A 288,358-nucleotide genomic window follows, 5' to 3' on the forward strand; every position below is an offset into this window, starting at 1 on the left:
TGAACAAGCAATTATTCCAGATTCCTAGCAGCTACTCTCTGCTACTGAATCCAGGAGAGAAAAAAGAACATCTGCCTTTATGCCAGCATAACCCAGAGGAGAAATTAAAGAATAAACAAAAATACTATCAAAATGGGGAAGTCCCGAGGTCAGAATACATTCTATTATTGTGTGCTCATCAAGACAACAACTCAAGTGACAATAAACTGATTTTAGTACAAGTTCTAGAAATTCCAAATAGCTTTCAGTTACCCAAACTCCCATACCATTTACTTACCCCTTAACCTCTACTTAAAGAGTATATGTATATGTATAACTGATTCACTTCGTTATAAAGCAGAAAACTAACACACCATTGTAAAGCAATTACACTCCAATAAAGATGTTAAATAAATAAATAAATAAAATAAATATAAATAAAGAATATCCTCTACCCGTTCCCTCACTTTCACTCCCAGCTAAATCCTACCTGTCCTTTCATCCTTAGATCAGGCATTACCTCCTCTAGAAAGCCTGTCTGACTCTCAAACTGAACAAAAGGCAGAACTAGAGAGGAAGGAATGGGTGGAGGAAGAAAAGTACAGAAAGAAGAAAAGATAATATCCCAAACCAGATATTACAGTAGTAAAAATATCATCCTAAGCAATGTCAGGATTGAAGACGTCATTCCATTAAAAAATAACATCAAAATAAAAAATTTTTTAACCTTAAAAGTAAAATCAACCAGCAGAGGGATCCTATAGTAACCATTTCCATAGTGTTTAACTTGAGAATGCTCAGTACTAACAAAGCAAAGGCAGAATTAAATACAAGGGACCATAAAGGTACTGTTCAGTCTAGCAGCATTTTAAGTATCAACCTCACTTCTTTCTTCATGCTCTACAACCCAAAAGTTTCAAGCACCTGCAACAGACGTCAATGAGGTTAACAAAATTCCCAGATTTAGTCCCTGAAATACTAGTATATAAATCAAGAAGAAGGGTGAAGAAAGAAGGGTAAAGAAAGAAGAGTGAAGCGATACCAATCAGCTGTGAACATGTTAAGAGCTAACCCTGGCAATGCTACAACTGGGAGTGGATTCAGCTGAATAAACACACACCGGAGGCAGCAGCTTGACTGTGAGGTGGTTGGGGGGGGGGGGGAGGTCCCTGCTGGCATAAAGCTAACGGGCTAATGTCTGTGTCCCACAGAGCTATGTCAACACTGAAGTCACTGTGTGCCCAAAGCTTTCCAGAAGCTACAGAATTCCTTTTTCCTTTTTTTCCCCCCCTTTTCCTCCAGAGAAAGAGAAGAGGCAGGGAAGACTGATATTGAGGGAGAGTACAAAGAGATCATGACCTTACAATCTTACAGAAAAGCACTCCTGTACACTGCCATTGTTTAAGATGCTTTCACACACACTATCACTAAACTGTGTTAAACTGAAATGAAGCCCATCAAAATTATTTACATAAATAATTCTGTCTTGGGGAGAAAATAGCATAGAACATATACAAAGAACATCAGCTAACCAGAATAAACCAACCAAATTACTCACATTGTTTTTCAAGACTTACCTCTTTAATAATGGGCTTTCTTGTAAAAATCAAATCTACACTAGGCAACTGATAGACTACAACAGTCCACTGTTGTATTTTGTTCTAGAGATACTAAGACCAAGTGCAGTTAAGACAAGAGAAGGAAACCAAAGGTATAAGAATTAGAAAGCAAGAAAGTCATTATACAGAGACTGTAGGATGAAAACTCAGAAGAAATTACAGACAAAATATCTGTATAATTAAGAGTCCAGCAAGGGACTTCCCTGGTGGTCCAGTGGTTAAGAATCCACCTTCTAATGCAGAGGACGTGGGTTCTGCATCCCACATGCCACGGGGCAACTCAGCTCACGTGCCACAACTACAGAGCCCACCAGAGCCCACACGCTCTGGAGCCTGCGCACCGCAACGAAAGATCCTGCGTGCCGCAAGGAATATCCCGCGTGCAGCAACTAAGACCTGACGCAGCCAAAAATAAAACAAATAAATAATTAAATATTTAAAAAAAAAAGAGTTTAGCAAGCCTGCCGCATATAAGATCAACATATAAAATTTAACTGCATTTCTCTACAAGGAACAAATCTTTAAAAAGTGTCATTAAAAAGAGAGAGAAAGAGAATCTTGATAAATAAAACCAAAGAAGCATCTGGGGATAAAATAACAATAAAAAGTCAAACTATTATGGAGAAAATCATAATTGTTTCAAAAGCAAAACACCAAGGTATAAATATTATTTTTTTTTGTATACAATCCCTTAATTTTTCCATGGCAACCATCAAATAAGGCATATCAAAGGCTCTTTTACACATGCTTCTGTAAAAATGTTAAGTAGATAAAAGAAATCTTTAAAAATTAATAAAATTTTTTTGAAAATCAATTTAGGTAGTAAACAGACAATACAAAAGATTGCTTCATGTTTTAACAGCATGTTGAGAAGAAATAAAACCATATGGGATCTTCACGGGGTATTTAAAAGGAAAATACATTTGTTTTCTCGACTCTCACCAATTTTATCACATAAACTCCAATAAATACATGTGTTACCATTATTTTCATTCATCTCCTACATCCATATTTACTCATCGCGTTGTATTTTCAATTTGAATACTTAGGTCTATGACCACAAAATCTTTCACTTCACTTCAGCTGACTGCATACTTTTGGGGAAAGTTAAACATGCACTTACCCTATGACCCAGCGATTCCACTCCTAGATATTTCCGCAAGAGAAATAAAAACATGGCCACAAACACATCTGTATAAAAATGTTTACAACCGCTTTATTCATAAGAGCCAAAACTGGAAACAACCCCATCAACAGGAGAATGGATAAATTGATTCTGCAGTATCCATGCAATGAAAACTACTCAATATTAGGATGACTATGGATACATGCAACAACACGAATAAACTTTTAAAAAAATATATAGTACACTGAGCAAAAGAAGCCAAACACAACAGAGTACAGACTATATGGTTCCATGTATAGGAGGTTCTAGAGCAGGCAAAACTAATCTAAAGTGAAAGGAATTAGAACACTATCTATGTGTTCGGGGCAGGGAAAATACGGATTGGGAAGGAGCTCAAGGGAACCTTATGGGATGATGGAAATGTTCTATATCTTCGTAAGACTGCATTATACGACTACCGGCATTTGTCAAAACTCATGGAACTATGATACGGAAGATCCATGTATTTTGCTGTGTGTAAACTATACTCCAACAAAAAATAAATATATTAAAAGAGAAAAAAGTAACAGACATAGGTCAGAAAAGGGAAAAGTAAATAAATATTCAAGAAAATTTCTTAACAAGTAGGAATGACTTCACTTAAAAGAAAAAAGGATAATTTAGTTGATTTTAAGAACACTTCCAGTCCCAACATGTATTATGCTCTATCACCTAATTCAATTGTAACCCTGCATTCTTAAAAAGGTTAGAGAAGAAAGCAGAAGCTCGGGGCTACAGAGACTCATTCAAATATACAACAACGTATGGAAATCACCATCAACAATTTGCCTTATTTGTTTCAGATATCTCTCTCTCTCTCCCCCACCCCTCACTGTTGCTTATTTAAAATTCACAGAAGTGATGTCATCTGTTCTTGATTCTCTTTGCAAATTGCTCATGTTACTCAACATAATGTGTCTGAGAATGTAAACTGGTATAGCCACTATAGGAAACAGTAATGGAGGTTCCTCAAAAAATTAAAAATAGAACTGCCATTAGATCCAGCAATTCCACTTCTGAGTTTTTATCCAAAGAAAACAAAAATAACTAACTCGAAAAGATATCCGCACCCCCATGTTCACTGCAGCATTATTTATAATACCCAAGATATAGAAACAACCTAAGTGTCCATGAATGGATGAATGGATAAAGAAAATGTGGTGTGTATATCTATACACATATGTGTATAGATATACACAATGGGATATTATTCAGCCATAAAAAAAAATAAAATCTTACCATTTCGGAGGGGGGGGTGGAACCACAAGCTCACAGGTAGAGAACAGATTGGTGGTTGCCAGGGGTGGGGGACAGGGAGTGGGTGAAATGGGTAAAGGGAGTCAAAAGGTACAAACTTCCAGTTATAAAAATAAATAAGTCCTGGGAATATAATGTACAGCATGGTGACTATAGTTCATAACACTGTATTACATATTTGAAAGTTGCTAAGAGAGTAGATCTTAAAAGTTCTCATCCCAAGAAAAAAAAGTTCTTTGTAACTATGTGTGGTGATGGATGTTAACCAGACCCACTGTGTTGATCATTTTGTAATGTATCCCAATAGCAAAATATTGAAACTAATATAATATGTCAACAATACTTCAATTTTTTAAAAACGTGTTTGAGATTTATCCACACTGATACACATAACTCTAGCTCATTCACTTTTATGAACTGTATAATACAGGTTTCACAATTCCTTATCCAAAATTCTAAAATCCAAAGAGCTTTAAAAAGACTTAAATTTTTCTCCAAGCTTAATGGAAAAACCTGACTCAACTGCTATGAGGCTATTTACCATTTATTTATCCAATTTAATATGAATATTCCTAATTTTTGCTACAGATTTAATATGTTTGATGACTGGGTATTGTCCAGATCCCAATGGGAGTATTACACAATATACAGTTTATATACTGGATTACCTTTCAAAATCTGAAAAACATCTAAATTCCAACATACATGTGCCCTAAGTATTTTGGAGGAAGGGACTGTGTACTCATATTCCATTTTGTGAATAAATACCAACTTATCCACTCACCTACTTGAGGAACAGTTAGATGTTTTTCCACTTTTTTCACTGTTACGACAAGCACATGTACATCTACCTGTCTCCTTGTGCACATGTGCAAAAGTTTCTCTCAAGGAGACACACAGAAATGAAACTGCCAGGTAGTAGAGCGTGTCTTCAACCTTACTGGTCATTTAAATGTACCTTTTTCAATTTACTATAAACAAGATGCATGACACAGATGATAAAAGGGAGCAGATATCCAGCCTATAACTTTCATATCTACAGAACCATTAATCATATAACACTTTCCATTAATCATAAAACCACTTTCCTAGAAGGAAATTTTTGGTGGAAATGGATTGGGTTGTTACTTTAAAAAAAAAAAAAAAAAAGAAAAGCTAAATGATTGTGCATTCAATTCCATCCATAAGGAATAAAGACAGTGTTTTCAAAGAAAGTTATTACTTATGAAGCTACTTTAATTAGCAGAGCCCAAGTATCGCTTAAGGTTTGAGAATTTTTTTTAAAAAGCAAAAATTCTATCCATAGGATCTTTTCTCTCTGAAAGAAGGAATGAGAGAAGAAACAGAAAAGATTGGAAAGAATCCTAATTTCTCTCCGCTCACCCTACTTCCTAAAATGGCATCTTTCCCTGAGAATCCCCACAAAATACAACTACTTTAATCTCAGTACCAAAATTTTGATGTCAAAGATTCCTATAAAAATGATCTTAGAGATAAGGACACTGAAAATCTGAAAGCAACAATAATCAACAGTTTCAAGAATTTCCTTTCTATCCCTTCCATATTTATTGGAAAATAAATAAATAAGCAGGCTTCTTTTTTCTCTCAGGTATTTGAGAAACAAAAAAGTAACACAGGGATACCTGATTCATTACTAATGTTTAAAATATTTTTAAACTAAACTTATGAATTGGGATAGATGCTTATATAATTCGATTTTTCTGACAGCTTTTAAGAACACATTCTTTGATCCCCATATTATAAGGAAAATTGGTTTTTTAAATAAAGCTACTTGCTTAACCCAAGGTATCTAAACAAAAACAAGAAAACTTAAATGAGAGGTTCACAAAGGAACATTTGATGACGTTAGTGGACCTAAAATATGTCGTATTTCTTATACAGACTTAAGCAAAAGAAAATATGAATCCCAACGTATAGACAAGTGCCACAAAAACACAAAACCTACAGGAACACAAGAACAGCACTTTATCCTAGGTGGAAAAACGAACCCCTAGCCTATTTCAATACCAGAAGAATGACAGATTCTGAGAGGGCTCCGGCGGCTACCTTGGGAGTTCTCTCCATCAAGAACAAGAACTAGTAATTAACATGAAAGAGTCCATTTCAGACAATTCTGCCCACAAAGGAGGCAGCGCTGTTGAAAAATAAACTTAACCAAACATTGGAGAACAGAAAAAAAATACTGAAGTATAATCCCTCACTGATGGAAGAAAGATCTTTAGTTAGTAGCAGGCATTAAGCTCCCTGACAGAGATACCATGGCAGGTGGGTATAATAAACATGGTCTGTCTCCATATAAAGGTAGATAAGACAGATAACGGTGGATAAGAGAGTCATTAATCCCAACAGCAACAAAAATACACAATTATAACTGCAAACAGGGATAAAAGCTATAAATCCAAGGTAGTAAAAGATAAGAGAAGATTTGGGGGCTGGGTGAGATCTGAAGAATAAGTTAACTTCCATTAACTATTTAAAGACACAACACTTCTACTGTGAGGAGAAGACTACTTAGGTGAAGACCCTCAAGAAGGAGGGGGCACAGCACATTTGAGGGATTAAGGAGACTGAGCACCAAGGAAGTGTGACAAGAGTTTTGGACTTTAAGGGCAACAGGAAGCCCTGAAAAAGTTTTGAGCAGAGTACGATCATCTCTACCATCATCACTAACAGTGATGCCGGGCACCTACTACCACATTTAATTCTTAGAACAAGTACATGAGGTAAGAATTATATAACCATTTTACAGATGAGGAAACTAAGGTTTGGAAAGACTTAGCAGCCTGCCAAGCTCACATAACTAGTGAGTGGTGGAGCCAGGATTCAAACATCACATGGGCACTTTCAAAAGCTCAGACTGGCTGCAATGAGGCTGCATACCAGGGGGAAACAGAAAGACGGGAAAATTGGGAGACCACTACAATAATGTCAGCCAACAGCGACATGACCAAACTATGACAGTGGCTGTGGGGTGGGAAAATGGATGGCTTACAGAAATACTTCAGAGAAAAAAGATCACCAGGATTTGACTGGCAGGGTGGGAAATGAGGGAGTGAAGCAATCAAGGAAAATTCTGAAGTTTCTGACTTAAACACCATGGACAAGTTGGTGGCACCATAAACAAAAATGGGAAAAAATAAGGAAGGACCAGAATTGAGGGGAAATCTTGAGCTGAATGTAATGTGCTTTTGAGATGCTGAGAAAAGGTTTGAGGGAGCAACTGGGCATGTGGGTCTGGAGCTTAGAGGAATGATATGAGCTAAATAAAGATGTTAAGTGTGGAAGCTCTGATACACAGATGTTAACTGAGGCCAAGGTAGTGAATGAGCCTCCCTAGGAAAAGAAAACACAGCAAGAGGAGACAGTCATAGGACTGATTCAACATTAGATGGCAGGCAGAGGGTAAGAGGCGGGCAAAGGAGACAAGAGGAGCAGTCAGAGAAGTGGGTAGAAATCAGGAAAACAGTGTCACAGAAACTGAAAGAAGCTGATAAGGACCCTTTCTCTAAGGGGAGAACACAGACCAAGAAAGATCTGGCTCTGGGTTCAATTCCTGGTTCCATCAGGATGACTTCAGTGAAGTTAACTAAATACTCTGAGCCTTAATTTATTAATCTATACTATGAACATTATGAAACTGAATCTACAGGGTTATTATAATAATTAGCAGTAAGACAGAACACCTATCACACTGTAAATTATCAATAAATGGCAGTTACTGTTGTTGCTCCTGTTTGTAAAACCAAAAGGTTTGGTTAGTGGCTTACTGAACCCAGCCCTGGGAAGCCCTAGGGGTTCTAAAGAACATCTTCAGGGAATGCCTGGCAGGGCCACACTGGGGCATCTGGGCTCCCCAGTCCTGTCTCAATCAGAACAGCTTTGCCTTCTTTTTCATTTTACTTCTTAAAATAAGTTTTAGGCACTTGCCTGGTGGCACCGTGGTTGGGAATCCACCTGCCAATGCAGGGGACACGGGTTCGAGCCCTGGTCCGGGAAGATCCCACATGCCGCACAGCAACTAAGCCCGTGCACCACAACTACTGAGCCTGTGCTCTAGATCCCGGCTCCACAACAAGAGAGGCCACCGCAATGAGAAGCCTGCGCCCCACGCCGCTCGCCGCAACTAGGGAAAGCCTGTGCGCAGCAACGAAGACCCAACAGAGCCAAAAAATAAATTAGTTAATTAATAAATAATAAGTTTTATTTTCATATCTGAATAATATTCATTTGAAAAAGGGGTCTGCAGCTTAAAGTGTTTTTCAAAAAGCAATGACTGGATCATCTCAATAGTCCCTTCAATTCATTTGGATTACAGCTTGTAATTCTTTTTTTTTTTCTTTTTTTCAATTTTTGAAGTTTCTTTTATTTATTTTTTTATACAGCAGGTTCTTATTAGTTATCTATTTTATACATATTAGTGTATACATGTCAATCCCAATCTCCCAGTTCATCCCACCACCACCCACCCTCCCCGCCACTTTCCCCCCTTGGTGCCCATACGTTTGTTCTCTACATCTGTGTCTATTTCTGCCCTGAAAACCGGTTCATCTGTACCATTTACAGCTTGTAATTCTTCACCAAAGTAAAACATGTGAGAAATAAGGACAAAACAACACACTTGATAACATAATCCCTAACATGAAGCTTATTATTTATGATTATTTCATTAGAATAATGGTTATAAATCAATTAGCTCTGTTTATCTACTGAAAATTGTACTAGGGTCAGTGCCATTACTGCCATTGAAGCACCACAGCCTTATAATAGCAATTTTTTGTTTGTTTGCTTAAGATTATAACCACATGAACAGTGAAGAAAAGAGTTAAGCAGCATTAAAATCACAAAGGGCTTTCTTTTTTCATGAAAAATAAAGTTGGTTAGTGTGCTCAAATTACTTGTTTTCTTTTTGAAAGCCCTGCATGAAGAAAACCAATTAATAAAGAATCAAAATATCTCACCAGCCTTTTCTCATTGAAATCAGTACCTCTAAAAACTTTCTTTTAATATCCTTTTCTTATGCTATTGATTGTTTGTAACTAATCACTTTCCATGTCATCATTGTATGTGGTCCTCTTGTGATAATTATCCCACACTCTCCAGTTTAGTCTGTTGAGCAATCACCACTCTGGTGCAGCTGAAAATTCTCAGGGACACTAGCTTGAATCTCTATGGCACAGATGTCCTAATACTTCATTTTAAAATGGGACAAAGGTTTTACAGAGCCTTGCTGATCTTTTGTCCCAGACACTGGCTGTCTTTTTCATCTAGGACATAATCAAAAATGTACTGTATTAAAAAAAAATGTACTGTATAAGTTTTTTAACTACAACTTTAGAACTTATACTCTTCAATAGTAAGTCACTTCTCTTAAATGACAGAATTTGCTCCTATTTAATTGCTGGAAGTTTTAAGCAATTCAATAGGAGCTGACGGTGGATCAATAGTTGTCTTCATTTTAACAGCTCACCCAATAATGAGGAACATGAGAACTGCATCTGGAAGATTTGGTGTGAAAGGAAATGACTTCTGAAAGGCTGACTGATTTATTTGTGCTGATACTGGCACAGACTGCCCTACTTTAGGCAGGATGGTTAGGGAAGGTCTCTTTGAAGACGTACCATTTAAGCTGACACCTGAGGCAGCCAGCATGTAAGAGTGGGGTAAGAATGTCTGGCAGCACATAAGAATAAAGAGTTAAGAACAGCATATATATATATATGTATATGTGTGTGTGTGTGTGTACATATATATTTGAAGGACATTTTTTTCAACACCCAATCGGCCATTAATACAAATTGAAAGCCTGTTATAATCAAATCAATGTAGTCCTGGAAAAAGAATATCAACAAAGAGATCAATGGAACAAATCTCACAATAATTAAGCACTTAAGAAAGAAAAAGGAAATGCCACAAACCAAAAGAAAAGAGACTGATCACAGTATTTAGAAAGCTTTTCAATTATTAGGAAAACATCAAAATAAATACGTTCTCCCCACGCAAAATTAAAAATAAGTTCCAGGAAGATTAAAGAACTAGGTATAAAATGCAAATTAATTAGAAAATAAAAAGAATAAATATAACATATTTAATGATATTCAGATAGGGAAGGACTTTCTAAACAAAAAACGAAATGTAAGAAATTACAAAAAAATTACAAATTACAAATGTAAGAAAAGTATAGTACATTTTACGGCTTAGAAATCTAGAATTATAAACATCAAAAGTCAAAAACTAATGAGCAAATGACAAAAACTACAAATTATTCACAACTGTGAAAGTACTTTATCCTCACTATTGAAAAAGCCCATAAACGTCAATGAAATACTAAGACCTTACTGTCCCCAAGAGAAATTAACAAATAGGAATATACCAATCACAGACAATATGCAAATTGACAATAAACACATGAAAATGTAAACAAAGAATTGCAAATGAAAGCAAGGTAAGACAAAACTTTTTAATCTATGAAAGAGGTAAAAGTTTTTTTTCAGGCAAAAGATTTTTAAACATTATATGAACAGGTAAGGTGATACATGCATTCTTACATGCCTGATCACCTAAAGTGGTCCAATCCTTCTAGAAGACAGTGTGTCAATAAGTATATTCATCTCTTTTATTTTATAAGCACAAATGTATCATCCTTAGGAAGCAGAAACTATCTTCTAGCAATGTTGCTTTTCTCTCCAAATATAAGGTGGATAATATAGTAATTTGTAGGGTCATTTTTGTAACATTTTCTCATTACAAAGTAAGAAATATAAGTGTTAAAACATTTTAAGAATACATAAATGTATATGGGAAAACCTCTCCTATAATTCCTTTGATCCCCTCTGATGAATAGATTCAATTTTTTAACAACCTATCATAGGAAAATAATCAGAAATGTGAAAATGTATTAATAAAGATGGCCATAACAGTAATACATATGACAAAAAAACCTGAAAAGTGGGGAGACCTTCAAGATGCCGAAAGAGTAACACATGGAGATCACCTTCCTCCCCACAAATACATCATAAATACATCTACGTGTGGAACAACTCCTACAGAACACCTACTGAACACTAGCAGAGGACCTCAGACCTCCCAAAAGGCAAGAAACTCCCCACGTACCTGGGTAGGGCAAAAGAAAAAAGAAAAAACAGAGACAAAAGAATAGGGACGGGACCCGCACCAGTGGGAGGGAGCTGTGAAGGAAGAAAGGTTTCCATGCACTAGGAAGCCCCTTCACTGTCGGAGACAGGGCGTGGCAGGGCAAAGCTTAAGAGCCACGGAGGAGAGCGCAGCAACAGGGGTGCAGAGGGCAAAGCGGAGAGATTCCCTCACAGAGGATCGGTGCCGACCAGCACTCACCAGCCCAAGAGGCTTGTCTGCTCACCCGCCAGGGCGGGCGGGGGCTGGGAGCTGAGGCTTGGGCTTCGGAGGTCAGACCCCAGGGAGAGTACTGGGGTTGGCTGCATGAACACAGCCTGAAGGGGGCTAGCGTGCCACAGCTAGCCGGGAGGGTGTCCGGGAAAAGTCTGGAGCTGCCCAAGAGGCAAGAGACCATTGTTTCCGGCGCGTGAGGAGAGGGGATTCAGAGGACCTCCTAAATGAGCTCCAGAGACGGGCGCGAGCCGAGGCTATCAGCACGGACACCAGAGACTGGCATGAGACGCTAAGGCTGCAGGTGCAGCCACCAAGAAGCCTGTGTGCAAGCACAGGTCACTATCCACACCTCCCCTCCCGGAAGCATGTGCAGTCCCCGACTGCCAGGGTCCCGTGATGCAGGGACAACTTCCCCGGGAGGACACACGGCGCGCCTCAGGCTGGTGCAATGTCACGCCAGCCTCCGCCACCACAGGCTCACCACCGCATTCTGTACTCCTCCCTCCCCCCAGGCCTAGGTGAGCCAGAGCCCCGGAATCAGCTGCTACTTTAACCCTGTCCTGTCTGGGCAGGAACAAACGCCCTCAGGCAACCTACATGGAGAGGAGAGGCCAAATCCAAAGCTGAACCCCGGGAGCTGTGTGAACAAAGAAGGAAAGGGAAATATCTACCAGAAGCCTTAGGAGCAGCGGATTAAATCTCCACAATCAACTTGAGGTACCCTGCATCTGTGGAATACCTAAATAGACAATGAATCATCCCCAAATTGAGGCAGTGGACTTCGTGTGATTTTGCCTGTATAGCTTTGCTTTTACCAATTGTCCTAGGGTTCTGTCTGTCCGTTTTTTGTTTTTTTTTTCTTAGTATAGTTTTTAGCGTTTGTTATCATTGGTGGATTTGTTTTTTGGTTTGGTTGCTCTCTTCTTTTTTTTTTTCTTTTTTTTTTATTACTTTTTAATTTTTTTATTTTCAATAATTATTTTTTATTTTTTATTTTAATAACTTTATTTTATTTCTTTTTTTTCTCCCTTTTCTTCTGAGCCATGCGGCTGACAGGGTCTTGGTGCTCTGGCCGGGTGCCAGGCCTGTGTCTCTGAGGTGGGAGAGCCGAGTTCAGGACATGGGTCCACCAGAGACCTCCCAGCTCCACGTAATATCAAATGGCAAAAGCTCTCCCAGAGATCTCCATCTCAACACTAAGACCCAGCTCCACTCAACGACCAGTAAGCTACAGTGCTGGACACACTATGCCAAACAACTAGCAAGACAGGAACACAACTCCACCCATTAGCAGAGAGGCTGCCGAAAATCATAATAAGGTCACAGACACCCCAAAACACACCACCAGACGTGGACCTGCCCACCAGAAAGACAAGATCCAGCCTCATCCACCAGAACACAGGTACCAGTCCCCTGCACCAGGAAGCCTACACAACCCACTGAACCAACCTTAGCCACTGGGAGCAGACACCAAAAACAACGGGAACTACGAACCTGCAGCCTGCAAAACGGAGACCCCAAACACAGTAAGTTAAGCAAAATGAGAAGACAGAGAAACACACAACAGATGAAGGAGCAAAGTAAGAACCCACCAGACCAAACAAATGAAGAGGAAATAGGCAGTCTACATGAAAAAGAATTCAGAGTAATGACAGCAAAGATGATCCAAAATCTTGCAAGTAGAATGGAGAAAATACAAGAAAGGTTTAACAAGGACCTAGAAGAACTAAAGAATAAACAACAAGGATGAATAACACAATAAATGAAATGAAAAATTCTCCAGAAGGAATCAATAGCAGAATAACTAAGGAAGGAGAATGGATAAGTGACCTGGAAGATAAAATAGTGGAAATAACTACTGCAGAGAAGAAAAAAGAAAAAAGAATGAAAAGAATTAAGGACAGTCTCAGAGACCTCTGGGACAACATTAAACGCACCAACATTCGAATTATAGGGGTCCCAGAAGAAGAAGAGAAAAAGAAAGGGACTGAGAAAATATTTGAAGAGATTATAGTTGAAAACTTCCCTAATGTGGGAAAGGAAATAGTCAATCAAGTCCAGGAAGCACAGAGAGTCCCAGGCAGGAGAAATCCAAGGAGAAACACACGAAGACACATATTAATCAAACTATCAAAAACTAAATACAAAGAAAAAATATTAAAAGCAGTAACGGAAAAGCAACAAATAACATACAAGGGAATCCCCATAAGGTTAACAGCTGATCTTTCAGAAGAAACTCTGCAAGCCAGAAGGGAGTGGCAGGACATATTTAAAGTGATGAAAGGAAAAAACCTACAACCAAGATTACTCTACCCAGCAAGGATCTCATTCAGATTTCATGGAGAAATTAAAACCTTTACAGATAAGCAAAAGCTAAGACAATTCAGCACCGCCAAAGCAGCTTTACAACAAATGCTCAAGGAACTTCTCTAGGCAGGAAACACAAGAGAAGGAAAAGACCTACGATAACAAACCCAAAACAATTAAGAAAATGCTAATAGGAACATACATATCGATCATTACCTTAAATGTAAATGGATTAAATGCTCCAACCAAAAGACATAGACTGCTGAATTGATACAAAAACAAGACCTGTATATATGCTGTCTACAAGAGACCCACTTCAGACCTAGGGACACATAAAGACTGAAAGTGAAGGGATGGAAAAAGATATTTTATGCAAATGGAAATCAAAAGAAAGCTGGAGTAGCAATTCTCTTATCAGACAAAACAGACTTTACAATAAAGAATGTTACAAGAGACAAGGAAGGACACTACATAATGATCAAGGGATCAATCCAACAAGAATATAACAATTGTAAATATTTATGCACCCAACATAGGAGCACCTCAATACATAAGGCAAAGGCTAACAGCCGAAAAAGGGGAAATCGACAGTAACACAATCATAGTAGGGGACTTTTAACATCCCACTTTCACCAATGGACAGATCATCCAAAATGAAAATAAATAAGGAAACACAAGCTTTAAATGATACATTAAACAAGATGGACTTAATTGATATTTATAGGACATTCCATCCAAAAACAACAGAATATACTTTCTTCTCAGGTGCTCATGGAACATTCTCCAGGATAGATCATATCTTGGGTCACAAAGCAAGCCTTGACAAATTTAAGAAAATTGAAATTGTATCAAGTATCTTTCCTGACCACAATGCTATGAGACTAGATATCAATTACAGGAAAAATTTTGTAAAAAATACAAACACATGGAGGCTAAACAATACGTCACTAAATAACCAAGAGATCGCTGAAGAAATCAAAGAGGAAATCAAAAAATACCTAGAGACAAATGACAATGAAAACACGACGACCCAAAACCTATGGGATGCAGCAAAAGCAGTTCTAAGAGGGAAGTTTATAGCAATACAATCCTACCTCAAGAAACAAGAAACATCTCAAATAAACAACCTAACCTTCTACCTAAAGCAATTAGAGAAAGAAGAACAAAAAAACCCCAAAGTTAGCAGAAGGAAAGAAATCATAAAGATCAGATCAGAAATAAATGAAAAAGAAATGAAGGAAACCATACCAAAGATCAATAAAACTAAAGGCTGGTTCGTTGAGAAGATAAACAAAATTGATAAACCATTAGCCAGACTCATCAAGAATAAAGTCTGAGAAAACTCAGATCAATAGAATTAGCAATGAAAAAGAAGTAACCACTGACACTGCAGAAATACAAAGTATCATGAGAGATTACTACAAGCAACCATACGCCAATAAAATGGACAACCTGGAAGAAATGGACAAATCCACAATCAACATTGTGAAAATGACTATACTACCCAAAGCAATCTACAGATTCAGTGCAATCCCTATCAAACTACCAATGGCATTTTTCACAGAACTAAAACAAAAAATTTCACAACTTGCATGGAAACACAAAAGACCCCGAATAGCCAAAGCAATCTTGAGAAAGAAAAGTGGAGTTGGAGGAATCAGGCTCCCTGACTTCAGACAATACTACAAAACTACAGTAATCCAGACAGTATGGTACTGGCACAAAAACAGAAATATAGATCAGTGGAACAGGACAGAAAGCCCAGAGAGAAACCCACGCACATATGGTCACCTTATCTTTGATAAAGGAGGCAAGAATATACATTGGAGAAAAGACAGCCTCTTCAGTAAGTGGTGCTGGGAAAACTGGACAGGTACATGTAAAAGAATGAAATTAGAACACTCCCTAATACCATACACAAAAATAAACTCAAAATGGACTAAAGACCTAAATGTAAGGCAAGACACTATAAAACTCTTAGAGGAAAACAGAGGCAGAACACTCTATGACATAAATCACAACAAGATCCTTTTTGACCCAGCTCCTAGAGAAATGGAAATAAAAAGAAAAATAAACAAATGGGACCTAATGAAACTTCAAAGCTTTTGCACAGCAAAGGAAACCATAAACAAGATGAAAAGACAACCCTCAGAATGGGAGAAAATATTTGCAAATGAAGCAACTGACAAAGGATTAATCTCCAAAATGTACAAGCAGCTCATACAGCTCAATATCAAAAAAACAAACCACCCAATCAAAAAATGGGCAGAAGATCTAAATAGACATTTCTCCAAAGAAGACGTATAGATGGCCAAAAGGCACATGAAAAGATGCTCAACATTGCTAATTATTAGAGAAATGCAAAGCAAAACAACAATGAGATATCACCTCACATCAGTAAGAATGGCCATCATCAAACAAATCTACAAACAATAAATGCTGGAGAGGGCATGGAGAAAAGGGAACCTTCTTACACTGATGGTGGAAATGTAAATTGGTGCACCCACTATGGAGAACAGTATGGAGGTTCCTGAAGAAACTAAAAATAGAGTTACCATATGATCCAGCAATCCCACTCCTGGGCATATATCCAGAGAAAAACATAATTCAAAAAGATACATGCAACCCAGTGTTCACTGCAGCTCTATTACAATAGCCAAGACATGGAAGTAACCTAAATGTCCATCAATAGGTGAATGGATAAAGAAGATGTGTTTTATATATTTATACATATATATGTATACACACACATACACACACACACACAGACACACACAATGGAATATTATTCAGCCATAAAAAGGAATGAAATAATGCCATTTGCAGCAACATGCATGGACCTAGAGATTATCATACTAAGTGAAGTAATCCAGACAGAGAAAGACAAACATCATGATATCGCTTATATGTGGAATGTAAAAAAAAAAAAAAAAAAAGATACAAATGAACTTATATACAAAACAGAAATAGACCCACAGACATAGAAAACAAACTTATGGTTACCAAAGGAGCAAAGAGTGTGGAGAAGGGATACATTAGGAGTTTGGGATCAGCCACCACTCTCAACAGCATGTTCGGATAGACGATTAGGCCTGAAGTGCTTAATTTGTTAAAAGAAAGGTATTAAACAACCATTTTATTAAGATATGAAAATGAGAGACAACAACAAGGAGAAATTTAAGTGCAAATTAAAGCAAAGACTACTTTAAAAACTTTAAGTCAGTAAATCTGCATGACAAAAAACTTGTAGAAAATCTAAGAACAGCATGATGCTGTAGTAGTATCTCCTGAGCAAATGAGGAAGGTGATTTAAGAGACAGGTCACCTGTCAGAGCCAGGTTTTAACACCTTATTTCTAGAACTTTTATTTAATGTTTATTCATCAAATTTCTATACCACTTATAAATTCTCTGAATACTTTAATGACTCATCCCATGCCTTAGTGTGTGAGTGTTTGACCTTACCAAAAACAGTCTTGCAAATCACAGTATTTTTCTGAAATGTAATCTCTAACCTGGGTTGGCAAGGGAAGTCCATAAGAAAGTTTAGTACTGTGGTTCCAAAAATAATAACAATAAAAAAAAAAAAAAAAACACACGCAATTCCCTTTTAATGGTTTAAAGTCAAGCATTCTTTAAAAAATTCTTTCATATCTTTTCAAAGTCCTAATAATAAAGGAAAATTCCTTTACAAATCCACCACTGTTTTGCTATAGACACTTGAACTGAGTGGGAAAGATGTGACAAGTCAAGTCAAGATATTGGTCCACAGAGAAAACGAAACAATACTCCTACACCGTTGCTTTAGCAGGGCCTGTTTGTGCTTAGGAGTATCACATCGATACCTTGTATTCCCGAATATTATACCCATCCTTCCTCTATGTTCTTATCATCAGGGATAAAACCTTGTCTTCAACTGCCTCTACTAACCTGCTCATAAGAAGCAAACTTTCTCATCACGATACTCAGAACCCTAAATTCTCCCCGTTCTCCCTGCGTATCAACCTATTTCTGGCTCCAGTATCTGTCACTTCCGAGAGCACATCACCTGTAATTCTTTTCTGAAAGATCAGGCTCTCTTAACCTCCCACTGTGTCCTAATAATCCATAAGCACAGGGGACACCCCGATATTTGTTTCCTCAACTCCTGGGCTGCCGTCATGATATCAAAACAATCATGCCCCATGAAAATTCATGCTGAGGTGTCATGGCAAGATCCTCTGCTACTTTGTAATTCTCATATTCAACATTTATTGGTAGTTCAAAGTAGCAGAAAAGAAGAGGGGATGTTAGCTTCAAGCACTGGCTGGGCTCAGAAAGACTGTTTACTTTAGGTCAGAGAGAGTGCGTATTTATTGCAGAGAAGAAGGAACTAACAGAAAGTGAGCAAAGATTATGTGAAAGAAAATTAATGGAGACAGATTGCAGAGGAGGGAACCAGAGCTTAAATCTGTGATAGAAATAAGAAGCGAGCTTGGTGAAGGAGAGACAGTATCTCCTCTGAGTCAGAAGAGACGACGACAAGAACACAGGTAACTGCTGAGGTGATGAAGGTAACTGAGGGGTCCCAGCATAGACTTGGTTTCAGTAAAATGAGAGCAGGACAATTACACAGGGGTGGGGATTGGAGTGATGGAGAAAGTACTAAGGGACTTAAAAAAGAGACATACTTGTTCTGAAGAGAAGGAAACCAGAACTTTTCAAAGTCACAGAGGAGAAAAAGCAGCAGCTGTATTCTGCACAGCAGATATATACAGCCTTCACAACAGACTATCTCAAGGAAGCTGCAAGATGCCTGGAAAGTACAAAAATGATGTCAAGAATGGTTCTGCTAAAAGTGACAACTTTGTCAAAACTGACTGGAGAGTGCGGCAAATGTTAATGGTTAAATATGGGGGATGGGTATAAGGAGGTTCACTATACTATTCTCTACTTTTGTGTACCTTTGGAAATGTTTATAATAAAAAATGTTTTTAAAATTGCCTAGCCATCGTATGACCTCAGGAGCAATGGTTATCTTCCTCAGAAAGCTCAACATCTTGCCAGAACTTTCCAGAAGGTTTTAGGAACTTCAGAGACACAATTGCATACGGATACATACACTCTAGAGGACTGCAAAATTCAATGACAGGGAGGCAAAAGTTTCCAGTTGACGAGGATTTGTCCCAAATTTGTTCTAAGGAGTGAGAAACACAAGTGAGCATTAAAATTAGGCTAAGCGTGTCAGGCGTGACAAACAGGGCCAGAAGATGAAAGCGATGAGGACAAGTATTTCAACTAAGCATATGCCTGAAGAACAATATTATAAAACTTACTTCATCTCCAGAACTTCCTCTAAGTGTTTTCTTCTCTCGGCCCGAAGGTTGGTCACATGAGTTTCCTTCTCTGCCAGTGACTGCTGAGTGCAGGACAGCTTCGCCTTCATGGACTCCAGCTCCTGTTTTACCTTCTCCATGGCCATCAGTAACTCCTCCACCTACGATCAATACAGAAAAGACAGAAACTGAGCATCTGGGTCAGGTATAGTCAGAGGAGCTGGGCAGTGGGCAACGCCTGGGTCCACAAAATTGAAGACACACCCATCAAAAATTCTGTACTCTCGCAGGATCAGACATAAATGGCAGTGAAAGAAATACATCTCTCATCTTCCCTCCACTATAATTCTTCTCAGTTTAGGTCCAAAAAACCCTCATTTTCTTTTTGACAAATGTAAGGGCATCAGAAGTAACAGTGTGCCAGGAACAATCCCTTCGAAGGAATTTATTTAGAAACAGTCCAGAACCTTCCATGGAAATAACAATATAATGCAGATAAAAATATAAGGAACAAAATCATAATAAATATTTCTAGAACGATTTTAGGAAATAAAAGCCATAAACCTGACTAATACCAGATGCAGAATAAACATAAATGAGTCATTTTTATTCGTTCAAACTAAGAGTCTTCTGTTTATACCATCACAAAAAATTTCTTGTTAAAGAAACAGCTAGAATTCAATCGGATAATTTCCTGCTCTAAAGCTGGGTAGGTAGAGATTTTCTGACGAAGGCAGAAAGAAAAGAAAAAATATATATAACCAGATAGAGAAGAGACAGAACGCTTTTAAAAGGCCTGTAAAGGACTTCCCTGGTGGCGCCGCCCGCGAGGACCGGGACGGCCGTCCGCGCCGCCCTCCCTCCCTCCCTCCCTCCCCGGCCGCTGAGGTGAACCGCGGACAGGCCGCTAGCGGGGTCTCCCGGGCCGTGCGGGCAGCCCGAGGGCCTCCGGGCGGGAAGCCCACCTGTCCGCGGGCGCCAGGCTCCTCGGGGCGGCACGCCCCGGGCTCTGCGTGACTGGCCCCCTGAGGCAGCGGCGGAGGCGGCGACCCACTGTTTGCGCCGCACCGCCTCCTAGGGCAAGAGGGAGGAGACAGACGCCGCCCGCCCGGCGCCTGCCGTGTGCGCCCGCCGTGTGCGCCCGCGCCGGCCCGCAGCCCAGAGCCCCCGCCCGCCAGCCCCCAGCCCCCCAGCCCGCCAGCCTCACCTACGGCTCCGCCCTCCCCGGGGGCGCGCTGCCGGGACCCAGCCAGGGCCGTGAGGAGGAGCGGGCGGAGGAGAGCCGAGGGGCCTAGCGCCAGCGACGGGCGGGAAGCTCCAGGCGCCGCCCGACCCCGAGCTGCCGCCACCGCGGCCGTCTCACCCTGCTCAGGGCTGCCGCTGCCGCTGCCGGCCGGGCGCCGCCGCCGCCGCCGCCGCCGCCGCCGCCGCCGCCGCCGCCGCCGCCGCCGCCGCCACCGCCACAGCCGCCGCCGCCGCCACCGCCACAGCCACAGCTCCGCCCGGGCGCCCGACGTCACCGCGCGCCGCCCCCTGCGCGATTCCCCAGCCCCGCCCCGGGCCGACGTCAGCGCCAGCCCCGCCCCCGCGCGACCGCGCCCGGTCGGCGTCCCGAAGCCTCCGGGGAGTGCGACTGGGGCGCGCGCGGGCCCCGGGCACTTTCCGGGTGTTGTCTTTACTGTGATATCTTAGTTAAGTCTAGTGGGGTGTCCCCCCCTTTTTTAAAATTACTAAAGTATGTCATTGTGTTAATTCAACATTAATACTAGAAACAAAAGTGAAAATTCCCATAGCAACAGCTGCTCTTTTTCTATGCTACGTTTATGCTTTTAGTAGTAGTATGAGAGCTGTTAAATGTGCGTTTTGCACATACTGTGTAAAACACATTGATGGAGAAAGAGCAGGGAATGAAGTATTTTGGCTAATCAAATAATAAACAGTGTATTGATTATCAATGTTCAGAGAAATATAATGTAATAAAGTAGATTAAGCATAAAGGTTATGTGGAATATAGTTTACTTCTATGGCTTTTCAAAATGTGAGCCTGGAGGTGCTGATTCACTCATGTATTCATTCAACAGTTATTTATTGAGTATGGTTCTGGGTACTTTTTTTAGCCTTTGGGAATACAGTAGTGAACAAAGCTGACAAAAATTCCCACCTTCATGGAACTTACCTTCTGGACACCTTCTTGGGAAATGAAGAGGAATTCAGCAAAGGCGATTAATAAGAGGTTATTGAGGGAGGAGGAAGACCAGGAGAGTGCGATGTACTAGAAATGAAGGAAAGGAAGTTTTCAAGGAGGAGGGAATGGTCAACTGTGTCATTGTTTAAAGATGTGTCAGACTGTTGGGTAAGAAAGAATTCTGCCTGATTATAATGCCTAATAACAGAGAAATGACTAAATGCTTTTTAGTGTGAGATGAGACAAATGTAAGAATCTTTCAGTTTTTTACTTCCTTTGACTGATTTTTAAAAACATATATATTTCATTCTTTATTCTTTTCAGAACAAAATATGCAACCTGGGAGTTTATACTTGTACTAAGGAGAGGTATGACACTGTTGTTACTAATTATATGTACACTTATTTTTTTAATACATGTATCAAATCAGAAGTTATAAAAGTATACAGGGAAAAAAATAAGTCTCTTCTGTCCCATCCAGTTACTCCTGAAGGCAGACACTGTTTCCAATTTGTTGTTTTTCCTAACCAGTGAAATTTTGTGCAGTAACACGGCATTTAGCTATTTTAAAATTGCATAAATATAACAAGTGTTTTTATCCCCTATGTATTTTTTTTTGCAGGCTTAATATTTGTTTTTATAATTTAAGTCTAGCTACCTGCAGACCATTTTTTTTTTTTAAATAACAGCTTTATTGAGAGACAATCCACATACCATACGATTCACCCATTAAAGTGTACAATTAAATTCTTTTGGTACATTCATCACCACGATCAATTTTAGAACATTTTCATCCTCCCAAAAAGAAGCCCCAAACTCATTAGCAGTCATTCCCCTGACCTTTGGTTTTAAAGCTCTCTTTTTTTTAAAGAAATAATTACTTAATTTATTTTTGGCTGCGTTGGGTCTTCGTTTCTGTGCGAGGGCTTTCTCTAGTTGCGGCGAGCGGGGGCCACTCTTCGTTGCGGTGCGCGGGCCTCTCACTATCGCGGCCTCTCTTGTTGCGGAGCACAGGCTCCAGACGCGCAGGCTCAGTAGTTGTGGCTCACGGGCCCAGTTGCTCCGCGGCATGTGGGATCTTCCCAGACCAGGGCTCGAACCTGTGTCCCCTGCATTGGCAGGCAGATACTTAACCACTGCGCCATCAGGGAAGTCCTATATGGGAAATTTTTTAAAATATTTCCTAGAAACCACCAGACTCGCTGGCCAGTGTCACACTGAAACTTAGAGTTGTGAAGGAGGATGGGTTTGGGTTTGGGTTTGGGTTTGGGAATGGGTTTATTACAACTGGCCCAGACCTCCACGCTTCATCCCTTAGGGTTAAAAGAGGGGCCCCCCTGCTCCCTAAGATCAAGGGTTCTCCACCCTAGCTGAACAAAATAGCAGTCTCTTAACGGGAAACAAGTGGGGATAGCGGGCAATGAACAATGGGCCACGGCTGCGGGTGATTGTGTCCGTTAGCTTTAAGGCCGCCACACAGGTCCCAGCAGTTTCTAACAGTACATGGGATGCCTATCACCCAGCAACCTTGACTGACTAGCAGTGGCACCCTGGAAATGCTGTGTTGGGAAGTACCTACCAATGAAGTACTTGTAGGACCCCAGGAAAGAAGAGCTGTGCTTTACAGCACCGGCTATGACCCAAATAGCCAAGGAGGTAGCAAGCAGCATGATATCTGTACCGCAGATCTTTTCTTGTAGCTGGAAAGCCCCAGCCTGTGATGGCAATTCCTATTTTCTTCCCTCTGGAAGATCAGTCCCAACCGCACTACCCCTGCTTCTGCTTCCTCTGAGTCTGAATGTCATCTGCCCACATTGAGGAGGAAAGGAGGAAGCCCAGGAGAGGCGTAGGCAGGAGGAATCCCACATTCCTCCTGACATCTGATTGAAGCACAGGTAAAGTGAGTCTTATGCTGTCCTTACCGAGTTCTAAGTATGAGGGACTGTACTGCACACGCAACCCCAGAATAAGCACTGGAGATAAACTGACTTGCAAACTCTGTATCTGAAAAATCGCCTCAAATCTGAAATCACCAGTATTTCTACACCATTTTTAGTGTCTATTTTTACGAACCAATTTTCGAAAGCACCATCAGCAACAGGTCTAGAGCGTTCCTTTCCAAACCTGAATATTTTTAAGCAAACTTTTCATCTTCCTTAGCTAGATGAGTTCAGGAAAAACATTTCATTGATTAAAAGGGCTGCATTACAAAGGTTTGCCCCAAGACAACACAAGCTCCTCGAGAGCAGGGATTTGGGGCTGGTTTGCTCAGTGTCCCCAGCATCTACCCCAGGTGTCCTTACATCAAAGCATTCCATAAATATTTGTTGAATTAATGCCGTAGCATGACCGGCCTTCTTGTGCTGTATGATGTGAACTGCATGACTTTCCCCCTGAGGATTAAGATATTGATGGAGCATCCTTCAAGATCAATGGCATGCCCTAGATGAAAGATAGGGATGTGTAGGAGGAAACCTTGCCAGTCAAAGCTATCTATCTATTCAGTCTTAAGTGGAAACTCAAAAGACATGCACCACGGGAGCTGGTTGTAGGCCCAAAGTCACAGCTCTCCTTACAAGGAACTGTGTCATGCTAGGAAGTCACTTAACAATCATAGCAGACACGTACATAAGTGTCAGGCCCTATTCCCAGTGCTTTATGTAGATTACCTCACTTAATCTTCACAACAAGGCTATAAGGCAGATTCTGTTACCATCACGTCCCTTTAACCGATGAGCAAACTGGGGCACTGCGTTACATCACTTGCCCAGTGTCACATACAGAGCATCAGAGCCAAAATGTGAACCTGGCAATGCGGCTTAAGTATCCGTGTGAATAACATCTGCATTGTGTGGCCACCTGGGCCTCCCAGGACCTCTGGGATTTCAGTTTCCTCACTGTCTGGGGGGCGGGTGCGGACAGTGAGGAATGATGGATACATCAGGAGGCTATCAAACCTTCTCAGCTGCTTGATTGCTTTTTGAAAAGAAATCTTGGCTAGTCAAATTCATAGAAACAATGTAGGATGGTGGTTACCAAGGGCTGGAGGGAGATGAAAAGGGGGAATTGTTATTGAAAGAGACTAGAGTTGCAGTTTGCAAGAGGAAAAAGTCTGGAGATCTATTTAACACTGAGTATACTTAACACTACTGAGCTGTACACTTAAAAACAGTTAACAAAAGTTTCCAACTTACGTGTTTAACCACAGGAAGGGAGGAAAGGAGGAAAGGACAGAGGAAAGGATGGATGAAGGGACTCTTACCTGGCAGCTCAAGAAGTAAAACAGAGGCGGAACTGCTGAATCAGTGGGAAAAGGAGCCCAAGGTTCCAGCCTCTCGGCTTCTTTCCCCAGATCCTCCCACCAGAACAGCCCCTCGGGGAGATCATCAAAGCAAAGTTTTAAAACCACTAAACAGGACAACTTCTCAATTCTCTTTAAGACAATTTCAAAAGCCGCGGGTCCAATCACACTCTCAAAAGTCTCCAGCTGAAAAGCCCTCCTGGCCCCTCAAGGCCGAATCGGTTCACACTCACCACCATGGTCCTTGAGATTGTCCACATGGTAGCCCCAGTGTAAGTGTCCAAGCTCACAGAGCACCGCCGTGGCCCCCTGTACTCAGAGTTACTCATCACAGCGGTCTCTTGAGCCTCTGTGCGCTGCCTATTTCATCCTTGTTTGTGGAGTGAGAGCTGTGTGCTCACCCGCCGCCCCAGCTCAGAAGGCTGTTTCTAGTCCCACCTTAGTTATGGGCGAGGCGCTATATCTATGCCACTGTCACCTGCACAAGGTGCCCAATTCCCCCACCTCGTCTGTTCTGGGGGCTTAACAAGTATCCAGGACTCTCAGATGGAAGGGTGGAGAGGGAGTAATTCAGAAGAGACTTAGGCACAGGGGAGCATGATGATACCCCATCCTTCCCTTTCCCTCAACCAGGGTGCTGAGCCATGGTTCCTGATCAGGGAGAGAATGAATGCTGGGAAAGCAGCCAACGCCATAACCAACTTGTAGCAATGAGGGCCAGAGAACTGAGACGAAAGTACGTGGGGGCCATTGGCACATATCGTGCAGTTAAAAAAAAGAAAAGAAACCAGGAATGCTAACTAAAGGACAGAACGATTATCATCTTTGACTGTAAACCTCTCTCTGCATCATCCTTGGGTCCTAAAGCGACCTATTTCCATCACACGCACATTCCACCAGCAGCCGAAACTCACCTCAGCACCCATGTTATATTCTGACCCAGTTTACATGGAGCTGACTGAAAGGCAAAGAATAAGAAAATGAGGCGTTTGAAAGGGAAATCCATGCTTCCTAGTTTAGAGCTGCACAAACTCCTTTGCCCACCACAGGAAGGGATTAGGCTACTCAATCCGAGTAACCCATTTCTCTTTGTTTGGGAACATGGTGATTCTATTCAGAGGGCATAAATAAGATAAAGGACCCACGCATACTAGATTTTTCATTTGGCAAGCAGAATAAAAATCTGAACCTACTATACCTGTGGGAAAATAATCAATTTTTCATAGACTTATTATAGGCTTCACAAAATCTACTGCACACATATTTTTAAAAGTAAGAAAGCGGCTTTTTAATGATACTTAAAATACATGGCATGGCAAGAATTATTTAAAATGTGTTTCTGAGGCCTGAAGTTTGGTACTGCCTGCTAAAATATAGATGATTTGGATAAGGCTGTCTTCTCGGGATAAACGTGAGACCTAAGCGCATCTTATCATAAAACTAATAGGAAGGTTGGTATTCAGGCAGTTAAGTAATTGGTATAAATCCTCCCAAGATATTAGATCCCCTGAACTCGCAACAGTTAGTGGTTGTTCATTGGCCTGTGTGCATTAAATAACTCCCCTTAACCCAGAGGCCAGCAATCCACTGTTCACATAAAGTCAACACAAAGCAGAGCAAGAGGAAGCAGAGCTGAATCCAATAGACACATGACCACGACTCACGCAACAAGTGTTTTCCGAGGAGCACGCCAGGCCTGGGAAAGTGGACACGTGATCCACGGGGTCTGGATGCCCAGTCTCGATCCAAGCAGATTGGCTCCGTTTTTATGAGCCATCGGCTTGATTGTCCACATTGGTGGGCATGCTTTTCGCAGGAACACATCTCTGTTCTAAGCGGAAGGCTATGCGCCTACACCTGTGACCAGCCCTGTATGAGGAGTGTACGTGCGTGTGTGCGTGTGTGTGCGTGACTGAATGAATGATTTTTAAAATGTCTACATAAAGCAGATCTAATATACGAACATCTCCATTTACAAAAAGGCTTTCATTTTTTTTTATCATGCAGCAAGTCACTGAAATATTACACTATTTTGTGTCCAGCAACTCCCTTCAAGGAGCTATGAAAACATGAAGCATCACTGATGTCAGAAGTCACAGTCTAGCCGAGAAGACAAGTGACAGACCCGAAACAGAGACCACAGCAAATGTCTGACACCAAGTGTAAAAGCTTCAGGAGTTCACAAAATCCAAAGTCACTAAAAGCCCAAGTTGCTGAGAGGACTTGGAGCAGTGGGCGTTAAGAAGGGCAGCAAAGATGGTAGGCTTTAGATTACCAAAGGGACGGAGGTGGCGTTTCACGGAGGTACAAGAAGCAGAAGCAATGACTTAGAAGCAAAAAGAAGCCTTCTGTTTGCCGATAGCAGTGACAGCACCTGCCCTGATCAGAGCCACAGGAGACAGGGCTCATTATAGGGTGGGGACTCGTTATGAAGGGGTAACAAGCTGCCCAGAGAAGTTGATTTGTTACATTAGGGAGTCATTTTAGGATCCTGAATGGGAACAACCGGGTGTTCCTTCCGTATGGTGAGAACTCACCCCAGGATTCCTTTCAAGAGCACGCTCCCCTTGACATTGAGTTAATGATTTCATTTGCACTCAGCTTTCCAATATCCCACCTCAGTGGTTCCCAACTTATGGACCACAGAGTTATGGCAGAGGTCCTGAAGGCAGATAAGCACTGCCCAGAAACGACTTGCTCCTGGCATATTGCCGCTGTCTCGTTCTAGTATCTGTAGATACCATGTGAGCCATAAAACGCAAATTCACTCCAAAGCCACAGTCACCTGAGTTGCCCCAGGCGCCAGCCTATGGCTGCACATGGAGTCACTGTAACAGTAGCCCAGATGTCACTAGCTCCCACCTCCCTGCTGTTCATGCAGGACTTCAGCCTCCAGTAAAGTGCCCCTCAAGCATTCCTAGGAGTTCCCAGGGATTTGGTGCCTGAGCCTGCGAACAAGGCCGTCGTCCTCTCAGCGGCCACTGGGCGGCGATGGGTCCACACAGCTCCCTCTCCTGGGCCTTCAAGCACCCTGAGGCCTCCGCAGGCCAAACTGCAGGATGGTCCATATGGAGTAGGGGAAACATCTCATTCCTCCTGGGAGCTACCATTCCCAAAGCAGTCACACCGGTGCCATACACGATAGCTTACCGAGGGTATTTTAGAAAAACAACTCTGACAGTTGTTACTTACAGCCCTCAAGCTGTGAATGAAAACTGTATGTGAAGGTGAATCTAGCAGAGGTTGGGCAGGAAGAAAAATACCAGGGACAGAGCCCATGCCGTGCTCACAATCAACCTTCCCATAATGTGCTATCAAAATGCACATCATCCTGTTTGACCCAGCAAATTAAACTTCTAAGCACACAAGGAAGTGAAAAGTGTAGGAGGATTTTCAACGCAGATTATTTGCAAGAGTAAAAAAGGAGAAACACACATCTCCTAGTACAGAAGGGGTTAAATTATGACACACTGACAGGGTAGAATACAGGCAGCTGTTAAAAACGATGACATCAGCTTGGAAGTACCACTGGAGAGCTCTGCGATGCATCGTTAAGTGACACAATGCCAGTTAGAACAGCGCTCCACAGCCTGTTAGGAGGCGGGGTGAGCGGCGGGCAGGCCAGCGAAGCTTCACCTGCCGCTCCCCATCGCTTGCACGACTGCCTGAGCCCCCCGCCCCCTCCCCCGTGGAACCATTGTCTTCCAGGAAACCGGTCCCTGCTGCCGAACAGGTGGGGGACCGCTGAGTTAGAAGACATTAGGGACAGCGTGATCGCATTTCAAAAGTGTGGAGGAGGGGCCGGGAAGAGGTACATATGGATATTATATGTCAGGAACAAAACCTATGGAGCTACTGACAACCTTTCTCCCTCATACCCATGCCTGAAGGGGAGTCTTTTTTTACCACCCAGATCCTTTACGGAACTGATCTGGGAGACAGTAAGAGAGATAAAGAGTCCTCAAATGGCCAGATTAGTCTTCATGAGAGGAGATGAAAGAGGAAGTAGTGGATGAGAGAGGCAGCCAGCCAGCCAGCCAGCCAACCAGGAGATGGAAGAAAAGAAGTACCTGGAGCTTTTAAAGACGGGGGAGGTGGAGGTCCTGGAGCAGCTACTGAAGACTTGGTGTACGGGAGAGAAAGCTGGGTGACGTAGGTTCAACATGTTTGGCCGTGTCATGTGCTGTGTGACCCCTCCACAGAGTCTACAAATACACCCATGACAAAGATCTAGAACACGCATGAGGTTTTGAGATCAGATTGGTGTTTCTTCCCCATGTTTCTGTGCTGCCCATGAGGTGAGAACAAAAGCTAGTTTAAGGTTGTACATGTATGAAAAACGCCAGGAAAGACACCCCAGAAATTGTCCCAGCGGTAACATCTGTCAAGGTTGATTAGGTACTGGTGGACTTTGTTACAACAAAAGTGTATCTCACATGTATAATTTTCATGGGCATGTATTTTACTTTCACTCAGGACAGGGGTTTGGGTGAGGCAAGCAGGGTGACTACAGTGCAAAACTGAAGGAGACACTGACTCTCAGCGTCTTGCTGGTTCAGAGCCGCATGTAAACACCCCCGTGAGGGAGTGCCTCCTTCACTTAGCGCCCTACCCACCCTGCTTGCCTCACCCCATCCTGGCTCTGCTTGCCTTGTTAATCACAGTTCTGAATCTCATTGAAATTCAAACTGGGATGCTATCTGCCACACACACTGCATACAGAGTACATTGCCATTCTGAAAGCACTTTCGTATATGTAGTTCACTTTCTCTTCAGGACAATCTCAAAGGCAAATGAGACTAGTATTATAATTCCCATTCTACAGATGGAGACCAGAAAGGTTAAAAGACCTGTCCAAGATCACACTGCTCAGTGACAGCAAACTCAGTTCAGCTAAGTTTGATTACCATCCCCAAGTATTTCCATGACCCCACCCACATACAAAACAAACAAAACTTATCACTCATACCTATCAGGAAAACGATGAATCTCTGAAGTGAACCTAGCCCAGATATTCATGTCTCCCGTCAAATAAGGCCCGGCAGCCCCCATTTGCCCCCTTGGAAACCACGGAGGCAAAGCCCACAGAAGATGTAGGCCGCCTCTAGCCAAGACGGCGCCCCATGAGGAGCAGCCCCTCTGGATTCTCGAGTAGCAGCAGGTTTTCAGGACGAGCAGCAGGCCTTCACGAGGGCCTACAGGCAGGTCCGCGGCTGCTGGCTGGCACCAGGTGTGAGCCATGGGAACTCTGGGAGCTGGGCGGGGGGGGGGGGGGGTGTGTGGGGAGCATCTGCACAGGAGGCATGAGCCTAAGAGAATCTCTCAGCATTGGACATTCCACAAGGCGTACATGCAGCTACTGGTGGTCGGCACTTCCGGGTTTTCGCCTTGAGGTGAGCGGAAAGGAATAACACGGCACCACTAGCCACCAGCCTGGAGCTCAACCAGCCGGCCTGGCAGCCTAGAAATTTGCTTAAGGAGTTAATCCAGGCAGACCCTGAACTACCCTGTTCATCCAGCTGTGTTTCAGGGCACAGCACGATTCCAACACTGCATGTAATAAAAATGAAGAATACCCCCCGCCCCCTGCCCTCTGCAGATTCGTTTTTCTCGGGTCCCACTGGTACTTTCGTTTAAAACTAAGTTTAAAAATAAAGAAATCAGCAAACCACACTCATTTGCCAAGTGTGCTTTTTTTTCCTTCCTTCACAAACCTAAATCATACCTGGCAGAATTCATGCTGTTCTTGTTTACCTGTTCCTCTAAGAATATGAATCCATTTCCCTCTAGCCTGGGTTTTAGGTACATTGTTTAGCCAAGCCTTTACCTCCCTCTTCTGTTAAAAAGAGGAAAACATACAGCAAACTCAAGTTCTATATCTGTGAAAATGTTAAGAGGAAACTACCCTAGGATGTTTACACAAGCTGTGTAAAGTGGCTTTAAAGAGGCTCTCGTATTCCAGTATTACCCATACTACATTCGAATTAATACTTCCCAGAAAAAGTAAACTTTAAATAAGATCCAATCAGGATCAACTGCACACCCACCTGAGTAGCTGAACAAAATCAATGGAGCAATTCTTTGGTCATCGGACTAAAAGATTCAAGATTGACTTTTTCCCCCTTTTAGTAAAATATGAAACTCCCTGGTAACCTGAAGTATTATTGGGTCCTGTATCTTGCAAGGATTTATGCGCAATTTATCTAAAAACTGTCTTTCAACAGCTACACGAATGGCTGAAATTGCTTGATCTCGCCAGGCAAAGAGTTTTTAAAAACATTAACCTCAGAAACAGAATATATGTCTGTCTCGTGCGAAGTACCAGAGTTTTCAATCATGAAATTAAATATTCCTTTGCAAACTCAGCTATATCCTAAAACAGCCAACGATAACCTCTTGCAACACTCAGCATTCTGTGGAGAATTGAGTTTCTAAAGGGCCGTATACTGTCCTGAACGTAATGGGAGATTCCTTTAAGGGAGTTTTTCCTTCTGAGGAAAACAGCTGTACACCGTGGACTACTGAAAAGCCCCGCTGGGCCTGTCTTATTTATGAGATGTTTCCACAGCGGGGTCTTCTGTGTTTACATGGCGCTGCTCCTCTTAGTGAGGGTGACCACTACCGAGCCTTGGATTAGGCTCTCAGCGTATATACACACACTGCCAACCGGGCACCATGACCCTCACTTCTCAGCGGAGGAAACAGTGTTAAAAGGAACTTACCCGAGGTGGCGAAGCTCGGGGAGAAGCGGAGCTGGGATGCAGTCCCAGCAGTGAAACCGCGAGGCCCGTGCTCTCCAAGGCAAACTCCGCCCAACCCCCCACCCCCACTGCCTCTTTGAAAACCTCCTCCTTACCTGGTAGGCAGGCACACCTGAGACCAGTAGTTCCTTGGGGATAAGAATCACCCGGGAAGCTTGTTCACTCTACCTTCCCAAAGCCCCTTCCCTGGAGATTCTGACTCAGGGGTTCCAAGCTGGACCCAGAAATTGTCTTTTGAACAAATGATCCAGGTGATTCTTATCATCAGAGGACTGTGGGAACGGTCTTAGATCAGGGGTGGCCGGGGCCAGGGAATATCTTTGGCTTTGTGGGCCATTAGGTCTCTGTCACAACTACTCGACGCAAAAGGAGCCAGAGAAAATTCATGAATGAACTGGTCTGGCTGTGGTCCAATCATTTATTTACAAAAACAGGCGGCTGGCTACAGTTTGCTGACCCTTCTCTTAGACCATTCATCATACCATTAAAAAAGAGACATTAATGCCTGCTATTTGTCACCTCACTAAGGCTATGTCTCAATCAGGCAATTGACCCAATGAAAATCCTCCCAACACCATGAAACATCACTCTCATCAAGAGGATAAAGTCAAGGTTGTGTCTGCCCTCCCTCAAGCAAGAACAGATGGAATTTACATGAGAGGATGCAGTCTAAGCCAGAGAGTAGAAGCACACTGTATTTTAATGTACAAGACACACTGTATTTTAGAGGACAAGCACACTGTATTTTAAAGGACAAGAATGAGGTGGTAACTATAAGATGCTGGCGGAGATTGTGGCGGGTTTTCTTTATGCAGTGGATTTTCTAGGGCCCCCAAAACTCTTCCTGCATCCTGGGAATTACTAGCTCAGACCACCATATCATTTTTCCCGGTACCTATTGTTATATTCTTTTTTTTACTCCCTCATGAGGATGATTGATGCTCAGCTGAATTCAGAGGAGCGTTTGATTTGCCTGCCATCCTCTGGGAATACCCCTGCTAAATGCAGGAAAAGTCACTCAACATCAAAGATCATTCAGCCACGGATGTGAGAGCGACTGTCACCTTATAAAGCTTACAATAGCCAGCGTCCTCTTACAATTTTCCCCAGCGCAAGCTACAGAGGTGGGGAGGGTTGGAGGGAGCACGGGTTAATACAGTGGAATTTCCTTTGGCACCAGCTCCAAGCAGTCTTTTAACAGAGATGTTTAACTGATCTTTATTGAGCAGAACCTTCCCTTCTGCTTAGAAAACAAATGATCACTTTTCCCTCGGGTTCTATCTGGAGAAGTTAATAGCCCCAGTTTTCTCTTACAGCAGAGATACTTAGTGACTGGGAGACTATCATAAGTAGAGTTTATTGTCCAAAATACAAACCCAGTTCTAATCAACCTGCACAGTGAGATTGCCTTGCTTGTATCTGTTGACACCTGGAGGAGCTTCTCCCAACTGACGAGCGCATTGTTCTTTCCACTCAGGCTCTGCTGTCCAGTTAACAAATTGGATAGCGAGGTAATCTATAGGCCTTTGCCAAAGACCGCTGAGGATGCCCTAATGTGTATCAATTTGATCCTCACATGCAGTAGCTCCCAGATGAGGCCCGAGAGCGGAGCCATAATCATTTGCGTACACGGTGCAGGAATATTTTGCAGGTGTGAAGACGATCATTGCAATACTTCCAGGATACAGAGACACTTCCGGGATTCAGTACAAAGACAGCCGTTACTGCTTGGCAGCTATGAAGAGTGATGGAAAAACAAACAAACAAAAGTAATACTTACAGAGTTCCTTTAGCTCTTTTATAAAGGGCTTTATTGATATTAGCGTTACTTTTTGAAATAACTTCCAAACACAACAAGCAGGTATTAATATTTCCGTTTTAGAGCTAGGAAATTTTGTATTAAATGTTCTGACTGCTGTGCTCCTTGAGGACTAGATTTAGCAGTAAACTAGAGGCTAGGACTTGCTGCTACAGTAAACTCTTACTATTTGGGAATTTGTTCTAGAGATACGAATTTCCTGGGTCTTTTTCTTTGTCCTCTCCTCCTTCTGGCTGCCGGCTTTCCCCACCTGCCACCTGCCACGCCCTCCCCAGCCCTCCAAGTTGCCATCCTGGCATGGCAGGCACCGTGACCATGATTTCTGAACCACATTTTGGAACCTGTAGTATGAAAAATACCAGTGTTCTTAGGTGGACAAGAGGACAGAATTTTTGAAACCATGATTGTCCACAAAAATCGGAGATATGTGATCACTCTTCTAGTGTCGCTCTAGCATATTCTCCAATGACGAGCAAAGGAAGGTGTGGAAGGGAAGCACCTACCATTTACTGACACAGTTAATAGGAATATACTCAAGGCAGGTGTAAGGCCCGGGCCTGAGGTCTTCCCGAGAATGTGAGAGGGAAGGAGGAGGGAGGCTTTATACCTGAGATATTGGATTCCTTTTTTTCCCCCCATTTTACTGAGATATAATTGTCATATAATTTTATATTAATTTCAGGTGTACAACATAGTAATTTGATATGTGTATAAATTGCAAAATAATTTCCACAATAAGTTTAGTTAACATTTACCGCCTCACATAGTTACAATTTTTTTCTTGTGATGAGAACTTTTAAGATCTATACTCTTAGCAACTTTCAAATTAAAAAACAGTATTGTTCGGTGCTTTGTGTCCACCTAGAGGGGTGGGATAGGGAGGGTGGGAGGGAGATGCAAGAGGGAGGAGATATGGGGATATAGGTATATGTATAGCTGATTCACTTTGTTATACAGCAGAAACTAACACACCATTGTAAAGCAATTATACTCCAATAAAGATGTTTAAAAAAAAAAGAAAACAGTATTTTTAACTATAGTCATCACGATGTACATTACATCCCCAGGAGTTGTTTCTCTTATAACTGCAAGTTTGTACCTTTTGACCACCTTTCCCATCCCCCCTACTCCCACCTCTGGCAACCACTAAACTGTTCTCTGTTTCTATAAGCTCAGTTTTCTTCGATTCGTATACGTGAGATCATACAGTATTTGTCTTTCTCTAATTTCACTTAGAGTAATGGCCTCAAGGTCTGTCCTGGCTTTTTTTTTTGCATCTGGTATCACAGTTAAACATGGTTAGAACCATGTTGGTGTTGTTACCAGGTCCTTGTCAGGTGTCATGGGCTGAGTTGTGTCCACCACGGAATTCACAGGATGAAGCCCTAAACCCCAGTACCTCAGCATGTGACTGTATTGGGAGATCAGGCCTTTAAAGAGTAATTAAGTTAAAATGAGGCCATTAGGGTGGATCCCAGTCCAATCTGACTGGTGTCCTTATAAGGAATGCAGATTAGACACACAGAGAGACACCAGGCCTGCCCAGAGGGTGAAAGCCCCGTGAGGACACAGGGAGAAGGCGGCGCTCTGCAAGCCAAGGAGAGAGGCTGGAGCAGGCTCTTCCCTCAGGAGCCTCAGAGGAAACCAACCCTGCTGACAACTTGACCTTGGACTTCCAGCCTCCAGAACGGTGAGAAATAAATTTCTGTTGTTTAAGCTACCCAGACTGTGGTGTTTTGTTATGACAGCCCTAGCAAACTCATACAGATACCAAAAATTAACGTGGAATGAGGCCTGGAACACCTACCGCTTACATGTTGTTTGCTACATGCCAAATACATGCCAAATACTAACTCGATCCTCACCATAGCCCTATGAAGTGGGCACTGTTGTTCTCACCCCCATCTTACAGACAAGAAAACTGAGGCACAGAGATGTTCAGTGAATTGCCTAAGGCCATACATCTGACATGTGGAAAAGCTGGAATTTGAACCCAGTCACCAGTCTCGGAGTTCACCGTTTTGTCTCAATTTTCTACCTGTTATCCCCCAACTGATCATCCACAAACCTTCCAAAACTGGTTCAGGAGGCAGCGTGGAAAGCAAACCTGAGGATACTGTGCCCCACTCTTGAGAGGCAAGGACTCACAACCTGGGAAGCTTAGGAGGGACAAGGAAAGCTGGTTCATCTCAGAGGCCCATGGATGGAAGGAAGAGACACCTGGGCCTGGTGAACCGAGGGCCTGGAGGCAGGAAGGCTTTTCCCATGTTGGCTGTCACCCTGATCCACAGCTCTGCCATCAGGTAGCCTTGGGTTCCTCCAGGCACACTGGCCCTATGAGTACATGATGTACTACAGGCTGCTGGAGCATATTGGATGCAGAGTCAGAAATGGTTCACTCCCTCTCCAGCTGTCATTTCTCCAGAACAAGCAGGGAAAAGATACCAGAGACAGGGAGGTTCACCTTCATCCTCTAGACCCGGGTTTCTCAGCCCCGGCTCTAGTGACATTTTGAGCTAGGCAATGTGTGACTTTGTTTCTTTGTTGTGTGTGACTGCCATGTGCGCTGTAGGATGTTTAGCAGCATCCCTGTCCTTACCTACTAGATGCCAGTAACACATCAGCTACTTGTGACAACCAAAAGTGTCTCCAGATATTGCCAAATATCCCCCAGGGGACAAAATCACTCCCATTGAGAAGCACTTCTCTAAGAGAAACAGAAAAAGGTACTTCCTCAAGACACCATTTCCATCTGTCAGAAGGCTGTCATAATAATATATGCAAACGTTCTACATTTATGGTGCTGTACAGTGCACAACCTGCCCAACTGCCCATGGTCATCCACCTCCTCCCTCCCTCTCCTCAAGCTTCACAGGAAAATGAGGCTAATCTGCCCTACACTTTATTGTTCCTTTCTACTTTCCCATATTTCTGAGATACTATAAGGAACCCGAGGGCTTCCTGGTCTAAACTTGGGATTCAGTTCGGGATTGACCTTTCTCCACCCTGAGGTAAGGATTAAGAAAATAAAACCTGTGCTGATCCTTCTGATTTTCTAGTTCAGCCATTAATGTGACAGGCATGAGGTGCTGATAAAGTGGCCAATTTATTCAATCCCTTTAATGGAGAGAAAAAGTTTAAACTTTTATTGGTTTAGCTTGCCCCAAAAGCAACTATCAAATGTTGGCAGGATACAATGAAGGCTTACCTTGTTAACATAGTTAAGTCTCTCTCTCTCAGAACTAGCCCATTTAGCTCCAGGTTCCTTAGCGCACCCGACGCACTCACACAGCATTTAAGAGCTTTACACAACTGGAAGGTCACATCTTTATTTCTTATCGCAGGAACACGACTTCTGTAAACTTTATTTCTGTCACAACCTAAAGCAAAATTATTGTAAAATGAGTGATTTAAACCATACATTTTATCATCATTAAAAAGCACCTTAAAAAAAAAAAATAAAAAGCATCTGCTCTGTGCTAAGGATAAGAAACGACTCCTGCCCTTAAAGCCTGCATTAAGGAGGGACATGAAAATTTGAATCACATGAGATAAAGAAGCATAACCTTTATGCACAGAGGTTCCTTGGAGGCAAAATGTTATATCTAAGTGACAGCTTCATGATAACCCTGAAGCAGAATCTAAAAAGCTGAGGCTATGCAGAGGTGGAGTAGGAGGTGCATTAACTGCAGAGGGAGCACCTGTGCAAAGACACTCAAGCCTGACACCTGCTGGGCACTGTAAATACTGCAGGTGGGGATGACTAAAGGCCAGGGGTCCAAGTGTGAGAACAGACAGAAAGGAAAATAGAGATGTTGGCGGAAGCAAGCCTGGGAGACAGCATGGCTTGTATCCCACAGGTGATGAGGCCTGGGGTTACCACTGGCTGAGTAAGGGTGCCTCCGCTGATTAGAAAAAGGTGCCCCGCTGCTGAAGGACCGATTAGATAAAGGGAGTGATCCCAAAAAGCTCCCCTTCCTCAGGGCCAAAGAGCCCCAGGAGGCTTGGCCGAGCACAGTTCAGACTACACGCCTCTGTGCAGAGCACACGCTGGGCGGCTAGTATGCACTAACTCTGTGTGGGCAAGCCATTAGCAGCATTATTTTAAGCGTATCTTTTTATGTTAGAAGATCACTCAACCCGAGTAGGCAGATGAACTTAGAGGAACTGAGCCCAGGGGCCGCGAAACCACCCAGGAGCTTCTGCCATAGTCCAGGCAAAATGTAATATGGATGAAGAAGCAAATTGAGGAGGAGGCCAAAATCTACGAGCTAGACCCACTGGATTGAAGACATAAAGTTCACTGAAGGAACTCTGAAGAGAACGGGCTCTGCAATAAACTTTTCTTACATTCAATGTAAAATATTAGGCAAAATTAAGTACAGTGGCCTTTAAGGTCCTTTCAGCTCTAATTTCTTTTGATTTCTAACTTATTACTCTGGTTAAGTAAAGTCCCTTCAGAGGTACAGAACAGTTCCTACACCTGCATTGGATGCAAAGAATAATCTGACTTCTCTTCACCAGGGGATGAGTTGAACTGTCCTTGCAGAAGAGATAACAGATGGTGTGAACCCCAGATCCTAGAAAAAGGCCAGGCACACGATAAGTATTCAGCTTTTTGAAAACAAATGAACAATCATTTCCTCTCCTAGATCTTCACACCCTTCCTCTGCTGGCTACTTTCTTTCAGCTTATAAACATCCTCAAGTATACCCACTTAAAAAACTCTCAGACCTATGATTCTTTGGATCTTCTTGTGGGTAACTTAAGTCTCTCCCATGCCTTCAAACTCTTAGAGGAAAACATAGGCAGAACACTCTATGACATAAATCACAGCAAGATCCTTTTTGACCCAGCTCCTAGAGAAATGGAAATAAAAACACAAATAAACAAATGGGACCTAATGAAACTTCAAAGCTTTTGCACAGCAAAGGAAACCATAAACAAGACCAAAAGACAACCCTCAGAATGGGAGAAAATATTTGCAAATCAAGCAACTGACAAAGGATTAATCTCCAAGATTTACAAGCAGCTCATGCAGCTTAATAACAAAAAAACAAACAACCCAATCCAAAGATGGGCAGAAGACCTAAATAGACATTTCTCCAAAGAAGATATACAGATTGCCAACAGACACATGAAAGAATGCTCAACATCATTAATCATTAGAGAAATGCAAATCAAAACTACAATGAGATATCATCTCACACCAGTCAGAATGGCCATCATGAAAATATCTAGAAACAATAAATGCTGGAGACGATGTGGAGAAAAGGGAACGCTCTTGCACTGTTGGTGGGAATGTAAATTAATACAGCCACTATGGAGAACAGTATGGAGGTTCCTTAAAAAACTAAAAATAGGACTACCATACGACCCAGCAATCCCACTACTGGGCATATACCCTGAGAAAACCATAGGTCAAAAAGAGTCATGTACCAAAATGTTCATTGCAGCTCTATTTACAGTAGGCAGGACATGGAAGCAACCTAAGTGTCCATCATCGGATGAATGGATAAAGAAGATGTGGCATATATATACAATGGAATATTACTCAGCCATAAAAAGAAATGAAATGGAGGTATTTGTAGTGAGGTGGATGGAGTTAGAGTCTGTCATACTGAGTGAAGTAAGTCAGAAAGAGAAAAACAAATACAGTATGCTAACACATATATATGGAATCTAAGGGAAAAAAAAAAAAAGGTCATGAAGAACCTAGTGGCAAGACGGGAATAAAGACACAGACCTACTAGAGAATGGACTTGAGGATATGGGGAGAGGGAAGGGTAAGATGTGACAGGGTGAGAGAGTGGCATGGACATATATACACTACCAAATGTAAAATAGATAGCTAGTGGGAAGCAGCCGCATAGCACAGGGAGATCAGCTCGGTGCTTTGTGAACACCTGGAGGCGGGGGATAGGGAGGGTGGGAGGGAGGGAGATACAAGAGGGAAGAGATATGGGAACATATGTATATGTATAACTGATTCACTTTGTTATAAAGCAGAAACTAACACACCATTGTAAAGCAATTATACTTCAATAAAGATGTTTAAAAAAAAAAAATGTTGACCCTGATTTATCTAAGTAGTGGCAGTTCATTTAAATTTTATGTTTTTCTTTGTAGTTTTTCCCCTTTTCCCCCAACATCTTGGAATAAGAAGTTTCACAGTAAAAAAAAAGTTGTTGCTAAAAATCAGGTTAACTCAAATGCCTATTGTGCTACTGTGAGTCATTTAAATTCATCAGTACTCTTAGAAAACTTTTAATAACAAGAGATATGTGTTCCAGGAGGACAGTTACCATTAGAATATTTATCTCATTTGGAGAAGATCATCCAATAGAAATCCCCTCAACCTTACTGAAATAAATGCACTAGAAAAGTTTAGTCACTAAAAGACATGCCTTGAAAACATTAAAGCATTTACAACTTAAACTGCTGCAGTTGAATATAATTCCAAAGATACTCAAATTTTAGAAATGTAAGGCTAGCATGATATCACCTGACCAGAGTAAAAACAATGGTTTCCTCCTTGGCTCTTGCATCAGATGTCAATTCCCACCCTTGCCCCACTTCCACCTGCTCTATTTTTTAATCACACTGGTGGATCTCAAAATATTTCCCTATGAAAATAAAAGGTATAGAAAATTATCGTTGGTTTTTGATACGATAATTTAATAGGGCTATCTGGATTAGGCTGAAGATGATCTTAAAATAAAGAAAAAATATTGCTAGGTAATACCATTAAAGGAGAAAACTAGGAGATATGATTAAATTACTGAGGGATTATTTTCAAGTCTTTAAGACACTGTAGGAAAACAGATGAAGTTTTCCAATTAATTATATCTATTCATTAGCACAGGTTCGGCATCACTTCAAATTTCTGTTGGGAAAGCAGCTCCAGTTGCTATATACAATACAAAAAAACATTTAAAAAGCATCTTAGTCACACTGACCTCTTCTTGATTAGTCCTAATATATCAGATTTTAATATGTGCAAAGTCTTCCCAATAAAATGGGTAAAGTTGTGATGTATTAAAAGGAATACAATGCATCTTTTTCTAAAACAAGAAAACGAATTATACATATGTGTATATATACACACCCACATATATATATTAAATTATACACACACATACACCATACACACAAGCAGAGAACCCCAAATTAGATAGAACTGGCCAATAAAGTAGATTATATCTCCCTGGAAGTCACAGAAATGCAAAATAAGACAATGCTATTAATTAAGTAGAAAACTGGAACACAAAATTACATAATTATATGTTAAGTTTTGTGTGCACTTGCGTGTGTCAAAAACCAAATGAAACATACTAACATATTAACTGGTTGGTGTTACGGATGTTTAGAGATTAATGTTTTTTCATTTGAAAATTTCCTCATAGAAAATGGTCGTGTATTATTGATTGTGTATTATTTTTATAAGAAGAATTTACTTCGAATTTCTAAAAAGGAATAACAGATATATGCTTGCATAAAATGTCAACAGAGTCTATTCTAATTCTGAAACAAGCTGAAAAAATATTTTCTCAAGACATTCGGCAAGTATCACCTAAAATTAAATAGACAAGTCATCTAACTTTGTGTTCAGCTTGGCTTTCTTCATCTTCTGTAATAACCACATTTGTGGAACAAATTCCTATCAAAGGTTCAGACCTAAACAAAAACTACTGAGTAAAAACACATCTGTTTTGGCTTTTTCTCCGAAGAGTTCCCAGTATTTGTTAAAATTGAGATCTTTATATTAAACTACACGCACAAATAAACCCTACCAGGACCAAATGTTACAAAATACAGCATGAGGCAAAGCAAATATATTTCACGACAATAAACTAGGTACCTTCAGGAACAACTTCATTTCTTTTAAGCCATCGCGATAAAACTGCCAATAAAATCATGTCCAGCTTTTTATTCTACAATGTTTTGAATTTCCCTAAAAACATCAAAATATTTCCTATTTCCTCAGTTAATAACCATTTCTATATTCTGACATGGCACTTTATGTGGGCCTAATGTCGGAGAGAGCTGGGTCTGAATCTTCAGTCCTGACTCCTAATTTTATGGTCATTAGAAATTCCTTAACTCCCCCTGAACATTACCTTTCTCACACATAAAATGACAGTAGTAATATTACACCATAGAATTGGAAGGTTAAGTCAGATCACGTATATATAACTCTTTTTTTTTTTTTTCTTTTTTAAATTTATTTATTTACTTACTTATTTATTTATGGCTGTGTTGGGTCTTCGTTTCTGTGCGAGGGCTTTCTCTAGTTGCGGCGAGCGGGGGCCACTCTTCATCGCGGTGCGCGGGTCTCTCACTGTCGCGGCCTCTCTCGTTGCGGAGCACAGGCTCCAGACACGCAGGCTCAGTAGTTGTGGCTCACGGGCCCAGTTGCTCCGCGGCATGTGGGATCTTCCCAGAGCAGGGCTCGAACCCGTGTCCCCTGCATTGGCAGGCAGATTCTCAACCACAGCGCCACCAGGGAAGCCCTATATATAACTCTTAAATTACTATATTAATTATATTAAGCAAGCAAAACTATGCTAACTAAAAGAAAACAGCCAATGGTATTGATTCCCAAGGAAATGGAGGGAAGTAATGAAGGAATCCTTCAGCCTTTGAATAATAATCAAGTTTTTCTGTTTGTTTAACCTATTTCCATCTGAATAAGTCAAAGGCGAAAAAGAAATCAATCATGAAGTCCAGTCTGGAGATAATTCAAGAAATCAAGAGATTATATTACAACTAAGTCATGCAACTCAGGTGGAATCAGTAAATAGATTTTAAAACAAACTGGGTCTGGGTAATAAGTAGGAAAACAATACTGTTGCATAGGTCTATTGGGTCTTTGCTGAGGTCCACAAATTCTCACAACTTCCGGTGACTAAACAAGTGCCTATCACTTCCCTAAGGAAAGAGAAATAAAAGCAATAGGAATAATTAAACTTGGTCCATGACCAAAGGTAGAGTAACAATCTCTAGAAAAGAAGCTTACTGGTCAATACTCTTCAACCTCAAATTTGATTTCTCACTGAGATACCAAGAAAAGTGTTTGAGTTTGGCAATCCCAAGAAACTGACATTTTCAAGTCAATTATGATACAGTTTGGACCTTACCAAGTTTCTAAATGTACATGTTGTAAAAAAAAAAAAAAAAAAAAAAAGGCATACCACAGAAATAGATGTGGGTAGTGGCAAATCGCTATGTTAGAACACTGAACCTGATTCAATTTCAGCCAGATACTTTATATTCTGCTCAAATTCAGTCTGTCTCAGATATTTACTGAGAATAACATTAAATTAACACCAGGTTGGGGGTGAAGGGTTTAGCCTTACTGACCCATACAATAACTGGTCTTGAGAACACTAGGAACACTGTTGATTCTGTACCCCTTATACTCATTGAAAGAAACCAACATTTCCAGGGAAGTCAAGACCAATTTGTCTTGCCAGATGCTTAGAACAAGGAATTACAAAAGGACAGTTTAGAATATACTCCACCTTCCTGGGTCATGTGTTGCTGTCATCAAAGGAAAAATTCTTTTTTTCCTCTTTTGGAGGAGAGGGGGTGAACAGGTGGTGGTTGTTTACCTGAATACAGAATAGACTAGTATGAATAAAATAGAATGAAAAGATGGTTGAGAAAATACATAAGTAGAAAAGTCTGAGCTGGAAGTTTCTGGTCCCTTTCTTTCCAGTCAGCCTGTACTTTGGTCCTAATGTATATGACAGTGTCCCAAAATGCTTAGTCTACATTCATCAGGATTATGTGCATGTTGCATCTAGAGCACTTAGAGCAAAATTTTTCTTCAAAGAATTTTACCTTCAGGTTGAAAAGAAATATGTTCCTTGTAACATGGTATAGAAAAATATTCCACAAATGGGACTTCCCTGGTGGTGCAGTGGTTAAGAATCCACCTGCCAATGCAGGGGACACAGGTTCGAGCCCTGGTCCAGGAAGATCCCACATGCTGCGGAGCAACTAAGGTCGTGCGCCACAACTACTGAGCCTGCGTTCTAGAGCCCACGAGCCACAACTACTGAGCCCAGGTGCCACAACTACTGAAGCCCATGCGCCTAGAGCCCGTGCTCCACAACAAGAGAAGCTACCGCAGTGAGAAGTCCGTGCATCACAAGGAAGAGTAGCCCCCGCTCGCCACAACTAGAGAAAGCCCGCGCACAGCAACAAAGACCCAACGCAGCCAAAAATAAATACATAAAATAAATTTATTTTTAAAAAAATTCCACAAAATAAATCTGATCATCAGCGGAATAAAATTTCTGTGCTGCCTATTTTATGCCAAGGGCTATTCTAAGTACTGTAAACAAACGTAAACAAACACAACCTTTGGACCAGAAACCAGGTTCTTCAAACGACACTTGAAAACCTGAGATCCTTTAGGCATCCCATAAAATTTGTTTCTTTAACCCAAATTTCACAAAAAGGCAAAAATAATCATATTCAATCTGAGTAATTTAACCAGGAGAAAAGTGCCCAACGCAGAGAAGGTTATACCTAAATATTTGTTTAGTGAATAAAAGACACAAGAGGTGAACTGCTACAGCTGGCCAAGACTAGAGCAAGAACAGTTATCAGAAATATACAGGTTAAAGAATTTCTCTAGTCAGAAAAAAAAAAAAAAAGCTAGATATTTTTAAATGTCTGAATGTTTGTTTCGCGGGGTTAGAAGGCAACATAAGGAGAAGTGGTTCAGTACCCTGGATAGCTCCAGGGAGGCACAGTTTCTCAGGTCCCAGATCTACTTAGTTGCTGGTGTCTTCCAGCTGCAATTTCCCTGTTAAAGGGCTCTGTCATTTTTAAGCCAGATTCATGCCCCATAAAAACAGAGTAGACTCCTCAACCCCATCCTCACCCCGAAACACATGGAACAAATACGCACACAGAGAAGTCTAGCCTGTTCGTTAAAAACAGTATCTTCTGTCCTGACCAGGGAATAAACCTGTCACTTTAGAAAACTGATCCAGGAAGTCTTATCTCTTGCTGTGTGACAGCTGATCCTGAGAGGGCTCACCGCCCAGATCTAGAGTAAGGGTTTACCCACGGGATCGATAAAGTAGCTATCTTCGAGTTGAAGTAAAACGTATTATCACACCATAATTCAGTGTTATAAACTCAAATCAATAAATCTCTTTCTGAAGAAGACTCTACCGGAAGCATAGTACCTCTCCATAACATTCACATAAGTGAAGCAACTTACCCATGAGCTATGACTACAAAGTCGTGGTAATGATTATAAAGTAACAAGAACTGTAAAGTAAAATGACACCATTTCATATCTCAAAACTATACAGAGCTAAAGTAAAATACTGACAAACAAAAGAGCCTCATCTTTACTATTCGACTTATTTTGCTTACCTACTGAGTTCCTAAATCTTTGCTTGTTACTAGACCGCAGCAGTCATCTTATGGTTGGACATTTATTTGCATAGTTTCTCCCATACTAGATTGCAAATTTCTTGATAGGAGGGATCGTGTATCATTCACCATGGCCAATGGTATCCTGGACACAGTAAATGTTCAATAACTGTTTATTGAATTAAACTGAGTTGAAGTAACTCATCTCTGGTTTATGAAACTTCTGTTTTCATAGCGATACGAGTGGGAGCCATCCCAGGACCCAATCATGTCACCGTACAGGAAAAGGAAGAGTTGTTGGTTCTTATAGTAAACGTAACAAAGAGATTTGGGGCATCTGGAAATATTTACCCCATAAAGAATCCTATGAGAGAAAGTAATACAAACCATACCTTCCCTTCTGCTGAGAAATCACAGAAGATTCTACTTATGTCGTATTTTTAAATCCCCAAAGACTGTATTATGAGGGAGAGAAATATAAAAACAATTGAACCCTTGAGGAAAACACAGGTCAAAAGAGATTCCTTTTAAAGAAAGAAAAAGGAGGCAGGGAAGAAAAGCAAAGGGGGAGAGGAGGAGGGAGGGAGGGAAGGAGAAAGGACGAAAAGAAAGATGATGCTGTTAAAAGTGATGCTGGAGAGTAATGAAAGTTATGTCTTGACAGATGGTGAGAAGGTTAGGAAAAGCAGCACCACCCAAAAACTGTACAAGTAGAAAATAAGCTTAGTCTTGTTGGTCCATGGATTATATTACACGGAATAGAGGAATGGTGGGTATGTATGTTTGTTCGTTTGTTTGAAGATTACTTGTTGGGCAAATGCTTCCAGGAAATGCTTTGGGAGAGTTCACTTAGCTATCTTGCAACAGACGCTCAACTTCAATAATCTCAAAAACTGCCCAAGTTTCCAAGGCAAATCCACATTGTATGCTCAGTCTCACCAAATTCATATGCGCTGTCCATTTTTATTCTTACGTAAAATTTATCTTACCTGAAATTATCAAGTGTTTTAAAATAGTTATTAAGAGTTTGGAGCACTCATGTTAGAAAATTAAGTGTTACCAAGTGAGGCTCCTTTTTTTTTTTTTTTTGAGGCCCCTTTTTAATTCAGGACGTTTTCCATTTTACTGGGAATCAATTCTGTCTGGTGTTTCTAATCCAGCATGTTAAAAAATCATCCTACAAGGCCTCTGATCTTGTTTAAACACTAAAATTTCACAGTACAGATCCAAATTTCCATAAAAGTGACTCTGCTAGTGAATCCATTTCATTGTCCCCTCCATCTGCAAAGAATAGATTTTTCTTTTCTACCTCAAGAACACCTAATCCTTCCATTTTAAGAAACAGTACTTGAGTGCTTTTACTGCCAAAAGTCTCATTGTAATATAGCTGGAATATTCCCCTGTGAGTACTAGTTAGTGCTATTGCTTGTTCACACATGCTTTTTTAATTTCAAGTATGATTAGTTATAGGCAAGTCACTGAATATTTAAATTTGGTACAGATAGGTTTTCAAACTACCTGTGAACAGAAGCCTGTAAATTAGAGGGAGTGTGGGAATATGAAATCTGAGCAGAGCTGTTTAAAATCTGGCTGTTGTACATTATGCTCCCTTCCTTACCTGTAACACCTGCTTTCTGCGGAACCAGAAGTCTGTGTCTCCTGTGGCTTAGGTTTTAGACCGGGGTGAGCGTTGTAACAGCCTCACCATAATGTCTGGCATGTTCCAGACTCCCCTGTGGTTGAGAATATGCGTAAGTTGAGATGGAGCAGGGAACAGCAGAATCTTCAAAGCCGAGAGAGAAGTCCAGAGACCACAGGGAGACCTCAATGCCCATTACAGGCTTAAAGAAAATAAAAATAAAACTCTAGAATAGTATTGACTTGCTAAAACCCAAAATGAACATAAGTATTAAATTTTTACTAAACTGTAAATCAAACCTTAACAAAAACCTAAGTCATCAGTTTAAAAGGAAACCAAACTGTTGTAATTCTAAACCCAGAGGCAGTAGTGCGGTGTGAGATAAAATGCGTGAGACCAAAAATTGGCAAGTTCTGGATTCTTTTTCCTATTCTGTTTCTTCTGAAATGTACCACCGAGCATATCACTTAACCCTCCTAGACCCTGGATTTCCATTTTTTCATCTGTAAAACAAAGAATCTGGACTAGAAAATAACTAAACTTGCTTCCAGAAATAAACCGGCATTTCATTCCATTTGAACTCAAATCTGACTTGCACTTGAACAGTTCTAAAAAGAGAGAACACTTTGTGTCTTTTATAAATGTGTTATAAGTTTCCGAAGTTAAACTCTAGTTCCTTATGAGGGTAATATGCGTTTTTCTTTCAAAACAATTCCAGATGACAGGAATGAGGACAAAGACCTGAAGAAGTGAAAATATATATATATATACGAATCTATGTGTGGGTATATGTATCTCCAGTTCCAGAGTATATTCTCATTTTCTTCCAAAATCCTGCAAAGTTATAGAAAGTAGAGCATAAGGGCCAACATAGCGGCTCCTGGCTTGAGGTATGTCTCCTTCACCACTCCTCTGAGTAAACCAAGGAGCCAGAACATGTCAGCAGCAAGAGAAAGCTTCCTGCAACATCATACGAGAAAAGGCCCATATCAGAGTCTAAAACTAGGCTGCCAAGAATTGCACTTAAGTTGTCGGAACCACAAAGGACAAGGTATCTGCCGCTCCTCTCCTACTGTATTCCATGGTCTTATAATGAGGGACAAAACTACAGCCAGCCTGTACTCAGAGCTGTGGTCCTGCCCTGGCAGCTTGAAATCCTAGTCAGACAGGCCACATGATGCTAATGGAGAAGTCTAAAACATTTAGCAGCGTCAGAAATGAAAAACAGCTCAAGAAAACCCAATGAGGATCCAAGCACTGAGAATGACGTATTTCCTAATGACCAAATCCAAGTTTGGTCCACTGAGACATAGGCCGTCTCTTAGAGTGAAATACCTTAGACAACATTAATTAATATTGTGAGTGATGGTTGTTAAAAAGCAAGGCAGAAGAAATATTCAAAGTTTAACCTCAAGGAACATGTGTAAACCATAGCTTTGAGAGGAGGTGGCAAACATATAGGTGACTTCCCTGTTCTGTTTATCTAGCAAACGGTCCTAATCAATAACATTAGTCTTTTCTATAGTACCTGGCTCTCAGTTCCACAGTCTTTCTCAAACAGCCAGGCCTTACTAATCAACCTGAATTGGCATGAGAAAGAAAACCTATTTACCCCTTTTCCTATAGGAGAAAAGAGCCCTGTGTGTGGAGAACTGGGAAGCCTTGTTAGTCCTTTGGGCTTCACCATTAACCAGTTAGACAAGTCACTTTGTAATTCAAGGCCTCTCCACCCTTAAGAATAAAATTTCGAGTAGGGGTGGACTATCTCTAAGTTTCCTTTGTGTGTTCAAGCCTCATATATTTATAATCTTAGGCGATGGGGAGTATCTATGACGACTGAAAAAAGCATGACTATCCCATAACTCAAAGAAATAAAGTTACTCATTGAAGTTATCAATTATAGTTATTTTTTTCCCTCCTGAAGAGCTGCAGATACTAATTATAAGATTCTTTGTCCAACAGTGGTTATTTAAGCCAGGAAATATCTTCTAAACCAACTCCTTCACAGATGAGGAATTCGATTTTCAGAAAGGTTAACTGATTTGCATAATGTCATGCCAGTAAATCTGAATACCCAGATTATGATTATCAACACCAAGGTTATTAGCACAATTATCAGTTTTTGTGGAGTTTACAGAGTGGTTTCCAAACTGCAAACCCAAATCTATTGACAAGCCAGTACCTCTCCTCCATCATGGTCTCCTTTGTGGTGATTTCTTTGTACCTGAATACATTTAAGGTGCCTACATTCTTTCGATTCCTTCTGATTCCTTTTGATTCCTTATTCATTGAGCACACTGTACTCATCCATTCATACCTGCAATTTGCCAGTTTCCCAATTTAGCATCTCTGAAATATTTACTAGTGGGGAGTATACTTCTTTACCGCATCATAACTATGCAAAGTAAGACCTTATCTAACACAAGCCCTGTGGAACCCAAAGGGCAACCATTTACTGCTACCTTTTTGTCTATTGTCTTTTACCTGCATGTAGTTGCTGTTTATGCTTCCTTGAGCGGAAATTAATTAACACCCTAAAAATCATCATGATACGGCATAAAATGATCTTAATACGTCACTGTGTCTGTTGTCTAAGCTTGAATCCAATTTTCAAGTGCTTTATGTTGATTTGATAAGCAAGAAGAGGCATTTCAGGTTGTACATGAAATAAATGAACATAAATTCACCAAGTGACCATATTCCTGTGGGAGCAAAAGGAGGCATGGTATTTAGCATAAATGAGTGTAAGTGGTGAGTTAGATAAGTAGTCAGGAGACCCGAATTCCATCCTCAACTTTCACACTAAAGGTACAAACTTGCACAACTTTCCTCACTTCCTTGAGCCCCAACTAAAAGTGAGGGAGTTCAACTCGCTTTTCTAAGATTAGATTCATATCTATCATTTTATGACTACCATGGGCAGCCCCTAATACCCCCTCCTCTGCATGTATGGCAGCTCTTCTGGGCAGTTATCTAATACTTCACGTGGCAGCGCACACCAGCCCCTGTGCTGTGCTTCGCCAGGATGGCCCACTGCCAGACCGGCAGGCACAGCCTCCGGCCCTATGACGAATCCCAAGCATCCCAGGGCAGCAGTCAGTAGCAGCCTGCTTCAACAAAACCTAAGAAAACAAAACTTCTCATCTTCACCTTCAGTCTTTACTACACGGGACAAATTTAAGACCTTAATGGCTACTTTTTCCTCCAGTGTAAAGTGCCAGGCCAGCTGGCTCTAAAATACTTCATAAAGCATGCAAAAAGCCCCAATTCCATAGGCATGTATCACTGCACTAAGAAGGGGCCTTGGAGAGTTTTAATATTAAAAACTGAGACCCACAGAATGGAGATGTTAGGACTAGAACCAAGCGTTCTTGATTCCAAACCGGTGTGCTCCCAAGGGGAATTTATCAAAGTACAGAGAGAATTCACAACTTCTTACTTCAGTGGATTTTAGTGGGTGTTTCTGTAACACATCATGCAATCTAGTGTTTTCTTAACATTCATGGTGAAAATTTTAGAAATCTCCACATCTTGATTGTTATAGTGAAGCAGTACAGTAATGAGACAAAGCATTTGTTCTCGAGCTAAAATCACGTCTCCTTCACTTATATTTGGCCAAGTTAACTTCTTTGCACTTCTTTTCGCCGTCTGAAAAATGGCATTAAAAATGCTTTCAAATTATTTTTGAAAGTTAAAGACAGATAGCTAATGTAGCATTAGTAGTGCTGTGCCTTCACACATTCCTTAATGGAGTCAAAAGACATATGTTGTCTGACGGTCACAACAAATCTTACAAATTAAAGTATCTCTTCAATGTGGCCTGATATCCCAGTTGGCCCTTGGGCTAACATCCTAAGATGCACTAGTGATCTTGAGAACATTTCCTGCAAAGGTCCTGGACTGATACTGTTCTTTGTTTCCAGGACTCTTAGAACCAAGCTGCATGGAAATATGACTGGGGATTTGAGAAGATATTTTGTTTTTTAAACACAAGTTTAAATAAACTTAAGTAATGGAAATAAAAGAAAGTTCTTTTTTTTTTTTTTTTAATCTCAAGATGGTACAGGAGAGGCTTCAAATGTACCACTTCCTGGTAATGTAGAAATAATTTCTGAGAACATTAATCTCAACACAGCAATTTAAACCAACACACGTGTGCATTCATTATAAAAACAAATATCAGCTGCAAGACGTATTATTCAATGTAGGATCAGACAACTAGTCCTTAATACCTTACCTGTCTAGTAGAAATCACTACAATGCAACTTATTTTTACTGTGTATAATGTCATTCTAATTTATCTAGAAAGGATTAAATTGTGTTCAGCATTTTCTTTTTAAGAAGCATGAACTCGTTAAATTTAAAAGTTTTTTAGTTAAAATGTTTATAACATAGAATCCTAAAATAGTTTTCTCCTGATAGTCTGCCTTCCTCTATATGTACAAGCAGTCATACGTGATGATCTGACTGGACCTGTTTAGAAAGAAAAGGCAACTCTGCCCAAGAAGCTACTTTGCATGAACCTGAGATGTGGCGGAAGAAGGAAAATCACTGGACTGACTGAAGCAGACGGAGTGATGATTAGGGATCAATGAAAATAGAACAGTAAACTGAGGGCCATGAATCCTGGCACAGCAAACAGGAGTAAATGAAAGTTTTCAGGAAAATAGTTATGTGGGATGCATATGCAGTCAACTAACCTTTGACCACGGTGCCCAAAACACAAAATGGGGAAAGGATAGTCTATTCAATAACTGGTGTTAGGAAAATTGATACCCACATGCGAAAGAATACCATAGACAAAACTTAACTTGAAATGGATTAAGGACTCAAATGTAAGACCTGAAACCATAAAACTTCTAGAAGAAAACATAGGTGGTAAGCTATTTGACATAGGTCTTCGCCATATCTTTCTGGACTTGACACCAAAAGCACAGGCAATAAAAGTAAAAATAAACAAGTAGAACTACATCAAACTAAAAAGTTTCTGCACAGCAAAGGAAACAAGCAACAAAAGGAAAAGGCAACCTATAGAATGTGAGAAAACATTTGCAAACTACCTATCAGATAAGGGATTAATATCCAAAGCATGCAAAGAACTCATATGCCTCAATAGCAAAATTAAAAAAAAAAAAGTCCAATTAAAAAGTGGGCAGAGGACCTGAATAGACAGTTCCCCGAAGAAGACATACAAATGACCAACGGATATATGAAAAGGTGCTCAACATCACTAATCATCAGGGAAATGCAAATCAAATCCACAATGAGATATGACCTCACTACCTATTATAATGTTTATTATGAAAAAAGACAGATAACAAATCTTGGTGAGGATATGAATAAAGGGAACCCTTGTACACTGTTGGTGAGAATGTGAATTGGTGCAGTCACTATGGAAAACAGTATGGCGGTTACTCAAAAAGTTAAACATAGAACTACCGAATGATCCGGCAATCCCACTTCTGGATACATATCCAAAGGAAATGAAATCAGTATCCCAAAGAGATATCTGCATTCCCATGTTCACTGCAGCATTATTGACAATAGCCAAGATAAGGAAACCTATGTCCATCAATGAACGAAGAAAGAATATGTGGTATATATATTCAATGGAATATTATGTAGCTATAAAAAAGAAGGAAATCCTGTCATTTGTGACAACATGAATGAACTCGGAGGGCATTATGTTAAATGGAAAAAGCCAGACTGAGAAAGACAAATGCTGCATGGTATCACTTACATGTGCAATCTTAAAAAAAAAAAAAAAAAAAAAATTGAACTAATAGAAACAGAAGAGAAGGGTCCTTGCCAGGGTCTGGGAGATGAGGGAAACAGGAAAACGTTGGTCAAACGTACAAACTTTCACTTTTAAGAAGAATATGAATAAGTTCTGAGGATCCAATGTACAACATGGTTACAGTAGTTAATAATACTGTCTTGTATACTTGAAATTTGCTGAAACAGACTTTAACCATTCTCACCACCAAAAAAAACAAAAACAAAAACAAGGGTATGGGGGTAGAGGGGAACTATGTGAGGTGATGAAAATGTTAATTAACTTGATCAGGACCAGTATTTCCCAATGTCTAGGTGTATCAAATCAGTTTGTACACTTTAAATATATACAATTTTATTTGTCAATTATACCTCAAGAAAGCTGGGAAAACAAGAACTAAATAAATATTTAGTAAATGAAAAAAAGTTATGAGGTAGGTGTTTAGGAAATATTAATTAGGAAACACTGTACAGACAGGACTAGAGCAGACAGGTACTGCAAACAAGGAAGTAATCTCTCTCTTCTTCTATGGCAATAAACTAAGAGTACCCATGCCTGACAGCAATTCATCAGCAATGTCCCAAAATTCAGATTCCCAAGAGAAAGAACAAACGAATAGGAGAGAAGAGATGCTACGTATATCCTCAGCCCATAGCTTTATCTGTTTTCAGGCTACAAACCAGTTTCTTACAGGCCCCTGGGAATAGGAACATGAACCTGCAGGAGGATAATGGCTGCTTTAACATCTCTCTCTAAGCTCATCAACGATGTGCTAATAGTTCATACATTTAAGCCAGACACTCGTAACTCGTTTTCAGTGGTGCAATTGTCTAATAAATTGTTGGAAACTTTGAAAAATCTTCAGTGTTCCATAAAAATGAAGCCTTTTCACAATAATTGAAACCAGTAATGCAAAACAAATGTATTTCCTTGATAAATTTAGTTTTAAGTAAGCTTTAATTTATATGCTAAATTTTTTAATTTAGTTCAAGTTTTGTCAGAGACATGTTTATTTTAATTGTTGGCCTTCAAAACTCTAGCTTAGGAATAAGCATCTGCTTCTTTTCAATTTTCCGCATAAACTGGATAAATTTCTTCAAGTTGCAAATGAGGGGTGAACATACACTGTATTGCTTCTGGAAAGGTTACAAAGGTTGCAGCACTTTTTCTGAATCCTTTATGAGAGATCTTACAGCATTACCCTTAAATCTTAACTAGGGTTCTTATATGTACTTACATTTAAGCTGTTTTCAAAGAACATAATACATTAGCATCTAGACCTTGTGCCCAAATAGCCCTCTTTGGAGCACTTGTCGAATACTCTAATACATTTTGAACTCCTCTCATTGCTTTATAGAGATTCACAAAACACATGGATCCTTTCTCTAAGATGAAAAACCTCCCAGAGGAAAAGCACAAACACAGCCTCAGCCCACCTATACTGGAGACCCTGTAACCAATCTGACAAACATACAGTGCGTATTTCTCCAGCTATAGCCTTTGGAAGAAATCAATAAAACTTTCAGAAAATTAAAGTTAGAGCTCTTGAAACACTGTAGGAGGTAACATTCATCCTTTGCAAATACCTTAAGAAAACTGACTTCTGAGAGAATCCAATCCCTATTATAAAATAGTCTTCCTTCACCAGTAATGGCAACACTGGTAAAGGCACTGCTAAGCATGTTTGCACTCATCTGAACCAAGCAGGCATAGAACCTAGGTAACAACGCCCACTGGCTATTAATATGATTGAAACTATCTGTGAATTGGGACTCAGTTGATATTAAGATGTAAAACCCCTGAAAATCTACAAGAGCGTTTTCTTCTGGGGTGTTTTATCTCGTCGGTTTCTTTGTCAGTCTACCTTTTAAGGTATTACCCAATCGCCATGTTATGTATGGTGTCTAGCCATGGTACTGATGTTCATGATTCCATGAAATGGCATCTTTGCTTTACAAAGTATCAGGGTTATAACAGAGAGAGTGGTGAAGGACTAAGAAACATACTTCAATAGAGCCAGTTAACTTGCTGGACACTAACATCCAGTCAGGAGCCTCAAGTAACATCTCTGCCCAAAAGTTTCAATTCGTAAATAGCAAGGGAATAATACCAAGGCCCAATCACAGAGTAGCAAATACCAGAGGCCTGGGAAAATCCCAAGAGAATAGCTTCAATGGCAGTGATTCTCAAATGTTCAAGGTACACAACAATCACCTGGTGAATGTGTAAAAACAGTTTCTGAGGCCGATCCTCTGAGATTTTAATTCAGCAGGTCAGGCGAGGTCCATGAATTTATAGTTCTAACACGGCTGGCGGAACCAGAGCTGCTGCTCTGAGGAACACACTTTGAGAACCACTGCCCCACCACTATTAAATCAGAGTCGGCAGTCTTCTAAAAGGCAAGGTGACTTGCGTGTTCATTAAAGTTTGAGAATCACTGCTTTAGGAAATGAGGCAACAGGTTTGTTTGGTTTTTTCCTTCTTCCTGTGATATCAGGATAGGGAGATGGTGAAAAGAGATGTTTTCAAAAGAAAGCAAGTGCTTAAATCACACTCTTTGTCATGAAACAAACCTATCTGGCCACCTTGCTCACCTTCCCCAATGAAGCATCACTCACTCCTTCCTTTATCCACCTCTCCATCCTCACTGTACCTTACCTAGGGCTCACGAGGAGACAGAGGTCCCATATGAACTTCAGATCTGCATGTTATAGATTTCCCGGGAAAATCTAGAATTCATATAATTGTTTTTCTAGTCCATAAAAATTGCACTGGCATTAAACAAAGAATCAAGTTTGAATTACATACGTTTAGAAAACTTTTCATGTAAATAACTTCACAAGAAATTCACAGAAAAATATTGTTTTAGACTGATTGGCAACAGGGCCACGACAAGAGCAAGAAATGTCAACAGAGGGGCCTCCTGTGGTCACCCATGTCTCAGAGATGGAGGAAGGAAAGATAGCCTCTTGACTGATTTGCACTGTATGTAATTTTACATTACATGTAATTACGTGGACTAAACCAAGTGTAACACAGAAGACTAAACATGTTATCATTCCATGTGATGAGCCTCTACAAAGAGGAAAAAACAGAAGATGTGAAAAAAAAAAACACTTTTTTTTCTACTTTAATTTTGTACCTATATGAGATGATGAATGGTCACTAAACTTACTGTGATAATCATTTCATGATGTATGCAAGTCAAAGCACTACGCTATATACCTTCAACTTTTACAGTGCTGTATGTCAATTATATCTCAGTAAAACCGGAAGGAAAAAAAAAAAGTGGAAGATGTGAATATATCAAGCCTTGGCAATGGGAAAGGCCTAAGTCCACGTGACTAATCACACCTCCTTCTTGCTGATTCATGCTATTGTAGATTCAGCAGCTCCAGCAGCGAAACAGCTTATCTGTTAATAAGCTACAGAAAGAAGAGCCCCAAGTCCCATCACGCACTGCAGAAATGTGAGTTGAACTGGCAAACATCTCCCAATCCACCACAACAACCCCTTGCCTCGCTTACCTGAAACTTTCACACATACCACATCTCCCCAATTATTTCCATAATCAGTGAGCCTATTGCTGATCTAAAACCTGACACATACATGAGTAGATTCCAGGTCTGTTAAGTACCAGGAGCAAAGGAGGACATAGAAAAACACCGCCTTTAGTCTCATTTTCTCTGAGAAATTCAGTGCACTGCAAGACAGCCCTGGACTGAGAACACGGAACCAAGGTTCTAACACCAGTTTTTCTACCAGGTACCTTGAAGCAAGTCACTTGGCCTCTTTCATCTCATTTCTTTCGAAATTAGACTACATTATCATTCAGATACTTCCATATCTAGGAGTCTGTGATTATGCTGAGTATCCATGCTATTAGAAAGCCAAAGAAACAGCTACTCAGAAGCACATGGAAAATAACCATCTTGGATGAGACTTAAGAGCTGCAGTGGCACTAGCTCCACACAAGGCATCCTAATCCCAGGTCAGAACTCGGTACTGCAGGCTGCCCAGAAACTGGGGCATATAATAAAGTTTATTCATATGAGCATCCTTCCTACCTTATTCAACCAGAAGCCTTTCATGAATACCACCCAGATGCTGAAATTAGGATCGCCATCCTTAGGTATCAGGGATTAAAGTATGATCCAAAGAGTTCAAGTTGCCTCCAAAATGTCTGCAACTGCATGGAAGTTGAAGGCCTCGCTCACCTCATTCCCACCACATCCTGCAAATCCTTTTCTTAGAAGGAAATCAGAAACTCCCTTTTTTGAAGACAGATGGGTAATTCATGTACAACCATCTATGAGACTGCCTGCATGGGGCCTCCTTGTTTGAAGACTACAAAGATTTTAAATTAAAAGAACCATCTATGTCAACTCTGCCTAGATGATGTGTTCAAAGGGAAGACTCAAAGCAGCAAACTAGAGGGAACTTTTCGTTTACTTATTTCTCAAAAGCCAAATAAACCCTCTAGGAATGGTTATCTGTCATTTCCTTTCTCAGCACCCACTGTTCCTTCTTCTGGCTGCAGTCACAATTTTTATTTGCAAACCATGACTACCGCCCTCAGTGGACCCATGTCTTCTGTCCCAGGGTTCCTTTTCCTCTAAGAATTTTATGATCTGCGTGAATCACTTTGCATAGATAACTAAAATTGATCATTAAAATCTGAAATTTAAAAAAAAAAAAAAAAAAAAAAGAGCATGCAACACCCTGTTCTTATTTTGCTTCAAGGATACTCCTACTGAGCTCATGGAGCTGAAAGCTGCAAAAACTTGAAGGATCCTCCTCTCAGGTTGAAAGACTAGGACATGAAGTACCCAAGTATGCCACACAGAGTTCAAGAAAAGGAATACAGCCAGATCTTCCATCTAAGTATCAGGAAGAAATCGGAGGTAGGGAAAAGAATTGGGGTAGCTCAGCAGTAGCCTTTTTCTTAACGTCAGAACCCTGATTTTTATTCCGAAACAAGACTATAAAACAACATTTCCCAGACATTCTCGCATGGAGGTGTAATCATGTGACTGTGTCTGGGCCAATGACCTGCAAGAACAAGTGTTATGCTGGCTTCCAAAAGGCTCTGGCAAAAGTCCAACTTAATGAAATGAAAATGTCTGATTAGACCTTGACTTGTCCTGACAACTCTGGTCACAGGGAAAGCAGTCTTATTGACTCATCATGTCATTTCGCTCAACTATTAATGCAAGGTGTATCATGAGGAAGAAAGAACTGCTTGCAAATGTACAAAATAAGCAACAAATACCCCTGTCAACAGTATTAAATTATTTATCAATCACACACTACAGGTTATATCACAGTAGTTACAATGATGGAGGCCACTGGGTCCTCACCAACAAAAAGACTGGTTCTTCCACTTTTAGGACAGTTATTTAGAGCAGAGGTTCCCCAACCCCCAGGAATCTGGCCGCACAGCAAGAGGTGAGTGGCGGGGAGCGAGCGAAGCTTCATCTGCCGCTTCCCATCACTCACATTACCACCTGAACCATACCCCAAACCCCCCGTCCGTGGAAAAATTGTCTTCCACGAAACTGGTCCCTGGTGCCAAAAAGGTTAGGGACCGCTGATCTAGAGGACTACAGGGCACTCAGCGTTTATCAGGAGTCTGTGCTTTCATAGAATCTACTCTTCAGTAAGTCTACGAATCTTTTATCCTTGGCCCTAAACGCCAAAATCAGGGTTGTACTTTATTATAATCAAGGTGTTCAGGAATTTCTGGTGAAAATAAAAGTTTATACTCCTATTAAAAGTGAATAAATGTTTCTGAATCTACCTTTCATCTTTGGTTAATATGTTTCTTACTAAACAAGCCAAATTCATAAAGGAAAAGACAGGTTACCTCATAACACTTTCTTTTCAACTAAAGCAGTAAAGACCCACACTAACACTGTATTTTTTTACTTCCAAATTCTATACATCAGGCTTCTCACAGAAACTTTCACTTCAGCCAGTGGAATACCTTGCAGGAGGCAGGCACTCAAGAAATATTTGTTAAGGTGACTTGAACATAGTAACACATTAGGTGAACATTATAGGAAGTTAGCCTAAGGGCTCTTCACTGAGAAGAAAACAGCTTTTTACCATGTTCTTTATTGCCAAGTGAAAGGATATACATATATAGCCTTGTTCGCTCAAAATGTACCCTCTCCACATCACTGACATCCTGTAAATGGCCATAAATCACAACTGGTCCTTGTCATGAGAAAAACTGTGTGTCAACTTGAGTGTGTCTGCCTTAAACGACAGGTGCAAGGGTAAAATCAAACATATTTAAGTGCTTGGGAAAGAAACACTGCTCTACAGAAGCAAGGGACTATTAGGGGCAGGAATTATAAACATATACACCTTTTATAGCAATAGACTCCAGACAGGAAATCAGGATGAGACTGGTCTATCCTGGCATTCATTTCATAGAGTTTAGTTTTGTCTGATGAATGTTTAAACCCAAAGCACCGCAGTGGTAGTGCCAATATATGTCATATTTTCAGTTGCATCTCCTTTCTGGACTAGGAGCGTCCCTAACTACTCATAAGCCTTAAAATCCTAATTATTGGGTAGACCAGCGGCAGACTGGAGTGACACGAAATTAAGGTTGACTTTTAAGAAAATAGGCACATGTCTTGTACTTCTCTATTAGATACACTTTGGCAGTTTGCAGGGCCCAAATGAATTACAGAAGAGACACAGGTACTCTTAATACATCACATGCCTTCTAAAAATTCTGGAAGACGTGGGGAGTCCCACATCATTTCTTTGGGACTAGAGACGTTGCCAAGGACTAAAATTGATGATGCATAGAAGGAGAACCCTCCAAAACTAACTCCTCTGCTTTGCTGACCCAAAGGAAGCCAAAGGAAAGAGACTCTCACTCCAAGTAACTCCCTAAACTAACAATGTTTAGAAAAAACAAGTATTTTCAAGATGGTTCAGAGTTGGAGGATAGCAGGCAGAGAGTAGAAACTGACTTGGATTTGATTATGGGGTCACGAGAAAGGATCAGAAATGTTCATTTTTAGTTGTTATTACTGAAGTTTTTATAAAATCCCAAGACATTCACTAGAACTTTACTAATTAAGACACGTAACCCACACACAACTAGACTACAAATACTTCTAATACATGTTTTTGGTTTTTGTTTTTTTGAGAAAGAAATCTCAACTACCAAAGGTTCACCAGCTGCAGGACTTCAAAGGCAGTAATAGGAGCAATGGTCTCCAATGACTCAATTTGGAAAGAAAAATCTCTCACACAACCCACCCGTTAGGCAAGATGACATATACATCTACTTCAGGACACCTTACGTTTTGGATGAATAGCCTTGAATTTACTTCACAGCCAATAGCTTGCCAGAGAAAACTTCGAGTTGGATCCTATTACTTAATACACTAAATCCACAGCTCAAAGTCCATCTCACTGGATAATTGAATATAACTAGCGATGGGAATTAAAACTGAGGATGCCAGCAGCCCTGATTTCACTGTTATTATTTGTACTGTGTGAAATGATTTTCATATTGGCAAGTATGGGATCTCTGAAACTGTGCACTCTTCCTATCTACCATGGTACATACGATTATTTGCCCATGCACGCTCTGAGGGGCAATGTGGTACAATGAAAGGAGCCCTGAGCTTGAGTCAAAACCAGTTCTAGTGCCAGCTCTGCCACTATCTGGCTGAAGACCTTGGACCACACTTTAGGTCCAAGTTTACTCATTAATTTATTTAATAACCATGATTTGATCACAGACCTAAAAGAACACAACATTGCTCAGCTGTAAAAGGGGGGAAACTAGACCTAGTTTATAGACCTGGTGTTAGATTTAAATGAGATAATGGGTGTACTTTGCATCCAAGACACATTGGTGCTAGTCTTCTTCTACCGCAACTAACAGGCACTGTGTTCAGTCTAAAACACCACTGCAGGGAGCACACTGGAAGCCCTCATCTCGTTTGTCATCACTGGGTAAAGCCTCTTGCCTCTTAGTCAGTAAAATCCATGAAGGCCAGGATTTTCTTCTTTCTAATACACAGACACATCCTCTGAACCTGCATGTGCCTCAGCGCCTAGTAAGCACTTAATAAATAATTGTTGAATGAATAAATTCTCTTTTATTCCTTAAAATAACTCTGGATCAACTAATATTTTTACCATTTTACAGTGAGGAGGCTGAATAATGAGATAAACTGTCTATAAAATCAGGTGATAAGTCCCTTCCAATTCCACAATGCTATCTATAGTTTTTATATTTTCCAATAGTTCATCATTATATCATTCTTCCTAAATAATTGCTACTTACTCACATTTATTGGTTATTGCTTAAATAATAGCAAGAGTCTCAAACTATAAAATCTACTCCTATCTTTAAGGAAAATAAAATATTTGAACTATAAAAAAAACATTTGTTTCTAAGAAAACTTTATTCTCACATCTACACACAAACTATCTAATGAGGTTATTCTTAAGAAACTCTTCCAAGTAATTTTCCCAACCTGAACTTCCATGTACTTTTCCCCAAATAAGAAGCGAAATAAATCAGTCAAGAGTGATATTAAAAACATGGGGGCAATCCTGTCCCTAAAACATTTCTTCACCAAAATTTGGATTCTTTCACTTTCAGAGCAGCAAGATCATCTTTTTTACTATCTTTCAGAAGATAACTGTAGCTTCCCTAGTCTGGGGCCCTAAATGAGAAAGACCTGGGTTAGATGCAGCCAATGTCACAGGGTCTCGTGGCTCTGAATCAGTATTTTCACACACTCCCAATCATAAATGCCCCAGAGACCTCCTATCCCCAAAACGGACACTGCTGTATCTCAAGTTCAGGTTTACAGAATGATGGCCTCCTCCAAGGCCTTCCTTAGAAAACGTATTCCCAAATTTGCCATCTCACCTCACGCTTCCTTCTCCAAAAGCAGCCTACTCTTTACCACTTATAAGTCTTCTCCTCTAGAGGGCTGAATGTATATTGGGGCACTCAGCAGATATTACACTCTACTCCATCAAAAGGATCTCATAAATTTGTTTTCATTTAGTAATTAACATTCCTCTAGACTCGCAGAAGTGCTGAGGGCAAAGTCATAACGCTTTTAATGGCAAAATCAAAATGGAAGCCCAGGTCAGACTTCACATCTAATGCTGTTGCTGGCAGACCCAGGGATTTTGAGACCGAGCAAGATGATTTTATCATTAAGGCATCACCACTGCTGTGCAGGGAATTTCTCTTTCATTACACCTCAGCTCCCTCCCACCTCAAAACGCTGCGTAGAGTTCTAACATACTCTGAAACCACAGCAACTTATGACAGAGCAGCCATCATGATGACCTGTAAGTCATCAAGATACATATCAACCACTGGCTATGTTATTAATACTTGAAGTATCAAATTTGCTAAGGAAGCAAAAAGGAGCTTCATTCTTCCTCAAGGGGAATCAGAAACCAGTACGTTCAAGAGAGGATTTCCATAGGAAAACCGCCCCTGCCACAGACAGCACCTACCATCAACATGTTTATGGGCAAACACAGTATCAGAAAAACATGCTGTGAGTCTTAGAAACAGCATATGCCTCATTTCATACGGGCTGCTATGGTGCCAGGCATTGTTTTCTGTTTTTTGGGTTTTTTTACTGCATTTCAGAGAAATAACCGTAAAATGAAGGTCTATAACCAGCATATAACACAATAAACAACAGCATCAACTTCTGCACCCTTTTTGTGAATGGTTTCCCTATGCTTTAATTGAAAATGTAAGTTTTAATATGCTTTGCGTTTTCTCTCAAAATACTTTGGGACCAATTCTATTCTAAGACTTCTGTATTTACCATCTCCATCCAAGGTCCAAAGATTACAGAATTTACAAATGAAGGACACCCCCTACACACACACACACACACACACACACACACACACACACACACACACGCACACACGTCAGTAATAGAGGAGCTATGACAACAAAATTCCTGAATGACAGAAAGAAACACAGAGGACAGTGGCTTGAAACAGCAATGGTGGTCACCACAAGCTTTGTCCTAGAGTTCAGCTCAGGTCTTTCTGAAAGCCTGGACCAAAAATTCACAAAAACAAGAAGCAGTAACACAGTTCACGTAACTTTCCTGAGCTTAAATATATAATAGATCCGGGTAACTGTCCAACCTAGGTTGTATCTTCAGGGAATCTCAAACTCTCATAAAAAACCAAGGTTTCTGGCTCAAGAAAAGGCTTAAAGTTAGAGATGAGCATTGTTAAATCACTGGTTCCTATTCACATTTCAACCCTTGAAATAACGTTTCACTACTTGTCTCAGTCACCAGCGACTCCAGTCTGTCTTGAGAAAGCTCACACGCCTCCCTGGACTCAGCCATCTCCTTCTCACCGACAGGTCAGGTCCAATACAACCAAAGCTTAATTCACTTTAAAGGATATGTGAACTATTATTCAAGGACAGTAGCTGTCTGTTTACAGAAGCTTCATCCACATCAAGGCAGCTGAGTTTGTGAGCTTGATTTTTGTATTCTTCTTTCATTCTGTCAAAATTCAAGTTTACAGATATTTCTACTTTCAGTCTATTCTTTAATACATGTCCCGCTCAGTGTAAGACAGGACTCAGAGTTTCAATGACATAACTGTATATTTTCCCAAGAAAATTGTTTATGTACCTTTCCATAAATGTTTTAACTTTTTCACCTAGAATATAAAATCCTTGAACAAAATGTCTGTCTTCTATAGTTTAGCAAGATACATGCTCAACACAATTTCCAAATCACCTTTAGTACCAATTTTAACCATGAAGAACACTGAAAATTCTACTGTAAATTATCAAATATATGGAAGCAAATATATAAATGAAATTCTTCTGTCATTTACTACAAAGAAGAGAGATACAAACATAGGATAATTTCTCAAATGAGTTTCAACTACTTAATGTGCTACTTTAAAGCATATTCACAAACAATAGAAATAATCAATCTGAAGAACTGGATTCATCTCTATACACAAGGGACATTTTTATACAGTTTCTCGAAGAATTAGCCACACAAGCACAATAGGTACCATAAAGATTAAAAGAAAGTAACTGCATTAAAAATACTTCAGTTTATTAAAAGGAACGGTTCTTATTTTATAGGTATACACATCTATTTTTATAGAAAAGAACACATCTATTTTTATTCTAATTTCCATGACTCACTCCCCACCCATTCACCGAGGAGATAGATAACAGTTGATCCTATTTTTCACCTTTTAATTTATTCTACCTGGAGAAATAAAATTCATCACTGTCCCATGTTATTTTCCCTCCCCTTTGGACATTTATCCACTAAATAAACATCTACTACCCACTGCTGTTAAGCAGTGTGCTGGGTCCTGGGGCTCCATCCCAGTCTCCTCCGCTGGTTTCCCCTATTTGCCCCAATTTCTAAGCGCTGAAGTGTCCCAGGACTCAGCCCTGTCTCATCCTCAAGTCAGTCTACACATGCTCACTTGGTGGTCTCAGCTAGTCTCCTGGTCTAATTAGCATCTATCCTATGCTGACCACCCCCATATTTATATATACTGCAGACTTCTTTCCTGGGCTCCAGTTTCACATATGGACTCACCAACTCATCCTCTGCCAATAGATGTTTTACAGATCTCGAACGTTTAACAGGCCCAACTAACTCCAGATCTTCTCCACCAAACCTCCTTTCAAAGGATGAAGTTGATGACAACTTCGTCCTTCTAGTTAGTTAGGCTGAAATCCTTGAAATCATCCTGACACCTCTTTCTGTCATACCCCACATCCAAGCTATCAACAAACCTCTCTTGGAAGGCTGGCCAAGGAGACACTTTGACGTAAGCTTCTGCCCAATCCTGACGCCTCTGCCTCCCTCCCACTATGTTGTTCCCAAGGGCACATGCTTACAAGTATTCTACACACTAAACCCTGTCTGAGTCTACTTCCCAAATGATCCAAATGCTTCAAGTCTTCACTACAAACACCCATTACAATATTGTGCATAGAATAGCTTATCCCTACTAGAAATAAAACAAAGGATGATTTTAGCTGATCTACGTGTAGAATCATATAGTTATAGATTCAGAGATTAAGGATATTTCTTGTCTTCTTTACAAGGACACTGATTGCCTCATGCTGCCTTACTACTCTTTTTGTTTATCCTTCATGCAGCAATGAAAGGCTTTAAATAAATCTTATCCATTCAAGTCCAACTGGTATTTTTTCTTTCTCTTCCCTGAGGAGCATCTTTTTTCTATACTACCACTTCTCTATTACTTCAGTTATTCACTGCATTTAGCTGTTTATCTTATTTTTTTCAGAAATATTCCTTCATAACAAGGAGGTGCTAAAAACCTCATTTCACAAGTAGGTATGAAAAAGAAATATCTTGAACACCTTTCCTAAAAAGAAATCTAAAGGTAGGTAATTTAGTACATAAGCCTTTAGGAAAGCATTAGAAGAAAGTAAGACAAAGTCAAATATTAACAATTTACTGAACATAAATTCTCATTACACAAAATAGTATCTCTCCTTATAACTTCAAAATATTAATAGGGCCACACAGCAAAATATCAAGTGTCAGATGCAGCTAGACTACAAAATGTTATGTTTTTATTTTAGAAGTATGTTTTTTATTACTGCTGAAACGAGAATTTTAGAAAAAAAACTACCATCAGTTTCTTAACATGTAATTTATTTGTAAAAGTCAACCAAAACAATCTGAATTCAATCATCAGCTCAGGAAGCAGATTCCATGACATTTTCTTCCCCTAAATGGCTAAACGACACAGGCAGCGATAAAATATGCAGAGAAAGAACCATGTCACAGAAGATGTGACAATTTTGATAAATGATGATAAATTGTGATGTAGAACAGCCGTTTGTAAGCTGCTGTTTTCAAAAACATGTATTTTAATGATGATTTTTGCCAAATATCATTTTAGAGAGATATTCTGTAATAAAACCATTGACAAACAAAATTGGTACCTTATTATAAATTAGAACAGAAATGTATTTAAGTTTTCAGCAAACTTGTAATTTTGCTTTGAATGAGAATGCATTTTAGATCCAGTCAGTTCCTTACAATGTTAAACACAGTCATCATCTGACCCAGAAATCCCACTCCGAGGTATAAAACAGAAATTAAAACATACTTTCACACAGACCCTTGTACATGAATGTTCATACATGCAACATTATTCATAAAAGACAAGAAGTGCAAACAACCCAAATGTCCATCAAGTGACATATAATATCAATAGAACAGAATATTATTCAGCAATAAGAAGGAATAAAGTACTGATACATGCTACAATACGGATGAACCTTGAACATATTATATTAAGGAAGCCAGTCACAAGAGGCTACATATCATTATGTTTATATGAAATATAAATTCTATTTATATGAAATGCCCAGGATAGGCAAATCCATAGAAATAAGATGTAGATAAGTGGTTGCCTAGGGTTGAGAGTGTAGAGGGAATGGAGAATAATTGCTAATGGATATAGGGTTGCTTTCTGGGGTAATGAAATGTTCTAGAATTGTGCACGGTGATGGCTGCACAACTCTCTGGCTATACACAACCTCTGAATTGTACACTTTAAGTGGGTGAACTGTATGTGAACTACATCGCAAAAAAGCTATTTATAATGCCAGTTAAAAAGGCCAGTCAGGGGCTTTCCTGGTGGCGCAGTGGTATAGAATCCACTTGCCAATGCAGGGGACACGGGTTCGAGCCCTGGTCCAGGAAGATCTCACATGCTGCGGAGCAACTAAGCCCACGAGCCACAACTACTGAGCCCAAGTGCCACAACTACTGAAGCCCGCGCGCCTAGAGCCCACGCACCGCAATGAAGAGTAGTCCCCGCTCGCCGCAACTAGAGAAAGCCCACACACGGCAACAAAGACCCAACGCAGCCAAAAATAAATAAATAAATAAATCAATTTACTTTTTAACAAAAGGGCCGGTCATGTTGTAGCTGTTTATAACTTGTATAGACTTTTCAAAGTCTAAATCCCTAATTATCAAAATATGTTTCTTACTGTCCACAAACCTCATTTCATTTCCTTACATAAAACCATCTGCCTATTCCACTATAAATACTACACGTAGTGAAAGAAAGTGCTTCTAAAATTAAATTATGTTTTCAAAACAGATTTCTCCTTAATATATTTAATTTTAATGATTCGCATGTGAATTATCCACACTTTCCATTAACTACGGTTAAATTTTCAATCTCAGATAAGTATCCCCCAATACAAAAGCACATTAACAGGCCATTCCTCTCCCAACACAAGCTGTGTGGACTAAATTTTTAACGTATTAGCTTGAATTTTAAAAAGCAAAATTAAGGAGGCAGATCTGTAAGAAAAGCAAGCATATGAAGTCTCAGAATTTTAGAATGGAAAATATTTTCAAGACTGATCCTCTTCAGGACTACTGAAACTTTAATATCTAAGAACTAACCCCAGGAATTTTGTGATATTCTCATATCACCTTACTTTTAAAATTTTTATTGGAGTATAGTTGATGTACAATGCTGTGTTACTTTCTGCTATACATACCTTACTATTTTGCCTTATTATTTATATTTACATTAAGTTGATTCCTTTCCTTTTTTTTTTTTAACTTAGCAATGTATGACACAACATCAGTGAACTTATGGGTTTGGTAAGCTATCTGTACTAGTCTAACAAACATTACAATAAATAAAATTTTAAATGGTGATGTGTCTATCACTTAAAAACATCTTGCACATGATCAGTACTACATATACCACACTTTGGGAAATACTGATCTAGTTTTATCTTCTAATTTTATGGGTGAGAAAGTTGAACTTCCTGGTGACTCTCAAAAGTCTGTGCACATCAGAACCTCCTGGAGGGTTTGTGTTAAAATAGAGAGTGCTGGGCCCTTCCCCAAGAGCGTAGGTCTGGGGGAAGGTCTGAGAATTTACGTTTCTAACAAATATCTAAGTGGTACTAATGCTGCTGGCCCAGGGACCGCCCTTCAAAAACCACTGACCAAAACCTACTAACCCCAAATTAGTCAGACCAGAATTTAAACTAGAACCCAATCTTCTCTTAGATGCTCTTATAATTATATGCTCTATCAAACATGTTTAATGTTGTTGAATTTTATTCACCTTTCACTTAATTTTACTCTTTTCAATAAAGGTGATTATTAAATGCTAAAGATCAGGTTTATACATTTTTAAGACTTCAGAGTTGTTATAAAATAGTGATTAATAAAAATTTAAGGAAAAGAACATTACAATCACCTTTGAGGACCCTGAATCCCTTTTCTTGGTCACATACCCTCCGTTAGTCCTTTGAGATAAACATTATCTTCAAGTTTGTGTCTTATCATTCACTTGCTTTTCTTGTTAATTTTCTCATAGCTGTATCTCTAAATAACATATTGTTTAGGTTGTATGTTCTGAGCTTTATACTATATCTTTTTATGCTATTTGCTTTTTTATTCAATATGATGTTTTTGAGATGTAGCCCTCGGTTTTTATCAGTAATTCATTGCTTTCATGGCGGGACACTATTTCATCTACAAGAAAACAGCACTAAAATTGTTGACTTTTTTTTTCATTTTGAAAAAATCAGAGGTAAAAAAGAAGTTGCAAAAATAGTACAGAGAAGTCCTATGTATGCTTCATCCAGTTTCCTCCAATGGTTACATCTTACCTAACTATATTACAGTATCAAAACCAGCAAACTGGTTTTGGGACAATGCTTGTGTATAGTTTCATGCCATTTTATTATATATGCAACTCTCAATTTTTAAGTTCTTTTTTTTTTTTTTTTTCCTCGCGGGCCGCCCAGGCCGCGAGACCAAGAGCCGCGGGGGCCGGGCCGGCGCGCCGCCCCCGCCCCGCCTCAGGCCGCCCGCGCTTGGGCCGCCGCCCGGCGACGCGAGGCCAGTCCCACCCCGCCCCCACCCCCGCCGCCGGCCCGGGGGTCGCTCACCTTCCGCGTTGCCCCAGACCACCATGCCCGGGCACAGCCGCCTCCTCCGGCCTCGCTGGCCCCGCCGCCGCCACACGGTGCCCTCGCCTGGGGAGGGGAGAAGGGCCGGGAAGGAGTCGCACTGCCGCGCCGCGGTCCACGCTCGCCCCACGCTCGCAGCGGCCACACTGAGCGCGCCCAATGGCTGCTCTGTCCCTCCCCCTCCGACGGGCGCGCGCGCCGCGGCTCCGCCCCGCCCCTCCCCCTGCGGCGGCCGGCACGCTCCCAGGCTCCTCCCCGCCCTTCCCCACCCGCGGCGGTTCCGGCCCCGGCTCGCACTCCGCCCCGCGCTGCGCAAGTGCCCGCCTCGCGCCTAGCCTCGGGCGACCCTGAACCACCTGCGCGGCGCCCCTCCCAGGCCCGCCCGCGGAGGTCAGCTCCTCCGCTGCACGTGACCGTCTCGCTCGCGGGGGCGGAGAGGAGCGCGGCGCCGGCCCGCCTTCCGCATCCCGAGACCTGCGCGCCTCTCGCTGGGGTTGATGCGCTGTTCTCCTCTCTGCGAGTCCCCGCCCCGCGCTGCACTCCCCAGTCCGGGAGGACACTAGTTCAGGGACTGACCATGCTTAATCAAGATCATTCTATTGATATTAATGAATATCTGAGTTACTTCCTTTATTCCCCCCCCCCCCGCCAATTAAAGACAATGCTCCTACCTATTAGAAAAATGAAAATCCAAACACTGACAGCCCCAAATACTTGCAAGAATGTGAAGTAATAGGAACGCTCATTCATTGCTGGTGGGAATGCAAAATAGTACAGCCATTCTGGAAGAGAGTTTGGCAGTGTCTTACAAAACTAAACATACTCTTACTATACGATCCAGCAATCGGACTCCTTGGTATTTACACAAAGGAGTTGAAAACTTGTGTCCACATCAAAAACCTGGACACAGATGTTTCATAGCAGCTTTATTCATAATTGCCAAAACTTGGAAGCCACCAAGATGCCCTTCGGTAGATGAATGGGTAAACAAACTGGTGCATCCAGATAATGGAATATTATTCAGCACTAAAAAGAAATAAGCCATCAACCCATGAAAAGATATGCAAGAACTTTAAACGCTTATTACTAAGTGAAAGAAGCCAATCTGAAAGGCTACATACTCTTTGATTCCAACTAAGTGATACCATAATGGTGGATAATGTCATTAGTCAAAACCCATAGAACATACAACACCAAGCGTGAATCCTAATGTAAACTATGGACTTTGGGTGCTAATGAAGTGTAAATGTAGATTCATCAATTGTAACAAATATACTTCTCTGCTGAGTAGTTGATAATGGTGGAGGCTATACATATGTGGGAACAGGGGGTACGTGGGAAATCCCCGTACCTTTCACTCAATGTTGTTGTGAACATAAAACTGCTCTAAAAAAATAAAGTCTACAAACTTTAAGCTATAAGATGAATAAGTTCTGAGGTTCTAATGTATGGCCTGGTGACTAGTTGATAACACTGCAATGTATAACTATAATTTGCTAAGAGAACTTAAAGGTTGACCCCAAAACATATACATATATATTTATATATTCCCCTTTACCATAAATGTACGGCTGTGCGCCTGGCTTCTCTAATCTCTTCCAATCATCTATTTTTATTTCTGCTCAGTACCATACTGTCTTAATCGGTAGAGTTTTATAATAGCGAGTCTTAATATCTAGTAGGTCAAAAATCCCCAATTCACTCTTCCATTTGCTGCTAAGAATCAGCTCGCATGTTCTATGTGGGGGAGGGAGGTGAAGGAAATTCATTTTAGCTTCATAAAACCTCTAAAACAATTTGGGGAGAATCACATCTTCTGTGGATTGAAATTTTCTATTGAAATAAGATTTATTTCTCCATTCCTTTAGTTTTTCTTAAGTGTCTTTGTTCTATAATTTTCTCCATATAGTTGTTGCCTATTCTTGCTAGAGTTATTCCTAGGTACTTTATAATTGTGATAATATTATAAATGGTATCTCATTGCCTTTTCTAAATAGTTGTAGCAGAGTACAGAAATGCAATTGATTTTGTATATTGATTTTGTTTGCAGTATACTTGCTAACCACTTTTATTCATTCGAATACTTCATCTGTAGATTCTTTTGGTTTTTCTACAGGGACAAGATATCCTCAATGACTAGTGATAGCAGTTTCTTCTTCTCCAATGCTAAGAATTCTTCTTTTTCTTCCTGTGTAAGACTTCCTATATAATGCTGCAAAGAAGGATTATCTTATCTTGTTGGTGAAAGGCGTCTTATCTTGTTTCCAATATTTAAAAAGAATGTTTTCAGTGTTTCACCATTAAATATCACATCTGCTGAATACTTATACCTTCTAATGATAGTCTGTTCATTTTGTATCATGAATAGATACTGAATGTTATGGAATGCATTTTCTACATCTCCTGAGATTAAATTTTTTTTTAAATCAAGAATTCAGTGGGGGACAGATGGATTGAGAGTTTGGGGTTAGCAGACGCAAACTATTATATATAGGATGGATAAACAACAAGGTCCTACTATACAGCACAGGGAACTAAATTCAATATCCTGTGATAAACCATAATGGAAAAGTATGAGAAAGAATGCATATATATGTAACTGAGTCTCTTTGCTGTACAGCAGAAATTAACATTGTAAATCAACTGTACTTCAATAAAAAACTTACTCTGCACCCATAATGTGTCACACTGTTCTAGACAGTAGAGGTAAAGCAGTGACCAAACAGATGAAAACACTTGCCCTCAGGGAGGTCACCTTGTATTAAAGGAGAACAAACACAATGAATAAATAAAATGCATAGTTTGTTACATATTGATCAACACAAAAGGCAAAAATGAAGTAGAGAGGGGAACAGGTAGTGTGGGGAAGGAGGTCTGCAACTTCAAATGCAGTGGTAGGAATGGGTGTCATTGACAAAATGACACCACCTGGCAAGAGCCTGCAAGCAGAAACAAGAGCATAGCTTGTATGCAGTAAGCACTGCAAGGCAATATGAAGTTCTGTTCCAAATTCTGTGAAGGAAAAGTGAATTTCTGAGTAGGTTCACTGGAAAATATAAATGTTAACATACCATTTTAGTTGCTAATTCCCTATCACAAGCAATGAAGCTTAAAAATCTTACATCAACTATTAAGTAAATTAAAAAAACCGCTGAAACCATTATAACCACCAGTAGTACCAAAGTAGCATTCTTATTAAAAGTATGAAAATAACCATTTCAATATAGAATACAGAAAGATAACAAAAATTATTCTGTTGTTCAAAGTAAATTATTATAAAATTTCAACTTGGGTCACAGAAGCCTATCAAAAAAATAAGTATGGGAAAAGCATAAATGGAAAAAAGAAATATTCACAAGTACAAGACCTAAAACTCATTGTAAGTACTCCCCATAAGTTATCTGACCCAATCCAGGGCTAACACTCTAAAGAAACATGAAAACAAAAAGACAATCACTCAGAGACCAGATGACAGAAAGAGGAAAGGAATCGTTTCAAAGATGTGTTACAGAAAGTTCAAGTACAAAATTTTCAAATGAATATTGAGAATGCAAAAGGAAAACAGACCCAGCAAGTCTAACTAGCAATGAAATAAATAAGCAAAGACAAAAAGAGAAGTACATCTAAACACACAAAGACTGACCAAAAGAGAATAAGGAAACTCCTAAACCAAAAGGTCACAGAGGTGTCCTATCCAACATTAGCCCATGGGATGATGATAGGTGTTTATGCGGGGGGGGGGGGGGGGGGAGGGGGTGAATAGGTCAAAGTTAATCTATTAGATTCTTTATGCAGTACATCTCAGAATCTTTCAAAATGCCACTGTGAATTATGAATCACTAACCTACTTTGGGGGTAGGGTATGGGGGGCACAGAGTAAGTACGCGTAAGAGTGTAGTCTTTCCGATGCCAGCTCACCACGGAACCCTTTATTTTGGCCAAAAACAAAAGTCTGTGAGAAAAATGTTGTCCTAAAGGATGGTAAGACAGATGAAATTCACAAATCGCTTTGTAGAGTTAAAGGAATGCTAAAAAAAAAAAAAAAAATTTAAGGACTTTCTGGTTGTTGTTTTTTTCTTTTATTATTGGTAGAAAGCCAGCCAAGAATCAGCTGGACTTACAAACATGAGTACATGGATGAATAAAAGATAGAAAAGAGAATAAATCAAAATTCTGATATATTTTACTGAAGAGGATATTTGGATACAAATGTTGTTATGAAGCAGTCCAACTGTGCTAAAGTAAAGAAAGAAAAATGCAAGGGTTGTACTCGTCCTAACTGACAAAAGTGAAATAAATCACCAGGATGGAATGGTATCCAACCAGAGTTCTGGATGCTCTTGAGGACGACTATGAATCTGTAGGCAAAGTTAGATAGAATCATCCAAATAGCCCCAAATTTGGCTCCTACAAAGGCTCTGGAGAAGACCCAATAAAATAAGATTCATTGTGGATTTGTTGGAAGTATGGGGTAGGTTGATGGAATTTTTAATTAAGAATAGACTCAGACACTGAAGTAAAAATAACCTAATAGAAGAAACACCGTAAAGTTATAGAATCTATAGATATCCGTATTAATTCTATATCTATAGGTAGATTCTGTATCTATAAAGAGAAATAGATATAAAACACCTGAAATTTTTTGAAGTGGTAAATAAACTGAGGCAGGAAATAATGTTGATTTAGACTTTCGACACATCTTAGACAACATTCTTCAACAAAGGCTTAAAATATTAAATCACTATCAAAAGAAATACTCTGCCCCAGATAGGAAAGTGGCTTGGTGGCAGAAAACAAAAGGAAGAAATAAGCAAAATTTCAAATATAGTTTATCTCGGGATATTAGTGAAAACTAGTCTCATTTGTATAATATTGAAAAATGGAGCACACGGCAAATGTTCAGGTTTAGAAATGAGCAGTGAAATGCCAAGCGCCAGAGATAACTGATGGAGAGTTATTTATTTATTTAGTACAGTCCTGGCAATGACAAGGGTCATAGCCAGTATGATCCACGACATTCAAGGAAGCTCTCCACGTGCCAAACACCACCTGAGTCACTGTATGTGCATGACTTTGTTTAGTCTTCACAACTTTCTACAGAAGTAATTGCCATTTTATTCCATGAGTTTACAAGCTAGACAGTAAAGGCTCAGAGAGGAAAGTAACTTCCCCAAAGATCACTAAGGTAAGTAGGTGGCAGTAATAGTAGCTACTAAATGATAGAGCTAAAATTTGAAACCTGGCAACTGACCCCAGAATCCTTACCTACTTTGGGGGTAGGGTATGGGGGGCACAGAGTAAGTACACATAAGAATGTAGTCTTTCCCATGCCAGCTGACCACGGAACCCTTTATTTTGGCCAAAAACAAAGCACTGCGAGAAAAATGCTGTCCTAAAGGGTGGTAAGTCAGATGAAATTCATAAATCACTTTGAAAGGTTAAAGGAATGCTAAAAAAAAAAAAAAAAAAAAAAAAAATTAACTACTGCACCAATGGTTCTCAAACTTGAGCATGCATCAGAATCACCTGGAAGGTGTGTCAAAGACAGACTGCTGGGCCCCATCCCCTCGAGTTTCTGACTAAGCAGATTTTGTGGGTTCCGAATTTCTATTTCTAACAAACTGATGTTTCTGCTCAAGGGCCCACACTTGGAGAAATATGGTCCTAAGCCACAGGTGGTGAAACAAGAGATCACGATAAGAATGGTCTCGGGAAAAGGAGAAAACCTAGGTGAAGAAAGCTGGCGTGGAATTAAGGAAAGGAGGGATGAATCATCCAGTAAATGGGGTCCAGCTAAAATCACATGGAAATTTTCCTGGGCCTTTTGCTCCCTGGGTGGGCAAAGAGTCTTCCTGGGACCTCAAACAGCCTAAAACTATTCAACCCAGCTTCGGGCACAGTAGAAATTTAATGGCAAAAGGATGTCCCCACGTTCAGGATCTCTGTACTCTGGCTACCACCACAAACCTTACCCACTGACAATGCCTAGAACTCCTTTAACAGGAAACAAAACGTTTTACTTTGTAGCAAGAAATAGAAGCTGGAGAAGGAAATAAGTCCTAAAAAGTGAATATATATCGCTGTCTACAGATCTCATTCCAAATGTAAATGACTGCTTATAGATTAACCATAGGTCTAATATAACATGGCATGTCTAATATGCTTAAAATTACAAAAATTCAGTTTTATTACTTTGGAGAGGAAGCATGATGCTACATGCAAGGCATCAAATTTGGTGTTAGAAATCCTATATTTGGGGATAAATGACTTCTGACAAGTCTTTTTTTGTTTCTTTGTTTATATTTTATTTTTGGCTGCGTTGGGTCATCGTTGCTGCACGTGGGCTTTCTCTAGTTGCGGCGGGCGGGGGCTACTCCTCGTTGCGGTGCACGGGCTTCTCATTGCAGTGGCTTCTCTTGTTGCAGAGCACAGGCTCTAGGCACGTGGGCTCAGTAGTTGTGGCTCGCGGGCTCTAGAGCGCAGGCTCAGTAGTTGTGGCGCATGGGCTCAGTGGCTCCGCGGCATGTGGGATCTTCCCGGACCAGGGCTCGAACCCGTGTCTCCTGCATTGGCAGGCGATTCCTAACCACCATACCACCAGGGAAGTCCAGACGTTTTCTTCATACGTAGAAAAGGAGCAGTAGGGACTTCCCTGGTGGCACAGTGGTTAGGAATCGCCTGCCAATGCAGGAGACACGGGTTCGAGCCCTGGTCCGGGAAGATCCCACATGCCGCGGAGCCACTGAGCCCATGCGCCACAACTACTGAGCCTGTGTGCCACAACGACGGAAGCCCGCGCGCCTAGAGCCCGTGCTCCGCAACAAGAGAAGCCAGCACAATGAGAAGCCCGCGCACCGCAAGAAGAGTAGCCCCCGCCCGCCTCAACTAGAGAAAGCCCACGCGCAGCAACGACCCAACGCAGCCAAAAATAAATAAATATAAAATTAATTTATTTTTTTAAAAAAGGAGCAGTAATTCCCCACAGAGATGTGAGGATCAAAAGGGATCCTATTTGTGAAAGCATTTGGTCAATTATAACTCACTTTTTCAATTATAAGGTGTTAGGACTACTTCGGGGAGTTACACGTTTTATACAAGCTGTTACTAGATGTGCACTGTATTCAAGTTTAGGGTGCATATTAACGTCCAGTGTCATTTATACACAAGAGATGCCTTCTAGGCTCAAGAGACAAAAGTTACAAGTGATAATCAGGCATTCATGAAGCTGGGATTTGATAACGTTTCTCCCAGTCTAAACGCAGTGGAAAAAATCCAGAACTGAAAGTGGACACAAACTACTTAGTATTTTAGGAAAGCAGGAGAGACACAACAGGATTGGGGAGAAGTATCAAGTCTATCAGAAGCTCTCAGGGACGCCTGGTGTCTACCTACAGAGGCTGCAACCAGCATATTCTTAGGACAAAACCCTAAGGTAGTGGGTGGTTTTTTCTTTGGTTTTTCGTTGCCTGAGAGTGAGCTACTGTCCCGATATCTCACTCTAAAACCTATAGAAAGAGAAGGGCTGTGTTCCTCCAGCTGTGGCACCTCAGGGTAGGGTCCTCTACCTAAGGCTCTGAAAAAGTAAGGAGGGCACAGTGCTACCTCATAGTACAAAAAGGTACATGAAAGACCTATGTTCTACTTCCTCTGCTGCTGGCAGGCACTAAGATGAGGAAGAGATGCTCAGAAGGCCATGGCATGGTGATGGAGGAGTCCAGTCTGGCTGCGGCACCTTCACGACCTTAGGAAAACTGTCGGCAAGCTTTCATTAGAGTAGGTTCAGGCCACAACGTGCATATTCATCTTTCATCTGTTTAAACAAGGCACTAAATAGTAGGTGTCACTGGTCACTTCCTATTGAACAAAGCCTACAAGATTTTAGGTAAGCATCAAGACACTGATGTTGGGTCAGGCGAAGATTTCTTAGCTATGACACCAAAAAGTATATTGATAAAAGAAAAAAATAAGCTGGGCTTCATTCAGATAAAAAATAATGCATTTCAAAAGACACCATTAAAAAAGTAAAGACGTGCCATGAACTAGGAAAAAATATTTGAAAATCATATATCCAGTAAAGGACTTGTATCCAATAATAACAAGCGTTGGCAAGGATACGGAGAAACTGAAATCCTCATGCATTGCTGGTGGAATTGTCAAATTCGAAACTGCTACTTTGAAACACTGATTCATCATATGACCCAGGTAATTACCCCTAGGTAACCACCCAAGTGAAATTAAAACTACATGCACACATCAGCCAGAGCGGCGAAAACGTGGAAACAAACCAAATGTCCATTAATTGGTGGATGGATAAATAAAATGTAGTATATCCATACTATAGAATATTCTTTGGCAATATGATACATGCTACTGCATAACCTCAAAAACATTACGCTAGATAAAAGAAGCTAGACACAAGAGACCACATACGGTATGAGCCCATTTATATGAAATGTCTACAAAAGGCAAATCTATAGAGGTAAGAAGTAAATTATCGGTTGAATGGGTCTGGGGGTGGGAATGAGAGTGATTCCAAATAGGCACAAGGTTTCTTTTGGAGGGTGATGGAAATGTTCAAAAATTAGATTACATGATAGGTGCATACAACTCTATAAATTCACAGATTTTACTAAAAACCACTGAATTGCATATACTTCAAAAGAGTCAATTGTATGGCATGTGAATTATACATCAATACAACTGTTTAAAAAATAAAGAAATTTAAAAGAGAAGTCAGGGACAGCCCTGACCCCAAACCTCACTATGAAATGTTAACATATTTACACAGAAATCTGCCACTTCTCCTGATGTCGCCCTTCCAGAAACTTGACTCTGAGGATGAGAAAGAACACGAACGAAGAGTAAGAGACCTCCAAACAGGGTCTAAGATAGCCGTGGCTCATTTATGCACTTTAGACTACAGGAGAAAATGGAAGTCCTCCCCTCGCCCCTACCCAGCCTGAGATGAAAACTTAATGACTCATAGGTACAAATGCAGGGCACCTAATTTTAAGCTCGATTATCTGGTTTTCCTCAGCAGCTACATTAACTAAGTGACAGTTAATACTGAGGATGGGATCAGAAGCAAACTATCAAAGCACAGGCCTCTGGGTCTGGTCAGCCCCTTACAACTTCACACCACTGAGGGCAGGGCAGCAACGGTACCCTGGTGGCCAAAAATGGTTATGACATCTGTTATCTGAGGCTGGAAAGAGAATCAGTTTCTCAAAATGAGGTCATCAAAATGGCCATGGGTATGCACCCATTTATGATACAGGTTCTCTTGCCTCACTCAAACCAACTGAATCAGAACCTCCAACAATGATACCTAAGAATCTGCATTTTTAACAAGCCCCCTCGATGATTCTTATGTTTTAAATTTTATTGTGCACAAGAGCCCTTTACTTAGAGAATATTAGAGATGGAAGGAACCTTGATGATCATCTAACCCAAAGTTCACATACTGTAGATGAAAACACTGGGGACCAACGATGTAACATGATTTTCAAAGATCAAATCGTTCTTTAAACTCTTTAAAAACAAAAACAAAACTATGTCTCTAGTCCTAAAAATTGTCAAGAATACTACTGACAAAAGAGAATATAAAATGTACCTTGGAAATATTTTCTTCAAAGATTGATGAAGATAACATGCTTCATCATTTAAAGGGATATGTTTCTGCTCTCAGGAAAATTAATCCAGAGCACCTCATTACCTGAAGCTGCCAACTAAATGAGTCATCGTAACAGTTAAATTATTTTTTCCTTGTTGGTTGGTATGTTCAGTTTAATTATTGCCTTTTTTCCCCAAACCTACCTCCCTTGAGAAAATGCATAGGTTACTTGACCCAAAACACCAACATTCTTACAGATCACAAGCATTAAGTCATCATTTCCTCTGAAGCCACATCTCCAGGGCTGCAAGTCATATTTTTCTATTAATGCAGCCTGAATTCTCCTGTGCGTGGGTCCTAAATCATGAGCTAGCAAGAGGGAGGAGATATGGGGATATATGTATATGTATAGCTGATTCACTTTGTTATAAAGCAGAAACTAACACCATTGTAAAGCAATTATACTCCAATAAAGATGTTAAAAAAAAAAAAAGATTACATTCTATTGGAGGAAAACAGTCAATAAACAAATATACAAATGAATTAAAAAAAAAAAAAAGTGGGTCTGTTTCCAGGGGCCTATTTAGCCAGTGGGTTCATCCCCCGAAACCTCAGGCTCCCTTTCATTATTCCTGCTTGATCCTGCCTTTTGATAATTTCCAGTCAAGCACTGTTGTCTTATTTTCTGCTTTAGACAAGCTTAAGGGAGAGTTTCTTAAGTCACTTGACCAAAATATATTTTGGAGCATGGAAAGAACATAGTTTCTTTGTTTTTGGGGGGGTTTTGTTTTCACAAAAGGATTACTTGGATTCAAAATCTTGTTCACTGACTTGTTAATCGTGATGTAGTGACCTGACAAATTTCTCAGCCTGTTAGAGGCTTTAATTTCTTTTTCACAAAATGTAAAGAATAACACCTACCTTGCAAGGTTTTTTGCAAAGATTCTAAAAAACGCGTAGTACGTAAAATAGATAATATATGTAACACGAACAGTGTCGATTGTATATATATATAATTGTCAATGAAAAAATGTTGCCTGCCATATCAGTAAACAAAGGATGTTGCAGCCATCAAGCCATCACATTATAGCCGCCCCAAGAGTGAACCCTGAGGAAACTCAGGATGGAAACAGGATGCCCACCATCTAGCAGTCAACTGCCACAGCCTCCCCTGATGGTGCACCCCGAGGGAACTCAGGATGAGAAAGCACAGGATACTGGCCCACATAGCTGAGGTGCATATCAAAGGAAGGATTTCAGTGAGCCCAGACTTTTGCATCTTCCCATACACAGAAAAACACTAAAAATTCATTAACTCGAGATGTCTGGTTTTCTTTAATTAACAGGAATCTTTCCATGTTCCGATTACCTGGTCTTTGTTGCAAAAACTCCTATAGTTGATGGCTCCTCCCTCTCCTTTTTGGATCAGTCCCTCAGAGAGAGCTGAGAGGCTGTGTCCCAGGCTTAAGTCCTCAGTTTTGCCCACCCAATAAAACATATTTCTCAACTTTGAGGTTGTGCATTTTTTTCAGTCAACATCATATATATGTTAAATATACATATATAGAATATATATACACAAATATACATATATATTAGTGTAGGGGGTAAAAACATGGACTTTTCCTTGTTATTTAACCACTCTGAACCTCAGTTTCCATTTCAGCAAAATAGACATATTAACAGGTCCTAAATCACAGTGTTGTCAGAAGGGCTAAACACACATAAAGCATGTACCCGCTGTCTGGCAAACAGTAGGAGCTCAACAAATGTTGTCCAATGGCAAGGCAGCCCTCAAGAGACCAGCGGTCAGTACGTGGTGGGTATTATGATTATTGTTCATTTCTTTCAGGGGCAATCTGGAAGCGCAGAGGCAGAGGTTTGGAGGAATTTTAGGGGGTCCACACAATACACCCAGGTGGGAACAACACAGATCCCCTGAGTGGGGTTCAGGGAGCACACCTCAGCAGCCCTGGCCCTTCCTGCTCTCTCAGTTGGGAGGGTCTCAATGCTGGACTTTGTATTTTCAAAAGATGGCCCGGGCCTTCTTCAGAGAAGAGGAGGTGACAGACAGCATGATGATGGCTGATGAAGGTGTGGGATGATGAGCGGAGAGTCAGCTTGTACCAGAAACATCAACACTCAACCAATGCCTGGCTCTACTTCCTCACCTGTTGATTGATGACTAGGCTTTATCTAGTTTCAGGACGAGAGTAAAACACAAGGATTCGAAATAGAGTCACAGGTGTAGAAAACAAACTTATGGTTACCAGGGGGGGAAAGTGGGGAGGGGAGAGGGATAAATTGGGAGATTGGGATTGACATATACACAACACTACCTATAAACTAGATGACTAATCAGGACCTACTGTATAGCACAGGGAACTCTACTCAGTACTCTGTAATGACCTGTATGGGAAAAGAGTCTAAAAAAGAGTGGATTATATGTATATGTATAACTGCTTCACTTTGCTGTACACCCGGAACTAACACAACATTGTAAATCAACTATACTCCAATAAAAATTTAAAAAAACACACGCAAGGATTCTCCAAAGATCTTATGTTTGGACCTGATTCCTAGATCTTCTTCTGGGAATTGGGGGTGGGAGGAGAGAGAGTAAAGGAAACAGTGGGGTGGGGCGGGGGGACGTGCATAGGGACGTCCCACTGTCCTTCATGGTGGAAGCACTGAAGCACCACAAAAGGAGTTCCATCGATCCTGGAGAAATCCCCTCACGTCCCCTCCAGGAAAACTTCAAAACTCAGGACTGTCGATTCAGCGCACCTGAAAAAAACAGAGCAGATGGACGTCAGGACCCCGTTGGGATCCTGCAGCTCCATGGCTGCGGCCCCAGCAGTTTTGAGGGCAAACAGCTTACTCCAGAGTATTGATCCAGCCACAGCAAGGTGCAATCTGCTTAAAAAAAAAAAAAAAGAAAAAAAAAGTCTGTTTGAGAAATAGACCCACAGACACAGAAAACAAAATTTCGGTTACCGAAGGGGAAAGGGTGAGGGGAGGGATAAATTAGGAGTGTGGGATTAACAGAGACACACAGATATATGATATATGTAAAATAGATGAACAACAGGGTCCTACTGTAGAGCACAGTATTACTGTGCTCAATATTACTCAATATCTTGCAATAAACGATAATGAAAAAGAATCTGGAAAAGAATATATATATATGTATGTATGTATACGTATGTATGTGTGTATGCATAACTGAATCACTTTGCTGTACACCGGAAACCACCAACAATGTAAATCAACCATTCTTCAGTTTAAAAAAATAATTTAAAAATAATTTTAAAGTCTGTGTATGTACAGCAACCCTACCCCGTCAAGCCGGGAAGACGAACAGCAGTTAAGCGTAGACAGAGGCAACCCACCACATTGTCCCCAGCACGCAACTCCAGACATGGTCAGAAGCCTTTTACTGCCTGAGAGTTTTAGCACATGAGGGGGAAGCTTTTCAACTCAATTAGCATTCAATGGTCCTGATGCTCAATCACAGGGATCAGCTGGGAAGTTACTAAAGCCATTACCAAGGGCTGGAGTCGCCAGCTGAGTTTGAAATGTCAGTGCCTTTCCCCTGACACCACCTCCCCTCTTCCCACTGTCCCTCCCAATCAGAGGTCCTGATAATTTGGTAACCTTTCACAACAGCAGGGAGTCATCCTTCAGTCTTGGGATCAGGGACTTTGAAATACCCAAGGAGTCAATTACAGCTTGGCTCTGTCCCTGGGAAAAGAAAGCAGCATCCGAGAGGTGGAAGGAATTGGGGTCCTGGGCAACGCGGGCACGTGAGTTCCGAGGCGCCTTCTCCCAGATGCTGCCTGCATCCCACCAAAGCTTCCGAGGAGACCACAGCCTGTAGGGGTAGAAAGAAGAGCCTGGGAAGACCCAGCTCAAGGTTGCTCTAAGCAAAAGAGAATATGAATGGAGAATTGTCTCGAATTAGAGGAGGATTGCAGGAATGTAACCCTTTGTATTCTAAAGACCTGACAGTGAATTGGTAGGTAGGTAGGACCTTGGCTAGTTGTTAATCAATACCCATTGGCCCTTTCTCTTTGCTGCATCCAGATGCCCTTCGACAGCCCCCTTGCCTCTGGGTGGGGCCCTGGGACGAGCCCTGACCAGTGGACCATGCGCAGAAGTGGCTCTGTCCTCTCTGGGCAGAAGAGGCCAAGAGCGTGCGTGCCTTCTCCAAGCTCCCTTCTTCCAGCGCCGGGGCTCCGAGGACCTGAGGAAGGTGACGCCACAATGTTGAAGGACCCTGAGTCCCTCACATCTGCAAAGAACAGAGTCTCCCACTCCAACCCTAGCCAGTAAATCGAGCAAGAAAGAAGACTTGAACCTGTATGGATGAAGAATGTCGCCTGCCCTATCAGTCAACAGAGTGTTGCAGCCATCAAGCCATCATCAGCCATGGCAGCCATCCCCGATGGTGCACCCGGAGGGGATTCAGGATGGAGAAAAGCAGGATGCTGGCTCTAGATAGTTCAAATGCACATCAAAGGAAGGATTCCAATGAGCCCAGACTCCTGCCTCTTCCCGTACATAGAAAAATGCTAAATTCATTGACTTGAGATGTCTGGTTTTTCTTTAATTAACAGTAATCTTTTGATGTTCCGACTACCTGGTTGTTTTGGGGTTTAACGTTTTGTTTTGTTTTGTTTTTGCAAAACTCCTATATGTCCTGGTTCCTCCCTTCCCTCTTCAGTGCAATCTCTCAGAGCGATCTGACACTGCCTCCCGGGCTTAAGTCCTCAGCAAGTCCACCAAAAAAAAGATGATTCTCAACTTTTAGTTGTGCATTTTTTTCAGTCAACACCTGCTAAGCCACTGAGATTTTAGGTTGTTTGTTAGTACAGCTACCATCAGTTATCCTGACTGACAAAATGACATAATCAGAATTACAAACAAAAATATCCATCATATATATATATTTATAAACAACAAAATAACTGAATTAACTGTCCAAAAAAGGGAGCTGGTTAAATAAAGGATGGTACACGATACAGCCGTTAAGACACGTCTTTAAAATGATGCTAATGACATAGGGATACGATAAAAAGTGAACTTATTGTTTTTTATACTGCAGAGTAGTAACCAAAAAGTAATTGTGAAATAATTTAAGTACTTTGCTTAGAGTCTTTGAAGGGGATTTATGGATCACAGATTTTTTTTTTTAAATTCTCCCTTTCCCGTCTTACCACAGCACTTGCTCCCACACTTCCTTCTTCAACTATTCGTGCACAAAATCCCCGCCACTAGCCTACTTACCTCTAGCCTCCCCTTCCTTTTCTCCCCCAATACTGTACCCCCAAAACTAAAGGACAGTCCACCATGCAGAAAAGGAAGAATAGGTGGAAGGAGGGTAAGACTGCTAACAGTCATACATCAACAATGCTCACCCAGAACCTCTGGCAAAAGGAACTTCATTTTTCTACATCTTTCCAGAATCAGAATCTTGCTCACCTCTGGCCCAGGCTCAAAGGGAGCTCTTGTCGTCAGAGAAAAATTAAGGAGTTCTCCACTGCCTGTGAAAGTAACTGACGATGCTTTCTGATACATTGCAGGCACGGAGAGAGAGCATGTTTAGCTTAGTCAAGGCCTCTTTTATGACATGGAAAGAAAAGAGGTCAAAGTTACATTAAAATGAAGAATCAAAGAGTTCTTTGATTTTTGAAAGAAATCATTAATTGCATGACTTTTGATCAGACTGCATGTCTTATCAAATCTGGAGCTCATACTTGCACGTGGATGAATAATACAAGAGTCCCCACAAGATCCCTCTCCTCTGCAGCCCCATGTTTTTCTCCCTTTGGCTGGTGACAGTGGTTTTGTTCCTCTACGTGAGTTGGATGGGTTGGGAATGTGTCACTTTGAAAAGAAGATGCCCTAACACCTGTCCATAAAAAAGGCAGAGTTCTGGTTACCTCAGCCCTCCCATCCATTCTGGGCACCCACTCAGGGCTCCAAAATGATCTTGTTGGCTGGGCCTTCACAGTAGATAGGTGTGAATTAAATGACGAAGCTCTCGGCTGCGTCAGACAGAGGGGGCAAATCATAGTGTCTGATAGGACAGGTATTTTGCCTGTTTTTAAATTTCTACACAATGGGGGATCCTTTTCTAGGCTGACCCATCTGGAAGTTGCTTTCCCCGCCCCCCTCACCAGGTATCAAATTCAGCCTCAACAGAACATGGGCCCTCAGAGATGCCACAAACATAGAGACCCCAGAATGAGAAAAAGGAGAGCGCTGTAAACCTGGATCTCAAGGAGGACAGAAACAGGCATTTTGCAGACAGCATGAAAGGAAAGCACAGAAAATGACTCCACTTAAAACAGAATTTTGAAAAAAAAAAACAAAAAAACAAAAAACAGAATTTTGAGCTACAACAGCTCCGGGGACTTGAATTCTCTCCAGTTAGTAAATACATAGTTTGCACCATCTTACCACAGAATAATCTGAGATAAGATGAGAGACAGGGTACTAAAGATCGACAAAACCTAGATTTTGAGTGAGGAGGACTCTGAAATGGGCAAGAATAGAGACATCTGCACTCAATACAAAAAGCTGAGAGTTTTGTCCACCCTTGTGAGGAAGGTATTAAGAACCTCAGTAAAGGGGCTTCCCTGGTGGCGCAGTGGTTGAGAATCTGCCTGCCAATGCAGGGGACACGGGTTCGAGCCCTGGTCTGGGAAGATCCCACATGCCGCGGAGCAACTGGGCCCGTGAGCCACAACTACTGAGCCTGAGCGTCTGGAGCCTCTGCTCCGCAACAAGAGAGGCCGCGATAGTGAGAGGCCCGCGCACCGCGATGAAGAGTGGCCCCCACTCGCCGCAACTGGAGAAAGCCCTCACACAGAAACGAAGACCCAACACAGCCAAAAATAAACATAATAAATAAATAATAAAAATTTTTTACAAAACACCAAAAACATAAAATCTGGAAAAAATTTGAACACCTATATACGCCCTGCAGACTTTACATTTAGTATTTTGAAGAAAAAAAAAAAACAAAGAACCTCAGTAAAAATGACTTAGAGTCTTCAATTACTCCTTTTCTTAGTAAAAGTGGAGGGAGATAAACAACCTTAGTAATCGTTACGGATAATATCCGGACTATGGGTGTGTCACTGGCAATCTCAGAAAGTGGGTCTCTCTTGCCCTCCTGGGGCCCCTGGGGCTGTGCCAGCCCACCGGCACGCCCCACGTGGGGTGTCTGCTAGACTAGGGCATGGGTGGGGAGGCCCAGGTGTGAGGGGCCAGGTAGAGTACCTCTGCCTCCCCCCGATCTCCTCCACAAAACTGCCCCTCCTCCTGAAGCCTGACCCCCAAGTCACACGTTCCTTATCATGACCTCACTGGGTAGTGATGACCTCACCGGCCTTCTAACAGTTTCCATGGCCGCGTAACTGCCAACGTGCTGCCCTCAGAGAAACTTCCCTGACAGTTCTCCACCAGATACCGATCTCTTTGGTTGTCTGAGTGAGAATGTGTGACTGGATCGTCTATATTAACTCAGACCTGTGCTCTGTTCCATGGGTGGGCAGTGCGGCAGGTACACCGAGACCGCCCGGAGGCATGGTGTACACACAATCTCACCTGGCTGCCTCATGTTCCTGTGGGGTTTGCCCACTACGTATACCTGAGCGCGTTCCCAGCTGTAAGTAATACCAGTGACCTGGGACACCTTCAGGGACCCACAGTGCTCACTGCTGAGGACAAGTGAAAGGTCATCCCTGGACAAGTGTGCAGGATGGTCCTGATCTTTATAAATGTAGCTTCCCCTTTGGGCTACAGGATGCTTCCATTCAGACCCTTTCCTGATTGGCCTCTTAGCAAAAGACAAGTGCATTTTTGTTGGCAAATGGTAAATGGAGCAGTTTGAGGAAGAGGGCCACTCCTGAAACACACCTTCAAACCCAGGCACCTCTGTGCTGTCATGGAGACATCTATATCGGTGCCCTCAGACACATCCCATCCTGAGCTGCTGAGTACTAGGGGAGAGGGTGGTGCCATATTGATGGGAAGACTGGAAGCACCAAGAGGGATGTTGAAGTGCTAATGAGACTGGGGGGCTGAGGAGATGGTGTCCCAGGAGGCTGGGTTGATGTGAGCCTAGACTTGGTACCCAGAACGCGGTTCTCAGTCTCCTGATCACTCTGCCTCAGTACTTGGCCTTGTTCTAATCTACATAAAAGTATCAGAGGGCTAGAGTTCAGTGTGGTGGAAACAGGCAGTATAAATGGGGCCCAAGAGGGGTTGCCAAGGTGGGAGGGGTTCTTCACCAATTTACATTAGATTATTTTTTTCCAAAACCTGAAAGACATTTCCATTAAAGCCTCAGAAGTGACAGACTGCAAGAAATGTTTTCTCTGTTGTGGAAGGGAGAGATGGAGAGGCTCATGATTGCAATGACTTTCGGGTTCTACTGTTTTCCCTGGAAACGGTGAAGAGACTTGCTCATGTGCTGCAGCCGTAGGCTCTAGGAATTGCTTTTGCAGCCAGTGTCCCTTCTCTAGGGACTCATAGAGGTGATGGGCCAAGGCTGTGTTTTGGATGTCAAGTCGATTAAAGGTCTTCAGCCAGAAACTGGGAGAGACATGAGAGAGGGAAATTCTGGCAGGAGACTGTGTACAGCAGAAGTGACTGATCAGTTCTGATTTTCTTTGCAGCAGCAGTGGCTCCCGTTTCTCCTCCTACCCCTGGTCAGTACCATGTCCCCTACCGAGGGTGTGGAGAAACGCAGTTGGGCTGGCATGGGGAGACATACTGCCTGGTTGGTGGCTACCGGGCCTACGGGGATGTTCCTTTGGCCACGCCAGCAACGATGGAAGCAGAGAAGCCAGTCCCCAGACGTGCTCCCAAGAGAAAGCGCGCTCTGGAAGAGTCAGACGAAGACCTGGGTTGCCCCAGACCCAAAATCCGGCGATTGGAGCATTCAAGCAGCTTCGGACTAGAAGGTGCTTTGATTCTCAAGCAGGGTGGCCCAACCTCTGGGCACATCCCCTCTGCAACAGCCCCAGTAAACCAATGTCCCATCCTTACTTTCTCAAGGTCGGCAACAGCGAGTCCCCTCCTAAAGAAGGTTCTCTCGCATTGCCACTCTCTCAAAGGCTGCCCCCAGTGTGGTTCCCTCCTGTGGGCCTGATCAGCCTAAGGGCAGAGTTGTCTCTTTCCTTCTCTGAGTCGGACCAAATCGTCTTAGTAACACCTCTTCACAGTGGTGACCATGTGTTTCACGGGGGCTGCTGCTGAGCCTTTATCTCATCCTTTCACGGTGGAGAGAGGGAGAATTATAATGATTTTTACTTCTAGGGGAGAGGGTGGTGCCATATTGATGGGAAGACCGGAAGAACCAAGAGGGCTGTCGAAGTGCTAATGAGACTGGAGGGCTGAGGAGATGGTGTCCCAGGAGGCTGGGTTGATGTGAGCCTAGACTTGGTACCCAGAACGCGGTTCTCAGTCTCCTGATCACTCTGCCTCAGTATTCGGCCTTGTTCTAATCTACATAAAAGTATCAGAGGGCTAGAGTTCAGTGTGGTGGAAACAGGCAGTATAAATGGGGCCCAAGAGGGGTTGCCAAGGTGGGAGGGGTTCTTCACCAATTTATATTAGATTATTTTTTTCCAAAACTTGAAAGACATTTCCATTAAAGCCTCAGAAGTGACAGACTGCAAGAAATGTTTTCTCTGTTGTGGAAGGGAGAGATGGAGAGGCTCATGGTTGCAATGACTTTCGGGTTCTACTGTTTACCCTGGAAACGGTGAAGAGACTTCCTCATGTGCTGCAGCCATAGGCTCTAGGAATTGCTTTTGCAGCCAGTGTCCCTTCTCTAGGGACTCATAGAGGTGATGGGCCAAGGCTGTGTTTTGGATGTCAAGTCGATTAAAGGTCTTCAGCCAGAAACTGGGAGAGACATGAGAGAGGGAAATTCTGGCAGGAGACTGTGTACAGCAGAAGTGACTGATCAGTTCTGATTTTCTTTGCAGCAGCAGTTCCTTTGGCCACGCCAGCAAAGGTGGAAGCAGAGAAGCCAGTCCCTAGACATGCTCCCAAGAGAAAGCGCGCTCCGGAAGAGTCAGACGAAGACCTGGGTTGCCCCAGACCCAAAATCCGGCGATTGGAGCATGGTGCCAGGAGGTAGACCCCACAGCATCTTGCTGGCTGAGGCACTCTGAAGAGAGGGCAATGGTTTAACTGCCTAAGGCAGCGAATGCCTCTTCCTGCAGTGACCCACCCCGTCCCCCCACTGCCCACTGCCACAGATCACAACCTGCGTCGTTCTGTTTGAGCCTTCCTCAGCCAGGAGCCTCCTGCCACACTAAATGGCCAAAAGCAAGGAGCCTCAGAAACTGAGGTTTGAAATGACAGTCTGCCCTGAACATCCCAGGGCTGAAGCTGGCCTGGAAGAAAACGTGACGTTCCTCTGCTCAATCCTCAGGGGCCCCTTTGTCAGCTGAAGACAGAAAAGTCTGCACTCTGCGAGCCGAGAAGAATGCAGGAGCAGAGACAGGGTGCAGAGAAGCCTTAGCAGGCTACCACATGGGCTCCTGCTCTGAGCCAGTGTCAGCGGCCACCACCACAAACCAGGGGGGAGCTGGGTTTTTTGAAACTGAAAGCAGCAATCTGTGGCTTCCCAAAGAGCCTCCTGCCTGGGGTCTCAGGAGGCAGGATAGAGAGACCCAGGAAGACCTGCTCCCTGAAGCAAGAACAGGATGGAGAGTCAAGCAGCACGCACCCTGCCCCGAGGTTCACATGCTCCTTTATTCCCAGCCCTTTCTGTCCCCAGGGGGGTCCCTTACTGCTCAATGTTTTTCTGTAACAGACTTCTAGGGTCGCCAGTGCTCACACTTAGGTCACTACCCCTGTGCTAGGCACTCCTGCTACCCAGGAAAGGTTCCAAAGGCGGAACAGCTCCAGGGGGTGCCAGGGATCAGAGCAAAAACTGGAGAGGCTGGGGATGAAGGAGTTTGGGCACAGTCCCTAAAGCATCTCAGTGGTTGAGCTTCTGTGAGAAGGCACATCCCCTCTGTGTGTGTGTGTGTGTGTGTGTGTGTGTGTGTGTGTGTGTGTGTGTGTGTGTTGGAGGGAGGGGGTCCCCAGAGGAGGCAGCTAGGGGGAGGGCCTGAGGCTGGAAATGGGGAGTGGCGTGCGGCCTCTGAGCAAGCACAGGCACTTAGCCCTTGAGGTTTCTGGGAAAGCTAGAGTCACAAGGGCCTCGAGATAAGGCAAGTGTAGCAGCAGAACCCAGGTGCCAGGTCTTTTCTCAGAACCTATACTTCTTCACGAGGCCAGGCCTTCCACGCTGAGGTAGGAGGGATCCTGGCCAGAAGGTCGGCCAGCAGCCCTGGGAGGAAGGTTGCTGCGATGGGGGCTCTGCTGCCATGGAAATGACTTCATTTCCTTCCACTCAAATAGCCTACTGACTGGGTTCCTGCTCTGCTGAGGAAAAGGGTCGTTGACTCTCCCCAGAAGGTGTTCAGTTCACCTCCCAAAAGTCCCTCTCTTCAGGCCCTGGGGAGGTGTAGCAGCTCCTGAGGGCGCTCTTTCCTGAGGCTGGCTGCCAGAAGTGTGTGTGTGGGGGGGGTTCCTGAGAGTTCCCGGGTGCTGGTTGAAGTCCCCAGAGAATGGTCATGCAGGTTGGGGAGTCAAGTAGGTGGAGAGAGAAGGTCGGGGGCAGAGGGCCCCTTCCTGAATCCAGAGCTCACAAGGTTCCCCCCCCATTTCCAGAAACTCTCTCTTCCCCCACACCAGCCCACATGGCCCCGTACCGGGAAACCGGGAGCCCAGAGCACCTGTGGCCGCAGAGACACTGGCACGCAGCCCTCGGAGTGGGCGGGGCCGGCTGCAGGCAGATGGGGACGCGGTGTGCTCCCGGGAGGCCTCGGGCTGAAGGTGGCCCTCTGAGAGAAGCGGCCCAGCTTGGCCAGGAAGGTTAGAGGCGGGGGAGAGCAGCCTAGGGCGCCCCCTCGGAGCAGTGGGAGTGGGAAGAGGCGCAGGGGCGGAGGGAAGCCGCGACGGGAGGCGAGTGGGCTCTCAGCAGAGGCCAGCTTAGCCCGCGGGAGCTGCCTCGGAGCAGGGGGCGGGAGGGCAGTGCCGCCCCGGGGCTGCCGGGCTTCGCGGATCGCGGCTCTCGCACACGGCTCGCAGGGCCCTGTGACTCTGTATCCCCTCCCTCACCCCGCCCCCCTCGCGAGGCCGCGCCGCTGGGTGGCCTGTGTGGACGGGCACAACCCCATCGCCCGCCCCTCCCACACCCGCCTCTGCCCACCCGCCTGGCCCTGCGCAGCTTGCGGCCCGGGGGCCTCGAAGGTCCCCGCGCACTCAGCCAGCGGCCTCTGCTGTGTCTGCTGCTGCTGCTGCTGCTGCGTCTGCTGCTGCGGCCGGGAACCCGCGTCCAGACCACGCCGGGCACCTCCAGCACCCCGAGTCCGCGGGAGCGCACGCGGGCCCTGAGGCGGGACTTCCCGCTTGTGGACGGGGGGCTGCAGTGTGTGCGGGCTGGTGGGGGCCGGTGGGGGCCTAGCCTGGCCCTGGGCAGGGGAGGAGGTCCGGAGCATGCAGAGCTAGTGGGGAGGCTTCCTCACACCACCCCTGGATGTCCTCTCCATCATCTATGGATGCCCTTCCCCTTCTCTGTCATCCCCTCCCTGGTGGGAACCCCTCAGCCCAGGCCTCAGCTGCTCCTAGTATAGTCTGTGTGACAGTGTGAGGTGGGGGACCCCCCGGCTGGCCCAGGCCAGGCAATGTGTCCTGCCTGATCCCAAGACCTAAGGAGCCCACCCATTTGCCTTGACCTCCCTCCAGCCACAACGACATGCCCCTGGGTCCTGAGGCAGTTTTACCACAATGGGCTCCAGGATGTTAATCTGTGCAATTTCAGCCATGGCCAGACCAGCTTGGACAGGCTGAAAGACGGTCTCGTGGGTGCCCAGGTACCAAAGGGACACACAAGGTGCCACCATGGCTGCTGGGGAATGTGGGGCAGTTTGGGGGCCTCAGAGACCACAGGTGAGTCACACTGGAACTAAGTTACCATAGTGGCCTAGAAAGTGCCATGCCATGGATGCTGGGGGCTACAGGGGTCACAGTGAGCCAACCTGACGGGCATCCGAGTACCACAGAAAAAGCAACGCATTCCATGTGACTTCTGGGCACAGTGAGTGCTGTGCCAGCTGAGGAGGCTATGAGAAGCCCAAGGAGTTCCAAAGCCCAAACCGAGCCCTGGCCTTCCCTCAGTTCTGGTCAGCCTACGCCCCATGCCAGACCCACGAACGGGATGCTGTGTGCCTCACCCCGGATCAAACTGACCTCATCCGCCTCATGTGTGCCTCCTATTCTGAGCTGGAGCTTGTGACCTCACTTAAAGGTAGACGGGGGACTTCCCTGGTAGTCCAGACGTTAAGACTCTACGCTTCCACTGCAGGGGGCTCGGGTTTGATCCCCGGTGGGGGAACTAAGAGCCCTCATGCTGCGCGGCACGACCAAAAAAAAAAAAAAAAAAAAGGTAAACAGACTGGTGGTGGTAGGTGCTAGGGACTTCAGTAAGCTACCCCTGCCTCTGAAAATGATCATCTGACCTACCTGCCCCCAGCTCTCAACAATACCCGGAAGTTGGCTTGCCTCATTGGTGTGGAGGGCGGCCACTCACTGGACAGTAGCCTCTCCATCTTGCGTACCTTCTATGCGCTGGGTGTGCGCTACGTGACACTCACCCACACCTGCAACACGCCCTGGTGAGCGCAGTGCAGATGGTAAGGGCCCAGTGAGGCAGGGATCTGCCCAAGATCACGCTGGGGCCCAAAGCAAGTTTACCCCTGGGATCCGCCCTGAACCTGGGGTGGGGAGGGGAATGGAGGTTCGCAGAACAAGACTGAATCCCCAGAAGGGCCCTCCTACTGCCAGGCACAGCCCAGTTTGGGTCCCTCCTCTTGCACCAGGGAGTTGCAGGTGTAGACGGTTCGACAGAACCTCTTTCTAGGCTCTTGTAGCCAAGTCATGGCCACCAGTCAGACTGCCTCCTGGCCATCCTGCAGGGCACAGAGCTCAGCAAAGGGGATCCACCCCTTCTACAGCAATGTCAGTCGGCTGACCGGCTTGGGCGAGGTAAGGACCCGGGTTCCATACCCTGCCCCACATGAATGTACAGCCCCGCCTGTTCCCTCCAGATAAATGCACACAAGGTAAATGCAGCCCTGATGCCCTCTCCCCATCCTGTCCCTGCAGAAGGTGGTGGCAGAAATGAACCGCCTGGGCATGATGGTGGACTTGTCCCATGTCTCGATGCTGTGGCACGGCGAGCCCTAGAAGTGTCACAGGCACCTGTCATCTTCTCCCACTCAGCTGCCCGGGGTGTGTGCAAGAACACTCGGAATGATCCTGATGATATCCTGCAGCTTCTGGTGAGAGACTGCCCTGGCCCTCAAACCTAAAGCAAGAGGTTCAAACCGGGAGCCCTTGAACCCGAGCCTCTTCTCCCTCAATTTCCTCAAACCCCAGGTTAAGTATCTTCTGCCCCCAAAACCCACGGTCCACAGCCCCTGAACTCTTGAGCCCTAGGTGGGGGTCTAGGTGGTAAGATACTCCACCACACCCGGAAACCCAGGGCCAAGACACCACCCAGACCAGGGCTGCGGCTCCTCCATTCACACAAACCCAGAGAGGAGACGACTCTGACCTCAACACCTTCCTCACAGGGGCCGAGAGAGTGAACAGGCAGCTGGCTGTGCTGGGGGCCAAGCTGACTGTCCACCGGTCCGCCCCTGCAGAAGAAGAACGGTGGCATCGCGATGGTGCCCTTGTCCGTGCGGGTGCTGCAGTGCAACCCGTTAGCCAACGTGCCTACTGTGGCAGGTGAGCCTCACCCTGGGCTCTCTGAAAACTCTGATTTGGAGCTGAAGCTGGGTCCAAACTTGGGGAGGACTTCAGAAGAGCCCCAGTGGCTTGACCCTCCTGTTGGCAATAGGTACAGCTCCCAAAAACCCAGTAACGGACGGTACACAGCACCTTGGTGCCATGTGGAACTGGAGCCACGGAATCAAAACTGCGGTACTGATGGGTAGCAGGGAGGCTGTCAGACACAGAGCCCGGGTGCTGCCCATCTGTGCCTCTGCAGGGGCTCCTAAAGCGCACTGCCCCTACCTCTGGCCAAGGGACTGGACAGCTCCTTAGGTCTCTGGGGTCTTCATCAGTTGTACTCTTGTTCCTCTCTCATCCTCCACACCCGGGGAAAGGAGCCCCCACAGGTTCTCAAGGAGACTGGGAGGCAGGGTGAATCGTGGGTGGGAAATGGCCCAAACAGGGGGCTCTGGGGTCCACTCCAAATCTGAAGTCCAGTCTAGAGCCAGCTGGGATCACTTCAGATCAAACCTCAGGGCCCTCGAGTTGGTACTCTCGGTGCCAGGCCACGAAGGAACTGGACTGTTTGGCCTACAGGCTGCAAAAAGGGGAATCAACAGAGGCCAGTCATCACCCCCACCCCTGCCCTGGAAGCCCCACACTGCTGACTTCCCATTCTTCAGATCACTTCGACCACATCAGGGCAGTCACTGGATGCAAGTTCATCGGGATTGGCGGAGATTATGACGGGGCTGGCCGGTGAGTGCTTCCCCATGGCTTGTCTCGGGCTGGCTGGGCAGCAGTGGGGCTTTCACAGCCACCGTGCCCACCACACTGTGGTCCTCATGGCCTTGACCATAGCCTCAGGTGTGCTGGCCCAACTGGTATCTCCCCTCTCCCAGGGTCTGCTTCCTGGGCTCTCCTGTCTGCTTGGCCCTACTCTAGGTCATCATATTTGTCTAAAACACCACACAGAGCTCATCTGCCCAGCATCTGCGCCCATCCAGTGCCAGCAGACCCACGGCCTCTGAGCAGACTCTTCGCAAGGTCTGGGCTGGGCTGACCATCGTCTCTGCCTGCAGCTGGGTCTGTGCATGCAGGGGGGTCAACCCAGTTCTTAAAAAGCTTTTCTTCTCTTTATAAATGGAGGCAAAAATTGCATTCAGTGAAAGGCATAGATCTTAACAGTACAATTCAATGAGTTTTGACGAATAGTCGAGGCGCTCTTGGGGCCTTCCTTTGAAGGATGAAGAGCAGGAGTGAATCATTTACTCTCTCCAAGTCTCCATTTTCCATATCTGACCAGGGCTGGGGTTCAGTGGACCCTGGACACATAGGGCTCTGGTTCTGACTCAGGACCAGGGAACAGGTCTGAGGCCCAATAGCTGGCTGGCTGGCGGCCACACAGGTTCCCACAGGGGCTGGAGGACGTGTCCATATACCCGGTACTGATAGAGGAGTTGCTGAGGCGTGGCTGGAGTGACGAAGAGCTCTGGGGTGTGCTTCGAGGAAACGTGCGGCGGGTCTTCAGACAGGTGGAACAGGTATGCTGGGCTGGGCAAAAGAGTAGCTCTGAGCAGGTGGTCTGAGCAGGTGTACGTGGGGGTGCTGTGAGAGGTGCTGCCCGCTGACTGCCGCCTCCAGGTACGGGAGGAGAACGAGGGACAGAGTCCCTTGGAGGATGACTTCCCAGATGAGCAGCTGGGCAGCTCTTGCCGCTCCGTCCTCCCACGTCTGCATCAGAGAGAGGATCTGGCTCCAGACCAGAAACTAACCAGAGCTGCGGTTCGTGGGAATCCCATTTTGTCACCTAAGTGGTCATTCTCAAAATCTTGCCCCCACATGGGCCCAGGCCTCACAGTTTTTGCTGCCTTCCCAGTCCTCATTGTTTGGCTCTGGTGATCCAGTTAATCCTGCCAGATGTCACTTTGGCAGCCACAGATACCCCACAAAGTTTCCTTGCATGCGAGCACAAACATTTCCTATGTATTATTCTCTTCTGATAATTCTTTCAATGTATCCCTTCTGGCTTTGTGCAAAGCGATTCTTTGTTTTGTACACGGGGACCACATCTGGGAAAACATCGCCGCACCCTCATAAGTGACAGGGGGAGACCCGAACTGGCCAAGCCATGACAGGAGCTCGCCGCTGCTGAGCTCTACAGATCCCGCCCCTTCCACACAGTTCGCCAATTCCGCGGCGAGCTCATCTTTCTTGATGTTCTTCCCTTAGGAGACGTGTACAATGCAGCAGGATTCTCAACCCGTTCCCCGTGGTCACTTGTGCTAGATGGAGCTTTGCAGTGTTCTGTGCCGGCCGTGGGCCGCTGGTGGAACACTGTGTGACAACTGCCTGCACAGGACTTCAGGGTTCATGAAAAAATGTCTGTCTTCCCAGCCTGACGCTGCTGAAAACCACGCTTTCCAGAGAAGGAGAGAGATCCAGCTGGTCCACACCTGCATACACATTTGTTGACATGTGCAGAGGACAGCAGGCTCTAGCAGGACCCACATCAGCCTAAATTCAAGAACTCCGGTGCCAGCCCTTGACAGCAGCTGAAGGGGGGTTTACAAGAGATGCAACCTCGAACCATACCCTAGGCTGAATCAGAGGTGCTGTTGGAAGAAACAGGCCGTTGTGTCACTTTCCCGAAGAGTTTGGCCACGAGAAAAGTCCCCCAGAGCCCAGCACTGTGGGAGAGGCCTCACCCACAGAGCAGGGCAAGTGTCCCAGGCAGGGTGCCCCGCGCCCGGCACCCCGCCAACGCAGCAGGAAGGTGCCCCCCCTACGCCCCAGACAACGGGAGCTCTCCCTTCCTCAATAATTGAGCTTCTCATCCAAAAGAGGTTCTCTTCCCACCCAAACATTAGAGCTTCTAAATATTTCAGGATCCCTGGGTTGTAGAGGGTCACTCGCCGTGCCCTTTGGATAAATGAAGCCAACGTCAGCTGCTTCTGGGCTGGCCTTGAACAAAACCATCAAGATGGAAAATCTCTGCTCCTGCCCTTCCTCCTGTCACCCCCCGTCAAGCCTTTCCTGCTGCATGCAATGACCCGGCTCTTTTGTGAGCAGGTGAAGAACACCCACGGTGCGTGCAGTTCTGTGGTCCCTGCAGAGATGAGGTGGGTGCGGGGGACCCTCAACCCTGCTGGCCTCTGCTGCCATCCCCAGGGCCCTTGATGTGGGCTTCAGCACAGCACAGCCAGCCTCAGGAGGCCTGTGGGACCACTGGGGCCCCGGTGGCGATCCCCTGGATGTTCCTGGGAACGCTCCCATGACTCCAAGGCCAGTCCTGCCAGCACCCAACTCCACCAAGCTGGCACTCCTTACCTTTTCCGGATTCCGTTCGCAGCTCCCTCCTCATACGCATTCTCAAAGCTTCCAAGAGGGGTGACCCCACTTCTCTGCTACAACTCCACCCTGAAGGCAGCCCCCGCCTGACAGCACCGCCCGCCCCCCCCCCCCCCCCGGCAGGGCAGCCCTGAGTAGCTGCCCCTCCACGTGCACTGTCCGTTCCCAGGTCCCACGCCAGCCCGCCGAGGGGTGGAGCCTCCAGGAGAGCCGCTGTCCGCTCGCACTGCCCCAGCATCACCACCGCCACTTGCCGCCACTCTGCACTTGCCTCCTGTGTGCTTCCCCACCCCGGTCCCCTGCGTGGGTCCCCCGCTGCGCGTACACAAGCCTGTGCAGAGACAGAGCACAGCCACCAAGTCTGAGCCTCGCCGCTGACGTCTGTGCTTGGAGAGGCTGGAGGAAGCTGCTCCCCAGTCGGCTTCACCGCAGGGTCCTGGTACCCAGTCTGCCTCCAGCAGGGAGGTGATGGGACCCCACGGAAGGATGCCCAGAAGCTCTCCCGGCCCGCGGGGTCTGGGGCTGTTCAGCTCTCTAATGCTGGGTCCTTCGGAGATAAAGTCTTCAGTCACCTGCCTGGGCACCCCATCCCCTCTGAAGATACAAACTCAACCTCCTCCAGGGTCTTGGCCTGGAGGGAGGAGCCGCCCAGGGTCAAAGCCCATCCCTCTCTCTTCCCACCTCTAGACCTGTGGGAAGGGCTCAGGCTAAACTCCCGGTGCCTCTTCTCTCAAACCCTCAAATGATAAGAGGTATGTCTGTCCACCTTGCAGGGTCCTTACTCCGCCTGCCAGTAGGCGACATGGTCCTGGAGGTGCTTCTTAAACTGCCAGTCTCACTGTCTTAGCCTCAGAGTTACACACGCCCAGGAAGGACCCCGGGTACACGGCGTCCCGTTACTCCCAACTCTACTCCTGAGCGTCAGGGTTAGCTGACAGCAGGCGACAACCCATTTCAGGGATTTCTCATTTCCAAGGGCTCTTGAATGCAGAAAGAGCCCTAAGAGTCAAAGGAATTTGGCTCCAGTGGTGAAGTTACAAGTCATCTGGCAAACACTTACAGCTGGAGGGCCAACTAAGCACCCCCTTAAATCTCACCACACAGACTCTGCTGATCCGGGCTGGCCGGTGTGGTTCTCCTAAGGTTGCTTGTGCTATCGATCATCTTGCTGTACCTCCCAGTTAAAGATACAGCCTTAGGAAGATGGCTGGACCCAGACCATCAGGCAATCATATTTACCCATTGACCTACCCTCTTCCTCCCTCCTTCCTCCCTCGCTTTGGAAGCTTTAGCGAAACATATTTCACTTCCCACTTTACAATGAAATCATTAGCCTCTAAATAATGCACCTTGCATGGATAGGAGGGCAGGCAGTCTGCACACACACCTGTGCTGGTCGCTCTGCCCAGTGAAAGGGAGGAGCAGAGTATTCCCCAAGGGGCTTTCTCGGAGCTTCGGAGGCTGAAATTTGAGGGTTGACGGGGTGTACACGTCAGGAAGTGAAAGAGAGAGACTCCAGCTGCGGGAGAGGAGGGGAGAGACTCTCAGTGGTCTTCCTAGGTAGTGAGCTGTCGGAGCGAGTGGCATTCCTCCCCATCTCGCCCATGAAACTGTAAACACAGCACATGTCTCTGTGTCCTTTTCCTAACAATGGATTATTTTTTAAAATCTTTTAACTCTGTGTGTTGTTGTACAGGAGGGTCACTGAGGGATATATTTGAGGCTAGGACCCCTAACTCCATGAATAGCAAAGTTAATATCTGATGCAGCCAGGACGTTGCAAAGCCTCTTGGGACCCCAGGCACCCAGGATCGCTGTGCACGGAAGAGCCAGCTGCCCATTCGCTGCTCATCCCCCTGCAGGCTCCCCTGTCACTTGCTTACCTGGCCTCCTGTCTGTATGTTCCCTGTTGCAGCTCACGGTGCTTGACTAACTGAGCCCGAAGCATTCAGAGCCTCTTCTGCTGGGTGCTCAGAGCACTGATCCCAAGAGCTGCACCACCAAAACAGGATTCTAAGGGTCGACAAAATGGGAAATCTCGCAGTTTATCCTCTTTCTAAGGACCCACTGTACTTTTTGTTAGTAAAGCCTCTTAGATAACCTTTAAGAAAGACACCTGGGTTTTTTTCCAAACTCACTCAACTTTTCCCATAATGAAATTTTTATTAATATCCCGCAGACGTGTGCTTCACAAAAGCACTCAGGAAGTCTTTTCCAGAAGCGTATAGGTCGTGTCTGCAACAGTAGTTCTCGTGCAAATGCAGCAGTGAACTTTGCATGACTGTTTCAAGGATGTTTAATGAAAGCCAAGGGCATGATTCCTAAAATGCAATTCAGTGAAGATAATTATACAAGGAAATAAACTAATATGGTTCAAGTCATTGGCCTTCTGGTAGACCAGTGAGAGGCATCTGCCTCAGACTGCCTACAGGGGTGGATGGGGCGGGGGACCTTGGATGGTCACTCCTAAAGGGCACTCCTCTCCCAGACTTTGTAAGTACTAAACAGCCCACAATTCGAGGTTAGACTCTCAGAGGGAAATCAAAAGCACTGTTATCTTGCTTTAATAATTGAGGATAGGATCTATATGCTTTGGAGAGGAGAAAAGCAAATGGCAGAGATGCCATCCAAGTAGGAAACTTGGTGAGCTAATCAGTATTCTCCCCTGAATGGAAGTCTCTATCCTCCTCCAGGACTGAGGCAGGGACGGACTTGCCTGAGGTCATATAGTGAGTTGGTAAGAGGAGAAAGTCACATCCAGTTCCCAGACTCTGTTCAGTGGTTACTCACCCTACCAACAACCCAAAGACCTCAGCTCTTCTTGAATATCTTGAACTGAGTTGTGGGCTTGTAAGGTGCCCAGAAGTTTTGTATGGTTTTGTTTTATTTCTAGTAAGTAGCTGGAAGTCTGAGACCACGGTTGATGCACAACCAGAGGAAAGGGAAGGAAAAGAGGAAAAAGTACATGAAGTGCGTCCTCCTGAACTCTTGCTATTTTGGTTTCAAACTTCACTTCTCCGTACTCTAACCATGAAAATACCGATGGTCATGGTGATGGCAGTGGCTGTGATTTACTGAGCACCCACTCTGTACTCTGTCCCGTCTTAAGCAGGCTCTCTTGATTCTCATGCTGGTTCTGTCTCATTTTTCTGACTTTTAAACCTTGGAATGTCCCACCCACTCCTCTTCTCCATCCTCACTCACTCCCTTGATGATCTCATGCAGCCCCAAGATTGTTAATGAACTACGCACTGATGAGCGTATCCCAGCCCCGGCCTCTCCCGGGGCCCCGGATGCTCACACGCCTCTGTCTACCCATCACCTCCACTTGGGTATCCAACAGACTACTGCTGCTTAATGCGCCTGAAGCCAAATTCTTGGTTCCTGCACCCCACAACCAAAGGGTTCTCCTTTCACCCAGTTCTCCGTTTCAATATGTGACAACTCCAGTTTACCCATCGTTCAGGACAAAATCTTTTTTTTTATTGCAAAAGTGTTGTTTCTTTTTTCTTAAATTTTTATGGGAGTAGAGTTGATTTACAATGTTGTGTTAGTTGCAGGCTTACAGCAAAGTGAATCAGTTATACAGATACGTATATCTGCTCTTTCTTAGACTCTTTTCCCGTACAGGCCATTATAGAGTATTGAATAGAGTTCCCTGTGCTATACAGTAGGTCCTTATTAGTTACCTATTTTATACACAGTAGTGTGTACGTGTCAATCCCAATCTCAGGACAAAATCTCGAGGTGTCTCTTTGTGTCTCACTATTCACCCAACCCACCCCTCATACTAGCTCATCCTACAGGTTCTACCTACAGAATATTTCCAGATTCTGACGGTCACTTATCACCACGACCACTGCTGAAATCCAAGCTCTCTTCCTCTCTCACCTGGAGATGCAGTCACCTCCGACCTGGTCTTTTGGCTTCTCCACTTACAGTGTTGTTGTTTTCTTTATTGGAGTATAATTGCTTTACAATGTTGTGTTAGTTTCTGCTGTACAATGAAGTGAATCAGCTATAGGTATACATATATCCCCTCCCTCTTGGACCTCCCTCCTCCCCCCCATCCCACCCTTCTAGGTGGTCACAGAGCACCGAGCTTACAGTCTTAAAAGCTACTTTCCACTGAACAACCAGAGTGGTCTTTCTAAAATATACATCAGGTCATTTCTCTGCTCAAGGCCACCAGTTGTTTCCCATCTCACTTAGAGTAACCCTGCCAGGCTGTATGATCCAACCAGCCCCTGCGTGCACACACACACACACACACACACACACACACACCCTCTCTGCCCTCTTCTCCTTGACCCCCACTTTCCCACCCCTCCAGCCACACAGAGCTTCTTCATGCTCCTTGAACTTGCCAAGCACTCTCCCACTCCAGCACCTTTCAACTAGCTCTTTGCCGTACCTGGACATCTATATGGCACCTCATTTTCTTCCAGGTTCTGTTGAAGTATCATCTTATCAAAGATGCCTTCCTTGACTGTCCTTTAAGAAAAGTCATCCCCACATGCATACACTGTCTCCCCTACCCCTCAGCCCGGCTTTATTTTTCTTCTAAGTATCATAACCACCTGACACAGATGTCATTGCCGTTTTCCATCTTCCCATGTTAGACTATTAACATCCGAAGAGGAGAGACTGTTCTGTTTACTGCTTGATTTCCAGCACCTAGAATACGCCAGAGTATGGATTTATATGTTTATATTATTTGTTAAATCAATGAGTGCAGGTACCGTGATCCAATTTTACAGATGAAGAAACAGAGACTCTTAGAAGCTGATTACCTGCCAAAGACCAGTAAGCGGTAAGTTCAACCAGTAAGTTCATCAGACACTGGAGTCTTTGCCTTGGTGTCCAGTCCCCTGTGGTGCCACCACGTCCATCACATTCACAACAATAAGGCATCTCCTTCTCCCGACCTCTCTTCTGCTGCTTCCGGGAAACAAACTGCTCTCGGGAGGTGTGGTGGGGAAATGCACAAACCAGCAACAGGCAGAGAGAAGTACAGGGTGTGTGCGGTTTTATTGGTGCCACACACCCGGCCTCTTCTGTCTCTTGTAATCGAGTTGCTGAAATGTGTACGGCTGGCCCAGATTCCAGGGCACCTACTCCAGAGGAAAAGCGGGGCTTGCAAAGGAGGCTGGAGATGCCCACGGCCACCTTGCTGAGCCTCATCACACACGCTGCTCAGGCTTCTGGATTAATCATGAGATGTGGAAAAGAGCAGGAAATCTACCTCCGTAACTGCAGCTCAGCTGGGTTCCTTAGGACATTTCCCAGCAGGCAGAGTGATCCCCGCTTTGCCAGTACTGCAGGCCCATCATTAAGCCCAAGATCCGCCATCCCCTCCTGGGAACAGAGTGCCTGACTCGCCCTCCCACCAACACCTGCCGGGGGAGCCAGTGGACGCCCCTGACCCAGAGCTGCCAACAGATGCCGCCGCCCACCTGGCTGCCACAGGATGGGGCCGGGAGGGACAGGGCAGCTGGCCCCAGTCCGGCTTCCCGCTCCCCCTCCCCCGCCCCTCCCCCCCAGCGCTGACTCCCCCCAGCTCTCGTCAAACAGAACCAGCTCTGCTACTTACCAAGTGTAGCACCTTGGGCACGTTATTTAATCCAAGCCTCGGTTTCTGCGTGTAAAGTGGGAGTCAAGATCACGCTGACCTCCTAGGGCGGCTGTGAGACTGACCGAGACGAGGTCTACATGGCAGCCAGCACAGTGCTTGACCCGTAATGGAGCCGGGTAGGTGGCAGCTGTCATCAACACAGACTCAGAGGGCTGGCAGGGGTATCAGAAACCTTTCAGCCAGTGGGAGGCACTGCCAACTACACCCCTGGTAGGCAGGGAGAGCTGGACCAGTTGCCAGCCAGCCCATCCCTCAGTCTCTGGGGCAACTGCAGGGGTTCCTACCAGCCCCTCCCTCCTTCCTGCATCTGATTCCGATGCCATCAGCAGTCAGTGAGCCCAGAGGGACTCTCCAAAGCTCCCCTGGCTTTCCAGTTTCTAATTTCTACCATGATAACCTACCGTGGGTCCAGAGAAAGGCAAACTCTTGGCCACCTGAGGGACAGGGAGGCAAGATACCCAGTCTCGCTGTGGCTGATGGTAGACAGCACGATGGCAACTCAGGTTTCTAAGCCTCCAAAGACAGTGGGGCCAGGCATGTGCCTACCAGCTTGGGTGAGTCTATTGCTACATCTTGGGGAACTGTGTTAGTCGCCTGGCATCCTGTTGGTGACATGACCTGGCTCACAGTGAGAGTGTTAACACACAGAAATCAGCAGACGTTGCCAGTCAAGGTGCCTCCCTTACCCCAACCCCCAAGAGCTGGTGAACGTTTATCAGCCCACCACCCAGCAAGACTGTTCTCGCTCCCCACCCCTGCCTTGGTTGCTTGTAACTACTCCCCTCCCACTACACGCCCATCTCAAGTGTTCCTGAAATAAACCGCCAGAGACAGGTGATGAGAAGCCACTGGGGATGCGGGCAGGGGGGCTGACCCCCTGAGCCAGCATTAAGGCTCCGCCTCCCTCCTTTCACTGTCTGTGCTCCTTCTCGGAAGAAAGTTCACCAGCAGGTATTTGGATGCAAAGACTCATCACCAAGATCTTTGCACCAGTGCTCCGAGGTGCATGTGGAGCAAAGAGGCAACCAGGAAAATGACTCAGAGCCCCGGAACTCTGACCTCTAGGGGACCACCTAGGGTCACAGAGACTTGTGGACTCCGCCCAGACCCCATGGAGAGCCTTGTGAGGAAGAGCTTGTGGGGCTGGTGGAAAAGGAGGGCTATCCAGTGTCAGCCAGCATCAGCGAGCTCAGCAGAGACCTCAGCTTCTCTGGGGTCACATCTGCATCGCCCCTTGAGGAAGCTGAAAGGAATCCAGGGCAGCAGCCTTGAGGCTGAGGGAGACGGAGCATCTCTGCCCCCATGCCCTTCACCAAATGGACACTGGCCGTTCTGTTCCATCAGGAGCATCGCTGAGCAGCAGCAGCTTCTCCAAGGACCCAGGGGCCCCGGATACTGGGAGTGGCACCGCGGGACCCCCGATGGGCATCCCCCTCCTCCCGCTCTCTCCCCCACGGAACCCCTTCCCTCCGCAGCAGTAGGTTTCTCCCTGAACTTTACCCTTAAGGGAATCTGGTGCATTCTCTCCTACAATATTTATGACCCACATCAATTTTTCATTCATCCCATCACTCAGCTTCTCAGGCGAGTTTGGAAACTTTCCCTCTGAGTTCTCCTTCTGCTGAGGGTGAGATGGGGACCGGAGTAAAGCCCCAGGGACCTGCTGCACCATCCGCCCCGCCATCCTCCTGCCCAGAGAGCCAGTGTCTGCCACGTTAACTGCCAGCCCGTCCGCCCCTCTTTCTAAGCCGCTCACAATCTGATTACACCTCAACGTCCAACCTTACACCCCACCTCTGCGGCCCCTGGCCCCCCCCCCACCCACTTCTCACTGTGATCTGCAAACACAAAGCTTCCCCTCCCTCTCTGGGTGGGGAAAGGGGTTCCTATTGCTTCTGACCCTGTCCTTCCTTTGGTGCATCTGGCCCTGCCTCATCCTCCAAGCCCAGACCAATTCCACATCTTCCCCCAAGCCACGTTTCCCCTCATCTAACCCCCATACCATCTCCTTGCTCATCCCTGTTTCACTTCAGCCAGTAACTAATGACTCAGTATTTAGCTGTTCTTTAACTATTCTCTCTGGCTGAAATGTAAGCTCCCTAAAGACAGAGTCTGCACTTTCACACTTCTGTGGCCTGGTTCCCATGGGGCTTACGGTATATAGCACCAGCTACGTAGCAGGTGCTTCATAAATAACTAGATACAGAAATAAATAGCAAAGAATAAAATAACATAATAAAATGATAAATAATAATATAATTATAAATAAACGATTTAATACATAACTTGGTGGAAATCATTTGGACTTTTCTCTAATTTCTACCATGGGTCTTGGTAGAAGACCCATGGTAGAAATTATTATAATTGGGTCTTGTTTTTATCTGGTCTAATCTCAGATGTAATGACGATAATACAGAGATGTTCTTATCTCTGAGAAATACGATAGTATGTTAATTATATTAATAATAATAACGATTGCTCCAATTTATTGAGCCCTTACTCTGTGCTGGAAGCAGCAAAGTGTTTTGCAGGCACTATCTAGCTGACCTTTCAGGTAAGTGTTGTTATAACCCCCATTTCACAGGTGAAACACAGAGAGGTTGTGACTTGTCCAAGGACACACAGCTAATACGCGTTAGAGCAAATGCTCAACAGCTGTAGCTCAGACCAGGGCCCATGCTTAAACGTCGCCTCGTTCCTGCCACAGCTAGTAGCCCTGCAGCCCTACATCCCTGCGCACAGTCTCCAGGAGGGCAGCCTGAGGTGTGGACAATGCAGTAGCCACCAAAGGCCGGTGCAACCAGCCCAGCGAAAGAGGAGAACCTTCAGGTAAATATGGGGAATGAGCATAAACACTTATATCTGCTCCCGCCTGAAATACCAGAAATGTTACGTAAAGGAATAACAAAAGGGTCGCTCCCCAAAGACAGGGAGAGGAGGGGAAGCCACAGCATCAACACGACACAACAACCAAGACCCAACACGGCCAAAATTAAATAAATAAAATAAATTAAAAAAAATTATATCAGAAACGAAAGTACTTCTATTTAGAGACAGATTCAGCAGTAAGGATACTGACAGCAACAGAGAAAAAACAAAAGAAAAAAAACATTAAAAATTAGAGAGTACAAAACAATGAGAAAGACACAGCCCAGGTTCATTTAATACAGGGACAACTAGTCCTTAATACCTTACCTGTCTAGTAGAAATCACTACAATGCAACTTATTTTTACTGTGCATAATGTCACTCTAATTTATCTAGAAAGGATTAAATTGTGTTCAGCACTTTCTTTTTAAGAAGCATGAACTCGTTAAACTTAAAAGTTTTTTAGTTAAAATGTTTATAACATAGAATCCTAAAATAGTTTTCTCCTGATAGTCTGCCTTCCTCTATATGTACAAGCAGTCATACGTGATGATCTGACTGGACCTGTTTAGAAAGAAAAGGCAACTCTGCCCAAGAAGCTACTTTGCATGAACCTGAGATGAGGTGGAAGAAGGAAAATCACTGGACTGACTGAAGCAGAGTGATGATTAGGGATCAATGAAAATAGAACAGTAAACTGAGGGCCATGAATCCTGGCACAGCAAACAGGAGTAAATGAAAGTTTTCAGGAAAATAGTTATGTGGGATGCAATATGCAGTCAACTAACCTTTGACCACGGTGCCCAAAACACAAAATGGGGAAAGGATAGTCTATTCAATAACTGGTGTTAGGAAAATTGATACCCACATGCGAAAGAATACCATAGACAAAAATTAACTTGAAATGGATTAAGGACTTAAATGTAAGACCTGAAACCATAAAACTTCTAGAAGAAAACATAGGTGGTAAGCTATTTGACATAGGTCTTCGCCATATCTTTCTGGATTTGACACCAAAAGCACAAGCAATAAAAGTAAAAATAAACAAGTAGAACTACATCAAACTAAAAAGTTTCTGCGCAGCAAAGGAAACAACCAACAAAATGAAAAGGCAACCTATAGAATGTGAGAAAACATTTGCAAACTACCTATCAGATAAGGGATTAATATCCAAAGCATGCAAAGAACTCATATGCCTCAATAGCAAAATTTAAAAAAAAATTCCAATTAAAAAGTGGGCAGAGGACCTGAATAGACAGTTCCCCAAAGAAGACATACAAATGACCAACGGATATATGAAAAGGTGCTCAACATCACTAATCATCAGGGAAATGCAAATCAAAACCACAATGAGATATGACCTCACTACCTATTATAATGTTTATTATGAAAAAAGACAAGAGATAACAAATCTTGGTGAGGATATGAATAAAGGGAACCCTTGTACACTGTTGGTGAGAATGTGAATTGGTGCAGTCACTATGGAAAACAGTATGGCGGTTACTCAAAAAGTTAAACATAGAACTACCGAATGATCCAGCAATCCCACTTCTGGATACATATCCAAAGGAAATGAAATCAGTATCCCAAAGAGATATCTGCATTCCCATGTTCATTGCAGCATTATTGACAATAGCCAAGATAAGGAAACCTGTGTCCATCAATGAACGAAGAAAGAATATGTGGTATATATATTCAATGGAATATTATGTAGCTATAAAAAAGAAGGAAATCCTGTCATTTGTGACAACATGAATGAACTCGGAGGGCATTATGTTAAATGGAAAAAGTCAGACTGAGAAAGACAAATGCTGCATGGTATCACTTACATGTGCAATCTTAAAAAAAAAAAAAAAAAAAAAAATTGAACTAATAGAAACAGAAGAGAAGGGTCCTTGCCAGGGTCTGGGAGATGAGGGAAACAGGAAAACGTTGGTCAAACGTACAAACTTTCACTTTTAAGAAGAATATGAATAAGTTCTGAGGATCCAATGTACAACATGGTTACAGTAGTTAATAATACTGTCTTGTATACTTGAAATTTGCTGAAACAGACTTTAAGCATTCTCACCACCAAACAGAACAAAAACAAAAACAAGGGTATGGGGGTAGAGGGGAACTATGTGAGGTGATGAAAATGTTAATTAACTCGATCAGGACCAGTATTTCCCAATGTCTAGGTGTATCAAATCAGTTTGTACACTTTAAATATATACAATTTTATTTGTCAATTATACCTCAAGAAAGCTGGGAAAACAAGAACTAAATAAATATTTAGTAAATGAAAAAAAGTTATGAGGTAGGTGTTTAGGAAATATTAATTAGGAAACACTGTACAGACAGGACTAGAGCAGACAGGTACTGCAAACAAGGAAGTAATCTCTCTCTTCTTCTATGGCAATAAACTAAGAGTACCCATGCCTGACAGCAATTCATCAGCAATGTCCCAAAATTCAGATTCCCAAGAGAAAGAACAAACGAATAGTAGAGAAGAGATGCTATGTATATCCTCAGCCCACAGCTTTATCTGTTTTCAGGCTACAAACCAGTTTCTTACAGTCCCCTGGGAATAGGAACATGAACCTGCAGGAGGATAATGGCTGCTTTAACATCACTCTCTAAGCTCATCAACGATGTGCTAATAGTTCATACATTTAAGCCAGACACTCGTAACTCATTTTCAGTGGTGCAATTGTCTAATAAATTGTTGGAAACTTTGAAAAATCTTCAGTGTTCCATAAAAATGAAGCCTTTTCACAATAATTGAAACCAGTAATGCAAAACAAATGTATTTCCTTGATAAATTTAGTTTTAAGTAAGCTTTAATTTATATGCTAAATTTTTTAATTTAGTTCAAGTTTTGGCAGAGACATGTTTATTTTAATTGTTGGCCTTCAAAACTCTAGCTTAGGAATAAGCATCTGCTTCTTTTCAATTTTCCGCAGAAACTAGATAAATTTCTTCAAGTTGCAAATGAGGGGTGAACATACACTGTATTGCTTCTGGAAAGGTTACAAAATTGCAGCACTTTTTGTGAATCCTTTATGAGAGATCTTACAGCATTACCCTTAAATCTTAACTAGGGTTCTTATATGTACTTACATTTAAGCTGTTTTCAAAGAACATAATACATTAGCATCTAGACCTTGTGCCCAAATAGCCCTCTTTGGAGCACTTGTCGAATACTCTAATACATTTTGAACTCCTCTCATTGCTTTATAGAGATTCACAAAACACATGGATCCTTTCTCTAAGATGAAAAACCTCCCAGAGGAAAAGCACAAACACAGCCTCAGCCCACCTATACTGGAGACCCTGTAACCAATCTGACAAACATACAGTGCGTATTTCTCCAGCTATAGCCTTTGGAAGAAATCAATAAAACTTTCAGAAAATTAAAGTTAGAGCTCTTGAAACACTGTAGGAGGTAACATTCATCCTTTGCAAATACCTTAAGAAAACTGACTTCTGAGAGAATCCAATCCCTATTATAAAATATTCTTCCTTCACCAGTAATGGCAACACTGGTAAAGGCACTGCTAAGCATGTTTGCACTCATCTGAACCAAGCAGGCATAGAACCTAGGTAACAACGCCCACTGGCTATTAATATGATTGAAACTATCTGTGAATTGGGACTCAGTTGATATTAAGATGTAAAACCCCTGAAAATCTACAAGAGCGTTTTCTTCTGGGGTGTTTTATTTCGTCGGTTTCTTTTTCAGTCTACCTTTTAAGGTATTACCCAATCGCCATGTTATGTATGGTGTCTAGCCATGGTACTGATGTTCATGATTCCATGAAATGGCATCTTTGCTTTACAAAGTATCAGGGTTATAACAGAGAGAGTGGTGAAGGACTAAGAAACATACTTTAATAGAGCCAGTTAACTTGCTGGACACTAACATCCAGTCAGGAGCCTCAAGTAAAATCTCTGCCCAAAAGTTTCAATTGCTAAATAGCAAGGGAATAATACCAAGGCCCAATCACAGAGTAGCAAATACCAGAGGCCTGGGAAAATCCCAAGAGAATAGCTTCAATGGCAGTGATTCTCAAATGTTCAAGGTACACAACAATCACCTGGTGAATGTGTAAGAACAGTTTCTGAGGCCGATCCTCTGAGATTTTAATTCAGCAGGTCAGGCGAGGTCCATGAATTTATAGTTCTAACACGGCTGGCGGAACCAGAGCTGCTGCTCTGAGGAACACACTTTGAGAACCACTGCCCCACCACTATTAAATCAGAGTCGGCAGTCTTCTAAAAGGCAAGGTGACTTGCGTGTTCATTAAAGTTTGAGAATCACTGCTTTAGGAAATGAGGCAACAGGTTTGTTTGGTTTTTTCCTTCTTCCTGTGATATCAGGATAGGGAGATGGTGAAAAGAGATGTTTTCAAAAGAAAGTAAGTGCTTAAATCACACTCTTTGTCATGAAACAAACCTATCTGGCCACCTTGCTCACCTTCCCCAATGAAGCATCACTCACTCCTTCCTTTATCCACCTCTCCATCCTCACTGTACCTTACCTAGGGCTCACGAGGTGACAGAGGTCCCATATGAACTTCAGATCTGCATGTTATAGATTTCCCGGGAAAATCTAGAATTCATATAATTGTTTTTCTAGTCCATAAAAATTGCACTGGCATTAAACAAAGAATCAAGTTTGAATTACATACGTTTAGAAAACTTTTCATGTAAATAACTTCACAAGAAATTCACAGAAAAATATTGTTTTAGACTGATTGGCAACAGGGCCACGACAAGAGCAAGAAATGTCAACAGAGGGGCCTCCTGTGGTCACCCATGTCTCAGAGATGGAGGAAGGAAAGATAGCCTCTTGACTGATTTGCACTGTATGTAATTTTACATTACATGTAATTACGTGGACTAAACCAAGTGTAACACAGAAGACTAAACATGTTATCATTCCATGTGATGAGCCTCTACAAAGAGGAAAAAACAGAAGATGTGAAAAAAAACACTTTTTTTTCTACTTTAATTTTGTACCTATATGAGATGATGAATGGTCACTAAACTTACTGTGATAATCATTTCATGATGTATGCAAGTCAAAGCACTACGCTATATACCTTCAACTTTTACAGTGCTGTATGTCAATTATATCTCAGTAAAACCAGAAGGAAAAAAAAAAAGTGGAAGATGTGAATATATCAAGCCTTGGCAATGGGAAAGGCCTAAGTCCACGTGACTAATCACACCTCCTTCTTGCTGATTCATGCTATTGTAGATTCAGCAGCTCCAGCAGCGAAACAGCTTATCTGTTAATAAGCTACAGAAAGAAGAGCCCCAAGTCCCATCACGCACTGCAGAAATGTGAGTTGAACTGGCAAACATCTCCCAATCCACCACAACAACCCCTTGCCTCGCTTACCTGAAACTTTCACACATACCACATCTCCCCAATTATTTCCATAATCAGTGAGCCTATTGCTGATCTAAAACCTGACACATACATGAGTAGATTCCAGGTCTGTTAAGTACCAGGAGCAAAGGAGGACATAGAAAAACACCGCCTTTAGTCTCATTTTCTCTGAGAAATTCAGTGCACTGCAAGACAGCCCTGGACTGAGAACACGGAACCAAGGTTCTAACACCAGTTTTTCTACCAGATACCTTGAAGCAAGTCACTTGGCCTCTTTCATCTCATTTCTTTCGAAATTAGACTACATTATCATTCAGATACTTCCATATCTAGGAGTCTGTGATTATGCTGAGTATCCATGCTATTAGAAAGCCAAAGAAACAGCTACTCAGAAGCACATGGAAAATAACCATCTTGGATGAGACTTAAGAGCTGCAGTGGCACTAGCTCCACACAAGGCATCCTAATCCCAGGTCAGAACTCGGTACTGCAGGCTGCCCAGAAACTGGGGCATATAATAAGGTTTATTCATATGAGCATCCTTCCTAACTTATTCAACCAGAAGCCTTTCATGAATACCACCCAGATGCTGAAATTAGGATCGCCATCCTTAGGTATCAGGGATTAAAGTATGATCCAAAGAGTTCAAGTTGCCTCCAAAATGTCTGCAACTGCATGGAAGTTGAAGGCCTCGCTCACCTCATTCCCACCACATCCTGCAAATCCTTTTCTTAGAAGGAAATCAGAAACTCCCTTTTTTGAAGACAGATGGGTAATTCATGTACAACCATCTATGAGACTGCCTGCATGGGGCCTCCTTGTTTGAAGACTACAGAGATTTTAAATTAAAAGAACCATCTATGTCAACTCTGCCTAGATGATGTGTTCAAAGGGAAGACTCAAAGCAGCAAACCAGAGGGAACTTTTCGTTTACTTATTTCTCAAAAGCCAAATAAACCCTCTAGGAATGGTTATCTGTCATTTCCTTTCTCAGCACCCACTGTTCCTTCTTCTGGCTGCAGTCACAATTTTTATTTGCAAACCATGACTACCGCCCTCAGTGGACCCATGTCTTCTGTCCCAGGGTTCCTTTTCCTCTAAGAATTTTATGATCTGCGTGAATCACTTTGCATAGATAACTAAAATTGATCATTAAAATCTGAAATTTAAAAAAAAAAAAAAAAAAAAAAGAGCATGCAACACCCTGTTCTTATTTTGCTTCAAGGATACTCCTACTGAGCTCATGGAGCTGAAAGCTGCAAAAACTTGAAGGATCCTCCTCTCAGGTTGAAAGACTAGGACATGAAGTACCCAAGTATGCCACACAGAGTTCAAGAAAAGGAATACAGCCAGATCTTCCATCTAAGTATCAGGAAGAAATCGGAGGTAGGGAAAAGAATTGGGGTAGCTCAGCAGTAGCCTTTTTCTTAACGTCAGAACCCTGATTTTTATTCCGAAACAAGACTATAAAACAACATTTCCCAGACATTCTCGCATGGAGGTGTAATCATGTGACTGTGTCTGGGCCAATGACCTGCAAGAACAAGTGTTATGCTGGCTTCCAAAAGGCTCTGGCAAAAGTCCAACTTAATGAAATGAAAATGTCTGATTAGACCTTGACTTGTCCTGACAACTCTGGTCACAGGGAAAGCAGTCTTATTGACTCATCATGTCATTTCGCTCAACTATTAATGCAAGGTGTATCATGAGGAAGAAAGAACTGCTTGCAAATGTACAAAATAAGCAACAAATACCCCTGTCAACAGTATTAAATTATTTATCAATCACACACTACAGGTTATATCACAGTAGTTACAATGATGGAGGCCACTGGGTCCTCACCAACAAAAAGACTGGTTCTTCCACTTTTAGGACAGTTATTTAGAGCAGAGGTTCCCCAACCCCCAGGAATCTGGCCGCACAGCAAGAGGTGAGTGGCGGGGAGCGAGCGAAGCTTCATCTGCCGCTTCCCATCACTCACATTACCACCTGAACCATACCCCAAACCCCCCGTCCGTGGAAAAATTGTCTTCCACGAAACTGGTCCCTGGTGCCAAAAAGGTTAGGGACCGCTGATCTAGAGGACTACAGGGCACTCAGCGTTTATCAGGAGTCTGTGCTTTCATAGAATCTACTCTTCAGTAAGTCTACGAATCTTTTATCCTTGGCCCTAAACGCCAAAATCAGGGTTGTACTTTATTATAATCAAGGTGTTCAGGAATTTCTGGTGAAAATAAAAGTTTATACTCCTATTAAAAGTGAATAAATGTTTCTGAATCTACCTTTCATCTTTGGTTAATATGTTTCTTACTAAACAAGCCAAATTCATAAAGGAAAAGACAGGTTACCTCATAACACTTTCTTTTCAACTAAAGCAGTAAAGACCCACACTAACACTGTATTTTTTTACTTCCAAATTCTATACATCAGGCTTCTCACAGAAACTTTCACTTCAGCCAGTGGAATACCTTGCAGGAGGCAGGCACTCAAGAAATATTTGTTAAGGTGACTTGAACATAGTAACACATTAGGTGAACATTATAGGAAGTTAGCCTAAGGGCTCTTCACTGAGAAGAAAACAGCTTTTTACCATGTTCTTTATTGCCAAGTGAAAGGATATACATATATAGCCTTGTTCGCTCAAAATGTACCCTCTCCACATCACTGACATCCTGTAAATGGCCATAAATCACAACTGGTCCTTGTCATGAGAAAAACTGTGTGTCAACTTGAGTGTGTCTGCCTTAAACGACAGGTGCAAGGGTAAAATCAAACATATTTAAGTGCTTGGGAAAGAAACACTGCTCTACAGAAGCAAGGGACTATTAGGGGCAGGAATTATAAACATATACACCTTTTATAGCAATAGACTCCAGACAGGAAATCAGGATGAGACTGGTCTATCCTGGCATTCATTTCATAGAGTTTAGTTTTGTCTGATGAATGTTTAAACCCAAAGCACCGCAGTGGTAGTGCCAATATATGTCATATTTTCAGTTGCATCTCCTTTCTGGACTAGGAGCGTCCCTAACTACTCATAAGCCTTAAAATCCTAATTATTGGGTAGACCAGCGGCAGACTGGAGTGACACGAAATTAAGGTTGACTTTTAAGAAAATAGGCACATGTCTTGTACTTCTCTATTAGATACACTTTGGCAGTTTGCAGGGCCCAAATGAATTACAGAAGAGACACAGGTACTCTTAATACATCACATGCCTTCTAAAAATTCTGGAAGACGTGGGGAGTCCCACATCATTTCTTTGGGACTAGAGACGTTGCCAAGGACTAAAATTGATGATGCATAGAAGGAGAACCCTCCAAAACTAACTCCTCTGCTTTGCTGACCCAAAGGAAGCCAAAGGAAAGAGACTCTCACTCCAAGTAACTCCCTAAACTAACAATGTTTAGAAAAAACAAGTATTTTCAAGATGGTTCAGAGTTGGAGGATAGCAGGCAGAGAGTAGAAACTGACTTGGATTTGATTATGGGGTCACGAGAAAGGATCAGAAATGTTCATTTTTAGTTGTTATTACTGAAGTTTTTATAAAATCCCAAGACATTCACTAGAACTTTACTAATTAAGACACGTAACCCACACACAACTAGACTACAAATACTTCTAATACATGTTTTTGGTTTTTGTTTTTTTGAGAAAGAAATCTCAACTACCAAAGGTTCACCAGCTGCAGGACTTCAAAGGCAGTAATAGGAGCAATGGTCTCCAATGACTCAATTTGGAAAGAAAAATCTCTCACACAACCCACCCGTTAGGCAAGATGACATATACATCTACTTCAGGACACCTTACGTTTTGGATGAATAGCCTTGAATTTACTTCACAGCCAATAGCTTGCCAGAGAAAACTTCGAGTTGGATCCTATTACTTAATACACTAAATCCACAGCTCAAAGTCCATCTCACTGGATAATTGAATATAACTAGCGATGGGAATTAAAACTGAGGATGCCAGCAGCCCTGATTTCACTGTTATTATTTGTACTGTGTGAAATGATTTTCATATTGGCAAGTATGGGATCTCTGAAACTGTGCACTCTTCCTATCTACCATGGTACATACGATTATTTGCCCATGCACGCTCTGAGGGGCAATGTGGTACAATGAAAGGAGCCCTGAGCTTGAGTCAAAACCAGTTCTAGTGCCAGCTCTGCCACTATCTGGCTGAAGACCTTGGACCACACTTTAGGTCCAAGTTTACTCATTAATTTATTTAATAACCATGATTTGATCACAGACCTAAAAGAACACAACATTGCTCAGCTGTAAAAGGGGGGAAACTAGACCTAGTTTATAGACCTGGTGTTAGATTTAAATGAGATAATGGGTGTACTTTGCATCCAAGACACATTGGTGCTAGTCTTCTTCTACCGCAACTAACAGGCACTGTGTTCAGTCTAAAACACCACTGCAGGGAGCACACTGGAAGCCCTCATCTCGTTTGTCATCACTGGGTAAAGCCTCTTGCCTCTTAGTCAGTAAAATCCATGAAGGCCAGGATTTTCTTCTTTCTAATACACAGACACATCCTCTGAACCTGCATGTGCCTCAGCGCCTAGTAAGCACTTAATAAATAATTGTTGAATGAATAAATTCTCTTTTATTCCTTAAAATAACTCTGGATCAACTAATATTTTTACCATTTTACAGTGAGGAGGCTGAATAATGAGATAAACTGTCTATAAAATCAGGTGATAAGTCCCTTCCAATTCCACAATGCTATCTATAGTTTTTATATTTTCCAATAGTTCATCATTATATCATTCTTCCTAAATAATTGCTACTTACTCACATTTATTGGTTATTGCTTAAATAATAGCAAGAGTCTCAAACTATAAAATCTACTCCTATCTTTAAGGAAAATAAAATATTTGAACTATAAAAAAAACATTTGTTTCTAAGAAAACTTTATTCTCACATCTACACACAAACTATCTAATGAGGTTATTCTTAAGAAACTCTTCCAAGTAATTTTCCCAACCTGAACTTCCATGTACTTTTCCCCAAATAAGAAGCGAAATAAATCAGTCAAGAGTGATATTAAAAACATGGGGGCAATCCTGTCCCTAAAACATTTCTTCACCAAAATTTGGATTCTTTCACTTTCAGAGCAGCAAGATCATCTTTTTTACTATCTTTCAGAAGATAACTGTAGCTTCCCTAGTCTGGGGCCCTAAATGAGAAAGACCTGGGTTAGATGCAGCCAATGTCACAGGGTCTCGTGGCTCTGAATCAGTATTTTCACACACTCCCAATCATAAATGCCCCAGAGACCTCCTATCCCCAAAACGGACACTGCTGTATCTCAAGTTCAGGTTTACAGAATGATGGCCTCCTCCAAGGCCTTCCTTAGAAAACGTATTCCCAAATTTGCCATCTCACCTCACGCTTCCTTCTCCAAAAGCAGCCTACTCTTTACCACTTATAAGTCTTCTCCTCTAGAGGGCTGAATGTATATTGGGGCACTCAGCAGATATTACACTCTACTCCATCAAAAGGATCTCATAAATTTGTTTTCATTTAGTAATTAACATTCCTCTAGACTCGCAGAAGTGCTGAGGGCAAAGTCATAACGCTTTTAATGGCAAAATCAAAATGGAAGCCCAGGTCAGACTTCACATCTAATGCTGTTGCTGGCAGACCCAGGGATTTTGAGACCGAGCAAGATGATTTTATCATTAAGGCATCACCACTGCTGTGCAGGGAATTTCTCTTTCATTACACCTCAGCTCCCTCCCACCTCAAAACGCTGCGTAGAGTTCTAACATACTCTGAAACCACAGCAACTTATGACAGAGCAGCCATCATGATGACCTGTAAGTCATCAAGATACATATCAACCACTGGCTATGTTATTAATACTTGAAGTATCAAATTTGCTAAGGAAGCAAAAAGGAGCTTCATTCTTCCTCAAGGGGAATCAGAAACCAGTACGTTCAAGAGAGGATTTCCATAGGAAAACCGCCCCTGCCACAGACAGCACCTACCATCAACATGTTTATGGGCAAACACAGTATCAGAAAAACATGCTGTGAGTCTTAGAAACAGCATATGCCTCATTTCATACGGGCTGCTATGGTGCCAGGCATTGTTTTCTGTTTTTTGGGTTTTTTTACTGCATTTCAGAGAAATAACCGTAAAATGAAGGTCTATAACCAGCATATAACACAATAAACAACAGCATCAACTTCTGCACCCTTTTTGTGAATGGTTTCCCTATGCTTTAATTGAAAATGTAAGTTTTAATATGCTTTGCGTTTTCTCTCAAAATACTTTGGGACCAATTCTATTCTAAGACTTCTGTATTTACCATCTCCATCCAAGGTCCAAAGATTACAGAATTTACAAATGAAGGACACCCCCTACACACACACACACACACACACACACACACACACACACACACACACGCACACACGTCAGTAATAGAGGAGCTATGACAACAAAATTCCTGAATGACAGAAAGAAACACAGAGGACAGTGGCTTGAAACAGCAATGGTGGTCACCACAAGCTTTGTCCTAGAGTTCAGCTCAGGTCTTTCTGAAAGCCTGGACCAAAAATTCACAAAAACAAGAAGCAGTAACACAGTTCACGTAACTTTCCTGAGCTTAAATATATAATAGATCCGGGTAACTGTCCAACCTAGGTTGTATCTTCAGGGAATCTCAAACTCTCATAAAAAACCAAGGTTTCTGGCTCAAGAAAAGGCTTAAAGTTAGAGATGAGCATTGTTAAATCACTGGTTCCTATTCACATTTCAACCCTTGAAATAACGTTTCACTACTTGTCTCAGTCACCAGCGACTCCAGTCTGTCTTGAGAAAGCTCACACGCCTCCCTGGACTCAGCCATCTCCTTCTCACCGACAGGTCAGGTCCAATACAACCAAAGCTTAATTCACTTTAAAGGATATGTGAACTATTATTCAAGGACAGTAGCTGTCTGTTTACAGAAGCTTCATCCACATCAAGGCAGCTGAGTTTGTGAGCTTGATTTTTGTATTCTTCTTTCATTCTGTCAAAATTCAAGTTTACAGATATTTCTACTTTCAGTCTATTCTTTAATACATGTCCCGCTCAGTGTAAGACAGGACTCAGAGTTTCAATGACATAACTGTATATTTTCCCAAGAAAATTGTTTATGTACCTTTCCATAAATGTTTTAACTTTTTCACCTAGAATATAAAATCCTTGAACAAAATGTCTGTCTTCTATAGTTTAGCAAGATACATGCTCAACACAATTTCCAAATCACCTTTAGTACCAATTTTAACCATGAAGAACACTGAAAATTCTACTGTAAATTATCAAATATATGGAAGCAAATATATAAATGAAATTCTTCTGTCATTTACTACAAAGAAGAGAGATACAAACATAGGATAATTTCTCAAATGAGTTTCAACTACTTAATGTGCTACTTTAAAGCATATTCACAAACAATAGAAATAATCAATCTGAAGAACTGGATTCATCTCTATACACAAGGGACATTTTTATACAGTTTCTCGAAGAATTAGCCACACAAGCACAATAGGTACCATAAAGATTAAAAGAAAGTAACTGCATTAAAAATACTTCAGTTTATTAAAAGGAACGGTTCTTATTTTATAGGTATACACATCTATTTTTATAGAAAAGAACACATCTATTTTTATTCTAATTTCCATGACTCACTCCCCACCCATTCACCGAGGAGATAGATAACAGTTGATCCTATTTTTCACCTTTTAATTTATTCTACCTGGAGAAATAAAATTCATCACTGTCCCATGTTATTTTCCCTCCCCTTTGGACATTTATCCACTAAATAAACATCTACTACCCACTGCTGTTAAGCAGTGTGCTGGGTCCTGGGGCTCCATCCCAGTCTCCTCCGCTGGTTTCCCCTATTTGCCCCAATTTCTAAGCGCTGAAGTGTCCCAGGACTCAGCCCTGTCTCATCCTCAAGTCAGTCTACACATGCTCACTTGGTGGTCTCAGCTAGTCTCCTGGTCTAATTAGCATCTATCCTATGCTGACCACCCCCATATTTATATATACTGCAGACTTCTTTCCTGGGCTCCAGTTTCACATATGGACTCACCAACTCATCCTCTGCCAATAGATGTTTTACAGATCTCGAACGTTTAACAGGCCCAACTAACTCCAGATCTTCTCCACCAAACCTCCTTTCAAAGGATGAAGTTGATGACAACTTCGTCCTTCTAGTTAGTTAGGCTGAAATCCTTGAAATCATCCTGACACCTCTTTCTGTCATACCCCACATCCAAGCTATCAACAAACCTCTCTTGGAAGGCTGGCCAAGGAGACACTTTGACGTAAGCTTCTGCCCAATCCTGACGCCTCTGCCTCCCTCCCACTATGTTGTTCCCAAGGGCACATGCTTACAAGTATTCTACACACTAAACCCTGTCTGAGTCTACTTCCCAAATGATCCAAATGCTTCAAGTCTTCACTACAAACACCCATTACAATATTGTGCATAGAATAGCTTATCCCTACTAGAAATAAAACAAAGGATGATTTTAGCTGATCTACGTGTAGAATCATATAGTTATAGATTCAGAGATTAAGGATATTTCTTGTCTTCTTTACAAGGACACTGATTGCCTCATGCTGCCTTACTACTCTTTTTGTTTATCCTTCATGCAGCAATGAAAGGCTTTAAATAAATCTTATCCATTCAAGTCCAACTGGTATTTTTTCTTTCTCTTCCCTGAGGAGCATCTTTTTTCTATACTACCACTTCTCTATTACTTCAGTTATTCACTGCATTTAGCTGTTTATCTTATTTTTTTCAGAAATATTCCTTCATAACAAGGAGGTGCTAAAAACCTCATTTCACAAGTAGGTATGAAAAAGAAATATCTTGAACACCTTTCCTAAAAAGAAATCTAAAGGTAGGTAATTTAGTACATAAGCCTTTAGGAAAGCATTAGAAGAAAGTAAGACAAAGTCAAATATTAACAATTTACTGAACATAAATTCTCATTACACAAAATAGTATCTCTCCTTATAACTTCAAAATATTAATAGGGCCACACAGCAAAATATCAAGTGTCAGATGCAGCTAGACTACAAAATGTTATGTTTTTATTTTAGAAGTATGTTTTTTATTACTGCTGAAACGAGAATTTTAGAAAAAAAACTACCATCAGTTTCTTAACATGTAATTTATTTGTAAAAGTCAACCAAAACAATCTGAATTCAATCATCAGCTCAGGAAGCAGATTCCATGACATTTTCTTCCCCTAAATGGCTAAACGACACAGGCAGCGATAAAATATGCAGAGAAAGAACCATGTCACAGAAGATGTGACAATTTTGATAAATGATGATAAATTGTGATGTAGAACAGCCGTTTGTAAGCTGCTGTTTTCAAAAACATGTATTTTAATGATGATTTTTGCCAAATATCATTTTAGAGAGATATTCTGTAATAAAACCATTGACAAACAAAATTGGTACCTTATTATAAATTAGAACAGAAATGTATTTAAGTTTTCAGCAAACTTGTAATTTTGCTTTGAATGAGAATGCATTTTAGATCCAGTCAGTTCCTTACAATGTTAAACACAGTCATCATCTGACCCAGAAATCCCACTCCGAGGTATAAAACAGAAATTAAAACATACTTTCACACAGACCCTTGTACATGAATGTTCATACATGCAACATTATTCATAAAAGACAAGAAGTGCAAACAACCCAAATGTCCATCAAGTGACATATAATATCAATAGAACAGAATATTATTCAGCAATAAGAAGGAATAAAGTACTGATACATGCTACAATACGGATGAACCTTGAACATATTATATTAAGGAAGCCAGTCACAAGAGGCTACATATCATTATGTTTATATGAAATATAAATTCTATTTATATGAAATGCCCAGGATAGGCAAATCCATAGAAATAAGATGTAGATAAGTGGTTGCCTAGGGTTGAGAGTGTAGAGGGAATGGAGAATAATTGCTAATGGATATAGGGTTGCTTTCTGGGGTAATGAAATGTTCTAGAATTGTGCACGGTGATGGCTGCACAACTCTCTGGCTATACACAACCTCTGAATTGTACACTTTAAGTGGGTGAACTGTATGTGAACTACATCGCAAAAAAGCTATTTATAATGCCAGTTAAAAAGGCCAGTCAGGGGCTTTCCTGGTGGCGCAGTGGTATAGAATCCACTTGCCAATGCAGGGGACACGGGTTCGAGCCCTGGTCCAGGAAGATCTCACATGCTGCGGAGCAACTAAGCCCACGAGCCACAACTACTGAGCCCAAGTGCCACAACTACTGAAGCCCGCGCGCCTAGAGCCCACGCACCGCAATGAAGAGTAGTCCCCGCTCGCCGCAACTAGAGAAAGCCCACACACGGCAACAAAGACCCAACGCAGCCAAAAATAAATAAATAAATAAATCAATTTACTTTTTAACAAAAGGGCCGGTCATGTTGTAGCTGTTTATAACTTGTATAGACTTTTCAAAGTCTAAATCCCTAATTATCAAAATATGTTTCTTACTGTCCACAAACCTCATTTCATTTCCTTACATAAAACCATCTGCCTATTCCACTATAAATACTACACGTAGTGAAAGAAAGTGCTTCTAAAATTAAATTATGTTTTCAAAACAGATTTCTCCTTAATATATTTAATTTTAATGATTCGCATGTGAATTATCCACACTTTCCATTAACTACGGTTAAATTTTCAATCTCAGATAAGTATCCCCCAATACAAAAGCACATTAACAGGCCATTCCTCTCCCAACACAAGCTGTGTGGACTAAATTTTTAACGTATTAGCTTGAATTTTAAAAAGCAAAATTAAGGAGGCAGATCTGTAAGAAAAGCAAGCATATGAAGTCTCAGAATTTTAGAATGGAAAATATTTTCAAGACTGATCCTCTTCAGGACTACTGAAACTTTAATATCTAAGAACTAACCCCAGGAATTTTGTGATATTCTCATATCACCTTACTTTTAAAATTTTTATTGGAGTATAGTTGATGTACAATGCTGTGTTACTTTCTGCTATACATACCTTACTATTTTGCCTTATTATTTATATTTACATTAAGTTGATTCCTTTCCTTTTTTTTTTTTAACTTAGCAATGTATGACACAACATCAGTGAACTTATGGGTTTGGTAAGCTATCTGTACTAGTCTAACAAACATTACAATAAATAAAATTTTAAATGGTGATGTGTCTATCACTTAAAAACATCTTGCACATGATCAGTACTACATATACCACACTTTGGGAAATACTGATCTAGTTTTATCTTCTAATTTTATGGGTGAGAAAGTTGAACTTCCTGGTGACTCTCAAAAGTCTGTGCACATCAGAACCTCCTGGAGGGTTTGTGTTAAAATAGAGAGTGCTGGGCCCTTCCCCAAGAGCGTAGGTCTGGGGGAAGGTCTGAGAATTTACGTTTCTAACAAATATCTAAGTGGTACTAATGCTGCTGGCCCAGGGACCGCCCTTCAAAAACCACTGACCAAAACCTACTAACCCCAAATTAGTCAGACCAGAATTTAAACTAGAACCCAATCTTCTCTTAGATGCTCTTATAATTATATGCTCTATCAAACATGTTTAATGTTGTTGAATTTTATTCACCTTTCACTTAATTTTACTCTTTTCAATAAAGGTGATTATTAAATGCTAAAGATCAGGTTTATACATTTTTAAGACTTCAGAGTTGTTATAAAATAGTGATTAATAAAAATTTAAGGAAAAGAACATTACAATCACCTTTGAGGACCCTGAATCCCTTTTCTTGGTCACATACCCTCCGTTAGTCCTTTGAGATAAACATTATCTTCAAGTTTGTGTCTTATCATTCACTTGCTTTTCTTGTTAATTTTCTCATAGCTGTATCTCTAAATAACATATTGTTTAGGTTGTATGTTCTGAGCTTTATACTATATCTTTTTATGCTATTTGCTTTTTTATTCAATATGATGTTTTTGAGATGTAGCCCTCGGTTTTTATCAGTAATTCATTGCTTTCATGGCGGGACACTATTTCATCTACAAGAAAACAGCACTAAAATTGTTGACTTTTTTTTTCATTTTGAAAAAATCAGAGGTAAAAAAGAAGTTGCAAAAATAGTACAGAGAAGTCCTATGTATGCTTCATCCAGTTTCCTCCAATGGTTACATCTTACCTAACTATATTACAGTATCAAAACCAGCAAACTGGTTTTGGGACAATGCTTGTGTATAGTTTCATGCCATTTTATTATATATGCAACTCTCAATTTTTAAGTTCTTTTTTTTTTTTTTTTTCCTCGCGGGCCGCCCAGGCCGCGAGACCAAGAGCCGCGGGGGCCGGGCCGGCGCGCCGCCCCCGCCCCGCCTCAGGCCGCCCGCGCTTGGGCCGCCGCCCGGCGACGCGAGGCCAGTCCCACCCCGCCCCCACCCCCGCCGCCGGCCCGGGGGTCGCTCACCTTCCGCGTTGCCCCAGACCACCATGCCCGGGCACAGCCGCCTCCTCCGGCCTCGCTGGCCCCGCCGCCGCCACACGGTGCCCTCGCCTGGGGAGGGGAGAAGGGCCGGGAAGGAGTCGCACTGCCGCGCCGCGGTCCACGCTCGCCCCACGCTCGCAGCGGCCACACTGAGCGCGCCCAATGGCTGCTCTGTCCCTCCCCCTCCGACGGGCGCGCGCGCCGCGGCTCCGCCCCGCCCCTCCCCCTGCGGCGGCCGGCACGCTCCCAGGCTCCTCCCCGCCCTTCCCCACCCGCGGCGGTTCCGGCCCCGGCTCGCACTCCGCCCCGCGCTGCGCAAGTGCCCGCCTCGCGCCTAGCCTCGGGCGACCCTGAACCACCTGCGCGGCGCCCCTCCCAGGCCCGCCCGCGGAGGTCAGCTCCTCCGCTGCACGTGACCGTCTCGCTCGCGGGGGCGGAGAGGAGCGCGGCGCCGGCCCGCCTTCCGCATCCCGAGACCTGCGCGCCTCTCGCTGGGGTTGATGCGCTGTTCTCCTCTCTGCGAGTCCCCGCCCCGCGCTGCACTCCCCAGTCCGGGAGGACACTAGTTCAGGGACTGACCATGCTTAATCAAGATCATTCTATTGATATTAATGAATATCTGAGTTACTTCCTTTATTCCCCCCCCCCCCGCCAATTAAAGACAATGCTCCTACCTATTAGAAAAATGAAAATCCAAACACTGACAGCCCCAAATACTTGCAAGAATGTGAAGTAATAGGAACGCTCATTCATTGCTGGTGGGAATGCAAAATAGTACAGCCATTCTGGAAGAGAGTTTGGCAGTGTCTTACAAAACTAAACATACTCTTACTATACGATCCAGCAATCGGACTCCTTGGTATTTACACAAAGGAGTTGAAAACTTGTGTCCACATCAAAAACCTGGACACAGATGTTTCATAGCAGCTTTATTCATAATTGCCAAAACTTGGAAGCCACCAAGATGCCCTTCGGTAGATGAATGGGTAAACAAACTGGTGCATCCAGATAATGGAATATTATTCAGCACTAAAAAGAAATAAGCCATCAACCCATGAAAAGATATGCAAGAACTTTAAACGCTTATTACTAAGTGAAAGAAGCCAATCTGAAAGGCTACATACTCTTTGATTCCAACTAAGTGATACCATAATGGTGGATAATGTCATTAGTCAAAACCCATAGAACATACAACACCAAGCGTGAATCCTAATGTAAACTATGGACTTTGGGTGCTAATGAAGTGTAAATGTAGATTCATCAATTGTAACAAATATACTTCTCTGCTGAGTAGTTGATAATGGTGGAGGCTATACATATGTGGGAACAGGGGGTACGTGGGAAATCCCCGTACCTTTCACTCAATGTTGTTGTGAACATAAAACTGCTCTAAAAAAATAAAGTCTACAAACTTTAAGCTATAAGATGAATAAGTTCTGAGGTTCTAATGTATGGCCTGGTGACTAGTTGATAACACTGCAATGTATAACTATAATTTGCTAAGAGAACTTAAAGGTTGACCCCAAAACATATACATATATATTTATATATTCCCCTTTACCATAAATGTACGGCTGTGCGCCTGGCTTCTCTAATCTCTTCCAATCATCTATTTTTATTTCTGCTCAGTACCATACTGTCTTAATCGGTAGAGTTTTATAATAGCGAGTCTTAATATCTAGTAGGTCAAAAATCCCCAATTCACTCTTCCATTTGCTGCTAAGAATCAGCTCGCATGTTCTATGTGGGGGAGGGAGGTGAAGGAAATTCATTTTAGCTTCATAAAACCTCTAAAACAATTTGGGGAGAATCACATCTTCTGTGGATTGAAATTTTCTATTGAAATAAGATTTATTTCTCCATTCCTTTAGTTTTTCTTAAGTGTCTTTGTTCTATAATTTTCTCCATATAGTTGTTGCCTATTCTTGCTAGAGTTATTCCTAGGTACTTTATAATTGTGATAATATTATAAATGGTATCTCATTGCCTTTTCTAAATAGTTGTAGCAGAGTACAGAAATGCAATTGATTTTGTATATTGATTTTGTTTGCAGTATACTTGCTAACCACTTTTATTCATTCGAATACTTCATCTGTAGATTCTTTTGGTTTTTCTACAGGGACAAGATATCCTCAATGACTAGTGATAGCAGTTTCTTCTTCTCCAATGCTAAGAATTCTTCTTTTTCTTCCTGTGTAAGACTTCCTATATAATGCTGCAAAGAAGGATTATCTTATCTTGTTGGTGAAAGGCGTCTTATCTTGTTTCCAATATTTAAAAAGAATGTTTTCAGTGTTTCACCATTAAATATCACATCTGCTGAATACTTATACCTTCTAATGATAGTCTGTTCATTTTGTATCATGAATAGATACTGAATGTTATGGAATGCATTTTCTACATCTCCTGAGATTAAATTTTTTTTTAAATCAAGAATTCAGTGGGGGACAGATGGATTGAGAGTTTGGGGTTAGCAGACGCAAACTATTATATATAGGATGGATAAACAACAAGGTCCTACTATACAGCACAGGGAACTAAATTCAATATCCTGTGATAAACCATAATGGAAAAGTATGAGAAAGAATGCATATATATGTAACTGAGTCTCTTTGCTGTACAGCAGAAATTAACATTGTAAATCAACTGTACTTCAATAAAAAACTTACTCTGCACCCATAATGTGTCACACTGTTCTAGACAGTAGAGGTAAAGCAGTGACCAAACAGATGAAAACACTTGCCCTCAGGGAGGTCACCTTGTATTAAAGGAGAACAAACACAATGAATAAATAAAATGCATAGTTTGTTACATATTGATCAACACAAAAGGCAAAAATGAAGTAGAGAGGGGAACAGGTAGTGTGGGGAAGGAGGTCTGCAACTTCAAATGCAGTGGTAGGAATGGGTGTCATTGACAAAATGACACCACCTGGCAAGAGCCTGCAAGCAGAAACAAGAGCATAGCTTGTATGCAGTAAGCACTGCAAGGCAATATGAAGTTCTGTTCCAAATTCTGTGAAGGAAAAGTGAATTTCTGAGTAGGTTCACTGGAAAATATAAATGTTAACATACCATTTTAGTTGCTAATTCCCTATCACAAGCAATGAAGCTTAAAAATCTTACATCAACTATTAAGTAAATTAAAAAAACCGCTGAAACCATTATAACCACCAGTAGTACCAAAGTAGCATTCTTATTAAAAGTATGAAAATAACCATTTCAATATAGAATACAGAAAGATAACAAAAATTATTCTGTTGTTCAAAGTAAATTATTATAAAATTTCAACTTGGGTCACAGAAGCCTATCAAAAAAATAAGTATGGGAAAAGCATAAATGGAAAAAAGAAATATTCACAAGTACAAGACCTAAAACTCATTGTAAGTACTCCCCATAAGTTATCTGACCCAATCCAGGGCTAACACTCTAAAGAAACATGAAAACAAAAAGACAATCACTCAGAGACCAGATGACAGAAAGAGGAAAGGAATCGTTTCAAAGATGTGTTACAGAAAGTTCAAGTACAAAATTTTCAAATGAATATTGAGAATGCAAAAGGAAAACAGACCCAGCAAGTCTAACTAGCAATGAAATAAATAAGCAAAGACAAAAAGAGAAGTACATCTAAACACACAAAGACTGACCAAAAGAGAATAAGGAAACTCCTAAACCAAAAGGTCACAGAGGTGTCCTATCCAACATTAGCCCATGGGATGATGATAGGTGTTTATGCGGGGGGGGGGGGGGGGGGAGGGGGTGAATAGGTCAAAGTTAATCTATTAGATTCTTTATGCAGTACATCTCAGAATCTTTCAAAATGCCACTGTGAATTATGAATCACTAACCTACTTTGGGGGTAGGGTATGGGGGGCACAGAGTAAGTACGCGTAAGAGTGTAGTCTTTCCGATGCCAGCTCACCACGGAACCCTTTATTTTGGCCAAAAACAAAAGTCTGTGAGAAAAATGTTGTCCTAAAGGATGGTAAGACAGATGAAATTCACAAATCGCTTTGTAGAGTTAAAGGAATGCTAAAAAAAAAAAAAAAAATTTAAGGACTTTCTGGTTGTTGTTTTTTTCTTTTATTATTGGTAGAAAGCCAGCCAAGAATCAGCTGGACTTACAAACATGAGTACATGGATGAATAAAAGATAGAAAAGAGAATAAATCAAAATTCTGATATATTTTACTGAAGAGGATATTTGGATACAAATGTTGTTATGAAGCAGTCCAACTGTGCTAAAGTAAAGAAAGAAAAATGCAAGGGTTGTACTCGTCCTAACTGACAAAAGTGAAATAAATCACCAGGATGGAATGGTATCCAACCAGAGTTCTGGATGCTCTTGAGGACGACTATGAATCTGTAGGCAAAGTTAGATAGAATCATCCAAATAGCCCCAAATTTGGCTCCTACAAAGGCTCTGGAGAAGACCCAATAAAATAAGATTCATTGTGGATTTGTTGGAAGTATGGGGTAGGTTGATGGAATTTTTAATTAAGAATAGACTCAGACACTGAAGTAAAAATAACCTAATAGAAGAAACACCGTAAAGTTATAGAATCTATAGATATCCGTATTAATTCTATATCTATAGGTAGATTCTGTATCTATAAAGAGAAATAGATATAAAACACCTGAAATTTTTTGAAGTGGTAAATAAACTGAGGCAGGAAATAATGTTGATTTAGACTTTCGACACATCTTAGACAACATTCTTCAACAAAGGCTTAAAATATTAAATCACTATCAAAAGAAATACTCTGCCCCAGATAGGAAAGTGGCTTGGTGGCAGAAAACAAAAGGAAGAAATAAGCAAAATTTCAAATATAGTTTATCTCGGGATATTAGTGAAAACTAGTCTCATTTGTATAATATTGAAAAATGGAGCACACGGCAAATGTTCAGGTTTAGAAATGAGCAGTGAAATGCCAAGCGCCAGAGATAACTGATGGAGAGTTATTTATTTATTTAGTACAGTCCTGGCAATGACAAGGGTCATAGCCAGTATGATCCACGACATTCAAGGAAGCTCTCCACGTGCCAAACACCACCTGAGTCACTGTATGTGCATGACTTTGTTTAGTCTTCACAACTTTCTACAGAAGTAATTGCCATTTTATTCCATGAGTTTACAAGCTAGACAGTAAAGGCTCAGAGAGGAAAGTAACTTCCCCAAAGATCACTAAGGTAAGTAGGTGGCAGTAATAGTAGCTACTAAATGATAGAGCTAAAATTTGAAACCTGGCAACTGACCCCAGAATCCTTACCTACTTTGGGGGTAGGGTATGGGGGGCACAGAGTAAGTACACATAAGAATGTAGTCTTTCCCATGCCAGCTGACCACGGAACCCTTTATTTTGGCCAAAAACAAAGCACTGCGAGAAAAATGCTGTCCTAAAGGGTGGTAAGTCAGATGAAATTCATAAATCACTTTGAAAGGTTAAAGGAATGCTAAAAAAAAAAAAAAAAAAAAAAAAAATTAACTACTGCACCAATGGTTCTCAAACTTGAGCATGCATCAGAATCACCTGGAAGGTGTGTCAAAGACAGACTGCTGGGCCCCATCCCCTCGAGTTTCTGACTAAGCAGATTTTGTGGGTTCCGAATTTCTATTTCTAACAAACTGATGTTTCTGCTCAAGGGCCCACACTTGGAGAAATATGGTCCTAAGCCACAGGTGGTGAAACAAGAGATCACGATAAGAATGGTCTCGGGAAAAGGAGAAAACCTAGGTGAAGAAAGCTGGCGTGGAATTAAGGAAAGGAGGGATGAATCATCCAGTAAATGGGGTCCAGCTAAAATCACATGGAAATTTTCCTGGGCCTTTTGCTCCCTGGGTGGGCAAAGAGTCTTCCTGGGACCTCAAACAGCCTAAAACTATTCAACCCAGCTTCGGGCACAGTAGAAATTTAATGGCAAAAGGATGTCCCCACGTTCAGGATCTCTGTACTCTGGCTACCACCACAAACCTTACCCACTGACAATGCCTAGAACTCCTTTAACAGGAAACAAAACGTTTTACTTTGTAGCAAGAAATAGAAGCTGGAGAAGGAAATAAGTCCTAAAAAGTGAATATATATCGCTGTCTACAGATCTCATTCCAAATGTAAATGACTGCTTATAGATTAACCATAGGTCTAATATAACATGGCATGTCTAATATGCTTAAAATTACAAAAATTCAGTTTTATTACTTTGGAGAGGAAGCATGATGCTACATGCAAGGCATCAAATTTGGTGTTAGAAATCCTATATTTGGGGATAAATGACTTCTGACAAGTCTTTTTTTGTTTCTTTGTTTATATTTTATTTTTGGCTGCGTTGGGTCATCGTTGCTGCACGTGGGCTTTCTCTAGTTGCGGCGGGCGGGGGCTACTCCTCGTTGCGGTGCACGGGCTTCTCATTGCAGTGGCTTCTCTTGTTGCAGAGCACAGGCTCTAGGCACGTGGGCTCAGTAGTTGTGGCTCGCGGGCTCTAGAGCGCAGGCTCAGTAGTTGTGGCGCATGGGCTCAGTGGCTCCGCGGCATGTGGGATCTTCCCGGACCAGGGCTCGAACCCGTGTCTCCTGCATTGGCAGGCGATTCCTAACCACCATACCACCAGGGAAGTCCAGACGTTTTCTTCATACGTAGAAAAGGAGCAGTAGGGACTTCCCTGGTGGCACAGTGGTTAGGAATCGCCTGCCAATGCAGGAGACACGGGTTCGAGCCCTGGTCCGGGAAGATCCCACATGCCGCGGAGCCACTGAGCCCATGCGCCACAACTACTGAGCCTGTGTGCCACAACGACGGAAGCCCGCGCGCCTAGAGCCCGTGCTCCGCAACAAGAGAAGCCAGCACAATGAGAAGCCCGCGCACCGCAAGAAGAGTAGCCCCCGCCCGCCTCAACTAGAGAAAGCCCACGCGCAGCAACGACCCAACGCAGCCAAAAATAAATAAATATAAAATTAATTTATTTTTTTAAAAAAGGAGCAGTAATTCCCCACAGAGATGTGAGGATCAAAAGGGATCCTATTTGTGAAAGCATTTGGTCAATTATAACTCACTTTTTCAATTATAAGGTGTTAGGACTACTTCGGGGAGTTACACGTTTTATACAAGCTGTTACTAGATGTGCACTGTATTCAAGTTTAGGGTGCATATTAACGTCCAGTGTCATTTATACACAAGAGATGCCTTCTAGGCTCAAGAGACAAAAGTTACAAGTGATAATCAGGCATTCATGAAGCTGGGATTTGATAACGTTTCTCCCAGTCTAAACGCAGTGGAAAAAATCCAGAACTGAAAGTGGACACAAACTACTTAGTATTTTAGGAAAGCAGGAGAGACACAACAGGATTGGGGAGAAGTATCAAGTCTATCAGAAGCTCTCAGGGACGCCTGGTGTCTACCTACAGAGGCTGCAACCAGCATATTCTTAGGACAAAACCCTAAGGTAGTGGGTGGTTTTTTCTTTGGTTTTTCGTTGCCTGAGAGTGAGCTACTGTCCCGATATCTCACTCTAAAACCTATAGAAAGAGAAGGGCTGTGTTCCTCCAGCTGTGGCACCTCAGGGTAGGGTCCTCTACCTAAGGCTCTGAAAAAGTAAGGAGGGCACAGTGCTACCTCATAGTACAAAAAGGTACATGAAAGACCTATGTTCTACTTCCTCTGCTGCTGGCAGGCACTAAGATGAGGAAGAGATGCTCAGAAGGCCATGGCATGGTGATGGAGGAGTCCAGTCTGGCTGCGGCACCTTCACGACCTTAGGAAAACTGTCGGCAAGCTTTCATTAGAGTAGGTTCAGGCCACAACGTGCATATTCATCTTTCATCTGTTTAAACAAGGCACTAAATAGTAGGTGTCACTGGTCACTTCCTATTGAACAAAGCCTACAAGATTTTAGGTAAGCATCAAGACACTGATGTTGGGTCAGGCGAAGATTTCTTAGCTATGACACCAAAAAGTATATTGATAAAAGAAAAAAATAAGCTGGGCTTCATTCAGATAAAAAATAATGCATTTCAAAAGACACCATTAAAAAAGTAAAGACGTGCCATGAACTAGGAAAAAATATTTGAAAATCATATATCCAGTAAAGGACTTGTATCCAATAATAACAAGCGTTGGCAAGGATACGGAGAAACTGAAATCCTCATGCATTGCTGGTGGAATTGTCAAATTCGAAACTGCTACTTTGAAACACTGATTCATCATATGACCCAGGTAATTACCCCTAGGTAACCACCCAAGTGAAATTAAAACTACATGCACACATCAGCCAGAGCGGCGAAAACGTGGAAACAAACCAAATGTCCATTAATTGGTGGATGGATAAATAAAATGTAGTATATCCATACTATAGAATATTCTTTGGCAATATGATACATGCTACTGCATAACCTCAAAAACATTACGCTAGATAAAAGAAGCTAGACACAAGAGACCACATACGGTATGAGCCCATTTATATGAAATGTCTACAAAAGGCAAATCTATAGAGGTAAGAAGTAAATTATCGGTTGAATGGGTCTGGGGGTGGGAATGAGAGTGATTCCAAATAGGCACAAGGTTTCTTTTGGAGGGTGATGGAAATGTTCAAAAATTAGATTACATGATAGGTGCATACAACTCTATAAATTCACAGATTTTACTAAAAACCACTGAATTGCATATACTTCAAAAGAGTCAATTGTATGGCATGTGAATTATACATCAATACAACTGTTTAAAAAATAAAGAAATTTAAAAGAGAAGTCAGGGACAGCCCTGACCCCAAACCTCACTATGAAATGTTAACATATTTACACAGAAATCTGCCACTTCTCCTGATGTCGCCCTTCCAGAAACTTGACTCTGAGGATGAGAAAGAACACGAACGAAGAGTAAGAGACCTCCAAACAGGGTCTAAGATAGCCGTGGCTCATTTATGCACTTTAGACTACAGGAGAAAATGGAAGTCCTCCCCTCGCCCCTACCCAGCCTGAGATGAAAACTTAATGACTCATAGGTACAAATGCAGGGCACCTAATTTTAAGCTCGATTATCTGGTTTTCCTCAGCAGCTACATTAACTAAGTGACAGTTAATACTGAGGATGGGATCAGAAGCAAACTATCAAAGCACAGGCCTCTGGGTCTGGTCAGCCCCTTACAACTTCACACCACTGAGGGCAGGGCAGCAACGGTACCCTGGTGGCCAAAAATGGTTATGACATCTGTTATCTGAGGCTGGAAAGAGAATCAGTTTCTCAAAATGAGGTCATCAAAATGGCCATGGGTATGCACCCATTTATGATACAGGTTCTCTTGCCTCACTCAAACCAACTGAATCAGAACCTCCAACAATGATACCTAAGAATCTGCATTTTTAACAAGCCCCCTCGATGATTCTTATGTTTTAAATTTTATTGTGCACAAGAGCCCTTTACTTAGAGAATATTAGAGATGGAAGGAACCTTGATGATCATCTAACCCAAAGTTCACATACTGTAGATGAAAACACTGGGGACCAACGATGTAACATGATTTTCAAAGATCAAATCGTTCTTTAAACTCTTTAAAAACAAAAACAAAACTATGTCTCTAGTCCTAAAAATTGTCAAGAATACTACTGACAAAAGAGAATATAAAATGTACCTTGGAAATATTTTCTTCAAAGATTGATGAAGATAACATGCTTCATCATTTAAAGGGATATGTTTCTGCTCTCAGGAAAATTAATCCAGAGCACCTCATTACCTGAAGCTGCCAACTAAATGAGTCATCGTAACAGTTAAATTATTTTTTCCTTGTTGGTTGGTATGTTCAGTTTAATTATTGCCTTTTTTCCCCAAACCTACCTCCCTTGAGAAAATGCATAGGTTACTTGACCCAAAACACCAACATTCTTACAGATCACAAGCATTAAGTCATCATTTCCTCTGAAGCCACATCTCCAGGGCTGCAAGTCATATTTTTCTATTAATGCAGCCTGAATTCTCCTGTGCGTGGGTCCTAAATCATGAGCTAGCAAGAGGGAGGAGATATGGGGATATATGTATATGTATAGCTGATTCACTTTGTTATAAAGCAGAAACTAACACCATTGTAAAGCAATTATACTCCAATAAAGATGTTAAAAAAAAAAAAAGATTACATTCTATTGGAGGAAAACAGTCAATAAACAAATATACAAATGAATTAAAAAAAAAAAAAAGTGGGTCTGTTTCCAGGGGCCTATTTAGCCAGTGGGTTCATCCCCCGAAACCTCAGGCTCCCTTTCATTATTCCTGCTTGATCCTGCCTTTTGATAATTTCCAGTCAAGCACTGTTGTCTTATTTTCTGCTTTAGACAAGCTTAAGGGAGAGTTTCTTAAGTCACTTGACCAAAATATATTTTGGAGCATGGAAAGAACATAGTTTCTTTGTTTTTGGGGGGGTTTTGTTTTCACAAAAGGATTACTTGGATTCAAAATCTTGTTCACTGACTTGTTAATCGTGATGTAGTGACCTGACAAATTTCTCAGCCTGTTAGAGGCTTTAATTTCTTTTTCACAAAATGTAAAGAATAACACCTACCTTGCAAGGTTTTTTGCAAAGATTCTAAAAAACGCGTAGTACGTAAAATAGATAATATATGTAACACGAACAGTGTCGATTGTATATATATATAATTGTCAATGAAAAAATGTTGCCTGCCATATCAGTAAACAAAGGATGTTGCAGCCATCAAGCCATCACATTATAGCCGCCCCAAGAGTGAACCCTGAGGAAACTCAGGATGGAAACAGGATGCCCACCATCTAGCAGTCAACTGCCACAGCCTCCCCTGATGGTGCACCCCGAGGGAACTCAGGATGAGAAAGCACAGGATACTGGCCCACATAGCTGAGGTGCATATCAAAGGAAGGATTTCAGTGAGCCCAGACTTTTGCATCTTCCCATACACAGAAAAACACTAAAAATTCATTAACTCGAGATGTCTGGTTTTCTTTAATTAACAGGAATCTTTCCATGTTCCGATTACCTGGTCTTTGTTGCAAAAACTCCTATAGTTGATGGCTCCTCCCTCTCCTTTTTGGATCAGTCCCTCAGAGAGAGCTGAGAGGCTGTGTCCCAGGCTTAAGTCCTCAGTTTTGCCCACCCAATAAAACATATTTCTCAACTTTGAGGTTGTGCATTTTTTTCAGTCAACATCATATATATGTTAAATATACATATATAGAATATATATACACAAATATACATATATATTAGTGTAGGGGGTAAAAACATGGACTTTTCCTTGTTATTTAACCACTCTGAACCTCAGTTTCCATTTCAGCAAAATAGACATATTAACAGGTCCTAAATCACAGTGTTGTCAGAAGGGCTAAACACACATAAAGCATGTACCCGCTGTCTGGCAAACAGTAGGAGCTCAACAAATGTTGTCCAATGGCAAGGCAGCCCTCAAGAGACCAGCGGTCAGTACGTGGTGGGTATTATGATTATTGTTCATTTCTTTCAGGGGCAATCTGGAAGCGCAGAGGCAGAGGTTTGGAGGAATTTTAGGGGGTCCACACAATACACCCAGGTGGGAACAACACAGATCCCCTGAGTGGGGTTCAGGGAGCACCTCAGCAGCCCTGGCCCTTCCTGCTCTCTCAGTTGGGAGGGTCTCAATGCTGGACTTTGTATTTTCAAAAGATGGCCCGGGCCTTCTTCAGAGAAGAGGAGGTGACAGACAGCAGGATGATGGCTGATGAAGGTGTGGGATGATGAGCGGAGAGTCAGCTTGTACCAGAAACATCAACACTCAACCAATGCCTGGCTCTACTTCCTCACCTGTTGATTGATGACTAGGCTTTATCTAGTTTCAGGACGAGAGTAAAACACAAGGATTCGAAATAGAGTCACAGGTGTAGAAAACAAACTTATGGTTACCAGGGGGGGAAAGTGGGGAGGGGAGAGGGATAAATTGGGAGATTGGGATTGACATATACACAACACTACCTATAAACTAGATGACTAATCAGGACCTACTGTATAGCACAGGGAACTCTACTCAGTACTCTGTAATGACCTGTATGGGAAAAGAGTCTAAAAAAGAGTGGATTATATGTATATGTATAACTGCTTCACTTTGCTGTACACCCGGAACTAACACAACATTGTAAATCAACTATACTCCAATAAAAATTTAAAAAAACACACGCAAGGATTCTCCAAAGATCTTATGTTTGGACCTGATTCCTAGATCTTCTTCTGGGAATTGGGGGTGGGAGGAGAGAGAGTAAAGGAAACAGTGGGGTGGGGCGGGGGGACGTGCATAGGGACGTCCCACTGTCCTTCATGGTGGAAGCACTGAAGCACCACAAAAGGAGTTCCATCGATCCTGGAGAAATCCCCTCACGTCCCCTCCAGGAAAACTTCAAAACTCAGGACTGTCGATTCAGCGCACCTGAAAAAAACAGAGCAGATGGACGTCAGGACCCCGTTGGGATCCTGCAGCTCCATGGCTGCGGCCCCAGCAGTTTTGAGGGCAAACAGCTTACTCCAGAGTATTGATCCAGCCACAGCAAGGTGCAATCTGCTTAAAAAAAAAAAAAAAGAAAAAAAAAGTCTGTTTGAGAAATAGACCCACAGACACAGAAAACAAAATTTCGGTTACCGAAGGGGAAAGGGTGAGGGGAGGGATAAATTAGGAGTGTGGGATTAACAGAGACACACAGATATATGATATATGTAAAATAGATGAACAACAGGGTCCTACTGTAGAGCACAGTATTACTGTGCTCAATATTACTCAATATCTTGCAATAAACGATAATGAAAAAGAATCTGGAAAAGAATATATATATATGTATGTATGTATACGTATGTATGTGTGTATGCATAACTGAATCACTTTGCTGTACACCGGAAACCACCAACAATGTAAATCAACCATTCTTCAGTTTAAAAAAATAATTTAAAAATAATTTTAAAGTCTGTGTATGTACAGCAACCCTACCCCGTCAAGCCGGGAAGACGAACAGCAGTTAAGCGTAGACAGAGGCAACCCACCACATTGTCCCCAGCACGCAACTCCAGACATGGTCAGAAGCCTTTTACTGCCTGAGAGTTTTAGCACATGAGGGGGAAGCTTTTCAACTCAATTAGCATTCAATGGTCCTGATGCTCAATCACAGGGATCAGCTGGGAAGTTACTAAAGCCATTACCAAGGGCTGGAGTCGCCAGCTGAGTTTGAAATGTCAGTGCCTTTCCCCTGACACCACCTCCCCTCTTCCCACTGTCCCTCCCAATCAGAGGTCCTGATAATTTGGTAACCTTTCACAACAGCAGGGAGTCATCCTTCAGTCTTGGGATCAGGGACTTTGAAATACCCAAGGAGTCAATTACAGCTTGGCTCTGTCCCTGGGAAAAGAAAGCAGCATCCGAGAGGTGGAAGGAATTGGGGTCCTGGGCAACGCGGGCACGTGAGTTCCGAGGCGCCTTCTCCCAGATGCTGCCTGCATCCCACCAAAGCTTCCGAGGAGACCACAGCCTGTAGGGGTAGAAAGAAGAGCCTGGGAAGACCCAGCTCAAGGTTGCTCTAAGCAAAAGAGAATATGAATGGAGAATTGTCTCGAATTAGAGGAGGATTGCAGGAATGTAACCCTTTGTATTCTAAAGACCTGACAGTGAATTGGTAGGTAGGTAGGACCTTGGCTAGTTGTTAATCAATACCCATTGGCCCTTTCTCTTTGCTGCATCCAGATGCCCTTCGACAGCCCCCTTGCCTCTGGGTGGGGCCCTGGGACGAGCCCTGACCAGTGGACCATGCGCAGAAGTGGCTCTGTCCTCTCTGGGCAGAAGAGGCCAAGAGCGTGCGTGCCTTCTCCAAGCTCCCTTCTTCCAGCGCCGGGGCTCCGAGGACCTGAGGAAGGTGACGCCACAATGTTGAAGGACCCTGAGTCCCTCACATCTGCAAAGAACAGAGTCTCCCACTCCAACCCTAGCCAGTAAATCGAGCAAGAAAGAAGACTTGAACCTGTATGGATGAAGAATGTCGCCTGCCCTATCAGTCAACAGAGTGTTGCAGCCATCAAGCCATCATCAGCCATGGCAGCCATCCCCGATGGTGCACCCGGAGGGGATTCAGGATGGAGAAAAGCAGGATGCTGGCTCTAGATAGTTCAAATGCACATCAAAGGAAGGATTCCAATGAGCCCAGACTCCTGCCTCTTCCCGTACATAGAAAAATGCTAAATTCATTGACTTGAGATGTCTGGTTTTTCTTTAATTAACAGTAATCTTTTGATGTTCCGACTACCTGGTTGTTTTGGGGTTTAACGTTTTGTTTTGTTTTGTTTTTGCAAAACTCCTATATGTCCTGGTTCCTCCCTTCCCTCTTCAGTGCAATCTCTCAGAGCGATCTGACACTGCCTCCCGGGCTTAAGTCCTCAGCAAGTCCACCAAAAAAAAGATGATTCTCAACTTTTAGTTGTGCATTTTTTTCAGTCAACACCTGCTAAGCCACTGAGATTTTAGGTTGTTTGTTAGTACAGCTACCATCAGTTATCCTGACTGACAAAATGACATAATCAGAATTACAAACAAAAATATCCATCATATATATATATTTATAAACAACAAAATAACTGAATTAACTGTCCAAAAAAGGGAGCTGGTTAAATAAAGGATGGTACACGATACAGCCGTTAAGACACGTCTTTAAAATGATGCTAATGACATAGGGATACGATAAAAAGTGAACTTATTGTTTTTTATACTGCAGAGTAGTAACCAAAAAGTAATTGTGAAATAATTTAAGTACTTTGCTTAGAGTCTTTGAAGGGGATTTATGGATCACAGATTTTTTTTTTTAAATTCTCCCTTTCCCGTCTTACCACAGCACTTGCTCCCACACTTCCTTCTTCAACTATTCGTGCACAAAATCCCCGCCACTAGCCTACTTACCTCTAGCCTCCCCTTCCTTTTCTCCCCCAATACTGTACCCCCAAAACTAAAGGACAGTCCACCATGCAGAAAAGGAAGAATAGGTGGAAGGAGGGTAAGACTGCTAACAGTCATACATCAACAATGCTCACCCAGAACCTCTGGCAAAAGGAACTTCATTTTTCTACATCTTTCCAGAATCAGAATCTTGCTCACCTCTGGCCCAGGCTCAAAGGGAGCTCTTGTCGTCAGAGAAAAATTAAGGAGTTCTCCACTGCCTGTGAAAGTAACTGACGATGCTTTCTGATACATTGCAGGCACGGAGAGAGAGCATGTTTAGCTTAGTCAAGGCCTCTTTTATGACATGGAAAGAAAAGAGGTCAAAGTTACATTAAAATGAAGAATCAAAGAGTTCTTTGATTTTTGAAAGAAATCATTAATTGCATGACTTTTGATCAGACTGCATGTCTTATCAAATCTGGAGCTCATACTTGCACGTGGATGAATAATACAAGAGTCCCCACAAGATCCCTCTCCTCTGCAGCCCCATGTTTTTCTCCCTTTGGCTGGTGACAGTGGTTTTGTTCCTCTACGTGAGTTGGATGGGTTGGGAATGTGTCACTTTGAAAAGAAGATGCCCTAACACCTGTCCATAAAAAAGGCAGAGTTCTGGTTACCTCAGCCCTCCCATCCATTCTGGGCACCCACTCAGGGCTCCAAAATGATCTTGTTGGCTGGGCCTTCACAGTAGATAGGTGTGAATTAAATGACGAAGCTCTCGGCTGCGTCAGACAGAGGGGGCAAATCATAGTGTCTGATAGGACAGGTATTTTGCCTGTTTTTAAATTTCTACACAATGGGGGATCCTTTTCTAGGCTGACCCATCTGGAAGTTGCTTTCCCCGCCCCCCTCACCAGGTATCAAATTCAGCCTCAACAGAACATGGGCCCTCAGAGATGCCACAAACATAGAGACCCCAGAATGAGAAAAAGGAGAGCGCTGTAAACCTGGATCTCAAGGAGGACAGAAACAGGCATTTTGCAGACAGCATGAAAGGAAAGCACAGAAAATGACTCCACTTAAAACAGAATTTTGAAAAAAAAAAACAAAAAAACAAAAAACAGAATTTTGAGCTACAACAGCTCCGGGGACTTGAATTCTCTCCAGTTAGTAAATACATAGTTTGCACCATCTTACCACAGAATAATCTGAGATAAGATGAGAGACAGGGTACTAAAGATCGACAAAACCTAGATTTTGAGTGAGGAGGACTCTGAAATGGGCAAGAATAGAGACATCTGCACTCAATACAAAAAGCTGAGAGTTTTGTCCACCCTTGTGAGGAAGGTATTAAGAACCTCAGTAAAGGGGCTTCCCTGGTGGCGCAGTGGTTGAGAATCTGCCTGCCAATGCAGGGGACACGGGTTCGAGCCCTGGTCTGGGAAGATCCCACATGCCGCGGAGCAACTGGGCCCGTGAGCCACAACTACTGAGCCTGAGCGTCTGGAGCCTCTGCTCCGCAACAAGAGAGGCCGCGATAGTGAGAGGCCCGCGCACCGCGATGAAGAGTGGCCCCCACTCGCCGCAACTGGAGAAAGCCCTCACACAGAAACGAAGACCCAACACAGCCAAAAATAAACATAATAAATAAATAATAAAAATTTTTTACAAAACACCAAAAACATAAAATCTGGAAAAAATTTGAACACCTATATACGCCCTGCAGACTTTACATTTAGTATTTTGAAGAAAAAAAAAAAACAAAGAACCTCAGTAAAAATGACTTAGAGTCTTCAATTACTCCTTTTCTTAGTAAAAGTGGAGGGAGATAAACAACCTTAGTAATCGTTACGGATAATATCCGGACTATGGGTGTGTCACTGGCAATCTCAGAAAGTGGGTCTCTCTTGCCCTCCTGGGGCCCCTGGGGCTGTGCCAGCCCACCGGCACGCCCCACGTGGGGTGTCTGCTAGACTAGGGCATGGGTGGGGAGGCCCAGGTGTGAGGGGCCAGGTAGAGTACCTCTGCCTCCCCCCGATCTCCTCCACAAAACTGCCCCTCCTCCTGAAGCCTGACCCCCAAGTCACACGTTCCTTATCATGACCTCACTGGGTAGTGATGACCTCACCGGCCTTCTAACAGTTTCCATGGCCGCGTAACTGCCAACGTGCTGCCCTCAGAGAAACTTCCCTGACAGTTCTCCACCAGATACCGATCTCTTTGGTTGTCTGAGTGAGAATGTGTGACTGGATCGTCTATATTAACTCAGACCTGTGCTCTGTTCCATGGGTGGGCAGTGCGGCAGGTACACCGAGACCGCCCGGAGGCATGGTGTACACACAATCTCACCTGGCTGCCTCATGTTCCTGTGGGGTTTGCCCACTACGTATACCTGAGCGCGTTCCCAGCTGTAAGTAATACCAGTGACCTGGGACACCTTCAGGGACCCACAGTGCTCACTGCTGAGGACAAGTGAAAGGTCATCCCTGGACAAGTGTGCAGGATGGTCCTGATCTTTATAAATGTAGCTTCCCCTTTGGGCTACAGGATGCTTCCATTCAGACCCTTTCCTGATTGGCCTCTTAGCAAAAGACAAGTGCATTTTTGTTGGCAAATGGTAAATGGAGCAGTTTGAGGAAGAGGGCCACTCCTGAAACACACCTTCAAACCCAGGCACCTCTGTGCTGTCATGGAGACATCTATATCGGTGCCCTCAGACACATCCCATCCTGAGCTGCTGAGTACTAGGGGAGAGGGTGGTGCCATATTGATGGGAAGACTGGAAGCACCAAGAGGGATGTTGAAGTGCTAATGAGACTGGGGGGCTGAGGAGATGGTGTCCCAGGAGGCTGGGTTGATGTGAGCCTAGACTTGGTACCCAGAACGCGGTTCTCAGTCTCCTGATCACTCTGCCTCAGTACTTGGCCTTGTTCTAATCTACATAAAAGTATCAGAGGGCTAGAGTTCAGTGTGGTGGAAACAGGCAGTATAAATGGGGCCCAAGAGGGGTTGCCAAGGTGGGAGGGGTTCTTCACCAATTTACATTAGATTATTTTTTTCCAAAACCTGAAAGACATTTCCATTAAAGCCTCAGAAGTGACAGACTGCAAGAAATGTTTTCTCTGTTGTGGAAGGGAGAGATGGAGAGGCTCATGATTGCAATGACTTTCGGGTTCTACTGTTTTCCCTGGAAACGGTGAAGAGACTTGCTCATGTGCTGCAGCCGTAGGCTCTAGGAATTGCTTTTGCAGCCAGTGTCCCTTCTCTAGGGACTCATAGAGGTGATGGGCCAAGGCTGTGTTTTGGATGTCAAGTCGATTAAAGGTCTTCAGCCAGAAACTGGGAGAGACATGAGAGAGGGAAATTCTGGCAGGAGACTGTGTACAGCAGAAGTGACTGATCAGTTCTGATTTTCTTTGCAGCAGCAGTGGCTCCCGTTTCTCCTCCTACCCCTGGTCAGTACCATGTCCCCTACCGAGGGTGTGGAGAAACGCAGTTGGGCTGGCATGGGGAGACATACTGCCTGGTTGGTGGCTACCGGGCCTACGGGGATGTTCCTTTGGCCACGCCAGCAACGATGGAAGCAGAGAAGCCAGTCCCCAGACGTGCTCCCAAGAGAAAGCGCGCTCTGGAAGAGTCAGACGAAGACCTGGGTTGCCCCAGACCCAAAATCCGGCGATTGGAGCATTCAAGCAGCTTCGGACTAGAAGGTGCTTTGATTCTCAAGCAGGGTGGCCCAACCTCTGGGCACATCCCCTCTGCAACAGCCCCAGTAAACCAATGTCCCATCCTTACTTTCTCAAGGTCGGCAACAGCGAGTCCCCTCCTAAAGAAGGTTCTCTCGCATTGCCACTCTCTCAAAGGCTGCCCCCAGTGTGGTTCCCTCCTGTGGGCCTGATCAGCCTAAGGGCAGAGTTGTCTCTTTCCTTCTCTGAGTCGGACCAAATCGTCTTAGTAACACCTCTTCACAGTGGTGACCATGTGTTTCACGGGGGCTGCTGCTGAGCCTTTATCTCATCCTTTCACGGTGGAGAGAGGGAGAATTATAATGATTTTTACTTCTAGGGGAGAGGGTGGTGCCATATTGATGGGAAGACCGGAAGAACCAAGAGGGCTGTCGAAGTGCTAATGAGACTGGAGGGCTGAGGAGATGGTGTCCCAGGAGGCTGGGTTGATGTGAGCCTAGACTTGGTACCCAGAACGCGGTTCTCAGTCTCCTGATCACTCTGCCTCAGTATTCGGCCTTGTTCTAATCTACATAAAAGTATCAGAGGGCTAGAGTTCAGTGTGGTGGAAACAGGCAGTATAAATGGGGCCCAAGAGGGGTTGCCAAGGTGGGAGGGGTTCTTCACCAATTTATATTAGATTATTTTTTTCCAAAACTTGAAAGACATTTCCATTAAAGCCTCAGAAGTGACAGACTGCAAGAAATGTTTTCTCTGTTGTGGAAGGGAGAGATGGAGAGGCTCATGGTTGCAATGACTTTCGGGTTCTACTGTTTACCCTGGAAACGGTGAAGAGACTTCCTCATGTGCTGCAGCCATAGGCTCTAGGAATTGCTTTTGCAGCCAGTGTCCCTTCTCTAGGGACTCATAGAGGTGATGGGCCAAGGCTGTGTTTTGGATGTCAAGTCGATTAAAGGTCTTCAGCCAGAAACTGGGAGAGACATGAGAGAGGGAAATTCTGGCAGGAGACTGTGTACAGCAGAAGTGACTGATCAGTTCTGATTTTCTTTGCAGCAGCAGTTCCTTTGGCCACGCCAGCAAAGGTGGAAGCAGAGAAGCCAGTCCCTAGACATGCTCCCAAGAGAAAGCGCGCTCCGGAAGAGTCAGACGAAGACCTGGGTTGCCCCAGACCCAAAATCCGGCGATTGGAGCATGGTGCCAGGAGGTAGACCCCACAGCATCTTGCTGGCTGAGGCACTCTGAAGAGAGGGCAATGGTTTAACTGCCTAAGGCAGCGAATGCCTCTTCCTGCAGTGACCCACCCCGTCCCCCCACTGCCCACTGCCACAGATCACAACCTGCGTCGTTCTGTTTGAGCCTTCCTCAGCCAGGAGCCTCCTGCCACACTAAATGGCCAAAAGCAAGGAGCCTCAGAAACTGAGGTTTGAAATGACAGTCTGCCCTGAACATCCCAGGGCTGAAGCTGGCCTGGAAGAAAACGTGACGTTCCTCTGCTCAATCCTCAGGGGCCCCTTTGTCAGCTGAAGACAGAAAAGTCTGCACTCTGCGAGCCGAGAAGAATGCAGGAGCAGAGACAGGGTGCAGAGAAGCCTTAGCAGGCTACCACATGGGCTCCTGCTCTGAGCCAGTGTCAGCGGCCACCACCACAAACCAGGGGGGAGCTGGGTTTTTTGAAACTGAAAGCAGCAATCTGTGGCTTCCCAAAGAGCCTCCTGCCTGGGGTCTCAGGAGGCAGGATAGAGAGACCCAGGAAGACCTGCTCCCTGAAGCAAGAACAGGATGGAGAGTCAAGCAGCACGCACCCTGCCCCGAGGTTCACATGCTCCTTTATTCCCAGCCCTTTCTGTCCCCAGGGGGGTCCCTTACTGCTCAATGTTTTTCTGTAACAGACTTCTAGGGTCGCCAGTGCTCACACTTAGGTCACTACCCCTGTGCTAGGCACTCCTGCTACCCAGGAAAGGTTCCAAAGGCGGAACAGCTCCAGGGGGTGCCAGGGATCAGAGCAAAAACTGGAGAGGCTGGGGATGAAGGAGTTTGGGCACAGTCCCTAAAGCATCTCAGTGGTTGAGCTTCTGTGAGAAGGCACATCCCCTCTGTGTGTGTGTGTGTGTGTGTGTGTGTGTGTGTGTGTGTGTGTGTGTTGGAGGGAGGGGGTCCCCAGAGGAGGCAGCTAGGGGGAGGGCCTGAGGCTGGAAATGGGGAGTGGCGTGCGGCCTCTGAGCAAGCACAGGCACTTAGCCCTTGAGGTTTCTGGGAAAGCTAGAGTCACAAGGGCCTCGAGATAAGGCAAGTGTAGCAGCAGAACCCAGGTGCCAGGTCTTTTCTCAGAACCTATACTTCTTCACGAGGCCAGGCCTTCCATGCTGAGGTAGGAGGGATCCTGGCCAGAAGGTCGGCCAGCAGCCCTGGGAGGAAGGTTGCTGCGATGGGGGCTCTGCTGCCATGGAAATGACTTCATTTCCTTCCACTCAAATAGCCTACTGACTGGGTTCCTGCTCTGCTGAGGAAAAGGGTCGTTGACTCTCCCCAGAAGGTGTTCAGTTCACCTCCCAAAAGTCCCTCTCTTCAGGCCCTGGGGAGGTGTAGCAGCTCCTGAGGGCGCTCTTTCCTGAGGCTGGCTGCCAGAAGTGTGTGTGTGGGGGGGGTTCCTGAGAGTTCCCGGGTGCTGGTTGAAGTCCCCAGAGAATGGTCATGCAGGTTGGGGAGTCAAGTAGGTGGAGAGAGAAGGTCGGGGGCAGAGGGCCCCTTCCTGAATCCAGAGCTCACAAGGTTCCCCCCCCATTTCCAGAAACTCTCTCTTCCCCCACACCAGCCCACATGGCCCCGTACCGGGAAACCGGGAGCCCAGAGCACCTGTGGCCGCAGAGACACTGGCACGCAGCCCTCGGAGTGGGCGGGGCCGGCTGCAGGCAGATGGGGACGCGGTGTGCTCCCGGGAGGCCTCGGGCTGAAGGTGGCCCTCTGAGAGAAGCGGCCCAGCTTGGCCAGGAAGGTTAGAGGCGGGGGAGAGCAGCCTAGGGCGCCCCCTCGGAGCAGTGGGAGTGGGAAGAGGCGCAGGGGCGGAGGGAAGCCGCGACGGGAGGCGAGTGGGCTCTCAGCAGAGGCCAGCTTAGCCCGCGGGAGCTGCCTCGGAGCAGGGGGCGGGAGGGCAGTGCCGCCCCGGGGCTGCCGGGCTTCGCGGATCGCGGCTCTCGCACACGGCTCGCAGGGCCCTGTGACTCTGTATCCCCTCCCTCACCCCGCCCCCCTCGCGAGGCCGCGCCGCTGGGTGGCCTGTGTGGACGGGCACAACCCCATCGCCCGCCCCTCCCACACCCGCCTCTGCCCACCCGCCTGGCCCTGCGCAGCTTGCGGCCCGGGGGCCTCGAAGGTCCCCGCGCACTCAGCCAGCGGCCTCTGCTGTGTCTGCTGCTGCTGCTGCTGCTGCGTCTGCTGCTGCGGCCGGGAACCCGCGTCCAGACCACGCCGGGCACCTCCAGCACCCCGAGTCCGCGGGAGCGCACGCGGGCCCTGAGGCGGGACTTCCCGCTTGTGGACGGGGGGCTGCAGTGTGTGCGGGCTGGTGGGGGCCGGTGGGGGCCTAGCCTGGCCCTGGGCAGGGGAGGAGGTCCGGAGCATGCAGAGCTAGTGGGGAGGCTTCCTCACACCACCCCTGGATGTCCTCTCCATCATCTATGGATGCCCTTCCCCTTCTCTGTCATCCCCTCCCTGGTGGGAACCCCTCAGCCCAGGCCTCAGCTGCTCCTAGTATAGTCTGTGTGACAGTGTGAGGTGGGGGACCCCCCGGCTGGCCCAGGCCAGGCAATGTGTCCTGCCTGATCCCAAGACCTAAGGAGCCCACCCATTTGCCTTGACCTCCCTCCAGCCACAACGACATGCCCCTGGGTCCTGAGGCAGTTTTACCACAATGGGCTCCAGGATGTTAATCTGTGCAATTTCAGCCATGGCCAGACCAGCTTGGACAGGCTGAAAGACGGTCTCGTGGGTGCCCAGGTACCAAAGGGACACACAAGGTGCCACCATGGCTGCTGGGGAATGTGGGGCAGTTTGGGGGCCTCAGAGACCACAGGTGAGTCACACTGGAACTAAGTTACCATAGTGGCCTAGAAAGTGCCATGCCATGGATGCTGGGGGCTACAGGGGTCACAGTGAGACAACCTGACGGGCATCCGAGTACCACAGAAAAAGCAACGCATTCCATGTGACTTCTGGGCACAGTGAGTGCTGTGCCAGCTGAGGAGGCTATGAGAAGCCCAAGGAGTTCCAAAGCCCAAACCGAGCCCTGGCCTTCCCTCAGTTCTGGTCAGCCTACGCCCCATGCCAGACCCACGAACGGGATGCTGTGCGCCTCACCCCGGATCAAATTGACCTCATCCGCCTCATGTGTGCCTCCTATTCTGAGCTGGAGCTTGTGACCTCACTTAAAGGTAGACGGGGGACTTCCCTGGTAGTCCAGACGTTAAGACTCTACGCTTCCACTGCAGGGGGCTCGGGTTTGATCCCCGGTGGGGGAACTAAGAGCCCTCATGCTGCGCGGCACGACCAAAAAAAAAAAAAAAAAAAAGGTAAACAGACTGGTGGTGGTAGGTGCTAGGGACTTCAGTAAGCTACCCCTGCCTCTGAAAATGATCATCTGACCTACCTGCCCCCAGCTCTCAACAATACCCGGAAGTTGGCTTGCCTCATTGGTGTGGAGGGCGGCCACTCACTGGACAGTAGCCTCTCCATCTTGCGTACCTTCTATGCGCTGGGTGTGCGCTACGTGACACTCACCCACACCTGCAACACGCCCTGGTGAGCGCAGTGCAGATGGTAAGGGCCCAGTGAGGCAGGGATCTGCCCAAGATCACGCTGGGGCCCAAAGCAAGTTTACCCCTGGGATCCGCCCTGAACCTGGGGTGGGGAGGGGAATGGAGGTTCGCAGAACAAGACTGAATCCCCAGAAGGGCCCTCCTACTGCCAGGCACAGCCCAGTTTGGGTCCCTCCTCTTGCACCAGGGAGTTGCAGGTGTAGACGGTTCGACAGAACCTCTTTCTAGGCTCTTGTAGCCAAGTCATGGCCACCAGTCAGACTGCCTCCTGGCCATCCTGCAGGGCACAGAGCTCAGCAAAGGGGATCCACCCCTTCTACAGCAATGTCAGTCGGCTGACCGGCTTGGGCGAGGTAAGGACCCGGGTTCCATACCCTGCCCCACATGAATGTACAGCCCCGCCTGTTCCCTCCAGATAAATGCACACAAGGTAAATGCAGCCCTGATGCCCTCTCCCCATCCTGTCCCTGCAGAAGGTGGTGGCAGAAATGAACCGCCTGGGCATGATGGTGGACTTGTCCCATGTCTCGATGCTGTGGCACGGCGAGCCCTAGAAGTGTCACAGGCACCTGTCATCTTCTCCCACTCAGCTGCCCGGGGTGTGTGCAAGAACACTCGGAATGATCCTGATGATATCCTGCAGCTTCTGGTGAGAGACTGCCCTGGCCCTCAAACCTAAAGCAAGAGGTTCAAACCGGGAGCCCTTGAACCCGAGCCTCTTCTCCCTCAATTTCCTCAAACCCCAGGTTAAGTATCTTCTGCCCCCAAAACCCACGGTCCACAGCCCCTGAACTCTTGAGCCCTAGGTGGGGGTCTAGGTGGTAAGATACTCCACCACACCCGGAAACCCAGGGCCAAGACACCACCCAGACCAGGGCTGCGGCTCCTCCATTCACACAAACCCAGAGAGGAGACGACTCTGACCTCAACACCTTCCTCACAGGGGCCGAGAGAGTGAACAGGCAGCTGGCTGTGCTGGGGGCCAAGCTGACTGTCCACCGGTCCGCCCCTGCAGAAGAAGAACGGTGGCATCGCGATGGTGCCCTTGTCCGTGCGGGTGCTGCAGTGCAACCCGTTAGCCAACGTGCCTACTGTGGCAGGTGAGCCTCACCCTGGGCTCTCTGAAAACTCTGATTTGGAGCTGAAGCTGGGTCCAAACTTGGGGAGGACTTCAGAAGAGCCCCAGTGGCTTGACCCTCCTGTTGGCAATAGGTACAGCTCCCAAAAACCCAGTAACGGACGGTACACAGCACCTTGGTGCCATGTGGAACTGGAGCCACGGAATCAAAACTGCGGTACTGATGGGTAGCAGGGAGGCTGTCAGACACAGAGCCCGGGTGCTGCCCATCTGTGCCTCTGCAGGGGCTCCTAAAGCGCACTGCCCCTACCTCTGGCCAAGGGACTGGACAGCTCCTTAGGTCTCTGGGGTCTTCATCAGTTGTACTCTTGTTCCTCTCTCATCCTCCACACCCGGGGAAAGGAGCCCCCACAGGTTCTCAAGGAGACTGGGAGGCAGGGTGAATCGTGGGTGGGAAATGGCCCAAACAGGGGGCTCTGGGGTCCACTCCAAATCTGAAGTCCAGTCTAGAGCCAGCTGGGATCACTTCAGATCAAACCTCAGGGCCCTCGAGTTGGTACTCTCGGTGCCAGGCCACGAAGGAACTGGACTGTTTGGCCTACAGGCTGCAAAAAGGGGAATCAACAGAGGCCAGTCATCACCCCCACCCCTGCCCTGGAAGCCCCACACTGCTGACTTCCCATTCTTCAGATCACTTCGACCACATCAGGGCAGTCACTGGATGCAAGTTCATCGGGATTGGCGGAGATTATGACGGGGCTGGCCGGTGAGTGCTTCCCCATGGCTTGTCTCGGGCTGGCTGGGCAGCAGTGGGGCTTTCACAGCCACCGTGCCCACCACACTGTGGTCCTCATGGCCTTGACCATAGCCTCAGGTGTGCTGGCCCAACTGGTATCTCCCCTCTCCCAGGGTCTGCTTCCTGGGCTCTCCTGTCTGCTTGGCCCTACTCTAGGTCATCATATTTGTCTAAAACACCACACAGAGCTCATCTGCCCAGCATCTGCGCCCATCCAGTGCCAGCAGACCCACGGCCTCTGAGCAGACTCTTCGCAAGGTCTGGGCTGGGCTGACCATCGTCTCTGCCTGCAGCTGGGTCTGTGCATGCAGGGGGGTCAACCCAGTTCTTAAAAAGCTTTTCTTCTCTTTATAAATGGAGGCAAAAATTGCATTCAGTGAAAGGCATAGATCTTAACAGTACAATTCAATGAGTTTTGACGAATAGTCGAGGCGCTCTTGGGGCCTTCCTTTGAAGGATGAAGAGCAGGAGTGAATCATTTACTCTCTCCAAGTCTCCATTTTCCATATCTGACCAGGGCTGGGGTTCAGTGGACCCTGGACACATAGGGCTCTGGTTCTGACTCAGGACCAGGGAACAGGTCTGAGGCCCAATAGCTGGCTGGCTGGCGGCCACACAGGTTCCCACAGGGGCTGGAGGACGTGTCCATATACCCGGTACTGATAGAGGAGTTGCTGAGGCGTGGCTGGAGTGACGAAGAGCTCTGGGGTGTGCTTCGAGGAAACGTGCGGCGGGTCTTCAGACAGGTGGAACAGGTATGCTGGGCTGGGCAAAAGAGTAGCTCTGAGCAGGTGGTCTGAGCAGGTGTACGTGGGGGTGCTGTGAGAGGTGCTGCCCGCTGACTGCCGCCTCCAGGTACGGGAGGAGAACGAGGGACAGAGTCCCTTGGAGGATGACTTCCCAGATGAGCAGCTGGGCAGCTCTTGCCGCTCCGTCCTCCCACGTCTGCATCAGAGAGAGGATCTGGCTCCAGACCAGAAACTAACCAGAGCTGCGGTTCGTGGGAATCCCATTTTGTCACCTAAGTGGTCATTCTCAAAATCTTGCCCCCACATGGGCCCAGGCCTCACAGTTTTTGCTGCCTTCCCAGTCCTCATTGTTTGGCTCTGGTGATCCAGTTAATCCTGCCAGATGTCACTTTGGCAGCCACAGATACCCCACAAAGTTTCCTTGCATGCGAGCACAAACATTTCCTATGTATTATTCTCTTCTGATAATTCTTTCAATGTATCCCTTCTGGCTTTGTGCAAAGCGATTCTTTGTTTTGTACACGGGGACCACATCTGGGAAAACATCGCCGCACCCTCATAAGTGACAGGGGGAGACCCGAACTGGCCAAGCCATGACAGGAGCTCGCCGCTGCTGAGCTCTACAGATCCCGCCCCTTCCACACAGTTCGCCAATTCCGCGGCGAGCTCATCTTTCTTGATGTTCTTCCCTTAGGAGACGTGTACAATGCAGCAGGATTCTCAACCCGTTCCCCGTGGTCACTTGTGCTAGATGGAGCTTTGCAGTGTTCTGTGCCGGCCGTGGGCCGCTGGTGGAACACTGTGTGACAACTGCCTGCACAGGACTTCAGGGTTCATGAAAAAATGTCTGTCTTCCCAGCCTGACGCTGCTGAAAACCACGCTTTCCAGAGAAGGAGAGAGATCCAGCTGGTCCACACCTGCATACACATTTGTTGACATGTGCAGAGGACAGCAGGCTCTAGCAGGACCCACATCAGCCTAAATTCAAGAACTCCGGTGCCAGCCCTTGACAGCAGCTGAAGGGGGGTTTACAAGAGATGCAACCTCGAACCATACCCTAGGCTGAATCAGAGGTGCTGTTGGAAGAAACAGGCCGTTGTGTCACTTTCCCGAAGAGTTTGGCCACGAGAAAAGTCCCCCAGAGCCCAGCACTGTGGGAGAGGCCTCACCCACAGAGCAGGGCAAGTGTCCCAGGCAGGGTGCCCCGCGCCCGGCACCCCGCCAACGCAGCAGGAAGGTGCCCCCCCTACGCCCCAGACAACGGGAGCTCTCCCTTCCTCAATAATTGAGCTTCTCATCCAAAAGAGGTTCTCTTCCCACCCAAACATTAGAGCTTCTAAATATTTCAGGATCCCTGGGTTGTAGAGGGTCACTCGCCGTGCCCTTTGGATAAATGAAGCCAACGTCAGCTGCTTCTGGGCTGGCCTTGAACAAAACCATCAAGATGGAAAATCTCTGCTCCTGCCCTTCCTCCTGTCACCCCCCGTCAAGCCTTTCCTGCTGCATGCAATGACCCGGCTCTTTTGTGAGCAGGTGAAGAACACCCACGGTGCGTGCAGTTCTGTGGTCCCTGCAGAGATGAGGTGGGTGCGGGGGACCCTCAACCCTGCTGGCCTCTGCTGCCATCCCCAGGGCCCTTGATGTGGGCTTCAGCACAGCACAGCCAGCCTCAGGAGGCCTGTGGGACCACTGGGGCCCCGGTGGCGATCCCCTGGATGTTCCTGGGAACGCTCCCATGACTCCAAGGCCAGTCCTGCCAGCACCCAACTCCACCAAGCTGGCACTCCTTACCTTTTCCGGATTCCGTTCGCAGCTCCCTCCTCATACGCATTCTCAAAGCTTCCAAGAGGGGTGACCCCACTTCTCTGCTACAACTCCACCCTGAAGGCAGCCCCCGCCTGACAGCACCGCCCGCCCCCCCCCCCCCCCCGGCAGGGCAGCCCTGAGTAGCTGCCCCTCCACGTGCACTGTCCGTTCCCAGGTCCCACGCCAGCCCGCCGAGGGGTGGAGCCTCCAGGAGAGCCGCTGTCCGCTCGCACTGCCCCAGCATCACCACCGCCACTTGCCGCCACTCTGCACTTGCCTCCTGTGTGCTTCCCCACCCCGGTCCCCTGCGTGGGTCCCCCGCTGCGCGTACACAAGCCTGTGCAGAGACAGAGCACAGCCACCAAGTCTGAGCCTCGCCGCTGACGTCTGTGCTTGGAGAGGCTGGAGGAAGCTGCTCCCCAGTCGGCTTCACCGCAGGGTCCTGGTACCCAGTCTGCCTCCAGCAGGGAGGTGATGGGACCCCACGGAAGGATGCCCAGAAGCTCTCCCGGCCCGCGGGGTCTGGGGCTGTTCAGCTCTCTAATGCTGGGTCCTTCGGAGATAAAGTCTTCAGTCACCTGCCTGGGCACCCCATCCCCTCTGAAGATACAAACTCAACCTCCTCCAGGGTCTTGGCCTGGAGGGAGGAGCCGCCCAGGGTCAAAGCCCATCCCTCTCTCTTCCCACCTCTAGACCTGTGGGAAGGGCTCAGGCTAAACTCCCGGTGCCTCTTCTCTCAAACCCTCAAATGATAAGAGGTATGTCTGTCCACCTTGCAGGGTCCTTACTCCGCCTGCCAGTAGGCGACATGGTCCTGGAGGTGCTTCTTAAACTGCCAGTCTCACTGTCTTAGCCTCAGAGTTACACACGCCCAGGAAGGACCCCGGGTACACGGCGTCCCGTTACTCCCAACTCTACTCCTGAGCGTCAGGGTTAGCTGACAGCAGGCGACAACCCATTTCAGGGATTTCTCATTTCCAAGGGCTCTTGAATGCAGAAAGAGCCCTAAGAGTCAAAGGAATTTGGCTCCAGTGGTGAAGTTACAAGTCATCTGGCAAACACTTACAGCTGGAGGGCCAACTAAGCACCCCCTTAAATCTCACCACACAGACTCTGCTGATCCGGGCTGGCCGGTGTGGTTCTCCTAAGGTTGCTTGTGCTATCGATCATCTTGCTGTACCTCCCAGTTAAAGATACAGCCTTAGGAAGATGGCTGGACCCAGACCATCAGGCAATCATATTTACCCATTGACCTACCCTCTTCCTCCCTCCTTCCTCCCTCGCTTTGGAAGCTTTAGCGAAACATATTTCACTTCCCACTTTACAATGAAATCATTAGCCTCTAAATAATGCACCTTGCATGGATAGGAGGGCAGGCAGTCTGCACACACACCTGTGCTGGTCGCTCTGCCCAGTGAAAGGGAGGAGCAGAGTATTCCCCAAGGGGCTTTCTCGGAGCTTCGGAGGCTGAAATTTGAGGGTTGACGGGGTGTACACGTCAGGAAGTGAAAGAGAGAGACTCCAGCTGCGGGAGAGGAGGGGAGAGACTCTCAGTGGTCTTCCTAGGTAGTGAGCTGTCGGAGCGAGTGGCATTCCTCCCCATCTCGCCCATGAAACTGTAAACACAGCACATGTCTCTGTGTCCTTTTCCTAACAATGGATTATTTTTTAAAATCTTTTAACTCTGTGTGTTGTTGTACAGGAGGGTCACTGAGGGATATATTTGAGGCTAGGACCCCTAACTCCATGAATAGCAAAGTTAATATCTGATGCAGCCAGGACGTTGCAAAGCCTCTTGGGACCCCAGGCACCCAGGATCGCTGTGCACGGAAGAGCCAGCTGCCCATTCGCTGCTCATCCCCCTGCAGGCTCCCCTGTCACTTGCTTACCTGGCCTCCTGTCTGTATGTTCCCTGTTGCAGCTCACGGTGCTTGACTAACTGAGCCCGAAGCATTCAGAGCCTCTTCTGCTGGGTGCTCAGAGCACTGATCCCAAGAGCTGCACCACCAAAACAGGATTCTAAGGGTCGACAAAATGGGAAATCTCGCAGTTTATCCTCTTTCTAAGGACCCACTGTACTTTTTGTTAGTAAAGCCTCTTAGATAACCTTTAAGAAAGACACCTGGGTTTTTTTCCAAACTCACTCAACTTTTCCCATAATGAAATTTTTATTAATATCCCGCAGACGTGTGCTTCACAAAAGCACTCAGGAAGTCTTTTCCAGAAGCGTATAGGTCGTGTCTGCAACAGTAGTTCTCGTGCAAATGCAGCAGTGAACTTTGCATGACTGTTTCAAGGATGTTTAATGAAAGCCAAGGGCATGATTCCTAAAATGCAATTCAGTGAAGATAATTATACAAGGAAATAAACTAATATGGTTCAAGTCATTGGCCTTCTGGTAGACCAGTGAGAGGCATCTGCCTCAGACTGCCTACAGGGGTGGATGGGGCGGGGGACCTTGGATGGTCACTCCTAAAGGGCACTCCTCTCCCAGACTTTGTAAGTACTAAACAGCCCACAATTCGAGGTTAGACTCTCAGAGGGAAATCAAAAGCACTGTTATCTTGCTTTAATAATTGAGGATAGGATCTATATGCTTTGGAGAGGAGAAAAGCAAATGGCAGAGATGCCATCCAAGTAGGAAACTTGGTGAGCTAATCAGTATTCTCCCCTGAATGGAAGTCTCTATCCTCCTCCAGGACTGAGGCAGGGACGGACTTGCCTGAGGTCATATAGTGAGTTGGTAAGAGGAGAAAGTCACATCCAGTTCCCAGACTCTGTTCAGTGGTTACTCACCCTACCAACAACCCAAAGACCTCAGCTCTTCTTGAATATCTTGAACTGAGTTGTGGGCTTGTAAGGTGCCCAGAAGTTTTGTATGGTTTTGTTTTATTTCTAGTAAGTAGCTGGAAGTCTGAGACCACGGTTGATGCACAACCAGAGGAAAGGGAAGGAAAAGAGGAAAAAGTACATGAAGTGCGTCCTCCTGAACTCTTGCTATTTTGGTTTCAAACTTCACTTCTCCGTACTCTAACCATGAAAATACCGATGGTCATGGTGATGGCAGTGGCTGTGATTTACTGAGCACCCACTCTGTACTCTGTCCCGTCTTAAGCAGGCTCTCTTGATTCTCATGCTGGTTCTGTCTCATTTTTCTGACTTTTAAACCTTGGAATGTCCCACCCACTCCTCTTCTCCATCCTCACTCACTCCCTTGATGATCTCATGCAGCCCCAAGATTGTTAATGAACTACGCACTGATGAGCGTATCCCAGCCCCGGCCTCTCCCGGGGCCCCGGATGCTCACACGCCTCTGTCTACCCATCACCTCCACTTGGGTATCCAACAGACTACTGCTGCTTAATGCGCCTGAAGCCAAATTCTTGGTTCCTGCACCCCACAACCAAAGGGTTCTCCTTTCACCCAGTTCTCCGTTTCAATATGTGACAACTCCAGTTTACCCATCGTTCAGGACAAAATCTTTTTTTTTATTGCAAAAGTGTTGTTTCTTTTTTCTTAAATTTTTATGGGAGTAGAGTTGATTTACAATGTTGTGTTAGTTGCAGGCTTACAGCAAAGTGAATCAGTTATACAGATACGTATATCTGCTCTTTCTTAGACTCTTTTCCCGTACAGGCCATTATAGAGTATTGAATAGAGTTCCCTGTGCTATACAGTAGGTCCTTATTAGTTACCTATTTTATACACAGTAGTGTGTACGTGTCAATCCCAATCTCAGGACAAAATCTCGAGGTGTCTCTTTGTGTCTCACTATTCACCCAACCCACCCCTCATACTAGCTCATCCTACAGGTTCTACCTACAGAATATTTCCAGATTCTGACGGTCACTTATCACCACGACCACTGCTGAAATCCAAGCTCTCTTCCTCTCTCACCTGGAGATGCAGTCACCTCCGACCTGGTCTTTTGGCTTCTCCACTTACAGTGTTGTTGTTTTCTTTATTGGAGTATAATTGCTTTACAATGTTGTGTTAGTTTCTGCTGTACAATGAAGTGAATCAGCTATAGGTATACATATATCCCCTCCCTCTTGGACCTCCCTCCTCCCCCCCATCCCACCCTTCTAGGTGGTCACAGAGCACCGAGCTTACAGTCTTAAAAGCTACTTTCCACTGAACAACCAGAGTGGTCTTTCTAAAATATACATCAGGTCATTTCTCTGCTCAAGGCCACCAGTTGTTTCCCATCTCACTTAGAGTAACCCTGCCAGGCTGTATGATCCAACCAGCCCCTGCGTGCACACACACACACACACACACACACACACACACCCTCTCTGCCCTCTTCTCCTTGACCCCCACTTTCCCACCCCTCCAGCCACACAGAGCTTCTTCATGCTCCTTGAACTTGCCAAGCACTCTCCCACTCCAGCACCTTTCAACTAGCTCTTTGCCGTACCTGGACATCTATATGGCACCTCATTTTCTTCCAGGTTCTGTTGAAGTATCATCTTATCAAAGATGCCTTCCTTGACTGTCCTTTAAGAAAAGTCATCCCCACATGCATACACTGTCTCCCCTACCCCTCAGCCCGGCTTTATTTTTCTTCTAAGTATCATAACCACCTGACACAGATGTCATTGCCGTTTTCCATCTTCCCATGTTAGACTATTAACATCCGAAGAGGAGAGACTGTTCTGTTTACTGCTTGATTTCCAGCACCTAGAATACGCCAGAGTATGGATTTATATGTTCATATTATTTGTTAAATCAATGAGTGCAGGTACCGTGATCCAATTTTACAGATGAAGAAACAGAGACTCTTAGAAGCTGATTACCTGCCAAAGACCAGTAAGCGGTAAGTTCAACCAGTAAGTTCATCAGACACTGGAGTCTTTGCCTTGGTGTCCAGTCCCCTGTGGTGCCACCACGTCCATCACATTCACAACAATAAGGCATCTCCTTCTCCCGACCTCTCTTCTGCTGCTTCCGGGAAACAAACTGCTCTCGGGAGGTGTGGTGGGGAAATGCACAAACCAGCAACAGGCAGAGAGAAGTACAGGGTGTGTGCGGTTTTATTGGTGCCACACACCCGGCCTCTTCTGTCTCTTGTAATCGAGTTGCTGAAATGTGTACGGCTGGCCCAGATTCCAGGGCACCTACTCCAGAGGAAAAGCGGGGCTTGCAAAGGAGGCTGGAGATGCCCACGGCCACCTTGCTGAGCCTCATCACACACGCTGCTCAGGCTTCTGGATTAATCATGAGATGTGGAAAAGAGCAGGAAATCTACCTCCGTAACTGCAGCTCAGCTGGGTTCCTTAGGACATTTCCCAGCAGGCAGAGTGATCCCCGCTTTGCCAGTACTGCAGGCCCATCATTAAGCCCAAGATCCGCCATCCCCTCCTGGGAACAGAGTGCCTGACTCGCCCTCCCACCAACACCTGCCGGGGGAGCCAGTGGACGCCCCTGACCCAGAGCTGCCAACAGATGCCGCCGCCCACCTGGCTGCCACAGGATGGGGCCGGGAGGGACAGGGCAGCTGGCCCCAGTCCGGCTTCCCGCTCCCCCTCCCCCGCCCCTCCCCCCCAGCGCTGACTCCCCCCAGCTCTCGTCAAACAGAACCAGCTCTGCTACTTACCAAGTGTAGCACCTTGGGCACGTTATTTAATCCAAGCCTCGGTTTCTGCGTGTAAAGTGGGAGTCAAGATCACGCTGACCTCCTAGGGCGGCTGTGAGACTGACCGAGACGAGGTCTACATGGCAGCCAGCACAGTGCTTGACCCGTAATGGAGCCGGGTAGGTGGCAGCTGTCATCAACACAGACTCAGAGGGCTGGCAGGGGTATCAGAAACCTTTCAGCCAGTGGGAGGCACTGCCAACTACACCCCTGGTAGGCAGGGAGAGCTGGACCAGTTGCCAGCCAGCCCATCCCTCAGTCTCTGGGGCAACTGCAGGGGTTCCTACCAGCCCCTCCCTCCTTCCTGCATCTGATTCCGATGCCATCAGCAGTCAGTGAGCCCAGAGGGACTCTCCAAAGCTCCCCTGGCTTTCCAGTTTCTAATTTCTACCATGATAACCTACCGTGGGTCCAGAGAAAGGCAAACTCTTGGCCACCTGAGGGACAGGGAGGCAAGATACCCAGTCTCGCTGTGGCTGATGGTAGACAGCACGATGGCAACTCAGGTTTCTAAGCCTCCAAAGACAGTGGGGCCAGGCATGTGCCTACCAGCTTGGGTGAGTCTATTGCTACATCTTGGGGAACTGTGTTAGTCGCCTGGCATCCTGTTGGTGACATGACCTGGCTCACAGTGAGAGTGTTAACACACAGAAATCAGCAGACGTTGCCAGTCAAGGTGCCTCCCTTACCCCAACCCCCAAGAGCTGGTGAACGTTTATCAGCCCACCACCCAGCAAGACTGTTCTCGCTCCCCACCCCTGCCTTGGTTGCTTGTAACTACTCCCCTCCCACTACACGCCCATCTCAAGTGTTCCTGAAATAAACCGCCAGAGACAGGTGATGAGAAGCCACTGGGGATGCGGGCAGGGGGGCTGACCCCCTGAGCCAGCATTAAGGCTCCGCCTCCCTCCTTTCACTGTCTGTGCTCCTTCTCGGAAGAAAGTTCACCAGCAGGTATTTGGATGCAAAGACTCATCACCAAGATCTTTGCACCAGTGCTCCGAGGTGCATGTGGAGCAAAGAGGCAACCAGGAAAATGACTCAGAGCCCCGGAACTCTGACCTCTAGGGGACCACCTAGGGTCACAGAGACTTGTGGACTCCGCCCAGACCCCATGGAGAGCCTTGTGAGGAAGAGCTTGTGGGGCTGGTGGAAAAGGAGGGCTATCCAGTGTCAGCCAGCATCAGCGAGCTCAGCAGAGACCTCAGCTTCTCTGGGGTCACATCTGCATCGCCCCTTGAGGAAGCTGAAAGGAATCCAGGGCAGCAGCCTTGAGGCTGAGGGAGACGGAGCATCTCTGCCCCCATGCCCTTCACCAAATGGACACTGGCCGTTCTGTTCCATCAGGAGCATCGCTGAGCAGCAGCAGCTTCTCCAAGGACCCAGGGGCCCCGGATACTGGGAGTGGCACCGCGGGACCCCCGATGGGCATCCCCCTCCTCCCGCTCTCTCCCCCACGGAACCCCTTCCCTCCGCAGCAGTAGGTTTCTCCCTGAACTTTACCCTTAAGGGAATCTGGTGCATTCTCTCCTACAATATTTATGACCCACATCAATTTTTCATTCATCCCATCACTCAGCTTCTCAGGCGAGTTTGGAAACTTTCCCTCTGAGTTCTCCTTCTGCTGAGGGTGAGATGGGGACCGGAGTAAAGCCCCAGGGACCTGCTGCACCATCCGCCCCGCCATCCTCCTGCCCAGAGAGCCAGTGTCTGCCACGTTAACTGCCAGCCCGTCCGCCCCTCTTTCTAAGCCGCTCACAATCTGATTACACCTCAACGTCCAACCTTACACCCCACCTCTGCGGCCCCTGGCCCCCCCCCCACCCACTTCTCACTGTGATCTGCAAACACAAAGCTTCCCCTCCCTCTCTGGGTGGGGAAAGGGGTTCCTATTGCTTCTGACCCTGTCCTTCCTTTGGTGCATCTGGCCCTGCCTCATCCTCCAAGCCCAGACCAATTCCACATCTTCCCCCAAGCCACGTTTCCCCTCATCTAACCCCCATACCATCTCCTTGCTCATCCCTGTTTCACTTCAGCCAGTAACTAATGACTCAGTATTTAGCTGTTCTTTAACTATTCTCTCTGGCTGAAATGTAAGCTCCCTAAAGACAGAGTCTGCACTTTCACACTTCTGTGGCCTGGTTCCCATGGGGCTTACGGTATATAGCACCAGCTACGTAGCAGGTGCTTCATAAATAACTAGATACAGAAATAAATAGCAAAGAATAAAATAACATAATAAAATGATAAATAATAATATAATTATAAATAAACGATTTAATACATAACTTGGTGGAAATCATTTGGACTTTTCTCTAATTTCTACCATGGGTCTTGGTAGAAGACCCATGGTAGAAATTATTATAATTGGGTCTTGTTTTTATCTGGTCTAATCTCAGATGTAATGACGATAATACAGAGATGTTCTTATCTCTGAGAAATACGATAGTATGTTAATTATATTAATAATAATAACGATTGCTCCAATTTATTGAGCCCTTACTCTGTGCTGGAAGCAGCAAAGTGTTTTGCAGGCACTATCTAGCTGACCTTTCAGGTAAGTGTTGTTATAACCCCCATTTCACAGGTGAAACACAGAGAGGTTGTGACTTGTCCAAGGACACACAGCTAATACGCGTTAGAGCAAATGCTCAACAGCTGTAGCTCAGACCAGGGCCCATGCTTAAACGTCGCCTCGTTCCTGCCACAGCTAGTAGCCCTGCAGCCCTACATCCCTGCGCACAGTCTCCAGGAGGGCAGCCTGAGGTGTGGACAATGCAGTAGCCACCAAAGGCCGGTGCAACCAGCCCAGCGAAAGAGGAGAACCTTCAGGTAAATATGGGGAATGAGCATAAACACTTATATCTGCTCCCGCCTGAAATACCAGAAATGTTACGTAAAGGAATAACAAAAGGGTCGCTCCCCAAAGACAGGGAGAGGAGGGGAAGCCACAGCATCAACACGACACAACAACCAAGACCCAACACGGCCAAAATTAAATAAATAAAATAAATTAAAAAAAATTATATCAGAAACGAAAGTACTTCTATTTAGAGACAGATTCAGCAGTAAGGATACTGACAGCAACAGAGAAAAAACAAAAGAAAAAAAACATTAAAAATTAGAGAGTACAAAACAATGAGAAAGACACAGCCCAGGTTCATTTAATACAGGGACAACTAGTCCTTAATACCTTACCTGTCTAGTAGAAATCACTACAATGCAACTTATTTTTACTGTGCATAATGTCACTCTAATTTATCTAGAAAGGATTAAATTGTGTTCAGCACTTTCTTTTTAAGAAGCATGAACTCGTTAAACTTAAAAGTTTTTTAGTTAAAATGTTTATAACATAGAATCCTAAAATAGTTTTCTCCTGATAGTCTGCCTTCCTCTATATGTACAAGCAGTCATACGTGATGATCTGACTGGACCTGTTTAGAAAGAAAAGGCAACTCTGCCCAAGAAGCTACTTTGCATGAACCTGAGATGAGGTGGAAGAAGGAAAATCACTGGACTGACTGAAGCAGAGTGATGATTAGGGATCAATGAAAATAGAACAGTAAACTGAGGGCCATGAATCCTGGCACAGCAAACAGGAGTAAATGAAAGTTTTCAGGAAAATAGTTATGTGGGATGCAATATGCAGTCAACTAACCTTTGACCACGGTGCCCAAAACACAAAATGGGGAAAGGATAGTCTATTCAATAACTGGTGTTAGGAAAATTGATACCCACATGCGAAAGAATACCATAGACAAAAATTAACTTGAAATGGATTAAGGACTTAAATGTAAGACCTGAAACCATAAAACTTCTAGAAGAAAACATAGGTGGTAAGCTATTTGACATAGGTCTTCGCCATATCTTTCTGGATTTGACACCAAAAGCACAAGCAATAAAAGTAAAAATAAACAAGTAGAACTACATCAAACTAAAAAGTTTCTGCGCAGCAAAGGAAACAACCAACAAAATGAAAAGGCAACCTATAGAATGTGAGAAAACATTTGCAAACTACCTATCAGATAAGGGATTAATATCCAAAGCATGCAAAGAACTCATATGCCTCAATAGCAAAATTTAAAAAAAAATTCCAATTAAAAAGTGGGCAGAGGACCTGAATAGACAGTTCCCCAAAGAAGACATACAAATGACCAACGGATATATGAAAAGGTGCTCAACATCACTAATCATCAGGGAAATGCAAATCAAAACCACAATGAGATATGACCTCACTACCTATTATAATGTTTATTATGAAAAAAGACAAGAGATAACAAATCTTGGTGAGGATATGAATAAAGGGAACCCTTGTACACTGTTGGTGAGAATGTGAATTGGTGCAGTCACTATGGAAAACAGTATGGCGGTTACTCAAAAAGTTAAACATAGAACTACCGAATGATCCAGCAATCCCACTTCTGGATACATATCCAAAGGAAATGAAATCAGTATCCCAAAGAGATATCTGCATTCCCATGTTCATTGCAGCATTATTGACAATAGCCAAGATAAGGAAACCTGTGTCCATCAATGAACGAAGAAAGAATATGTGGTATATATATTCAATGGAATATTATGTAGCTATAAAAAAGAAGGAAATCCTGTCATTTGTGACAACATGAATGAACTCGGAGGGCATTATGTTAAATGGAAAAAGTCAGACTGAGAAAGACAAATGCTGCATGGTATCACTTACATGTGCAATCTTAAAAAAAAAAAAAAAAAAAAAAATTGAACTAATAGAAACAGAAGAGAAGGGTCCTTGCCAGGGTCTGGGAGATGAGGGAAACAGGAAAACGTTGGTCAAACGTACAAACTTTCACTTTTAAGAAGAATATGAATAAGTTCTGAGGATCCAATGTACAACATGGTTACAGTAGTTAATAATACTGTCTTGTATACTTGAAATTTGCTGAAACAGACTTTAAGCATTCTCACCACCAAACAGAACAAAAACAAAAACAAGGGTATGGGGGTAGAGGGGAACTATGTGAGGTGATGAAAATGTTAATTAACTCGATCAGGACCAGTATTTCCCAATGTCTAGGTGTATCAAATCAGTTTGTACACTTTAAATATATACAATTTTATTTGTCAATTATACCTCAAGAAAGCTGGGAAAACAAGAACTAAATAAATATTTAGTAAATGAAAAAAAGTTATGAGGTAGGTGTTTAGGAAATATTAATTAGGAAACACTGTACAGACAGGACTAGAGCAGACAGGTACTGCAAACAAGGAAGTAATCTCTCTCTTCTTCTATGGCAATAAACTAAGAGTACCCATGCCTGACAGCAATTCATCAGCAATGTCCCAAAATTCAGATTCCCAAGAGAAAGAACAAACGAATAGTAGAGAAGAGATGCTATGTATATCCTCAGCCCACAGCTTTATCTGTTTTCAGGCTACAAACCAGTTTCTTACAGTCCCCTGGGAATAGGAACATGAACCTGCAGGAGGATAATGGCTGCTTTAACATCACTCTCTAAGCTCATCAACGATGTGCTAATAGTTCATACATTTAAGCCAGACACTCGTAACTCATTTTCAGTGGTGCAATTGTCTAATAAATTGTTGGAAACTTTGAAAAATCTTCAGTGTTCCATAAAAATGAAGCCTTTTCACAATAATTGAAACCAGTAATGCAAAACAAATGTATTTCCTTGATAAATTTAGTTTTAAGTAAGCTTTAATTTATATGCTAAATTTTTTAATTTAGTTCAAGTTTTGGCAGAGACATGTTTATTTTAATTGTTGGCCTTCAAAACTCTAGCTTAGGAATAAGCATCTGCTTCTTTTCAATTTTCCGCAGAAACTAGATAAATTTCTTCAAGTTGCAAATGAGGGGTGAACATACACTGTATTGCTTCTGGAAAGGTTACAAAATTGCAGCACTTTTTGTGAATCCTTTATGAGAGATCTTACAGCATTACCCTTAAATCTTAACTAGGGTTCTTATATGTACTTACATTTAAGCTGTTTTCAAAGAACATAATACATTAGCATCTAGACCTTGTGCCCAAATAGCCCTCTTTGGAGCACTTGTCGAATACTCTAATACATTTTGAACTCCTCTCATTGCTTTATAGAGATTCACAAAACACATGGATCCTTTCTCTAAGATGAAAAACCTCCCAGAGGAAAAGCACAAACACAGCCTCAGCCCACCTATACTGGAGACCCTGTAACCAATCTGACAAACATACAGTGCGTATTTCTCCAGCTATAGCCTTTGGAAGAAATCAATAAAACTTTCAGAAAATTAAAGTTAGAGCTCTTGAAACACTGTAGGAGGTAACATTCATCCTTTGCAAATACCTTAAGAAAACTGACTTCTGAGAGAATCCAATCCCTATTATAAAATATTCTTCCTTCACCAGTAATGGCAACACTGGTAAAGGCACTGCTAAGCATGTTTGCACTCATCTGAACCAAGCAGGCATAGAACCTAGGTAACAACGCCCACTGGCTATTAATATGATTGAAACTATCTGTGAATTGGGACTCAGTTGATATTAAGATGTAAAACCCCTGAAAATCTACAAGAGCGTTTTCTTCTGGGGTGTTTTATTTCGTCGGTTTCTTTTTCAGTCTACCTTTTAAGGTATTACCCAATCGCCATGTTATGTATGGTGTCTAGCCATGGTACTGATGTTCATGATTCCATGAAATGGCATCTTTGCTTTACAAAGTATCAGGGTTATAACAGAGAGAGTGGTGAAGGACTAAGAAACATACTTTAATAGAGCCAGTTAACTTGCTGGACACTAACATCCAGTCAGGAGCCTCAAGTAAAATCTCTGCCCAAAAGTTTCAATTGCTAAATAGCAAGGGAATAATACCAAGGCCCAATCACAGAGTAGCAAATACCAGAGGCCTGGGAAAATCCCAAGAGAATAGCTTCAATGGCAGTGATTCTCAAATGTTCAAGGTACACAACAATCACCTGGTGAATGTGTAAGAACAGTTTCTGAGGCCGATCCTCTGAGATTTTAATTCAGCAGGTCAGGCGAGGTCCATGAATTTATAGTTCTAACACGGCTGGCGGAACCAGAGCTGCTGCTCTGAGGAACACACTTTGAGAACCACTGCCCCACCACTATTAAATCAGAGTCGGCAGTCTTCTAAAAGGCAAGGTGACTTGCGTGTTCATTAAAGTTTGAGAATCACTGCTTTAGGAAATGAGGCAACAGGTTTGTTTGGTTTTTTCCTTCTTCCTGTGATATCAGGATAGGGAGATGGTGAAAAGAGATGTTTTCAAAAGAAAGTAAGTGCTTAAATCACACTCTTTGTCATGAAACAAACCTATCTGGCCACCTTGCTCACCTTCCCCAATGAAGCATCACTCACTCCTTCCTTTATCCACCTCTCCATCCTCACTGTACCTTACCTAGGGCTCACGAGGTGACAGAGGTCCCATATGAACTTCAGATCTGCATGTTATAGATTTCCCGGGAAAATCTAGAATTCATATAATTGTTTTTCTAGTCCATAAAAATTGCACTGGCATTAAACAAAGAATCAAGTTTGAATTACATACGTTTAGAAAACTTTTCATGTAAATAACTTCACAAGAAATTCACAGAAAAATATTGTTTTAGACTGATTGGCAACAGGGCCACGACAAGAGCAAGAAATGTCAACAGAGGGGCCTCCTGTGGTCACCCATGTCTCAGAGATGGAGGAAGGAAAGATAGCCTCTTGACTGATTTGCACTGTATGTAATTTTACATTACATGTAATTACGTGGACTAAACCAAGTGTAACACAGAAGACTAAACATGTTATCATTCCATGTGATGAGCCTCTACAAAGAGGAAAAAACAGAAGATGTGAAAAAAAACACTTTTTTTTCTACTTTAATTTTGTACCTATATGAGATGATGAATGGTCACTAAACTTACTGTGATAATCATTTCATGATGTATGCAAGTCAAAGCACTACGCTATATACCTTCAACTTTTACAGTGCTGTATGTCAATTATATCTCAGTAAAACCAGAAGGAAAAAAAAAAAGTGGAAGATGTGAATATATCAAGCCTTGGCAATGGGAAAGGCCTAAGTCCACGTGACTAATCACACCTCCTTCTTGCTGATTCATGCTATTGTAGATTCAGCAGCTCCAGCAGCGAAACAGCTTATCTGTTAATAAGCTACAGAAAGAAGAGCCCCAAGTCCCATCACGCACTGCAGAAATGTGAGTTGAACTGGCAAACATCTCCCAATCCACCACAACAACCCCTTGCCTCGCTTACCTGAAACTTTCACACATACCACATCTCCCCAATTATTTCCATAATCAGTGAGCCTATTGCTGATCTAAAACCTGACACATACATGAGTAGATTCCAGGTCTGTTAAGTACCAGGAGCAAAGGAGGACATAGAAAAACACCGCCTTTAGTCTCATTTTCTCTGAGAAATTCAGTGCACTGCAAGACAGCCCTGGACTGAGAACACGGAACCAAGGTTCTAACACCAGTTTTTCTACCAGATACCTTGAAGCAAGTCACTTGGCCTCTTTCATCTCATTTCTTTCGAAATTAGACTACATTATCATTCAGATACTTCCATATCTAGGAGTCTGTGATTATGCTGAGTATCCATGCTATTAGAAAGCCAAAGAAACAGCTACTCAGAAGCACATGGAAAATAACCATCTTGGATGAGACTTAAGAGCTGCAGTGGCACTAGCTCCACACAAGGCATCCTAATCCCAGGTCAGAACTCGGTACTGCAGGCTGCCCAGAAACTGGGGCATATAATAAGGTTTATTCATATGAGCATCCTTCCTAACTTATTCAACCAGAAGCCTTTCATGAATACCACCCAGATGCTGAAATTAGGATCGCCATCCTTAGGTATCAGGGATTAAAGTATGATCCAAAGAGTTCAAGTTGCCTCCAAAATGTCTGCAACTGCATGGAAGTTGAAGGCCTCGCTCACCTCATTCCCACCACATCCTGCAAATCCTTTTCTTAGAAGGAAATCAGAAACTCCCTTTTTTGAAGACAGATGGGTAATTCATGTACAACCATCTATGAGACTGCCTGCATGGGGCCTCCTTGTTTGAAGACTACAGAGATTTTAAATTAAAAGAACCATCTATGTCAACTCTGCCTAGATGATGTGTTCAAAGGGAAGACTCAAAGCAGCAAACCAGAGGGAACTTTTCGTTTACTTATTTCTCAAAAGCCAAATAAACCCTCTAGGAATGGTTATCTGTCATTTCCTTTCTCAGCACCCACTGTTCCTTCTTCTGGCTGCAGTCACAATTTTTATTTGCAAACCATGACTACCGCCCTCAGTGGACCCATGTCTTCTGTCCCAGGGTTCCTTTTCCTCTAAGAATTTTATGATCTGCATGAATCACTTTGCATAGATAACTAAAATTGATCATTAAAATCGGAAATTAAAAAAAAAAAAAAAGAGCATGCAACACCCTGTTCTTATTTTGCTTCAAGGATACTCCTACTGAGCTCATGGAGCTGAAAGCTGCAAAAACTTGAAGGATCCTCCTCTCAGGTTGAAAGACTAGGACATGAAGTACCCAAGTATGCCACACAGAGTTCAAGAAAAGGAATACAGCCAGATCTTCCACCTAAGTATCAGGAAGAAATCGGAGGTAGGGAAAAGAATTGGGGTAGCTCAGCAGTAGCCTTTTTCTTAACGTCAGAAGCCTGATTTTTATTCCGAAACAAGACTATAAAACAGCATTTCCCAGACATTCTCGCATGGAGGTGTAATCATGTGACTGTGTCTGGGCCAATGACCTGCAAGAACAAGTGTTATGCTGGCTTCCAAAAGGCTCTGGCAAAAGTCCAACTTAATGAAATGAAAATGTCTGATTAGACCTTGACTTGTCCTGACAACTCTGGTCACAGGGAAAGCAGTCTTATTGACTCATCATGTCATTTCGCTCAACTATTAATGCAAGGAGTATCATGAGGAAGAAAGAACTGCTTGCAAATGTACAAAGTAAGCAACAAATACCCCTGTCAACAGTATTAAATTATTTATCAATCACACACTACAGGTTATATCACAGTAGTTACAATGATGGAGGCCACTGGGTCCTCATCAACAAAAAGACTGGTTCTTCCACTTTTAGGACAGTTATTTAGAGCAGGGGTCCCCAACCCCCCAGGAACCTGGCCGCACAGCAAGAGGTGAGTGGCGGGGAGCGAGCGAAGCTTCATCTGCCGCTTCCCATCACTCACATTACCACCTGAACCATACCCCCAACCCCCCGTCCGTGGAAAAACTGTCTTCCACGAAACTGGTCCCTGGTGCCAAAAAGGTTAGGGACCGCTGATCTAGAGGACTACAGGGCACTCAGCGTTTATCAGGAGTCTGTGCTTTCACAGAATCTACTCTTCAGTAAGTCTAGAAATCTTTTATCCTTGGCCCTAAAAGCCAAAATCAGGGTTGTACTTTATTATAATCAAGGTGTTCAGGAATTTCTGGTGAAAATAAAAGTTTACACTCAAAAGTGAATAAATGTTCCTGAATCTACCTTTCATCTTTGGTTAATACGTTTCTTGCTAAACAAGCCAAATTCATAAAGGAAAAGACAGGTTACCTCATAACACTTTCTTTTCAACTAAAGCAGTAAAGACCCACACTAACACTGCATTTTTTTACTTCCAAATTCTATACATCAGGCTTCTCACAGAAACTTTCACTTCAGCCAGTGGAATACCTTGCAGGAGGCAGGCACTCAAGAAATATTTGTTAAGGTGACTTGAACATAGTAACACATTAGGTGAACATTATAGGAAGTTAGCCTAAGGGCTCTTCACTGAGAAGAAAACAGCTTTTTACCATGTTCTTTATTGCCAAGTGAAAGGATATACATATATAGCCTTGTTCGCTCAAAATGTACCCTCTCCACATCACTGACATCCTGTAAATGGCCATAAATCACAACTGGTCCTTGTCATGAGAAAAACTGTGTGTCAACTTGAGTGTGTCTGCCTTAAACGACAGGTGCAAGGGTAAAATCAAACATATTTAAGTGCTTGGGAAAGAAACACTGCTCTACAGAAGCAAGGGACTATTAGGGGCAGGAATTATAAACATATACACCTTTTATAGCAATAGACTCCAGACAGGAAATCAGGATGAGACTGGTCTTTCCTGGCATTCATTTCATAGAGTTTAGTTTTGTCTGATGAATGTTTAAACCCAAAGCACTGCAGTGGTAGTGCCAATATAGGTCATATTTTCAGTTGCATCTCCTTTCTGGACTAGGAGCGCCCCTAACTACTCATAAGCCTTAAAATCCTAATTATTGGGTAGACCAGCGGCAGACTGGAGTGACACGAAATTAAGGTTGACTTTTAAGAAAATAGGCACATGTCTTGTACTGCTCTATTAGATACACTTTGGCATTTTGCAGAGCCCAAATGAATTACAGAAGAGACACAGGTACTGTTACTACATCACATGCCTTCTAAAAATTCTGGAAGACGTGGGGAGTCCCACATCATTTCTTTGGGACTAGAGACGTTGCCAAGGACTAAAATTGATGATGCATAGAAGGAGAACCCTCCAAAACTAACTCCTCTGCTTTGCTGACCCAAAGGAAGCCAAAGGAAAGAGACTCTCTCACTCCAAGTAACTCCCTAAACTAACAATGTTTAGAAAAAACAATTATTTTCAAGATGGTTCAGAGTTGGAGGATAGCAGGCAGAGAGTAGAAACTGACTTGGATTTGATTATGGGGTCACGAGAAAGGATCAGAAATGTTCATTTTTAGTTGTTATTACTGAAGTTTTTATAAAATCCCAAGACATTCACTAGAACTTTACTAATTAAGACACGTAACCCACACACAACTAGACTACAAATACTTCTAATACATGTTTTTGGTTTTTGGTTTTTGAGAAAGAAATCTCAACTACCAAAGGTTCACCAGCTGCAGGACTTCAAAGGCAGTAATAGGAGCAATGGTCTCCAATGACTCAATTTGGAAAGAAAAATCTCTCACACAACCCACCCGTTAGACAAGATGACATATACATCTACTTCAGGACACCTTACGTTTTGGATGAATAGCCTTGAATTTACTTCACAGCCAATAGCTTGCCAGAGAAAACTTCGAGTTGGATCCTATTACTTAATACACTAAATCCACAGCTCAAAGTCCATCTCACTGGATAATTGAATATAACTAGCGATGGGAATTAAAACTGAGGATGCCAGCAGCCCTGATTTCGCTGTTATTATTTGTACTGTGTGAAATGATTTTCATATTGGCAAGTATGGGATCTCTGAAACTGTGCACTCTTCCTATCTACCATGGTACATACGATTATTTGCCCATGCACGCTCTGAGGGGCAATGTGGTACAATGAAAGGAGCCCTGAGCTTGAGTCAAAACCAGTTCTAGTGCCAGCTCTGCCACTATCTGGCTGAAGACCTTGGACCATACTTTAGGTCTAAGTTTACTCATTAATTTATTTAATAACCATGATTTGATCACAGACCTAAAAGAACACAACATTGCTCAGCTGTAAAAGGGGGGAAACTAGACCTAGTTTATAGACCTGGTGTTAGATTTAAATGCGATAATGGGTGTACTTTGCATCCAAGACACATTGGTGCTAGTCTTCTTCTACCGCAACTATCAGGCACTGTGTTCAGTCTAAAACACCACTGCAGGGAGCACACTGGAAGCCCTCATCACGTTTGTCATCACTGGGTAAAGCCTCTTGCCTCTTAGTCGGTAAAATCCATGAAGGCCAGGATTTTCTTCTTTCTAATACACAGACACATCCTCTGAACCTGCATGTGCCTCAGCGCCTAGTAAGCACTTAATAAATAATTGTTGAATGAATAAATTCTCTTTTATTCCTTAAAATAACTCTGGATCAACTAATATTTTTACCACTTTACAGTGAGGAGGCTGAATAATGAGATAAACTGTCTATAAAATCAGGTGATAAGTCCCTTCCAATTCCACAATGCTATCTATAGTTTTTATATTTTCCAATAGTTCATCATTATATCATTCTTCCTAAATAATTGCTACTTACTCACATTTATTGGTTATTGCTTAAATAATAGCAAGAGTCTCAAACTATAAAATCTACTCCTATCTTTAAGGAAAATAAAATATTTGAACTGTAAAAAAAATCATTTGTTTCTAAGAAAACTTTATTCTCACATCTACACACAAACTATCTAATGAGGTTATTCTTAAGAAACTCTTCCAAGTAATTTTCCCAACCTGAACTTCCATATCCTTTTTCCCAAATAAGAAGCGAAATAAACAATCAGTCAAGAGTGATATTAAAAACATGGGGGCAATCCTGTCCCTAAAACATTTCTTCACCAAAATTTGGATTCTTTCACTTTCAGAGCAGCAAGATCATCTTTTTTACTATCTTTCAGAAGATAACTGTAGCTTCCCTAGTCTGGGGCCCTAAATGAGAAAGACCTGGGTTAGATGCAGCCAATGTCACAGGGTCTCCTGGCTCTGAATCAGTATTTTCACACACTCCCAATCATAAATGCCCCAGAGACCTCCTATCCCCAAAACGGACACTGCTGTATCTCAAGTTCAGGTTTACAGAATGATGGCCTCCTCCAAGGCCTTCCTTAGAAAACGTATTCCCAAATTTGCCATCTCACCTCACGCTTCCTTCTCCAAAAGCAGCCTACTCTTTACCACTTATAAGTCTTCTCCTCTAGAGGGCTGAATGTATATTGGGGCACTCAGCAGATATTACACTCTACTCCATCAAAAGGATCTCATAAATTTGTTTTCATTTAGTAATTAACATTCCTCTAGACTCGCAGAAGTGCTGAGGGCAAAGTCATAACGCTTTTAATGGCAAAATCAAAATGGAAGCCCAGGTCAGACTTCACATCTAATGCTGTTGCTGGCAGACCCAGGGATTTTGAGACCGAGCAAGATGATTTTATCATTAAGGCATCACCACTGCTGTGCAGGGAATTTCTCTTTCATTACACCTCAGCTCCCTCCCACCTCAAAACGCTGCGTAGAGTTCTAACGTACTCTGAAACCACAGCAACTTATGACAGAGCAGCCATCATGATGACCTGTAAGTCATCAAGATACATATCAACCACTGGCTATGTTATTAATACCTGAAGTATCAAATTTGCTAAGGAAGCAAAAAGGAGCTTCATTCTTCCTCAAGGGGAATCAGAAACCAGTATGTTCAAGAGAGGATTTCCATAGGAAAACCGCCCCTGCCACAGACAGCACCTACCATCAACATGTTTATGGGCAAACACAGTATCAGAAAAACATGCTGTGAGTCTTAGAAACAGCATATGCCTCATTTCATACGGGCTGCTATGGTGCTAGGCATTGTTTTCTGTTTTTTTGGGTTTTTTTACTGCATTTCAGAGAAATAACCGTAAAATGAAGGTCTATAACCAGCATATAACACAATAAACAACAGCATCAACTTCTGCACCCTTTTTGTGAATGGTTTCCCTATGCTTTAATTGAAAATGTAAGTTTTAATATGCTTTGCGTTTTCTCTCAAAATAGTTTGGGACCAATTCTATTCTAAGACTTCTGTATTTACCATCTCCATCCAAGGTCCAAAGATTACAGAATTTACAAATGAAGGACACCCCCTACACACACACACACACACACACACACACACACACACACACACACACACACACACAAACGTCAGTAATAGAGGAGCTATGACAACAAAATTCCTGAATGACAGAAAGAAACACAGAGGACAGTGGCTTGAAACAGCAATGGTGGTCACCACAAGCTTTGTCCTAGAGTTCAGCTCAGGTCTTTCTGAAAGCCTGGACCAAAAATTCACAAAAACAAGAAGCAGTAACACAGTTCACATAACTTTCCTGAGCTTAAATATATAATAGATCCGGGTAACTGTCCAACCTAGGTTGTATCTTCAGGGAATCTCAAACTCTCATAAAAAACCAAGGTTTCTGGCTCAAGAAAAGGCTTAAAGTTAGAGATGAGCATTGTTAAATCACTGGTTCCTATTCACATTTCAACCCTTGAAATAACGTTTCACTACTTGTCTCAGTCACCAGCGACTCCAGTCTGTCTTGAGAAAGCTCACACGCCTCCCTGGACTCAGCCATCTCCTTCTCACCGACAGGTCAGGTCCAATACAACCAAAGCTTAATTCACTTTAAAAGATATGTGGGCTTCCCTGGTGGTGCAGTGGTTGAGAATCTGCCTGCCAATGCAGGAGACACGGGTTCGAGCCCTGGTCTGGGAAGATCCCACATGCCGCGGAGCAACTGAGCCCGCGAGCCACAACTACTGAGCCTGCGCGTCTGGAGCCTGTGCTCCACAATAAGAGAGGCCGAGACAGTGAGAGGCCCGCGCACCGCGATGAAGAGTGGCCCCCGCTCGCCACAACTAGAGAAAGCCCTCGCACAGAAACGAAGACCCAACACAGCCAAAAATAAATAAATAAATAAATAAAAGATATGTGAACTATTATTCAAGGACAGTAGCTGTCTGTTCACAGAAGCTTCATCCACATCAAGGCAGCTGAGTTTGTGAGCTTGATTTTTGTATTATTCTTTCATTCTGTCAAAATTCAAGTTTACAGATATTTCTACTTTCAGTCTATTCTTTAATAAATGTCCCACTCAGTGTAAGACAGGACTCAGAGTTTCAATGACATAACTGTATATTTTCCCAAGAAAATTGTTTATGTACCTTTCCATAAATGTTTTAACTTTTTCACCTAGAATATAAAATCCTTGAACAAAATGTCTGTCTTCTATAGTTTAGCAAGATACATGCTCAACACAATTTCCAAATCACTTTTAGTACCAATTTTAACCATGAAGAACAATGAAAATTCTACTGTAAATTATCAAATATATGGAAGCAAATATATAAATGAAATTCTTCTGTCATTTAGTACAAAGAAGAGAGATACAAATATAGGATAATTTCTCAAATGAGTTTCAACTACTTAATGTGCTACCTTAAAGCATATTCACAAACAATAGAAATAATCAATCTGAAGAACTGGATTCATCTCTATACACAAGGGACATTTTTATACAGTTTCTCGAAGAATTAGCCACACAAGCACAATAGGTACCATAAAGATTAAAAGAAAGTAAATGCATTAAAAATACTTCAGTTTATTAAAAGGAACGGTTCCTATTTTATAGGTATACACATCTATTTTTATAGAAAAGAACACATCTATTTTTATTCTAATTTCCATGACTCACTCCCCACCCATTCACCAAGGAGATAGATAACAGTTGATCCTATTTTTCACCTTTTAATTTATTCTACCTGGAGAAATAAAATTCATCATTGTCCTATGTTATTTTCCCTCCCCTTTGGACATTTATCCACGAAATAAACATCTACTACCCACTGCTGTTAAGCAGTGTGCTGGGTCCTGGGGCTCCATCCCAGTCTCCTCCGCTGATTTCCCCTATTTGCCCCAATTTCTAAGCGCTGAAGTGTCCCAGGACTCAGCCCTGTCTCATCCTCAAGTCAGTCTACACATGCTCACTTGGTGGTCTCAGCTAGTCTCCTGGTCTAATTAGCATCTATCCTATGCTGACCACCCCCATATTTATATATACTGCAGACCTCTTTCCTGGGCTCCAGTTTCACATATGGACTCACCAACTCATCCTCTGCCAATAGATGTTTTACAGATCTCGAACGTTTAACAGGCCCAACTAACTGCAGATCTTCTCCACCAAACCTCCTTTCAAAGGATGAAGTTGATGACAACTTCGTCCTTCTAGTTAGTTAGGCTGAAATCCTTGAAATCATCCTGACACCTCTTTCTGTCATACCCCACATCCAAGCTATCAACAAACGTCTCTTGGAAGGCTGGCCAAGGAGACACTTTGACGTAAGCTTCTGCCCAATCCTGACGCCTCTGCCTCCCTCCCACTATGTTGTTCCCAAGGGCACATGCTTACAAGTATTCTACACACTAAACCCTGTCTGAGTCTACTTCCCAAATGATCCAAATGCTTCAAGTCTTCACTACAAACATCCATTACAATATTGTGCATAGAACAGCTTATCCCTACTAGAAATAAAACAAAGGATGATTTTAGCTGATCTACGTGTAGAATCATATAGTTATAGATTCAGAGATTAAGGATATTTCTTGTCTTCTTTACAAGGACACTGATTGCCTCATGCTGCCTTACTACTCTTTTTGTTTATCCTTCATGCAGCAATGAAAGGCTTTAAGTAAATCTTATCCATTCAAGTCCAACTGGTATTTTTTCTTTCTCTTCCCTGAGGAGCATCTTTTTTCTATACTACCACTTCTCTATTACTTCAGTTATTCACTGCATTTAGTTGTTTATCTTATTTTTTTCAGAAATATTCCTTCATAACAAGGAGGTGCTAAAAACCTCATTTCACAAGTAGGTATGAAAAAGAAATATCTTGAACACCTTTCCTAAAAAGAAATCTAAAGGTAGGTAATTTAGTACATAAGCCTTCAGGAAAGCATTAGAAGAAAGTAAGACAAAGTCAAATATTAACAATTTACTGAACATAAATTCTCATTACACAAAATAGTATCTCTCCTTATAACTTCAAAATATTAATAGGGCCACACAGCAAAATATCAAGTGTCAGATGCAGCTAGACTACAAAATGTTATGTTTTTATTTTAGAAGTATGTTTTTTATTACTGCTGAAACGAGAATTTTAGAAAAAAAACTACCATCAGTTTCTTAACATGTAATTTATTTGTAAAAGTCAACCAAAACAATCTGAATTCAATCATCAGCTCAGGAAGCAGATTCCATGACATTTTTTTCCCCTAAATGCTAAACGACACAGGCAGCGATAAAATATGCAGAGAAAGAACCATGTCACAGAAGATGTGACAATTTTGATAAATGATGATAAACTGTGATGTAGAACAGCCGTTTGTAAGCTGCTGTTTTCAAAAACATGTATTTTAATGATGATTTTTGCCAAATATCATTTTAGAGAGATATTCTGTAATAAAACCATTGACAAACAAAATTGGTACCTTATTATAAATTAGAACAGAAATGTATTTAAGTTTTCAGCAAACTTGTAATTTTGCTTTGAATGAGAATGCATTTTAGATCCAGTCAGTTCCTTACAATGTTAAACACAGTCATCATCTGACCCAGAAATCCCACTCCGAGGTATAAAACAGAAATTAAAACATACTTTCACACAGACCCTTGTACATGAATGTTCATACATGCAACATTATTCATAAAAGACAAGAAGTGCAAACAACCCAAATGTCCATCAAGTGACATATAATATCAATAGAACAGAATATTATTCAGCAATAAGAAGGAATAAAGTACTGATACATGCTACAATACGGATGAACCTTGAACATATTATATTAAGGAAGCCAGTCACAAGAGGCTACATATCATTATGTTTATATGAAATATAAATTCTATTTATATGAAATGCCCAGGATAGGCAAATCCATAGAAATAAGATGTAGATAAGTGGTTGCCTAGGGTTGAGAGTGTAGAGGGAATGGAGAATAATTGCTAATGGATATAGGGTTGCTTTCTGGGGTAATGAAATGTTCTAGAATTGTGCACGGTGATGGCTGCACAACTCTCTGGCTATACACAACCTCTGAATTGTACACTTTAAGTGGGTGAACTGTATGTGAACTACATCGCAAAAAAGCTATTTATAATGCCAGTTAAAAAGGCCAGTCAGGGGCTTTCCTGGTGGCGCAGTGGTATAGAATCCACTTGCCAATGCAGGGGACACGGGTTCGAGCCCTGGTCCAGGAAGATCTCACATGCTGCGGAGCAACTAAGCCCACGAGCCACAACTACTGAGCCCAAGTGCCACAACTACTGAAGCCCGCGCGCCTAGAGCCCACGCACCGCAATGAAGAGTAGTCCCCGCTCGCCGCAACTAGAGAAAGCCCACACACGGCAACAAAGACCCAACGCAGCCAAAAATAAATAAATAAATAAATCAATTTACTTTTTAACAAAAGGGCCGGTCATGTTGTAGCTGTTTATAACTTGTATAGACTTTTCAAAGTCTAAATCCCTAATTATCAAAATATGTTTCTTACTGTCCACAAACCTCATTTCATTTCCTTACATAAAACCATCTGCCTATTCCACTATAAATACTACACGTAGTGAAAGAAAGTGCTTCTAAAATTAAATTATGTTTTCAAAACAGATTTCTCCTTAATATATTTAATTTTAATGATTCGCATGTGAATTATCCACACTTTCCATTAACTACGGTTAAATTTTCAATCTCAGATAAGTATCCCCCAATACAAAAGCACATTAACAGGCCATTCCTCTCCCAACACAAGCTGTGTGGACTAAATTTTTAACGTATTAGCTTGAATTTTAAAAAGCAAAATTAAGGAGGCAGATCTGTAAGAAAAGCAAGCATATGAAGTCTCAGAATTTTAGAATGGAAAATATTTTCAAGACTGATCCTCTTCAGGACTACTGAAACTTTAATATCTAAGAACTAACCCCAGGAATTTTGTGATATTCTCATATCACCTTACTTTTAAAATTTTTATTGGAGTATAGTTGATGTACAATGCTGTGTTACTTTCTGCTATACATACCTTACTATTTTGCCTTATTATTTATATTTACATTAAGTTGATTCCTTTCCTTTTTTTTTTTTAACTTAGCAATGTATGACACAACATCAGTGAACTTATGGGTTTGGTAAGCTATCTGTACTAGTCTAACAAACATTACAATAAATAAAATTTTAAATGGTGATGTGTCTATCACTTAAAAACATCTTGCACATGATCAGTACTACATATACCACACTTTGGGAAATACTGATCTAGTTTTATCTTCTAATTTTATGGGTGAGAAAGTTGAACTTCCTGGTGACTCTCAAAAGTCTGTGCACATCAGAACCTCCTGGAGGGTTTGTGTTAAAATAGAGAGTGCTGGGCCCTTCCCCAAGAGCGTAGGTCTGGGGGAAGGTCTGAGAATTTACGTTTCTAACAAATATCTAAGTGGTACTAATGCTGCTGGCCCAGGGACCGCCCTTCAAAAACCACTGACCAAAACCTACTAACCCCAAATTAGTCAGACCAGAATTTAAACTAGAACCCAATCTTCTCTTAGATGCTCTTATAATTATATGCTCTATCAAACATGTTTAATGTTGTTGAATTTTATTCACCTTTCACTTAATTTTACTCTTTTCAATAAAGGTGATTATTAAATGCTAAAGATCAGGTTTATACATTTTTAAGACTTCAGAGTTGTTATAAAATAGTGATTAATAAAAATTTAAGGAAAAGAACATTACAATCACCTTTGAGGACCCTGAATCCCTTTTCTTGGTCACATACCCTCCGTTAGTCCTTTGAGATAAACATTATCTTCAAGTTTGTGTCTTATCATTCACTTGCTTTTCTTGTTAATTTTCTCATAGCTGTATCTCTAAATAACATATTGTTTAGGTTGTATGTTCTGAGCTTTATACTATATCTTTTTATGCTATTTGCTTTTTTATTCAATATGATGTTTTTGAGATGTAGCCCTCGGTTTTTATCAGTAATTCATTGCTTTCATGGCGGGACACTATTTCATCTACAAGAAAACAGCACTAAAATTGTTGACTTTTTTTTTCATTTTGAAAAAATCAGAGGTAAAAAAGAAGTTGCAAAAATAGTACAGAGAAGTCCTATGTATGCTTCATCCAGTTTCCTCCAATGGTTACATCTTACCTAACTATATTACAGTATCAAAACCAGCAAACTGGTTTTGGGACAATGCTTGTGTATAGTTTCATGCCATTTTATTATATATGCAACTCTCAATTTTTAAGTTCTTTTTTTTTTTTTTTTTCCTCGCGGGCCGCCCAGGCCGCGAGACCAAGAGCCGCGGGGGCCGGGCCGGCGCGCCGCCCCCGCCCCGCCTCAGGCCGCCCGCGCTTGGGCCGCCGCCCGGCGACGCGAGGCCAGTCCCACCCCGCCCCCACCCCCGCCGCCGGCCCGGGGGTCGCTCACCTTCCGCGTTGCCCCAGACCACCATGCCCGGGCACAGCCGCCTCCTCCGGCCTCGCTGGCCCCGCCGCCGCCACACGGTGCCCTCGCCTGGGGAGGGGAGAAGGGCCGGGAAGGAGTCGCACTGCCGCGCCGCGGTCCACGCTCGCCCCACGCTCGCAGCGGCCACACTGAGCGCGCCCAATGGCTGCTCTGTCCCTCCCCCTCCGACGGGCGCGCGCGCCGCGGCTCCGCCCCGCCCCTCCCCCTGCGGCGGCCGGCACGCTCCCAGGCTCCTCCCCGCCCTTCCCCACCCGCGGCGGTTCCGGCCCCGGCTCGCACTCCGCCCCGCGCTGCGCAAGTGCCCGCCTCGCGCCTAGCCTCGGGCGACCCTGAACCACCTGCGCGGCGCCCCTCCCAGGCCCGCCCGCGGAGGTCAGCTCCTCCGCTGCACGTGACCGTCTCGCTCGCGGGGGCGGAGAGGAGCGCGGCGCCGGCCCGCCTTCCGCATCCCGAGACCTGCGCGCCTCTCGCTGGGGTTGATGCGCTGTTCTCCTCTCTGCGAGTCCCCGCCCCGCGCTGCACTCCCCAGTCCGGGAGGACACTAGTTCAGGGACTGACCATGCTTAATCAAGATCATTCTATTGATATTAATGAATATCTGAGTTACTTCCTTTATTCCCCCCCCCCCCGCCAATTAAAGACAATGCTCCTACCTATTAGAAAAATGAAAATCCAAACACTGACAGCCCCAAATACTTGCAAGAATGTGAAGTAATAGGAACGCTCATTCATTGCTGGTGGGAATGCAAAATAGTACAGCCATTCTGGAAGAGAGTTTGGCAGTGTCTTACAAAACTAAACATACTCTTACTATACGATCCAGCAATCGGACTCCTTGGTATTTACACAAAGGAGTTGAAAACTTGTGTCCACATCAAAAACCTGGACACAGATGTTTCATAGCAGCTTTATTCATAATTGCCAAAACTTGGAAGCCACCAAGATGCCCTTCGGTAGATGAATGGGTAAACAAACTGGTGCATCCAGATAATGGAATATTATTCAGCACTAAAAAGAAATAAGCCATCAACCCATGAAAAGATATGCAAGAACTTTAAACGCTTATTACTAAGTGAAAGAAGCCAATCTGAAAGGCTACATACTCTTTGATTCCAACTAAGTGATACCATAATGGTGGATAATGTCATTAGTCAAAACCCATAGAACATACAACACCAAGCGTGAATCCTAATGTAAACTATGGACTTTGGGTGCTAATGAAGTGTAAATGTAGATTCATCAATTGTAACAAATATACTTCTCTGCTGAGTAGTTGATAATGGTGGAGGCTATACATATGTGGGAACAGGGGGTACGTGGGAAATCCCCGTACCTTTCACTCAATGTTGTTGTGAACATAAAACTGCTCTAAAAAAATAAAGTCTACAAACTTTAAGCTATAAGATGAATAAGTTCTGAGGTTCTAATGTATAGCATGGTGACTAGTTGATAACACTGCAATGTATAACTATAATTTGCTAAGAGAACTTAAAGGTTGACCCCAAAACATATACATATATATTTATATATTCCCCTTTACCATAAATGTACGGCTGTGCTCCTGGCTTCTCTAATCTCTTCCAATCATCTATTTTTATTTCTGCTCAGTACCATGCTGTCTTAATTGGTAGAGTTTTATAATAGCGAGTCTTAATATCTAGTAGGTCAAAAATCCCCAATTCACTCTTCCATTTGCTGCTAAGAATCAGCTCGCATGTTCTATGTGGGGGAGGGAGGTGAAGGAAATTCATTTTAGCTTCATAAAACCTCTAAAACAATTTGGGGAGAATCACATCTTCTGTGGATTGAAATTTTCTATTGAAATAAGATTTATTTCTCCATTCCTTTAGTTTTTCTTAAGTGTCTTTGTTCTATAATTTTCTCCATATAGTTGTTGCCTATTCTTGCTAGAGTTATTCCTAGGTACTTTATAATTGTGATAATATTATAAATGGTATCTCATTGCCTTTTCTAAATAGTTGTAGCAGAGTACAGAAATGCAATTGATTTTGTATATTGATTTTGTTTGCAGTATACTTGCTAACCACTTTTATTCATTCGAATACTTCATCTGTAGATTCTTTTGGTTTTTCTACAGGGACAAGATATCCTCAATGACTAGTGATAGCAGTTTCTTCTTCTCCAATGCTAAGAATTCTTCTTTTTCTTCCTGTGTAAGACTTCCTATATAATGCTGCAAAGAAGGATTATCTTATCTTGTTGGTGAAAGGCGTCTTATCTTGTTTCCAATATTAAAAAAGAATGTTTTCAGTGTTTCACCATTAAATATCACATCTGCTGAATATTTATACCTTCTAATGATAGTCTGTTCATTTTGTATCATGAATAGACACTGAATGTTATGGAATGCATTTTCTACATCTCCTGAGATTAAATTTTTTTTAAATCAAGAATTCAGTGGGGGACAGATGGATTGAGAGTTTGGGGTTAGCAGACGCAAACTATTATATATAGGATGGATAAACAACAAGGTCCTACTATACAGCACAGGGAACTAAATTCAATATCCTGTGATAAACCATAATGGAAAAGTATGAGAAAGAATGCATATATATGTAACTGAGTCTCTTTGCTGTACAGCAGAAATTAACATTGTAAATCAACTGTACTTCAATAAAAAACTTACTCTGCACCCATAATGTGTCACACTGTTCTAGACAGTAGAGGTAAAGCAGTGACCAAACAGATGAAAACACTTGCCCTCAGGGAGTTCACCTTGTATTAAAGGAGAACAAACACAATGAATAAATAAAATGCATAGTTTGTTGCATATTGATCAACACAAAAGGCAAAAATGAAGTAGAGAGGGGAACAGGTAGTGTGGGGAAGGAGGTCTGCAACTTCAAATGCAGTGGTAGGAATGGGTGTCATTGACAAAATGACACCTGGCAAGAGCCTGCAAGCAGAAACAAGAGCATAGCTTGTATGCAGTAAGCACTGCAAGGCAATATGAAGTTCTGTTACAAATTCTGTGAAGGAAAAGTGAATTTCTGAGTAGGTTCACTGGAAAATATAAATGTTAACATACTATTTTAGTTGCTAATTCCCTATCACAAGCAATGAAGCTTAAAAATCTTACATCAACTATTAAGTAAATTAAAAAAACAGCTGAAACCATTATAACCACCAGTAGTACCAAAGTAGCATTCTTATTAAAAGTGTGAAAATAACCATTTCAACATAGAATACAGAAAGATAACAAAAGTTATTCTGTTGTTCAAAGTAAATTATTATAAAATTTCAACTTGGGTCACAGAAGCCTATCAAAAAAATAAGTATGGGAAAAGCATAAATGGAAAAAAGAAATATTCACAAGTACAAGACCTAAAACTCATTGTAAGTACTCCCCATAAGTTATCTGACCCAATCCAGGGCTAACACTCTAAAGAAACATGAAAACAAAAAGACAATCACTCAGAGACCAGATGACAGAAAGAGGAAAGGAATCGTTTCAAAGATGTGTTACAGAAAGTTCAAGTACAAAATTTTCAAATGAATATTGAGAATGCAAAAGGAAAAAAGACCCAGCAAGTCTAACTAGCAATGAAATAAATAAGCAAAGACAAAAAGAGAAGTACATCTAAACACACAAAGACTGACCAAAAGAGAATAAGGAAACTCCTAAACCAAAAGGTCACAGAGGTGTCCTATCCAACATTAGCTCATGGGATGATGATAGGTGTTTATGCGGGGAGGGGAGGGGGTGAATAGGTCAAAGTTAATCTATTAGATTCTTTATGCAGTACATCTCAGAATCTTTCAAAATGCCACTGCGAATTATGAATCACTAACCTACTTTGGGGGTAGGGTATGGGGGGCACAGAGTAAGTACGCATAAGAATGTAGTCTTTCCCATGCCAGCTCACCACGGAACCGTTTATTTTGGCCAAAAACAAAAGTCTGTGAGAAAAATGTTGTCCTAAAGGATGGTAAGACAGATGAAATTCATAAATCGCTTTGTAGAGTTAAAGGAATGCTAAAAAAAAAAAAAAATTTAAGGACTTTCTGGTTGTTGTTTTTTTCTTTTATTATTGGTAGAAAGCCAGCCAAGAATCAGTTGGACTTACAAACATGAGTACATGGATGAATAAAAGATAGAAAAGAGAATAAATCAAAATTCTGATATATTTTACTGAAGAGGATATTTGGATACAAATGTTGTTATGAAGCAGTCCAACTATGCTAAAGTAAAGAAAGAAAAATGCAAGGGTTGTACTCGTCCTAACTGACAAAAGTGAAATAAATCACCAGGATGGAATGGTATCCAACCAGAGTTCTGGATGCTCTTGAGGACGACTATGAATCTGTAGGCAAAGTTAGATAGAATCATCCAAATAGCCCCAAATTTGGCTCCTACAAAGGCTCCGGAGAAGACCCAATAAAATAAGATTCATTGTGGATTTGTTGGAAGTATAGGGTAGGTTGAGGGAATTTTTAATTAAGAATAGACTCAGACACTGAAGTAAAAATAACCTAATAGAAGAAACACCGTAAAGTCATAGAATCTATAGATATCTGTATTAATTCTATATCTATAGGTAGATTCTGTATCTATAAAGAGAAATAGATATAAAACACCTGAAATTTTTTGAAGTGGTAAATAAACTGAGGCAGGAAATAATATTTTAGACTTTCGACACATCTTAGACAACATTCTTCAACAAAGGCTTAAAATATTAAATCACTATCAAAAGAAATATTCTGCCCCAGATAGGAAAGTGGCTTGGTGGCAGAAAACAAAAGGAAGAAATAAGCAAAATTTCAAATATAGTTTATCTCGGGATATTAGTGAAAACTAGTCTCATTTGTATAATATTGAAAAATGGAGCACACGGCAAATGTTCAGGTTTAGAAATGAGCAGTGAAATGCCAAGCGCCAGAGATAACCGACGGAGAGTTATTTATTTATTTAGTACAGTCCTGGCAATGACAAGGGTCATAGCCAGTATGATCCACGACATTCAAGGAAGCTCTCCACGTGCCAAACACCACCTGAGTCACTGTATGTGCATGACTTTGTTTAGTCTTCACAACTTCCTACAGAAGTAATTGCCATTTTATTCCATGAGTTTACAAGCTAGACAGTAAAGGCTCAGAGAGGAAAGTAACTCCCCCAAAGATCACTAAGGTAAGTAGGTGGCAGTAATAGTAGCTACTAAATGATAGAGCTAAAATTTGAAACCTGGCAACTGACCCCAGAATCCTTACCTACTTTGGGGGTAGGGTATGGGGGGCACAGAGTAAGTACGCATAAGAATGTAGTCTTTCCCATGCCAGCTGACCACGGAACCCTTTATTTTGGCCAAAAACAAAGCACTGCGAGAAAAATGCTGTCCTAAAGGGTGGTAAGTCAGATGAAATTCATAAATCACTTTGAAAGGTTAAAGGAATGCTAAAAAAAAAAAAAAAAAAAAAAAATTAACTACTGCACCAATGGTTCTCAAACTTGAGCATGCATCAGAATCACCTGGAAGGTGTGTCAAAGACAGACTGCTGGGCCCCATCCCCTCGAGTTTCTGACTAAGCAGATTTTGTGGGTTCCGAATTTCTATTTCTAACAAACTGATGTTTCTGCTCAAGGGCCCACACTTGGAGAAATATGGTCCTAAGCCACAGGTGGTGAAACAAGAGATCACGATAAGAATGGTCTCGGGAAAAGGAGAAAACCTAGGTGAAGAAAGCTGGCGTGGAATTAAGGAAAGGAGGGATGAATCATCCAGTAAATGGGGTCCAGCTAAAATCACATGGAAATTTTCCTGGGCCTTTTGCTCCCTGGGTGGGCAAAGAGTCTTCCTGGGACCTCAAACAGCCTAAAACTATTCAACCCAGCTTCGGGCACAGTAGAAATTTAATGGCAAAAGGATGTCCCCACGTTCAGGATCTCTGTACTCTGGCTACCACCACAAACCTTACCCACTGACAATGCCTAGAACTCCTTTAACAGGAAACAAAACGTTTTACTTTGTAGCAAGAAATAGAAGCTGGAGAAGGAAATAAGTCCTAAAAAGTGAATATATATCGCTGTCTACAGATCTCATTCCAAATGTAAATGACTGCTTATAGATTAACCATAGGTCTAACATAACATGGCATGTCTAATATGCTTAAAATTACAAAAATTCAGTTTTATTACTTTGGAGAGGAAGCATGATGCTACATGCAAGGCAACAAATTTGATGTTAGAAATCCTATATTTGGGGATAAATGACTTCTGACAAGTCTTTTTTTGTTTCTTTGTTTATATTTTATTTTTGTCTGCGTTGGGTCATCGTTGCTGCACGTGGGCTTTCTCTAGTTGCGGCGGGCGGGGGCTACTCCTCGTTGCGGTGCACGGGCTTCTCATTGCAGTGGCTTCTCTTGTTGCAGAGCACAGGCTCTAGGCACGTGGGCTCAGTAGTTGTGGCTCGCGGGCTCTAGAGCGCAGGCTCAGTAGTTGTGGCGCATGGGCTCAGTGGCTCCGCGGCATGTGGGATCTTCCCGGACCAGGGCTCGAACCCGTGTCTCCTGCATTGGCAGGCGATTCCTAACCACCGTACCACCAGGGAAGTCCAGACGTTTTCTTCATACGTAGAAAAGGAGCAGTAGGGACTTCCCTGGTGGCACAGTGGTTAGGAATCGCCTGCCAATGCAGGAGACACGGGTTCGAGCCCTGGTCCGGGAAGATCCCACATGCCGCGGAGCCACTGAGCCCATGCGCCACAACTACTGAGCCTGTGTGCCACAACGACGGAAGCCCGCGCGCCTAGAGCCCGTGCTCCGCAACAAGAGAAGCCAGCGCAATGAGAAGCCCGCGCACCGCAAGAAGAGTAGCCCCCGCCCGCCTCAACTAGAGAAAGCCCACGCGCAGCAACGACCCAACGCAGCCAAAAATAAATAAATATAAAATTAATTTATTTTTTTAAAAAAGGAGCAGTAATTCCCCACAGAGATGTGAGGATCAAAAGGGATCCTATTTGTGAAAGCATTTGGTCAATTATAACTCACTTTTTCAATTATAAGGTGTTAGGACTACTTCGGGGAGTAACACGTTTTATACAAGCTGTTACTAGATGTGCACTGTATTCAAGTTTAGGGTGCATATTAACGTCCAGTGTCATTTATACACAAGAGATGCCTTCTAGGCTCAAGAGACAAAAGTTACAAGTGATAATCAGGCATTCATGAAGCTGGGATTTGATAACGTTTCTCCCAGTCTAAACGCAGTGGGAAAAATCCAGAACTGAAAGTGGACACAAACTACTTAGTATTTTAGGAAAGCAGGAGAGACACAACAGGATTGGGGAGAAGTATCAAGTCTATCAGAAGCTCTCAGGGACGCCTGGTGTCTACCTACAGAGGCTGCAACCAGCATATTCTTAGGACAAAACCCTAAGGTAGTGGGTGGTTTTTGGTTTGGTTTTTCGTTGCCTGAGAGTGAGCTACTGTCCCGATATCTCACTCTAAAACCTATAGAAAGAGAAGGGCTGTGTTCCTCCAGCTGTGGCACCTCAGGGTAGGGTCCTCTACCTAAGGCTCTGAAAAAGTAAGGAGGGCACAGTGCTACCTCATAGTACAAAAAGGTACATGAAAGACCTATGTTCTACTTCCTCTGCTGCTGGCAGGCACTAAGATGAGGAAGAGATGCTCAGAAGGCCATGGCATGGTGATGGAGGAGTCCAGTCTGGCTGCGGCACCTTCACGACCTTAGGAAAACTGTCGGCAAGCTTTCATTAGAGTAGGTTCAGGCCACAACGTGCATATTCATCTTTCATCTGTTTAAACAAGGCACTAAATAGTAGGTGTCACTGGTCACTTCCTATTGAACAAAGCCTACAAGATTTTAGGTAAGCATCAAGACACTGATGTTGGGTCAGGCGAAGATTTCTTAGCTATGACACCAAAAAGTATATTGATAAAAGAAAAAAATAAGCTGGGCTTCATTCAGATAAAAAATAATGCATTTCAAAAGACACCATTAAAAAAGTAAAGACGTGCCATGAACTAGGAAAAAATATTTGAAAATCATATATCCAATAAAGGACTTGTATCCAATAATAACAAGCGTTGGCAAGGATACGGAGAAACTGGAATCCTCATGCATTGCTGGTGGAATTGTCAAATTCGAAACTGCTACTTTGAAACACTGATTCATCATATGACCCAGGTAATTACCCCTAGGTAACCACCCAAGTGAAATTAAAACTACATGCACACATCAGCCAGAGCGGCGAAAACGTGGAAACAAACCAAATGTCCATTAATTGGTGGATGGATAAATAAAATGTAGTATATCCATACTATAGAATATTCTTTGGCAATATGATACATGCTACTGCATAACCTCAAAAACATTACGCTAGATAAAAGAAGCTAGACACAAGAGACCACATACGGTATGAGCCCATTTATATGAAATGTCTACAAAAGGCAAATCTATAGAGGTAAGAAGTAAATTATCGGTTGAATGGGTCTGGGGGTGCGAATGAGAGTGATTCCAAATAGGCACAAGGTTTCTTTTGGAGGGTGATGGAAATGTTCAAAAATTAGATTACATGATAGGTGCATACAACTCTATAAATTCACAGATTTTACTAAAAACCACTGAATTGCATGTACTTCAAAAGAGTCAATTGTATGGCATGTGAATTATACATCAATACAACTGTTTAAAAAATAAAGAAATTTAAAAGAGAAGTCAGGGACAGCCCTGACCCCAAACTTCACTATGAAATGTTAACATATTTACACAGAAATCTGCCACTTCTCCTGATGTCGCCCTTCCAGAAACTTGACTCTTAGGATGACAAAGAACACGAACAACGAGTAAGAGACCTCCAAACAGGGTCTAAGATAGCCGTGGCTCATTTATGCAGTTTAGACTACAGGAGAAAATGGAAGTCCTCCCCTCGCCCCTACCCAGCCTGAGATGAAAACTTAATGACTCATAGGTACAAATGCAGGGCACCTAATTTTAAGCTCGATTATCTGGTTTTCCTCAGCAGCTACATTAACTAAGTGACAGTTAATACTGAGGATGGGATCAGAAGCAAACTATCAAAGCACAGGCCTCTGGGTCTGGTCAGCCCCTTACAACTTCACACCACTGAGGGCAGGGCAGCAACGGTACCCTGGTGGCCAAAAATGGTTATGACATCTGTTATCTGAGGCTGGAAAGAGAATCAGTTTCTCAAAATGAGGTCATCAAAATGGCCATGGGTATGCACCCATTTATGATACAGGTTCTCTTGCCTCACTCAAACCAACTGAATCAGAACCTCCAACAATGATACCTAAGAATCTGCATTTTTAACAAGCCCCCTCGATGATTCTTATGTTTTAAATTTTATTGTGCACAAGAGCCCTTTACTTAGAGAATATTAGAGATGGAAGGAACCTTGATGATCATCTAACCCAAAGTTCACATACTGTAGATGAAAACACTGGGGACCAACGATGTAACATGATTTTCAAAGATCAAATCGTTCTTTAAACTCTTTGAAAACAAAAACAAAACTATGTCTCTAGTCCTAAAAATTGTCAAGAATACTACTGACAAAAGAGAATATAAAATGTACCTTGGAAATATTTTCTTCAAAGATTGATGAAGATAACATGCTTCATCATTTAAAGGGATATGTTTCTGCTCTCAGGAAAATTAATCCAGAGCACCTCATTACCTGAAGCTGCCAACTAAATGAGTCATCGTAACAGTTAAATTATTTTTTCCTTGTTGGTATGTTCAGTTTAATTATTGCCTTTTTTCCCCAAACCTACCTCCCTTGAGAAAATGCATAGGTTACTTGACCCAAAACACCAACATTCTTACAGATCACAAGCATTAAGTCATCATTTCCTCTGAAGCCACATCTCCAGGGCTGCAAGTCATATTTTTCTATTAATGCAGCCTGAATTCTCCTGTGCGTGGGTCCTAAATCATGAGCTAGCAAGAGGGAGGAGATATGGGGATATATGTATATGTAGAGCTGATTCACTTTGTTATAAAGCAGAAACTAACACCATTGTAAAGCAATTATACTCCAATAAAGATGTTAAAAAAAAAAAAAGATTACATTCTATTGGAGGAAAACAGTCAATAAACAAATATACAAATGAATTAAAAAAAAAAAAAGTGGGTTTCTGTTTCCAGGGGCCTATTTAGCCAGTGGGTTCATCCCCCGAAACCTCAGGCTCCCTTTCATTATTCCTGCTTGATCCTGCCTTTTGATAATTTCCAGTCAAGCACTGTTGTCTTATTTTCTGCTTTAGACAAGCTTAAGGGAGAGTTTCTTAAGTCACTTGACCAAAATATATTTTGGAGCATGGAAAGAACATAGTTTCTTTGTTTTTGGGGGGGTTTTGTTTTCACAAAAGGATTACTTGGATTCAAAATCTTGTTCACTGACTTGTTAATCGTGATGTAGTGACATGACAAATTTCTCAGCCTGTTAGAGGCTTTAATTTCTTTTTCACAAAATGTAAAGAATAACACTTACCTTGCAAGGTTTTTTGCAAAGAGTCTAAAAAACGCGTAGTACGTAAAATAGATAATATATGTAACACGAACAGTGTCAATTGTATATATATAATTGTCAATGAAAAAATGTTGCCTGCCATATCAGTAAACAAAGGATGTTGCAGCCATCAAGCCATCACATTATAGCCGCCCCAAGAGTGAACCCTGAGGAAACTCAGGATGGAAACAGGATGCCCACCATCTAGCAGTCAACTGCCACAGCCTCCCCTGATGGTGCACCCCGAGGGAACTCAGGATGAGAAAGCACAGGATACTGGCCCACATAGCTGAGGTGCATATCAAAGGAAGGATTTCAGTGAGCCCAGACTTTTGCATCTTCCCATACACAGAAAAACACTAAAAATTCATTAACTCGAGATGTCTGGTTTTCTTTAATTAACAGGAATCTTTCCATGTTCCGATTACCTGGTCTTTGTTGCAAAAACTCCTATAGTTGATGGCTCCTCCCTCTCCTTTTTGGATCAGTCCCTCAGAGAGAGCTGAGAGGCTGTGTCCCAGGCTTAAGTCCTCAGTTTTGCCCACCCAATAAAACATATTTCTCAACTTTGAGGTTGTGCATTTTTTTCAGTCAACATCATATATATGTTAAATATACATATATAGAATATATATACACAAATATACATATATATTAGTGTAGGGGGTAAAAACATGGACTTTTCCTTGTTATTTAACCACTCTGAACCTCAGTTTCCATTTCAGCAAAATAGACATATTAACAGGTCCTAAATCACAGTGTTGTCAGAAGGGCTAAACACACATAAAGCATGTACCCGCTGTCTGGCAAACAGTAGGAGCTCAACAAATGTTGTCCAATGGCAAGGCAGCCCTCAAGAGACCAGCGGTCAGTACGTGGTGGATATTATGATTATTGTTCATTTCTTTCAGGGGCAATCTGGAAGCGCAGAGGCAGAGGTTTGGAGGAATTTTAGGGGGTCCACACAATACACCCAGGTGGGAACAACACAGATCCCCTGAGTGGGGTTCAGGGAGCACACCTCAGCAGCCCTGGCCCTTCCTGCTCTCTCAGTTGGGAGGGTCTCAATGCTGGACTTTGTATTTTCAAAAGATGGCCCGGGCCTTCTTCAGAGAAGAGGAGGTGACAGACAGCATGATGATGGCTGATGAAGGTGTGGGATGATGAGCGGAGAGTCAGCTTGTACCAGAAACATCAACACTCAACCAATGCCTGGCTCTACTTCCTCACCTGTTGATTGATGACTAGGCTTTATCTAGTTTCAGGACGAGAGTAAAACACAAGGATTCGAAATAGAGTCACAGGTGTAGAAAACAAACTTATGGTTACCAGGGGGGGAAAGTGGGGAGGGGAGAGGGATAAATTGGGAGATTGGGATTGACATATACACAACACTACCTATAAACTAGATGACTAATCAGGACCTACTGTATAGCACAGGGAACTCTACTCAGTACTCTGTAATGACCTGTATGGGAAAAGAGTCTAAAAAAGAGTGGATTATATGTATATGTATAACTGCTTCACTTTGCTGTACACCCGGAACTAACACAACATTGTAAATCAACTATACTCCAATAAAAATTTAAAAAAACACACGCAAGGATTCTCCAAAGATCTTATGTTTGGACCTGATTCCTAGATCTTCTTCTGGGAATTGGGGGTGGGAGGAGAGAGAGTAAAGGAAACAGTGGGGTGGGGCGGGGGGACGTGCATAGGGAAATGAGCGCTTCATGGTGGAAGCACTGAAGCACCACAAAAGGAGTTCCATCGATCCTGGAGAAATCCCCTCACGTCCCCTCCAGGAAAACTTCAAAACTCAGGACTGTCGATTCAGCGCACCTGAAAAAAACAGAGCAGATGGACGTCAGGACCCCGTTGGGATCCTGCAGCTCCATGGCTGCGGCCCCAGCAGTTTTGAGGGCAAACAGCTTACTCCAGAGTATTGATCCAGCCACAGCAAGGTGCAATCTGCTTAAAAAAAAAAAAAAGAAAACAAAAGTCTGTTTGAGAAATAGACCCACAGACACAGAAAACAAAATTTCGGTTACCGAAGGGGAAAGGGTGAGGGGAGGGATAAATTAGGAGTGTGGGATTAACAGAGACACACAGATATATGATATATGTAAAATAGATGAACAACAGGGTCCTACTGTAGAGCACAGTATTACTGTGCTCAATATTACTCAATATCTTGCAATAAACGATAATGAAAAAGAATCTGGAAAAGAATATATATGTATGTATGTATGTATACGTATGTATGTGTGTATGCATAACTGAATCACTTTGCTGTACACCGGAAACCACCAACAATGTAAATCAACCATTCTTCAGTTTAAAAAAATAATTTAAAAATAATTTTAAAGTCTGTGTATGTACAGCAACCCTAACCCGTCAAGCCGGGAAGACGAACAGCAGTTAAGTGTAGACAGAGGCAACCCACCCCATTGTCCCCAGCACGCAACTCCAGACATGGTCAGAAGCCTTTTACTGCCTGAGAGTTTTAGCACATGAGGGGGAAGCTTTTCAACTCAATTAGCATTCAATGGTCCTGATGCTCAATCACAGGGATCAGCTGGGAAGTTACTAAAGCCATTACCAAGGGCTGGAGTCGCCAGCTGAGTTTGAAATGTCAGTGCCTTTCCCCTGACACCACCTCCCCTCTTCCCACTGTCCCTCCCAATCAGAGGTCCTGATAATTTGGTAACCTTTCACAACAGCAGGCAGTCATCCTTCAGTCTTGGGATCAGGGACTTTGAAATACCCAAGGAGTCAATTACAGCTTGGCTCTGTCCCTGGGAAAAGAAAGCAGCATCCGAGAGGTGGAAGGAATTGGGGTCCTGGGCAACGCGGGCACGTGAGTTCCGAGGCGCCTTCTCCCAGATGCTGCCTGCATCCCACCAAAGCTTCCGAGGAGACCACAGCCTGTAGGGGTAGAAAGAAGAGCCTGGGAAGACCCAGCTCAAGGTTGCTCTAAGCAAAAGAGAATATGAATGGAGAATTGTCTCGAATTAGAGGAGGATTGCAGGAATGTAACCCTTTGTATTCTAAAGATCTGACAGTGAATTGGTAGGTAGGTAGGACCTTGGCTAGTTGTTAATCAATACCCATTGGCCCTTTCTCTTTGCTGCATCCAGATTCCCTTCGACAGCCCCCTTGCCTCTGGGTGGGGCCCTGGGACGAGCCCTGACCAGTGGACCATGTGCAGAAGTGGCTCTGTCCTCTCTGGGCAGAAGAGGCCAAGAGCGTGCGTGCCTTCTCCAAGCTCCCTTCTTCCAGCGCCGGGGCTCCGAGGACCTGAGGAAGGTGACGCCACAATGTTGAAGGACCCTGAGTCCCTCACATCTGCAAAGAACAGAGTCTCCCACTCCAACCCTAGCCAGTAAATCGAGCAAGAAAGAAGACTTGAACCTGTATGGATGAAGAATGTCGCCTGCCCTATCAGTCAACAGAGTGTTGCAGCCATCAAGCCATCATCAGCCATGGCAGCCATCCCCGATGGTGCACCCGGAGGGGATTCAGGATGGAGAAAAGCAGGATGCTGGCTCTAGATAGTTCAAATGCACATCAAAGGAAGGATTCCAATGAGCCCAGACTCCTGCCTCTTCCCGTACATAGAAAAATGCTAAATTCATTGACTTGAGATGTCTGGTTTTTCTTTAATTAACAGTAATCTTTTGATGTTCCGACTACCTGGTTGTTTGGGGGTTTAATGTTTTGTTTTGTTTTGTTTTTGCAAAACTCCTATATGTCCTGGTTCCTCCCTTCCCTCTTCAGTGCAATCTCTCAGAGCGATCTGACACTGCCTCCCGGGCTTAAGTCCTCAGCAAGTCCACCAAAAAAAAGATGATTCTCAACTTTTAGTTGTGCATTTTTTTCAGTCAACACCTGCTAAGCCACTGAGATTTTAGGTTGTTTGTTAGTACAGCTACCATCAGTTATCCTGACTGACAAAATGACATAATCAGAATTACAAACAAAAATATCCATCATATATATATATATATATATATATATATTTATAAACAACAAAATAACTGAATTAACTGTCCAAAAAAGGGAGCTGGTTAAATAAAGGATGGTACACGATACAGCCGTTAAGACACGTCTTTAAAATGATGCTAATGACATAGGGATACGATAAAAAGTGAACTTATTGTTTTTTATACTGCAGAGTAGTAACCAAAAAGTAATTGTGAAATAATTTAAGTACTTTGCTTAGAGTCTTTGAAGGGGATTTATGGATCACAGATTTTTTTTTTTAAATTCTCCCTTTCCCGTCTTACCACAGCACTTGCTCCCACACTTCCTTCTTCAACTATTCGTGCACAAAATCCCCGCCACTAGCCTACTTACCTCTAGCCTCCCCTTCCTTTTCTCCCCCAATACTGTACCCCCAAAACTAAAGGACAGTCCACCATGCAGAAAAGGAAGAATAGGTGGAAGGAGGGTAAGACTGCTAACAGTCATACATCAACAATGCTCACCCAGAACCTCTGGCAAAAGGAACTTCATTTTTCTACATCTTTCCAGAATCAGAATCTTGCTCACCTCTGGCCCAGGCTCAAAGGGAGCTCTTGTCGTCAGAGAAAAATTAAGGAGTTCTCCACTGCCTGTGAAAGTAACTGACGATGCTTTCTGATACATTGCAGGCACGGAGAGAGAGCATGTTTAGCTTAGTCAAGGCCTCTTTTATGACATGGAAAGAAAAGAGGTCAAAGTTACATTAAAATGAAGAATCAAAGAGTTCTTTGATTTTTGAAAGAAATCATTAATTGCATGACTTTTGATCAGACTGCATGTCTTATCAAATCTGGAGCTCATACTTGCACGTGGATGAATAATACAAGAGTCCCCACAAGATCCCTCTCCTCTGCAGCCCCATGTTTTTCTCCCTTTGGCTGGTGACAGTGGTTTTGTTCCTCTACGTGAGTTGGATGGGTTGGGAATGTGTCACTTTGAAAAGAAGATGCCCTAACACCTGTCCATAAAAAAGGCAGAGTTCTGGTTACCTCAGCCCTCCCATCCATTCTGGGCACCCACTCAGGGCTCCAAAATGATCTTGTTGGCTGGGCCTTCACAGTAGATAGGTGTGAATTAAATGACGAAGCCCTGGGCTGCGTCAGACAGAGGGGGCAAATCATTGTGTCTGATAGGACAGGTATTTTGCCTGTTTTTAAATTTCTACACAATGGGGGATCCTTTTCTAGGCTGACCCATCTGGAAGTTGCTTTCCCCCCACCCCCCCAGGTATCAAATTCAGCCTCAACAGAACATGGGCCCTCAGAGATGCCACAAACATAGAGACCCCAGAATGAGAAAAAGGAGAGCGCTGTAAACCTGGATCTCAAGGAGGACAGAAACAGGCATTTTGCAGACAGCATGAAAGGAAAGCACAGAAAATGACTCCACTTAAAACAGAATTTTGAAAAAAAAAAACAAAAAAACAAAAAACAGAATTTTGAGCTACAACAGCTCCGGGGACCTGAATTCTCTCCAGTTAGTAAATACATAGTTTGCACCATCTTACCACAGAATAATCTGAGATAAGATGAGAGACAGGGTACTAAAGATCGACAAAACCTAGATTTTGAGTGAGGAGGACTCTGAAATGGGCAAGAATAGAGACATCTGCACTCAATACAAAAAGCTGAGAGTTTTGTCCACCCTTGTGAGGAAGGTATTAAGAACCTCACTAAAGGGGCTTCCCTGGTGGCACAGTGGTTGAGAATCTGCCTGCCAATGCAGGGGACACGGGTTCGAGCCCTGGTCTGGGAAGATCCCACATGCCGCGGAGCAACTGGGCGCGTGAGCCACAACTACTGAGCCTGAGCGTCTGGAGCCTCTGCTCCGCAACAAGAGAGGCCGCGATAGTGACAGGCCCGCGCACCGCGATGAAGAGTGGCTCCCACTCGCCGCAACTGGAGAAAGCCCTCACACAGAAACGAAGACCCAACACAGCCAGAAATAAACATAATAAATAAATAATAAAAATTTTTTACAAAACACCAAAAACATAAAATCTGGAAAAAAGTTGAACACCTATATACGCCCTGCAGACTTTACATTTAGTATTTTGAAGAAAAAAAAAAAAAACAAAGAACCTCAGTAAAAATGACTTAGAGTCTTCAATTACTCCTTTTCTTAGTAAAAGTGGAGGGAGATAAACAACCTTAGTAATCGTTACGGATAATATCCGGACTATGGGTGTGTCACTGGCAATCTCAGAAAGTGGGTCTCTCTTGCCCTCCTGGGGCCCCTGGGGCTGTGCCAGCCCACCGGCACGCCCCACGTGGGGTGTCTGCTAGACTAGGGCATGGGTGGGGAGGCCCAGGTGTGAGGGGCCAGGTAGAGTACCTCTGCCTCCCCCCTGATCTCTTCCACAAAACTGCCCCTCCTCCTGAAGCCTGACCCCCAAGTCACACGTTCCTTATCATGACCTCACTGGGTAGTGATGACCTCACCGGCCTTCTAACAGTTTCCATGGCCGCATAACTGCCAACGTGCTGCCCTCAGAGAAACTTCCCTGACAGTTCTCCACCAGATACCAATCTCTTTGGTTGTCTGAGTGAGAATGTGTGACTGGATCGTCTATATTAACTCAGACCTGTGCTCTGTTCCATGGGTGGGCAGTGCGGCAGGTACACCGAGACCGCCCGGAGGCATGGTGTACACACAATCTCACCTGGCTGCCTCATGTTCCTGTGGGGTTTGCCCACTACGTATACCTGAGCGCGTTGCCAGCTGTAAGTAATACCAGTGACCTGGGACACCTTCAGGGACCCACAGTGCTCACTGCTGAGGACAAGTGAAAGGTCATCCCTGGACAAGTGTGCAGGATGGTCCTGATCTTTATAAATGTAGCTTCCCCTTTGGGCTACAGATGCTTCCATTCAGACCCTTTCCTGATTGGCCTCTTAGCAAAAGACACGTGCATTTTTGTTGGCAAATGGTAAATGGAGCAGTTTGAGGAAGAGGGCCACTCCTGAAACACACCTTCAAACCCAGGCACCTCTGTGCTGTCATGGAGACATCTATATCGGTGCCCTCAGACACATCCCATCCTGAGCTGCTGAGTACTAGGGGAGAGGGTGGTGCCATATTGATGGGAAGACTGGAAGCACCAAGAGGGATGTTGAAGTGCTAATGAGACTGGGGGGCTGAGGAGATGGTGTCCCAGGAGGCTGGGTTGATGTGAGCCTAGACTTGGTACCCAGAACGCGGTTCTCAGTCTCCTGATCACTCTACCTCAGTACTTGGCCTTGTTCTAATCTACATAAAAGTATCAGAGGGCTAGAGTTCAGTGTGGTGGAAACAGGTAGTATAAATGGGGCCCAAGAGGGGTTGCCAAGGTGGGAGGGGTTCTTCACCAATTTATATTAGATTATTTTTTTCCAAAACTTGAAAGACATTTCCATTAAAGCCTCAGAAGTGACAGACTGCAAGAAATGTTTTCTCTGTTGTGGAAGGGAGAGATGGAGAGGCTCATGATTGCAATGACTTTCGGGTTCTACTGTTTTCCCTGGAAACGGTGAAGAGACTTCCTCATGTGCTGCAGCCATAGGCTCTAGGAATTGCTTTTGCAGCCAGTGTCCCTTCCCTAGGGACTCATAGAGGTGATGGGCCAAGGCTGTGTTTTGGATGTCAAGTCGATTAAAGGTCTTCAGCCAGAAACTGGGAGAGACATGAGAGAGGGAAATTCTGGCAGGAGACTGTGTACAGCAGAAGTGACTGATCAGTTCTGATTTTCTTTGCAGCAGCAGTGGCTCCCGTTTCTCCTCCTACCCCTGGTCAGTACCATGTCCCCTACCGAGGGTGTGGAGAAACGCAGTTGGGCTGGCATGGGGAGACATACTGCCTGGTTGGTGGCTACCGGGCCTACGGGGATGTTCCTTTGGCCACGCCAGCAACGGTGGAAGCAGAGAAGCCAGTCCCCAGACGTGCTCCCAAGAGAAAGCGCGCTCTGGAAGAGTCAGACGAAGACCTGGGTTGCCCCAGACCCAAAATCCGGCGATTGGAGCATTCAAGCACCTTCGGACTAGAAGGTGCTTTGATTCTCAAGCAGGGTGGCCCAACCTCTGGGCACATCCCCTCTGCAACAGCCTCAGTAAACCAATGTCCCATCCTTACTTTCTCAAGGTCGGCAACAGGGAGTCCCCTCCTAAAGAAGGTTCTCTCGCATTGCCACTCTCTCAAAGGCTGCCCCCAGTGTGGTTCCCTCCTGTGGGCCTGATCAGCCTAAGGGCAGAGTTGTCTCTTTCCTTCTCTGAGTCGGACCAAATCGTCTTAGTAACACCTCTTCACAGTGGTGACCATGTGTTTCACGGGGGCTGCTGCTGAGCCTTTATCTCATCCTTTCATGGTGGAGAGAGGGAGAATTATAATGATTTTTACTTCTAGGGGAGAGGGTGGTGCCATATTGATGGGAAGACCGGAAGAACCAAGAGGGCTGTCGAAGTGCTAATGAGACTGGAGGGCTGAGGAGATGGTGTCCCAGGAGGCTGGGTTGATGTGAGCCTAGACTTGGTACCCAGAACGCGGTTCTCAGTCTCCTGATCACTCTGCCTCAGTATTCGGCCTTGTTCTAATCTACATAAAAGTATCAGAGGGCTAGAGTTCAGTGTGGTGGAAACAGGCAGTATAAATGGGGCCCAAGAGGGGTTGCCAAGGTGGGAGGGGTTCTTCACCAATTTATATTAGATTATTTTTTTCCAAAACTTGAAAGACATTTCCATTAAAGCCTCAGAAGTGACAGACTGCAAGAAATGTTTTCTCTGTTGTGGAAGGGAGAGATGGAGAGGCTCATGGTTGCAATGACTTTCGGTTCTACTGTTTACCCTGGAAACGGTGAAGAGACTTCCTCATGTGCTGCAGCCATAGGCTCTAGGAATTGCTTTTGCAGCCAGTGTCCCTTCCCTAGGGACTCATAGAGGTGATGGGCCAAGGCTGTGTTTTGGATGTCAAGTCGATTAAAGGTCTTCAGCCAGAAACTGGGAGAGACATGAGAGAGGGAAATTCTGGCAGGAGACTGTGTACAGCAGAAGTGACTGATCAGTTCTGATTTTCTTTGCAGCAGCAGTTCCTTTGGCCACGCCAGCAAAGGTGGAAGCAGAGAAGCCAGTCCCTAGACATGCTCCCAAGAGAAAGCGCGCTCCGGAAGAGTCAGACGAAGACCTGGGTTGCCCCAGACCCAAAATCCGGCGACTGGAGCATGGTGCCAGGAGGTAGACCCCACAGCATCTTGCTGGCTGAGGCACTCTGAAGAGAGGGCAATGGTTTAACTGCCTAAGGCAGCGAATGCCTCTTCCTGCAGTGACCCACCCCGTCCCCCCACTGCCCACTGCCACAGATCACAACCTGCGTCGTTCTGTCTGAGCCTTCCTCAGCCAGGAGCCTCCTGCCACACTAAATGGCCAAAAGCAAGGAGCCTCAGAAACTGAGGTTTGAAATGACAGTCTGCCCTGAACATCCCAGGGCTGAAGCTGGCCTGGAAGAAAACGTGACGTTCCTCTGCTCAATCCTCAGGGGCCCCTTTGTCAGCTGAAGACAGAAAAGTCTGCACTCTGCGAGCCGAGAAGAATGCAGGAGCAGAGACAGGGTGCAGAGAAGCCTTAGCAGGCTACCACATGGGCTCCTGCTCTGAGCCAGTGTCAGCGGCCACCACCACAAACCAGGGGGGAGCTGGGTTTTTTGAAACTGAAAGCAGCAATCTGTGGCTTCCCAACGAGCCTCCTGCCTGGGGTCTCAGGAGGCAGGATAGAGAGACCCAGGAAGACCTGCTCCCTGAAGCAAGAACAGGATGGAGAGTCAAGCAGCACGCACCCTGCCCCGAGGTTCACATGCTCCTTTATTCCCAGCCCTTTCTGTCCCCAGGGGGGTCCCTTACTGCTCAATGTTTTTCTGTAACAGACTTCTAGGGTCGCCAGTGCTCACACTTAGGTCACTACCCCTGTGCTAGGCACTCCTGCTACCCAGGAAAGGTTCCAAAGGCGGAACAGCTCCAGGGGGTGCCAGGGATCAGAGCAAAAACTGGAGAGGCTGGGGATGAAGGAGTTTGGGCACAGTCCCTAAAGCATCTCAGTGGTTGAGCTTCTGTGAGAAGGCACATCCCCTCTGTGTGTGTGTGTGTGTGTGTGTGTGTGTGTGTGTGTGTGTGTGTGTGTGTGTTGGAGGGAGGGGGTCCCCAGAGGAGGCAGCTAGGGGGAGGGCCTGAGGCTGGAAATGGGGAGTGGCGTGCGGCCTCTGAGCAAGCACAGGCACTTAGCCCTTGAGGTTTCTGGGAAAGCTAGAGTCACAAGGGCCTCGAGATAAGGCAAGTGTAGCAGCAGAACCCAGGTGCCAGGTCTTTCCTCAGAACCTATACTTCTTCACGAGGCCAGGCCTTCCATGCTGAGGTAGGAGGGATCCTGGCCAGAAGGTCGGCCAGCAGCCCTGGGAGGAAGGTTGCTGCGATGGGGGCTCTGCTGCCATGGAAATGACTTCATTTCCTTCCACTCAAATAGCCTACTGACTGGGTTCCTGCTCTGCTGAGGAAAAGGGTCGTTGACTCTCCCCAGAAGGTGTTCAGTTCACATCCCAAAAGTCCCTCTCTTCAGGCCCTGGGGAGGTGTAGCAGCTCCTGAGGGCGCTCTTTCCTGAGGCTGGCTGCCAGAAGCGTGTGTGGGGGGGGTTCCTGAGAGTTCCCGGGTGCTGGTTGAAGTCCCCAGAGAATGGTCATGCAGGCTGGGGAGTCAAGTAGGTGGAGAGAGAAGGTCGGGGGCAGAGGGCCCCTTCCTGAATCCAGAGCTCACAAGGTTCCCCCCCCATTTCCAGAAACTCTCTCTTCCCCCACACCAGCCCACATGGCCCCGTACCGGGAAACCGGGAGCCCAGAGCACCTGTGGCCGCAGAGACACTGGCACGCAGCCCTCGGAGTGGGCGGGGCCGGCTGCAGGCAGATGGGGACGCGGTGTGCTCCCGGGAGGCCTCGGGCTGAAGGTGGCCCTCTGAGAGAAGCGGCCCAGCTTGGCCAGGAAGGTTAGAGGCAGGGGAGAGCAGCCTAGGGCGCCCCCTCGGAGCAGTGGGAGTGGGAAGAGGCGCAGGGGCGGAGGGAAGCCGCGACGGGAGGCGAGTGGGCTCTCAGCAGAGGCCAGCTTAGCCCGCGGGAGCTGCCTCGGAGCAGGGGGCGGGAGGGCAGTGCCACCCCGGGGCTGCCGGGCTTCGCGGATCGCGGCTCTCCGCACACACGGCTCGCAGGGCCCTGTGACTCTGTATCCCCTCCCTCACCCCGCCCCCCTCGCGAGGCCGCGCCGCTGGGTGGCCTGTGTGGACGGGCACAACCCCATCGCCCGCCCCTCTCACACCCGCCTCTGCCCACCCGCCTGGCCCTGCGCAGCTTGCGGCCCGGGGGCCTCGAAGGTCCCCGCGCACTCAGCCAGCGGCCTCTGCTGCGTCTGCTGCTGCGGCCGGGAACCCGCGTCCAGACCACGCCGGGCACCTCCAGCACCCCGAGTCCGCGGGAGCGCACGCGGGCCCTGAGGCGGGACTTCCCGCTTGTGGACGGGGGGCTGCAGTGTGTGCGGGCTGGTGGGGGCCGGTGGGGGCCTAGCCTGGCCCTGGGCAGGGGAGGAGGTCCGGAGCATGCAGAGCTAGTGGGGAGGCTTCCTCACACCACCCCTGGATGTCCTCTCCATCATCTATGGATGCCCTTCCCCTTCTCTGTCATCCCCTCCCTGGTGGGAACCCCTCAGCCCAGGCCTCAGCTGCTCCTAGTATAGTCTGTGTGACAGTGTGAGGTGGGGGACCCCCCGGCTGGCCCAGGCCAGGCAATGTGTCCTGCCTGATCCCAAGACCTAAGGAGCCCACCCATTTGCCTTGACCTCCCTCCAGCCACAACGACATGCCCCTGGGTCCTGAGGCAGTTTTACCACAATGGGCTCCAGGATGTTAATCTGTGCAATTTCAGCCATGGCCAGACCAGCTTGGACAGGCTGAAAGACGGTCTCGTGGGTGCCCAGGTACCAAAGGGACACACAAGGTGCCACCATGGCTGCTGGGGAATGTGGGGCAGTTTGGGGGCCTCAGAGACCACAGGTGAGTCACACTGGAACTAAGTTACCATAGTGGCCTAGAAAGTGCCATGCCATGGATGCTGGGGGCTACAGGGGTCACAGTGAGACAACCTGACGGGCATCCGAGTACCACAGAAAAAGCAACGCATTCCATGTGACTTCTGGGCACAGTGAGTGCTGTGCCAGCTGAGGAGGCTATGAGAAGCCCAAGGAGTTCCAAAGCCCAAACCGAGCCCTGGCCTTCCCTCAGTTCTGGTCAGCCTACGCCCCATGCCAGACCCACGAACGGGATGCTGTGCGCCTCACCCCGGATCAAATTGACCTCATCCGCCTCATGTGTGCCTCCTATTCTGAGCTGGAGCTTGTGACCTCACTTAAAGGTAGACGGGGGACTTCCCTGGTAGTCCAGACGTTAAGACTCTACGCTTCCACTGCAGGGGGCTCGGGTTTGATCCCCGGTGGGGGAACTAAGAGCCCTCATGCTGCGCGGCACGACCAAAAAAAAAAAAAAAAAAAAGGTAAACAGACTGGTGGTGGTAGGTGCTAGGGACTTCAGTAAGCTACCCCTGCCTCTGAAAATGATCATCTGACCTACCTGCCCCCAGCTCTCAACAATACCCGGAAGTTGGCTTGCCTCATTGGTGTGGAGGGCGGCCACTCACTGGACAGTAGCCTCTCCATCTTGCGTACCTTCTATGCGCTGGGTGTGCGCTACGTGACACTCACCCACACCTGCAACACGCCCTGGTGAGCGCAGTGCAGATGGTAAGGGCCCAGTGAGGCAGGGATCTGCCCAAGATCACGCTGGGGCCCAAAGCAAGTTTACCCCTGGGATCCGCCCTGAACCTGGGGTGGGGAGGGGAATGGAGGTTCGCAGAACAAGACTGAATCCCCAGAAGGGCCCTCCTACTGCCAGGCACAGCCCAGTTTGGGTCCCTCCTCTTGCACCAGGGAGTTGCAGGTGTAGACGGTTTGACAGAACCTCTTTCTAGGCTCTTGTAGCCAAGTCATGGCCACCAGTCAGACTGCCTCCTGGCCATCCTGCAGGGCACAGAGCTCAGCAAAGGGGATCCACCCCTTCTACAGGAATGTCAGTCGGCTGACCGGCTTGGGCGAGGTAAGGACCCGGGTTCCATACCCTGCCCCACATGAATGTACAGCCCCGCCTGTTCCCTACAGATAAATGCACACAAGGTAAATGCAGCCCTGATGCCCTCTCCCCATCCTGTCCCTGCAGAAGGTGGTGGCAGAAATGAACCGCCTGGGCATGATGGTGGACTTGTCCCATGTCTCGATGCTGTGGCACGGCGAGCCCTAGAAGTGTCACAGGCACCTGTCATCTTCTCCCACTCAGCTGCCCGGGGTGTGTGCAAGAACACTCGGAATGATCCTGATGATATCCTGCAGCTTCTGGTGAGAGACTGCCCTGGCCCTCAAACCTAAAGCAAGAGGTTCAAACCGGGAGCCCTTGAACCCGAGCCTCTTCTCCCTCAATTTCCTCAAACCCCAGGTTAAATATCTTCTGCCCCCAAAACCCACGGTCCACAGCCCCTGAACTCTTGAGCCCTAGCTGGGGGTCTAGGTGGTAAGATACTCCACCAAACCCGGAAACCCAGGGCCAAGACACCACCCAGACCAGGGCTGCGGCTCCTCCATTCACACAAACCCAGAGAGGAGACGACTCTGACCTCAACACCTTCCTCACAGGGGCCGAGAGAGTGAACAGGCAGCTGGCTGTGCTGGGGGCCAAGCTGACTGTCCACCGGTCCGCCCCTGCAGAAGAAGAACGGTGGCATCGCGATGGTGCCCTTGTCCGTGCGGGTGCTGCAGTGCAACCCGTTAGCCAACGTGCCTACTGTGGCAGGTGAGCCTCACCCTGGGCTCTCTGAAAACTCTGATTTGGAGCTGAAGCTGGGTCCAAACTTGGGGAGGACTTCAGAAGAGCCCCAGTGGCTTGACCCACCTGTTGGCAATAGGTACAGCTCCCAAAAACCCAATAACGGACGGTACACAGCACCTTGGTGCCATGTGGAACTGGAGCCACGGAATCAAAACTGCGGTACTGATGGGTAGCAGGGAGGCTGTCAGACACAGAGCCCGGGTGCTGCCCATCTGTGCCTCTGCAGGGGCTCCTAAAGCGCACTGCCCCTACCTCTGGCCAAGGGACTGGACAGCTCCTTAGGTCTCTGGGGTCTTCATCAGTTGTACTCTTGTTCCTCTCTCATCCTCCACACCCGGAGAAAGGAGCCTCCACAGGTTCTCAAGGAGACTGGGAGGCAGGGTGAATCGTGGGTGGGAAATGGCCCAAACAGGGGGCACTGGGGTCCACTCCAAATCTGAAGTCCAGTCTAGAGCCAGCTGGGATCACTTCAGATCAAACCTCAGGGCCCTCGAGTTGGTACTCTCGGTGCCAGGCCACGAAGGAACTGGACTGTTTGGCCTACAGGCTGCAAAAAGGGGAATCAACAGAGGCCAGTCATCACCCCCACCCCTGCCCTGGAAGCCCCACACTGCTGACTTCCCATTCTTCAGATCACTTCGACCACATCAGGGCAGTCACTGGATGCAAGTTCATCGGGATTGGCGGAGATTATGACGGGGCTGGCCGGTGAGTGCTTCCCCATGGCTTGTCTCGGGCTGGCTGGGCAGCAGTGGGGCTTTCACAGCCACCGTGCCCACCACCTGTGGTCCTCATGGCCTTGACCATAGCCTCAGGTGTGCTGGCCCAACTGGTATCTCCCCTCTCCCAGGGTCTGCTTCCTGGGCTCTCCTGTCTGTTTGACCCTACTCTAGGTCATCATATTTGTCTAAAACACCACACAGAGCTCATCTGCCCAGCATCTGCGCCCATCCAGTGCCAGCAGACCCACGGCCTCTGAGCAGACTCTTAGCAAGGCCTGGGCTGGGCTGACCATCGTCTCTGCCTGCAGCTGGGTCTGTGCACGCAGGGGGGTCAACCCAGTTCTTAAAAAGCTTTTCTTCTCTTTATAAATGGAGGCAAAAATTGCATTCAGTGAAAGGCATAGATCTTAACAGTACAATTCAATGAGTTTTGACGAATAGTCGAGGCGCTTTTGGGGCCTTCCTTTGAAGGATGAAGAGCAGGAGTGAGTCATTTACTCTCTCCAAGTCTCCATTTTCCATATCTGACCAGGGCTGGGGTTCAGTGGACCCTGGACACATAGGGCTCTGGTTCTGACTCAGGACCAGGGAACAGGTCTGAGGCCCAATAGCTGGCTGGCTGGCGGCCACACAGGTTCCCACAGGGGCTGGAGGACGTGTCCATATACCCGGTACTGATAGAGGAGTTGCTGAGGCGTGGCTGGAGTGACGAAGAGCTCTGGGGTGTGCTTCGAGGAAACGTGCGGCGGGTCTTCAGACAGGTGAAACAGGTATGCTGGGCTGGGCAAAAGAGTAGCTCTGAGCAGGTGGTCTGAGCAGGTGTACGTGGGGGTGCTGTGAGAGGTGCTGCCCGCTGACTGCCGCCTCCAGGTACGGGAGGAGAACGAGGGACAGAGTCCCTTGGAGGATGACTTCCCAGATGAGCAGCTGGGCAGCTCTTGCCGCTCCGTCCTCCCACGTCTGCATCAGAGAGAGGATCTGGCTCCTGACCAGAAACTAACCAGAGCTGCGGTTCGTGGGAATCCCATTTTGTCACCTAAGTGGTCATTCTCAAAATCTTGCCCCCACATGGGCCCAGGCCTCACAGTTATTGCTGCCTTCCCAGTCCTCATTGTTTGGCTCTGGTGATCCAGTTAATCCTGCCAGATGTCACTTTGGCAGCCACAGATACCCCACAAAGTTTCCTTGCATGCGAGCACAAACATTTCCTATGTATTATTCTCTTCTGATAATTCTTTCAATGTATCCCTTCTGGCTTTGTGCAAAGCGATTCTTTGTTTTGTACACGGGGACCACATCTGGGAAAACATCGCCGCACCCTCATAAGTGACAGGGGGAGACCCGAACTGGCCAAGCCATGACAGGAGCTCGCCGCTGCTGAGCTCTACAGATCCCGCCCCTTCCACACAGTTCGCCAATTCCGCGGCGAGCTCATCTTTCTTGATGTTCTTCCCTTAGGAGACGTGTACAATGCAGCAGGATTCTCAACCCGTTCCCCGTGGTCACTTGTGCTAGATGGAGCTTTGCAGTGTTCTGTGCCGGCCGTGGGCCGCTGGTGGAACACTGTGTGACAACTGCCTGCACAGGACTTCAGGGTTCATGAAATGTCTGTCTTCCCAGCCTGACGCTGCTGAAAACCACGCTTCCCAGAGAAGGAGAGAGATCCAGCTGGTCCACACCTGCATACACATTTGTTGACATGTGCAGAGGACAGCAGGCTCTAGCAGGACCCACATCAGCCTAAATTCAAGAACTCCGGTGCCAGCCCTTGACAGCAGCTGAAGGGGGGTTTACAAGAGATGCAACCTCGAACCATACCCTAGGCTGAATCAGAGGTGCTGTTGGAAGAAATAGGCCGTTGTGTCACTTTCCCAAAGAGTTTGGCCACGAGAAAAGTCCCCCAGAGCCCAGCACTGTGGGAGAGGCCTCACCCACAGAGCAGGGCAAGTGTCCCAGGCAGGGTGCCCCGCGCCCGGCACCCCGCCAACGCAGCAGGAAGGTGCCCCCCCTACGCCCCAGACAACGGGAGCTCTCCCTTCCTCAATAATTGAGCTTCTCATCCAAAAGAGGTTCTCTTCCCACCCAAACATTAGAGCTTCTAAATATTTCAGGATCCCTGGGTTGTAGAGGGTCACTCGCCATGACCTTTGGATAAATGAAGCCAACGTCAGCTGCTTCTGGGCTGGCCTTGAACAAAACCATCAAGATGGAAAATCTCTGCTCCTGCCCTTCCTCCCGTCACCCCCCGTCAAGCCTTTCCTGCTGCATGCAATGACCCGGCTCTTTTGTGAGCAGGTGAAGAACACCCACGGTGCGTGCAGTTCTGTGGTCCCTGCAGAGATGAGGTGGGTGCGGGGGACCCTCAACCATGCTGGCCTCTGCTGCCATCCCCAGGGCCCTTGATGTGGGCTTCAGCACAGCACAGCCAGCCTCAGGAGGCCTGTGGGACCACTGGGGCCCCGGTGGCGATCCCCTGGATGTTCCTGGGAACGCTCCCACGACTCCAAGGCGAGTCCTGCCAGTACCCAACTCCACCAAGCTAGCACTCCGTACCTTTTCCGGATTCCGTTCGCAGCTCCCTCCTCATACGCATTCTCAAAGCTTCCAAGAGGGGTGACCCCACTTCTCTGCTACAACTCCACCCTGAAGGCAGCCCCCGCCTGACAGCACCGCCCCCCCCCCCCCGGCAGGGCAGCCCTGAGTAGCTGCCCCTCCACGTGGACTGTCCGTTCCCAGGTCCCACGCCAGCCCGCCGAGGGGTGGAGCCTCCAGGAGAGCCGCTGTCCGCTCGCACTGCCCCAGCATCACCACCGCCACTTGCCGCCACTCTGCACTTGCCTCCTGTGTGCTTCCCCACCCCGGTCCCCTGCGTGGGTCCCCCGCTGCGCGTACACAAGCCTGTGCAGAGACAGAGCACAGCCACCAAGTCTGAGCCTCGCCGCTGACGTCTGTGCTTGGAGAGGCTGGAGGAAGCTGCTCCCCAGTCGGCTTCACCGCAGGGTCCTGGTACCCAGTCTGCCTCCAGCAGGGAGGTGATGGGACCCCACGGAAGGATGCCCAGAAGCTCTCCCGGCCCGCGGGGTCTGGGGCTGTTCAGCTCTCTAATGCTGGGTCCTTCGGAGATAAAGTCTTCAGTCACCTGCCTGGGCACCCCATCCCCTCTGAAGATACAAACTCAACCTCCTCCAGGGTCTTGGCCTGGAGGGAGGAGCCGCCCAGGGTCAAAGCCCATCCCTCTCTCTTCCCACCTCTAGACCTGTGGGAAGGGCTCAGGCTAAACTCCCGGTGCCTCTTCTCTCAAACCCTCAAATGATAAGAGAAGAGGTATGTCTGTCCACCTTGCAGGGTCCTTACTCCGCCTGCCAGTAGGCGACATGGTCCTGGAGGTGCTTCTTAAACTGCCAGTCTCACTGTCTTAGCCTCAGAGTTACACACGCCCAGGAAGGACCCCGGGTACACGGCGTCCCGTTACTCCCAACTCTACTCCTGAGCGTCAGGGTTAGCTGACAGCAGGCGACAACCCATTTCAGGGATTTCTCATTTCCAAGGGCTCTTGAATGCAGAAAGAGCCCTAAGAGTCAAAGGAATTTGGCTCCAGTGGTGAAGTTACAAGTCATCTGGCAAACACTTACAGCTGGAGGGCCAACTAAGCACCCCCTTAAATCTCACCACACAGACTCTGCTGATCCGGGCTGGCCGGTGTGGTTCTCCTAAGGTTGCTTGTGCTATCGATCATCTTGCTGTACCTCCCAGTTAAAGATACAGCCTTAGGAAGATGGCTGGACCCAGACCATCAGGCAATCATATTTACCCATTGACCTACCCTCTTCCTCCCTCCTTCCTCCCTCGCTTTGGAAGCTTTAGCGAAACATATTTCACTTCCCACTTTACAATGAAATCATTAGCCTCTAAATAATGCACCTTGCATGGATAGGAGGGCAGGCAGTCTGCACACACACCTGTGCTGGTCGCTCTGCCCAGTGAAAGGGAGGAGCAGAGTATTCCCCAAGGGGCTTTCTCGGAGCTTCGGAGGCTGAAATTTGAGGGTTGACGGGGTGTACACGTCAGGAAGTGAAAGAGAGAGACTCCAGCTGCGGGAGAGGAGGGGAGAGACTCTCAGTGGTCTTCCTAGGTAGTGAGCTGTCGGAGCGAGTGGCATTCCTCCCCATCTCGCCCATGAAACTGTAAACACAGCACATGTCTCTGTGTCCTTTTCCTAACAATGGATTATTTTTTAAAATCTTTTAACTCTGTGTGTTGTTGTACAGGAGGGTCACTGAGGGATATATTTGAGGCTAGGACCCCTAACTCCATGAATAGCAAAGTTAATATCTGATGCAGCCAGGACGTTGCAAAGCCTCTTGGGACCCCAGGCACCCAGGATCGCTGTGCACGGAAGAGCCAGCTGCCCATTCGCTGCTCATCCCCCTGCAGGCTCCCCTGTCACTTGCTTACCTGGCCTCCTGTCTGTATGTTCCCTGTTGCAGCTCACGGTGCTTGACTAACTGAGCCCGAAGCATTCAGAGCCTCTTCTGCTGGGTGCTCAGAGCACTGATCCCAAGAGCTGCACCACCAAAACAGGATTCTAAGGGTCGACAAAATGGGAAATCTTGCAGTTTATCCTCTTTCTAAGGACCCACTGTACTTTTTGTTAGTAAAGCCTCTTAGATAACCTTTAAGAAAGACACCTGGGTTTTTTTCCAAACTCACTCAACTTTTCCCATAATGAAATTTTTATTAATATCCTGCAGACTTGTGCTTCACAAAAACACTCAGGAAGTCTTTTCCAGAAGCGTATAGGTCGTGTCTGCAACAGTAGTTCTCGTGCAAATGCAGCAGTGAACTTTGCATGACTGTTTCAAGGATGTTTAATGAAAGCCAAGGGCATGATTCCTAAAATGCAATTCAGTGAAGATAATTATACAAGGAAATAAACTAATATGGTTCAAGTCATTGGCCTTCTGGTAGACCAGTGAGAGGCATCTGCCTCAGACTGCCTACAGGGGTGGATGGGGCGGGGGACCTTGGATGGTCACTCCTAAAGGGCACTCCTCTCCCAGACTTTGTAAGTACTAAACAGCCCACAATTCGAGGTTAGACTCTGAGGGAAATCAAAAGCACTGTTATCTTGCTTTAATAATTGAGGATAGGATCTATATGCTTTGGAGAGGAGAAAAGCAAATGGCAGAGATGCCATCCAAGTAGGAAACTTGGTGAGCTAATCAGTATTCTCCCCTGAATGGAAGTCTCTATCCTCCTCCAGGACTGAGGCAGGGACGGACTTGCCTGAGGTCATATAGTGAGTTGGTAAGAGGAGAAAGTCACATCCAGTTCCCTGACTCTGTTCAGTGATTACTCACCCTATCAACAACCCAAAGACCTCAGCTCTTCTTGAATATCTTGAACTGAGTTGTGGGCTTGTAAGGTGCCCAGAAGTTTTGTATGGTTTTGTTTTATTTCTAGTAAGTAGCTGGAAGTCTGAGACCACGGTTGATGCACAACCAGAGGAAAGGGAAGGAAAAGAGGAAAAAGTACATGAAGTGCGTCCTCCTGAATTCTTGCTATTTTGGTTTCAAACTTCACTTCTCCGTACTCTAACCATGAAAATACCGATGGTCATGGTGATGGCAGTGGCTGTGATTTACTGAGCACCCACTCTGTACTCTGTCCCGTCTTAAGCAGGCTCTCTTGATTCTCATGCTGGTTCTGTCTCATTTTTCTGACTTTTAAACCTTGGAATGTCCCACCCACTCCTCTTCTCCATCCTCACTCACTCCCTTGATGATCTCATGCAGCCCCAAGATTGTTAATGAACTACGCACTGATGATCGTATCCCAGCCCCGGCCTCTCCCGGGGCCCCGGATGCTCACACGCCTCTGTCTACCCATCACCTCCACTTGGGTATCCAACAGACTACTGCTGCTTAATGCGCCTGAAGCCAAATTCTTGGTTCCTGCACCCCACAACCAAAGGGTTCTCCTTTCACCCAGTTCTCCGTTTCAATATGTGACAACTCCAGTTTACCCATCGTTCAGGACAAAATCTTTTTTTTTATTGCAAAAGTGTTGTTTCTTTTTTCTTAAATTTTTATGGGAGTAGAGTTGATTTACAATGTTGTGTTAGTTGCAGGCTTACAGCAAAGTGAATCAGTTATACAGATACGTATATCTGCTCTTTCTTAGACTCTTTTCCCGTACAGGCCATTATAGAGTATTGAGTAGAGTTCCCTGTGCTATACAGTAGGTCCTTATTAGTTACCTATTTTATACACAGTAGTGTGTACGTGTCAATCCCAATCTCAGGACAAAATCTCGAGGTGTCTCTTTGTGTCTCACTATTCACCCAACCCACCCCTCATACTAGCTCATCCTACAGGTTCTACCTACAGAATATTCCAGATTCTGACGGTCACTTATCACCACGACCACTGCTGAAATCCAAGCTCTCTTCCTCTCTCACCTGGAGATGCAGTCACCTCCGACCTGGTCTTTTGGCTTCTCCACTTACAGTGTTGTTGTTTTCTTTATTGGAGTATAATTGCTTTACAATGTTGTGTTAATTTCTGCTGTACAATGAAGTGAATCAGCTATAGGTATATATATATCCCCTCCCTCTTGGACCTCCCTCCTCCCCCCCATCCCACCCTTCTAGGTGGTCACAGAGCACCGAGCTTACAGTCTTAAAAGCTACTTTCCACTGAACAACCAGAGTGGTCTTTCTAAAATATACATCAGGTCATTTCTCTGCTCAAGGCCACCAGTTGTTTCCCATCTCACTTAGAGTAACCCTGCCAGGCTGTATGATCCAACCAGCCCCTGCGTGCGTGCACACACACACACACACACCCTCTCTGCCCTCTTCTCCTTGACCCCCACTTTCCCACCCCTCCAGCCACACAGAGCTTCTTCATGCTCCTTGAATTTGCCAAGCACTCTCCCACTCCAGCACCTTTGAACTAGCTCTTTGCCGTACCTGGACATCTATATGGCACCTCATTTTCTTCCAGGTTCTGTTGAAGTATCATCTTATCAAAGATGCCTTCCTTGACTGTCCTTTAAGAAAAGTCATCCCCACATGCATACACTGTCTCCCCTACCCCTCAGCCCGGCTTTATTTTTCTTCTAAGTATCATAACCACCTGACACAGATGTCATTGCCGTTTTCCATCTTCCCATGTTAGACTATTAACATCCGAAGAGGAGAGACTGTTCTGTTTACTGCTTGATTTCCAGCACCTAGAATACGCCAGAGTATGGATTTATATGTTTATATTATTTGTTAAATCAATGAGTGCAGGTACCGTGATCCAATTTTACAGATGAAGAAACAGAGACTCTTAGAAGCTGATTACCTGCCAAAGACCAGTAAGCGGTAAGTTCAACCAGTAAGTTCATCAGACACTGGAGTCTTTGCCTTGGTGTCCAGTCCCCTGTGGTGCCACCACGTCCATCACATTCACAACAATAAGGCATCTCCTTCTCCCGACCTCTCTTCTGCTGCTTCCGGGAAACAAACTGCTCTCGGGAGGTGTGGTGGGGAAATGCACAAACCAGCAACAGGCAGAGAGAAGTACAGGGTGTGTGCGGTTTTATTGGTGCCACACACCCGGCCTCTTCTGTCTCTTGTAATCGAGTTGCTGAAATGTGTACGGCTGGCCCAGATTCCAGGGCACCTACTCCAGAGGAAAAGCGGGGCTTGCAAAGGAGGCTGGAGATGCCCACGGCCACTTTGCTGAGCCTCATCACACACGCTGCTCAGGCTTCTGGATTAATCGTGAGATGTGGAAAAGAGCAGGAAATCTACCTCCGTAACTGCAGCTCAGCTGGGTTCCTTAGGACATTTCCCAGCAGGCAGAGTGATCCCCGCTTTGCCAGTACTGCAGGCCCATCATTAAGCCCAAGATCCGCCATCCCCTCCTGGGAACAGAGTGCCTGACTCGCCCTCCCACCAAGACCTGCCGGGGGAGCCAGTGGACGCCCCTGACCCAGAGCTGCCAACAGATGCCGCCGCCCACCTGGCTGCCACAGGATGGGGCCGGGAGGGACAGGGCAGCTGGCCCCAGTCCGGCTTCCCGCTCCCCCTCCCCCGCCCCTCCCCCCCAGCGCTGACTCCCCCCAGCTCTCGTCAAACAGAACCAGCTCTGCTACTTACCAAGTGTAGCACCTTGGGCACGTTATTTAATCCAAGCCTCGGTTTCTGCGTGTAAAGTGGGATCAAGATCACGCTGACCTCCTAGGGCGGCTGTGAGACTGACCGAGACGAGGTCTACATGGCAGCCAGCACAGTGCTTGACCCGTAATGGAGCCGGGTAGGTGGCAGCTGTCATCAACACAGACTCAGAGGGCTGGCAGGGGTATCAGAAACCTTTCAGCCAGTGGGAGGCACTGCCAACTACACCCCTGGTAGGCAGGGAGAGCTGGACCAGTTGCCAGCCAGCCCATCCCTCAGTCTCTGGGGCAACTGCAGGGGTTCCTACCAGCCCCTCCCTCCTTCCTGCATCTGATTCCGATGCCATCAGCAGTCAGTGAGCCCAGAGGGACTCTCCAAAGCTCCCCTGGCTTTCCAGTTTCTAATTTCTACCATGATAACCTACCGTGGGTCCAGAGAAAGGCAAACTCTTGGCCACCTGAGGGACAGGGAGGCAAGATACCCAGTCTCGCTGTGGCTGATGGTAGAAAGCACGATGGCAACTCAGGTTTCTAAGCCTCCAAAGACAGTGGGGCCAGGCATGTGCCTACCAGCTTGGGTGAGTCTATTGCTACATCTTGGGGAACTGTGTTAGCCGCCTGGCATCCTGTTGGTGACATGACCTGGCTCACAGTGAGAGTGTTAACACACAGAAATCAGCAGACGTTGCCAGTCAAGGTGCCTCCCTTACCCCTACCCCCAAGAGCTGGTGAACGTTTATCAGCCCACCACCCAGCAAGACTGTTCTCGCTCCCCACCCCTGCCTTGGTTGCTTGTAACTATTCCCCTCCCACTACACGCCCATCTCAAGTGTTCCTGAAATAAACCGCCAGAGACAGGTGATGAGAAGCCACTGGGGATGCGGGCAGGGGGGCTGACCCCCTGAGCCAGCATTAAGGCTCCGCCTCCCTCCTTTCACTGTCTGTGCTCCTTCTCGGAAGAAAGTTCACCAGCAGGTATTTGGATGCAAAGACTCATCACCAAGATCTTTGCACCAGTGCTCCGAGGTGCATGTGGAGCAAAGAGGCAACCAGGAAAATGACTCAGAGCCCCGGAACTCTGACCTCTAGGGGACCACCTAGGGTCACAGAGACTTGTGGACTCCGCCCAGACCCCATGGAGAGCCTTGTGAGGAAGAGCTTGTGGGGCTGGTGGAAAAGGAGGGCTATCCAGTGTCAGCCAGCATCAGCGAGCTCAGCAGAGACCTCAGCTTCTCTGGGGTCACATCTGCATCGCCCCTTGAGGAAGCTGAAAGGAATCCAGGGCAGCAGCCTTGAGGCTGAGGGAGACGGAGCATCTCTGCCCCCATGCCCTTCACCAAATGGACACTGGCCGTTCTGTTCCATCAGGAGCATCGCTGAGCAGCAGCAGCTTCTCCAAGGACCCGGGGGCCCCGGATACTGGGAGTGGCACCGCGGGACCCCCGATGGGCATCCCCCTCCCTCCCCCTCTCTCCCCCACGGAACCCCTTCCCTCCGCAGCAGTAGGTTTCTCCCTGAACTTTACCCTTAAGGGAATCTGGTGCATTCTCTCCTACAACATTTATGACCCACATCAATTTTTCATTCATCCCATCACTCAGCTTCTCAGGCGAGTTTGGAAACTTTCCCTCTGAGTTCTCCTTCTGCTGAGGGTGAGATGGGGACCGGAGTAAAGCCCCAGGGACCTGCTGCACCATCCGCCCCGCCATCCTCCTGCCCAGAGAGCCAGTGTCTGCCACGTTAACTGTCAGCCCCTCCGCCCCTCTTTCTAAGCCGCTCACAATCTGATTACACCTCAACGTCCAACCTTACACCCCACCTCTGCGGCCCCTGCCCCCCCCCCCCACTTCTCACTGTGATCTGCAAACACAAAGCTTCCCCTCCCTCTCTGGGTGGGGAAAGGGGTTCCTATTGCTTCTGACCCTGTCCTTCCTTTGGTGCATCTGGCCCTGCCTCACCCTCCAAGCCCAGACCAATTCCACATCTTCCCCCAAGCCACGTTTCCCCTCATCTAATCCCCATACCATCTCCTTGCTCATCCCTGTTTCACTTCAGCCAGTAATTAATGACTCAGTATTTAGCTGTTCTTTAACTATTCTCTCTGGCTGAAATGTAAGCTCCCTAAAGACAGAGTCTGCACTTTCACACTTCTGTGGCCTGGTTCCCATGGGGCTTACGGTATATAGCACCAGCTATGTAGCAGGTGCTTCATAAATAACTAGATACAGAAATAAATAGCAAAGAATAAAATAACATAATAAAATGATAAATAATAATATAATTATAAATAAACGATTTAATACATAACTTGGTGGAAATCATTTGGACTTTTCTCTAATTTCTACCATGGGTCTTGGTAGAAGACCCATGGTAGAAATTATTATAATTGGGTCTTGTTTTTATCTGGTCTAATCTCAGATGTAATGACGATAATACAGAGATGTTCTTATCTCTGAGAAATACGATAGTATGTTAATTATATTAATAATAATAACGATTGCTCCAATTTATTGAGCCCTTACTCTGTGCTGGAAGCAGCAAAGTGTTTTGCAGGCACTATCTAGCTGACCTTTCAGGTAAGTGTTGTTATAACCCCCATTTCACAGGTGAAACACAGAGAGGTTGTGACTTGTCCAAGGACACACAGCTAATACGCGTTAGAGCAAATGCTCAACAGCTGTAGCTCAGACCAGGGCCCATGCTTAAACGTCGCCTCGTTCCTGCCACAGCTAGTAGCCCTGCATCCCTACATCCCTGCGCACAGTCTCCAGGAGGGCAGCCTGAGGTGTGGACAATGCAGTAGCCACCAAAGGCCGGTGCAACCAGCCCAGCGAAAGAGGAGAACCTTCAGGTAAATATGGGGAATGAGCATAAACACTTATATCTGCTCCCGCCTGAAATACCAGAAATGTTACGTAAAGGAATAACAAAAGGGTCGCTCCCCAAAGACAGGGAGAGGAGGGGAAGCCACAGCATCAACACGATTCTGGAAGTCAGAGGGTGGGGAGAGGGTGGACCATTAGCGTGCTGGGCCGATGAAGGACCCGCAGTCCCAGGGTGGAGGCGTTCCGTTCTGGGGAAGATAGGCAAGGGCAGAGGCTGAAAACAGAACTGTCTGGACACTTTCTACAGAATAATCAAGCCCCCAGGTCCCCTCCTCGTACCCTGCACAGGCAAAGAACAACTCCTTTTCCTAGTCAGCTCAGGCTGGTATCACAAAATACCCTAGACTGGGCGCTTCAATGGCAAACATTTCTCTCTCAGTTCTGGAGGCTGGGAAGCCCAAGATCAAGGTGTGGCCAATTCATGGTCCTGTTGCAGATGGCTACCTTCTTGCTCTATCCTCACATGCCAGGAGGGACGGAGGCTCTCTGATCTTATAAGGTCACTAATCCCATCATGCGGGTCCACCCTCATCGCCTCATCTAATACTAATCAACTCCCAAAGGCCCCACCTCCAAATACCATCACACTGGCATCGGGCTTCAGCCTATGAGTCTGGTGGGGACACAAACGTTCAGTCTGTAGCACCCTCCCACCCTGCAGGATGGACTTCAGAAAAAGGCACTTGAGGCACATTGGCAGGCGTGGCTGAGCTATGAGGCTAAGGAAAGAAAATGAATGATGTCTGTCTACAGAGCAAAGAAACCTTCACCCCTCCTCACTCCCCATCACCCCCTTCCAGTCGCAGACTCCAAATGCCAACAACCAGATAGATATATATCCCAAGGCAGGAGGTCAGACAATATTCTCTCAAGAAACAGAATTCTCTGTTAACAAGCAGATAGCCCAGAGTAAATGGAGAGTCTCCCCATGAAAAAGCCCATGACCACCCCCATCCCCTAATAGCACAGCCTGGGAGGCATTGCCCCATCACAGTCAGAGAGCTTCACATCGGCTCAAGTCCTCTATTCTGAAACATTGACAGACAGCAAAGTATCAATAGGTTTTTAAAGAAAGCATTCAACATAAAGATCAAAAGAAAACAAAAAAAGATTTTTTTAAAATCAGGAAATAGACAAAATATGGAGAACAGAAGAAAATTTCCAAAGACCATCAGTATCTTTAGAGACACAGACCGATACTATTCTCATGAAACAAGAACAGAATGCTCTAATACCAAGATGGGGCAATTAGAGAATAAGAAAGCTCTTTAAGAAACAACATTAAAATAATGAATGTTAAACTGTTAAAAAATTAGTGGAAGATTCAATTAAATCAAGTAAATATCCCAGAAAGTACTTTTAAAAAGCAACAGGAAGAGAAGAAACAAACAAATGAGCTATAGATAAGCTGATAGGAGAATTCAATGAGCAGTTCAGGGCGTCCAATGCTTAACTAGTAGAAGAAGTTCCATAAAACGAAAACAGGGAGGAAATGGATGGGGAGATAATAACATAAAGACATAAAGGAAATAGTATAGGAAAATTTCAATCTGGACAGATTAACAGGGCCCATTTAATAACCAATGCAATGTACAAAAAAAAGGCTCAGAGCAGGAAACCCTAATTATGAGATTTCACAATCAGGATAAAAATGATAGTTGAAGGAAAGGGAGAGAGAGAGAGAAAGGAAAAGAATGAGGAGGAAGCAGAGGAGGAGGGAGAGGGAGGGAGAAAGGAAGGTTATATATGATGAAATGAGGATCCGAATGTCATTGGATTTCTCAAGAACAATACCAGATGTTCGAAGGCCTTGGAAGTTCTGGGGGAAAATATGATTTTCAATTGTCAATCAAAATTAAACACGTAACCATCAACCAAGTTTGAGACATTTTCAGGCATGAGAGTAAGTGTTCTGTCTCCCATGCATTATTTCCTAGGAGGTACCAGAAGAGGAGTTTCAGGAATAAAGCATATGTGCGCACACGCACACACACACACACCCACACACATACATATATACATAAAACAAACTCAGGGGAAGCGGGAGGCAGGGAGTAAACCAAGAAAGAAGACCAGATCCAGGAAACCAGTGAGACATCAGAGAAACTGAAAAAAAGCCCCAAGACAACAGTCAAGTGCCATGCACAAAGAAGGGAGCAGAAAAACAGAAAGCTTCTGGAGAAAGAGATCCAGGAGTAAAAGTAGAACAACAACAACAAAACAACTGTTACCGTTCAGGGAGTCCCCTGGTGGCCTAGTGGTTAGTATTCTGGGCCTTCACTGCCATGGTGAAAAAAACAAAAAACAAAACCGTTGGTTTGCTTTTCTGAGCAAATCCTGATCAATACTAAATAAAGTAAAAGAAAAGAATTTCTAACTCTAGGAAAAACAAAACAAAAGGATGTATAAGAGCAAAAATATAACCAGAGTACAGCATGTCACAGCAACGACTGTGCACAGTCTGAATAGATTTGCATGTGGTTTTTGCCTCCTGACTTTAGTAAACCTCCTCGCTCCTGGGAACGCAAATTAGATTAAAAAGCACAAGCGTTTTCAAACACAATAGTTTGGACAGGATGCACACAAAATGCAGAACAGATTTCCCAATCAATTCCTCTCATCATCTTTGAGATGGGGAATGTCAGCCCCGATAAGGAAGCACTTGTATAAACAGGAGGAGGAAGGAAGGGAAGAGTGGACAGAAGGTAAACAAGCTGAGGGTGGGAACAGAAAAGGAGCAAACAAACATCATAATTCCCCCAATTTTTCTTTGAAACCTGCCTAATTAGTTCTTCAGCTCTTCCTCAACTTTGGTTCCATGTTGGCTTTTCACCGTGGGAATAGACTGAAAGGAGGTAGAGGGAGGGAAGGGGAGGGATGGAGTTTTTCTTCTCTTTGTACCCTCACTACCTGGCCTGGAGCCTGGTCCGCGGGGCAAGAGTTTACTTTTATTTTTTAATTAAAAAACACAATTGTTAGTGAGCTTTCACATACAATATCTCAGATTATGGGAAATGCAGTTATTGCCCATACTGCCCTAGAACTCTTGCTGAATTTAGCATGGTGGTGCTGCCAGCTTAACCCCAGGAAGAAAGCTGGGCTCCTTAAAGACCAGCTGGCGAGCGGCAGCTGGGATGCAACTCTGAGGCAGTCTGAGCGATGCTCTTACCAGCCATGCTGTGCTGCGTCCATTGCCAGTGCCTGGAGGTCACAGCTCCCAGCCCCTTGGGAGAGAGCAAAGGAAATGAAAGATGAAATGGACAGACTCAAGAGCTGAACTCTGAGCAATTGCCTCCCCAGAGACTCACAATTCTCTGTAATTAACATAGCTAGCTGCAAGGAAAGCATGTGCATTGCTTTTGAAACTCATCTGGTAAACTTGAATTAAACCAGGGAGAGGGCGCTGGCTGGTATCCCTGGGGAAATGGGTTTCCAGACAACTAGACACTGGGGGTGAGCTAAGGTTGAGAGACACCTGGGCACTGACCCTGCTTTATCTGTCCACACCCATGAGAGTTTGGCCCTGCTGAGGAGTTTGGTGCAAGAACCAGGGGAGCCCCATGTTTGCAAACGGTCCTCTAAAGCCGTGGTTCTCTCCTGAATACCTGGAGGGGCTTTAGAAACTATTCATGCCTTGACTTCACTCCCAGAGATACCGATTACACTAATCTGGGATACAGTCTGGGTATCTCTGTTGTTTTCTTCTGTCTTCATTTTTTTTTAATCTTATTTACTTTTGAAGAGAGATTACATGTGTAAGGCACAGATTTTAAAATGTACACAAGGACAGTACAGTAAGTCTCCATCCAAGCCCTGTCCTCAGCCACTCACTTCTCTCAGAGGCAACTTCCAGAGATCATTTTAAAACCGACAAGAAATTATATATATTTACACATAAAATGAAAGTGTAGCATGCACTGCTCCCCACCTTGCTTTTGCTGTGTTATCTATATGCCTGGACCCTCCTTGCTTTTTAAAAAGTTTCCGCTATTGGTAACCTCTTGCACTAGTGTGGTACATGTGTTACAATTGATGTGCCAATATTGACATGTTACTATTAGCTAAAGTCCACAGTTTACATTAGGGTTCACTCCTGGTGTTGTACATTTCATGGGTTTTAACAAGTGTATTAATGACATGTAGCCACCATTCCAGTGTCACACAGAATAGTTCCACTGCTGTAAACATCCCCTGTGCTTCACCTATTCATCATTCCCTGCCCCCTCACCCCTGGCAACCATAGATCTTTTTATTGTCTTCATAATTTTGTCTTTTCCAGAAAGTCATATCCTTGGAATCATACAGTCTGTAGCCTTTTCAGATTGTCTTCTTACACTTAGCAATATGCATTTAAGATTCTTCCACACCTTTTCATGGCTTGATAGCTCATTTCTTTGTCTAGTTGAATAATATCCTGTTGTATGGCTGTAGAGCAGTTTGTTTACCCATTCACCTATTGAAGGACATCTTGGTTGCTTCCAAGTTTTGGCAACTATGAAGAAAGCTGTTATAAACATCTGTGTACAGGTTTTTGTGTGGACATAAGTCTTGAACGCATTTGGGTGAATTGCAAGGAGTATGACTGCTGGATCGTGTGCTAAGAGTATGTCTCATTTTGTACGCAACTGCCAAACTGTTTTCCAAAGTGGCTGCACCATGTTGCATTCCCACCAGCAATGAATGAGAGTTCCTGTTGCTCCACATCCTTGCCAGCATTTGATGTTGTCAGGGTGTTGGATTTTGGCCATTCCAGTAGGTATATATGCATCTCATTGTTGTTTTAATTTGCAGCTTCCTCGTGACATAGGATGTTGAGCATCTTTTCATGTTCTTATTTCCCATAAGTACGTAAGTCTTCTTTGGTGAAGTGTGTGTTCAGGTCATTTGCCCATTTTTAAATTGGGTTGCTTGTTTCTTATTGCTGAGTTTTGAAAGTTCTTTGTGTATTTTGGATACTAGCCCATTATCAGATACGTGTTTTGCAAGCATTCTCTCCCAGTCTGTGGCTTGTTGTTTCATTCTCTGAACAGTATCTTTTGCAGAACAGAAGTTTTTCATTTTAATGAAGTCCAACTTATCATTTTTTCCTTTCATGGATTGTGCTTTTGGTATTGTATCTAAAAGTCATCACTGAACCTAAGATCACCTAGATTTTTCTCCTGTGTTGCCTTCTAGGACTTTTATAGTGTTGCATTTTACATTTGGGACGATGATCCATTTTCAGGTAATTTTTGTGAAGGGTACAAGGTCTGTGTGTAGATTCTTTTTTTAAATTTTTTTTTTTTTTGCATGTGTATATCCAGGTGTCCCAACACCATTTATTGAAAAGACTATCTTTCCTCAGCTGAATTACATTTGCTCCTTTGTCAAAGACCTGTTGACTCTATATACCCAGAAACCTGGGTATTTGGGGGTAGTTACCTCCCACCCCCAGGTGATTCTAATATGTAGCCAGTGTGTGCATTGTTAATATAAGTTCCTCTGGGAAGGTAATGTAAGCCCTGTATATAAAAGGGCAGCGGCTTAAGAAGAATCCACCTGCTTTCTTTTTTTTTTTTTAAGATTGATTGATTGATTGATTGCTATGTTGGGTCTTTGTTTCTGTGCGAGGGCTTTCTCTAGCTGCGGCAAGTGGGGGCCACTCTTCATCGCGGTGCGCGGGCCTCTCACTATCGCGGCCTCTCTTGTTGCGGAGCACAGGCTCCAGACGCGCAGGCTCAGCAGTTGTGGTTCACGGGCCCAGTTGCTCCGCGGCATGTGGGATCCTCCCAGACCAGGGCTCGAACCCGTGTCCCCTGCATTGGCAGGCAGATTCTCAACCACTGCGCCACCAGGGAAGCCCCCACCTGCTTTCTTAATTCTGGAGGGGAAAGTGTCACCAGCAGCTGCATGTCCTGTTAAAACCCCAGCTCCAAGGAAAAACCACCCCAAGGTGTGTTGCCTCTGCTCCTACATAAACTGCCTTACTTGCTTTAAGAGGAAGATTCCTAATTAAATAGGTTGGGAACGTATAGTGTGTGTGTGTGTGTGTGTGTGTGTGTGTGTGTGTGTGTGTGTGTGTGTGTGTGTGTGTGTGTGTGTGTGTGTGTGTGTGTGTGTGTGTGTGTGTGTGTGTGTGTGTGTGTGTGTGTGTGTGTGTGTCTGCAGCCTCCTCCTTGCAATCCTTAAACACCTGAGATCTGCACAGGGGTTGAGTATGGCCAGGTGCTCTGCAGGGCATGTGGAAAGCTTAGGCTGGGAGTCAGAAGAGAAGGAGAGGAGGACAAAACGTGGCTGGAGAAGGGAGAGGATGCAAACTCTCCCAGACTAGAGAAAGTCCCCAGGGCTGTTTCCAGCTAAGGGCTTCATCAGTTCCTGTCAAATCACCCCCTTGGCAGGGATAACATGCAGAAGCAAGGCCCTGGTGGGGAGAATGAAGTCAGGGCTTCGATCCTGGGAGGTTAGGAAGACAGAGCAGGAAGAACAGGGCTGGGGAAGCAAGGCAGCCTTGGTGCTGGTGGCAGAGCCGAGGGTCTGTAGCCGGAGGCCTGGTCCAGCCCTTGGGCCACCCAGGCAGGAAGGAGATTACACAGCGGAGAGGGAGCCAATGCCAGGGACTGGGGGAAACTGGGACCAAGGCAGGAGCCAGGTGGGAACCAAAAGAAAAAAGGTTGGTCCCTGGCGCCTGGCACACAGCTTTCAGTAAGGGTCTGTGGAAATAATGAGTGAATAAGTGAATGACTTTGAAGATTTAATCACTTTAAATCACCCTTCCTGTGATCATCATCATATAATCTCTCTCCTTTATGGGGTTCACATCCATGCTAGATGGTTGCCTATAGGGTAAATATTATTCCCATATATTATGGGCTGAATCGTGTCCCCTCAAAAAGAGATGTTGATGTTCTAACCCCCAGGACCTCAGAACGTGAGCTGATTTGGAAACAGGGTCTTTACAGAGGTCATCAAGCTAAAATGAGGTCATTAAGATGGGCCTTAATCCAATATGATTGGTGTCCTTGTAAAAAGAAGTTTGGTCACGGAAACTGATACACACAGAGGGAAGATGATGTGAAGACACACAGGCCATGTGAGTGGGGTGAAGCAGCTACAAGACAAGGAACCCCAAGGACAGCTAGCAAGCTCCAGAAGCTGGGAGAGGCGAGGAAGGATTTTCCCTAGAGCCTTCGGAGGGAGCATCGCCCTGACACACCTTGATTTCAGACTTCCAGCCTCCAGAACTGTGAGACAATAAATTCTGTTGTCTTAAACCACCTACTTTTGGGTACTTTGCTACAGCAGCCCGCAGAAACTAATACACCATGTTAAGGTGAAAAAAATTGAGGCGGAGTGATATTCTGTAAATTGTCCAGGTTCACCCAGGCAGGAAGGGCCACTATTGCTATTTGAAATACAGTCTTATTTCTGCAAATCTTTCTTCCACTCTACTAAGAAAGTGTGATGTGGATCTCAAGAAAAAGATGTTTCCCAGCCATGTTTAACCAGGCCCATGTAGACCCAATTCATCATTTCCATCATGATTCTGCAGTCTAGCATAAAGAAACCCTTCTCAGAGGTCAGTACCTCCATAGAGCATATTCCCATCTGATGAGCTACTCCTTCCTGCTCATATAAAAGGAGATCTTCAGTACGACACTTGACCCAATTACATTTGGGAATGAAGTACAGAATCAGGACATTTACTGTGACAGTCATTCCAAGGGAATATTCTCTTAAAGACAAGGTCAAAATGGGGTTAAACTCAGAACTTAAAAACCAAGTCAACAGTGTTCCCTGCAAATCACTAGCCTCCAGGGCCTCCCCTAGGGGGACCAGCATGGAATTTGGTCCTAAAGAAGGGATTGACAAATACACACTACTATATGTAAAATAGATAACTAATAAGGACCTACTGTATAGCCCAGGGAACTCTACTCAATACTCTGTAATGACCTAAATGGGAAAAGAACCTTAAAAGAGTGGATACTTGTATATGTACAAATGATTCACTTTGCTGTACAGCAGAAAGTAACACAACATTGTAACTCAACTATACGCCAATAAAAATTTTAAAAATAAATAAATAAATAAATGATAAAATACTCCTAAAAAAAGAAGTAGGGCTGTGTACAGGAGCTCCCCTGAAGTGATGAGGAAGGCACATGTCTAAAGAATGAGCTCATGGAAAAGTGTTTTTTTTTCCAAATACAGAAACCAAGAGTGGGGTGAAATGAGGATAGAGTCAGGTGGAGTGGGGATTAGACTGGGACCCCACAAAGGCAAGGGCAGGAGGGCCCTCAGCCGTTCCTGTCAGCTGCTGGGAGTCTGCACTGGCTTTAACAGCCGTGCCCATGCTGGGTGGCTGCCCTGGGGGACAATCCCGGCGGCCACTTCCTCACCATCCAAGAGGACTTCCCTCTGGCAAGAGCTGTAAACACCTCCTCCCCATCTGTCCTCCCTCGCCCTGACTGCCCTGCAGAGGGGCACAGCGCTGAGCAGGCAGGCGCACAGCAGGCATCACTGAATGAATGATGGCGTGCAACCTGCAAACCATCTAGAATGCGAAAACCACAAAGGCACCAAAATGGCACATCCATCAACGGAGTCTTCCCAGGCTATGTTCCTTTTCCCTTGAAGCTGTGAGCAGACAACCACTGTATCCAAAGGGAAAATGAATGAAAGGTGAGCATCATGTAGAGTTTACTGATCAAGTAAAACAACCAAGAAAATGGCATGCTGCCACCTCTATATAAGTGTTATTATATTGCAGGGTGAATGAGCTGCAATGGTCAGTCATGCTCATAGATGACTTCTATTGGTAATGTTCTTACCCAGAACACCAAGTTTCAGAGTTTTGTTTGCTTGCTGTTCTGCATTACTTATAATTGACATCAATGATGACTCGTTTCTCTGTATTTCCCAGCTCTCATTTAATCAAATATCCGTAGCATCTTGAAGTAGAACTGGAAAATTAGAAGTGTTCTATTTGAGCGTCTACTTAACACAGAAAATTAAACCCCACAATACACACACACACACACACACACACACACACACTGTCATCAAGCAGCTGCCACCAGCTCACTTCCCCCAGGTTAGATGCCCTAGGAGAGAGCCCAGATGTCAGAAACTCCAGGTCTCTGGCTGTGGGTACCTGCTCCCAAGGTCATGCTCACCTACAGGGAGAGGAAATGAAGGGGAGGGGAAATGTTACAGGGAGAAACCTTTGGGGGAGAATCTTGGATTTGAGAAATAAGATGAGATGTTTAGAACTGGGGGTGGGGGAGAGGAAGAAGAAAAGAGATGTCTTGATACCCTACTCTTCCTTCTAACCCATCTCTGGCCCCAAACGAACTAAAGCAGATATACATTCCCAGGCAGCCTTGGCAACAGCTAGCTCCGTGGCCAGGAGAATTCTCTCTCCACCTGTCTGAAAATATTATCTTGCTGTTGCCAGATGTTACTCTAACCAGAGACAGAGCAGTCCCAGACCCCAGTTACAGATAAAAGGCTCTTATGAGCAAATACCTGGGAGGCAGAATTTCCTCATGTGAATGAGTTTCTGTCAAAGTGCAAAAAAGATTAGATATCTTTTTGGATAGAGCCAGCCAGATGGCAAAGAATTCAAGCAAGAACAAAACAAAGAGGAAGAAAAGGTCAGGGAGGAAGAACTACAGACATTGGATTTTCTGATTCAGCATTTGGCTAACAATTGATTCTATTTCCAAAGGCAATTTGAATGTTTTTGTTCTGTGAGTTTTCATGTATTTCTAGCCTCACTACCTTTGTGTCAAAATACCCGCAACCTGATGGATTCCTTTTCCTTTCTAAGCCATGAGACCCTGTGGATCTATCTGACAGTGTTCCTTGCTGTGTACCTTGTACTGTACTTTGGCCATATTAACCTCCTCTCTTACTAAACCATGAACTCCTTGCAGGCAGGCAGCATCTGTGCCTAGCTTCTGTCGTTTAGGTAATTTTGGGTACAGCAGAGTGGGCAGGAGGGATCTGTTCTCAGGGATCCCCAGGACCACTCTCAGGTTCCGTGTTTCTCTAGCAGGACTCACAGAACTCAGAAAAGCGATGATATTCACAGTTGTGGTTTATGATAGCAAAAGGATACAGGTTACAATCAGACAGGTAAAAGACACATAAGGCAGAGCCCAGAAAAGAGACCACACATGACCTTGTAGTTGTCCTCTCCCCATGCATTTACAGTGTGGAATTCTCCCAGCAAACAATGTGTGACAACACCATGGAGCATTGCCATCTGGGAAGCTCACCTGAGCCTTGGTGTCCAGCATTTTTATTGGGGGCCAGTCATGTAGGCATGGAGTGTCCACAGAGTTGAATTTGGTTTCTTAGTCTCTGGTCACTCCAGAGGTCAGACTGATAAGGTCCCCACCATAAATCACATTGTTAGCATAAAGAATCTGGCCATGGATCAGGGCCCCAGGTAAACAGAGATACCTGAGATCAGGCAGGATATTTAAAAGGTTTAGAGTATATCTCCCAGCAGCTGTCAAGGGGCAGAACTTCCCAGCAGCTGTCAAGGGGCAGAACTTCTCTGGAATGTGTAGGGTTTGGACAATCTGGACCTGCTGAGTCAACCTTTTATTGTACAGGATCAAAGGAAGATAAACTCTTCACCACATGTTCATGTTCTGACCAATCGCAGGGGGTTTCTAAGCAGGGCCACCTAGGCTTCCAAATGAGAACCAGTTCTGGCTGAGGCTGAAGTCTACCTAAATGAGAACAGAGAGCTTCCTCATGTTGAACTTTCTAAAAGACTCTGTTTAAGAAATGAGCATGTTTGCAAAACAACATCTCTCACCTTTGTTGAAGTTTTTACCTATGAATTTCATGATTCTTGGGCAAACATTAAAAAGGACTTATGTGAGCCCTATGTTTCGATACGCCAGACATACTTGCTTTCTCTAAATGCAGTGGGATTCCACTGTAATAAGGATTGAAAACATAAAATGGAATAACCTAGATCAAAAAGAGAATTCAAAATACCTCTGAAAGAAAGTGAATGGGAGTTAGTGGATGGATAAAGTAAGCCAAGAAAGAGATGGCCTGGATGAGCAGTTCTCAAAGTGTGGGCTGTCGGTAATGTCATTATTATATTTTCATGATAATACTAAGATCCTATTGGCCATTTTCATTTGTTGACATTTGCATTGATGGTCCAAAAGTAATGGTGGGTAAAACTGCAGAGGTCTCATCATGAATCCAGGCAGAGGTACCATACTGTCCCGGAAGTCATTGTATTATTCACTCCCATGCACCTGCAGGAAAAAAGTCAATTTCACCTAAGGATGTTACAACAATTGTTACAGGTTGAAACAGTAAAGTTACTAACTGTATTCATTTTGACCTTTAAGTTTCGGTGTAGAATAGAATATGTATACAGTATTATCTAGAAAGGCTACTAAAATACTCCTCCCTTTTCCAGCTACATATCTGTGTGAAGTCACATTTTTCTAATACTTCAACCAAGATTGAATGCAGAAGTAGAAATGAAAACCCAGAGGCCTTTTATTAACCCAGACATTAAAGAGATTTGCAGAAAAATGAAACAAAGCCACTCTTCTCACTAAACTGCTTTGATTCGGAAAATGTAGTTATTGTTCATGAAAAAATATGCTTTTTTCTGTTAACATGCAATGATTTTATTATTGTTATTTTTAAATCAGTGAATACATAATTATTTTTAAAATTTCTCGGTTTTAATTTCTGATTCAGTAAACATTGACAGATACAATCCAGATAAGTAAAAGCTCGCTAGCATCCTCAATAATATTTAAGAATGTAGAGTCCAGAGACCAACATGTTTGAGAACGTCTAGCCTAGATCATGCTTCTGTCTGTCTGTCTGTCAGTCTACCTGGAGATCTTGAGGGCTGAGTCACCTAGAGGGGTAAGACTGAGAAATGAAGCTGAAAGCTGAGGATCAAAGACAGGTCTATATGGGGGATGGTTGTATCCCACCCACCCCTTCCCCATGGAGCACAGACAGATCTTTCTAGAACCACTGCCTCACTCTGCCCAGGACTATCCTGGATTTTTACTGAAACTCCCACCATCTGGGAAATCCCTCCCAGATCTGGAAAGTCTGGGGGGAAAGTATAAAACCCATACAGTGACCCCCAAAATAGGGACTGAAGCAGCAATATCTTTAACGTCAAGTGGACGTGGCAGAGATTATTTACCTTCATAGATGTTGTCATTGTCATTCACCTCTCCTGACCGCTGATGTTGGTGACCACCATTTGTGGTTCACTCATTAGATCCTCTGTGGTTTCATCCCCCGAGTGATGAGATTCCAGTGTGCAATTCAAATGCACTGGAACTTTGACTTTGCCCGTGAAGTAATGGCTGTGCTTTGTATTGGGATAGTGCTTGTTTAACTTTTCACACTGTGAATACTGTGATCGTGTTTTCTAAGAGTTCATGCCATCAAAATGAGAACAATGAACTCACACCCGCATGACCCAGACATCACTGAACGAGACTAAACAGCTGTGTTATTGTAATGACAGACAGAAGAACGCATACAACTGGATCAGGGAAATAAATAACCAAAGCAGGGCACACTGCATGACATGCCAGAAAGAGTTTGGTCATTGTGGAGAAGAGGGCACGAAAGTACTCCTAGAGACTGGACCTCAAACATCTGGGATGAGACAGGCAAGTACTTCTAAATCCATCCAGTTTTTTGTTTCCCCAAAGACACCAATGCTCAGTCAAAAATAGTGACTGCTGAATTATCTTGAGTACACCATGCAAAAAAGCTCAGAGTGTTGTATTCTTCTTTTGATTGCTCCATGAAATTGAGTAAAGTAGTAAAATTACATTTTCTGATCAAGAAGATGCAACTGAAATGACCTGTGGGCAAACAAAAGGGAACATTTTGATAAATTTTGTGTTGGCCCCTAATGCTGTAGCACTCCACTCATTCTGTAAAATCTTACCAGGGATTATGCTTTTTACTGTGCATCAAATGAAGCATCAAATTGTAGCAACTAAAAAATTCTCCCCCTAGTTCTTAGGCACTTTGATTTCAAAAATGGAATTTCAAATCATTTTAATCAACAATCCTGTCCAAAAAAAAACTCAGCTTCCCTCCTCTAGCTGCATATTTGGCAGACAACACAAATGTAAATTTTGGCAAATTCCATTTCCTGCATCAAGTTCTTACCAAAGAAAATGAAAGATCTCAGCTGTCAAATGTCCTTCACACCTCGTACAGAACACTGCTTAAAAAAAAAAGATGTGGGGCTTCCCTGGTCGCGCAGTGGTTGAGAATCTGCCTGCCAATGCAGGGGACACGGGTTCGAGCCCTGGTCTGGGAGGATCCCACATGCCGCGGAGCGACTGGGCCCGTGAGCCACAACTACTGAGCCTGCGCGTCTGGAGCCTGTGCTCCGCAACAAGAGAGGCCGCGACGGTGAGAGGCCCGCGCACCGCGATGAAGAGTGGCCCCCGCTCGCCGCAACTGGAGAAAGCCTGCGCACAGAAACGAAGACCCAACACAGCCAAAAATAAATATAAATAAATAAATAAATTTATTAAAAAAAAAAAAAAAAAAAGATGTGATTTGCTTACCTGTGTGATACTGAGGCTTTCGGAATGAAAAGTTTTTGATCACTTTGCAGGTTCTTCAGAACATGCGGAAGCACTTAGATTTCTGATATTTTGTAAGGAGGTCTCTTCTTGCTACAAGATGGCTATTTTTGTTGCCAGCCACAGAAATTAAAAGATTGTCCTCCCATATAATCATGTTCTCTAAATGTGGGACAAGAGGAACGTAGAAACACAAGAGTGCTTGGAAACACACTGGGGATGAGAATGGAGAAGAGGATTACAGTAAAACAGAAATGTATGTGCTGTTTCTGCAAAACGGTTTGATGATCTGTGAAGAGCCCGTAAGCCTCCTAGAAAAGGTGAGACTCACCGCATCTGAGTTGTTTGATGTGAAACGTAGGTTGCAGTAAAAAGTCACACAGAAAAAAAGAAATGACTCATTTTTGGGAAATAAGACTACTTCCAAACTCAAAAATCTGTTACTGGAAAGGAGCAGCCAAGTTAAATAAGAGTTTCTTATTATGTTTGCTAAAACCATAACTTATTTGAAATCCAGCTTTGATTTCACAAGTTCAAATTACTTCTGTGTTTTTAAAGTATTTTTCCCCCACAGAGAGAGATTTAATTTATGATGACACCCGACGTGCTTCAGAGTGTTTTAAAATGATGGACATTTTGGAGATGGCCAGCCTATATGATGAAATTATAAATGCAAGGGACCTGATTAGCAGAGAGCTGGTCCAACAGGAAAAGTCCATAGCTACAAAGTGAATGAACATTTTGGGACAGCTGCATACAAGTCTACAAACCTGCTAGTGCTGGTAAGTAAAAATCCTAACTATCCTATGGCCAAATGCCTTTGTTGAGGGGTTATTTAGCTTGAGGCCATCACATTGGCCTGACTCCAGAAATCAGTATAATGTGGGCTTAATAAGAGCACTGCGAGGCAGTGAATTTTGACAGTATTCAGTTTTACTACTACGTAAAAGAAAAGAAGGCTTTTTATTTAAAGCTGGAAGCAATTCAAGGAATTCCCAGGTGGTCCAGTGGTTAGGACTCCGCACTCTCACTACCGAGAGCCCAGGTTCAATCCCTGGTTGGGGAACTAAGATTCCACAAGCCACGTGGCATGGTCAAAAAAAAAAAAAAAAAAGCTGTAAGCAATTCAAAGAAGCATTATTGGAAAAGGAAACAGAAAGAGTAAAAATATCCAACTGTATCAAGGGACGGAAAACGTATGTCATTGTCGTTTTTATTAAATATAGGTAATAACTATTTAATTATTCCTATTGTGTTTCCCTTTTTAAAAAAAAACCCTCACATTTATGCATCTTAGGAATACACAATAATATAGCCTAAAAAATGAAAATATACAATAAATAGTTTCCAAGAAGGGGTAAGATAAATTGTTGTATCAAAAGAGAGAAATATTATAAAAATGTAATTACATTTTCTTACACAGTATTTGTTTAATTACTATCAATTAATTTTAATTTTTTATTTATTAGTAATTCTTTTACTATTAAATACTACTCATTGCCACTGTTGTCTAGTCCTACTGTTATTTTAAGTAATAGCATGTATGTAACAGAAGAGTAAATATTACGGAATGACCTAGAGTTGCAAATAAACACCTGTTTTTCGTATTTTTGTGTTAAATTATAACACACTTAGGTATAATTATTTTATATTATACTATTATGGGTTTTGGGGGCCTGTTTTTTGGTTTTCTTTTGTTTTTAGTCTGGTGCAACTGTGTCCCAAATTGAGGCTCTAAAAAAATTGATTACCCTACCATTATCACCAATACAGCACTACCCAAATCTTCTCTATATAAATCAGAGAAATCTGGGGGGAAGTTAGGTTGCTAGTGGGAATACTGATGACCCAGAATAAGGGCTTTTTTCAGGGCTAGAGATGGAGGAGGCCCCCAATCTCCCAGCTGACTCCTCTCTCAGGTGACGTAAAACCTGCCAGTTCACAAGCCCCGCTCTGCCTCGTGCAACAGGCCTGGTAAGAATCCCTCCTGGGGGGAGCGGCCTCTCCGGGAACCAGGCTGCTTGCACAGCACCAGAGGAAGCCTCCCAGGCTGCACAGTCCTTTCACGTTAAATGTGAACAGGAAACCAGAGACCGTCAGGTAGACAAAGAGAATCAAGTATCTTCATTCTGAACAAGATTTTAAAAGAGATTTTTTAAAAAGAAGAAGAAGAACCAGAAGAAACAGAAAAAACTCAGGGAGCAAGGAAGCACTTTTAAAGCATCCTATTCAAAAAGATATTTTCCATCCCCAAACAATGAAAACATGCCATTAAAAAATACATAATCAGAAAGTCAGAGACTTTAAGTATGGCTGATGAGGGCTGAGACAGTTCAATGAAAGTACCAGAGAACAAAACAGAAGAAATCTCTCAAAACGTAGAGGAAAAAAACAAATACGAATAAAGAGACATGGGGACTAATTCAGGAAGTTCATCTAATAAATGTCCTAGAAAGAGAGCAAGAGTTTAAGAAACGATCAAAGAAGTAATAAAAAATAAAATTTTCTCCAGATGAAGGTTACAGGGGCCTACTGAGGGTACAACGCAACAAATGAAAAAGACCTAGACCTATTCTTGTGAAATTATAGAGTATGAAAGATAAAGAGAACACCCTGAGAACTTCCACTGAAGAAAAATAAATTACCTGCAAAGAAACAAAAATCAGATCCTCTTGAGCATCACTGGTGACTGGAAGATAACAGAGCGATGCCTTTCGATTTCTAATGGAAATAACTTTAATCCTAAAATGTATCTACCAGGAAATAAGTGACCAACTATGAAGAGAGAGAATAAAAGTAATTTGAGATGTTCAAGGACTCAGAAGGTTTATATCCCATGCATTGTTTCTTTGGAAGTTCTGGGAGTTCTCCAGGAAATAAAGGGGAAGGGAGAAGGTGGAGATTCATTGTCTGAATTTCATGGGTCTGTCGGACTGAAGAGCCCCTCGGCACCGGCCCCCATGCGCATAGCTCTGCCTCTGCCTCTGCCTCATCCCTGCCACCCACAGTTCATGACAGCGAACGGGAGGCTTTACCTTGCTTTAAAATGAGGCGCAGAGATTTTTCTCTACTGTCACAGGTATGCCTGGAACAAGAGTACAGTTGACTCTCACATTCTTTTCACTAATGAAAAGGAAACAGCAGGGTGACTCGTACATTGGAGGATACACTATTTTCTTTGGAATGTTTTCGTTCTTGCATTTTGGAACAGGTGTGGCCTCTGTTGAAAGCAACAGTGGGGTCATACTCAGCATATGTGACACGTGAGGAACTGGAAAACTGCTCGGCGTCCCCTGCCTTCAGTGTAAGGGGTGTGGGTCCATCATCTTGGCCCTCTCCGATGCCAGATCCTATGCGTAAGTATTTATGGTGTACTGGCTTTTTTCTTTTATTCAGTTTAGGCTAGAAATAATGTTTTGGCTTAGAAACTCTTTGACTGAACTATGACATAATAGGATAAGGATAATTGTGTCAAAAATAGCCTCTTGATGTCCTCCTTTGGCATGAAGAATTCCAGAGTCAGTTCGCTGTGGATCACTGAGAACTGACCATGTTAATCAGAGGTCAACCATCTTCGATAAGTTCTTTCCTTTGGGCGCAGAGTGGGGGGCCCACTCCAGCGACTGGGGTTGGGATGGTGAGTGCAGGGCAGCTACCATCTCACGGGGGTGAGCTCGTGCTGGCTGTGGCCGCCTAAGGCTGGGCCTGGGGGTGGACGCCCAGACTGGCAGCCAGCAGTTTTTGTAAACAACCGGGAGGGGGATTGTGCTGGTGGCTGCCAGCTCAGGCCAGTGAAAACCAACCCGTTCGCCGCTTTGGGTGGCGTGCCACAGGTGGCCAGTGCTTCATAAGGACACAGCCAGGCCTTATGGGTCCATGTCACCTGCCTGTACCAGGGAGTTGGGGTGTGAGCCTCAGAGCTCAGACCTGGGATTTGGGAGCTGAGCAGAATAAATCTCTTGAAATCTAAACTGACATACGACATTTTAAAATTGGGAAAACAAACAGCTCTGAAAAGATTTGTAGGATTGTAGCTGAATAGTTAACATGGAAGACATGTCATAGAGAGGTTAGGAGCAGGGGTGGAATAATCCCGTGTTGATTCAGTGAGAAGCGTTGGACAAGGCATTGAATTTCCCTGTTTACCCATCTGTTTAAAAAACAAAATGGGAAAATGACATCTCCCAGAGATGTTTGGAGATTTGATTGATGTTCGTAGTGTGCCTGGATAGCTCTCATAAAGTGTCCAGTAAGAGCAAAATATGTCATAAGAACTTAAATGTCTACACAAACTAGTCTGAACCATCTTGAGTAGATAAGCAGTTCTGTGTCTTTGATCCAAGTCGTACTTATTAAGGCAATTTGTATTTTTCAAAGAAAGTTCCGTGTTACTTCTAATTTTCTTTTGAATATCAGCTATGTACTTGGGGTCTTTAACTGTCAACTTGAGCTTCAACACGATTGATAGATGGTCTGTCACCTATAAAGGACAACTTACCAGTTCCAGACAGCCAGGCAAGGCAGTTAAATACACTTCAACATGCTTCTTGCTAAGGACGATGCCTTTTGCAAATATTTGAGATATTTGTTCTCAGCTGTAATTTATTAGTGAACCTGTATCCTCATAGCGACTCCTTGGGAGGTGCAGAAGACAAAGCCAGAAAGCAAACGAAATTCGTTCATTATATATCAAGAAAAGAGCTTTCATTTACGGCTCTTTGTTGGTAGACTTACTGGTACGCGTCTTTGATGCCTGTTTAATTTCACGTAGTACCACGTCTAATCACGCTGTGTAAATAATCTGACAGAATATCCCTTGACTTGGTTTTTCCTTGTGAAGAGCAGACAGCACTGCCACCTTGTTGCCAAAGTTTTGTCTGATTTGAAAGTGCTTAAAAATCAAGTGAACGCCTGCTGTGAAAAAGAGCTTACTCTCTCTCCCTCTGTCAGTACTTGCGAAAACAGGAAAACAGCGTAAAAGGAGATAGCACCATGGGACTGAATTCAATAATTAGCATAATCATGATGCTCCGTATTGTTCCCCAGGGCACGCCCCTTGGCCAGATCTCCCATTAAGAGGACACCAATGTTGTCCCAGCGAAGAAATCCCCGCACGCATGATGCAGATCAGCGAGTTCCTGCCCGCTGCGCCGGTGCAGTTAATTTTAGCCAGGGTTTGTTCTATGAGTTGTAAACCTGTTTACCCAAGTAGAAGTTAGCAAGCTGAAATGTGACTTCTCCGCCCCATGTGAGAGGCGTCTATTTTAGACTCAGGTTGTTGGTGATCCCCAGAGAGCAGTCTTTGAAGAATTGCAGCCCGGATTTCCTTTGAAAGCACTTGTGAGTACTGGGTGAATCTTTCAGATTTCTCTTTGTTCTTTTCTCCTTAAATCTTCCTAATGTTGCTATCATAGTAATTTTTTATCTCTTGGGAAAACTGGGAGCTCTGGGGTGGGCACTTTAGAGGCTTCTAAGAATGGTGGCGAAAGGGCTTTCCTTAAATGTATCCTAATACAAGAAACCTGCCTTACTCCATTTTCCCAAGAGAAAGTATGTGAGTCTTACTATTTTTATCTTTGCAAAAGCAATCTGTGGATTGTTACATACTTTATCTGCTCAAATATTTGATTAATGGAATGGTGTGTCATTGAGCTTCATTTTCAATGGTAACCTAACTCTTAGAGGGGAAAAAAAAAATGTTGAAAGTGGATTCCTGTTACACTTACTGTGAGCTACAAGTTTATGTGCAGAAATAATGGGAGTGTCAAATGTAATTTTGTAAAATGTGTAGATGGACAGTTTTTGTCAAAGGAGGATTTGGTGCTTAAATCCATATACTCCTAAAGAGAAGCCCTTAAAAAATAAAATGAATTTAGGAGGAAGCTTTTGGAAAGTAATTGAAATTGTCTTCTGGAAGAATTCCCTAATCTTAACTGCTCTTAATGTAACAAGTCGCCAACTTAAATTTGGACTGAAGAAAACTAAAGATTTTAATGTAGAATATTTTCAATTAAGTCTGAATCACCTTGCTTAGTTTGAAGTGTGTTTTAATTCAGAAGACTCGGACTTCATGCCAAACAACTTGCTTATAACACAGAACCTGGCAGGGATTTCTTTATCAATTAATACGTAGATTATCTCCCCCCTGGGAATGTTGATTTTAATGAAACAGTTCTAACAGGGGGTAGCAGCTGCTCCCAGGCGTTAGGGCTCCATCATCTGTGGGCCCGGAGGAAGGGTTGCCCTCAGATGCCATTTTCCATTTGGAAAGCTGTATCTAAAGACTTCCTTGTTACTATGTATTGTCTGATTTTAAATACGAACAAGCCAAGGTGCCAACAATGAAAGGAAATGTTTCAGTGGTACATTTAGTAGGAAAAGAATGTAAGATGGGGAAAATAGAACTGAGTGTGTTCTTGGGCTGTTTTCAGAAATAAACTTTTTTTTTTTTAAACTTAAGTCTTTTTATTGAGTAGAAGAGAAATTTGCCATCCGGATTCATTGTAATTATAACAGAAAAGTCTGTAATGTCATCTTCAGCAGTTAAAGGGACTTTGTTCCAGGATGTTCTTCAGAGTATATACTTTTATCCAAAGAGAATAACTGTTCTTACTTTTGACTGTTAATAAGGCACCATCAGAGTCTCAGTGGAGTGTTTTTAGAGGTATACTGTGGTTGGGTATTAGATCCTTTTCAAGCTATTACTCATCCGCTCAATTGTCGTTTGGTCCTGCAAAAAAGAAAAGCTGTTTAAGATTTATCCATGTTTTTAATTTAACAGAAAGAAGTTTCCAAAGGTGTTTTTACTACAAGGAAGCATATGTTCTTTTAGGAGGCGTTACTAAAATGCTTGTAGACACTTTCCGAGTGTTTGTTTTTGTGATTTATGCGCTTTGAGAGAGTGACCTAGGCCAGGAGGTGATGTCAGTGTCAGGGTGGGAATTTCTCCTGTTTGCTGGAGCCGCGATTCTCCTCCTGCTGTTCACCCCGGGTGCCTGGTAAAGGGACAGTGGTCTCGGTGCCCTCCTGGGAAGAGGCTCTTTTGACTACTTGTGATCTTGGCCGTGACCAATCACAATGAGCTCAACCTAGAGTCACCAACAGGGGATCCAGATGCTGAGAAACGTGGGCAGCTTTGTGGCCTGTGGAAGGAGCCCGGGACCCGTGGTTTCGGCCGCGTGCCGGGCACGCCTGAGCCTCCCGTAGCCCTCCTGCACTTAACTTGGGGCAGGTGTGTCCTCCAGCGCTGTTGAAGCTGCTCTCCCTGGCAGCCTGCCCTCCTGTCCTAGTCCTCTCCCTCCTAAAATAGTTACAGCCCCAGAGGCTCTGACAGAGTGACTCCTGATGGCGGTAGATTTCTTTTACTGTGACGTCATTCCTAGACAAGAGCCGTCTGCTCTGAAGCTTGGCGGGGTCTTCAGGGAAGTGGAGAGGAACCTTTTCTCTGGCTCCCCTTCATCCACATGCGGTTTTTAATAGGCAACTGTGCGGCCAGACTTACATTATCTAACAGGTTGCCTTTTGGTTGGGAGCCTAATGCATGTGCTCAGTGATCACACTTCTAGAATGTTCTCTTTCAGAAGGAACTCTTGCAGGAATAGGATTTGACACATTGAGTTCCGGATGAAAGGAGCAGTGAGCAGAGGGGTGTCTTCAGCGCTGCCTGTCTTGGGCACAAGTGTATGGTAATAGGATCTGGTCCTTGGCAGGAATGCCGATTGCTTCTGGAAATGCTGGGACGGCTGTTACTATTTAGCATGTATTAAGCACCCCCAGAGCCATACAATGCACAAAGAAAGCATAGTTCCTACTCTCAAAGAGCCCACGTGCTCAAATTAGGCGGGACAGAGCCTGGGCCGCGACTTGCACACTGAGTAAACCTGCAGAGCAAGGAATAGAAGGAAGGAAAGGAAGACAAATGGGGAGGGTCGGGGGTCACCCGTGGGCTGCTTTCTGTCCATCTGGGCTTCCGCCTTGTAGGATTCGGGCAGCCGGCAGTGCCACGGGGCCCTGCTTCCCTGTCTCTTCCAGCAGCTGGGGAAGTGATGGAGGTAAGAGGGGGATGGCCCCCAGGCCCCGATCCACAGCCCCAGGTCTCTGGGACGATTCCCCACACAGGGAAGGAGATCAGGAGTTTCATCTGCACCTGGAAAGGGACGGTTTATTAGCCTATAAAGGAGGAAACTTGATACCGCATAAAAGTAAGGAACATCTTTCTCCACAGAGTGATGTCTGGATAGAAACCTGAATTTGGGTTCCCGATTTTCTCTCCCTCTTAAACTGATACACGATTGAACAAGTTACTTCATCCCCAATCTGGTTGGGGATGTCGAGTCAACAGTTGTATTAGTTAGAGAAGTGCTCTGAGCTTCTCTGAAGAAAGGCGTTTCGAAGGTCAGCTCAGCATTACTGCAGCCCGGAACGGTGTCAGAAGGACAGGAATCAGAGGCAGCTAACAAGGCAAGCTCGGGTATTGGAGAGTAATAAACGGAGGATGTGGTATGAATCTGTGAGTCATTTTCCCTTTATAGTCAACCTCATCCCATCTCTGACTAAGGTTCCGGGTCTAGTTCACGGCTCCACAACTAAAAGGGACTTGGAGAGATCCCAACAGAGAACCTCAAAAATGATTAAAGGGTTGAAAAATGATGCCTATAGTAAGATGTTAGGGAATGTCTATTATTTAGGCTGAAAGGAAAAAAATGACCAGGGGACACTTGAATTGTTATTCCAGTATCTGTGTGCCTCTGGACCAGGGGATGATGGCCAACTAGTATCCAGTTCTACTGAGGATGTAAGGGTTCGGTCCAGTAAGGGTTAGGTTAGAACCGTGGTCCTCAATGTGTGGTCCTAGTACCCTCAGCATCAGTACCACCTGGGAGCTTGTGAGAAATGCACATTCTCAGGCCCCACCCAAGACCTGTGGATTCAGAAACTGTGCAGGTGGGACCCAGCAATCGTGTTTTAGCTCACCCCCCAAGTGATTCGGATGAAGCTGGAGGAACACTAGATGAGGTACAAAGAAGAGTATTACAAAATGGGGAATTGGGGTACTGGAAAATATAAACGTTTTTCCTGAAGTCATCTAAAAATGGGTTTATATTTGTTTGCAGTGTCTTCAATATTCTGTCTGAAGTCAGGAGTTAAGTGACCTGTCACAGCCCCCTCTAGCCCTAACTTTGCTCTGGATTTCCTCTGTCACTGAGAGAAGACTAATAATTACCCAGGAGAATTTTGCAATTACTTTTCCGAACTCAGTAGTTAAGACAGTGCCCATTTCAGATGGGGAGCAGATGAGATATTGTGATAGAAGTCATATCGTGTTATATCTCCTGCTTTTGCTCTATCACAGTGTCATTAAATAGACTGTCTGCTCCCCGTGTGACTTCTCAGCAGCCACCTGAGGGCAGGTTTGGGCAGCTGGGAAAATAGGGAGCCCCTTGATGTTGGCCCGTGACCCCTCTGTGCCGCAGGCTGCTGTGACAGTCCCCATTTCAGGGGGGCTCTTCCCCATTTCAGAAGAAGCGTGGGGACAGGGGCAGTGTGATGCCACCCCATCTTCCCAACTCTGTCCCTTCCACCTGCAGGATGCCATCCCTCGTGCCTGCACGGGGAGTTCCACCTGCCACCTGGAAGCTGGGGACAGGGGGACCTAAATATATTGTGGTAGTGGGTCTTCCTTAGAGCCGGAGGATAGGGACCTGTTTATCCTGTTGTTTTGTCTCCGCAGCAAACAACCAACGGGACCCCTAGTGGGCACTTAACACAAATACCTAGTGAATTATTCCGTTGCACCGTCCAAGGCCACAGGTGCTCCGCCCTTGCCCGTGTAAGTAATGATCTCGAATCGGACAGCTGGCAGTTCTGACCCTCCCCAGTCCAGGTACTTACTCCTGAGTACCTCTCCTCCCCCCGCAGCCCCCCATTTTGCACATAATAAAAATGCATCTTAATTTAGTTGTCTTTGCCCTTTTGTGTATTTTTCCTTTGTACTTTTGCTTGAAGGAGTTGTCTGGGGTTGAAAACAAACTACGGAGAGTGTGTGTGTTACACTTTGTATAGCATTTAGGACAATCAGAGCTTCCTGTGATCAGAGTGAAGAAAGGGTTCTCTGAGGACATGTTTTGCCAGTGCTGCCTAGAAAGTGTCGCACCAGGATCGCACTGTTGTCCCCAGAGAGGCCACGTCCCGCCTTGGCCCGGCTCTGAGGCCCTCAGAGCTCAGCGCTGGGAATGGGGATAGTGGCCTCCTTAGCTTTTATAGCTGTTCTTTATCACACATTTGCAGAGTATTCAACATTCCTTCAAGTGAGGGCAGTCTGGCATAGACTCGTTTGCCTTGTCATGGGAGACAGAGGGTGAAGGGGGCAGGTGAGTATTCCAAGGCTGTCACTGAGTCTTCAGACCTCGTTATGTTGGAAAAAACTGACTTCTCAGACATGAGGCTGCGTGTACTGTCACGTTCTGCATCTGTGTCCACGCACAGAGTATGTGAGACCTGGTCCCTGTGGTGGTTGCACACAGAGAAGACAGGTTTGTCTTAGTGATTCAGAGAGCAGAGACGACTGACTTCTAGCGCCCTGGATCAGTCTCTGAATAGAAAATACTATCTTTAAAACCCCTGAACTCTCAATAACTATATATCCAGTAGAGGAAATCCAAATGGCTGCTTGATTTGGTTCTTCATGGTAGCAGGCAAAAGGCTATTTTCATTTCTGTACAAAGAGAAATGACAAAATCGTCTTCTTCGGTATTTCGCCCTGGCAAAAGTAATTTTGTTTCTAAAATCAGTCATATCTAGTCCACAGATGTGTCATTAAAAATGAGAGTGGTGGGACTTCCCTGGTGGTCCAGTGGTTTAAGAGTCTGCCTGCCAATGCAGGGGACACGGGTTCGAGCGATGGTCCGGGAAGATCCCACATGCCGCGGAGCAACTAAGCCCGTGCGCCACAACTACTGAGCCTGCATGCCACAACTACTGAACCCACGTGCCACAACTACTGAAGCCCGTGCACCTAGAGCCTGTGCTCAGCAACAAGGGAAGCCACCGCAATGAGAAGCCCGTGCACCGCAACGAAGAGTAGCCCCCGCTCGCCACAACTAGAGAAAGCCCGTGCGCAGTAACAAAGACCCAGCGCAGCCAAAGATTAATTAATTAATTAATTTTAAAAAGTTTTTTAAAAATGAGAATGGTTAAATGGTTTGGGATTAACTTTGTCTCATGGTAGTTGTTGAGTCAAAAATTTTAATGTGTTTGAAAGGAGAGGAAAAAAAACCTCCTTAGCTGGTTATTAGACTACACAAGAATGACTCACCTAATAATTCAATAAAAGATCCCCAGAGACAACCAAGTAAGGTATAGGTTAAATAATTTATGGTGTTGCCATATAATGCAACACACTGCAGCCATTTCAAATGATGATGTTGGATGTACATGGAGTAAAACTAGCAGGTTACAGAAAACGTGTATCACCTCATTTTTTGAATGGAAGGCATTTTTAAATGGGCTAATGGCTTTAATTCCTGTTTTAAAAGGAAGGCATTTATATGTACATAAAAAAAGAATGCAGTGCACCAAATATAAACAATAGTTATCTGTAGGAAATGAGCTCATGCATGATTTTCCCCTGGCTTTTTGGTTACCTGTATTTTAGACTTTTTTTCTTCAACGAGCATATATTACTTATGTAATAATGAAAAACTTTCTTTTCAAAAAGGAACTATTGTCATTAATTTCCTTTTAATAAATTTATTTATTTATTTATTTTTGGCTGCGTTGGGTCTCTGTTGCTGTGCGCGGGCTTTCTCCAGTTGCAGCGAGCGGGGGCTACTCTTCGTTGCGGTGCACGGGCTTCTTATTGCGGTGGCTTCTCGTTGCGGAGCACGGGCTCTAGGCACACGGGCTTCAGTAGTTGTGGCACGTGGGCTCAGTACTTGTGGCTTGCGGGCTCTAGAGCACGGGCTCAGTAGTTGTGGCGCACGGGCTTAGGTGCTCCACGGCATGTGGGATCTTCCCGGACCAGGGATCGAACCCGTGTCCCCTGCATTGGCAGGAGGATTCTTAACCACTGCGCCACCAGGGAAGCCCTGTAACTCATTTTAATTTTGACTTCTATATTTTATTTAATTCACCAGTGGCCTCCCAGTGGCTTACATAATTAACGCCTACCCCTGTGGATAAAACTAGTGCACCAAAATGTACACAAAAACAATGGTCATTTTGCAGTGGTGGGCTAGGAGCATTGTTCCTTGCCTTACTTTCTCCTTTTCCATATTTACCAAAAATTTTATATGCACGCGTATTATTTTTACAATGGAAAACTGTAAGGCAGAGACTTGAGATCTTGTTTCTTGGGAAGAGGCCCACATAGGCTGATGTGTAGCAATTACCAGTGAAGGTTGATCCTGTTAATTCTGCAGTGTGAAGGGCATTCAACAGGGGTCTGCCGTCACTACTGGGTGCTCTGGAGGTTCCGTGAACTCTCACGTGAATGTCAAATTGGCCAGGGTCTCAGGTTCAGTGTTTTGTGGAGAGCGAAGACAGGGAGCTGGGGAATCCAGCATATTTTAAAGAGTCATTAAAATGGTATGCCTAGTGTTACGATTACCCACTTAAGTTTTGTCAGGGGCCATCCTTCTGGATCGTATATCCAGAGTAGTGGGTGGTGGAACCATGTGCTGGGGGCCTCGGGTAGTGTTTCCACAGTACTTAGCTCTGTGGTATCTGCGTGTATCTCAGCAGCGTTTACTGAGGTGAGTGATGGCCCTGTAGGAGAGCACCGGCTGTCTCAGTTACTTCTGCCACACGCTGCCAGGATGTCCTTGTGGCCTTAATCAGAAGGCTGTTTTGGGGAGCTGCTTTGGTACGGGTGGCCGTTGATTTAAGAAAGTCTTGAGCAGAAGCAGGAGACCTCCCTTTCTCCCCGCTTTGTATGGTGAGTCGAGAGGGTAAGTCCTTTTGATGGTTATGTAAAGGGTCTCTCATTTCGTCTGTTCCTAAGCCTCGGCCCAAATGAGTGGATCCATCCCCAGGTTCACTTGAAGACGGAGGTCTGGACTGAGATTCAGTTGAATCCACTTTCAACAGGACTGATACCTTAAGCTTAATTTAAAGCCAAAGAGCCTTGAGAAACCAGAAGGAATCTAGGATCCTGTACAACCATGTTTTGACCTAGTCTTTGGTTCAGAACCTTTGTTACTCATCAGGAGTGTTTCCTGGAATCCTGAGAACTGAGAAAGCTGGTTTTTCAAGTTTCCTTCCTACTGTTTTCATCCTTACAAGGAGCGTTCTTCTCCTCATCCTCTCTTTCCTTTCTTCATCATCTTTGTCTCTTTCTCCTGCACTTATACAGTAGGAATAATCTCGTAATCCTTCTCCACACTCTTGCCTCCCCGAGGAAGTAAAGACACATCCCCCATGGGTTTATCTTCATTTTCTCTGGGCAGGGGAGGGGAAAAGAGCAGTGGGTGAACCGTTTAACCCAGATAGTCAGAGATTCAGTGGATGGAACCCTGTTCCCAGTGAGGACTGTGGAGGCCACTTCCGCACATCCTTGCCACCAAGCGGCTCCAACTTCAGTGAGACACAGAGCTATCCGCACACAGTGAGAGCACAGATGTGTATCAGGATGAATAAGCAGGTGGTCACAGTTTGAATGATAGAAGGCTTTGCCAGTTGAGTGGCACGAAGGAAGAAAGAGAGCATCTTTTTAAAGGGGATAAAGCAGGGACTTCCCTGGAGGCGCAGTGGTTAAAAATCCATCTGCCAATGCAGGGAACACAGGTTCGAGCCCTGGTCTGGGAAGATCCCACATGCTGCGGAGCAGCTAAGCCTGTGCACCACAACTACTGAAGCCCGTGTGCCTAGAGCCCGTGCTCTGCAACAAGAGAAGCCACCGCAATAAGAAGCCCGCGCACCGCAACGAAGAGTAGCCCCTGCTCGCCACAGCTAGAGAAAGCCCGCGCGTAGCAACGAAGATCCAACACAGCCAAAAATAAATAAATAAATTTATTTAAAAAAAAAAAAGGGATAAAGCAGATAAAAGTATTTCGTGAAACTATAAGCTACCTTAGAAAAGGCAGGAAACTGGTGGCTGTCGAGGGAAAGGGTGGCTTTTGTAAGAGCAAGAGGAGAATGAATCTTGGCTTAAAAATTTGGACTGAGTTTATTTCCTTCCTTTTTGTTTGTTTGTTCATTCCCTTTTTGTTTTGTTTTTGCCTTTACTCTGAAGATTAAAAGCAAAAATGAGAGGGTACAGATGTACTCAACGTAGCGAGGTGATTGGGAGTTATAAATGAGCTCATCTACTATCATAAAGGTTTAAAAAAAAAAAAAACAGAGGGATTGCTTTCAACTTGACCTGAAATTAAAGTGGCGGCTGGAGCAGGAAGAGAGACTCGCTGAGTTGTTCCGTCACTCTGTGCCCCAGCCTGCTGTGCAGACTTGAGGATCCCTGGGGACCCGGCAGGCAGTGCGTCCAGCCTCACGCCTCATCTGTCAGGCCTGATTCTTGCCATCTCTACTTTTGTTTCCATTCGTTTGATTTTTCCTTGATCTTTAAGTCATAGTGTCTTCAGGCTCTGTGGCCTTGTCAGTAACAAGGAAATCCAGAATTTTTACTTGAAGAAAAATGACGACGCCTAATCCAGAAGAGACTTCTTTGGTCAGGTATAAAAGCTTGACCTTATCATACTAACTATTAAGCATTAGAAGGATATGGTTTTTTAAGTTTAGTTTGTATTGTGTTCTGAGAAGAAATGACCCCCAGTAGGCAGTAGTATAATAAGAAAGATTTTGTTTTCTGTCCCCTTATTAAATATTAAGTACTGAACTTTTAAGAACCCAAGTGATCAAATTGGATCCAGCTGTGTAAGAGCAGTACAGGTGTAGAGGTATCTTTTCTTAAGAGGCAAATCCAGTCACTTAAAAATTTATGTACAGTAAAATTCACTTTTTCTGGTGTACAGTGGTATGAGGTTTTACACATCCTCAGGTTTTTATGGCCACCAGCACAGCCAGGATACATAATAATTCCAACTCTTGTGCAGCTCCTTTATATTCAGACCTTCCCTCCACCCCTTGCTCTCTGAACTGTGAAAGTAGTCTCTAAGCCCCAAACGTCATGGTAGAGGGTGAAAATCTAACTAGCTAAGGGGACTTAAGCACAACCTTTGACCAGTAAATGTCTTATGCTGTCCCAAGGGTGATCCCTAGCAAGCCAGACTGAAGTATATAAAAGGGAGAACTATCTGAGCAGGGACATCAACAGCTGTACCCTGTAGGGAAAGTAGACTTCCACAGAATTAGTCCAGCCAAGTAAACAAACAACCAAATAACAACAACAAACCTCTGGTGGGGAGGGAGTAACCAGTAACCAGAGTTGCTACAATGTATTATCTAAAATGTCCATTTTTCAACAGAAAATTATGGGACATGTTAGAGAAACTGGGCAGTAGAGACTGCTTTTGGAGGGGCCCAGTTACTGAACTTAGCAGACAAAGACTTCAAAGAAGCTATTATTTTATTTTCTTAGTTCAAAAACTAAAATAAACCATTCTTAAAGAATTAAAGGAAGGTGTGGGAGCAGTGACTCATTGCATAGATAGAGAGTATTCTTAAAGAGATAGAAATGATAAAAAAAAAAAAGAACCAAATGTAGATATGACACCAAAAGCAAAAGCAGCAAAAGTAAGGACAGATAAATTGGACTACATCAAAATTAAAAGCTTCTGCACATCGAAAGACGCAATCAATAGAGTGAAAAGCCAACCTACAGAATGGGAGAAAGCATTTGTAAATCATGTATCTGATAAAGGGTTATTATCCAAAATATAAATGTGTAAAAAACTCCTACAACAACAGCAAAAAACAGCTTGGTTCAGAAATGGGCAAAGGGTTTAAATAGACATTTCTCCAAAGAAGATTTACAAATGGCCAGCAAGCACATGAAAAGATGCTCACCATCACTAATCATTAGAGAAATGAAAATCAAAATCACAGTGAGACATATCACCTCACACCCATTAGGATGGCTACTATTAAAAAACAAAATACCCATCAAGCCTCTTAGATAGCCTCAACCACCAGAGGGCAGACAGCAGAAGCAAGAAAAACTACAATCCTGCAGCCTGTGGAACAAAAACCACAGTTACAGAAAGATAGACAAGATGAAAAGGCAGAGGGCTATGTACCAGATGAAGGAACAAGAAAAAACCCCAGAAAAACAACTAAATGAAGTGGAGATAGGCAACCTTCCAGAAAAAGAATTCAGAATAATGATAGTGAAGATGATCCAGGACCTCGGAATAAGAATGGAGGCAAAGATTGAGAAGATGCAAGAAATGATTAACAAAGACCTAGAAGAATTAAAGAACAAACAAACAGAGATGACCAATACAATAACTGAAATGAAAACTACACTAGAAGGAATCAATAGCAGAATAACTGAGGCAGAAGAACGGATAAGTGACCTGGAAGACAGAATGGTGGAATTCACTGCTGCGGAACAGACTAAAGAAAAAAGAATGAAAAGAAATGAAGACAGCCTAAAAGACCTGTGGGACAGCATTAAACGCAACAACATTCGCATTATAGGGGTCCCAGAAGGAGAAGAGAGAGAGAAAGGACCAGAGAAAATATTTGAACAGATTATAGTCGAAAACTTCCCTAACATGGGAAAGGAAATAGCCACCCAAGTCCAGGAAGTGCAGAGAGTCCCATACAGAATAAACCCAAGGAGAAACACGCCGAGACTCATAGTAATCAAAGTGGCAAAAATTAAAGACAAAGAAAAATTATTGAAAGCAGCAAGGGAAAAATGACAAATAACATACAAGGGAACTCCCATAAGGTTAACAGCTGATTTCTCAGCAGAAACTCTGCAAGCCAGAAGGGAGTGGCATGATATACTTAAAGTGATGAAAGGGAAGAACCTACAACCAAGATTACTCTACCCGGCAAGGATCTCATTTAGATTTGATGGAGAAATCAAAAGCTTTACAGACAAGCAAAAGCGAAGAGAATTCAGCACCACCAAACCAGCTCTACAACAAATGCTAAAGGAACTTCTCTAAGTGGGAAACACAAGAGAAGAAAAGGACCTACAAAAACAAACCCAAAACAATTAAGAAAATGGTCATAGGAACATACATATCAATAATTACCTTAAACGTGAAAGGATTAAATGCTCCAACAAAGAGACACAGGCTTGCTGAATGGATACAAAAACAAGACCCATATATATGCTGTCTACAAGAGACCCACTTGAGACCTAGGAACACATACAGACTGAAAGTGAGGGGATGGAAAAAGATATTCCATGCAAATGGAAATCAAAAGAAAGCTGGAGTAGCTATACTCATATCAGACACAATAGACTTTAAAATAAAGAATGTTACAAGAGACAAGGAAGGACACTACATAATGATCAAGGGATCAATCCAAGAAGATATAACAATTATAAATATATATGCACCCAACATAGGAGCACCTCAATACAGAAGGCAACTGCTAACAGCTATAAAAGAGGAAATTGACAGTAACACAATAATACTGGGGGACTTTAACACCTCACTTACACCAATGGACAGATCATCCAAAATGAAAATAAATAAGGAAACAGAAGCTTTAAATGACACAATAGACCAGATAGATTTAATTGATATTTATAGGACATTCCATCCAAAAACAGCAGATTACACTTTCTTCTCAAGTGTGCATGGAACATTCTCCAGGATAGATCACATCTTGGGTCACAAATCAAGCCTCAGTAAATTTAAGAAAATTGAAATCATATCAAGCATCTTTTCTGACCACAACGCTATGAGATTAGAAATCAATTACAGGGAAAAAAATGTAAAAAACACAAACACATGGACGCTAAACAATACGTTACTAAATAACCAAGAGATCACTGAAGAAATCAAAGAGGAAATCAAAAAATACCTAGAGAGGAATGACAATCAAAACACGACGGCCCAAAACCTATGGGATGCAGCAAAAGCAGTTCTAAGAGGGACGTTTATAGCTCTACGAGCCTACCTAAAGAAACAAGAAAAATCTCAAGTAAACAATCTAACCTTACACCTAAAGGAACTAGAGAAGAAGAACAAACAAAACCCAAAGATAGCAGAAGGAAAGAAATCATAAAGATCAGAGCAGAAATAAATGAAAAAGAAACAAAGGAAACAAGAGCAAAGATCAATAAAACTAAAAGCTGGTTCTTTGAGAAGATAAACAAAATTGATAAGCCATTAGCCAGACTCATCAAGAAAAAGAGGGAGAGGACTCAAATCAATAAAATTAGAAATGAAAAAGGAGAAGTTACAACAGACACCGCAGAAATACAAAGCATCCTAAGAGACTACTACAAGCAACTCTATGCCAATAAAATGGACAACCTGGAAGAAACGGACAAATTCTTAGAGAAGGTATAACCTTCCAAGACTGAACCAGGAAGAAATAGAAAATATGAACAGACCAATCACAAGTAATGAAATTGAAACTGTGATTAAAAATCTTCCAACAAACAAAAGTCCAGGACCAGATGGCTTCACAGGTGAATTCTATCAAACATTTAGAGAAGAGCTAACACCCATCCTTCTCAAACTCTTCAAAAAAATGGCAGAGGAAGGAACACTCCCAAACTCATTCTATGAGGCCACCATCACCCTGATACCAAAACCAGAGAAAGATACTACAAAAAGAGAAAATTACAGACCAATATCACTCATGAATACAGATGCAAACATCCTCAACAAAATACTAGCAAACAGAATCCAACAACACATTAAAACGATCATACACCACGATCAAGTAGGATTTATCCCAGGGATGCAAGGATTCTTCAATATATGCAAATCAGTCAATGTGATACACCATATTAACAAATTGAAGAATAAAAACCATATGATCATCTCAATAGATGCAGAAAATTCAATTCTTCCAATTCTCCCAAAATTCAACACCCATTTATGATAAAAACTCTCCAGAAAGTGGGCATAGAGGGAACCTACCTCAACATAATAAAGGCCATATACGACAAACCCACAGCAAACATCATTCTCAACAGTGAAAAACTGAAAGCATTTCCTCTAAGATCGGGAATGAGACAAGGATGTCCACTCTCACCACTATTATTCAACATAGTTTTGGAAGTCCTAGCCACGGCAATCAGAAAAGAAAAAGAAATAAAAGGAATACAAATTGGAAAAGTAGAAGTAAAACTGTCACTGTTTGCAGATGACATGATACTATACACAGAGAATCCTAAAAATGCCACCAGAAAACTACTAGAGCTAATCAATGAATTTGGTAAAGTTGCAGGATACAAAATTAATGCACAGAAATCTCTTGCATTCCTGTACACTAATGATGAAAAATCTGAAAGAGAAATTATGGAAACACTCCCATTTACCAATGCAACAAAAAGAATAAAATACCTAGGAATAAACCTACCTAGGGAGACAAAAGACCTGTATGCAGAAAACTATAAGACACTGATGAAAGAAATTAAAGATGATACCAACAGATGGAGAGATATACCATGTTCTTGGATTGGAAGAATCAACATTGTGAAAATGACTATACTACCCAAAGCAATCTACAGATTCAATGCAATCCCTATCAAATTACCAATGGCATTTTTTACAGAACTAGAACAAATCATCTTAAAATCTGTATGGAGACACAAAAGACCCCGAATAGCCACAGCAGTCTTGAGGGAAAAAAACGGAGCTGGAGGAATCAGACTCCCTGACTTCAGACTATACTACAAAGCTACAGTAATCAAGACAATATAGTACTGGCACAAAAACAGAAACATAGATCAATGGAACAAGATAGAAAGCCCAGAGATAAACCCATGCACCTATGGTCAACTAATCTATGACAAAGGAGGCAAAGATATACAATGGAGAAAAGACAGTCTCTTCAATAAGTGGTGCTGGGAAAACTGGACAGCTACATGGAAAAGAATGAAATTAGAATACTCCCTAACACCATACACAAAAATAAACTCAAAATGGCTTCGAGACCTAAATGTAAGACTGGACACTATAAAACTCTTAGAGGAAAACATAGGAAGAACACTCTTTGACATAAATCACAGCAAGATCTTTTTTGATCCACCTCCTAGAGAAATGGAAATAAAAACAAAAATAAACAAATGGGACCTAATGAAACTTCAAAGCTTTTGCACAGCAAAGGAAACCATAAACAAGACCAAAAGACAACCCTCAGAATGGGAGAATATATTTGCAAACAAATCAACGGACAAAGGATTAATCTCCAAAATATATAAACAGCTCATTCAGCTCAATATTAAAAAAACAAACAACCCAATCCAAAAATGGGCAGAAGACCTAAATAGACATTTTTCCAAAGAAGATATATAGATGGCCAAGAAGCACATGAAAACATGCTCAACATCACTAATTATTAGAGAAATGCAAATCAAAACTACAATGAGGTTTCACCTCACAGCAGTTAGAATGGGCATCCTCAGAAAATCACCAAACAACAAATGCTGGAGAAGGTGTGGAGAAAAGGGAACCCTCTTGCACTGTTGGTGGGAATGTAAATTGATACAGCCACTATGGAGAACAGTATGGAGGTTCCTTAAAAAACTAAAAATAGAACTACCATACAACCCAGCAATCCCACTACTGGGCATATACTCTGAGAAAACCATAATTCAAAAAGTGTCATGTACCAAAATGTTCATTGCAGCTCTATTTACAATAGCCAGGACATGGAAGAAATCTAAGTGTCCATCATCGGATGAATGGATAAAGAAGATGTGGCACATATATACAATGGAATATTACTCAGCCATAAAAAGAAACAAAATGGAGGTATTTGTAGTGAGGTGGATGGAGTTAGAGTCTGTCATACAGAGTGAAGTAAGTCAGAAAGAGAAAAACAAAAACAGTATGCTAACACGTATATATGGAATCTAAGGAAAAAAAAAAAGGTCATGAAGAACCTAGTGGCAAGACGGGAATAAAGACACAGACCTACTAGAGAATGGACTTGAGGATATGGGGAGGGGGAAGGGTAAGCTGTGATAAAGTGAGAGAGTGGCATGGACACATATACACTACCAAGCGTAAAATAGATAGCTAGTGGGAAGCAACTGCATAGCACAGGGAGATCAGCTCGGTGCTTTGTGACCACCTAGAGGGGTGGGATAGGGAGGGTGGGAGGGAGGGAGATGCAAGAGGGAAGAGATATGGGAACCTATGTATGTGTATAACTGATTCACTTTGTTATAAAGCAGAAACTAACACACCATTGTAAAGCAATTATACTCCAATAAAGATGTTAAAAAAAAAAAAAAGGAATGATTTCAGTGAGCCCAGACTCTCGCATCTTCCCATATATAGAAAAGCGCTAAATTCCTTAACTTGAGATACAGTAAGTCCCTGCAAACGACCCTTCAAGTTTCAAACTTTCAAAGATGCAAATGAGCGTTCCATCAACGTTAGGTGTGAGTGAAACTGCAGCTTGCTCTCCACCTCCTATTGCTGACGATCCTTCAGCTCTACCATCTCCCACCTCCTCTCCCTCCTCCAGTCAGTAACTCTTTTTGCCTGTTCACTCGATGCCAGCCCCTGTATGCCAGCTGTTGTACTGTACTACTGTTCTTTTCAAGGTACTGTACTGTAAGATTAAAAATGTTTTATTTATTGTTTTTTTATGTATTATTTGTGTGAAAAGTATTATAAACCTATTACAGTACAGTACTATTATAGCCGATTGTGTTAGTTGGATACCTAGACTAACTTTGTTGGACTTACAAACAAGTTGGACTGATAAACGTGCTCTCAGAATCAGAACTCATTCTTATGTACGGGACTTACTGTACCTAGTTTTCTTTTATTAACAGTAATCTTTTGTTCCTACTACCTGCCCCTTGTTGCAAAACTCCTATATATCCTAGCTCCCCGCCTCGCCTCCTCAGAGCAGTTTTCTCAGGGTTACTTGAAATGCTGCCTCCCGGACTTGAAGTCCTCAGTATGTCCACTGAAGAAAACACAACTCTCAATTTTCAGGCTGTGAATATTTTTTTTCAGTTGACAATACCTTACCCCTTCTATAACTGTTATGGTAACCTACTGTGTTAGGTGGGTCCCTACCCTAGGTTTGATTGACAACACATTACTGCCAAGAACGTATGAAAGAGTTTATTACTTCCATAATGGAAGTGTCTGGGGAGGGCAGGGAAGGCCTCTTAAGTAGGTGGGAAGTGCCTTGACAGAACAAGGAAAGGAGCCTGGCCTGAGTTTTTTGTTTTTTGTTTTTTAAATTTTTATTGGAATATAGTTGATTTACAATGTGTGTTAGTTTCTGCTGTACAGCAAAGTGAATCAATTATACATAAATATATATCCACTCTTTTTTAGATTCTTTTCCCATATAGGTCATTACAGAGTCCTGAGTAGGGTTCCCTGTGCTATATAGTAGGTCCCTATTAGTTATCTATTTTATTTAATTTAAAAAAATTTTTTGGCCGCACCACACAGCACATGGGATCTTAGTTCCCAGACCAGGGATTGAACCTGTGCCTCCTGCATTGGAAGTGGAGAGTCTTCACCACTGGACCACCAGGGAAGTCCCCCTATTTTATATATGTTAGTGTGTATATGTCAATCCCAATCTCCCAATTTAACCTTCCCCACCCCCCTTTCCCCCCAGTAACTGTGTTTGTTTTTCACATCTGTGACTCTATTTCTATTTTATAAATAAGTTCATTTGTGCCATTTTTTTAGATTCCACATATAAGCGATATAATATATTTGTCTTTCTCTGTCTGACTTACTTCACTCAGTATGAGAATCTCTAGGTCCATCCATGTTGCTGCAAATTTTGGCCTGAGGTTTTTTGTTTGTTTGTTTGTTTTAATTGAGATTAGGAGGTGGGCTAGTGTGAGATTTTGCACACAAAGGCAGGGGCTACCAAGGATTTAATCTCTTACCAGCACCAAAGAAGTAAGCACCCAGGGCTTCTTGTCATCTTGTACAGATGTGGGGCACCAGGAGAAGGAAGGATGAGGCTTTAAAAGTTGTCAGCAGTCAAACATTAAAAAAATGGAGTCAGACTTCTAGATTCTCATCTGGCATGTAAAGAGCTTAGAAGGGGACATTCCTATAATCCTCACCAGAAAAAAGCAAACAAACTTAAAATTAACGACTCGGATCTATCAAACCATTAATCACAGGGCCGACTGCTGTCTCCAAAATTGGAGAGACAGTAAAATAGAAATTTTGAAATATGCCCACAATATTCTGCTCTTAACAATGCCTGTCCTCAAAAGATTCTGTTTTACCAGTGCCTAACTGACATGGTGGGAGGGTGAACTAGGAGATAGATGGGCCCCTGGGCCAGACAGCTGGTGTTTGTCAAGTGGAGCAAAACTGAAGTTTTGTCCTCAGCCAGACAAGAATGATGCCCGTTTCCCTTCCTCCACTGATATGGAGGGAATGAACTGGCAGTGGGGAATTTGTTGCAGCAAAAATAGAAATGGAGTTTTTCCTCTCCTGAGAACAAGGAAAGTAAAGGGAACAGTGATCAGCCTAGAGAAGAAACCAACAGGCCTGAAAGAGTTAATCACTCCTAGCTATATTTTAACTGTTACTAATCTGTAGTGTCTGTAACTAGATTCATCCTTCACAAAGCTAACCTATCACTACCTGACACTATGTGAATTACATCCTGCACCTATCACCCCCTAACTCTGTGTGATGTAAATTACATCCTGCACCTGGTGTTTAAGCTCCCTGCACTCCCTTGTAACAAGTCACCCCTTGTCGCTTTTTGCATTTCAGAAAGAAGGTCACAGGCCAATAAGCCAGAGACAAACAGGCCCAGTTACCGGGTCGGGCCGCCTGACGCCAGATGTGACTGTTTTGAAATAATGCAAGAAGAAGAAAAATGCAAGACCTTCATGACTTCGATCCTTATCATACACCCCCAGACTTCGAGCCCCACCTATAAGATCTCCTCTGATTCCTCGGGAAGTGAGGGCACAGTTCTTGAGGCGCTAGCCTGCTGTGTTTTCCCCTTTGCCTGGCAAAGAATTAAAAGCTATCTTTCTTTTCCTCCAAAAACTCTGTCTCCATATTCTTGTTCAGCATCAGTGCACAGAGAGCCAAGGTTTTTTTGGCAACAGGGGAAATTGCTAACTTGAGTCTCCTCTAGCCTTTCTGCTTGACCTAAGTTGAGGGAGAGAGGGACCTCAGAAAGAGTTGTGAGGTTGAGAGTTTTGTTTTGTTTTGTTTAAACCCCAACAGCAAACACGTGGTGTGTTTTCCGAAACCACTTCACCAGCTCTCCAATTCCAACTGGGTGTCTTACAACTCAATTCTACCACTAACCAAAATTAACACCAGATTCCACAGTTGAAGGGCCCAGTCCTGTTGTTGGGGGAACCTCTGACCATAACTGCCCACCCTGGCCAGACACGATAGTAACCACTTGCAATGAGTTATCTTACAACAGGAGGTTCTGGTAAGGAATGCAGAACTAACAAGCTACCACCAACCGCAAGAATTTGGGAAAGGTCAAAAGGAGAGAAGAGGTGCCAGTCCATATATCTTACCAACCTCCCAGAATCCTTCTCACTGGAATCCATCTTGGCTGAGCGATGGGCGTGCCACCAGGAAGGACCCTGAGTCAGAATGATCGGCCAGGGACAACCCAGAAACGAACCCCATTACTATAAAACGTGAGACTTTGAGCTATGTGGCAGAGCAGTTCTTCTGGGTTCCCTTACCCTGCTGCTCTCCACCTGGGTGCCCCTTCCCAATGAAATCTCTCGCTTTGTCAGCATGTGTGTCTCCTTGGACAATTCATTTCTGAGTGTTAGACAGGAGCCCATTCTCAGGCCCTGGAAGGGGTTACCCTTCCTGCAACACCACAAGACTGCCCCCATGTCAGATGCCAGCTGCAAATGCAAGGCCCAGGCCACACACATTTCTGGATGGCTGACTACAAATTCAGAAGTTCCCTATAACCCCTCATGTTTGTTCATTTGATAGAACGACTATTAGAACTAAGAAAAATGCTTTACTTATTATTATCAGTTTATTTTAAAAGATACATGTCAGGCACAGCCAAATGGAAAGGGTGCACAAGGCAAAGTAGGGGAACAGGGGTAGGAAGGTTCCATGCCCTCTCCTGGCATGACAGCCTCCCAGCACAGTGATGTGTTCACCAACCCAGATATCTCTGAATCCCAAAGTTTAGGGGTTTTGATGGAGTTTTCAACACTGGGGGCTTGAGGGTGGGCTGGGCTGGAAGTTCTAAGCCTCTAATCATAGCTTGTTCTTCCTGGTAACCATCCCCCATCATGAAATCATCTATGGGTCTGGCAACAGTTGCCTCATTAGAATGTAAGATGCTACTATCACATGGGAAATTCCAAGGGCTTTAGGAGGTCTTTGCTAAGAACCATGGACAAAGACCAAATATCTTTCTTATACCATAGAAGGTCACAGTCTATGGTCACATACTGAGACCCAATCATGGGACTATAAAACATTTCCTTTCCACCCTCAACGTACCACCACATCAAGAAGACACCTAATAACAGTATAAAACACTGACAGAACTGTATGTTTCAGAACTTATTTACAAGTCTCTATAGTACTCCTAAAGATGACATGGGAGACAAAAGCAAGGACACCTGAAGATATTTTAGCCTCTGACAGCCACAGCAAATAATAAACAACTCCAAACCCTAGTCAGATAAACCTAAAATCTCATACTACAGGCCTAAAAACCTCAGTTCCTTTTCACGGTACGTCATGTCTGGTATTCAACAAAAGATTAAAAGGCACAATAAAAGACTTAAAAAACACATCTCCTAAAAAAATAACCAAAAAAAGGAGGGGAAAAAAAGAGAGAGAAAAAAAAAACCCCAACACATCTCTGGGATTAGGACAAGCAAAAGAACCTGATTCAGATGTAGCAGATATATGCTGGAATTATCAGACCAGTCATTTAAAGCAACCATGATTCATATGCTAAGTGCTCTAATGGAAATAATGGATGACCTGCAAGAACAGATAGGTAACATGTGCAGAGCTGGAAACTCTAAAAAAGAACCAAAAGGAAAGCAAAGAAATTTTTAAGAAAACAAAAGAACAGAACAAAAATAAAGAATTCCTTTTGGGGGGGGACCTGACCATTACAGTGGAAATGTGTGAGAAAAAAGAATCAGCAACCTTGAGGAGCCGTCACTAGAACTTTCTGAACTGAAATGCAAAGAAAAGGGTAAAAAGACAGAACAGAAATCCAAGAGCTTTGGGACAATTAAAAAAGGTGTAACATATACAAAATGGGAATACATGAAGCAGAAGAAATAAACAGGATACGTAAAACAATGATGAGTGAGATTTTCCCCCAGATTAATAATGGATACCAAAATAGAGATGTAGGCAGCTCAGAGGTCACCAAACAGGATAAAAACCCTAAAAATGCACACCTAGAAATATATATTCAAACTCAAGAAAAATCAAAAACAAAAAAAGTCTTGAAATGTCAGGGAAAAAAAAACCTTAGTTACAGAGAAACAAGGATAAGAAGTAAATTGGACTTTTCTTTTCAGAAACCATGCAAGCAGGAAGAGAGTTTTGTGAAACACAGTGTGTTGAAAGAGAAACCACCCAACTAGAATTTTGTGTCAAGCAAAATTATCTTTCAAGTGAGGGAGAAATAAAGACTTCCCAAAAAATTGAGGGAATTTGTCACCAATACCCCCGCTTTGCAAGAAATGTTAAAAGAAATTCATCAGGAAGAAGGTAAATGATAAAGGTTAAGTGTTAGAGAAGGAACAAATGAAGGTAATAATTAAATTGTTTTTGTTATTCTTAATTAATCTGACATAACATTTTGTTGAAAATAATAATAGCAGCAACATATTCAGTAATTATAGCTTTTGGATGAGTGAAATGAATGACAGAAATGTTACAAGGGGCAAGGGAGAGAATTTGCACATCCAGTGAAATGTTATGGTATTACTTCAGAGAAGAGTTGGGTTAGTTGTAAATGTATACTACAAACTCAAGGGCAATGACTAAAAATGTAAAAAAAAAAAAAAAGTTATAATGATATGCTAAGAGAAGAGAAAAAATGGAATCAAGTAAAATGTCCCCTAAAAGGTAGAGAAGACAGAAGAAAAGTGGAAGACAAAAGAGAAACAAAGAACAAGGGCAACAAATAAAAAATGGTAAAAATATGGTAGATATTAATCGACCTATATCAATAATCACTTTAAACATCAGTGGTCTAAATACAATAAGTGAAACAAAAAAAACCTGTCACAGTGGATTAAAAAACAAAACAAAACTAAACTGGGCTTCCCTGGTGGCACAGTGGTTAAGAATCCACCTGCCAATGCAGGGGACATAGGTTCGATCCCTGGTCCGGGAAGATCCTACATGTCATGGAGCAACTAAGCCCGTGCGCCACAACTACTGAGCCTGCGCTCTAGAGCCCGCGAGCCACAACTACTGAAGTCCGCGTGCCCTAGAGCCCGTGCTCCGCAACAAGAGAAGCCACCGCAATGAGAAGCTCACGCACCGCAATGAAGAGCAGCCCCCACTCGCCACAACTAGAGAAAGCCCGCATGCAGCAAAGACCCAACACGGCCAAAAATTAATTAATTAATTAATTAAAAAAAAAAAAAAGAATACCAAGGGGGTCAGCATGGATGAGTGGCTGGAAGGCTGGTACCAGGAAGTCATGAGGACTCACACCAAGCAGGGCTTGGAAATCCAAAAAAGGGCTGCAGACCCTACTAATTGCTCGCTAAATGCATCAGGAGCCTTGCACACCAGCTGCTTGCGATACTCTGCCTGCAGACGCTTCCAACTGGCCCATGGGCACACCCAGTGCTCCATATACATCAACCCACACCCTATGTCTGGCTCCTCACGTGACCCCCAGATGAGGAGCGCAAGACTGCACAGTAAACACACACCTGTAGCTCATAAGCACACACATGTAGCCGGCTTGACTAGGTGGGATTGGGAAGACATACAAACGTGAGCATTTCAGGGGAAGCAAACACAGCACCCAGCCTGGATGTGAGGGATCAGGGAAAGGCATAGAATCTTAAGAATTCTGTCCAAAAGAGGGAACAAGAGGCATGAAGTGGGCATCCACAGAAAAAGCCTGAGAGAAGCTCAGAATATCCATCTGGGTTGAATGGTGACGGTGTTTCTCTCCCAAAGCCAGTCAGTAAAAACTGGAAGAGGTGACTGTTTCTTCAAATGCAAAGACAGCAACACAACACTTCGTGGAAAATGAAGAAGGAAAAAAAAATGAAGATTGTAAAGCATTCTGCTAGCTCAACAAGAAAAGCCACAACATGGACATATATACACTACCAAACGTAAAATAGATAGCTAGTGGAAAGCAGCCGCATAGCACAGGGAGATCGGCCCTGTGCTTTGTGACCGCCTGGCGGGGTGGGATGGGAAGGGTGGGAGGGAGGGAGACACAAGAGGGAAGAGATATGGGAACATATGTATATGTATAACTGATTCACTTTGTTATAAAGCAGAAACTAACATCATTGTAAAGCAATTATACTCCAATAAAGATGTTAAAAAAAAAAGAAGAAGAAAAGCCACAAGTATCTATTGATTCCAGAAAATAATGATGCTGGTTATTATTTCCATGGGAAGAAACTGTTTTGTAAACAATCATACTTGAGCACTTCTGCTCTGCAAGCCTAAGCCCTGGAATTATTGATACATTCGAAAGCACCCAAAAGTAAGCAATAGATGTCAGAAACACCCGCTAAGGGCAGGAAAAAAGGGAAACAAATTTTAACACAGGCAATGTACTAATGTTATATTTTACTTTTCTGAAATTCACCTTTCTTTAGTTTACAGTTACTGTAAAACGGTGACTAAAAAGTGAATAAAACTTTTTAGGGTGACAAACCCATGGAGGAGCAGGAACATTTCTCAAGGGGTAGCTACACCCAAGGGCTTCCCATAGGATACGGATGTCTGTGCCCAGGAAAGACTCTGGGGGGAGACACCCAAGGATTTCATACAGCCTAGTTACAGGTGGTTATTCTCTGCTTTCCTCTCGTGGTAAAGTATCCACAAACCAAAAACTACACCTTTAAACATGAGCCATTCACTGGCTGCGGGAAAATGACAAAATTCCGCATCCCCCTCTGCCAAAGAGTAGCTGTGGGACCTTGTGTAAGAATTTAACTTCTTGGATCCTTCAATGTTTGCTTCTAAAAAGTGAGCTTAATATTTATTAGGTGTTAGGATTAAATGAGATCTGTGTAAGGTGTATGCACAGTCCCTGATATATGGTGAGCATTAAATAATTTTTATTTCCATTAATAATACTATTGATTTTATTACTAAATAAGTGAACGCATAAATTTTCCGCCCTGGAAAAAAAAAAAACCGCGTCTGTTTGACATGCACCACGGAGGACAAATATTTGATAATGATGCTGTGAATTAGAGACACAGTTGGCTTTGGGAAGGCGGGGAGGGACCTGGAATTTATGGATTTAATGCCAGCCCTAGGAAGAGCTAGGCTAGGGCGACAGGTTCGTGGATTTGCGACTCTGCTTCCCCAAACATTTGGAAAACTCCGGAGAAAACGGGTCCTCTTGGGGAGAAAGGTGGCACTGGGGTCCCCACAGACTAAAGCTCCACCCACACTTAAAGACCAGACACAGAGTCTGAAGACTCTACCCGAGGTCAATGCACAATCTGAGGAGAGACGGGTTGCGGGCGCAGAGCTGCCCAGAGAGGCTCCGGGACCAAAGTCACCACGCACAGTGATGGGACAGGACGCCCGAAGTCTCGGCTGCTGGCCCAGCCCCCGCGCTGAGAGCTGGAGGGGGCTTAGGTCTGAGCTGAGCCCCGGGCGGACTTAGGTCTGCAGACTCCGGAGTTGACCGCAGCAGGGTTCAGGTCCCACAGTGGCAGGTTCCGACTCAACCCCTCCTCCCTGTCCTGGGACACCTGGCCCCTCAACTCACCATTTCCTGGCTTCTGGGGTCCCCCTGGGGTCCTCCCTTCCACTCCTGCCGCCTCTGCAGTTCACAGCATCATATACGCTGCAGAGAGACACCTGGGAACCGGGAGAGCAGATGAAACGCGACACTGAGCACCTCCAGGAGCCCCTATGTGGTCGGCTAAGTGTTGCCCCACCCACCTTCCCATGCTGCGCCCCTGATTGGACAATTCATGAGAACCCACCCCCTTTCCCTGAGTGACAGCAGGGCAGAAGGTCACGTGGTTGAACATAATGAGTTTCAGCCAGTGGGCTGGAACTTGCCCCCTCCAGGGAAGTTTGCTTTTAAACAAGACTTTTTCATAGGTGTTCCTAACCAATATTACGCATAATCACACAGTGAAAGCCACAGGGCTTATGGGAAAAATGGGATTGGGTGGGGTTCAACACTCAAAACTTGTCACTGACACTGAAAAAGAAAAGGAATCTAATAAAACAGCATCTTACCTATATTGAATGGTTAAGAAATACAAAAGCACTACAAGAAACAGAGCACTTTACCTTGAAAGAGGCCTGTCCTTTGCTTGTAGAAGTGATCATTAGAAGTATTGACACTTGTGAGTTATAATGAAGAGGTGGAAGGAGAGTTACCTAAAATCACACAGAAAGTCAGAACCCAGATGGATATGGGGATCCTTCATAACACCTGAGAGGCACTGAATGAGCTGGCAGTGTCTTGAGCTGTGCGCATGTGTTCTGTGTATTTCTGAGCAGCTAGGTTCACCTGGGTGCAGTTTTCTGCAGTTAACTCCAGTTTCTCTTGTGTGCCTTGCAGATGAAATTGCACATAAGCAAACATAAAATTTACATTATGTTCAAATTGTTTCCAAATTTATCTATACCCAGAAAAATATCATGTTTTCAAAAAAGCATTATAGCAGAACTGACTGCATGTAGATGTAGATATAATTTTTTTCTGAACCATTTGAAAGTTGAAAATATCATGACACTTCACCATTAAATATATCAGCATGAATCACCCAGAATCAGGACATTGTCCTGTGTAACCATAATACCAATACCACGCTTCAAAAGTTGAGACTATTTTGGTATCATCTAATATTCAGTCCATATCAAACCAAGCAGAACCTGTGGGGACTTTACAGGGATACCCCTGTATCCCCCACCTGATATTTATATTGTAGAAAATCTTTAGCCTCCTAGGCCTTCCCGGAGTTCCAAAGAGCAAATTTAATAAGAGAAGGGGGAGAATGCTGAAACAAAGGAAAAGGGTCAAGCAAGACAAAATAATAATAGTTTAGCCAGAAAACAAAGTCAAGGACCTGAGTTCCTCCTCAAGGGTATATTTAATAATCTGAGCTGTATCTTTGAGTTGTTTTTCTGATAATAAAACTCCCACCAGGTGGAAGAAGTTAACTGTATGCTGACCACAAACACATGGACCCCAGAGTGGCTGGAACCAGAAAGTTGATGCTGTTAACTCCTGAAATACCACCCTGTTACCTCACCATCCACCAATTAGAGAATTGTGCAGCATGACCCTCTTCCTCACTTTGTCTATAAAACATTTCCCTTAAAGCCACTGGGGAGTCCAATTTGTTCATAAGTCCAACAAAGTTAGCCTAAGTACCCAAGTAACACAATTGGCTATGTAGTACTGTACTGTAATAGATTTATAATACTTTTCACACAAATAATACATAAAAAACATCTTTTTGCCTCCACTTTCTCAATTATTTTCACTTTTTTTTTTCATTTTTATCCCTTGGTGCTTCTTTGCTGTACCAGCTACATCACCGCTGCTTTTACACTTGCTTCCAGACATCTGGGCTTGAAATAAAGATGCTGTGCTACTGTACTCGATACGGTACTGTACAGTAAAGTACACAAAAGCATAACCACTTGTAGAGGATGCACGCACGTGACAATGTATGCCAGACACGTGAACTAACTTACATGATTGGACATGCGAACCCATGTTCGTATCTTTGAAAGTACTCAACTTCAAGGTTTGTGTGTAGGGGACTTACCGTATTCCAACTGTCTTCAAATATTTCCTTTTTGTAGGTGGCTTTTTTCAAACTAGGATTCAATCCACCTTCCTATAACAATTAGGTTATTGACTTTTTAGTGTCTTTTGATTTAGTCCTACTCAGAACCTCACCTCCCCCCCCACCCGCCCCGCTGTTTTTTATTATGTCATTGACTCTTAAAGACGCCAGAACAGAATCTGGCTTTGTCCGCTTGCTTGAAATATACTCTTGAATAAAAGTATACTTGAAAGGAATTATTCATAGAGTAAGTCTTATTAAATGAGAAAATTGGGTAAATTGGAAAAAAATGTTAGTGGGCAAATTGCTCCTCAGGCAAGTTCTCAAATGAGGCATTGAAGGATAAACGTGCCCAGAGTGTCCTCAAAGGTGCCCTGGTAGGAGGAAGAAACGGGCTCAAGCCAAGACTAGTTGTTCTTCCTGACTACCTATTTCTCACATGTTCCCACGCCAATCCAACCCAGCATAAGGGTTTTGAAATATTTCAGGGTTGAGCAAGAAAAAAGATATGACCACACACAAGGTGGCAGCAGCACACACAAGGTTCACTAGGCAATACTTGGACCAGTATGCATGCAGGGGAGGTACCTGGGAGCATGACATTTTGAAGAGGTTATGGCGTGGAAATCACTACTCAGAAGGGTAGAAGGGCAAGGGAACTCTCACTAGAGAGAGGGGAGGTGGTCAGTGAGGAAACTTACATGTCTAGTTGATGTCACTCAGCAGCCTCGTGGGGATCTCTGGCTTAGACAGCTCTAAAGGACATCAGGGATTAAGGCATTTTACAGCCACGGGGTTTATCTTTTTTATGGAATCACATGTTGTGTGCAGTTTCACAGGGTATGCAAAGCAGGCAGATTCTAAACGAAATGGCAACTTTATCAAACAGTAAGCCTCTATATTAACAAGGGATTGATTCTAGAGCCTCTGTATTCTTATTCAGTATTTTGGTTTTTTCCTCTGATAATGAACTCTGGAGATTATTTTGGTATATTACTATTTTCCATATTCTCTCTCATGTTCCCCCACCTAAAATGTCTTAGTTTTCCTTGAAAAATTCCCTTCCTTGTGAATTTGAGAATCTACATCTTTACTTTCTAAAAATTACATTATGGTTTTAACTATATTACATTAAATCAAATATTTTGGGTGAAAATCAGCTCTTTCCAATATTGTAACCATTGATAAAGATGGTATGTCTCTACTTAATCAGGGATTTTATTTCCTGTCATATTACTTCATCATAATGTGTTCTCTTTTCTCTATTGTATTTGTTAATTTATTTAAAAATATTTATTTATTTGGTTGCTGGGTCTTAGTTGCAGCAGGTGGGCTCCTTAGTTGCAGCTCCAGGTCTCCTTAGTTGCAGCTCCAAGGCTCCTTAGTTGCAGCACATGGGCTCCCCAGTTGCAGCATGCAAACTCTTAGCTGTGGCATGCATGTGGGATCTAGTTCCCTGACCAGGGATTGAACCCGGGCTCCCTGCATTGGGAGCACGGAGTCTTTATCCATTGTGCCACCAGGGAAGTCCCTGTTGTATTTGTTTAGAATTCATTGATTTGTCATTATTTTTATGATTACCTTCCTTCCAATCCTCCAAATTTACTCTTCTCTTCTTTTTAAAATTTCCTAAGGCGGAGCTCAGATTATTGATTTCAGACATTTCTTCTCTTCTAACATAAGCATATAGTGCAATAAGTTTCCCTCTTGGCACTATTTTATTTCCATTCTACAAACTTTGAAGTGCTGTATTTTCATGTTCATTACTTTTGTCTATTTAAAAAAATTTTTTTGAGGGTTTCAATTTTTACCATAGGTTATTTATAAGTGTGTTGAATAATTTCCAATTATTTGGAGATTTTCTAGTCATTTTTACGTTATTGCTTTGAAATTGGTTCCATCATGGTCAGTGAACATCCTCTGTATGATTTCAATTCTTTTCTATTTCTTGAGTGCTTTTTTAATGGCCCAGAATATGTTCTATTTTGGTGGATGTTTTATGGAGGCTTGACAGTAACGTGTATTCTGATGTTGTTGAATGGAGTGTACTATAAATTTCAACCCAGTGTTCTATAAATGTCAACATGATACTGATGTTTGATAGTTGCTCAGTTTTCCTATATTCTTGCTGACTTTTTGTTGAGTAACACTGTCACTTCCTGAGGGGGGGTACTGAAGTCCCTAGTTATAATTTTGGATTACTCTATTTTTACTTTCAGTTATGTCAGTTATTTTTTTAGATTTTGATTTTATCGTGAATATTTTCAAAAGTACAGAAAACCTCAAAGAATTTTAGGTGAACACCTGCATACTCACAACATAGATTTTACCATTTTTAATACTTGCTTTGTCTCATAGCTATGAACAATATATCAATGAAACCATGTTATGTTTTGATGTGTCTCACTCTTTTTTTCCAGCTTTATTAAGGTAGGATTGACAAATTCAAATTATGTTACTTAGGTTGTACAATGTGGTTTCTTTTCTTTTTAAGATACACAATATCATGATATATCTTTTTTTGTTTCGTGTATTGGGTTGGCCGTTCGTTCGGGTTTTTCTATAAGAGCTTACAGAAACCCAAAGGAACTTTTTGGCCAACCCAATATTTTGATTCTCTGTTGTAATCACTATGTTCTTGGTGGATTGACTTTTTATCATCAGGTAATGTGCTTTTTTGTCCCTAGTAATTTTTTTTGATACAAAATATACTTTATTTCACGGATACAGATACTCGGGATTTTATTATTACTATTGGGTTGACCAAAAAGTGACTTTGGTTTTTAAGTAAAAATAAAAGACACATTTTTCATTTTCACCAAGGACTTTATTGAACAATGTATTCACCTTTTTGTTCCATTACCCTCTGCCATTTTCAGGCAACTTCATAATTCCATCTTCCCAAAACTTTTTATCTTTTTGAGCAAAGAATGTTCCAGGTGCCTTTTACAGTCTTCCAGGGAATTGAAATTTTTTCCGTTAAGAGAATTTTGTAAAGATCGAAATAAATGGAAATCCAAAGGTGTAATGTCTGGTGAATACGGTGGATGAATCAGAACTTCCCAGCCAAGCTGTAACAGTTTTTGCCTGGTCATCAAAAAAACATGCGGTCTTGCGTTATCCTGATGGAAGATTATGCGTTTTCTGTTGACTAATTCTGGACGATTTTCGACAAGTGCTGCTTTAAGTTGGTCTACTTGGGAGCAGTACTTGTTGGAATTAATCATTTGGTTTTCCAGAAGGAGCTCATAATAGCGGACTCCCTTACAATCCCACCCTATGCACAACATCACCTTCTTTGGATGAAGACCGGCTTCTGGTGTGGTTGGTTCATTTCGCTTGCTCCATGATCTCTTCCATTCCATGTTATTGTACAGTATCCACTTTTCATCACCTGTCACAATTTGTTTTAAAAACGGAACATTTTCATTATGTTTAAGTAGAGAATCGCATGTGGAAATACGGTCAAGAAGGTTTTTTTCGATTAACTTATGTGGAACCCAAACATCAAAGTGATGAACATAACCAAGCTGGTGCAAATGATTTTCAACACGTAATTTGGATATTTTGAGTATGTCGGCTATCTCCTGCGTGGTATAACATTAATTGTTCTCAATTAATGTCTTGATTTGATCGCTATCAACTTCAACAGGTCTACCCAGCCGTGGAGCATCATCCAGCAAGAAATCTCCAGCACGAAACTTTGCAAACCACTTTTGACATGTTTGATCAGTCACAACACCTTCTCCATACACTGCACAAATCTTTTTTTTGCATTTCAGTTGCTTTTTTACCTTTCTTGAAATATTAAAGCATAATATGCCGAAAATGTTGTTTTCTTCCATCTTTAATATTAAAATGGCTACACAGAAATTCACCAATTTTGATAAGTTTTTTTTGAATGGACACTGATATAACAGCTGTCACAATACAATCTAACAAAACTGTTTCGAATGCAGTTAAAGACAACCAAGTGCTACTAGAGCCATCTTATGGAAAAAACAGAATGAATATACGGCCAATCCAATAGTATTATTGTTTACATGTTATAACTTTTCCAATACATACAGTAAATTTACACTTGTTAAAACTGAAATTAGATTTGAAGAAAACCACGTTCCATTTATTTTTGAGGGGTATCCCACTGTAGTAATGGGTCCTGTTGATTATCCATTCATGCAGTGAAGGATGTTGGAGTACCATCCAGGTTTTGGCAATTATAAATTGAGCTTCTAAGAAGCATTTCTACCTGCAGTTTTTCATGAATGTAAGTTTTTATTCCTGAAAAGCAACTATCTTGAGTGGGAAAGTTGCATCAATTGTTGTGTGATATAATAGTATAAAAGAAAATACTGCACCGATATCTCAAGTGATTGTACTATTTTGCACTCCCACCAGCAGTGGATGAGAGATCCAGTTGCTCCATGGCTTAAACAGCTTTTAGTATCGTCAGCAATTTTCATTGTGGCCATTTTTATGGGTATGTATTATGCAATTAATGTGCTTCTAATATGGAAGTTTGAAGGCATAAATAATATAATGATTCCATCCAGTAATCCCACTCCTGGGCATATATCTGGACAAAACTATAATTCAAAAAGACACATGTACCCCAATTATCATAGCAGCACTATTCACAATAGCCAAGTCATGGAAGTAACCTAAATGTCCATTCACAGACAAATGGATAAAGAAGATGTGGTACATATATACAATGGAATACTTCTCAACCATAAAAAGGAATGAAATAATGCCATTTGCAGCAACATGGATGGACCTAGAGATTATCATACTAAGTGAAGTCAGTCAGAAAGAGAAAGACAAATACCATATGATATCACTTATATGTGGAATCTAAAATATGACACAAATGAACTTATCTGGGAAACAGAAACAGGCTCACAGACATAGAAAACAGACTTGCAGACTTGTGGTTGCCAAGGGGAAGTGGATGTGGGGGAGAGATGGATTGGGAGTTGCGGATTAGCAGATACAAACTATCATATAGAGAATGGATAAACAATAAGGTCCTACTGTATAACACAGGGAACTATTGAATATATTCAATATCCTATAAAAAACCATAAGGAAAAGAATATGAAAAAGAATATATATATGTATAACTGAACCACTTTGCTTTACAGCAGAAATTAACACAATATTGTAAATCAAATGTACTTCAATAAAATAAATTAAAAAGAACATAATGATTCTACATTAAAAAGGAAGATAGGATAATATATTTTGAATGTTTCTATTTGTGAACAGCAAGGAACTGTAAAACTGTCAGAAATTCCTAAAATTTAAAAACTGCAATGAAGGTAGAAGGACATGCTCTCACTCCCTCTTGCGAGAACACCAGAATCACAAATAACTGCTGGACAATCATCAACAGGAAGACACTGGAACTCACCAAAAAAGATACCCCACATCCAAACACAAAGGAGAAGCTACAATGAGGCTGTAGGAGGGGCGCAATCACAGTAAAATCAAATCCCATAACTGGTGGGTGGGTGACTCACAGACTGGAGAACACTTATACCACAGAAGTCCACACACTGGAGTGAAGGTTCTGAGACCCACGTCAAGCTTCCCAACTTGGGGGTCCGGCAACGGGAGGAGGAATTCCTAGAGAATCAGACTTTGAAGCCTAGTGGGAATTGATTGCAGGACTTCGACAGGACTGGGGGAAACAGAGACTCCACTCTTGGAGGGCACACACAAAGTAGTGTGTGCATCGGGAACCAGGGGAACGAGCACTGACCCCGGGGAGACTGAACCAGACCTACCTGCTAGTGTTGGAGGGTCTCCTGCAGAGGCGGGGGGTGGCTGTGGCTCACCATGGGGACAAGGACACTGGCAGCAGAAGTTCTAGGAAGTAATCCTTGGCGTGAGCCCTCCCAGAGTCTGTCATTAGCCCCACCAAAGAGCCCAGGTAGGCTCCAGTGTTGGGTTGCCTCAGGCAAAACAACAAACAGGGAGGGAACCCACCCCACCCATCAACAGTCAAGTGGATTAAAGTTTTACTAAGCTCTGACCACCACAGCAACAGCCAGCTCTACCCACCACCAGTCCCTCCCATCAAGCCTCTTAGATAGCCTCCTCCACCAGAGGGCAGAGAGCAAAAGCAAGAAGAACTACAATCCTGCAGCCTGTGGAACAAAAACCACATTCACAGAAAGATAGACAAGACAAAAAGGCAGAGGGCTATATACCAGATGAAGGAACAAGATAAAACCCCAGAAAAACAACTAAATGAAGTGGAGATAGGCAACCTTCCAGAAAAAAAATTCAGAATAATGATAGTGAAGATGATCCAGGACCTTGGTAAAAGAATGAAGGCAAAGATCGAGAAGATGCAAGAAATGTTTAACAAAGACCTAGAAGAATTAAAGAACAAACAAACAGAGATGAACAATACAATAACTAAAATGAAAAATACACTAGAAGGAATCAATAGCAGAATAACTGAGGCAGAAGAATGGATAAGTGACCTGGAAGACAGAATGCTGGAATTCACTGCTGCGGAACAGACTAAAGAAAAAAGAATGAAAAGAAATGAAGACAGCCTAAGAGACCTCTGGGACAACATTAAACGCAACAACATTCGCATTATAGGGGTCTCAGAAGGAGAAGAGAGAGAGAAAGGACCAGAGAAAATATTTGAGGAGATTATAGTCGAAAACTTCCCTAACATGGGAACGGAAACAGCCACCCAAGTCCAGAAAGCGCAGTGAGTCCCATACAGGAGAACCCAAGGAGAAACACGTCGAGACACATAGTAATCAAATTGGCAAAAATTAAAGACAAAAATTCTTGAAAGCAGCAAGGGAAAAACGACAAATAATATACAAGGGGACTCCCATAAGGTTAACAGCTGACTTTTCAGCAGAAACTGTACAAGCCAGAAGGAAGTGGCATGATATACTTAAAGTGATGAAAGGGAAGAACCTACAACCAAAATTACTCCAACCGGCAAGGATCTCATTCAGATTCGATGGAGAAATCAAAAGCTTTACAGACAAGCAAAAGCTAAGAGAATTCAGCACCACCAAACCAGCTCTACAACAAATGCTAAAGGAACTTCTCTAAGTGGGAAACACAAGAGAAGAAAAGGACCTACAAAAACAAACCCAAAACAATTAAGAAAATGGTCATAGGAACATACATATCGATAATTACCTTAAACATGAATGGATTAAATGCTCCAACCAAAAGACACAGGCTTGTTGAATGGATACAGAAACAAGACTCATATATATGCTCTCTACAAGAGACCCACTTCAGACCTAGGGACACATACAGACTGAAAGTGAGGGGATGGAAAAAGATATTCCATGCAAATGAAAATCAAAAGAAAGCTGGAGTAGCTATACTCATATCAGATAAAATAGACTTTAAAATAAAGAATGTTACAAGAGACAAGGAAGGACACTACATAATGATCAAGGGATCAATCCAAGAAGATATAACAATTATAAATATATATGCACCCAACATAGGAGCACCTCAATACATAAGGCAACTGCTAACAGCTATAAAAGAGGAAATTGACAGTAACACAATAATACTGGGGGACTTTAACACCTCACTTACACCAATGGACAGATCATCCAAAATGAAAATAAATAAGGAAACAGAAGCTTTAAATGACACAATAGACCAGATAGATTTAATTGATATTTATAGGACATTCCATCCAAAAACAGCAGATTACACTTTCTTCTCAAGTGTGCATGGAACATTCTCGAAGATAGATCACATCTTAGGTCACAAATCAAGCCTCACTAAATTTAAGAAAATTGAAATCATATCAAGCATCTTTTCTGACCACAACCCTATGAGATTAGAAATGAATTACAAGGAAAAAACCGTAAAAAAAACAAACACATGGAGGCTAAACAATACGTTACTAAATAACCAAGACATCACTGAAGAAATCAAAGAGGAAATTAAAAAATACCTAGAGACAAATGACAATGAAAACACGATGGCCCAAAACCTATGGGATGCTGCAAAAGCAGTTCTAAGAGGGAAGTTTATAGCTATACAAGCCTACCTCAAGAAACAAGAAAAATCTCAAATAAACAATGTAACCTTACACCTAAAGGAACTAGAGAAAGAAGAACAAACAAAACCCAAAGTTAGCAGAAGGAAAGAAATCATAAAGATCAGAGCAGAAATAAATGAAATAGAAACAAAGAAAACAATAGCAAAGATCAATAAAACTAAAAGCTGGTTCTTTGAGAAGATAAACAAAATTGATAAGCCATTAGCCAGACTCATCAAGAAAAAGAGGGAGAGGACTCAAATCAATAAAATTAGAAATGAAAAAGGAGAAGTTACAACAGACACCGCAGAAATCCAAAGCATCCTAAGAGACTACTACAAGCAACTCTATGCCAATAAAATGGACAACCTGGAAGAAATGGACACATTCTTAGAAAAGGTATAACCTTCCAAGACTGAACCAGGAAGAAACGGAAGATATGAACAGACCAATCACAAGTAATGAAATTGAAACTGTGATTAAAAATCTTCCAACAAACCAAAGCCCAGAACCAGATGGCTTCACAGGCGAATTTGATCAAACTTTTAGAGAAGAGTTAACACCTATCCTTCTCAAACTCTTCCAAAATATAGCAGAGGGAGGAACACTCCCAACTCATTCTATGAGGCCACCATCACCCTGATACCAAAGATAAAGATTTATTCCTCAGATAAAGATTTAACAAAAAAAGAAAACTACAGGACAATATCACTGATGAACATAGATGCAAAAATACCTCAACAAAATACTAGCAAACAGAATCCAACAGCACATTAAAAGGATCGTACATCATGATCAAGTGGGGTTTATCCCAGGAATGCAAGGATTCTTCAATATACGCAAATCAATCCGTGTGATACACCATATTAACAAATTGAAGGATAAAAACCATATGGTCATCTCAATAGGTGCAGAAAAAGCCTTCAACAAAATCCAACGCCCATTTATGATAAAAACTCTCCAGAAAGTAGGCATAGAGGGAACCTACCTCAACAGAATAAAAGCCATATATGACAAACCCACAGCCAACATCGTTCTCAATGGTGAAAAACTGAAACCATTTCCTCTAAGATCAGGAACAAGGCAAGCTTGCCCACTCTCACTACTATTATTCAACATAGTTTTGGAGGTTTTAGCCACAGCAATCATAGAGGAAAAAGAAACAAAAGGAATCCAAATCGGAAGACAAGTAAAGGTGTCACTGTTTGCAGATAACATGATACTATACACAGAGAAGCCTAAAGATGCTACCAGAAAACTACTAGAGCTAATCAATGAATTTGGTAAAGTAGAAGGATACAAAATTAAGGCACAGAAATCTCTTGCATACATATACACTAATGATGAAAAATCTGAAAGAGAAATTAAGGAAACACTCTCATTTACCACTGTAACAAAAAGAATAAAATACCTAGGAATAAACCTAACTAAGGAGACAAAAGACCTGTATGCACAAAACTATAAGACACTGAAGAAAGAAATTAAGGATGATACAAACAGATGGAGAGATAGACCATGTTCTTGGATTGGAAGAATCAACATTGTGAAGATGACTATACTACCCAAAGCAATCTACAGATTCAATGCAATCCCTATCAAACTACCAGTGGCATTTTCCCCAGAACTAGAACAAAAAGTTTCACAATTTGTATTGAGACACAAAAGACCCCAAATAGCCAAAGCAATCTTGAGAAAAAAAAAAAAAAAAAAAAAAAACGGAGCTGGCAGAATCAGTGCCCTGACTTCAGACTCTACTACAAAGCTCCAATTAAGACAATAAGTCATTAAGACAACATGGTACTGGCACAGAAATAGAAATATAGATCAATGTAAAAGGATAGCAAGCCCAGAGATAAACCCACGCACATATGGTCACCTTATCTTTGATAAAGGAGGCAAGCATATACAATAGAGAAAAGACAGCCTCTTCAATAAGAGGTGCTGGGAAAACTGGACAGCTACATGTAAAAGTATGAAATTAGAACACTCCCTAACACCATATACAAAAATAAACTCAAAATGGATTAAAGACCTAAAATGTAAGGCCAGACACTCTAAAACTCTTAGAGGAAAACATAGGCAGAACAATCAATGAAATAAATCACAGCAAGATCTTTTTGACCCACCTCCTAGAGAAATGGAAAGAAAAACAAAAATAAACAAATGGGACCTAATGAAACTTCAAAGCTCTTGCACAGCAAAGGCAACCATAAACAAGACAAAAAGACAACCCTCAGAATGGGAGAAAATATTTGCAAATGAAGCAACTGACAAAAGATTAATCTCCAAAATATACAAGCAAGTCATGCAGCTCAATATCAAAAAAACAACCCAATCCAAAATATGGGCAGAAGACCTAAATAGACATTTCTCCAAGAAGATATACAGATTGCCAATAAACACATGAAAGGATGCTCAACATCACTAATCATCAGAGAAATGCAAATCAAAACTGCAATGTGGTATCACCTCACACCAGTCAGAATGGCCATTATCAAATTTTACTTAATTTTTAACTACTACAAAACTATATATTTTTTTTAAAAGGCATATTCAAGGGTGTCACATACAAATGTTACTACAGAAGAGGCCAACAACATGCTTACTGGCCTCGCCAGGTTAACTCTCTTGGTACAGCCCTGAGAACAAATGAAGCTCCCCCTTGTTACTTAGAAATGGAATGGTATCCTTAGATCACAAGGCAACTTGTTTAAAAACTCTATTTTTTACCATTTCCAACAGTTTATCATTGTAATCAAGAAAAATCTTGATAATATGCAAGAAGTAAGAAATCACAGAAATCAATTGGTTGCTGAAGCTCACGTAAGATAATTGTCATTAATCCCCTAATTTTAATTTTTGGCGTTCATCAAAACAGGCTTGTTTTTTCATTGAATTTGAATAAATATGATAAATCTGAACTAATACAATGTTTACTAAAAATATTCTTCCTATCTGTTTTATATATTTGTGATTCTTCATAAGATTCCTTCTGAAAAGAGGGTTCTACTCGTAAAAAAAGTCTTTTAAAAAACTGAATGTAAAGTGTTATACTCCTTTTTCTACTGACTTTCGTTTCTGAGATTGTTAAGCAAATCTTCAATTTATTGGACTCATTTAAGATTCTAAACCATCTTTTCTCTCTTCTCACACACATCCATATTTTTCTCCCTGCTCCCCACTTCTCCCTCTGAGCTTGGTGTTTGTGTAAGACAATAACAGGAACAATCTGATTTGGCAGGATAATAATCAACCAAAATGTGTCTCTTCTGTTTCTCATTTTGCTTGATTACAACATCAAAATGCTAGAATGGGTGAACTATTTTGAAGTCTGGGCTTTGAAAACACCTGTTTTGTGATGTGGATGTGTGAATTTTTCTATTGAACAATAATAGCAGCTTACTCTGTCACTTTCACACTTTGATTACAAAAACAGTGGTCTGGACATATTCTGGCAAAATATATTCGGAGCTTATGGTAGCAGTTGAAATTCTCATGGAAGAATAAAAATGTGCATTAGGACAATTTACACTTATTTTATTTGTTATACAATCTTACATAAGCAATGATCAACTCCTCTGTCCTAAGTAACTTTTTAATGTGTTATGTGAACTTCATCAACAGCCTCTTGATTGGGTCTCAAGCACTAATCAGGCCCCTCACAAGTACATTGGATGCTTAGACGTCTTGCCTCCATCATGAAGAGTAAGTAGGATCATAGTGACTAATCACATTAGCATGATTTAAAAATGCAGAGCGTGAATAGCTTTTCCCCCCAAGATTTGTAGTAAAAACATACGCACAATAAGACTGCAATAATTCATTACACCATTGGCTTGTTTATATTATAACATATTTATGTGCCCAGAAGAATGAAACCAGAAAACCACCATTAACAAGCAGAGGAAAGAGATTGTTTTTTTAACTGAACTCAGGATGAACACGTAAAAAAAAATATTTCAAAGAAGGGAAACTGCTATCTTGTTATGTCCTCTAAGACATTACAAAACCCAGTCTCACTAAAGATGTTTTTAGTAACCTATATTTTGTACTTCCCACTAAGAACCACTTTCTGCCCATAAAGCCAAACAGTGAGTTCCAGGTGAAGTCACTGCAGATCACAGAAGCATGTCACTAAGGGAAAATTCCTTCCCGTGAATTTTCATGGGAAAATTCCTATGTTTCCTATGAAAGCAAAAACCCTTACCTTCGGGGGAAGATATCCCATTTACAAATAGTATATTGCCACCCAAATGGATGTAAATTCATTGACTCCCTCTCAGGACTTGGGGTGTCTGCTTTAGGGCTGAATTGGTCTGCTAAATATTAGATAGGTACTGAGCAAGGTGCCTTAGATGCAACGATGAAAAATCACAAACGGTTCTTGCCTTCTACAAGCTTACCATCTAGTGAGGAAGGCACTAGATACTAATGATAGTATCAAGAGTTCTGTCCTGGAGGGTGTAATGACAGTGTTGATACCTGGAAGGTAACAGGAGTTCAGGGGAAAGGACATAATGATGTAAAGTATTCCAGGCAAAGTATTCCATTACAAGGAATGTTTAAGGAAATGAGAATAGTTTGTGATCAAATGATTATTGAATATTTGTTGAGTGCATACAGCTAAACTACAGATTACAAGGGAGAAAGTGGTGAAAAACAAAGCCAAAAGGGATTCAGGGGCCAGATTTATCAACTTAAACATTCAGGGGCCAGGGGCCTATCAGTGCAAAAGATAGACATGGTATCTGCCCTCAGGGAGCTAATAGTTTAGTAGGAGAAAAAGATTTTTAAAAATCAACACTAATGTCAAATTGTGATCAATACAATGAAGAAAACAAATGGGTGTGAGGAGAGAGTAACAGGAAGAATCTGCTTAAGATGGGCTCAGAGGAGACATCTCTGAGGAGGTGAGATTTGCAGGATGAAAAAGGGTCAGATCATGAAGGGCCTGGTGAACCTTATTAGTGAGTTGTGGGTTTTGAGGGGGTTTTTTTGAATTTTTTATTCTTTTATACAGCAGGTTCTTATTAGTTATCTATTTTATACCTATTAGTGTATATATGTCAATCCCAGCCTCCCAATTCATCCAACCACCCCCTCCCACTTTCCCCCGTGTGTCCATACGTTTGTTCTCTACCTCTGTGTCTATTTTTGCCTTGCAGACTGGTTCATCTGTACCATTTTTCTAGGTTCCACATATATGCGTCAATTTACGATCTTTGCTTTTCTCTTTCTGACATACTTCACTCTGTATGACAGTCTCTAGGTCCATCCACGTCTCTACAAATGACCCAGTTTCATTCCTTTTTATGGCTGAGTAATACCCATTGTATATATGTAGCACATCTTCTTTATCCGTTAGTCTGTTGATGGGCATTTAGGTTGCTTCCATGACCCGGCTATTGTAACTAGTGCTGCAATGAACATTGGGGTGCATGTGTCTTTTTGAATTACGGTTTTCTCTGGGTATATGCCCAGTAGAGGGATTGCTGGGCCATATGGTAATTCTATTTTTAGTTTTTTAAGGAACCTCCATACTGTTCTCCATAGTGGCTCTACCAATTTACATTCCCACCAACAGTGCAAGAGGGTTCCGTTTTCTCCACACCATCTCCAGCATTTGTTGTTTGTAGATTTTCTGATGATGCCCTTTCTGACTGGTGTGAAGTGATAGCTCACTGTAGTTTTGATTTGCATTTCTCTAATAACGAGTGATGTAGAACAGCTTTTCCCGTGCCTCTTGGCCATCTGCATGTCTTCTTTGGAGAGATGTCTATTTAGGTCTGGGAGTTGGGGTTTTATCTTGATGGTTATCCATGTTTAAAGGTTTTAAGTAGAGGAGAGATGCAATCAACTTGTACTTTAGACAAATCATGCTGGCTGCTATGCAGAGTCTGGAGATGAACAAGGCAGAAGGAAGAGGTAGGGAGATCAGCTGGATGGCTTTTCCAGTGAACTGGGTGAGAAAGAATTTCCTAGTGCCAGAATATTTTAGTAACAGTGCTATTAGGTAGACGTAATATTAAACTATTTAACAATCAGTTTGGCATGAGCACTAACTCATCAGGATGGATGGTAGCTTCAGCACTGAGCAGGGTCTGCAGACGTCTCTCTGCTGGGCCAGGCTGGATAGACAGGTGGAACCCAGAGGTGAGGCCAACACAACTGGGGTGTAGACTAGCAGCTCTTTGCAACCGGTATGGAAGTATTTCAATATTTCAGCGCCAGACGCAACTGTAGTAGTCTGGGAATTTGGTATAGAGAGCCAGGGAAAGATTCAGGAGATGGTCAGGGAAGAGAAGGCTTACATGTGGGGAATGCATGAGGTGAGCAAAAGGGAGGGGTTAGCGATTAGGCTCTGGGCTCTGCTTGGGCAACCAGGGAAACTCATTTATTTATTCAGCACTTTATGTTTAAAACACCTGAGAGATCTGAAATGTCAAGAGGGCCGTTGGATATGTGAGGCAGGAACGCGGGAAAGATGTGGGCTGCAGAAATAAATGTGGGAGTTTTCAGTACATCATTTGAAGCTAAAGAGTGGATGAATCCCCAAAGGAGAGACAATAGAACCCAGGATGGAGGCCTGAGCAACTCTGCCATTTAGAGTTTGTCAAGAGGAAAAGGAGCCTTTGATGGCAGAAAGAGTGGCTACTATTGTACAAGGAAAACGAATCCTGTGAGGTTTCGGAAGCTAAGAGCGGAGAGTGTTTCCAGGAGGAGGGAGTGGCCGGCTGTGTTCTAAGCTGCGGAGAGAGTGAGTAAGAAAGAGAGGACTGGAGACTCTCAGGGATTTAGCAGCACGAGATTGTTGGTGACCTTGATAAGAGCAATTTCAGTGGGCGGTGAGCACAGAGGTCAGACTGTCTAGCACTGGAGGTGAATGAGAGGTGGGGAGGTAGAGATGGTGTGTCCAAGACAACTACTTGCAGTGATGTGGGACTTGGATTTTTTTTTTTTTTAAAGGGAAGAGGCTTAAGCAGGTTTAATTGCTAGTAGGAGAAGCAGTAACGTATTTTAATAGATTCCAGGGGTCAGCAAACTAGGGCTACTGCCTGATTTTATAAATAAAATTGTATTGGAACCCAGCCACTCCCATTCATGTATGTATTATCGATGACTGTTTTTATGCTGTCACAGCTTACTTACTTTAGTACTTGTGAAAGACACCCTGTGACACAAAACCAAAAATATCTACTCTCTGACCCCCTTACAGAAAAAGTTTGTTAGCCCCTGGTTTAAACTAAAGTATTACATGCCCTTTTAATTTCCACAGAAATGCAAATAAATACAGACCATATATAAATGCATACATAATGACATACACTAACAATTTCCCAAGTCAAAAGTGCTACGGAAATTCTCCTTCATTCGTTTACAAATTTATCAATTAAAAAAAAAAGACAAAAAGACGTAGCTACTGCTCTTCTGCCCATACTACAGTTCTGTTGTTGACAATATAAAGTAAACACATTTTATTCACTACAGCACACCTAGTACCTGGCGCTGAGCCTGACATGTGGTAGGTGCCCAATAAACACTGGTTAAAGCAAAGAATTGAAGGAACCAGGTGCTGTACTAGGGAATTGCCTGGGGCAAGTGGTAGGGGAGCTTTTGAGATTGGGGTAAATAGCAGAGGATTCCCTGTGTACATGAACTTAGAACCATCCCAGTGAGGTTTGTGGGGGCTGGAATAGATCACATTCCTCTAGAATTAATCTGGAAAGTGAGGGGGAAATGGCCTGGGGAGATCTGGCTAAAGCTGAAGAGTATCCTTGATGTGAAAACAAAATCACAAAGTGGCAGTTTGTAGTTTGGCAGCAGGAAAGGGCAGTCTGCACAGTTCTTTATTTGTTGTGATGAAACAGAAAGTAGAGATGAGCTGAATTTATGTACAGTTCAAGCCAACTTATTCCTCAGGAGCATGTGTTGCTCTGTTAAAAAGTAGGTTAAAGTAACAAGTCAAAAAATGAAAATTTCCAAAAACATTTTGTTTCACTGAAAACAAGCATATATAAGTTGCCCAATCTTTTGACACAGGAGCAAGGCTTTTGAGCACAGGGCATCACTCTTGAATAAAGAACACCCATAACATTAACTGAGATTTAAAGTATGGGTGTCTTTAAAGGAGAATGAAAACTTATAGATAAAGGGGAAGCGTTCTGAGTGCAGAATTCTTCTAGAGTTTTTCCCACAATCTTTTGCAGCTATATCGCTCACACTTTAGGAAGCTTTTGACTTGTTCACTAGAAAAAACTCTTTTCTTTGTCTTCATATTTCATCTATTTATGTAATATTTAATGATATCACATCATTAAAATAACAAAATGCAAGTGTCCTAAACAGACGTAGGAAACAACTGCTTCACAGGGAGGATACAATTCATATCAGAAGGTAACCTACTAACCTTGTTCTGCGGTGCGAACGCTGGGGTACAAAGGGAATAGGCGGTGATTCTGGTGACTCCAGGAAAAAGAGGCAAGTTAAGAGGGTTTCTCAGGACTTCCCTGGTGGCGCAGTTGTTGCGAATCCGCCTACCAATGCAGGGGACACGGGTTTGAGCGCTAGTCTGGGAAGATCCCACATGCCGCAGAGCAACTAAACCCATGTGCCACAACTACTGAGCCCATGTGCCACAACTACTGAGCCCATGTGCCACAACTACTGAAGCCTGCATGGCTAAAGCCTGGGCTCCACAACAAGAGAAACCACCACAATGAGAAGCCCATGCACCGCAATGAAGAGTAGCACCCGCTCTCCACAGCTAGAGAAAGCTCATGCGTAGCAACGAAGACCCCATGCAGCCAAAAATAAATAATAAATAAATAAATTTATTTTAATAAAAAAGACTGTTTCTCTGTAAGTGTGGTACAAGCATGTTACAGGGCCCCAGCTGGTGCTCCTTGAGTCACTGACAAGCTGCCAGCATGGCTGGGTCCCCTGAATATTGACTTGGGGCAGCTGTCCCAAGTCATCACACTCTAGGGACTGTGCAGTATTGTGCCCTGGAAAGCATGCATTAAACACTTGCTTTAGCTTCTTCTGGAATGTAGTATGTGGAATAATAGATGACTCCTCTTAACAATGCAACTACCAGAGAATTACAACTGATGAGAGACCAGCCTTATATATCCCATAGCAGATTTAGCTTTGCAAGGCACATTTAACGTTCTCAAACTGCTGAATCTAGAGAGAGACAGTAAAATCTCTGTAAGCATATTCTGGCAGCAAGTCACCGGGTAACTAACAAAGAACACCCAAAATAGCAGGCAAAGATGACTGAACAATATAAAAGTCGAGAATCTAAGCAGTGGTTACTATATTACCATGAACTGAGACTGGGGAGCCCACGTTTTACAGCAAAGGCCCAGCCAGCTTTCTAATTTATTTTATGCTAAAATTGGGTTGATAAAAAATGACCCTATTCTCTGCTGTCAATACTTTGGAAAAATTTTCCCATAGTTTGGAAATGAGGGAAATAAGATTTCCCTCTGAGAGTTAACTGTAAAACCAAGAATGTCATTGATTACATATAGATATGCAGTCACTCAAGAGATCGAGTATTTCCAATATGAAACCTTTTCATATTGTTCTCTATCAAGGCCTTAATTAATGGTAGAACTTGAAGGGGCCTAAAAGGTTCAAATGTTAGGACTCAGAAAGGTTACATGATATGTTCAAGGTCCTAAGGTCAATTATGAGTTAATTCAGCCTATGACCTAGGTCTCCCAGGTCGTAGTCTCATGTTTTTCTCATTATAACACCCACCTTCTAGTTGGAATTTTCTGATTAGCTGGGGTCACTGTATCCTTAGAGATATGGTTACTATAGCTGAGGACCAAATTACCCTACAAATCAATGAGGTAAAACAACTGTTTATAATGCTTATTGGGTCTGTGGGTCACAATTCAGACAGGGGCTGTGGAGATGACTTGGGGCTAAGATCCCCTGAAGACTCACTCACTCGCTCACTCACATGTCTGCTGACTGATGGTGGCTATTGCTGGGACCTCAACACCTACAAGCAGCCTCTCTATGTAGCCTGAGCTTCCTCACAACATGGTGACTGGCTTCCAAGAGTGGGCATCACGAGACAGTCAGGCAGAGGCTGTATTGCCATTTATGACCCAGCTGGGAAGTCATGCAACATGACATCCACCCCATCCTCTTTTTGTTAGGGCAGTCATAAAGTTCTACTCCAGTTCAAGGGGAAGGGAATAGACTTCACCTCTTGACGGGAAGTGGCAAGGTCCTGGAACAGCGTGTGGGGTCAGAAATATTGCTGTGGCCACTTATGGAAATGACAATCTGCTACAACTAGAATTAAATGCCTTCTTTACAAGAAAAAAATTAGAGGGAGAAAAGAGGCAGCAGAAGAACAACTAACCAATCACACCTGAAGTCTGAGTATGCCTGCTCCCATTTCTCTCCATCTGGGGAACTTTGCAATGTGTGCTTACTGCAAATTGAATGGGAATAAAGCATGTTAACTCAACATGATTGACGCTTTTATTTCATTTAAATGTCTAGTTTGGTGTGTTGGAAAGTATGTTTCCAGCTTTTATGCTAGGGATAAGATGTATCCTTCACAATGAGGAAAAGGGGAAAAACTATTTTAATTGAAGAACTTATTTTTTAAAATAGATCATGTACTAGACTATAAAGAAAACATCAACAAATCTCCTAAAGCACAAAGTGCACAGACATTCTCTGACCACAGAGCAATAAAACTATAAATTAGGAACATTTAAACAAAAATTTCCCACCCACTTGGAAATTCAAAAATACCCTTCTCTGTATCTCTTGGGCACAAAAGGGGAAATATGATTGCAATCATAGAATATTTAGAAAATAAAAATAATGAAAACACTACAAATCAAAACTCATGGGATACGGCTAAAGCTATATTTTAAGAGGCACATAAATCAGTAAGGAGTGAATAATGACAATGCCAGCAGCAGCAGCAATGGCTAACACTTTCTATTCTAGGAGCTTTATATGTATGGACTCATTTAATCCTCACAGCAACCTACAGGTAGATGCTATTATTTTCATTCTCATTTTACAGAGGAACAAATTGCGACACAGAAGAGATGAGTGATTTGAGCGAGATCATGCAACTAGCCCCTGTCATTCCAGGCACTGGGGTTACACAGTGACCTAGAAGGCAAAGTCTATGCTCTCTTACAGCTGTGAGGTCCTCATTACTGCTGGGCAGGTGTGGGAGTGCCAGCTTCTCACGAGGCCTTCACAGATGCCTTCCTGGATGGGAGGGGCAGAAGTGCCTCATTACCGCCGGGTGGTGGCAAAAGCCCGGAAGCTCCCCTAGGCCTTCTCTGGCAGTACCCCATCTGGGATGGGGAGAGAGGCCTTGTTACTGCCAGTGGGGGTGGAAGTCCAGGCTCCCCGTGTGGTCTCCACTGGTACTGTGGAGAGGGGAGGGAGGAGAGTGTGTATCATTCATGCCTGGTGGGGATGAAACTCCCAGCTCCCTATGTATCCTTCTCTGCCACCACCTTGGCAGGTGTGTTGGGGTGCCTTGGTACAGCCTAGCGGAAGGCTGAAGTCTAGTCTCCCCTCTAGGACTTGCCTGGCATGGGTGGGAGTGGGGTCACAGTTTTGTTTTGTTTTTTTTCTGTGGTTTTTGGCTGGAGTAGAGCTGCTTAGATAATTCTAAAAGTTTTCTATTTCACTAGGCTGACCTATTCCTGGTTCTCTGGCTAAGCAGAGCACGCTTTGGTTGAAGGTTTTTTTTTTTTGTCTGTGCCTGTTGGCGTTTGCAGGTTGCTAGCTTCTTCAGCTCCAAGTCTGGGATATATGAGGTAAACAAACAAACAAGGTAGGAACTAACCATGTGTCATTCCTCAGGTCTCAAAGTCCCTAGCTGATCTGCCTTCCTCTCTCTACCTTTCAGCCTTCTTATGTTTCTTTTATATGTAATGTCCAAGGGTGTTAGTTTCACTTAGCTGGAGGAATATGGGAAAGTACATCAACTTCATCTTCCCAGAAGAAGTTGTCTCTTATGTTAAGAAAAAAAAAAAATCTGACAGGATGTGTTCATTCTCAGAGCAGGAGGAGAGTCAGAATGACAGAGAACCACTCATAGGGGTGGAGGGGAGAAAAAGGGAGTGGGATACTGTGTACAAGTGGAAAGGATGGCCCTAGATGTGAACATGGAGAGTTCATCTGAAGTCACAAGAGGAAAAGAGGAGCATCTATTAAACGTGCAGGGAGTTTGGTGGTGAGTGGATGAGGATGTCTCCATGGAATAAGGGAAGCCATCAACTGAGAAAGGGGGCCGGGGTCAGGGAAGGCTGGGGATTTGCAGAGAGAAGCTGCTTTGAAAGGTGGTGGAGAGAACTGACTAGAGGAATACAGAAGGATTTCTCTACATCCTGAAGCCACATAAATTTAGAAGGAAACCAGTTAGCCTAGTTGCTTGTTTTCCTCCAGAACTAGGTACAGAGTAGGCAGATAAATGTGGGTTTAAGCAATAACTGTGCCAGATCAGATGAGAGAAGCAGGAAGAAAAAAAAAAAAAAAAAAGACATGGAGGGTGAGAGGGCAGACATCAGAAGCAAGAAAAACTACAGTCCTGCAGCCTGTGGAACAAAAACCACATTTACAGAAAGATAGACAAGATGAAAAGGCAGAGGGCTATATACCAGATGAAGGAACAAGAAAAAACCCCAGAAAAACAATTCAGTGAAGTGGAGATAGGCAACCTTCCAGAAAAAGAATTCAGAATAATGATAGTGAAGATGATCCAGGACCTCGGAATAAGAATGGAGACAAAGACCGAGAAGATGCAAGAAATGTTTAACAAAGACCTAGAAGAATTAAAGAACAAACAAACAGAGATGACCAATACAATAACTGAAATGAAAACTACACTAGAAGGAATCAATAGCAGAATAACTGAAGCAGAAGAACGGATAAGTGACCTGGAAGACAGAATGGTGGAATTCACTGCTGTGGAACAGACTAAAGAAAAAAGAATGAAAAGAAATGAAGACAGCCTAAGAGACCTCTGGGACAACATTAAAAGCAACAACATTCGCATTATAGGGGTCCCAGAAGGAGAAGAGAGAGAGAAAAGACCAGAGAAAATATTTGAAGAGATTATAGTCGAAAACTTCCCTACAATGGGAAAGGAAATAGCCACCCAAGTTCAGGAAGCGCAGAGAGTCCCATACAGGATAATCCCAAGGAGAAACACGCCAAGACACATAGTAATCAAAGTGGCAAAAATTAAAGACAAAGAAAAATTATTGAAAGCAGCAAGGGAAAAACGACAAATAACATACAAGGGAACTCCCATAAGCTTAACAGCTGATTTCTCAGCAGAAACTCTACAAGCCAGAAGGGAGTGGCATGATATACTTAAAGTGATGAAAGGGAAGAACCTACAACCAAGATTACTCTACCCGGCAAGGATCTCATTTAGATTTGATGGAGAAATCAAAAGCTTTACAGACAAGCAAAAGCTAAGAGAATTCAGCACCACCAAACCAGCTCTACAACAAGTGCTAAAGGAACTTCTCTAAGTGGGAAACACAAGAGAAGAAAAGGACCTACAAAAACAAACCCAAAACAATTAAGAAAATGGTCATAGGAACATACATATCGATAATTACCATAAACGTGAATGGATTAAATGCTCCAACCAAAAGACACAGGCTTGCTGAATGGATACAAAAACAAGACCCATATATATGCTGTCAACAAGAGACCCACTTCAGACCTAGGGACACATACAGACTGAAAGTGAGGGGATGGAAAAAGATATTCCATGCAAATGGAAATTAAAAGAAAGCTGGAGTAGCTATACTCATATCAGATAAAATAGACTTTAAAATAAAGAATGTTACAAGAGACAAGGAAGGACACTACATAATGATCAAGGGATCAATCCAAGAAGAAGATATAACAATTATAAATATATATGCACCCAACATAGGAGCACCTCAGTACATAAGGCGACTGCTAACAGCTATAAAAGAGGAAATTGACAGTAACACAATCATAGTGGGGAACTTTAAATATATTTATTTATTTATTTTGGCTGTGTTGGGTCTTCGTTTCTCTGCGAGGGCTTTCTCCAGTTGCGGCGAGCGGGGTCCTCTCTTCATCACGGTGTGCGGGCCTTTCACTGTCGCGGCCTCTCCCATTGCAGAGCACAGGCTCCAGACGTGCAGGCTCAGTAGTTGTGGCTCACGGGCCTAGCCGCTCCGCGGCATGTGGGATCTTCCCGGACCGGGACACGAACCCATGTCCCCTGCATTGGCAGGCGGACTCCCAACCACTGCACCACCAGGGAAGCCCAATAGTGGGGGACTTTAACACCTCACTTACACCAATGGACAGATCATCCAAAATGAAAATAAATAAGGAAACAGAAGCTTTAAATGACACAATAGACCAGATAGATTTAATTGATATTTATAGGACATTCCATCCAAAAACAGCAGATTACACGTTCTTCTCAAGTGCACATGGAACATTCTCCAGGATAGATCACGTCTTGGGTCACAAATCAAGCCTCAGTAAATTTAAGAAAATTGAAATCATATCAAACATCTTTTCTGACCACAATGCTATGAGATTAGAAATGAATTACAGGGAAAAAAACGTAAAACACACAAAGACATGGAGGCTAAACAATACGTTACTAAATAACCAAGACATCACTGAAGAAATCAAAGAGGAAATCAAAAAATACCTAGAGGCAAATGCCAATGAAAACACGACGACCCAAGACCTATGGGATGCAGCAAAAGCAGTTCTAAGAGGGAAGTTTATAGCTATACAAGCCTAACAAAAGAAACAAGAAAAATCTCAAGGAAACAATCTAACCTTACACCTAAAGAAACTAGAGAAAGAAGAACAAACAAAACCCAAAGTTAGCAGAAGGAAAGAAATCATAAAGATCAGAGCGGAAATAAATGAAATAGAAACAAAACAATAGCAAAGATCAATAAAACTAAAAGCTGGTTCTTTGAGAAGATAAACAAAATTGATAAGCCATTAGCCAGACTCATCAAGAAAAAGAGGGAGAGGACTCAAATCAATAAGATCAGAAATGAAAAAGGAGAAGTTGACAACAGACACCGCAGAAATACAAAGCATCCTAAGAAACTACTACAAGCAACTTTATGCCAATAAAATGGACAACCTGGAAGAAATGGACAAATTCTTACAAAGGTATAACCTTCCAAGACTGAACCAGGAAGAAACAGAAAATATGAACAGACCAATCACAAGTAATGAAATTGAAACTGTGATTAAAAATCTTCCAACAAACAAAAGTCCAGGACCAGATGGCTTCACAGGTGAATTCTATCAAACATTTAGAGAAGAGCTAACACCTATCCTTCTCAAACTCTTCCAAAAAATTGCAGAGGAAGGAACACTCCCAAACTCATTCTATGAGGCCACCATCACCCTGATCCCAAAACCAGACAAAGACACTACAAAAAAAGAAAATTACAGACCAATAGCACTGATGAATATAGATGCAAAAATCCTCAACAAAATACTAGCAAACAGAATCCAACAACACATTAAAAGGATCATACACCACGATCAAGTGGGATTTATCCCAGGGATGCAAGGATTCTTCAATATATGCAAAATGTGATACACCATATTAACAAGTTGAAGAAGAAAAACCATATGATCATCTCAATAGATGCAGAAAAAGCTTTTGACAAAATTCAACACCCATTTATGATAAAAACTCTCCAGAAAGTGGGCATAGAGGGAACCTACCTCAACATAATAAAGGCCATATATGACAAACCCACAGCAAACATCATTCTCAATGGTGAAAAACTGAAAGCATTTCCTCTAAGATCAGGAACGAGACAAGGATGTCCACTCTCACCACTATTATTCAACATAGTTCTGGAAGTCCTAGCCACGGCAATCAGAGAAGAAAAAGAAATAAAACGAATACAAATTGGAAAGGAAGAAGTAAAACTGTCACTGTTTGTAGATGACATGATACTATACATAGAGAATCCTAAAACTGCCACCAGAAAACTGCTAGAGCTAAGTAATGAATATGGTAAAGTTGCAGGATACAAAATTAATGCACAGAAATCTCTTGCATTCCTATACACTGATGATGAAAAATCTGAAAGAGAAATTATGGAAACACTCCCATTTACCATTGCAACAAAAAGAATAAAATACCTAGGAATACACCTACCTAGGGAGACAAAAGACCTGTATGCAGAAAACTATAAGACACTGATGAAAGAAATTAAAGATGATACCAACAGATGGAGAGATATACTATGTTCTTGGATTGGAAGAATCAACATTGTGAAAATGACTATACTACCCAAAGCAATCTACAGATTCAATACAATCCCTATCAAATTACCAATGGCATTTTTTACGGAACTAGAACAAATCATCTTAAAATTTGTATGGAGACACAAAAGACCCCGAATAGCCAAAGCAGTCTTGAGGGAAAAAAAACGGAGCTGGAGGAATCAGACTCCCTGACTTCAGACTATACTACAACACTACAGTAATCAAGACAATATGGTACTGGCACAAAAACAGAAACATAGATCAATGGAACAAGATAGAAAGCCCAGAGATAAACCCACGCACCTATGGTCAACTAATGTATGACAAAGGAGGCAAAGATATACAATGGAGAAAAGACAGTCTCTTCAATAAGTGGTGCTGGGAAAACTGGACAGCTACATGGAAAAGAATGAAATTAGAATACTCCCTAACACCATACACAAAAATAAACTCAAAATGGATTCGAGACCTAAATGTAAGACTGGACACTATAAAACTCTTAGAGGAAAACATAGGAAGAACACTCTTTGACATAAATCACAGCAAGATCTTTTTTGATCCACCTCCTAGAGAAATGGAAATAAAAACAAAAATAAACAAATGGGACCTAATGAAACTTAAAAAAAAAAAAAAGACATGGAGGGTGTGTATAAAGGAGTGATTATGATGATGAAACACAAAGTCAGTACCATAGCATGGCACAAGTACAGAAGGCACTATTTTTATTGTATTTTGCAACACAGAGACCTAGCGTTGACTCTAATGTGGATGAGGAAGAACCTGAGTAAAGGGCCAGTGAATATTTGGGGGTGATTGAATTGGGAGTCCTAATAGGGCTGGAGAATTGTTAAGGTGGGACTGGTAAATTAGAGGCACCCAAAGATAGGAGATGATGGCCATAGAGAAGATATTTGAAATTGAGATTTAGGAGGTGAAATAGATATTGGAAATGAAAGATCTAGGATATGAGAAGGTGTAGCTGAAGTGAGGTGGGGGGTGCTTAGCAAACTACATGCCCTTAACAAACTTCCCATTGAGAATAACTAAAAACAATGAATAAAATATAGAAATATATATATTTTTAAATGCATCAGGGACCTGCTAATAAAGTAAGGCCAAAAGGAATTCTAAGCAAGGCCCAAGTGAGATGACCCAGGCACTGATAATGGCCTTTGCACTGAGGACTTTTGACAAATCAGGGGATCTTGAGATCCAGTGTTCACAGCCTTGTGAAATATGGATGATAGTTGACAAAGCCTAGGTCCAGCCCAAAGAGGGCAGCATAAAAGACAATCCTACATAAAGCTCGAAAGGGTATACTAGAAATAAAATTGCCCCCATTGCAGACAACAAGGACATTTGCTTATGTTAAAATTTGGCGCTGGTAAAGGAGAAGAAAAATCTTTCCTGAAAGTTTCTAAGTACAAGCTAGCCCTCACGTGTGAGTTTTGTTGCCAGAGTTGCACTACCTGGGTGGTCTGGAAAACCTTCAAGCTGAGAATTTAGTTTAAAGTGGCCCTCCTTCAGTAGTACCCATGAGCATCTGGCAGAAACACATGCAAATCCTTTTTAAATGAACTCCCTTCTATCTAGGCTTCAAAGAATTCCCATAGAAATATGAATTCACAATTAGAAAAGAAAAGCATCATGAGCGAGACCCAACAAAATAACAAGCAACTCACATCACCCAGAAAAAGTCAATCAGGTGTTGGAAATATCAGATAGTATAAAATTTATATACAGTTTATAATGATTAGAGAGCAGAAACTAGGGAGTCATCTGCAGGAGATAAGATTTTTACATAGACATAAAAATACATATTAAAGATGGGGACTTTGCTGGTGTAGTCTTTTTATAGGTTTTATAAACCACTTGAGCCTATTATCAGTCATTTTAGTGTCTGACATGTTTGGAACTATCAGTGCTTTGTTGGTTTATGGCTTAAATTCTTTTTCTGGTCCGTTTCCTTCTTCCCTTCCCCCCACTTTAAAAATTTTCCTACACATAAAAATAGAATTAAGATTTTTTTTAGTAAAATTGATACTTATAAGGTCAATATTTTAAAAATGCATTTCTATATACCAGCAACAAAAAATTAGAACGTGTAATAAAAAGACAGATGCCATTTACAGTAGTATCAAAAATATTAATTACCTAGGAAGAGATTTAACAAAATATGAGTAAGACCTATATACAGAAAATCATAAAATGACTGAGAGAAATCAAAGGAAATTTAAATAAATGGAAAGAGATACTATGTTTATGGGTAGGAAAATTCAATATTATAAAGTTGTCATTGCTTTTCCAATTGATCCATAGATTTCTTTTATTACATTTAAAATCCCAACAAAGTATTTATTTTGACCGGTGGGCATTGAGGAATGGATAGTGGAACTTGGCAAGTTGATTCTCAAGTGTATCAGAACGGACACTGAAAATCAGTTGAGAAAGTATGAGCTATAAATAACTGATGCTGAGACAACTGGGTATTCATATAGAAAAGAAGGTATCTGAACCCCTACCTCACACCACATGCCAAAAATCAGTTCTAGGTGTCTAAAAGACTCAAAATTAGGTAGAGTTTTTAAACTTTTTGAAAGTAATAAAAGAAAATGCCCTTTTCAATTAACGGATGAGAAGAATCTCTGAAGCGAGACAGAAAAGCACAGGGAGTAAAGTAAAGTACTATTAAAGTCAATTACATTAAAATGAAGAACTTCTGTTCATCAAGATATACCATAACAGAAGTGAAAAGGTGAGCCACACACTGGGAGAGGGTATTTGCTATACCCATATGACAAAGGGTTAGTATCCAGACCATATAAAAACTATAAGCCATTCAGAAAACTACAACCTAATTTATTTTAAAGGGGAAAAAGATTTGACTGGGCATATCACTGAAGAGAGAACACAAATGGTAAAATAACATATGAAAATATGTTCAACTTCATTTGTAATCAGGGAAATGCAAATTAAAACCACAGTGGCATATTATTTCAATCTCATCAGCTTGACAAAATTTTTTCAATGTGGAATACCAAGAATTAGAGATGTGGAACCACTGAATTCTTATACAGTGTTTGTGGGAGAGTCAATTTATTTCAACCATTTTGGAAGATAATTTGCATTATCTATTAGGTTGAAGGTATGCATGCCTTTTGACTCAGCAATTCTACTCTCTGATGTTTGGCCTAGAGAAACTCTTGTACACATGTAGTGGGCGGTAGGTACAAGATGTTCATAGTAGCATATCTGTAAGAGCAAAAACTAGAAATAACCAAGATATTCACCAACAGTAGAATGCAGTAAAATTCTGGTATATTCATATAATTGAATACTATACAGAAATAAACATGAATAAACTGTAGTTATTTGCAACAACGTGGATGCATCTCAGGAACATGTTATTAAGTGGAAAAAGTATGTCCCAGAAAGACCCATATGGTAAATTCCAATTATATGAAGTTCAAAAGCATGCAAAAATCATATATACATACATATATATGTATATATACATACACAAACAGATGTATATATAGAATGATTAGGAAGGATGGGATTGGAGAGGGACACATAGGGGCTTAAATGTTCTATGTCTTAAATGGGACAGTAGGTGCACAAGTGATCATGTCCTTGTTACTTTTTTTATCCTTAAACATTTATTTTATAAATATTCTTTTGTATATATCCGATACTTAATAAAATGTCAAGGCTCTTTGGAATTGAGGAGGTAAAAAGAGCTTTATCACAGAATGATTTCATGCTGGAAAGTTAGAAACAACAACAAAGGTCCCCAGTAAAGGTCTGGTTAAATAAATTAAGGTACATCTGTATAACAGAATAGCATCCAGCAATGAAGTGCATACACTGACATGAGATGTTCCTTGTATAGTAGATGAAAGAAGTTACAGAACAGTATGATATCTCATTTACATAAGAAATATAAAAATACACATACATAAGAATATAAAAAGCATTTAGTGAGTACACCAAAAAGTTAACTGTATTGGAATCTGGGTGTTGACTATTAGAATTATATTTAGGTTGTTTTCTCTTGATTTCTTCTCATTTTTTTCTACCAGAAACATATATTACTATTATACCAAAAAAAGTCAGAGAAAGAGTAGCAAAGAATATCTAAGAAACATCAGAAAGAAGAATGTAAATATAAAATATTTGGAAATGACCTTCACAAAATATATTAACATATTATTTGAAGAAAATGGTTACACTTTTATTAGAGTTAAAAATGAGATTTGAAGATAAATGGATTTATCTATCTATCTATCAAGTTTCTGGCTAAAAGGCAATATAATAAAGATTTAACTTCTTTCCCATTTAATTTACAGGATTAAAATAATCCCAAACAAAATCACAATGAAGTTTTTTTTGTTTTTTGTTTTTTGTTTTTAAGGGCAAATCATTCATTTATTGTTTAAAGATTGCACGACAACATCTGAATTTCTGTAGCACGATGTAAATGTTTTACTTTTTTGATAAAGCAGAGTATAATAGAAAAAAACAATTAGTTTCCAGTAATATCTATATCTCTATTCAGAATTAAGTCTTCCACAGACATGTCACCTGGAAACAAAAGCCTGTTACAAAAAGCAAAGCTTCTACAAGAGCGGCTACTTTTCGGGCAGGGAAAGGTTCATCCCTCTAGGGGGATGCTGTGCTACGTAAAATGGCTGCAAGGTCACAGCCTTGAGGGCGCTGGAAGTCTATTCTCCTATTCCACATGAAGTAGTGTGGTGAACTTCAAACGTCCGTTCATCTGCAACCAAGCTGGCAACCTTTAACTGATTCTTGCAAGCAGGTAAAAAATAAATTAAAAGAAATCCCTACACTGATGTTCCTTGATTTACACTGTTAAATCGTTCATTAACATGTAATTCTGGCTAAGAATTACATTTGAGACTCCTTGTTCAGATTTTGGTTAACAGTACAAATCTTTCCGAAATTCAATTTCTTATTAATCAATCATTTGTCAGCTAGGATACATTCAGGCATCAGCTGCAAGTACAGAATAGATGCACTGCCTCAGCGCTTTGGAAAGACAGAATCTAGAACACTACTAGCAGACAAAATATCTGTTACTAGACAGCATATGTGCAGTACAGCAAGATAAAAACATATATTCATATGTTGGCTTGTTTAAGCCTCAAGCCCTCAATCCTTTGTTGAAATACAATAATTTCATTCCTATGGTTTTTTTTTTTTTTTCATTCCTATGGTTTTTAATACCAAAATCTCAACCTCCAGGAGGGCTAAAGTCTAATTTATACTCCAAACCAAGTAGCAGTGCAGTTCGCTACTACTGAGGCTGAATCCATAAAGACTTCAAGACCACGTCCAGAAGACAAGTTATTATATATAACACCCTAGAAGGTCTGAAACATAATAATCATATACATAGCAGGTCCT

At 43.4% G+C, this 288,358-nt stretch overlaps 3 protein-coding genes, 4 long non-coding RNA genes and 4 pseudogenes across 36 annotated transcripts in view; 6 read left to right on the top strand and 5 right to left on the bottom strand.

Annotated features, from left to right (window-relative positions):
* LOC309623503 (uncharacterized protein) overlaps positions 1 to 25,439 on the bottom strand; it is a gene marked incomplete at its 5' end in the record, with an annotated part of 32,608 nt that extends 7,169 nt beyond the window's left edge. The window contains 4 exons of the mRNA XM_082380451.1: positions 19,028 to 19,188; positions 20,235 to 20,714; positions 24,747 to 24,822; positions 25,428 to 25,439. Coding sequence (XP_082236577.1) covers positions 19,028 to 19,188; positions 20,235 to 20,714; positions 24,747 to 24,822; positions 25,428 to 25,439 — 729 coding nt within the window. The remainder of the gene's footprint in view (positions 1 to 19,027; positions 19,189 to 20,234; positions 20,715 to 24,746; positions 24,823 to 25,427) is intronic.
* A 6,235-nt stretch (positions 25,440 to 31,674) lies between these two features.
* LOC309623504 (uncharacterized protein) lies at positions 31,675 to 73,492 on the bottom strand (the record flags this gene model as incomplete). Its single annotated transcript, XM_082380452.1, has 5 exons — positions 31,675 to 33,009; positions 36,302 to 36,473; positions 37,577 to 37,673; positions 67,909 to 68,509; positions 73,456 to 73,492. 4 exons carry the CDS (start codon positions 73,490 to 73,492, stop codon positions 36,429 to 36,431), a joined length of 780 nt encoding a protein of 259 aa, XP_082236578.1. The 3' UTR covers positions 31,675 to 33,009; positions 36,302 to 36,428.
* A 2,864-nt stretch (positions 73,493 to 76,356) lies between these two features.
* Positions 76,357 to 179,736, bottom strand: LOC309623775. Of its 11 annotated transcripts, none has more exons than XR_014241620.1 (8): positions 176,602 to 179,736; positions 151,830 to 151,959; positions 97,633 to 97,762; positions 97,137 to 97,268; positions 96,075 to 96,296; positions 81,200 to 81,416; positions 80,242 to 80,329; positions 76,357 to 79,738 (listed from the first exon to the last, which is right to left on the bottom strand). It is a non-coding gene; the product is annotated as an uncharacterized lncRNA (long non-coding RNA). The 11 variants fall into 11 exon arrangements; XR_014241621.1 differs by having other exon boundaries at positions 80,242 to 80,458; XR_014241622.1 differs by having other exon boundaries at positions 80,242 to 80,458; positions 97,099 to 97,268.
* LOC309623087 (dipeptidase 2-like) lies at positions 90,524 to 92,322 on the top strand (annotated as a pseudogene). Its single transcript has 5 exons — positions 90,524 to 90,571; positions 90,827 to 90,929; positions 91,110 to 91,296; positions 91,597 to 91,666; positions 91,787 to 92,322. The product of its transcript is annotated as a dipeptidase 2-like (transcript).
* On the top strand, positions 103,198 to 109,316 carry LOC309623786. Its single transcript, XR_014241642.1, has 2 exons — positions 103,198 to 104,213; positions 107,474 to 109,316. It is a non-coding gene; the product is annotated as an uncharacterized lncRNA (long non-coding RNA).
* Positions 144,721 to 146,519, top strand: LOC309623088 (dipeptidase 2-like; annotated as a pseudogene). The gene is made up of 5 exons: positions 144,721 to 144,768; positions 145,024 to 145,126; positions 145,307 to 145,493; positions 145,794 to 145,863; positions 145,984 to 146,519. The product of its transcript is annotated as a dipeptidase 2-like (transcript).
* LOC309623787 lies at positions 157,395 to 166,373 on the top strand. The gene is made up of 2 exons (XR_014241643.1): positions 157,395 to 158,410; positions 161,671 to 166,373. It is a non-coding gene; the product is annotated as an uncharacterized lncRNA (long non-coding RNA).
* A 7,790-nt stretch (positions 179,737 to 187,526) lies between the features above and the next one.
* On the bottom strand, positions 187,527 to 206,917 carry LOC309623766 (uncharacterized protein). Of its 16 annotated transcripts, none has more exons than XR_014241555.1 (6): positions 206,282 to 206,905; positions 205,786 to 205,917; positions 204,719 to 204,940; positions 190,262 to 190,701; positions 189,863 to 190,079; positions 187,527 to 188,993 (listed from the first exon to the last, which is right to left on the bottom strand). XR_014241555.1 is itself a non-coding variant. In XM_082380953.1 (5 exons), exons 1-5 carry the CDS (start codon positions 206,344 to 206,346, stop codon positions 188,985 to 188,987), a joined length of 504 nt encoding a protein of 167 aa, XP_082237079.1. In that variant the 5' UTR covers positions 206,347 to 206,902; the 3' UTR covers positions 187,527 to 188,984. The 16 variants fall into 16 exon arrangements, 2 of the variants coding, with proteins under 2 accessions (XP_082237079.1, XP_082237078.1); XR_014241556.1 differs by adding an exon at positions 189,088 to 189,125 and having other exon boundaries at positions 189,863 to 190,701; positions 206,282 to 206,904; XR_014241557.1 differs by adding an exon at positions 189,088 to 189,122 and having other exon boundaries at positions 189,863 to 190,701; positions 206,282 to 206,903.
* On the top strand, positions 199,179 to 201,880 carry LOC309623089 (dipeptidase 2-like; annotated as a pseudogene). Its single transcript, XR_014249943.1, has 6 exons — positions 199,179 to 199,226; positions 199,482 to 199,584; positions 199,765 to 199,951; positions 200,252 to 200,321; positions 200,442 to 200,617; positions 201,651 to 201,880. The product of XR_014249943.1 is annotated as a dipeptidase 2-like (transcript).
* A 24,327-nt stretch (positions 206,918 to 231,244) lies between the features above and the next one.
* Positions 231,245 to 250,594, top strand: LOC309623781. Its single transcript, XR_014241634.1, has 2 exons — positions 231,245 to 231,827; positions 249,011 to 250,594. It is a non-coding gene; the product is annotated as an uncharacterized lncRNA (long non-coding RNA).
* A 36,664-nt stretch (positions 250,595 to 287,258) lies between these two features.
* Positions 287,259 to 288,358, bottom strand: part of LOC309623749 (UDP-N-acetylglucosamine--peptide N-acetylglucosaminyltransferase 110 kDa subunit pseudogene) — a 5,976-nt pseudogene continuing 4,876 nt past the window's right edge. The window contains exon 2 of the transcript XR_014249945.1: positions 287,259 to 288,358. This exon is cut by the window's right edge and continues 695 nt beyond it. The product of XR_014249945.1 is annotated as a UDP-N-acetylglucosamine--peptide N-acetylglucosaminyltransferase 110 kDa subunit pseudogene (transcript).

Source organism: Balaenoptera borealis, assembly GCF_965194805.1.
Source record: "Balaenoptera borealis genome assembly, chromosome: 2".
Taxonomy (NCBI): domain Eukaryota; kingdom Metazoa; phylum Chordata; class Mammalia; order Artiodactyla; family Balaenopteridae; genus Balaenoptera; species Balaenoptera borealis.

Bases quoted from the DNA above. Each gene is read 5' to 3' on its own strand.
- LOC309623766 (XM_082380952.1), bottom strand. From the start codon at position 206,346: ATGCTTCGGGCTCAGTTAGTCAAGCACCGTGAGCTGCAACAGGGAACA. The intron at 204,941-205,747 runs GTGCATTATTTA...TTATCTCCGAAG, and splicing joins TGCCCTCCTATCCATGCAAG to GACCCAGCATTAGAGAGCTG. The intron at 189,126-204,718 runs GTACGCGCAGCG...TTTTTTTTTAAG, and splicing joins CTGTCTCTGCACAGGCTTGT to CAGATTGCACCTTGCTGTGG.